We start from the raw sequence: 288,358 nt of genomic DNA on the forward strand, positions 1-288,358 counted from the left end.
ACGGGTAGGACGGGCGATAGCACTACGATGGCGATGGAAATGTATTAGATTACGGATATTTTCCTCTGGAAATGATCTTCCCCTTATTGAAAACCTTCCGGCTGCTTATTCACTGGCACTAGGCACTGAAGCTCTGTGGTCACTGATTCTACAGCAAGCTGACAAGTCATATCGGACAAGTTTCTTTAGAGGGCTTTCTAATATCTCACATGTTTTTTTTTTTTAATTGTCAACATTTGAGCTATTCTCTCTGAACACGGACTGTACAAGTCGGCCTTCTTGCTCGCTGGGATCTGTGTCACTAAGGCGAAACGCAGACTGGGTCTCAGCGTCCCGCAGTGATTCGGTTGGATGGTGGGAGACGTGAGTAAGAATACATGGCTATTGTCCTCCCTGAGACATTCCCCACACGCTGCGACCATTCACCAGGGCGACTCCACGGAGTGTGAGCGAGCCAGAGAAGGCATGGCGGGCCCTCGCTCAGCCTTCAGCCACTGAGCTTATGGCCATTTGGACTCACTGAGGGGGAGCAGAGATGAAATGAAGCCGGGCCTCGGGAGAAAGGGGGGGTGTGAGGGAACTTTTTGAGTGACGGAAATCCTTAACCTTAGGTTTAGGCAATGGAGCTACAAGGTCAGCTTGACATAACATATAAGTGCACATTTTTCACCCTCCTCGCTGTGAAAAGATCCAAAGCAGGATCCCATGGTAAAAGTACAGGAAACGATCCGTCATGGCTTGTTAGCATGTCATAGGCGTTCATGAGCATTTAATAACCCCTGGGAGGGCTCTGGACTTCCCCTATGGTGTCTCACGCCTTCACTGAATCAAATTGGATTACAGGGATTTTTAAAGGAAATTGTAAAGCCCTCGAGTTTCAATGAAATGAAAATTGATTTTAGCCTTGAATCTCAATAAAATGCAAATAACTTTAACAGGTGCAGATTTCTATGAGTAATGAGAGAGCTGATCTTATGACCATGCTACGCTTTTGAGCGCGGATCAGTCCTATTGGGTAACGCCCCGGTAACCCAATAGCAACGTTCGCTCTGTGGGCCTCTGCGGCGATGTGTGTCCAAATACCCGAGCGGTGGCGGGAAGAAGAAGGCGTGTGGACGGTAAGGAGCAGGAGGTGGAGACAAACGCACACCTGATGTTAGCCGACACGTCCAGATGGCTTTTCCCCCTGGCACTCACACACTATGATGGACGCACACCTGCCCACCTCGTCCTGCATCCTTGGATCAATCGTCAGCTCTCCACTGAGAGCATCAAGGAGTCAATTGTTACCAGCGCACTTTTCACCCTATTGTGCATTTCCAGCTAAGTTTGTAACTCCTGGAAAGTGTCCAGCCTCTTAAACAGAGTTCCTGTGGACCCCGGAAAGACAGAACTCACCACATAATTTCTGTCCTGGCCGGAGACGTGGTCAGGAGGCTGAGGACGAAGGAGTTTTAGGGGGAGGGGAAGTGAGAGGTTGTTGGGGGGGGGGGGGGATGAAAACTTTGATTAGGGCAATGTTTCAACAGGGCCCTCCTTGTCACATTCTGAAACTTTACAGGGGATACGAAGCAAACATGCCCGAGTGCTTCAATCATTCTGCCTTGGTGGTTTATTGGACAATATATCCAGTTTAGTTGGTCTTTACTTGAGCACTTCAGCAGTTTTCTTCTGGGTCCGTGCTGTTAAAACAGCATTTACAAGCATTAACTCTTAAGGAAATTAAACAGAATCATCCTGCTGATTAAGGGAGACATTTAAAACATACAGTTGCAGATCTCTTATAGGAAATCAGCAGTCTTCTAGCAGTTTTTCGTTGAAGGTGTGAAAAATGACTAAGATGACTATAACCTGACCCTGCATCTCTTCCTATTGTTCCTGGTGTTACGCCCAAAACATTAGAATCAGAATGAGGTTGAACCAATATCATGACTCAGAATTGAGGTCGAGGACAAGTTTTTTCCAAAAACAATAAAAGACCGTTGAGAAAAAACAAATAAATCACTCGGATATTCATATTTTTCATTCATTCATAACCACATGTAATACCTGAAAGTCTTGGGCATCTGACGGTGCACTCGTAATAGCGAGCCAGATTTCTGCAGCTAAAACAACAATCTTTAAAACACGAGCTGAAGACAGCTTTTCAAAGAGTCTGGATTATAGGAAACATGTGGAGAAACATTCTTTTCCTAGACAAATGGAACGGAAACAACAAACTCCACACAAACACACCAAAGAGCGTCTATGTAATGAAACCACCGGGGTCCCACATTGTGGGCTTGAGCTCTAGTCTTCCCACTTCACCCGGTTTTCACAGCAGCTTTGTAACCTATTTCACTCAAGCATAAAACCACCAGGAACATACCAACAAGGGATGGAAACAAATAACTGAAACACTGATTCTGTTCCTACAGGGTCTAGTATACAGGCAAATATAACCATATCAACATTAAAACTTTAATTACCTTACTTTCAATAGTATACCGTCACAGCAGTAAATAAATAATAAATAGATTTTTAAAAAGTTGAATAGCTTAGGCAGGTTAAGGAACCCTGCCCAGATTGTTGAACGTCTTTCTCCCAGATAATTATGTGTTATCCAGCAATCATTATGCATCAAAAAGAATATAAACTTATATTGATTCATTTTGTAAGTGATTCAGTTCGGGCTGCATTAAGTGTAAGATGTCTACATTGAGGAACATTTTCATCAATTTAAAGCATACTGGTTGGAATAAAAAAATACATTCTGATAAGGACTAAGGTATAATAGCATACATATGATTTATCAAGAATCAAATTGAATTGAATAAAAGTGTATCACTACTGGACATTGAATTGAAGCAGGCTGCAGATTTATTCTGAAGCAGCTGCAAAAAGAGTCCTGCAGCTTTGACTTGAATAATGAAACTGCGATCAATAACTATTTTTGACCAAAACTGGGAACTCAGTTTTGGGTCTTCATAACTCTATAACTTGCTGTCGCTTGTTGGCTCTATGAGGTGCTTTGTGGTCACATTCCAAGACATGCTCATATCTAATAAAATAAAGGCCCACCTCTCCGGCGTGCAGACTGTCCACTGACAAACTTCCCAGGCTATCAGCATTCTTAAGATTCTCGTGCCAGTCACACAGGACAATTTATTGACTGACCATGTAACAACCTTGATGCAGTTTCAACACAGAACATCCAATGTTTATTCTACTTTAACATCATGCAATGACCGTCACCTCAATACAGTGCATTGTACAGTGACCATATTACAAAGATTCCATAAAACTTGCACCTTGGGGGGAGGGGAAGGGGGTTGGCTGAAGTAGGTTAGTTTTCATCACCCTGAATGACTACATTCAAGAACTCAAACATCAAAGGTCTCCGAAAGAAGCCTGGATCATTAGCTACAAATTATGAAGCCCATGTCCGGGCATGTGCCGACACATTGATTCCCCAAGCGTAGTCCAGATGCTGTTATCCAACATGAACAGAGTTTGTACGCTGGGTTTTATCTTGAAAAGTGTTTTGTCAGTGTTTGACAAAGACCTTGAATGCTTTGGTCTGATAGTGCATTAATAATCAACAACCGCAAAACGTAAAAAGTCGTTCCCACATGTACGTTTGAGGTGTGGGAGATGAGATAAGGGCGCCAACATTTTCCCCAATCTCTCACTGATTTCACACTGGCATCGTGCAGTGCTTGACAGATGCTGACATTAACATTCCTTGACGCTGTCTTTAATTTAAACCTTCTCTAATTTCCCCCTTTTTCATCATCCTAAGTATTCTCATATTAGAACCCTTTCTGTCCCACAAACTCTAGTTTGGATTATATTACAGTTTTAAAGCTTTGAAGTGGTAATTTTAAGGAAACCCTTCCGTTGAGCGTTTTAGACAAGATCCTCTCTGGAAATGTAAAGGAAAGCTTTGAAAACAAGATACAAGATATTGTATCCCCTTGCTATTGATTTTCATTGCCCATTATATCCTCATATCCCCATGAATGCACAAATTCTACCCGCCCCCACAGGTGAACCAAGCGGATAGAAATGCTGGCACAAGGTGCACATGTGCACAGCAGTTTTCAGCACAGTCAAAAATGAATTTCCCGTCCGCCCCTGAAAGCATAAGTATAAAAAAACATGCCCGGCGAAAGATGTGGGCTTCATGTGGAAAGAATGTGCATGCAGATCTCATTTGTGTGTTGTGCAAGGAGCAGGACGGTTAAATCAGTCCGTTTGCCGGTCCCCGTCTTTGTCTACATGCCGGTTCTTTGAAAAGTGCGAGGCCTCACTCAAGTGTTGAGTTCAGCTTTGCACAGCACTTCGAGGACGTGTCAATGCAGATCAACACTTTGACAGTAAATCCAACCATGAAAGGGGGACGTAGAGTCCTTTTTTTCTGTCACAAAGCTTCCTCTTTGCATGGGAGGGGATCATGGGCGCGGACCCTTGACGTCCAAAGCGGACTGATACGAATTCCACAGTGGAGACAATAAAATGAAAGCAAATCAAAGCAGGGGATGTGTGCTCCAACACTTATCTACCCTGCACCGGACAATCACACATGGAAATGTGTTTTAAGTGGACGGACAGCGAGTCAGTTGAGGCAACGCTTAAAGTCTTGCTCACCACTGACAGCACTACCCATTTCTTTATTCCTAATCCGTGTTACTTAGCTACAGAGCACCAATCACATCCAACCCACGGAGTTTAAGGGAAGCCCGAACTTTGACCGTTCTCTCCGTCCCGAAAAGGCAAAGTCTCACCGTCAACCAGAAAGAAGAGGGGTGTTGACAGGGGCGCAAACTTTTACCTTACGAGGCCCAACACCTTCAAACGCAGCGGCAGTGAATAACACCGGCTAGCTTATACTTCACCTTCAGCTGACGCTTACAGCAGATGAAGAGAAGTGAGTGGGACAGCGATGGCTTTCATCGACAAGACAACATCAGGACCCTCAATTAGTACGGGCCAGACGAGGGTCCAGGGTGCCAGCGCGCATTGTTCCCTCCACCGGGCCCTTCAGCACTAAAACCCACAGGTCAAGCTCTTCCTCTGCTTCAGCTTAATCCAAGCAGAGGCATGTTATAATCCACGTGATGGGGCTTTGGTGAGCTGGTACACCAACTTGATTTAAAACAAGTGAACTCAGTGAACCTGCTGAAAAGTATTTTGACCCCGGAGCCACAATATATGTGAATATTTTTTATATTTCTCCAGGTACTGTATTTCACAAATGATAACCAACACAAGTGGTAGGACATGGACGCCCTCGACCCTATCAGATATTAAACATTGATAATGCTCAGTAGTTCAACAGGCGAGAGACAGGAAATATGTAGTTTCAGGGCAGAATGCAGACGTACAAATTGACTGTTAGAAATCAAAATATAAACTAAGGTTGGAGAATTTATTCTCAAATACAACCCGTCACCCGGAGATCTAATCTATGTATAGTGTGCCACAGATCTAACCATTCCCACCCGGGGGGCATTCAGAGAGCAGTGCCCTTTTCATGCTTTCAGAGTTTCACTAAGAGAGAAAAGAGAAAGGGAGGAAACCAGAGACTGAGTGAAAAGAAGCACAAAAGCCACCAAGGCCCGAGGCTAGCGTGTGCCTGCTTAGGGGTCCAGACTCCGCAAGCCAACAGTGGGCTGCCAGGTCCAGTTGGGTCGTGTACTGTTTCCATACATAGACTCTTGTTGGTTATTTCCTGTCTATCAGATACATGGTGTATGTGTACTTTGGGAACCAATGGGCCTGATCCTGTAGTCTTTTTTTGTTTGTAACAACTTAAATCTTTTAACCTTTAGATCTCCGTGGGAAAGATCTGCGTGGATAAACGTTTGTATGTCTCCTCTGCTATAAACAGGTTGTCTGGCAACGTTTTGGTTTTTCTTCTTGGATAGTGAATGTGACCGGCTGCTGATAAGAGTGCTACATACTCACTGAACTAACAAGCTTAGTAACTTTTAGAATATGTATAACAAAGGGTGAAAGATTCTGTGAGAAGCAAAAAGCAATACGTTGTCAGAACAGTAACATCTGTGCGCAGGCTCACTCTCGTTTTATGGTTATGAGCCTAAATACATACAATTTGATGTTCCTAATGCACGCGTTAAAGGTAAGACACTGCATGGTCCTTGTTGAGAACTCTATTAATTCAAGTTGCAGACAGTTGCAGACAGTTGAAATGGCCGAAAGGCGCTGCTGATACACCTCCTAAACATGCTGTTAGTTTAGAAGAAATGATGTTTTGCCGAGAGATGTGAGAGGAGATGATGGATGCTGACACCGTCACCATGATGCAGTGTGTGGCATTCTCGTATTGCATTCTTCTTCCTTCATTCCTCTTTTCTGAACTTGGGCGGACGCATTCAAGACAGGAAACTAACGGTGACAAAGACTTTACAGTGTAAAAAACCACCCCGCAAAAATGACACGGTTGTAAACTGGACTTATAAAACCACAGGGTCCCATTGAACTGACTGAGTTCCTGGCATGTTTCACTAAGTCAAGTGACCAGCGAGGGGGGAATTTGACTGCGGTCCCTTCGGCCCGTCCCTCAGACCGATAGCGCCGCTGTCTCAGAAGAGGAACCGCCGTTCACATCTTTCACTGGACCTCTAAATGTTTAACGTCCCCCCCGGTTGGCCTATGGTTCTCCTCTCTAAACCTCTCAATGGATGGCACTGTGCCACCTGGCCCATAACAACAGCCGAGTGAATCCAGGGCACCCTTTATTGTCTGCAAGCTCATGATTCACACAACAATTAGCAGCATCCATGTTACGAGCAACAGAGGCATTCACTTTGCAAAGATCCAAGCTCGGCACATGATCCGACAGGAGCTTGAGTCTTCAGCAGTTATGGAATGTAACTAAGTACATTTACAAAAGCTGTTAGAGGTTTGATTCTGGGAGGTCAGATTATCCAATATTTTCTTATATTTCAGCACATTTTGTCTCTTTCCTCTCACATTAATAATCTCACGACTAAAGCAACAGGCTGATGCATCAGTAGTAGGGCTGGGAAGTAACCATATACCAACATTTTTTAAATGTGCGATAAAGATGGCAATAACCACTGTGGTCTGTGTACATTTACTTATATTTATTTGGTACTTAGTTACTGTGGCCTTTTTTTTTTCTTTTCTTTTTTTAATTACTGTGGACTTTGCACTCGTTTATTTTAATTTCTTTTAAATCTTATTCACTTGCTGCTCTTATTTTTTGTTCAGTTCAAACTATATGCCGGAATAAGATTTCTGAACCTTATGAATTTCTCACGTACCGTTCATACCGGCCATAACAACGGAAATTGCTCTTCGGCAGGCGGCAGAATTTATTTTTATTTATTTTATTATTAAGTCCTCAAGTAGCGCTTGGCAATCGTCTAATGTGTTTTGAGATTGAATCATGGTTTTAACTTCATACCGACAATAAATAACTATTTGTAAAGCTAATAATTGTACATTTATCAAAAAATTACCCCGCCGCACAAGAAGTGACTGCTACATGAAAACACGGAAAAGAGCGATACAGGAGGAACAATGAGAGACCAGAGACGCACCAACACAACTTGTGCCCAAGAGAGGAGCGGTGTCTGTTCGGAGGGTTTTCGGTTTTGGAAAATCCAACGTTACTTACACCAGCAAAAGATTTATCTCAAGTCTATCGAGCCTCTGGTGGCAACACTAGCAGCCACAACAAGCTAACAGGCTAACTAGCTAACAAGCTACCTCGCAGGCCAGTTGCGAGCGAGTTGGCCGGTGAGCGGCGAACAGCTGTTCGGGTAGCCGGCGGTGCTTTTTGGGCTCGATGAATGAATGTGTTTACTTGAAAAAGCAATACCGTCACATACCGGGATACCGTCAGAATCTTTCTAAATACCGTGATATGGATTTTTGGCCATACCGCCCTGCCCTAATCGGTAGTATTGACTTTTAGTAAATCAGTCATTGGAATATCCATTATTCTTAGTTCACAACCCGAGTACACCTGGAAAGTCCCCCCCTCAGTTTGGGACAGGTTCAGTGAAGACAGCCCATGTTGTCAAACCCCAAACCAAGCCCCAAGTCCTACTTCCGGGAAGTCCACACCGTGGAGGACAGAGGTACAAGACTCGGCAAATCCCTCTTTTGTCACAGGAGCTCCAGGCTTGATGGTAATCTCTCCGTCCCATGGGATTGTCCTCAGTTCACACCCCCATGGTGTGAGGGGGTAAAAAAAAAGACAGAAGTGCCTACAGACATGGCAGCCCTTGAAGGACGGGTGAATGAGTGGAATTCAAGGATGCCCTGAAAAGCAGCCTGCACATGACGAGAGTCAATCAGGAGATAAGACGCGGAGAGCGAAAAGAGGGATATAACCACAAAGTGAGGGTCGAAACGCACAATGACATTCCCCAGAGGGGCCTCGTGAAATGCTCAATGGTCTTTTCATTCATTAAAAAAAAAACCGCATTGGGTGGTAGCTCTTCTATTAACAATGTTCACATATTAAAATATGCTTATTTCAAGTCTGGATCTGAAAAGCGCCTTTAAAGTAAAGTCAGCGGGTGGTGTATGTGGTGGTCTTGGTCACTCGGAATCAGCACTGGTTCATAGACACTGAAAAGCTTATGGTATAGATTTCTTTGGACTGGAGAATGTAAATGGGTGGCGGGGGAGGCGGGGGGGGGGGGTCTCTAGTTTCATGCCTCCTTGTGTTCAGCAGGCTGTCAGTGAGGACAAGTGAACACTCCCTCGCGCTGGTGACGGGAAGGGGGGGGGGGGGAAGTGCTAGGTAGAAGGATCTGGTTTCCTTTGCTGGAGCCAAATACGGCTTTGTGGTGGAAAAAAAAAGAATCTGCACCTGGTGGCCATGGCAACCGGCGTTCACCCGGGCCACAGCCTACGGCGCTGACGAACCCTCCACGGGCAGTAGGAGTGAGCCTGACATGTGGTGGTCTCTGAAGAGGCGAGTAGCTGTTTGCCAGCTCTACAACAACACAACGTGTTTCTACGCAGCAGCTGCTGTGTTCGTCCACCGTATTTCATTCTGGAGGCTTTTCTCGCTGCGTTGGCTTGGTAGCTTGCTCTGACATGCTGCAGTCCATGAGCACTCCTGCAACCAAGTTAATGGAATTCACATCTGCACACGGAGAAGCAATATCTGTCTCGCTACAGAAGGCATCTCCTCGTCAGAAGGAATGGAAATGTTTAACTGGAGCCACACAGGGCTCACTTTTACTTTTGTTGGTAATACATAAGCTTTTCAATGTTCCCTCTATATGTTCAGATCCTGCGAACAGACCCTGTATATACAGTAGAGTCCTGTTATTTGCAGAGCGTCACGCCTCGCACTAACATCTATTGCCGCTAAGACCGGCGGGTAAGTGAGGGTTTTGCCGCAGAACAGGAAAGAGGTGCTGGGAGGTAAGAGGGCACTGAGTGTGCCATTAGTGCTGGAGATGGTTGGGTGTACAAAACAAGTGGCCCTACAAATCCTCTTCTCTGGGATCACAGGCAGTAATTACGGTGTACCTCTGTGTTTTGCCGCTGTCAACATCAGGGACGGCGTGACAGAACAGCCGAGCGCACCAGAAGCTGATGAGCGGTGGGAGCACATAAAAATGCAAATAACAGCTGTCAGCTACATTCAGAAGGATGCTCTGCAGTGAGAGGCATGCAGGGGTACCAAGTACTAAGCAGAGTTCACAAAACAATGTTGTCTTCATCGTCTTGTCACTGTTGACATTTTTTAGTATTTGTCACGTCAGCTAACATTCACAGAACTTACTTATGTAAGCAATCTGGAGGTACAGACCTGGGATAGATGCACCACACACACAAGAAACAAGCGCATATGAAAAGTTGTTATATTCAGGTCATGTGGCAAAAGCAAATAACCGTCCTCTTTTCAGTTGTTCATACCAAGCAACAGGCAATGTGATTTTAAATTAATTCAGCAAGCAGAAGCTCACTTCACTTTGATGAATGCCTTCTCTCTCTCAATGTTTTCTAGTGGTTGGTGTGTGTGTGTGTGTGTGGTCGGGTGTGGTTAGATAAGATCTACCACGATAATCTTTTGTTGAATCTAAAAGAATTTAAGATCAATTTAAGATCTTCAGTGGAATTTTCTACATTATTCCAACATCTGTAGACAATATTTAATGACAGAATTAGTAAAAAAAATGTGCAAGACATAACTTCATGCTTCTGTTGTGTACATGGAGCATAATTAAGAAAACGTGCTCGGTGACATGCGGCCAATTCTCAAACTTGGCCACGTCTTTTAAAGTGCAGCACAGATACACAACTGCTCGGATTCATTACAGGATCCAGATGGGCTGAAGTCAGTAATCAAAGCAGGATGCGACCACCATGTCTCTCTTATAAAAACACATCCACATTGAAGTAAACTACAGCATTTGTACATTTCCTTTTCAATCTTCTTAGTAAGTGATTCTCATAAAAACTCACATGTTTGGTGTGCGTGTGTCCCAGGCCTTAACCAGCTGTGCTGCCTTAGAGTGTGGTCCTGTTACGCTGTGTGAGTTTGAAGAGGCCGGCCGAAATGACCTTGTAAACATTGTTGTGACAGTCTTTATGGAGCTCGCTGGGTCTCCAGTGTTTTTACAGCAAAGGCTGAAATGGGATTTTAAAAGGCCGCTCGAGTCCATTACTGGAGTGTCCGAGGGTTGAAATGAAATGATCAGCAACGGGCTGGATTCTCTCTTGTGTCTTTGTGAGTGGCAGACAAAAGTGAATAAGGGCACACGTGCATAAAGGAGGCGTCGGTCGCATACGTCAAAGTTTAAGAAAAACATATTTTTTTTTAAAAAGAGCCGGGGAAGGGAAGTACAGACACCCGCTTGACATTCTAAACCACCTCCACCCAAAAACCACACGAAAGCCAAACCCTGAAATCCACGAGCCCAACTCGACGCACAAAGAGACCGACACAATGCGACTGAACATCGCTGGACGGAGCTTCCGAGCCTCCATGCGAGGGCACCTCCAGGGATGTCGATCAGGAATAAGTAGGTTTACCCACTAGAAAATCCAGGGATTAGACATCACAAGGTTCACTGAGTCAGACGAATCCGTGCACAGTCGCCCCATTTATTTCATGTGAGAGTTACACTGATCCTAACAGGGGCTCCAATCTAATAGCTGTTCGCCACAGGACGCCGTTTTATTCCTGGAGGGGCGGACTTTGCCGAAACGCAGCACATGAGATGAAGAGTTTACCACAGCTGTGTATTTTCAGTATCTGTGTAAAACATATTTGACAATTCTCCTTGTTATTTCTGATTGTAAAAAGTCTATATACACTTTTAGAAAAGACACTATAACAGTGTTTGTGTATATGCGAACCTTAATGGTTCATATTGATTCTGGGTGTTCTGTAGTAGTAGTAGTATGTAGTATGTTCTGTAAGTTTTAATAATATGCCCAAAGATTCCCTGTCAGTCTTATAAAAAGTGTCTTCATACATATTTCCTTTACACGTGATGGGCTTTCACAAGGAGTGAACATTAAAGTTATCTTTGCTGCTCCGGCGGGTAAAAGAAAAGTTCAGATTCTTCATCTTCGGGCACATCTGAGATGTGGAAACAGATGTGACGCTACGTGACGTGTCACTGCACGTTTGTCAAACGTCACTCAGACCTCTTCCACCATATGCAACAGATTTAAAAAGAACTGTTAATACAAAATGAGATTAAATATGGACACTATGCTGAAATCTTTCTTCTGAAGCAGGTGAAGTACATGGTGATTTCAACATTTCGCTCTCCCAGCGCACTGAACGCCCCCCATTGACCACTTTCCCCACATACTTGTAATGGTTTTGCTGCACCTCCGGCCATCATGGCCTTTGCAGTGAAAAGAACCCCACGCCAACTGTGATTTCCAATGTGGCATCTAATTCAGCCATTAAATGGAACGGCGGGGTGTCCCCCTACAGCCATTCCCCTCCCCCCGCCCTCCCCTGCTCCCCTTCAGGCAAAACCACGCTGGGTGCATGTCAAAGATCACATGACAATAGGGATTCCTGACCCAGCCAGGGACTGGGAATGAATCGGACCTAATTCAACCATGTCGCAGGCGGCCAAAGGCATCGCTCTTCGGACGGAGTGGCAGGCCCTTTCAACCTGGACACACACGCGGACGGGACGGCATTCCCGTGAAAACGTCACACTGTTTGAGAGAACGGGAAATACGTTTTACCCTTTTTCAAATACGGGGTGCTTGCAAGTGTTTTCACTGCGGTAAAAGATAGAGAAGCAACAAGATGTTAATGAAGAGGAGAGGGCCAACCGAGAGGCCAAACTACTAGATGGGTCGGGTCCCTCAAAGCCCCTAGAACCTACTAGCGATCACAGCCAATCAAATATTAATCAGCGTCCTCTCGGTTTGCTCCCCCTATCATCTGACAGCAGCACAGACCACCAACTCAACGTTCACTAAATGGAGAACATCAGTGTGCTTCTTTGTTCAAATGGGCCGATCAGCTGGGCAGATAGAAGTATTCTGTTAGGTCGTTACACAGAAACATAAAGCCTTCAGGATTTAGATGCAGCCAGGACACACAACCCGTCCCAGACACAGAGCAAGAAAAGGCACAAAGAGGGAAGGAATGTAGCGTTGTGAGCACTGCAGACTTTGGACTTGAGCGTCCCAAAGCCTCTTTGATCTTCTCCGAATGAAGCAACTTTTTATTATCTCTGAATCATAACTGTTTATCTACCGGGTTTTGTAGCAACCGTGCAGGTCAGCCTGGTAGTGGCTGTTGGAATAAAAAGAAGACGCATGCAATCCAAGCACAAAAAGACAGCAGTGAGCAAACGGCATGCTCCACACCAACACCATGAGGGACAAGTGACCTTTTCATGAAGGGTTACAAATTGAGGCTAAATTGGGTAGATCATTTGCAGCAGCCTTCCAAAAATGCAAAAGAACCTTGGATGTAAAAAAACAAAACAAAAATGGAGCAAAAGGATATTATTATAAAGTTATAGAAGGAAGAGCTATTTCTGCAGCATGTAGCTCTTACCTGGCCGTTGCGCTGCAGCTGCGCCGAGCAGGACCAGGACGCAGCAAAGAAGGAGCTCCGGCCCGGAGGAACACCTGCAGGGGCACCAAGCGGTCACAGTCTCATCGGATCACTCAAAAGCTGCGGGAAAGTTTGCAACAAAAAAAAAAGCGGTACCTCATGGCGATCTCGTTTCGCAGATGCCGAGCGGGAGAAGGCTGCGCGGGCCGTTCGGAGGTGGCGGCGGAGGAAACGCGTGCGCAGCTTCCTCGGTGCGCGGCGCGGAGGGAACAGCTGATAGGGACTGCGCGCTTTGCTAGACAGGAGGGACGTGGTGGAGGGGAAGAGAAAAGGGACCTGCGGGAGTTCACATCAGGGACTTCCGCCAGGTCCTAAAAGGGAACATTTTACAACGCTGTAATACACTATGTAATAATTATAACAATTATTGTAGTAAAAATAATAGTAAGGTTAATTTACTAAGATAATTACAAAAAAAAAATTGTATGATCTACTTCTGTGTCTCTGGTGAAAAAACCTGTCAAGTTTAAAAGGAACAGTTCTTCCAAAAAACATTAAAACAATTTTTTTGTTTAGCTGTATTGTTACTATTTTAGTAGTTTGAGGAGGTGTTTTCCCCCTCTTTTCTACGATGGGATTACAAGGCACTGCTCAAAGCACCGGAAAACAACTCAACACATATTTGTTTCTGTCCAGAACTCCTGACCCGGTTATTCAGGATAGTCCAAACAAACTACTGTGAGCAGTTTCATGGGTGAGATAAATTGGTTCCTATACAATAAACTGCTCCCGCCGTTTGCCTCATAGTCCCATCACATTGAGGGGAAGGCCCCCCTATAGGGCCAATATCTCCAGAACGGCAACTCGCACTGAAACAATCTAGATTGATGAATAACACTACAGGTTAAAAGGAGAACAATATACGTGTATATTTATTTTTGGGGTGATCTGACCCTTTTAGGTCATGCTCCGCCACTCTCATTAGCTGAAGTGGATGTGAACAGATGACAAATGGCAGCACGAGCTGTGTAAACTTGAGTTTTCCACCGGAAAAGCTTGTGTCATTCATGCAGAGTTTACTTTGTCACTACTCTCTTGAGCTGTGGTGGGTTCACAAGACGGGACTTGACGACATAATGATCGCATGCAGGTTCAGTGAAGGCTTATTTACTTTGGTTTATTTTTGCTTAGAGGTAAGATGGAGGTGAGGAATCCACAATCAAGAGTCGGTTATATTTTCTTCATTTTTCTTTTGCGGTGTAAAAATAAAAGCAAATGTATTCCTGAAAACAGAAAAAAATAAAAAAGGAACATGGATGGAACATGGAACATGGAAAAACAACATGGATTATTCTATACAAAGAGATTAACTTCATCATCATAATGCATGACCACACTAAGCTTAAGTCTAAAATCCATACCACATCACATGCTGTACTATTAAATATAAAATGCCCACGTTGCAGGACATACAATGTTACGCTCCCTGGTGGCTCGACCTGGGGCGCAACATAAGGGCAACAGGTCAAGGCAAGTGAGGCGCTAGCCACACAAAATCCACTTCACAAAACGTAACAAAAAAGTATTTATTTTTCAAAAGAGCAACACAGGGATCAACAGGGACTGTCAGTGGCACCAAAGAAAAGAACAAAAACAAACGCCCCCCTCTTATTGACCGGTGCTTAGCACCCAAAAGTACAGTGGGTGGTGCTCACTCTAGCCTAGGGTACTAACAACAGGTACACCCACATGTATGCAATATGTAAATCCCGGAGTATCTTACCTGTCCTCATTGACCCTGTGCGCACAAGCAAAAGATATCACAAAAACACCAGTAGGCTGTTACTAATTCAACTCTACCACAAGACAGTGCTCTTCCTGCTGCGGGCCCAGCTCAACACAAAAGGGCCCTCCCCACTCAAAACAATCACTGACTATATAAAGGGGAATGGTTGATGGGAGATCTGGAACAGGTGTGGTGATTGGACGAGGGGAACCAGGTGTGCACATCTGTGAAGTGAGAGAATGGAAACAGAAGGGGGAGACAAAAACACACACCAACAACACAAAAAAGAACACCATATCGGTAGACCTATACCCATAGAGCACTGTACGTAACATACAATATGTTATGAAAATAACAATACATGACAGGAGACATGAGTTTGTGAAAATGAGAAGAGGTGACGCTCTCAATACTACAGGCTGTATTTGATGTGAAAATGATTTCAAAGAGGAGTTAGTCCCATTTCTCGCCCTGCGATTGGCTGGCGACCAATCCAGGATGTACCCTGTCTATCGCCCGAAGTTGGCTGGGATGGACTCCAGCCCCCCCGCGACCCTGTGTGCAGGATAAGCGGTTTGACAATGGATGGATGGATGGTTAGTCCCATTTCCACCTTCTCTCTCTCTCTCTCTCTCTCTCTCTCTCTCTCTCTCTCTCCTGCTTGTTGAGCTTACACGAGTTGACCAGCAGAGGGCGAAGTCGGCGTTCTTCTCTGCAGAGGATGCAGCCATGTTACAGTTCACTCTTCATTGTGTTCTGTCGGTTCTACCTTCCTCCTCGTCTGTGTCGAACATACAGGACTGAAGAAACAACAGTGACAGTGAACTATTCAACTTTTTTTGACATATGCTTTTGGGTTTGTTTCTGAATCGTTGTGAATGTGAAGATGTTTGGCAAATACACGAAACCCAAAAGAAAAGTAAACAAAAAGATGCAGCTAAATATAAGCACTGTAAATAAAAGCTCGATCACATTGCCGGGGACAAGAATGAAGACTTTTAACAGCACAGACGTGTACTGATGCATGTCTTGAATCTACACGTTATGATTTGAGCATCTTTAGCATTTATTAGACATAGGTACTCATAGTAGCTCCTCCACAGGTACCAGTTAGTTATGACTTTATTTGTTTCAAAGGACAAAGCTCCTCTGGCAATCTGCATCCGACGGTATTAGCGGCTCTATCCACAGCCACAGGATACTGTTCGAACACGTCCACACCTCTGTGGATGTCTGCTTTGCTCACATTCCGATGTCAGGGAAAAGAAAAGCTAAATTGTCTGTTAAATGCTGTGCCGCAGTGTAACCTTACAGAGAGCAGGGCCGACCGCAGCTCTTTGATGAAAGCAAAACCTCAATAATTATCAGCTGATGAGGGTCACAGCTGTAATCATGTCATCAAGTGTTTGGTTCTATTTCCTTTTATTTTGATGCTGGACCATAGCAACAATGGAAGACTTGCTGCGCTACATGATCACAGGTTATTTCATGCAGAATAAAAACTTAGTTACTCAATTATTTCAGAATATATTCATATATCTGATGAAAATGCTCAACTCTACATGGTGTCCAAGAATAATAATATCACAACACTGCTTATATAACGGGTTCAGTGCCCACTCTGTTCTGAGGTCACTCAAAGTCCCAAGTAAACAAGCGAGCCTCAAACTACAGAGGACAAGGGAGGTTGTTTTTATGTCACATTAAACTGTCAAGTACTTTCTGACTCAAGAGAAACATTAAACATCTGAATTTCAATTTCCGTTCTGCGAGTCCTGATAACATAACATAACCTTTGGGCTGCTCCCTAGTCGTAGGCACAAAGTGTTTCATAATGAGCTACGGGGGTCTTAGTTATATCAGATTACCCCCGACAGCTGAAATCAGGACAGGGGGAGTGAGTGGGTTGTGGAGCCACTAAACAGCTGAAGGGACACTGCAGCGCACACTGAGACCAGGTCTCACAATCACACAGCAGGATCACGCACGGAAAAGCCGAGGCCCACGTGTAAACCCCCCCCTCTCCACCCCACAGCACAAGGCAGAGCACAAATACTTCCCATTGGCCCTTGTAAAAGTCAAACGGGATAAAGTGTTGCACTAAATAGATGAGCGTATCAAACAGGATCTATGAACCTACACAGAACATACTGTTAGCTAACTTAGTAGTTCAAATTAAAAAGAAGTGAAAAAAAGCGAACCTTCCAAAGTCTGAATTATCATAAAGGGAAATGTTCAATATATACAGTACATAGTTACAGTGATAATACTCCAAAAGAATACTTGAAAATGTATTACATAGATTGAGACCAGAAACACACATTTCTACTGTTTACTGACAGAATAACTGAAGTGAGATGGGGTTTTTTCTTATAGACCTCTACACAAACTGGTTTCTTTTTGTAAGCAGAGGTGTCGCCCCCTGCTGGTCAATAGCGAGAATGCAAATGTATGGCACACCCGCATTGACCTCACTTTTCAGAACAGGTTGCAGCCTGACCCCGAACCCCATTATCAGCAAGACCAGTACTTACCTTTTGTGTATAATGTGCTACATATGACCTGCTCTCTAATGGTTTCTCTGTGGAATGCACAACATTAGGGCCTTGGGGCCCTATTGGGGGCCTTACATACAGATCAGTTAAAAATCTTTGCTGAAGAGTGAAAATACAGCATAATATTAAAACAATAAATATAAAATAAATAGCCCAAAATGCAATACATCAATATTTATGATCTTCAACAGTGTTTTACCTGACACGTGTATGGCATAAAAAAATGGGATGCTATTTGCACACCTCCATGGGTAGACTGCTTCACTGCAAAGTTTACCTATATGTATTTAAAATCCATTAAATAGCCAGTTTGGAAGAGCACACAAGCTGCACATTACTTTCTACATATCTAATCTTTACTGTATCCATTGAGTAAGAGTATTTTTCAACATGGAGAGGCCTTTGATACTACTACAGTAAATATCCTGGTTGCCAATGCTGTGAAATAGCATATCTGTGCTCATATCTGTGCTTGGGAAACATGACGTGCTGAAGACTAAAAGGTGAGATACTGTAATGAGCACAAGGACGTGTTGTGTGCAAGCCTACTGGTATCAGTTTAGATTTCACATTGTATAACTTGTAAACATCTTGGGAACTTGTATTTAGGATTGAAGAGATTTAATAAAGCAGATCTTTAAAATATTTTTTTGACCAGAAGCTTGTTTTACTCCTTTAGATTTTTATTGCAAAGCCTCGAGTAAGCTAAGCAGTCTGCAATGCACTGGCCACCTGCTATCTTTAGTCCCTGCTGGCAAGTGAATGGAAGTGCCGGACTTATCTTCCCTGCTGTCATCGAGGCAGTCCGTATTTTTAGGGGACAGCAGCAGCTGCGAAAGCATTTAACGGTATTCCATGAACAATGACACTCGGGGTGTCTGAGGCCTGAACCACGCGCAGATTGGGGGACCACTGTGACGTTGTTAAGTGGGAAGCTGTGGTGGACACTGTCCTGTTTTCTGTTCCTCCTACCGGCGAAGGTCTATGGAGATGTACTGGAGCAGAGCGTGGGATCTTTGAGGACACTATGTGTCTGAATCTGAAGTCAACTTGGGACATTACTGAGCCTTCAGGAGACGGGTGGCATTGCTTCCTACTTCGACGAGAGATCGCAAGCGCGGAATGTATGTTGACGGTCGTTCCCCGCGACTGAAGCGAGGTAGGTCATGTGAGGGGTACACAGCACGGCTTCACAGGGGGCAGAGGTCATTCCAATTGAATCAGAGTAAACACAGGGGTTAATCTCCGCTCTTTAAACCTCCGGAGGGAATATTGCGGAAAGCGTCAGCACACCATCCCGACTGGGTTAATCTTCCATGAAAAGTGAAAAATATGTCATGCAACAAAACCCAACTAAATGAAATAATATAATCAGTTGTATAAAATAGAGTTCCTTTAACATTGAGTCTGATTTTAAAGGAGTATAAAGCAAGTCAAACGAGTTGTTAAACATTCTCTTTTACATGTATTCAAATTGAATACATTTTACTTTAAATGTTCATCTTAACTATAATCAGATATGGGCTTTTCTTTTCTAGTCAGCATGCATCTCCAATGAGGATTAATGAAACTTTGAAAGGGGTGAAGGAATCAACACTATGGTTCCGTTTCCTATTGTATGGCGAGTGTTGGGTTTCTGCGTTTGAGTACTTTAGGATAAATATTATCATGACTATTAATCAAATGTGTCAGTAAAAACTATCCTTCAATAGGATTCCCCAAAAACACTATAATCTTTGAGATCAGAAACACTCAACACTCTGCTACAACTGTTCCCGAGGTGAGCAGCATTTCCATCGCGAGAGAAAAAACTACCAACTCTTGTACAAACCTCAGCCTCACTGATATTATTTTTCACTCAGAGCTCCCAACAAAACATACGATGGCAGCTCGCTAGGGAAGCTATTTTTGAATGTCACACTTACAATCATCTTCATTTCAACAGTGACGTATTCTCAGCATAGTTCATAGTGGGCAGACTGCGATTTTAGATTTTTGTCTGTGTGAGCATGCAGGCTTCAGTACGTTCTTTGTGATACCTGACACACACTCCCTCGCACGTCTTTATTTAGGGCGGGCTATATTAAGCAGTTTCCCATTGAAATACAGCACCAGCTGTACGGGCTATGTGTTGTGGCTGCTGTTGCAATAAGACGAGGCTGTCCCCCTTCTCACTGCAAGCCTGTGTGTTTTCTCTCATGCAGACAGATCTAATTCAATTACCCCCGATAATCATACCATCCGTTTGTGCTGACACGCATGCACACAGAGGAGGCCGAGGCCGTGCACGTCCATTCCAAAATACAAGGAGTACCCGCCTTATAACAGGAAGGGTAAAAAGTATTACTTCACAACATATGTAGTTATTACTTATGACGATGTGGCTAAAAAGTTTACAGATTTAGCAAGTTTTATCTCACAAGTGATTTGAATTAAAGTAATTTGTCTGTTATCTGTTTCCTAGATATTTGCAGTGCTTCTGCCATATTGGATGGTCTTCCCCCAGTGAATAACTGCTACTTATTAATCTCCTGGACTGCTTAAGGTGAAGTGAGGCTAACACCAAAGCAGAAATGGATGTCTTTGGTGGCGCACCACGTTTCTTTGCCTATCCAAGGCCTGTGGTGGTGCAGAGTGGAACTGACGCCGTCCTAAAATGTCAAATTGGTGGGGATCCAAGGCCAGCAGTCATTTGGGAGCGAAACAACGAAAAGATCGACCCACTGGGACGATACAGGGTCTTTGAGGATGGAAATGTTTACAATCTCATCATTTCGGCTGTGACCATAGAGGATAGCGGCCAGTACATATGCAAAGCGAAGAACAGCATTGGGGAAACATACGCAGCGGCGACCCTGAAGGTGGAAGGCGAAGCACAAGAGATGGAGGTCCGAGAGGAAAACAAGCCGCGGTTCCTCATCAAGCCCCTCTCCACTCGCGCCGGTCGTGGGGACGATGCCGTCTTCTCTTGCAAGCTCTGGGGAAACCCACGACCAGACGTATTCTGGGAAAAGGACGGCAGGAAACTCAATGAAATATTTGAAAGCACGCATTTCAGCGTGGGCTTCCAGGACGGTGGATGGTTCCAGCTCAAGATCTTTAAGACTCGTGCTCCAGATGGTGGCGTGTATACATGCAAGGCCAGGAATGAGTTTGGGGAAGCGTTGGCAGGAGCTGTGTTGCTGGTTGATGCAGGCCCAGGACATGAGGATGAGGCAAATCGTAATGGCTACACAAATGGCCACTGGAAAGCCCACCAGGGAAAGCAGAGGAATGGTAGGCAAGTCCCGAACCGGCTCAAAGACGACACAATGACCAAGTCTACGAAAGTGAAAATGTTTGCAGTGACAGAGGGCAAACATGCCAAGTTCCGCTGCTTTGTGACTGGGAAACCCAAACCAGAAATCCTTTGGAGGAAAGATGGCAGGCTGATACTGTCTGGACGGCGTTACTTGTTATATGAGGACAGAGAAGGATACTTCACACTCAAAGTACTGTATTGTAAGCAAAAGGATAATGGAGTTTATGTTTGTGCTGCGTCAAACACTGCCGGGCAAACCCTCAGCGCTATACACCTCTCCGTGAAGGGTGAGTCAAGATAATTTTTCATTTTTCGTGGAGTTTGTAAAAATGGAATAAAATGTGGCTGCAATTAAGAGTGGGAACACAGACACAGTTGGCCTTTCTGCAGCAAGCAGAGGAGTGAGTGAGGGCGTGTCCCTGGATCAGATTTGATTCAAGGATGATGTCAGTGAGGTATCTCGAAAGAGGTACTCTGAGATCATATACCAGGGTAAGGCCAGACAGGATGGCAAAGTTTGTGATATTTCCTGAAATATCACAAACAATGAAGAGCATTAACTCTGTATAGAAAGTAGTTCTGGAAGTGATCTCTTCTTTTTTGAACTAATATATGGCTCATACTCATACTGCACACTAATCCTTTGTTGCCGCATGTTGCTGGTCACAAACGGCAACGTTAGGAGTAAGTATATGGCTTTTTACTATCATTTGGTTAAAGTCAGCAGGCTAGGGAGCTGCAAATATAATCAGTTACCAGTGCTATTACAATAAACCCAATCCTGGTCCACCGGAGAATCAACAAAATGTGTTAGTGATCAGACATTTAACTCGAGAAATATCCAGGCAAAGTTCATCCAGCCTGAGCTGCCGTTCCATTCCTCAACTAAATGAGTCACTTTTCTCATGAGTTTGCTCATCTTGTTTGCTTCAGTAAAAGATACTGTTAATATATATTAATGAAACTGGTGTGCTTACTCCAATTTGGTGCCAGAGCCGCCTGTGCGGTTCAAGCAGCCTCTCATTGATCTAGAAGTATGGGAGCAGGATTTGGCTGTTCTCGAGTGTGAAGTTCCAGAAGACTCTGTTCCAATCACATGGTATCTGGAGGACCGACGACTGCAGCCAGGGGCCAAATATGGAATGGAGGAGTGGGGAACAAAACGGCGACTAACTATCCGTGACATCGGAGTTGACGATGATGGGATTTACCTCTGCGAGATGCCCGACGGGGGCAGAAGCATAGCAGAGGTAGCTGTGAAAGGTAACTCAAGATGATATGATCAAACACATTTTTACTACATATTTGATTTTTATGGAAACACCTGTGTATTTATGCAAATACAAAAGGGCCCTTTCATTAAATAGAGTCACTGTTCAGAAAAGACAGATATTTGTTGGGGCCGATCAAAACCAAAGTTGATTCAACTTATACTGTGACTTATGGAAAGGTCTTTTTTCGTAGTGCTACTTTTTTTAGACTAACGACAAATGGGAAAACATTTATACAATGTTTCTATTTTCTTTTTGAGAATGTCCTTCCAAAACCAAATAAAAGCGTATTTTTATTCTGAATCCCCAAAACAACAAAACACAAAAAACTGTAGAAAAAAAAAATGTTCTGACCAAACATTCCCTGGCTTTAACTGCTATTCAAACAACCAGTATGTTGCTGGTCTTTTCCATCCATCTATCCATCTGCAAACCGCTTATCCTGCACACAGGGTCGTGGGGGGGCTGGAGTCCATTCCAGCCAATTTAGACAGGGATAGACGGGGTACACCCTGGACTGGATATACAACCGTCTTCTAATCTTAAAAATGTAGTCATTGTAACCCCAAAAAATGTTTCCCTAAACCTTTATTAGCCAAACCACAGCAGTATTAGACTATTAGATTGTCTACAATGCTGATTCCTATTGATTTTGGAGGAAAAAGACACAAGTTCTTAGTAAAGCCAGTGTTTCATATTGGATAACCATCCTGTTAATGTACAAAGGATTCACTCAAGTCTTTCCTTGCAGGGACAATTTTGCGGAAGCTGCCAAGAAAAGTGGACGTATTGGAAGGTGAAAATGCAGCCTTTTGTGTTGAAGTGGACAAAGAAGAAATGGACATACATTGGTACAAAGACGCCATAGAGCTGCGGGAAACGCATCAGACCATCCTTAAGTCCTTTGGTCGAACTCATATCCTAGTTTTTGTCAATACGATGCCCCAAGACTCTGGCCTCGTGACTTTCCTCGTGGGCAGATCTAAAACGTCTTCTCAGCTTAGAGTGAAAGGTAGGGTGCCTCATTGTTAGCCCGTTGGATTACAAACAATATATTTGCACAAAAAATGCATATTGGAATTGATGTATTAGTTATACTACTTCAAAGGGACATTGATAACAATGGGTTTCTCTTGTTTCAGCGGCCAGACATTGTCCTCCCAGTTGTCCGGTGGGTGTGCAGATCAACACGGAGCGGGCTAATGCTGCTCTTCTCTCATGGGCTCCTGCTCAGGACACCCGAAAGAATCCTCCATCCGGATATGTGCTTGAGCGTCAGGAAGTGGGTACAGGCTCACAGGAGTGGCTACAGTGTCTCACCACTGACTCCGCAACCTCTGTGGAGATCCTTGGAGACAGCGTACCATGTGAAGCCGATTATCGATTCCGCATCTGCAGTTTAAACAAATACGGAAAGAGCAACAACGTTGAGTTCCCTAAAGCCGTTCATTTGGGTAGGGTCTTCTTTATTATTATTATTATAACATGTATTTTTCTTTGCTACTGATTAATAAAATCTCAACATGGTTGAGGATATCGCTTGCCAAATAATATATAATCTGATTCTTTTCCAGTTCCAGTTGCCCGAATACAAGCTCCCTTACAGGATGCCCTGGTGCCCGAGGGGCAAGATGCCCTCTTCTCTATAGAGCTCTCTGCTTCAGTCATCGGTACATGGTTTTTAAACGGTACCCAGCTTCAGGAGGACGAGCATTATTCCATACGCAGGTCACGAACACACCAATCTCTTCGCATTCGAGGAGTTCGGGATACAGACAACGGAGCCGAGATCACGTTCATTGCCTATGGCATCCGTGATTCTGCCGCACTGTATATTCAAGGTGTGTATCATGATTTGCTTGTTTGAGTATGTTTCTTGTTTGGCCTAAAATTTCTCGTGTGTGTTGGTTTAACTCGAATTAGGACAAATGTAACAATATTGTTTGGCACCAACGGCGGAAGAATGACACTATTATATTGAACCTCTCAATTACGTAAATCCTCAATTTTGTTTAATGTTTTTTATTTTTTATTTACAGCTCCACTTGTCAAGTTTTCACCAATGTCAGAAATGGATCGAAACAAATTTGTAGAAGTAGGGAACCCCATTGTGCTCTACTGTGAGCTGTCAGACCCTGCAGTCCCAGTGCACTGGTACAAGAATGGGGTGGAATTACAAACACTGGAGGGTCTGCACATCCAATCAGAGGGCACCATGAGAAGAATTGTCATCCAATCTGCAGAGTTCTCACACTCTGGAGTGTATTCCTGTGATGCCATTGATGATGTCATCAGGTTCAATGTGGAAGTAGAGGGTGAGTGGAGTGAGTTTCTTACAATTCTGTTGTCTTATACTAACCATCTTCATTGACACTTTCACCCCCTTTATTTCTTTTCTTACCTACGAATGTATTTAGTCTGCTCTATAACTTAATTCAAATATCTAAATATCCATAGCCCCACCCGTGAGGTTTTCAGCAATTCCAGATGCTGAGAGGAACAAAACCATCGAAACAGGCTCCCCCATTGTTTTATGCTGCGAGCTCTCAGATCCCGCTGCCCAGGTGCACTGGTACAAAGATGGTTCGAAGCTTCATCCTCAAACCGGAGTAGAAATTCTTACTGACGGCTTGGCGAGAAAACTGATTGTCTATTCAGCAGAATTTTTCCACTCCGGGTTATACTGCTGCAAGACAAAGGGTGACTCCATCACGTTCAGTGTGGACATCAAAGGTGATTGGTTTTACCTTAAGCGGTGTGAAACAATAACAAGCTCCTCCTCAGAAAAGCCACTAACTCTGAAGACACTTGTTTTATGTTGTCTGTTGCCTTTCTTCTGAGCACTCATAAGTGCAGCTAAGGTGTCACCTGTTCTTAGACTGCATTACAGCATGTTAGCTATTTAGTTGTCAGTAAATCGATTATGATTATCTTAAAGGCTGGCATGAGGTTGACATAAGATCTGAACATATCTATAGCTCCACCTGTGAAGTTCTCAGCAATTCCTGAGGAAATGAGGACCAGGTCGATCGAAGCAGGCTGCCCTATTGTACTCCAGTGTGTGGTGTCGGATCCTGAGGCCCACGTTTGCTGGTACAAGGATGAGATGCAGCTCATTTCAAACTCTGGCTTAGAAATCCAATCAGAGGGCAACACAAAGACATTAGTTGTTCAGTCTGCAGAGCTTTGCCACTCTGGTGTGTACAGATGCAGCACACAGGATGATACCATGGAGTTTCAAGTGGAGATCAAAGGTGACTTTACACTTTTCTTGTGCGTTAATATTATAACCCCACCTCCTCTTCATAGATGCCACTAATTAGCCCTGCTTGTACTGTATGTGGTTTGATGTACCGTTTCATGCACATAACCTTAAAGCCTTGTTAATGACTGAGGTAAATAATACTTGCAATCATTTGCTTCAAGATTGCAGCCTCAACCAAACATCTCCAGTCCTTTTTCATTTTCTGCTCAGAGGTTACATTTTTGCAAGGTTTCCATTTCCACAGTCTTGATTTGTAGCTTTCCTGAACCCCCAATGCTAGCTATACCGGTGACGTACTCTACTATCTTTGACGTTGAGAGAACCAAGTCACTTGAAGAAGGCCAACCTTTGGAGCTGGAGTGTGAGGTTGCAGACTGCACCGAGCCTGTCTGCTGCCATGAGGACGGTGTAAAGCTCTCCCCACGCAATGATTGGGACATACAGAGTAATGGCACATTGAGGAGACGCATTATCCCGGCTGATGAGCTCTTGCACTCAGGGCTGTACAGCTGTGAAACCTCTGATGATACTATTCATTTCACCATGGATATCAAAGGTGATTTTTATTTAAATGTGAATATTGTTACAGAAGATCCTAAAGCTTTCTGGTGACAAGATCAAACTAACGCTTACAATATGCATACGTGTCAGTCAGTTTGTTTTCAAGTGGTGTTTTGTGTGAAGTTGTAAAGTTGTAACCAAACCAAATACAAACATAATCTATACTGACACTATTGTATATCTATTTAATTCTTTTAAAACTATTTTTTTCCTTTGAATTTGGTCTGAGAAAGAACCAATTAGTTCCCTCTTTCAGAAGGCTGAATCTCTAACCTTTTTTAATCTGAGTGGAAATATGCCATTTCGAGTCCGCAATTATAATATCAATCATCATCTTTAGCTCCTACGCTGCCGTTGTCACCCTCACCAGAGGTGGTGGAGTCGCAGTCGCTTGAAGCAACCTGCCCACCTGAGCCAACAAATGATGCCTCAGACGCTGCTTTGCAGGCGTCACTGCAGAGGCATAAAGAACATGATTCTTATAAAGAGCCTAATTTGGAAAGGGGAGGCATCAAGAAGACCCTTGTTATTGAACCAACTCACCCTTCAAATTCTGGAGCATACTATTGCGCAACATCTGATGATGTTGCCAAATTAATAGTAAACAATCAAGGTGATTCTGCAAGTGTTTCATTTTAGTTTTGACTAACTATATCGTTTTTGGTCTGTCTTTTTTATTGCAGAAGAATATCTGTACCAGTTTTGACAGTAAATCTTCGACGTTACGTTTAGAATAATTTACGTGTCAATTGTCCCCCCAATGATTGTCTGTAGCACCACCTCCTGCAAATCTGCTTTGTCCTGATGTTGAGAAGTCTGAATCTGCTGAAACGGAAGGCCAAATTGTTCAGCAATTTGAGATTTCAGATCCCATTGCCAAAGCCTGTTGGTACAAGGATGGAACACAGATTTACCCCAAAATGGAAGCCGACTGTGAATCACAGGGCAGCAGCCAAACCGCGCCCCTTCAGTCACATGACTGGCCTGGTGGTGGGAGGTTTGGCTGCGATTCATCGGGTGATACACAGTTAAATGCGGCCATAAAAGGTGGTGTTCCACATTGTACTTGCACAATTAAGAATCAAATATTCAGTCACACGCGTGAAGGTATCACCCAGCTCATTGTTTTCTCTTTGGCTTCGTCCAAACAGCAGAACAGTGTCACTATGGTCACGAGAATGGTGAAATAGCTGATGCATCTGCCCAATTCACTGTGGATGTCGAAGGTGATTTGATATATTTCAACATCAGCCATCCATCTTAACCCAGCATATAAATGCCACTAACAACAGTGGTGTATATTACTGTTAGCTCCATCATCTGTGGCATCTGCATCTTTTTTTCTCCATGAGTTGCTTTTTGTCATATTGAATCTTGGTCCCATGTCATTTCCTGCAGTGTTTGGCTCTTAATCAAAATGTGGGTTTTAAGTACCTGAGTAGCTGCTCCTCATACTGACATATATGTTGTGTTTGTCAATTAATTCTTCAATTTAACCACCATCTTTGCTTGTAACAAGCACCTTACCACTCTTAAATCCATCTTAAGCCTTCTTCATCACCAGATCTACTCATCCACATTGCTGCCCCGAACCTGTCACCGTTGCAATGACAACGAACTCTTATCAAATGCACTTTTTAGGTGTTAGTGAACATTCTGGTATTAGGAGTCAGTTGAAGGGGGAAATATGGGAGCTGAATCTCAGACCAAACCTGGTCGATCTTCTTGCTTGTCTTTGCAATGAATTATCCCATAACTCCATGCTAACCCACACTGATGTAAAATGATGTTATGAGAAGAAGTATTGAAACCATCAACCACTGAAAACCTTTCTCTGTGTACATCACAATGCTTATAGCTACATCACCAAGACTCTCTTCTGACCAAGAAAAGAAGTCCACTGAAGAGGCTTATCAGGTTGAAGTTGACTGCATGTCGCCAAAATGCCATTCTGGTACCATCTGTGGCAATAGAGGAGAGACACAGACTGGTGGACAACATTCCAGGCTTATGCCAACATCTCAATCAACGTATGAATGTATGACTGACTGGATGACAACTGAGCCACCAACGGAGCTCCCTAACAATCAACACACAACAAATACCCAATCTCCAGTTTACAGTAACTCTGTAAAGCCAACAATAATACAATCTGACACAAACCATCACACTAATAAGACCACTGAATCCCAAGGTGAGGAATTCATTTACTATCTTCAGCATGCAAAAGCCCCAACTGAAGAGCTTGATAATTCCCTGGAGACAGAGGAGCTCTGTACTCTTCAAACTGCAGCTGTTGAATCAGAGGAATCTGCTGTCAAGAATCTAAATGTCCAATCAGAAAAAATGAAATATTTAATAGAGATGCCATCTGTACAGTCAGAGCTGGGTTCCCCACTACATCCTTTAACTATCCAATCACAGCATACTTCAACAGTCGAATCAAACAAGAGCTGTAACTCCTTAAAAAATGAATCTTTGCAGTCACAGGACCTCTTTCAATCCGTGCATACTGCAGCTGGCCAATCAGAAGAGCCCCCTATGTTTTCACGTACTGCAACTGTCCAATCGGAGGGGCTCTGTAGCTCCACATTGATGCCAGCTGTTGTGTCAAAAAACATTTTTGATTGCTTACAAACTGAACACAAACATTCAGAGCAACCTTTTAAGACGTTCAGGACAGCAAATGTCCAATCCGAGGAGCCCTGTAAATTCTCACAACAGGAAACTGTCCAAGCAGGGGAGCCCTGCAAATTTTCACATAATGCAACTGTAAAATCAGAGGAGCTCGGTAGCTCCACACAGATGATAGCTGTCATGTCAAAGAAGCTTCTTGATTGCGTACAAACGGAAACTTTCCAATCAGAGGAGCCCTGTAACTCATTCAGGGTGGCAACTGCCCAATCAAAGGATCCCTCTAAATCCTCACAAAGGGTACCTGCCCAATCCTCACAAACAGCAACTGTCAAACCAGGGGAGGGCTTTAAACCGTCATGTTCTGAGACTGTCCAATCAGAAGATAATTTTAAATCTTTAAAATCTGCAATGGTCCAATCAAAGGAGCTCTTTAGTTCTACACAAATGCCAGCTGTTCTGTCAGAGGAGCGAATTGATTGTTCACAAATGGAAATTGTTAACTCAGAGGGGTCCATTACCTCCATATGGTCAGCAACTAACCAATCAGTGGAGTTGAACAGAAACCAACAGACCACAAATGCCCATTCAGAGGAGCTCACTGCTTTGCGCAACACTGTTTACCCTCAATTATTGGACTCTAAAAACGCAGGAAGAAGGCACCACAACTTGCAACAGTTGACGTATGCTGGATCGGATGACCTCCATCACACAGGACAGATAGCACCTAACAATACAGAAGGGCTGTACCAGTCCAACCATGCCCAACCAGGCCATACAGAGTGCCATCACACCATGAAGGCATCAGAAGACCAAATAGACCCCAGAGTCACCGCCTGGCAAAGATCATCTATCCAGTGTGCAGAGCCTCACTGCATCAAGCAGGCTTCTACCGTCCAATCAGAAGAGATCTATCTGTCGAGGACATGTGACAATCACTGGAGTGAGAGTGTCACTGCAAATAAGGTGGCTGTTGAAGGTGATTTAAACTGTTAGCATTGTCAAGCAAAAAATGGACGGGCACAATGTTGACATTGTCTAAAATGAAGAGATTGCTTATTGCAATCCTTGACATTTTGACAATTTCTACATTTAATGGATTCATACTAAAGCTACTTTAATTTTCAATGTAAAAGTTTGAGCTTGGGTGGTCTGTGAAAATATTGAAGATAGGGAAAAACAGTATAGACATTGTCCACAAATCCTAACTCGAATGCCTAGTTATCTTTAGGCTAACCAAAGACACCTTAAATTGGATTACTAATAACATTAAGACCTATCTTTAATTGTTACTTGTTTTAATTCTTAAATTGTATTGGCATGACTAATCCTGATTTTGCTCTTCTGTTTTGAAAGATGAAAAATGATTGTTGTAATCAGTAAAAATGACGCAATTTTCTCTTGATGTTACCTCAAACATCCCCAGCTCCACCGGTGAGAATTACAACACGTGAGGCTGAAAGGACCACGTCTGTTGACGTTGATGAACCAATAGTGCTGCGATGTGAGATATCAGAGCCTAAAGCTCAAGTTAATTGGTACAAGGATGGAATAAGACTACAGGAAGCAGCTGGTCAAGACATGCTGGCAGAGGGTTCCATAAGAACATTGGCTATCCAGTCAGCGATGCTGTCTCATGCAGGGACTTACAGCTGCAAGACAACAGATGATGCACTGCAGTTTCATGTGGATGTTAAAGGTGACAAAAGCTTTTTCTTGTATCCTGCAAACACATTTTATTCAGGGACAAGTGCAACCAAACACAGTGTTTTGTTCAGTTTGCTGTGTATTTTGTGCTACTCTTGCCAGACAACAATCTATTTTAAGTTTTCTGGAGCTTATTTGCCAAGGTAGCCAAGCAAGATGCAGGTTTAACTGTTTTACCACTTCATTCCTCTTTTGATGCCGTTCGACGTGAAAGGGTTTGCTAGCTTGTTAGCTATTGGGCTACGAGAGAGTTCAAATATATGCAAGAGCCAGGGAGGAAGTCATATCTCATGTGGCGCTCTGTGTAGGCCACAGCAAGTACCTTTTTTAAGCAGACACGCCAACATCAATACTTCTCAGCTCCAGAGAAATCTTAGCCAAGTGCTGATTTTTTCTGCAGCTTGCAACAGGAACACACAAGGACAAAAAAGCTCATTATAACCTCATATACGTTTAAAAGCTGGTAGAGTATTTTACTTACCTCTAAATCAAATTCCTCTTAAAGACAGTAAGTAATGCAATAAATCTACATAGTTATGACATTCTAACTCAAGCTAATCACTTAGCTATGGTAAAACCTTGTTGCTCAATCTGCTTCTCTTCTTTTATGTCCGATTTTAGCTCGTAAGCTAGCTGGCAATGTCATTCATTTTGTAAAGAGATAAACTCCCTCTCCCACCGTGTAAAGTGTTTACTTATACATTTTGCATTAAGCGTCTTATGGGTTCAATTGGTGTAAGGCTTTGTTGTAGAAAAAAGAATAAGAGATATGGCCTTCATGTTCTAGGAATGCATGATTGGCATAGGCCTATGTTGCTGGATCTGTTTTGCTTTAGGGACCAATTGTCTATCAATGATCCTTAAATCCTTAAATGTCCTTAAATATCTATCAGTGTCGACAGTATAAGAAAGCGAGAATACAACTATATCCCAGAGGAAGACCTTTAAATAGGTTATTTTTGTTCGCTACACATTTTTCCACAAATGCAAAATAAAAATGGTGGGGTCGGATAAACGATTTGCATGCATTTATAATGGTTCAATGTGCTGCTGAAGCCTTTAGTTTCAGGATTGTGCTTTGCCTTTTTTGGTTCATAAGAGTTATCTGTTTTGTTGACCTATTCTATTTTACATTCAATCCTGTAGCTCCCCTTCTGAAGTTTTCAGCTTTATCTGAGGGTGACCAGAAAAAGACGGTCATGGCAGGCTTTCCCATTGTTCTACAATGTGAGCTGTCAGATCCCACGGGACAGGTCAGCTGGTACAAGGATGGAACAAAGCTACCACCAAAAAACGGAGTAGACATCCAGTCAGAAGGAAATGTGAGGAGTCTAGTCGTGCCGACAGCAGAGCCGGCTCACAGTGGCGTATATCGGTGCGAGTCAAAGGATGACGACATCCAGTTTGCTGTGGAAGTAAAAGGTGATCCTCAGAAACACTGGCGGAAACTTTGACTCAACAATCTTGCACGGTCAATTACTAACAGTTGGTAATTAGGTCGATCCTTAATCTATGTCAACTGTTTTTCTAATAAAGAAAGGCCAAACGTTTCCCTTTGAAAGATTCAAATGTGTTGTTTGGTTTTGCCAGTGTATAGGAAATAACTCCCCATCCAAATGTCATCCTAATGCCCTTTGTTAACTAAGGGAAATCAAAAATAATAAGGACGTTTTCTCTCACCATGGCTTATTAAATGGTGCAGCTTCATAGTGTAGCTTTACTATGCACGTCCAATCTTAACGCTAACGTGTTGTGTCTTGCTCTTTTTGTTAAAAGACACTAGCTGAACACTTTATTATAGGCAAACACTTCTGTCACTTTCTTGTTTGTATCTTACCTGTGCTTACCTGTCTTACCTTTGTATACATTTTGGTGTGTTACTTTTTGTCCTTGTTAAGCAAGGCGTGTTACATTGTACTTTATGTTGTTTTGTCTTGATATTCTTCGTACTATGTATAGAGTAGGTTGGATATTGAATTCATATTTACGACACTCTTTTTTGCAATATCTGACACATATAGCACTACCTTTGAAGTTCTCAGAGCTTCAAGAGACTGACAAGAGCAAGTCCGTCCAAGAAGGTTCTCCAATTGTCCTCCGCTGTGAACTCTCTCACGATCCCTCTGCTTATGTCGACTGGTACAAGGACGGGTTGAAACTCCAACCAAAAAACAATATGGAAATACAGTCAGATGGTCTTACAAGGACAATACTCATCCACTCAGCTGAAAACGTAGATGGCGGCACCTATGAATGTTCAACGTCGGATGACACCATCACATTTAAAGTGGACGTAGAAGGTGATTTATTTCCATCCTTACCATCTTCTTATCAAACATACCACATCCGTCCTTGGGCTGAATGTTCATGAGAACATGGTGTGACTGGCTGGACAGTATGTTTTGTCTACTGTTGTGAATTAATCTCTTGTCCAAAACCCTTGTTATTCCCTTCTCTTAGGCCGATCGCCACAGATCATGCCAATCCCACTGTCTGAAAAATACAAGATGGTTGCAATGGGTTGTCCAATTATTCTGCAGTGTGAGGTCTCAGACACTGTGGCACAGGTTTCCTGGTTTAAAGATGAGGTGGAGCTTTTTAGCAAAACTGGCCTTGATATGAAAAGAGATGGCAGCCTGCGGAAACTAATGATCCATTCTGCTAAGGTCTCCGACTCTGGCATCTACAGTTGTAGCCTCGCTGAGGATGTTGTGACATTCCAGGTGGACGTTGAAGGTGATTTTTTATTTTTCAGTTTTATCTGGTTTCCATTGCTACCTTTAACTGAATAATTGTCAGATTTACTGTATTTCTTTCCTTATACCACGGTCTGCAAGCAGAGCTGCATATTGTGTATACTTTGGTTAACTCAACAGGGTTGATGATGAACACTACTTGATAAACAATGTTCTGACAGCTTAACAATAGGTCTGCAAATCTTATAACACCCTGCAGCCTCACCTGTGAGGTTTTCAGAACTTCCAGAGATCGCAAGAAACAAATTTGTCGAAGCGGGCTGCCCAATAAAGCTGCAGTGTGAAGTCTCAGAGCCAACTGCCCAGGTCTATTGGCACAAGGATGGAGAACAGCTACCTCCAAAGAGCAAAGATGAAATCCAAATCCAAGCGAGAGACAGACTGAGAGCATTGGTTATTACATCAGCAGAAGTCAGACACTGCGGTGTGTACAGCTGTGAGGCCGCAGATGACCGTATAGAATTCAAGGTGGATGTTGCAGGTGACCCAATATTTTTGAGCTTTGTCAGAATTACTAACGTGTTTACATAAATGCTTGGCTATCAGCACAGTCTATTTCATACAAAATATTTTACGATATGGTGAACCAATGTTGCTACTTCTTTTTTAAAGCAGTGGCTGGTATATCAAGCAACAAGGAAATGCCTAAAGGCCTTTTAAGCCTGGACCTTAAAAGCCTAGTGGTAAAACTGCATCTTAAAACTACACAAACCAAGAAACATATATTGACAATGCATTAAATCACTATGTGTAATGGGAAAGGCGTCTCTAAATAACAGACCACTAAGAGTTACCACCTTACTATGAAATGTCCCTTAATTACAATTAGCATTTTAGCGTTGTTAACACATTGTTTGTGTTTTACAACCAGCAGCTTTAACTGTCAAACCTGCTGCTTTCATCAACCCCATTTCCAGATGCACTACAATTGTGATGAAAAGACTGGATGGCTTACAATAAAAAATCAACTAGCTAACTTTGGTTAAGGTAGGGGAGCACCTAGCAGCTAAAAAGCCAGGTATTTTCTGCAAGTTAGACCAAAAACAATGAAGAGCCAAAAAAAACCCACCAAAGCAATGTTAAATTTAACCTGACTGTGGAAATAGTTGGCTGTTTGCTGACATGTTTTACACATCTTTGTAAGGGGATATGATGTGAAGTGAGGATGTAACTGCTCAGTCCAGCGGTAACAGTTGTGGGTTGTGCAACAGTTGTGCAACTGTTGTCACCGTCACCTTTGGTTTGTAAAACATGACCTTCACTCAGTACGCAAACGATACATCTTAAAGCCTTTCGCCGGTATCCAAGTGTTACATGGCAAAGATGATGTGATTACTGTTCAATGAATGGAAATTCCTATAGCACCAGTTTGATTCTCAGCTCTTACAGAGGCTGAGAGGAGCAAATCTGTTGAAGCAGGCAGCCTGATCAATCTGCAGTGTGAGATTGCAGACCAGACAGGCCAGAGTTCCAGATGTGAGGATGGCATAAAGGTCTCACAATATTTGGGTACAAACATCGATTCAGAGGATGATAAGTGGACACTGGCTGTGATGTCGGCCACGTCTTCGAGCTCCGGAGTGTACAGTTGTAAAACCGATGATGATTCAGATTCCAACGATTTCTATGTGGAGGTGAAAGGTGATATACTAAGCTTTTTCTAGGCAAGATGTTTTTCATTGAGGAGTCTTACACCTTCACTCATCATGACCTCTAATATCCAAGAAGAAAGCAAACCCTCATGATCATTCTATTCATCATCGCCTATTTCCTTTGAATTTCTCCTAATTTCCTTGCTTCTCATACATTGTTCACATTTCAGCATGTAATTTGTTGAATCAACACGTTTTTCCAACATGGCTATAGTAACTGCATTGCACTGCCTAAATAGATTTTTTTCCCATAGCTTCCGAAGTGGAATAACATTGCGCATTATGTCAGCAGTGGGTTACCTAGCAAGGCTTGAAATCAGCATGTCTAAGCTGTGAAAAGCTGACCTTACAAATACCGCATGACTGATCATGAGCAAAGCTTTGCATCAGACTTGTTGTATCAGAGCGACAACTTAGTTGTTTTTTGTGTACTGTTTTCTACAGTGCCCCCGGTAACATTTGCCGATATCCCAGAGGAAGACCTTTTCAAGAGTGTCGTGGAACAAGAAGGATTTGTTCTGTCATGTGAAGTATCAAGGGCTGATGGCGTTGTCCAGTGGTACAAAGACGGAACAGAGATGCAACCATGCAACAACATCGCGATGCAAGCAGAGGGCACCAAAAGGAATCTGACAGTAAATTCAGCCCGACTGTCCAACGGAGGCACGTACACATGCCGTGCAGGAGACAATATTCTCATGTACAAGGTGACAATACGAGGTAATTAAATACTTATACAATATGCCATTTAAAAACGGTTAACAAATAACACACATCCACTCGTATAGAACAACGTCACAATAATGTACTCTTCTTCCAAAGAACCTCCGGTACTGATAATCTACCCCAAGGAGGATGTCCACCTTGACCGCCATGTCCCTGAGGAAATTATTCTGAGCTGTGAATTGTCTCGTCCAAATGGGGTCGTCAGTTGGTACAAAGACGGTCAAAAGCTGCAAGAGAGTGAGAACATCAAGCTTAAGATCGAAGGCCCTTATCGACGCCTGAAGATTATTTCTAGTGGAGTGGAAGATTCCGGAGAATACGTCTGTGATACAGCAGACGCTTCAATATTCTTTCAACTCAGTATTACAGGTAGAGTCCCTGAAACCACTAAGATTAGAATGGAGGTATATATAAAAATGTATATGTCACAGTAAAAAGCGAAATAAGTATGTTGCGGTAATAAGGCATCAGTAGGCTCCGGACAAACAAGTTTGTACACAGTATGTGTTAAGAATCCCCACCTTGAAGGTTGGTTAATCGGCCTGTCATCATTGAAAAGGATAACAGGCTAGGAATGGGGCAAATGGGGATAATCCACTACAACCTACCACCAGTTTCTCCTCGAGGGCATTTATGTGATAGATAAACACTGTGATAGATAAACACTGTTCAAGGGTCTGACAACAAGCGCTTTGTTTCAAACAACGCCTTAAACGTTGCACCTGTTAGGGTTTTACTCATTCGTCCGTGATCCAAGATGTCAGGAATACAAAGTCAGTCTTGTAGGCAATATATGCACCAACACGACACTGAGGATTGCTGTTATATTGTAGTATAGATAATGCGTTGTGACTAAATTGGGTGATAACGGCACTTTGCAGAACCTCCAGTGCAGATCGTGTCTCCGAGTCAGTCCCAAATGGAGCTGTGCCAGCAGACCTCTGAGAGGATGGTACTGAGCTGTGAGATCTCCAGGGCCAATGCAGTGGTGCGCTGGTATCGAGACGGACTCGAGGTGGAGGAGAATGACAACCTCATCCTAGAGGTGGATGGTGTCTACAGAAGACTTATCATACCAGAAACTACTGTCAAAGATTCCGCCGAATATGTCTGTGATACTGCAGATGACTCCATGACATTCTTTGTAAACATAGCAGGTAAAGGAAACTAAGGCATGTTAAAAGTAGCTCCTCCAAATGTGCCGCTCTGTCAGTGATTTCTAACACAACGTTTTCTCCATGCACAGAGGCTCCTGTTCGTTTTGTGCGTCCCAGGAAGATGACAAGTAGAGTGGAAAAAGTGGCTGGGGAGACTCTTGTTCTAGACTGTGAGGTTTCAAGATCAAATGCAGAGGTCACCTGGAAGAGGAACGGGGAAGAAGTAGCAGACTCCAGAAAGATCACCATCCTTGAAGATGGTTTCATGCGTCAATTAACTGTTCACTCACTAACAGTGGAGGATGCTGGGCAGTATGTTTGCGATGCAAAGGGTGATGTGATGGATTTCCATGTAAAAGTGCAAGGTAGGCAAACACACTAAAAAGAGTTAATTCCCAAAAGATGAGACTATCTCTTCAGTATATGGTCCAAGATCCAGACTTTAAACCAGATCATTGACTACACCAAAATACATTTAGAATAACGTAAATACAACATATCTTCTGTTCCAATAAAAATGTTCCCCTTCATTTTCAGACTTGCCGGTGAAGATTCTTGGAAAAACCGACGCTAAAAATGAAAAGCAGTTCTTAGTATCTGACGACATTATTCTAGTGTGTGAACTGTCCAGATCCAATGCCTCAGTCAGCTGGTACAAAGATAATCAGCTTATCGATGACACTGAGAGGTACTGTAGCGAAGACCAAGGTGTTTTCAGATCCCTGGTTGTCCTAAACGCTGCGCTAGAAGACTCAGGAGAGTACACCTGTGACGCAGTGGATGATAAGATGATCTTCTACATCACCGTCAAAGGTACTCATATTATCAGGCTGTCAATGTAATCGTCTTTCCTTCACTCAGAAGGAAAATAATTGCGTTGTTTTTTATGTTTAGAGCCTCAGGTACAGATCATTGGAAACTCTGGCCACCCGGAGCGTCACATCCTGGTAGCAGGAGATGACCTTATTTTGGAGTGTGAGGTGTCTCGGCCGAACGCCACCGTTCAGTGGCTCTGCAATGGCGAGATCTTGAAACCAGACACTCGTATAAAGATTGACAGCTATGATGTTGTGAGGAAACTGGTTCTCTCTGGACTCCGGCCCTCCGACTCTGGTAACTACATTTGTGATGCCATCGATGACAAGATGACAACAATTGTTGAAGTCCACGGTGAGATTTTTAAAAGTTCATTTTCTGTTTTAGATTAATTTATCGTTCCATATTTGAACACAGAATGAACCAGTAACTCGTTTGTAAATCTCTCTCAGAGCCCATGGTCAAGTTTGAAAATAAGAAAACCAGTAACAACCTCTCAGCCTATGAAAACGAGAGTGTTACAATGTGTGCCGTTGTGAGCCACGAAAGAGCTAACATCCGTTGGCTGAAAGAAGGCCAACTATTGAACGGGGACAACATTCACATCTCCAGTGAGGGTAACACCCACAAGCTCACCATTAATCCACTGCAGCTGTCAGATTCTGGAGAATATGTTTGTGACGCAAAGACAGATGAGATGTATTTCAGTCTTTTAGTCAAAGGTAAGAATGTGGCTCTCAAAACAAATGTCCTGGAAAGTAAACATTGACTTGTCCCGCTAACATCTCAGAAATGATATATCTTCATTCGACTTATCAGAAATGAAGGTGAAATTCATCAGACCCCTGGAGAACACCGTGTCTCAGAAGGGCGGTACTGTTATATTACGATGCGAGATCAACAAGCCCAAAGGAGATGTCCAGTGGCTAAAAGACGGTCAGGAGATCAGCCCAAGCCGCCGGCACACAATAAGGGCACAAGGTCGAGAGCGAAGCTTCACCGTCCACCAACTGTTGGAAGGAGATGCTGGAGAATATACCTGTGAATCCACAGATGACCAGACTTCAGCTACGGTCACTGTAGAAAGTAAGTACACTTAAAATCACAAACTAGGTCGGTTATGAGGAAAAAAGCGGCCTTATTAATTGAAGGAGTTTAGAATACTACATGTGCCATCTCAGTGTTTGATGTCAGCGAGTCTAATTCAACGCTTTGCCTTCAGCTCCCCGTATCGTTGAGTTCATAGCGGAGCTCCACAACACCACCGTGCGCGAAGGAGAAGACGCGGTGTTTAAGTGTGTGGTCTCACCGGCGGACACCCGGCTGGTGTGGCGCTTAAACGGCAGACAAGTAGCTCTGACTGAGCGCGCTGTCATTTCAAGTAACGGACTGTGCCACATGCTCTGCATCCGCAACTGCATGGTTTCAGATAGCGGCAGAGTGACAGCTGATGCAGAGGGTTCGGTATCAGAGGCCGAACTTCAGATTCAAGGTGAGTTTCTGTCCGATCCAGTCACACTATGATTATAGCACAACCCAGTATACACACACACACACACACACGCACACACACATGTTGGTTTTAATTGAAACACAGAAGCCAGAATTAATGATTTACAGTTCACTAGTCTCATGTCTCTCGAGTAATTATGACAATATTATTAGCTATGGAGGGTTTGGAGTGATGTAAGCGTCATTTTAATGGCGGTAGCCATGTGGGACACAAAAAGACCCTTTGAGACTAGTTTAACGCTTGGAAGGTTAGCTGTTAGCAGCCATTTGTTTTTTATGGTAGTGGCTTTAGAGCATTGTAGAATTAAACAAGTAATTTATACATACACTGTTTTAAAATTGCGGACCTGACAGATATCTTTAAAACCGTGAAACTAATTTTCAGAACAACAAGTGTTGTTCACCAAGAAAATGACACCAGTTGTAGCCGAGGAGTACAGTGAGGCCACTCTGGAGGTGGAGGTGAGTCTGGATTCAGGAGAGGTGCAGTGGATGAGGCAAGGGGTCCTGATCCACCCGGGGGCCAAGAATGTCCTCAGTCACGACGGCCGAAAACACAGTCTCACCATCCACAAACTGGCCCTGTCCGACCGGGGCCTCTACAGCTGTGAAACCCTCCATGACCGCACGCAGGCCCAGCTCACAGTGGAACGTGAGTGTGCATGCGTTGCCACTAGGCCCTCTTCTTGTTTGTGTACTGCTGTTGCCGCCGACTCCACCTCTGGCACGCCCTCCACCACTATACTTCTTGTGCGGGAACAAGTTGAGCGCGTAAGAGTAATTTGAGTGACTGGAGTCCGGGGGGGCACTTGTGCTGGAGCATGATGGCGGCCAACAGGTGATAGCCTTGAATCTCCGGCTGTATTTCGGACCAGGGTTTGTGTATTGACATGATCGATTAAGCCCACATGATTTCCTCCCCTGTGACAAAGAGAAATCAGGTTGCAGTTTTAAGTGAAGTGCTGGATAAATAAGATGTTAAGATGCCATCTTTCCAACGACTAGAACTAGTAAAACTTTCCCATGAACCAGCCAACCAACCTTTTACATTTCTTTAAAGTAGGATTCCTTACACACCATTAAACTGGCATTGTGTAGTAAATAAGGCCTACTTTTGCTTGTTTTTCTTTGTGCGTCTTATACTTCTCAGCCCCATGAAGCACAGGCCAGTGGGTGAATGAAAGGCTGTTCTTTCAACACTTGGGTGGTAGGGGGAAAGTCTGGACTTCAGGCTGCTGTTGGCACCTCCAATAAATTTGGATCTCCTCTCATTGCATCTAATTTTACACTCTGGCCTTCAAAACTAAGGTTGCTGTCATCAGGGCTCCAAAATAAACACTGTTTTTTTTTCCACAGGGAATACTTGACTGTTAGAATAAGTGGAAAATGTTGGCAGTTTCAAAGCGGGCTTTTGTGTAAAGCCCCACACTCAAATGAGCCAACTATCGGCTTGTCAGTGTGTGGTGGCTTGTATTGTTTAACTGGAGATGGATGGACAGAATCCAAGCCAACTGCGGAACAGATTGTTCCTGTTCAGTGTTAAAGAGGAATAAAGAGGCGTTTTACTAAAGCCAATCTTGCAAACATAACTAATGTTCAGTTTTCATTGTACAGAAATAAACTAACTAAAAAGAGCCCACGATGTTGATAATAAATTGATCTACGCTGGTTAACAATACCATATTGCCTTCTACACAGCTCTGTCATTTCTCTTTTTCAGCTCGAAAAATCACAATCAAGAGAGGGCTGACTGACATTAAAACCACGGAGCGAGAAACGGCCTCTTTCGAGGTGGAGCTCTCCCATCCCGACGTCTCGGGCATCTGGACGAGGAACGCCACCAAGCTCAAGCCGACCAATCACTTCCGTATGAGCGCCAAGGGACCAGTCCACAGCCTCACCATCTCTAACCTGTCAGTGGAAGACACCGGCACCTTCACCTTCACTGTGGACAATATGAAGACATGCGCGAGGCTCGTCGTGAAGGGTAGGCTCATTTTGGAACGTTCAATTATCAATCTGTGTGTCTTATTGGAAGTAACTAGGAACTTTTAATGCCACAATCTATGGTAGCTGCACTGCAGTGCTACAAGAACAATGTGTCCATTCCAAAGACAAACCAGATGCCAGCCAGATGAGGCATGATGACAGAGCAGAGCGGCAGCTCTACTTCGGTCGGCTTTATCCGTGATCACGTTGCAGAGTTTAGCGATGGTCGTATAGCGTGAGCGGATGAAACGTGGTGACTCTGCTCACTTGTGTCTGTCGGGTGCTAGTTTAACCTCAGGCTGTAAAGTAATCCGCCACATGCCAAGTCACTAAGCACGCATCAGCCCTTTGAGGGTTGAAAACGCTGTCGATGACAATCGGATGAAAGTGTCATTGTGGTAAATTGGTCCACATAACCAAACCGTTTGGCTTATTTGATTTTGAGCCTTACTTGGTGCAATGTTTGGCACATTAAAAAAAGCTTGCTTTTTCTCCCCCAGAGCCCCCAGTGACTGTTTTCAGAAAATTGGAGGACCAGAAATTCCCAGAAGGGGCAGTAATCTCTCTCGAGTGTGAGCTGTCAAGACACAACCTTGATGTGAAATGGATGAAGGCAAGTGTTGTGTTGTTTGGCAAATGTATGATAAACAAAACAAAAAAGCTTATTTTACCCAGCGGAATGATGGTCTACTGATGGTCTACTTCCCAAAAGCACTACTGGCATTACGGAACAAGCCACAAGAGCGTTGAAGAAAACAAGGCAACATTTGATCTTTTCTGATCTGATCATTTGTCCATTTCTAACAATATACACAATACATAAGTAAATCACACAGCATTCACCTTCAGATAAGTAGAAGTAGTAGAAATAGTATATTTAATCACACAAGAATTGCTAATAAAATCTGTGTTTCTTATCCTTCTCAGAATGGGGTTGAGGTGAAACCAGGAAAGGACTTGCGCATTTATGCAATGGGAAGGAAACGGTTCCTTCAGATCATGAAATGTAATGTTGGTGATTCTGGCATGTACGCCTGTGATGCTGGAGATGTCAGCACGAGCTGCACCGTGGACGTCTATGGTAACGTCTGCCGTTCAAATGCTAGAAAGTAGGACCTTTTATGGCGCGCTTCCACCGAGCGGTATGGTACGGTACGGGTCGGGTCGGTACGGGTCGGGTCTGTTAACCATGATTTGGTGAGCGTTTCCACCGCCAACAGTACACTTACTTGATAGGCGTGGTGTATTCCAGAAAGTAGTGATAACGTCACTTGATAGGCGTGGTATATGACGAAAAGTAGATTGACTTCATTCGATTGCGTGAAAACTGAAAGCTAACCGCAAACAACAATGGAGGACATACAGCCGAAGCTGTTCTTGCTTCTCGATATGCGGCTGTGTGTCACAAGGAGGCAACAATCTTTGTTTGAGCAAAGGCTACATGCTGCTGTTATAGTTTAAAAATGGCGCCTCGTGTGCCCTTGCGGCTCGCGCAAATGACGACACTCTTTCAACCAATCAACGCTCTGCAGTGAGTCCAGCTCCACCCTTTAGTACCAAACAACTGTGCCAGGTACCCCAACGGAAGGGTACCCAAAAAGTGGTACGGTACGGTTCAGATTTTTGGTACCATTCTCAACTTTTGGCAGTGGAGACACAAATAAAAGGGTACCGACCCGTACCGACCCGTACCGTACCGCTCGGTGGAAACGCGCCATTAGTTTCACAGCGCTTGGTTGATGGTTTGTAATATTTTTCTCAACAGAACTATATAACAAATTTAACAACTCGGCACTAAACCAAATCTATGGGAATACACATTTACGGTGATATAAAACATCTCAGCAAACAAAGCAATGAAGAACAGGCGTTAATTGTATTAACCTTGTATTAATAATTCACTCCCTTTACTTGCTTTGAAAAAGTACTGTGAAAGCGTGTAGATTATGTAAAATATAATATATACATGTGTATATATATATATATATATATATATATATATATATATATACATACAAGGTTGGATTATTTTAAGTCCCGCCATCTAATGCCATTTAAAACTAAAGCTTATATAGTGAAGCTACATTCAGAGGGACAGTTGGAAGTTAGTTAAATAATGTTTATAGGTCCAATATTATTAGTACAAAACACCAAAATTCATCAACATGTAAAATATACTTTTTTTAAAGATTTTTTTTTATTGGCTTTTTCTTGATTCATCTTCTTACCAAACGTAAGCTTGGTAGATGTTGTGGATGTCATTATTTTCTCAATGTTGATATTGTTAAGCGATGCCCATTTGCGTCCTAAACAACCCTTCATGTTTATTGTTTTTGCAGAGCGTGAGCTGCTGATCCTCCAGGCCCCGAAGGACCTGGGCATCCAGGAAGACCAGAACGCCGTGTTTGTTTGTGAGCTCTCGGTGGAGGATATGCCCGGGGAATGGTACAAAAATGGGGAGAGAATACAGCCCACCAGCACCATCAAGATCCGGCAGGAAGGTGGGCTTCAAAGTCACAAACGCGCATACATCCTGCACCACTCTGCTCATGGGGTTGTGCTTGTCGGCTGTAAAAGAGACGCAGCCAACACCCAAAAAAGAGATGTTTGTAAATCTGGAGTTGCATATACATGTACACAATAATTGAACCTACTAGCATCTTGTTTATCATTTAATCTGACAATCTTATTGTTGTTTCAGGGACCAAGCATTTTCTTCTCATGTGCAATGTGAAAGCAGAAGACTCTGGAGAGATCAAGTTTGTCTCCAGAAATATTGAATCTGTCGCTTACCTGAAAGTGGAAGGTATATTTATACTATGTATACATTTCTAAGTGCTCCAAAGAAAATTAATAAAAGTGTACATGAAGTTACTTCTTTGAAACATGTATCAGTTTGTAAGGGTTGATTTACAGAACACCAACTCCACAAAGCTGTGAGTTTACGCACTAGATTTAGATTCTGCATGAGCTGAAATACGACGGTCTTTGACAAAGTCACTTTGTCCGTTCCAGAGCTCCCCGTGAACATCGTGAAACCTCTGCAGGACACGACCGCCCTCGAGAAGAGCCGCGTGCTCCTCGACTGCACCGTGTCCAACCCCAGATGCAGCATCCGCTGGTACAAAGGCAGCAGCGTCATCCTGCCCTCCGACCGCTTCGAGATCTGCAGCGAAGGCTGCTATCGCAAACTGATCCTCCAGCAGGTGGCGCTGGACGACGAGGGCACGTACAGCGTGCAGGTCGGAGAGCACTCCTGCTCTGCTAAACTGACAGTGGAGGGTAAGTTAAAGCTGCGTTCCAAGCATTGCATCATCCTACACAAGGTATTTTTAGTAAGAAAAATGCAAAGATTTGATGTATCAGTGATTCATCAAAGCCCTGCAGTGATGCACCTCTGCTGCAGCAACCCTCACAAAGACTTTCAAAGTATGAATGGCAGCAGGAGTGCAGTACCTCACAGCGAACCGGGAGAGCGCCATCTACTGTCGAAGCAAAGCTAACGCATGACTTTGCGCTGAATGGGACACTAAATTATCCTTTCTCTCCCGCCTTGTTTTAATTCATAGTGTCTTTTTTAAATAAAAAAACAGGCGACATGCGTTAAACATGGATTTCGCAGTCAGTCACAGTGGGTTCAAACTGTATCACACTTCTTTTTAAACAAAAAATACCACATTAGCACATTTCCGTGCAACAAAAAAGGAAAACAGTAATGGATATTTTATGGCAGGAAAATAAAATGTGATTAATAATTTTATTTGGTGTGTTGCATTCTGGTCCCACCGCGTTGACTTACTGGCAGTAAGTTTCTTAGATTTGTTCTTAAGAAAGACATAAGAAAAGTCTACGTGTGATTCATGACGTGTTCCTGAACAGCGGAATTGTTCGCAGGCGCAGTCTTAGAATGATGAATCCCGATACGTCGTGAATTGAAAGCTCCTATTTAGCAAAGGTCAACGCCCCGTTAATTCCCATCAGTGTGTGCACACTCAGAGAAATATCAAAAAGACCAAACAAACTTCAGTAATTCTGAAGTGCAGATATTGCTGCAAGAAGTAAGCGAAAAATGCAACATCACATTTAGTAGCGTCAGCAGTGGCTACAAAGCGGTAAATAAAACCCATGCATGGAATGCAATTACCCATGCAGTGAATGCAACTAAGTGTAGTGTGTATTTATTTGTTGCGAAATTATAAAAGAGAGAAATATTCCATTTTAAATTAGAACGGGCAAAAACGGTATAACATGTCAGCTCTGTGCGTAAATTATTTTCTTACCTAAGAAAAAATCCCAAATAAGAAAACATTGGTGAATCCCACAATCTTCGTGAAACCTGCGTAAGTGGGGACACAAATCTGTTCTTAAGAACATTTGGGTCACGTGTAACACCGGAGCTTTTAACTAATACAGCGGTTCAAAGCGACTGCTGCGAAAAAACGCATTTTTATGCAGCGCTGACACGTGAGCCCAAAAATAAAAGGCCGGTTCACGGCTCACGTGGGAAAGATCTCCCGCTCACTTTGAGTAGAGGAAAAAGGCTCACTGGAGCGGAGCGGACTCCCCCATGTGTTGTTCGTTGACTCCTCTTCCTCTCGCTCGTGCACTCTTCCTCAGGCCAGTCCCTGATGCTGGTCAGACAGCTGAAGGACGTGGAGGTCACGGCCCCTGACCGAGCCTGCTTTGAATGTGAGCTGTCGGGGGCCGTCCTCCAAGCGCCCGCGTGGAGCCTGAACGGCGAGCGCCTGCAGCCGGGCTCCCGGGTTCTCCTGGAGAGGATGGGCCCGGTGCACCGGCTGACCCTCAGACAGACCTCCACCGACATGAGTGGAGAGGTGGAGTTCTCCTCCGGCGGGGCCAAAAGCAGAGCCCAGCTCCGGGTACGCAGTAAGTGCAAAGAGACTTTACATGAGGTTCATTTCTCATTCACATTGGAAGTGGATTTAAAAGTCAAGTGAAAGTCAAAGGTGTGGATGTGTGTGTTCATGTCTATGGCACTCGTGGGGGACGTTAAAGTGAGACTCCTCCATGGATCCACCCTCCCATGTCATTATAGTATTCGCATGCATCTGTGCAACATGATTTCCAATTATACACAAATACTTCTTAATAATCTTTTTTATAAAACAGATGACAACGTATATGTTGTTCATATGACATCAGCACTCTGTTAACAGCGTCAAAACGTTTTGCATATTAATATCCAATAATGTGTGTTTGTCTATGGACACGTCAGTGTATCAGGTGGAGGAATCAGACTCCTTCGTGCCACCGTAGTTAACGCCAAGCCACTTCACGTGGTCATCAAACTACTGTACTTAAGTACAATATTTACTTAAGTATTGACATTTTCTGCTAATATCTACTTCCTCTCAACTAATTTCTTCTTATATTCAAAATTTCTCGAATTCTTTTACCCAAATACATTTATTTGATAACAGCTGACAAGCAGATTAAGAATTTTCTGCTTGTCAGTAAGTGGTAAAACTTGTCCCAACTTCTGTACTAAAAGACAATTTTAAAGCAATTTTCACATTAATGCATCAGTAATTAATAGAAAAAATATTGTATAAAACGTCATTCTGAAATGTGCAATTCTGCATTTTGAATAATTGTTCTTTGCATGCTGTAAGTATATTATGACTCCAATTCATCTCTACTTGTACTTAAATAAACACACAACTTGTACTTATAACAAAGTATTTCTAAACTATGGTATTTCTACTTTTACAAAGTGGCAGAGCTAAGTAGTATTTACGGGTCACACTGAATTTAACTGACCAACTGATGTCATTCATAGAAACACTCACTAGATGGAGGCAACTTCAAGGTTTTCAGTTTGTGCGCATGAAGAAAGAAGAGTCATAACAGCGAAGTGGCTGCACACAAGAAGTATAAGTAAATGTATGCGGCAATGGTCTTTACTCCTTGAAATATTCAACTTAAACCATATTAACAGTAAAAGCACCACAGATAAACAAAAATAACATGAACCCGAATGGTCGTGTTTGTGTGTTGCCTGACTTGCACTGAATGTTTTGTCGGCACACATGTAGGTCAAGCAATATGGAGCACGTACACATCTCACGCCGTTTAAATGTGTAAGACGGCGTCATGTTTGTAGTTTTATTCAGACGCCTTTAAATCAAAGAATAATTGTAAACTTTCATGAATGCACTGAGCTTCAAACTGAAGGCGCTGTGCAGCAGAAGCAGGAATCTGAAAAGGTCACAGATCCACGGTGGAAAGCAGCTGCTATAATTAAGTCCAGACTTCCTCACACCTCAGAGGTGCTACTCCACTACATTGATTTGATAACTTCAGTCACAAACTGATTCGGATTAATGCCCCATAATTCGATTAACAAACATGGCGAACACCGACCGCAGGACTCTTACAGGTTGAAGAGGAGTGGTGACGATGTGCTTTGTGTAACGGACGTGTTGCACGTGGCCGGTTCACGCTGAGACAGAATCAGGTCGGACTGAGTCTCATTTTGAATCCTCTGTTTTCACAGGTGATCCATGAGCATCATCTTGGACCCGTCGTCAGCTGATTTGTCATATCTATATCATACCTAAGTTATAACAATCTTATACTTTTATGTATGTATCCTGTGTGTTTACAAACAGTGTGTCTATAAAAGTGGTTTAAACAGGGTTGTGTTGGATTTTCATGCAGTTAATTCAGGGAGTGGATTTTCTTTTATCAACGTGCGTTGGAGAATTGTCTTTATGAAATTGTAAAAGTTTATGTAAAAGTTGTCATAGTCGCTGTGAGCACATTTTGAAATAGTTCCTTAATCCTAATTGCAGTTGTGTGGATGTAAATAACGTCCCGTGTGTTTCTGGTGAGACTGTAAGCATGTTATGGAAGTAAAAACATCTATTATCTGTTTATGCCATAAATATCTGATTAAATGAACAGGAAACTACAAATTTGGTAATTCTCAAAATGTGTGTAATAAATATGACATTGGGGGGGCGGATCTGTAGGGAAAAATGAACCAGGTGTCTTTTCATCTCGGTAGTTGATAACTGATATTATTACACAAATATACAAAAATGAGTCCTTAATGTTAATTCCCCTTTTAGGAAATTTGCTCGTTGACAAAATGTTTTGCTCAAGACGCCATTGTGGTCTCTCATGAACACTGGTTGGCTGTTATTAGTTATTAAGTAATATAACCGGATTTGCGGATATTTTAATTTTCTCATATATCAGAACATAGTTTTCAGTTTTAACTGTTTCTATACAATATTCTGTGAATAAGTTCGATTTTACAATGGATCACAGCAATGATAAATTACATTTAACAATTCAAATCTCTTTTTATCGGTTTTCAGTTGTATAGATTTTTTTTTTTACATTTTTGATTTTAAGTTTGAATGAAGACAACTTTGTCTTGCAGAAAGGGCTTGTAATGTAAATACATTGGGCCAAATATCTGGTGATTTAGGACAGAAATGGGTAAAGAGATGACTTGATCACCTTGATTGATAATGAGGGCGTGTTAGTTTTATTGTTGGGAGTGTGTTTCAACTTATTGGAGGAGTCGTTTTCATGACATCTGTTACATATTCCATTTGACTGCCATGTTGTGCTGAGCGTAAAGATATGTGACAAAAAAAGAACTGCTGTAGTATAATATGACTCCTTAAATAAAACATGCTTTGTTGACGCAACGTAAAGATCTCAAGTTGTATTGTTTCTTTCCTCTTTATTTTTTACAATCAGCAGCAGTTTCACTTTTTAAAGCCGTTTCTTTACTGGAGTTAAAATGTTAATGCTCTTGTTGCATAAAGTAAAAAAAGAAGTGAAATTGTTATTAAAAGACAGGTTCTGATTTTTCACTTATTGTTAAAGTACCTTCTTTTTTCCCCCTCACACTGACGCACGTGGTCTCTTAAAAATCCTCATATGCACACGCACACATCTGCACACTCGCTCCAGACTGAGTTTAAGTAAATCAGCGCTCGAGTACAAGTTACATTTACAGCCTGATACATTAGTGCATTATTTTCTTGCACGGTTTAAAAGTAATCAAAATATTCTTTAAAAATCAAATGTCTTTAGTTGGACGCAGCAGGTTACAGCCTCCTCCTCCTCCTGCAGGTGCGTACAAGATCGAAATATGAAGCTCCAAGAGCTCCAAAAAACTAAAAAAGAAAACGTCAGGTGGAAAAGCAATAAAACCGAAGTGTATAATCTCGAGTCGACGTCCCTTCCAGCTGATCCAGTCGGAAGCGGTGTGTTGATATGATGTGAACAACAGGATTAGCTTTTCTTCCAAAGACGGAACGGAAGTGCACATCAGAAGGGTCTGTTCGAAAAACATGATGTGGAAATGTTCTTATGTGGTTGATTGTCTTTTACTACATATACATTCGGTCAATTTAGGCAACAACACAAAAGCAGGTTAGTGGGGTTTAAAGATCAGTCGTTAATAACTTCCTCATATTATTAAAGTCATATCACATACAAAAACTGTTCTGAAATGAGAAAAACCCGACATCAACCTGCGTTTACACACTTTCACGACTCACTGCTGCCACGAAACGACAACAACAGTAAACTAGCGGCACTGCAATAGATATCTAGAGGAGTCATTGAATCTGATATTCAGTCCTTATCGATCTAAACGCCTTTGGATTGGATCACTTTCAGTGCCGAAGTACCAAAGGCTCCTGCAGGATGTCTTCTCACTCTGTTATGCAACATGCTGTAAGAATACCAGATTAAATGAGGCTTTATTTTGCAGGGTGGTCCTTGTAAATGGAAGCAGGCCTCCGTGGCCCCGTGACAGCAGCTGCTGGTTATTATGTTCAACCCAGCATCATCCTGCCTCCGTTAACTGGAAGTCCTCTGCTGCTGCTGCTGCTGCTGCTGCTGCAGAACATCGTAGATGTCGTCCACTTTGCTTAGTCTCTCAAAGAAGGGGATGAGGTCGAGCAGCTCGGTGTCCGACATGTCGTCAAACCAGGACGCTACCGGAACCTAGGTGTTTAAAGAGGAAAGCTATTGAAATTAGAACCTTTTCCTCACCGCAGAGTAATTATTAATACTTCATTTTTGTATTAATGTTGTGGATTTCAAAATAAAAAGTATGTTGGGTTTCGCAGAGAAAGAAACATAATAACGTACCGCATTTTCGGGATGGAAGATGTAGGAAGCGGGGGAGTTATCGATGATGATGACCTTGTTGAGGTCTCTTCCTAAACGACTCAAGTCTTTCACGTAATTCCCTTTGTGGAAGACACATGACTCTCGGAAGAGACGGCTCTGGAAAGCCCCCCATTTGTCCAACAGGTCCGAAACAGGGTCCGCGTACTGTAGTAGAAAAACAGGTGGGAGTTCAGACAGTGCGAAGCCATGTTTTTACGTCATCCTATCACTGTGGTCAATAGACAATTACTTCATTAATCCCAACTGAGCAGCAAATGTATTAGCATGTCATTAGGATTGTACCAGACAACTTATGAGAAGTACATCAGCAAGCAGCTCAACTTCATTCAGTCGCTAGTTGCCGTCGTTGTTTGTTGTCTTTGTGTGAACCTGGTTTACTCAAACATTACAGCGCACACGGCCCGAGCCGACCTGCACCCCGTGTAACAGGACAGAACCGTCATGTCGGCTACAGAGAAGCTCCGTCCACAACATCCAAGCATTGGTGCTTTCTAAAGATGAACTACGCGCTGCAGAGACGCCGTGTAACGGATGAGGTGAGAAGCCGTCGCTGAGCCACCAAACGATTCACACAGCTTAGTTGAGGTTAACGCAGTCTGAAGTGAGAGGTTGAAACGTGTGACTTGTATTGTAAATATATGCATGTGGAAGGTTAAATACAGTTCAAACACAGGGGTTCTACGTCACTATGTAAGGATTCAGCACACAATGAGTCGAGGGTTAAAGTGCAGGACACGGACATCTTCTCTCACCTTGGCTAAGCTGGCAGTGAACAAGACGCACTCAAACATCTCTCCCATCCTTCTGAGGAATTCATCCACGTGGGGTCTCTTCAACACGTACACCTGGGGGGACATGAACGAGGCGGGTGTGAGTATCTGCAGCCGGAGCCCCACATGCTTTACTCTTTCAGAAAGGAACACGAGAACCGCTCATGAGGAGGGAAACGTCTTCCTACTTCTGAGCCGTCCACATATTCTGAAGACGTCCTGACACGTGGTTTGTGAAAACGCTCATCGTCAAGATACTCGGTCATATTCCACAGGCACCAGGTTCCTAATGACTTCATATCATTGCTTCTTACTTCTTTGTTAAGTGATGTTTATACTGGTATTGAATTAAATAATGAATTCAATACCAGTGTACTGTGCAACCTGCGTGGTATTAATACATACAATAAAATAGATTTATCAAATGTTTGCCGTGGATCCTACATTTTCTTTTTCCTGCTTCGGACTAATGACATAAAAGATGATGTTTTGAGAAAACAGAAGGTAACGGGGGGCTATTGTGGTTGTGTCCTACAGTAATCTATTGTTGTTGTCGGTAGTCCTTGTTTGTTATGATACATTTAGTTACCGTGCGTAGTTAATGGGGGGAATGACCCCTTACCCACTGTGAGCACCTTGAACAGTATTTCATTTGCATGCGGATTATTCCATGTTGCTAAAATAAAACCAAACACTGCAAGCAGGAATCTGTGAGATCTCCTCCAAAAACATTTCATCTAACCGCCCCAGCAGGGCTTTAAAACGTCTTCCGCTAGGATGCTGGCGGCCTTGTTTCTGAACCAAGTCATCCCAAATAGGCTTTTCCCACTTTAACAAGCCTATCCTGGATTACTTGAAACAGACCCAGGCCTCTTTGGACACACAGAGCCCCTCGGCCTTCTGGGAGGCCCCAGCACAACAGCGACCGCCTGCAGGGAGCAGTCCCTGGCACCAATGGGAAGGACATAATATGTGCCACAGGGTGAGATTGATGGCCAGTGGTTTCTGAGAAGCCTGCCAGGTTTCGTCAGGCCTCCTAAATAGCCACCTGCTGCTTGGAGCCATCAACAGACGGCCCTGTCAAGGTTTCCAGAGCTAACCAAGTGCATTACTTTTGTATTTGAGAGCTTGCAAGATTTCCTAAATCTTCCTCCTGTTGAGCTCAGACGGCATCAAGCACTATTTGATCTGGTTGATCTGGTGTGCAACGCAGTGAAATACTGTTCAGTGCACATAAAAGGCGTTTTTCCTACAAATGTCCAACGATGGCGGCTTAATGCATTTACATTGTGTTGACTTGACTAGAGCCACACAAGACGGCAGTGTAACAAATGGCTACTTCGGCCTTTCAGGTGCTTACCTGGTGAACCGTTCCATCAATCTCCACTGGAATGATAAAATCAGCATTGTTCACTGGCTGTTGAAACGAAAAGAAGAGTTGTTAATCAGCTGTTATCCATGGAGATGTGATGGATCGCAATAAATCGCATGTGTCAAATAGACACAACAAGGCCACCTCAGCATTTAAAAAAATGATGCAATCGGTAAATAATTTGACTCTTGTCGCTTTCATGATTGAAATATGGGTGCTACAGAAAGTGATGAGGGTCATAAAACACCTGGTTTATTCAGGCTTTTCTAGCATGTGAAATATGCTTCTCAAATGTTGGTATCAGGATATGCATGTTCTATATTAGGCATCACCCCGTGGCCGAAATTATACTGTGAGGTAATGCAGGTTAGACGGGACAAATATAACATCAATCATAAAGAACGCTTTTAGAATTAATGCGCAGTATTTATTCCTAAATGTTATTTTCTGTCCTTCACTCGCTTGTTTAATGTTTTGCATTTGAACAATCAGATAATAAGTAGTTAATCCATTGACTTGGTACTTTTTATTTTTGTAGCTGTCGTTGCCTCCTAAAGAAGTTGCAGTGAGGCCGATGTGATGTGACGTGGGATCCACTTCATTTTGGTTCAATCAGCTCTCGTCCCACTCATGTCAGGACCAATATGTTATTACATTTAGCATGAGAATCCTCCTGTTGCCCTTCTACTCTACACCATCCTTTATGCAGTGAAATACTGCCATCTTCACCTAAATGTTTGAGTACCATGCAGGCTTTAATGTCAAATGATATATTTCAATGTTTAAATGTAAAAAGTGTCCCACAGCACACTGCCTTTGAAATTACAACCAGGCCCCAAACTGCGGCACTAAACCCAACATTTATTATGTGTGTCAGAGTAATGATGACTTGTGTTAGACATAGAGTTCACAGTCTGACCCTGTTTACACATAACTAGGGGCAATATCTAGTGACATCCTTCAGGGACGGTCTGTGACCTGAGAAGGACTAAACACCACATGGCATTCATTACATAATTTGTCATGCCACAGGAGCCAGGACTTTTGGCCATGACTACTTTGTCCACTAAACGTTACCTTAAAAAGGCATCAAACTGATACGAAGGAGGGCCGTTAATTGTAAAACTCAAGGTGTCATTTTGTAGCGTCTTCACCCGCATACGTTAACACTGATTGTTTGCATTGTCTTGCAGAGATTCGATTTTAAAGAGCTGTTGTCAAAGTTTTTTATTATAAAACAACAGTACAGCGTTTATATGAAAATGACTCAATATTGCGTTCACCAGCCATTTGTTACGTCTTATCTACAGTATTTAAAACAAAATGATACATTACAGCTCAAGGCGTCCTTTTTCCTTTGCAATTTATTTTCAGATTGTTAATACTTTTCTTTAAATATCATTTGTTTTCTGCATCATGAAATCAGAGCACCCATTAAATGAATGGTGAATGTCTAAATTTGCTCGGATCGTAATGATAAAAGTAAGTCATGTGCCTCCTATAAATATGCAACATGATGTAGTGCAAATCATACAGCTATTTTTACACCAGCAAGTAGATTGTTTATTTTGACAGTTAGGGTGCTATTTTTGAATACGTGATGACCTTTCAGTAATTAAAGGCCAAAAGTATCTTTAGAAGTTATGGAAGCCATTTAGTAGAGAAAGAATTAACCAAGTTGGACGGAAGGTAGTCGTCCGTTTTAAGATTTCGACAAAACAAAATATTTGCAATGAAGATTTTTAAGCGACTGCATCTTCTTTTAGTTTGTGGGGGGATTTATAATAAATCGTCTCTAAGCACAGTAGCTACAGGGCCACAGTTGTGTCATGGAACTAAAGGCTATTGAATTGATTGCAGACCTGCTTGTTTACTTTAAACCCTTCAACAGCCTGGTTCTGATAAAAATGACTAATTCATTCACATACTAATTTATTCTGAACAAAAACATTATGGGGAGACGGTTAGAGTTATTTCTTGTTTGAGAAGTGTGTGCCGATTGCAACATTATCACGCAGCCACCCAGAAAGCTTCTGCTGCTGTCAAAGAAACAAGCAATGTGTCGTTTTGTCTGCCAAATTAAAAGTAGAAGCGATGCCCACGGTCATTACCAAGACCACAGCAAGTTCCACACTTCTAAATGTAGATCTGCACAGTGTGCAGAGGAGGTGTTTGTTTAAACTAAAGTCTCTTGGTGTACATTGTGAATTATTTTTGATGGCGTCACTGGGGAAGTTCTAATATTGTGTACTAGTGTATATAGAGAACTAATTATTGATACAGTTTGGAACTATTACCTAATACAAGTTGATGGTGTAAACAGGAACCTGTTTTTTGCACATAAAATGTTCCTTTTTTTAACCCGAAGGAGCTAAAATGTCATGTAAAGAGTCATTTTCTATATTATTTTATCGCATTTATTAATTGCATTTTAAGCGGGGGATTTTATATCCATTCATAGTAATAAACTAGTAAAATAAATTAAATCAGACAAAGCACAAACGTATTGCTATCTGAGACCTCAACAAAGTGGTCTTGAGACCGGCCTCTTCAACGCTGCAGTGTACATGAGGGAGAGTAGGTCACTTAGTCCAACTTACCTTAAATGAACTGTGCACTAGAGTTTCATCCAAATCAATGACCACACAGATCTTTCCTGCATCATTCAACTTGAGCTGTGGCAGCAGAGGTTTTGCCGGTACCTGCAGACAAAAAGAGCATTAAGATCTAAACCCGATTAAAAGCTTCTGGCTTTTGAGGCCACAATCTGAGCTCCAGCAACAACTGATAAGTAATAACTTGAATTACAAGACATTACCATCTCACTTTGTGGAGTGGGACTTACGGCTCATAGTTGTGTTGTGGTGTTAGTGTGAGAACCTCCGGGGCTACAGCTGCTGCCACACTGATGGGAGCATGTAAACATTGCCATAGTGTGGCGCGTCCATCAACGGGGGCTCAGAGGCCGGTGTTTGTTATAGCGGTTCGGATGCTAAAAACAAGCTGGCATGGCCGAGCGGCCTGTAACACGGATGGGCGGGTTCGTCTGTGCAGGGTCAACTGCCACGTGAGCACAATGGCGTTTGACACAGGCTGCCAAGCTGAGCACTCCGCTAACTTATTCACTACCACAGTTGGCTTATTCGATTTAAAAATAGACCAACGGTACCGACGACAGATTCTGGGATGATATAAAGATGCTCCCGCGGGTCTGAAAACCCAGATGTGTTCTACTCCAATACGTCATATGTTAGAAAAAGGTGCAAAGACGCATTTTATACCTCCTCGATTGGTGGAAGGCAGTACTCGCATTGGCAAGGCTCGGTGGACTCGTCGTCACTCTGCTCCTCGTCTGAATCCACGCCTTCTTCAGAGGCCTCATTTCCCTCCGTCCGTCTGACCAACGTTGGCACGACTCTTCCTTCGTTTTTTGTAACACTGTGAATAATATCCAACGTAGGATTTATTGCTAATGACGTGTCACTGAATCCACGATCACAAGCTGATTCGGGAGCTTTTTCTTCGGTGGCTTCTTCCACAGCGGAGCCGTCGGTCGAATCATCTCTCAGTGTGATAACTCTAGTAATTCCTAATGGGAGCTCTTTGCCCTCCTCTGAAGCATCCTCGTGGATTATATGATCACACAAACTTCCTAGAAGGATAAATCCATTCAGGGCTTGTTTAACAGATGACTGGATGCTTTTCACCTGATTTGCATAGTATTCCTCGACACTGAGCTCAAATGTCTCTCCATCGTCCTCCTGATCAACGAGTGACCAATATGGCTCCACCTCGGAACAAGCGCTAAGTGCTTGGTCTTCAGGCTCAGTGACCGTTGTGTGTAAATCACCAGTGGTAGCGGTATTGACCTGAAGAGATTCATAATGCTGAGCGGCAAAAGCTTCATCTTCATAAGCGTCACCTTCAACAGAGATGTCCCCTGCACATGGCGTACTAACCCTTTCCCACAGCTCAGCTTCTTCTTTGTCTTCTTCTTTTTCTTCAGTACTGATTTCAGAAACATGGCTGTCAAACGCAGGGTTCTCATCTTCCTCTGTATGCCATTGAGATTCATCTTCCTCAACTTCATCCCCTGCTAGACTTGAGTTGTCATCAGACCCAAATGAGCCATCACCGATCTGACTTGCATCCTCCTCACACGTATCTTTATAAGCTTCTTCCAGAGCATCCAAACATACATCGGTTTCCTGCACAGGAAAGTCCTCGCTGACTCGCTCAGATTCAAAGGCCTTTCTGGCCAGCGTCTGCGCCTTGCATCGCAGGTCTTCAAGGTGCAGGCGGTCGTGGATGTCTCCCCCGTCGAAGCAGGAGATGTAACGCTGCTTCTGTGCGAACGCGTGTCTGCAGAAGTCACCGCTGTCGAACAGATCAAAAAAGTCCTCGACAACAGCATCAGCGGCGGGCGCTTTCTCCTCGTCGCTTCCGTCAATATCGCTTTGGGGTGTTTCATCATCGTCCTCAAAAGATTCCCACTGGGCGTGCTCATCGGTTGAGTCCTCCTGCGCGCCTTTCTCGGATTCCCCGGATGAATCAGAGCAGTGGTCTGAGGGAATGCTGCCGTCGGGACAGGTCTTAAAGGATTTGGTTTCAATGGAGGAGCAATCGGAAGAACCGTCTTCTTCAGTCCCAAACTCGGACTGCTCCGGAGTAGCACTGTCTTCATCGCGCTCTTGGCTGGTGTCACAATAAGCCGTTCCCCACGTTTCACAGTCCTCAGTGGACATGTTCAACGCAACGGCCTGTGCCACGTTTTCCTCAGCGAGCTGGTGGGTCGCACAGCAGTCACTCACCGAGGGAACATCTTTACGGTCCTCAAAATAAACCCGAACGGGCCGGTCGAACTGCGAGGTGTTCGCGTCCTGTGATAATGTGAGGGACTCGTCATCGACAGGCTCGATATCGCTTTGCTCGTCCTCTCCTTCGGGTGGACAGCCCTCTCCGCCGTCCTCGTCGGTGCATTCGTCATACTCATAAAGCTCGGCCACGCAGTCCAATAAGTCCATAGAATTGGAGATATTGCGAGTGAAACTGGTCGTTTCACATTGCTCAGAGTCTTCTGTCGACGTGTCAGCCTCAGAGTCAGAGCACTCGTACTGCTGATCAGAGGCTTCGTATTGTTGCAGCAACCCGAGGTGTTCTGTGCCATCAGGTATGAAATCAGACATCTCACACTGTCCAAAACCCTCACAGTCCACGGCCACTGAAGCTGGCTCCGAGTCAAAAGACTCAAACTGTTGATTAGAGGGCTTACACTGCTGAAATAACAGGAGGCGTCCTGCACACTGTTCACAGCAACAACTACATTGGGAAGCTAAGCTATGATTAGTGGAGTGCTCAGAAGACTTGCGAGGTTTGAAGCTCACACAGTGGTGAGCACATTTCTCAAATGCTTGGCTTAACCCGGGAGTTTCACACTGATCGAGGATCTGGTTGGATTTGAAAAACCCGTCGCTTTCTGGGTATTGCTCAAAGCTCTCACAGTGTCCATTGCAATATGTGCAAGATTCTGTCTCATCTCTACTCCTGTTGCAGATATCCAGACAAACAATAGAAGGGTCCATTTCCTCGCTGACAGTCTGCTCCCTAAATTCCACGAGGACTTTCAAGCCAAGTTTGGCACTTCCCTTTAAAGGGCTGCTTAAATCCACAGCTTCGGTTAAACTGGGAAGCGGGCATTGTTCAGCCAGCATGGCCTCAGCAGACAGCCCCCCCTCCCCGGAGACCTTACTCTGCTCGGAGTTTTCCAAGTACATCAGGAAAGGATTCCAAAGTCTGGCTTCCGTTTGCTCAAGAGATTTTACTCCATGCATTGGATCCGGATCACGCAGAGTCCGAGTCCAAATGGCTGGCAGGTAACTGGAGGGCCCATTCAGAGTGGTTATTCACACAGCTGGTGGGGGCGGGGGGGGTGTCACTGAGACCAGATCCCCCAGGGAGAGTAACAGCAACAGCATGCATGTTAATATGACAGCTTGTCACAACCAAAACCGTGCACAGCACTCAACCCCCCCCCCACACCCTCCTTTGCTCAAGACCGAGCAATTTATTTTGGGAACTTGGAAAGACGTGACAAATAACTTCTGGAATATCAAATCTCTATAAAGAGGCAACTAAGGCTTACATCTGAAACTGACACCTGAGAACGTCTTGACCACTTGATCTGCAGAGCATAACTGCCCAAAGTCATGCTCTTTTCTAAGAATAAGCTCAGCAAAACAGCAGGGGGGGGGGCATTGTTAATTGTCCAGAAAGATAACGTGATAGTGGCCAGCCATTCCGTCTGTGCATACGTTGTTCCAGGGAAGGCTAAAGAACAAGACCAAATACATCCTGAGGAGTAGTGTGGTGCACTCTGCTTGTGGCACATCTCCAGTAGCATCTTCTTTTTCCTTCTTTTTTGATCTTGCATTCACACCTCTGCACCATTTGCACCCTTCCCGTAACACCCAGGGATCATGATAGATGAACACGGCAGGGCTTTTCAACACTGCCCGTACCGCATACCAGGAGACGTCGCCGTGTGAACACGAAAAGCTCGAAGCCAAGGAAGCACATGTTTGACTCATCCCCCGGCTGTCGGGTCACGCGGACCGCATGCCGGGACGAGGCAGAGGGAAAGCAACACGGGGAGGAGAACTTACTTTAGAGAGACTTCCATTTTCCTCGACCAAGAGCGGCGCGTTGTTCTTCAGGGGACGTGGCTCCGACTCCCTGCTACAAAGACAGCAGAAGAGGCTGCGGAGAAGGCCTCGTCCGCGACGCTTCCTCGAGGGGGAAACCTCAGGGGCAGCTGGAACAGAGCGAGAAAGAGAACGAGCGTAAGGCGTGCGGACCTCACTGGAGCAGCATGACTGAGATGCACGGACCCCCCTCAAGTGGAACTGACGAGCGTTATTCTTTAGCAGATTCCACCGGCTAAACACGGGGGAACTCGTCAAACTGCTCATGAGCACGCCGCCAGATTTTCAGTTGTTTTGTTGTTACTTGTGTTATCCCCTTTTCATCCCGGCCGGAGAACACGGTGTGGAGTTTCAGACACATCTCGTCGGTATCGGCAGCGCTGCTGATCGGATAAAACCGATCTGTGCAGCTCTGGCCGGTCTGTCAGCGTTTCGCCGCGCTGTGCTCTCCATCATGTTGTGTTCCGCTTGAATATGGTTATTTTAGATGGGCAGCAAAAGGTTACTAAATTGCATAACATAAGTGTAGGTGTAGGGTTAGCCCCAAAAATAGTCAGGCGAAAACATCCTGGACACATTTAATTTCCAGTGCATGTTTTTGTTGTTCAAATACCAAGAATTAGCTGGAACAGCTTTCCCAATGACTATCAGCAACCAGAGTATTTACGGCATCATTTGTCCATTACTTCTATGTGTTGTCACTGGAATGGTGAAGCTAAAAGAATTGTGATGTTTTAACTGTCATCATACTGACCCTCTGGATTTTACTGCATATCACAGGACACAGAATGGCTTACAGTGACACATGTGAGCTATGCTGTTACATGCACTATAACAGGGGAGATACTATTTACACTTAGAAAAGTACAAAATTCAAATAATGAAGAGGAGTTGCATTATGAGCCATTATCAAAGATCCGCTGCCAAAATTTGACAATTATCACAATATATTTTTTTTATACGAGGAGGATCACAAACACACTGAAAATTCCAATACGCCTCGGAAAGTTAAATGAACATGTGTGGACGTGAGCTACTCTCTCCTCGGTCTCGCGTCTAAATCCGGGGAATGTTATCAGGCATTAATTGCTCCAAAGAATGTTTTCCTTTCCGTTTTAAGCGCTCGGTTCTGAAGCTGAGAACTCACCTCCACACTCGACATCCCCTCGGTGCTTGCTGTGTCATTCATAACATCATTATCAACAGAGCGCTTTCAACCATTTATATTTGCTAACATTAATTTTTAGTTTTAGCACTTTAGTTTTTACTTGAGTAAAGTAAGGGGTTTAGGGCTGTCAAAATTGCTCAAAAATGACGTTCGAATATTCACTTAAAAAAAAAAACACAGATACAGACACAGAAAATATTCGAATATCTGGTTGCGTATTAGACACGTCAAAAACAGGACAAATTAATACAACGAGACATAACTACTTGTATAGGTCATTTATTTAAGTTTAAACCGATTTAACAACATATTAATTGCACAAAAATAAGTAAATGAACTAACGCAAACGACCGCAGATCTCTGCAGAGTGCTGATCAAGAGTTTTGTGCAAGCAATTTAAGGTCGCGATTCTTGTCCCAAATATGGCAGGTTTCATTCAGTGATTGAAACTGAACGTTTTACAGCACCGACATTGAACGCTCCGAGCGATCTGTGCTGTAAACAGCAAATAATCAAGCCTACTGTATATAGTCTATATTATTCATGCAATATAGTCAATACAGGCGCGTGCCACCGGCAAAGCAGACAGTCGCGCCGCTGTTGTTTTTTTTTACTTTCAAATATTAATTTTCACATTTGAATAGTTGTTATATATATATTCAAATATATAATATTCGTTGACAGCCCTATTGCTCTTCATGTTATTTTAATATCTGTGGACGACGATACTTTGGATAACACATATGAATTCTATTTTTTTTATCTACCCTAACGTCCCATCAACTGGTGAGTGATGAGTTTTCAAAAAAAGAGAGACTGATAAATGAGCTGAGCCTTGATGAGCTGTCAGCTGAGGCCTTAACGCGCCGCTTGGATCAGATTAAATCAGTTGCCTCAGCATGGTGAGGATCTGTCAACTTAATGTTTGGAAAGTTTAGCACCAATGAGCAATGAAATTGTTTGAGCATACGAGGTGTTGCTATGGTGACTGCCGGGATGACCAAAACACATCCCCTGATGATGAAAATGATTAACAGGAAGGAAAAAAAAGATTTGGTGTATTACAAGGTTTCTTTTGTCCCTTTTTTTTTATAACAGCAGCTATTCAAAGTCACTACATTCACCATCTTTTATTAACCATTCATTTTGGCCCTGGTTTAATCCCTGAACAAGTGTGACCTACTTAGAGGCGTCACAATGACTGTGTTGACCACTTCATCCAGCTGAGGCTGACAGCGGCCGGCGGCCCTGGAGAGCTGTCACAATGACCCCGGCATGCTGATGGGGAGATTCCTCTCTCTGGTCCCAAGACGACAGGCCTGCGTGCCGACACGTGTGAAGGCAGCGGGCAGGTGAGGTTTGTAGCGTTAGAAAACATCACGCTGCTCGCTGCATTGCCTCTTCTCATGTTACACTTTGGGGGGGCCTAAAATAGCCGACCACAGCAGCTGGTGACAGCGGTTAGTGATGATATTATGTGTACGAATACAGTATTTGGGAGCGCAAACTCCAGCACCAGCGGGCCGTAAATGGTCACAAATACAACTTTGTGGGGTCACCTACGAATCTACAGCGGGAGAACGTTTTAGCTGCGTCACACTGTAGCAAACATCTGATTTAATGGGGGTTTTTTTATCCCCAAAAAAAAGGGTCAGCCATTTAAAACTTGGAAAGTGGGAAGGAATATAATCTCCTCCCCCGGGACAGCTGCTCCAGTACATTTAATGATGTTGTAAAGAAAAACTACAGTAAGACCACAGATGTATCGTACTCAAAGGGCTCATGTGATGCACATGGTCAGTAGTTTGCTCTGCTTTAAAACGGCGTCACGCGCTGCACACAGTTTTTCTCTGAACGGCACCGGGGGATGCTGGGTAATTGGAAACATTAAAAAGATTTGATGTACTGTAGTTTGATTCATTAGTTTGCACTCATTGGCTTGCTGCGTGTAGAATTAGGAAGCGGACGCGGGCGAGGAGAGGCATTCCTCACACCTCTGCGGCTGAGACGCTGATAACGAGGTTGGGGCATATCCGAAGGGGCAGCAACGACCTCGCGCCACATCAGCATGTTTCAGGCCACTTAGTTGAAAGCGGGCTTATCTGGGAGCCGCTTTCGGAACGGGTATGCTGCCTCGGCACATGGCTGCGCCTTCTATTCCCATCCAGACACAGAAAGAATGAGGCCTCCGGCGGCCGACTATCCGCCACTTTGACACCGGATATTCCGGTACAATCTGTTAGCTCGCTTCACACCCCTGCAGAGCGGCCCGGTACACCGGGTTCAGGAGAGGCTCAGGGTTTGAACCATTTTTTTGTGTCTGAAAAGGGACACGTCCACTAAAACGAACTGTTGAAGCTGCTGTGCTGAATAGAAGATGTGGCTTGATGGTTCAGAAGGTGATTCCTGAAAATATCCCAAACTGCACTGGAATGACCGTGAAATCCTGGCCAGCAAACTGCACATTACAATCGCAGAGGTGACGCCAAAGAACCACGACGCCAAACACAGAATTCAAATCAAATGTCCCGAAGTGAACGCCACTGACGCCTATCTGGCTACGGCAAACGTGTGAAACTACAGGAGGGCTGAAGGCGGCGCCCCACCCTGTTTCCACACGGCGCCTGGCTTCTGGATAGCATGCCATGTTTTGGACTCATGACCACCTTGGCCAGGAAGAAGTAATCGGAGAACGCGCTGGAGATGGCTGGGTCTCGTAGGCTTGCAGAATGCTGCCACCTTCTGACTGGACTCTGGGCTGTCAACTTTAGACAAGACCGCTTGGATTACAACGCTGTGTTTTAGAGCAGGAATAAGAAAAAGCACATTCATTCCCGTGTCTAAGGACACCTTGCAGACCTTTGCAGACTTCATGAAAATATGAAATATGTATGGATATCAAATATATGGGGCAATGACTTGCACGGTGAGCATTTACTTGATGTATGTGCTTAGAAAAACAGCAGAGCTTCCATGACGGAATACTTCATGTTATAAAGAAAAATACGCCACTCATAAGAGAGTAAGTAGCAGTTGATGTTTCTTTAGTGTTTTATTCAAACGGCGTCTTCATTGGAACTGCCTTTTCTAGACAAAACCAACTATGTGCTCATTTTCATCCCGTCACACAGGGGATTTGTGTGACATTTTCAAGGGCCTGTTGTTGTGAAATGTTAAGGTTTCAGACTAAAAATGTGTTCTTTTCTCATTCAAAAGCTTGATTTAAGTTACCAGCATTCAAGTACGTAATCCAAATACATGAACAGAAACTACATCCTGTTTTTTTTAAGCAAACGTGGGGTATAGAGGACGTGTCATGGAGACGAGATGAATGATTCTCTTGATACCTCGTAGGCTGCAGCGAGAACAAATCCATCTTGTGTGGGAACACTTGCAATTTCACATTCATTCATTGTTAATTTAGCATGACTAGTGTAAAAGTGGACTCGCACCAACTGGTTTTGGGCCCCTCGCGGGAGAGCTGATCCATTTCAAGAATTAGGTTAGTGCGTTTTGCACATTGTGTCACCCACCCGGGAAGCCCCCTGTTGACCCAGAACTAGTGACCACAACTACTGACCTTACATCACAAGGAGAGAGCACCGCGGCTCTGTCCATTTAGCATCATTGTGTGTGTTTATATAGTTTAATAAAAGATACATTCTTGGGATAATCTCGAATCAAATAAAGTGAAGCAGATCAACGTCAGAGCGCAAAACCGTAACAGTGAGCCGTCAGAGTGACCCCGCCCCCTTTGACACGACACGTTGTTTCGGATATTTTAGTGCAGCTCTGGATTCATGTCGCGCCGCAGAGCTCCGTGACCTTTGCTTCACACGCGGCGACTCGTCTACAGTCAAAAACGTGCGTGTTTTCTGTGCGTTTTGCAGCTGGTTGGCGGCTGCGAGGAGCTCCGGCCCGCCGAGAGAGACACCCGGCTTCCCCCCCCCCCCCGCTCAGTCCCGCGCCTCAAAACGCACAAAACACCCCTCACCCAGGGGACTTTAATGTCCTCCCGGGAAGACATTGTTAAGAGCTCGTTGTTGCGTTTGTGACAACGTGGCGTCCTGAAGAAAAAAAAAAAAGAGAGAAAAAGGAGCGAAACAGCGCCGTGCTGCCTGACGGCCACACGCAGCCGAAAAGTTCAGCAAACTTGCCCAAACTCACCGTCCTCGCGCCGGGCCGCATTATCCTCCTCGTCTCGGGTTACTTGTGTGATTACCGACGGCGAACGGTCCATTAGATCCGCCACTCACGCACAACTTATTGCTGTATTTTCAGGTGTTATGGCCAAAAGAGAGAGGGAGGAAAAAAAGAAAAAAAAGAAGAGTATTTATATTTTGCCACTCCCTGTCTGCGGACGCGCATGCTGAGCGTGAAACCCAAGAACAGCGGCGGAAAAGCGTGCGGAGCGTCACGGGCCGCGCTGCGTCGCAACGCGACCAGTTGAGAGGCCTCGGAGACTGTTGTTCCTAAAAGTAGTTAGTTGCGTTCATCAATGTGGCCATGCGGACATGGAACCTGACGGTTTCAAGGAAGCCCGATTCTCGCGGGGCGCGAGGCTCCGCGCCAACCGCCGCTGCGCGAGCGTCACGCCGCCGCTGTTTCAATTGTGGGAAATATCGTAGGAAGTTTCAGTGCGTTTCCCACGTTTCATTGTTGCATTATTTTGTGTGTTTACTTGCCGAACGGAAAAAAATGGCATTTTTCTAAATGGTCACGTCGAAGGTGAAACGTATTTAGTTTTCTGTCGTTTCTGTTTAAAAAAAAGACTGATTTCATGCACCGCGGGGGCAGCCTTGAAACCGAGGAAGTTACGGACAGTCTTTAAAGTGCCCGCACCTTAGATCAAAGTTACTCTGCGTGCCTTCTGAAAAAGCCTCCTCCACCGCGTAAACGAGGGATATTTCAAACTTATTTTTAAAAAAGACCTCTGCAACTATATTACACTCAATCTGAAAATGGAACTATTCGGTGAAACTTTGTATCCGTTTTATTGCATTGCCACAAGTAACAGTTACACACGCGCTGAGTGTACCTGTGATTCCTCTGATCACCGCCAGGTGCTGCTGGCGGCATGAAAACAAATATCTCACTCCACATTGTCTGTCAAAATCCCGATTCATTTGTTTACCCACGAGAAGATGAGGTCTCATTTATTGCATTTCCAGTGGATATTGCATTTTGATGATCTTTTCCATTATATAGACGCTTCGTTTTGAAAATCAGTAAGTGACCATTTGACAGCAAATTGTAAAAGCCTGCTCGCACTTTTCACAACTAACGCTGGACAAACAAATTGCAAAAGCTGTTTTCATACATCCTTTATTGTTCATAGCCTTAACAGCTGTCATGCCATTTTCCATGCCAGGTTCAGAAAGTTCACAAAATAAAAAGCAGCAGCTATAACAAACACAATCACTCAATAAATAAACAATTTGCGAAACACACACAAAAGCAGTCACATTCATATAACCAAAATATAAACTTTTTTTCTCTGTGGGTCGAATATCCATCACGTGGCACTGAAACACATTCCACAAAGTACGGCAGAGGATTTCAATTCAAAACGCGGAACTGTCAGCATCTTTTTTTTCCACATCCCTGTTGGCTGCTTCCAAACGGTTGTAATATAACTATATTATTAAGGAACAGAATATAGTGCACAGACATAAATGCAAAATTGCAATCTCATGCTGATCTTGTGTGTTTTTATTTGCATTGAAAACAACTCCCTTTGTGATTAACTTCCACTCTGCATATGAAAGGGTCAAAGGGCAGCATTTATCTAGCAATAGCATTACAATATATAGAAGTACTAAAATAGTTCCATAGAAGTACCGATCCTCTATCTCAGTCATAAGGGAGATAAGTCATCAGTATTTCTCTTAAAAGGATCCAATCCGTCATAGCAAACGCACTTTGTGTGTGAAGCGTGTACTCGACACACGTGACAGAAAAGTGATTTTAAAAAGCTGTGCAATCGTTTCACATGCTGGTCTCAAAACTGAATTTGCCCCTTGACAAGCAAAGGGGTATGAAAGGAACAACACAACTTTTGGTTCATACTCGTCTTCCTCGCCCCGTTTCTAAAGCTGTCACATAAAAGCAAAAATACCCCCAAAATGATTTAATGGTTTGCAAATCAACCAGGCCTGAATCGTCACATTCACAATCTCTGTATGAAGAACCAAGGCCTGTTTTTTGTTAAGACATACCTCCTTATTTCCCATAGACATAGAGAGCACAGAGTCAGAGGAAATGCTTATATTATTCATATATAAAATATAAATACAGTCTTAGATTCATAACATTTTGGATTTCATGTTTTACGTGCTTTGCAGACACTACAATATTGCATGTTGATTGAATTTGTGTTTCAATCACTGTGTTGTCGCTCGGCTGGAAACCAGAATGGTGCACGATGCTTCATGAAGAGATTAAATTCATAAATATTCATAATTTAATTTGAACTAATTATACTTAACTTACTTTATAAAAAGTCCGGTCATTTCAAGATTGTAATATATTTATTTAAAAAATAAATAAATATGTTTCAAAGCAACAGCTATTAGCAATTGACGTTTACAGCAGAAAGATCAAATAAACTCAACAATGTCTTAATAAACATGGTTCGCCGCCTAATGCCAACCGGTTAAAGGCAAAAGAGGGCAACCCAGTATCACCAGTTGGTTTCTAATGTGGTTCAAACGTTTTGTCTATGACTCCCCAGAATAATGTTTGATAATGTCTTTGCAGCTCTGGCCATGTGTTGTATTCACATTCTCAGAACCCTCAGACTCACTCCACCAAAAGCAAACGTCCTTCTAGTGAACCCCGAGAGGAGAGGGAGCGGATCCTTGGGCCGAGCGAAGGCGCCAACGTGCCGGCTGATAGCCTACTAGAGGTGAAGGAAGAAGCCTCTGCTAACCACCAACACAGTGGATCCGCTTGTGCTGTGCATATCGCTATGTGGAGCAGAAGGGATGATCCAACAATGAATTATAAAACAAAAGTATGGTTTTCTATTATCATTACCAGACATCGGTATATTAAGTAACATTAGGGAGGACATGCGTCCTTTTCTATTAGCCCTTGTAGAAAATCTTCCGATTTATCCTCTGAAACTCTGAACAAAAGAAGTTACCGGATGTGCTACAATCTTGACGATCATTGAAATGCTACAAAACTCAGCACAAATAGATTGGATTGAGTGTATGTACCATCGTAGAATGGACCTCAGGAAACATTTACATATTAAACCATAGATCAAAATCAGAGGTGTTGCTGCGGAAAAGACGCCAATTGTTTCTGCGCCCCTTGTTCTGAAATTGCGTAGTATTCATTATTTTGCAATCTTGTGGGTAACTATAGATTTTCAACATCAAACCTCTATTAGAGCAGTCTTAGGCCTCCCATGGTGGGTTACTGCAGCGTGATATTAATAATGCATTTCCTCTAATATGGGGAGAGTTGACAGTAAACCCGTAGTAGTTTATCCAAAATGTATGCAAAGTTACAAACCTTGAGGTACTAACTTTAAAGGGGACATCCTGTCTAGTATGAACAAGGTCCACCATATAAAAAAACCCCACTCAGGCTCTTTATTAGAAGAGGTTCCCTTAAGCGAGAAAAGAACCACAAAAGAAGAAGAAGTGACGTCTTCTTAGACCACATCCACTGCTGGTTTCTTGACCGTTTATCTCTTTTCCTTTTATTTTGTCCGTCTGCCCAAGTTCAACCACTCCGACCTGACGGGGCCGCCCCGCCTCTCGGCCCAAAGTCTCGTCTCGCTCTTGAAGGTTCCTCTGCGCCGTCCGGACAACCGGTGTTTGGAAGCCTTTTTGTTGTGTTTTTTTCACTGGGTGACGGGTGAGGTGGGGTAAGTTGGCACATTCGGCGAGGCGGGGCTGGTGGGGGTTTGCGGCGAGCTCTGGTAGGACCGCAGGAGGACTTTGTGCTTGGTGGACACCTCCTCTCGCCTGCGCTGCTGGTCGGCCAAGAATTCCTTGAGACGGGTAGTTGTGAAGGTGAGGGTCTGCCTGCGAAGGCGCATCAGGTAGGCATCTTGAAGCCAGGAGTTACTGAAGCAGTCCTTAATGGAGGGACGGGCCCTGTGCGAGAGCAGAGAGTGAGGATCCAAACAGGCAACGAGAGAGAGATTGGAATTGTGTATGGCAAAGGAAGTAGGAAAAGCTTACCACGGGTAGCTACAGAGGATCTTTTTGAGGAACAGGGAGGCACTTTGGGACACATTCTGATAGAGCTTAGAGAGGTCAAACTTTGCCGCCTGGATCCTAGCTTCCGTCTCCGTAGGATCGTTTTCAATGAAAGGCGACTTGCCGCTCAACCTGGATAATCAAGTTGACAATGAAATCGGTGCGGATCCCTCAAGGCGCGTCCCAGTGAACCATAATATCAAACATTACATTACATGAGTGCTGTAAGAGTGACAAGGTGTTTTACAACATGTAACAGAAAAGGTGTTACATAAAAAGATCTGAAACCAAATGTTTCACCTATAAGCGTAATTTTTCAGAGTACTTTGTTCTATTTCAATTTCTATTTAAAGAGGCCTGACTGGGTGGAAGCTGTGAAAGCGGTACTCACATGATGAAAGTCAACACGCCCACGCTCCAGATGTCAGCCGGAGGACCCACAACATCCCCTTTCAACATCTCTGGAGCTGCAAGAATAAAGGCAAATGTTTCACCACATTACACTGAACTTCAATTACATCTGCAAATTCATGCGTACTATAGGTAATTACTAAATTATGTTTTTGAATATGTCTGTTTTAAATGTGAATGGATAGTTTAAGATAGTGCCCGCCAACGTCCGAAACAGTTACATGAAGGATAGTAATCTGTATTAAATATTTGTACTCAACAATCTAGAAAAAATGAACAAAGATAATACAAACCCTAGGGTGTCCCTAGTAATCTAGCTAATTACGGCGTGAGTTGCATAGTTTTGGAGAGCATAGTTGAGGTACACAAAAAAGCAAAAAAACACCTGACAGACTCAAATCTCTACCATAGTTCCTAAATTGAAGTAAAGGCAGAAATCTCTATGACCGGTGCCTCCAAAACTGGCCGACTCACACCAAAGCAATCTAGATGTATGAACAGCACAGTGACTTATTGACTAGAGGCGCTTCACTTTCCCATTTGTGCAGCTAAAACAGGCACTTACACATGTACTCCAGTGTTCCTATAGGAGGGCTGAACTGCTTGAGGAAGAGGGGGTTGTAAGTCTGAGCGCTGCCAAAGTCAATGATCTTGATGACGTTCATGTAGGTGATGATGACGTTCTCCGGCTTGATGTCCAGGTGGAGGATGCGTCGGGTGTGGAGGTATTCCAGGCCCTGTAGGATCTGCACAATGTACGTCACCACATCATCCTCCGAGTAACGGAACCTGGACCGCAATCCAGAAAACAGCTCGTCATAAAGTCTTCTCATTCAGCAGAAATAGGAAACCGCCGCCAGAGAAGCAACCACTTCAACAAGTACATCCCTGTGGGCTCACCTGTCTATGAGGCTGAAGAGCAGCTCCTTTCCACTGCAGTACTCAGAGATGAGCACCAGGTAGCGCGGGGTGACGTAGGCTTCATGCAGGCCCATGACCCTGTCATGGTGGAGCGATTTGAGGATGTCGTACTCCTGCAGCACTGTCTGCTTGCTGTCCGCCTCGTAGGGAACGATCTTGGCCATGAAGAGGTTGCCCGTGGCGTTTTCCCGGCACTCACGGATCACACCGAACCGACCCCTGTGTGACAAAGAGTGTGTCAAAGCTTTACATTTCCCAGTGTGTCCGCAAGCGCAGACAGATTAATGCACAGCTCAGATACTAATCCCAAACCTGGCGCAGATGATATTTGGCTTGTTGTAAAGCCAATTTCAAAATGCATAATAAAATATGACATTCTATAATTACAAGTACAAATATTTAAGTGTGAATATGAATAGAAATCAACATGTATTCAGCAGAGCATTGTATCAAACAGTTCACTGCTTAAAAATGCTTACACTGTTTTTTTTATGTTTGTATGTTTATGTTTTCATATTAGGAAATATTTACTCAGATCTTCTCCTTAAGCAATAATAACATTATTGGAAAACCCTCGACTGCGATCAAAGGTATGTGCAGTCCAAACTTTACTTAAATATTCAGTGTTTATGATTTGGCATCTAGTGGTGGGATTATAGATTCCAACTGACTGAAACCTCTCCAATGTTACTCGCATGGAGGAGAAGGCCATGGCAGAAAGGGAAAAATGTTTGGTTTGTTCGTTTGTCTGTTCTGGGCCACTGGAGGAACGTGGCGAGGCGACACGGTGGACTCTGTGAAGCGTACCCGATCCCCATAAACGGCTTATTTTAAGATTATTCATTTCTTTTGATTATACCACCTTAGAAATGATAAAAATGATATCATGATTCACGATTATAATTTGATGTTGTACAGTAAAATGTTGTGCGTATTGATGTTTAAAGTGTAGGTGGCATTTTTACTACCATATTTTGCTCACTTTATTGTTGGGATGTCATGTCTACAGCGCTGCATCATATTCCACGTCATTATAACAATTCAACTTTAACGCATAACAATTCAACTTTGACGCATTTTACAAGTAATCCCAGAGGCTTGTAAAATAACTATTTTAGCTCCAGAAGTGGGAGAATCTTCTCTGCAGTTACCTCGCTTTCTCATCCATGAAGGTGTAAGGCTTCTGTGGGACTCCCTGGCGCAGAGATCCGTCTCCGGGCTTTCCCAGCGGCGTCCTGCGTCCCGAAGGTGTAGCCCGCCCTGTGGGGGTGACCCGCCCTGACGGAGTGACCCTTCCGGAGGGGGTGCCCCGACTGTCCCCTAGCTGCAGCAGCGGCGTCAGGCTCTGCACCACTACCACGGGCGGCGGGGCGGCCGTGGACACCGGGGTACTCACAGGAGGGACTGAAAGGGTGGTGGTTGGTGGGGTGGAACTCATTTGGGAAGGTGGAGTAACCCCCGGGGTGGGGGCCTGCACATACATTGGAACGGACGAAATAGGTTTACCAATGGCAGGTGCCGGTGCCGGTGTGGGAGAAAGGGATTTGTTGGCTATTTGAAGGACTGAATTTACAGGACTTTTAGGCTTGGGTGGGACAATGGGGGGAAGCGCCAATTTTATTTGGGGTCTGCCAACGCTGATGCTCAGGGTGGACTTGGCTTTGGCGACCGGGGCTTGGACCGCAGCTGCCGATGTCTGGGCGAGAGACGATTCCGAGGCAGCCGTGCTAACGGCCGGAGCAACGGCAGGACGGCTCGCCTCCGCCTGCATGGTCGGTCTAAGGGTCACCAAGGGAGCAGGGTGAGCCACGGACGTAGCCGGACCCGAAGACGGAGGCGGGACAGGTGTCGCGGTAGTGGATTTACTTGGAGCTGGTTTAATGGGAGGCACTTTCATCGACGACATCATCACCACAGGCAGGGGAGCGGCAGGGGCCGGTACAGTCTTCACCACCACGGGAGCGCTGGATTTAGCTGGTTCTAATGAAAGACGAGGAGAGGACGGACACACCTCAAAGACTTCATCTGACATTTGACAAGGACAACACCTGCAGTGTGAAGATCTGCAACAAAGCCGGCCCACTCTGCGCTTTGTCAATTGCAATTTGTATAGTGCCGTTTCATTGATACGAAAGTATCATCACAACACACATGTATCAAAAAGATATTATTAGTAGAACAAAAACAAAAACCACACAAAACCTTACGGGAATCTTTACATTCAGAAAAATACCGATACGTTGAAAGCAGCTATTTGTATATTTGACATCTGAAATAAGCTCATAGGTCTCACAGGTCTGGGGTGATACATACCTGAAGCACTCAGTCTCACTACCTCTGACAGGTTGCTGTAGGGGCCCTGTCCAGCTTTATTAACGCATGCCACCCTGAACCTGAAGGAGCCCCCAGCCGGCAGGTCGGCAACATTGTAATAACAGTCTGCCACCCCCGTGGCCATGATCAACCAGTTGGTCTCACCTGGGGAGAAAAAGTATAATTGATCCATGTGTTTAATTTAATCCATGTTGCATTTATGTTTAAATTGGTTTAATCTCATTTGCTGTAAACAAGTGTGAGGGGTCAGGACTTCGACACAGGTGCAGAGCAATACGGTAACAAAAACGTCTTTCCAGGTTTGGAATCTTTTACTAGGAAGATAAAATAATGCAAGACAAAAGGGTGCACAGGCAAAGGCGGAATCCACACGCTCTTGTAGAAACAAAAAGGAAGAGGGCCTGGCAACGAAGTAAAAACAAGATAACCACAAAACAGCACTGGGACTTTCTAACTACAAACATGCACCTCTGGGAAAGACAAAAGATAACCTGACACAGACAAGTGGGGTGTGAAACTAGATACAGGAAGTGCAGTGGTTACAAAAATAAAAACAGGAAGTTAATCTTCACTGTCTTTTCGAGTCGTCACAACAAGTAGTTCATGAAGCACCTGTAACACTCGGTGCCATAGCTCACATGTTGCCATAGAAACCTCAAGATTGTTGGTATTATTGGAATGGTTTTGTTGATCGTATTGTTATGAGAATGATTTTGTGTATTGACTTGTTGTGTATTGATATTTGTAAAGCGGTTATGGCGTTCCACCAAATCAGAAGAATCCAGGCTAGTTTGACAAGGCAGCTTAAAGACATATATATGAAGGCTCTCTGTAACGCAAGAGCATCTTATTACTCATCATTAATAGAGAAAAATAGCACTGTAGCCAGACTGACACAGAGTCACAGCTCTGTCGAGCCGTGTATGTCTTTGGACCTCAGCAGCAACAACTTTATGAGTTACTTCAACGATACGATTCTGACTATCAAAGAGAAAATTGATGGTTTCCTGCCTTCAACCGGTGCCGACCCGTCCGCGGTTGTAGGAACTTTGGACTTGTGTCTTAACTCTATTGCAATATTTTAAATTTAATAATGGATGAATACAGTATGGTTATATGGGGAGAGACAAACATTATATTTCAGGATCGATCCGATGATCATGTTCTGCTGTGTCTTTTAATCAAATCATCAATTTCACTTTCACTTTCAGTTTCACTTTGGTTATAAGCTAAAGTTAGGCTCTGATACCTCCTTGGTTGGCTTCTCTTCCATCAACCTTGATCAACTGACTTGTACAATATCAAAGTCTAAATCCTCCGACTTCCGACTAAACTGTTTAAGGAAGATTTTCCTTTAGTTAGCATGTCTTTACTGGATATTATGAATCTTTCATCAAGTTTTTTGTTCTTTCTTGCCTTCGGTCTCCCCAGATCATGGTTCCGTCTGGACCCTGGTCCTGACTCCTGCCTACCGCTTCTAACACGATTGATATTCCCATTTCTATTGCTGCAAACAGTCGCGCATCACTAACTTTGTTTCTTTCAGAGTATTTGTGCTTTCTCACCTCACAGGTTTCCATGGACAACAATTCATATTTGTACTGGATGTTTACAATGTAGTAATCTTTCTAGATACAACGAGCCACAATCTATTGAGTATTTTTGTTTTGCAAAACTCTACCTTCTGGAATTAGATGGAAAAAGTGTGTGTGGACATTTGATACTGATCACCTGTCTTAAAAAGTCATTAGAACATTTAACCATTGTTAGTAAGTACTGACCCTCTGCTCTCCTCTCCAAAGAATATGTGCAGGGAGCCATAGTGTCTGAGGGCCTCCACAGTACCAGGGCTGTGTTGTTGTGCTTCTGGGGTATTTCCGGGGTCCCAGGACGGTTAGGCAGACCTGTACAAGTGTTACATACCTATCACTTTTTACTCCAGTTTCATAACTGGCTCTCGGTTGTCTATCCAGCAGACTAACAGTACTGATTACAGGTGTCATTTACCATATAAGCAATGCAATAAACAGAAACTGTATGCTGTTTTTAGGAAGATTAACGCGGTTTACAGACAGACATAAAAGTGACGTATGTCCAAGTTCTTACGAGCAAGAGATATTGTGCAACAGCTGGACACTGTGGCCAGGGGGCTTGTAGCAACACATTCATAGACCCCTGCATCCTTTTTGGTGGTCTGCATGATCATCAGTAGCTGCCGGCCATCGGGACAGGCGATCATGTTCATTCTGGCATCAATCTCCAGGGGCTTCTTATCTGAGGAATCACAGCACAAAACAGGGGTTCTAGAGTAAAAAAGAACATCTGTTTACCTTACCTGCTGTACTATTTAGTTAAAATGTATGCAACAGTGTAACTTGTGTGCTTAATGTTGCCATCATTATCCCTCTGCCCTCATGCTCCAAGGAATCATTATCTAAATTATTGTAACTAGCAAGATAAGCTGGCATGCATCTGGGAGCCCATGACCTGGGTGATATATTTAAATAACAGATATTTACTTTTCATCCAGGTGATGTGTGGGTGGGGGCTGCCTGCTGGCAGACAGCTGAGGGTGACTGGATCCCCCTCCAGCAGGACGTGATCTCTCAGCTTGATGTGGAATACTGGAGGGAAATCTAGGAGAAAAGGATATTTTAGCACTTAAATAATATCTGTATTGTATCAACGGTTATGATTTACAATACGGAGTGATGGTTAATAACAAAATTATTGAAAACATGTAACAACGTCTGGCCCAGAATCAGCTAGAAACCTTTTTGTTTTGTCTCTAATCCCTCTTTTGTTGTTATTATGAAGACGTATATGTATAAGACCACTGAAGGCATCACATGTACATTGATAAACCAATTGCTCTGTGTTCACTGATGATGACCTAAAATTGACGGTTTAGAGTTGGTAGGTCATAGGATATGCAATATATATTATATAAGAAAAGTAACTTAAAGTTTGACATTCTGCTAAATCACTATTATATGCAGTATATGTGAAATATTAAGCTACAGCCAAAAGCCAGGGGAGAGAAAAAAACTGGACACATTACGTAGGAATCACTTCCTGGTGTATCCTCTGGTTCCCTGGCAACATCACGATGATGACACAAATAAAATGTTTTCAGTCTCTCTGCTAAGCTAATACATCTGTTGAATCTAGCCTTATATTTAATGACAGATAAACCAGGGATCTTCTTCTCCCAAAAGGTCCATGTGCCCTCCGATGCAACTTACCTGAAGCCAATCTGGAGTACTGGCGTGAACGTAGGGAACTATTTTCCCTGGAGATTGCGGTTGGTATGTCAGGCTGTGACACCGTCTTGTCTCGCCTCCCTCTGGTTAGGCCCCATCGATCCCAGCGAGATCTGCGCTCACTCTCCACAACTTGACAAGAATACAACAATTGACCCCATGAATAAACCATTATGCATTTGAGAAAGTGTAATTGACAGTGCTCTACAACCATGTATATTTAAATAAAGGTATATGTCATACAAACCCTTTGATGTGTCTGACTTTAGGCTGGACATGGAGTCTAGAGACTCTGATGAGGCCCCATTACTGGCCTGAGATGCCAGCTGGTTCTGTGGAACTGCAGCCTTCGTAGCACGACTCTCTGATGTTGCACGACGAAGCATTGAAAAAATGGGTGTCTTCTTGGTTTCCCGGTCCTCCGATGCTTTCCTCTCCTCTGAGTAGCTGCGAATTCTTGTGGAGATCCCAGCCACTGTAGATTCGATCTTTCTGCGCATCGCTAAGACTGGTGATTCATTAGGTTTCTTAAGCTCCTTTTCATCTTGTCCCACCAATGTGTTACCTCCACCATCCACTTCCACTTCCTTCTTGTCCTGTGACCCTTTACGGCCAAGAGTCCAGGACAGTCTACGTCTAGAACTAACGCTATCTTCCTCTTTGGTCGTTTCGTCCTTGCGTTCAGTGGACGGAGCTCTCTTCAGGCGCATTGAGAGCCTTCGCATAAAGCCTTGGTCCTTTTGAGCTTCACGAAGATCCTGGACTGACTTTGACTTCTCCTCAAGTCTTCTTGGTGCCAATTGCAATGGCGCACCAATTGGCCCAGGTCTGTATATGTCTTCACCGGACTCTGTTGGATCTAATGAGGCCGCTTGTGGTTTGTCTTCATTCTTTGATCGTGACAGAAATTTAAGACTTCTTGTGAGTGAAGACTCACGTTTTTTGAAGCGGGCCTCAAAGACCTCCTCAGAGGAAATGTCCTCAAAGTCAACTCCTGCTGGGGGCTCTTGTTGGGATGAGGAATGTGTGGCAGGCTGTGGTGGACTCGGTTCCTTTGTCATCATTTCCGGCGACGCTACCCTAGAGTATACAGCAGGGTGCTCATTGGTCGACAAGATGGACGGCTTTGGTGGACCACGTAAAGCGGAGGACATGCTGGCGTGTGCAAATGTTTCGGTTGATACTGAGGGGGATGAGTCGGCTGGAGCAACAACGGGTGTAGAGGGCCCTAAAGGTTGGTCACTCAGAGGCTGAACTGCAGGGACCATTATGGTCTGCATAATACTTGCGTATGCTGAAGTCCTTCCATCTGGAAGAACAACTTTAGCAGGCGGCGAAGGTGTTACATAAGTTGACACCACATTTGTTGATGGGCGGGAATATTCTTGTGTTGGTCTCATCATAACTGAGCTTTTGGTTATGACCATATCGGAAGATTTAGCAGTTATTTCTTTTTCTGCACTTTTTTCAGAGACATTGACGTGTCCTTCAGCATTTGATTCATCATCATTGACAATTATTTCCTCTTCTTCTTTCATAATCTGTTCTTTTTCTTCTTTCTCATGTCCTTCATCTTCCAGCATCTTCTCTTCTACTTCAGAGCTTTGCACCACAAGAGGTGGTGTAGGAATTATCTGGCCTGTATACTCCGATTCATTCATTGCTTCCTCTGATATGCTCATATCCTTCTCTGAGAAACCACTTGTGCTCGATCTCTCATCAAAATTACTATCTGTATTCTGCCCTTCCATCTTTTCATTCATTGTCTCATCCGGCTGTATCTCTTTCTCCATTAATGATTCCTCGCTTTCTGCTTTGGTTTGACCTCGCTGCACAGACTCTTGTGTCGCTGGTTTTGGCGAAGGTTCCCTGGGACTCACTGGACGGGAGTCCAGCTTGATTTGCTCAGTAAGAGCCGACATAGATATGGCCTCCTTGAGCCTTCTCTCTTCTACCTGTGCCAGGGGAATCTCCAAGGGAGCTCCTGAACGGCGGTGCAAAGCTATAGGTTCTGAATCACCTTGACTGAAAGAAGCAGTTTTGCGCAAAACTTTGGGTTTTGGGTCTTCCTCCACTGCAGAATCGCTGGATGCAGCTCTAATAAGTGGGGGTGGGCCCAAACGAGTAGTACGAGAGAAGCGTTTTTCATCTCCCATTCCTAATGTTTCCAACAAAGGTCCCCTCAGCCCACTCATCTTGTTGTCCACAGAGCCACCACGAAGCAGTCGCTGTCGCATCAGCTCCAGTTTAAGAGCGTAGTCTTCTTGACTCATCTTGGCAGTACCTGGGCTGGTGCTCCTTCTTGGCAGTTCCATGGAGACGGCTTTCTTCAGAACTCTCTTCCCGTCCTCCTGATTTCCTTCTGCTCCTTCCTCGGGCGTGATCCGCAGTAGCAGTGCGCTGTCGGCAGAGCCTCCGCGTCTAAGCTCTCCTCTCCGCCGTCCACCCTCTGGTTTGTCTGACTCAATGCTTGAACCCCTTCGCAGGGGTTTTCTCGTCAGCTGGGACTTTTGTGGCAATTCGGCTGCTGATTCTTCATCCAGGGATCCCCTGTCGTGGTCCTGCGACAACCTTTTCCGCATGCGGCCTTTAGGCGTCAATTCAACCCCTTCTTTATCAATTTCTTTAGAGTCACACTCCATCGCCTCCGGGGCCTGAACAGGAGGCACAGACCATTTGCTTGTTCCATCCTGCTTTCCTGTTTCCTGCTCACTTGTCTGGATGTCATTGAGTGACACCCGGGATCCAGAAAATTCCATGTTAAGCGGCATTGGAATGAACGGCAGTTCATTAATGTCTTCATCCGAATCAGAAGAGGATGATGGCAAAGGTGAACCCTCTTTAAGGTGCCTGGGAACGGCAATGGAGATATGACTGGAGGAATCGTTGAGCAACTCTGGTATGGACCTCATGACCATTTTTGATTTGTAGCTGATTAGGGAACGCTGTAAAAGTGGAAATATGACTTAATAAATTACAAATAATTACGAAAATGTGACCATAGCCGATATAATAAAAAATAGAAGCAGAACAGGAAATAGAAACTCCTCACCTGCCATTTTCTGCGAGACACAAACTTCTTCAGGCACTCTGTGCTTAGGGCCTTCCCCTTGCTAAGTGTCTGTACAATGAAAATACATTAAATGTTATAAAAGGAATGAGAAATGAGACCTTGTTCAGTATCATTAAGAGGTTGTGGATGGTTCAAACTGTGCTACAGTCCTGGTTTTACCTTGAACCAGGGGTGACGAAGACATCCTTGAGTATCAGGTCTCCTGCAGAAAGAAATAAGAAGCACCACAGGAAGAACATGTGAGGGTTGCAGACAAGGCCCAGAGGCTAATAGATGAGCCAACCAAATGTTCAAGTGTCTAAAGGTCTACTAAATCAAGCAATATTTCATATAACGTGAGAGCAATGAATGTTGCAGATATTGAATAGACAAACTGCAGAGTTCCTTTCCATGTTGTTGACATGAAGTTAGTTGGTATTTGTGGGTTCAAATGATGTTAAGGCCTCCCTGCGTCTAGCTTTATTGTTAACCATTCCACTAAATTTGATTTTACAGTCGATGTTAAGATTCCAGATGATGTCCGGCATCAAGACTTACCAGAAATGTGTCCTATAATATTATATTTCCTGAATGGCTTATTGCTACTCGAAGTAAATGTATGGATTTGTATCCGAACAATCCTTTTACTTAATGTAGTTCTTGAAAGACGTGGATTAGTTCTACTTACAGCCTGTCGGCTACCAGCAGCTTTATGATGAACCCCTTAGCCTCTCGGCAAAGGTCAGCGAACATGCTCTCCTCAAAGGCCACATTATAGTTCCGGATGTTCATCACGGAGGTGCGGTCATTTTCTCCAGCAAACGGAGAAACTCCTGTCAGACTAATGAAAGAAACAACCCTGTACATTTAATGACCAGCCTTTGGGAAGTCCTGAACGGGTCAACACATACGATGTACCCACCACAGATATGCGATGACTCCAATTGACCTGGAAGAATAAAGAAGAGAATTAGGAAAAGGTGTGTATGAATTAAGAAAACATTTACAATGAATTCAAATGACACAGTACCAGATGTCCGTAGCTTTTGACACAGGAGTCTGATTGACAATTTCTGGTGGAACAAATTCTGGTGTGCCATATTTGCAGTATTGAGCCTCGTCGGGTGTGATCTGCACAGCGTTGCCGAAGTCACAGATTCGTATCTGATCACTGTGGGAGTCTGCCATGAGGATGTTATCAGGCTGAAAAAACAATGGAAATACAGTTTTTTTTCCAATCTGCCATCAGAATACATCTTGTATTATCATTTGCTGAATTTAAAAGCAAGAACTGTTCCAGTGCAGTTCTGAATTCTAATATGCATTGTTTATACTTCCAAAAGAAGAAAATGGAAGAGTAAGAGTTTGAAGATTCATCAGTATATACCTTAATGTCAAGGTGTATAATGTTTTGATGATGAAGATAGTCCACGCCCTCAAGCAGTTGTCTTATACATGAGCGTACCTGGTGGTTCCATAGCACAAACATGCCAGTATTAAAGTACATACATTTGATCAATACAATGAAATTCAATGAAATGTGTGTTTATTGTTAGATTTGCAGTGCAGTCGTGAGACCCGGGACTTACATCAGACTCCATAACTGTAGATTTCCTTGTAAATCTGTCAAGAAGCTCCTCGTGGCATCTTTAAAGATGAATTAAGGCTATTATTTTTAGGACCTCAGACGCATAATACCATTCGGGCTAATTGTTTATTATACACAGTATCAGTGTATGTATACCAACTTATTTCACTTTTAACAAGTAAAGTAACAGCTGGTGGTGTACCCTGCGTTTTAATTGCCAAATAAGGATACAATTCAGTGATGAGGATGACGGTATTCTTTTTCTCAAAGGCGTCCTGAAAGAAAAGGATCCTCTCGTGGTCCAGCTTGGAGAGCAGGTTGATCTCTCTGCGGGCAGTCAGCTTCTGCTTGGCCCGTGCGGAGATGAACTTTGCAGCATAATCCATTTTGCCAACCTTCTGGGTCACACGTTTGACGTAGGAAAAAGCCCCCCTGGAGGAGAAAGGTCAGGGGGAAAGGAGTCTATCACTACTTAATGGAATACAAAACTGGTTCCAATGCAGACAATGGTTCGTTATGCCGCATAAAGGGGTGGGTTTAAAAAAGGGCCTTACCTTCCAATTTCCTTGTGAATGTCATAGTTGTCAGTCAGCCTGCGCATCTTCCTTCGAATAGTCTCCTCGTCATCCATTGGATCTACCTTACGTTTGGCTGCAGTAATGAGACAAAGGGAATTGTGACTTCAATTAGTTAAAAGAACGGTAAGTTGCTGAAAGGAACCCATTGGCCATGCAGTCGTGGCTCTGATGAATTGACCTCTCACCTGCATGAATAGTGAGTTCAGCTTTACAGGACACAGATCCTGCCAAGTTCCTGGCAGTGCAGGTGTAAACCCCGGAGTCTTCTGGGCGAGCGTTTAGGACCACCAGGGAGCATTCATTATCATCATACACAAATGTGAAGTGACTGCTCTCTGACAGCAGGGTGTCGTTCTGAAAGCAAACACTCAAGGTATTGGCGTCGGTTCTTCTGAGATTTAATAAATGTTCAACATTTCTATTAAGAATTAAGAATGTACCCTACTGTTTAGTTAGCTTTTTCTTGGTGTTCACCTACTTACATTACTTTTGATTGGTAAAATGGATTAAAAACCTTGAACCATAGGATGTCGGGAATAGGCTTGCCCTCCACGACCACAGCAAAGCACGGGGTCTCTCCTGCACAAACGTCCAAGTCCTCCATGATAGTTTCAAACGTTGGCGGAGCTGTGGACAGAAATGAAAAGGTAAAATAGTCCCATCGGCTTTGGACGGAAAAATGGATAGATGGTTCAGTCCGCTGCGTACCAGCCATCTCCACGTTGAAGGTGCCGCTGTCGCTGCCAAACTTGTTGGATGCCATAAACTCCATCTCTCCGATGTCAGCACTCTTTACCTTGAGCAACTTCAGCGTGTGCTGATCATCGTCTGGCATCGTCATCTCGTACAAGCCGGGCTTGCTGGAGAGGACCACTCCTCTCCTGTGGAGAAGGGTTTGGGTAAAATGTTGCTCATATTATAGGTGGGAGGACAGTGGGATGCCATCGGGTATGCGTGGTGGTTCTCGCTCTAGTGTCAGTGAGGACACGATAACAGACTTTTGTGCTGTGGCTTCTCTTTTATAATCACTTGTAATCACACAGCTACCTGTGCGCATGTACAAGCTGGATAACATACCACAGGAAAATACATCCATGCATGAACAGAAAATGCTCACAGATACCTCTTCCAGAGGACGGCAGCGTTGACATGATTGAGGGTGACAGTGATGGTGACTGACTGGTTATCCATCACATGTACAGTATCTGGCTTATCAATAATCACTGGAGCCTCCTGGAGATATGGACCTAAAAGCAAATGTGCACACGGATCATATTTATTAAATGGTTCAACCATCCACTCTGATGGATGGACGCTGTGAAAAACCTGCACCTCGATCCAGGAGCTGCACTGGGTCGGTGGTCGGTGAGGGCTTGCTGAAGGCTTTGGAGGTGATGGTCAGGACCCTGAAAGCGTAGCGCACGCTTTTGGAGAGGGTGGTGATGGTGTAGCTGGTTTCCTTCAGGCCAGAAGCTATGATGGTCCACTGGATGGAGCCCAGGGCTTGTTGCTGGACGGCATACATCAGGGAGCTGGGATCTGAAACAAGGTTTTATGCATAAAGCTACACCAATATGCTGGAACCACTTCTTTTCTCTCCACAAAAACACAACAATTGTTTTAGCTGCACTTCCAGGAAGATACAATGAAACCTTTTTAGTGTTCCCATTGGATAAGTTATACAAAACCAATTGGATCATAATTCTTTCGTACCAATGGAAGGGTCAAGCCTCCTTGGTTTCTTCCAGCTTAAAGTGATGGTTTTACCAGTGACAGATTCTATCACTGGACATCCATCAGGAGGATCCGGGAGGATATCTGAAAATGTCAACAAATATTTCAGATCTGATCTTCGCTGAGCAAATCTGTTCACACGAGAAGTTCTAATTTGAATCGCCCCCTCCAAAAAAAAAAAGAATCACCTGTAACATAGAGATGAGCGTAACAGGTGGCCTTGCCGACTTTGTTAGAGATGACACTCTTGTAGACGCCACCATGCGCATGGCACACGGAGCGGATGACCAGACTGTGGATGTCACGAACTACAGGAGGAAGCGGAGATCAAAGGGGAAGAAGGGTACTGGCCTGTTAGCGCCTCTACGCGATTTACCTATGATAATGTCAAATTAAACAAAAGGAGACTGTTGAACTGACTATTTTAAATGTCTGAAAAGCAACTTTTTGACCTCATTCAAGTGTTGACTGTACATTCGCAGAAGCATGGTGGAAGCAGCAGGACATTATGACAGTGAGGCTTGTCTAACTTTGACTGCACTTTACACCTTGTCACCTGTCAACAGTTGACAGTTTTACTACGACCATCTTTAGCATGAAGATGGCAGATTGGAAAATGCTCATATGAATTGGTTAAGTGTCATATGGGTCCTTTTGGGGGACACTTGATATTTAGCTGTACATTGTTCAGTTTAACAACGTATATATTTTATTAGGGACTTAACTAATTAAATGCTCAGAACAATAGTGTCAGTCTAATCAGATACTGCCATAATTGGGTTTCATTTAGTTTAAAGACGGATTCAATTCATTTTCTGATTCATCTAACTTATTAAGCTATTTTTCGTTTTCATATTGATTTTCTAACTTTGAATTAAACTGCCAAGTCACAGGAAACTGAATTAAATTGCTCAGTGTTGCTTTGTCTAGGCCTGAACACTTGCTGGATGTTTTTCTCTTGCTAAGCGCTTACACTGTGTCATCTTTCTGTCCTCGGTGCTCTCTATCCGTTTGCCGTTGTGGAACCAGACGATGGTGGGGTACGGCAGGCCCGCCACTTTACACTTCAGCACCGCCTCCTTGCCCTCGATCACATCCAGGTCGTAAAGGGGTTTGATGAAGTCGGGCATCGTGAAACGCTCCACCTCGTTCTCCGGAACCTCTGGCTCCTCCGGGATCGATGGCATTTTCTCTAGTTTAGCCCTGAAGGAAAGGAAAGAAGAGAAGAAAAAAAGAATTACATTTCATAATCCATATTCGAGAACGGGCATTGAAACACACAAGAGCTGCGGCGTCTCACATCTGCGAGGAGATGGCCGGCCGTGGTTCTTGAATGTAAAGTTCGGCGGAGCTCTCTGCGTCGCCGTGACTGTTGTGGGCCGTGACGGTGTAAAATCCTTCATCCTCATTGGTCACATGAGAAATGAAAAGAGAGTGTCGGCCGCCCTCCTGGAGAACACGGATGTCCTCACTTTCTACAAGTGGATGGTCTAAAGGAAAACAAAGTGTTTTAAATAACAATGGGAGAGACATAAAAGAAAACTAACAGTAGATCCATTCCTTTTCATATATACTGTACCTGTTAATTCCCTCTCTATCACCAGGAAATTATTGAAATATCAATATTTCTGTAGTTTAGGCACTGTTGAATGTCCTTCTGCTGCAGCTTCACGTCAAACTATTTGACTGGTAAAACGTTTTGTCCTTTTTAAAAATATTTCAGGAGGTAATGGAACAGTGAGGAGGAGGAGCCACACCGGGGCCGTCGGATGAAGAGGTGCAGGCGACAGTCTGCACACCGCCAACCTCACAGAGAGGTAATCAACTGTTTTTACCTTTCGCTGTTTGCAGACTCGTGCCACACAGCTCCGAATAATGGGAATACGGACAATAATTGCCTGACAAACAAAAGTCTGTTTTTCTGTTGTGGGAACTGAAGTATTTGCACCACATTTACTGTTACCGCCAGTGAAACTGTACAGGACTCAAGGATTGCCGCTTTAGTGACACACTTGAGCGCAAAATCAGTTAAGTAGAATCCTACCAAAGTGGCTCCAGACGACCTTGGGAGATGGCGTCCCACTGACTTTGCAGTCAAAACGAGCGTTACGCCCCTCAATCACCTCCAGGACGTCCAGCTTGCGAGTGAAGAGAGGCTCAATTGATGGGATGACTTTGAGTTTGCCGCAGGAAGTCACTTCCTCTGAAGAGTAAAACATTGTGTTCAGAACAACAGACACATTGTAGTTCATTTGACATCACACGTGTTGCGGCGTCTGTTGCTGGGACGCACCTTTAGCTGTGCTCAGCTTGCACACGTATGTCCCGCTGTCGTCCTCGTGCACGGAGTTGAGAAGCAGCCGGCACTTCCTTCCATCGAAGTGCATTTTACAGTTGAGCAACGCCGGCTGGATCAGTTTCCCGTCAGCGAGCCAGTCCACATCGGTGTCCTTGGGTCCGACGACGTGACACTCGAACAGGACCGTCTCGCCTGCGTTGGCTGTGAGGTCCCTGACCGGGCGGATGACGGCCAGGCCCGGCTCAACTGGTGGAGCTGGGTATAATTAAAAGGACATCGTTGTACTCGAGCGTTGGATTAGTTAAATAGTCCAAAATAAAGTGTTTGTCTCTACATTTTGGACACAGTATTGATGTATCGACTATATTGTCAGAGATTTAGCGAGCTATAAACAATGAAATCAAAAACGAAGAGTGAAATGTGGACCAACAGACCGGTGCATTTCAATTGGAGCGTACCTTTTACCTCCAACTTTCCTTCACACTGCTTTGTCCCATACTCATTAATGATCTTACAGGTGTAAATCCCAGAGTCCGACCGCAATGCTGACTTGATGGTCATTTCACAAGTGGCGTCTTCTGTTTCTCGTACAACGTGGCGTGGGCCGGATTTCACCGTTACTCTGTCCCTCAGCCTGCCGAAAAGGAGAGTTAAGGGAACAATTGTTGCCCAGTGTTCAAACAAGAGAATGACTCATGCACACGCTTTTATAAAACTTGATTTATGCAATGAGGGATGACCAAGCACACGCTTTTTCCAACAACAAGCTCTCCTCTGGCCGGCATGAAGGAGGTGGATGGGGTCATACAGTATCCAGGACTGCCGATATAATGTTTAGCACGTTGTTTTCTGCTATTGTCTCTTGAATGACTAACTCCAATGACAGCGCCTGACTATGTGATTCAGCCTATTCTTATCGCCCGTGTTAAAGGGTTAGTTGACCTCTGTTGCAGGAGGGTTGCATGACGAACACATTTCCCCACCACACCAAAAAGGATAGCACAGCTGAAATTCCATTTTCTCTCCCTCACAAACTTTGAGTGGGATTCAGAGTTTTATAATGATGTAGCTGTATCTTAAGACGTCTTTTTCTGAGCAGTCTTTTGTCGATTTGTTCCCGATGAGTCAAGAGAGCGTCCCCAGAGAAGAAGGGCTGCAGTGCTTTTTGTGTGTGGCTACTCTAAGCTCTGCAAATTCAAAATCTCATGACATCTGTCACTGTAGACAGACAAGCACCATCGGAACCACTACTGATAAAACAAAAGATCATTGTTGCCCTGTTGCCAAGTTGCCTAATGAGCAAAAGTTCTTGTCGTTCTTTTCTGCAGAATGGAGAAGAATAGCGAGCCGTGCCGACTGGAATGCACCCGACCAACCGAGAAGTGTGAAATTATTTTTAATTCAACACCAAAGATGATGCTCTTGTGGGTATTTACAGCAGCAGGCTGGTGAATGTAGGATTAACTAAAAAAGCAGTGCCCATGGTCTTGTAAATGAAGGACACTTAACAGAGAACATTTCCGACTTTGGTCTTTTTATTGAAAAGTGCTGGCAGTAAACGAAAATATGAAATATTCCCAGCTGGTGTCATGGCTTAACAACAGAACTACGGGCTCATAGAACATGCAGTACAAGGAAGTACTTCTCAGACCCTTTAGGGAAGTTGAATTGGATGGGTCTCTCTTTTGGACGCTGGTATTGCATGTGGATTCTAGATCGGTGTCTAAAAGAGCTCGTTACTTCAGCCACATTTGTGTTCACTGAGCAGCTCAATGTTAAATAGGGGAATGTAACACATGTAACACTCCATTTTCCACTTACCTTTAACAGATGCAAAAAAGCAGCATGCTCCTGACACACCATGCAGTCAAACAAGCAGGGCCCATGGTTTGTGTAGTTTCCATTTCCCATGCAAGCGATGAGCGGTTTGATGGGGTGGGGGGGACCTACCAATAGAGCAAGGGTTTGGGTTGTCCACTTATTCTGACGGACATGGTGACTTCCTGTCCTTCAATGACCACTTGATCACTCATTGTTACCTGTTTGAAATGTAAAGAAGATGAGAGATTCATTTTTGGTACCTTCATGTTTTATTTGACAGATGAATGATAGGACACATTGTAGCAGGATAATTCATATTGATAAATATAATTAATTTTAGACAAACCGATCACAAATACAGTTGAGTACGGGGCCAGTCAAAAGTTCGGAGGTACTTTCTCATTAAATTAAATGTGTCCAAACTTTTAACTGGTACTGTATGTTACAAATTAGATATTTGCTTAGACGGAGCTCTGCACAGTCTCACTAGAAATGCTGGGGGTTTCCTGAATCGTGTGTCGACAGATTGCTCAGGCCCTCCAAAATCCATGCACTCCTCCACAGGACTGAGATACTCCTCATCAGAGGTAATTGGGCTGCTGATATCCCTGGGGACACTCAGGTTCCCTTTTGGCTCCTGCACAAAATCTGTAAAAGAAAGTCACATTGTATGTTGGGGTTTCCTGCAAACAATTCAGCTTAAAAGCACAGAGTCGAGGGATAAATTAAAATGTAATTAGAGTGTGAGATGTCAAATGTGAAATCCAAACAATAGTGGATTTGCAGTGAGTGGAGGCAGTGAGCCTCAGTGGGCAATTTATAGGTTCAGTTTCGACTCTGAGTTACTATGGTAACTATAAGTGAGGTTGTTCAGCTGGAATATATGGCACAGGCATTTTCCTCGGTGAGAAAATGAAAAGGGAGCAGGAGAGCAGTCAGCTGAAACACAATGCCCTGTTTGTAAAAAGGAGATAACCAAGAAACAAGGTGAAGAAAATGGCATTTTCACATTCTAAATTGTCATAAGATACATTGGCCATGTTCCAACAGTATATGTATAAATGTTGCATCATATCATGATGTGGATGAAGCAGGACTTTGTATGAACAAACAACGTCCAATTTTTGTATCTCAAACCCAATGTGTTCAGCCTTTATTTTTGAACGTGTTGCTTGAGTAGATATACGTTTTAAACCTCGCATTTGGTTTCTATGAAGATATTTCTTATATAGGGACAGCTACCGCCACTGCTCTTCATATTTCCCTGGTGCAGTGGATGAGAAACCTTTCTCAACCCAAATGCTGATCCATTGTTTAACAGGTTAGCCCAGGGCCACGGGAACCTCATCCATCAACCTAGATACAAACCTAATTTTCAATTGTTACCATCAAGGATTCAAATCAACTACATTTTGAATAATCTTTTCAGCATAACATTTCTCAGTTCATGATAAAAGAATTGCATACAGCGTCATGTTAAATGTTTATTGTACATTTGAAGCGTACCTGCTTTGACTATAAGAGTGGCACAGCTGGACGCCCTCCCCACCTGGTTAACAGCGGTTACGCAGTATTTTCCACCATCATTTACTCTTGCTGATTTGACGAGCAGAGTATGGCGTTCGCCCTCCACTTTGACAGTGTAATTTGGATTGTCAGTTATTTCTGTGTTTTCTCTCATCCAGGTAACTACAACAGAGAACACAGATAAGATGGGTAACGTTGTTTTCGAGTAATGCATGCTTAAATATACAACTCAAAATGTTTGATATATATGTGAAATACCTTCAGGAATTGGGGTGCCGCCAATGATGCATTTCAGCGGCACGTCTGCGCCAGCCAATGCTACAGTGTCCTGCAGGGGAAACTCAAATACAGGGGCCTCCAGTGGATCTTCTTCGGCAGAAACATAAGAATCATCGGACGAGTCTGCACAGTTTAACAAAAGAAAAGTCTAAAGTCATTTTTCCACCTGTGATCAAGTTAAGAGGAAAAGTCCCAATATGAGCAATAGTTTGATTAAACATGAAAAGCAAGCAGACTGGAACCTCATACTGCTACATGAAAGAAGCACAACACATCTAACCTAACTCTGGAGACATGGGTCGAGGCCGACGGTTCTTTCCCTTGGTCTTCAGCTGCCGTCCCTCTTTGGCACTACCAGTTACCTGCCGAGGCTCACTTGTTTTCACGTGAACGTCCTCGTCCATCTTTTCATCTTCAACGATAATCTCAGGGATTCTTATTTTAGAGGCCGGTCTAAACAGATCCACTTCTATTTTCTCCTCTGTTGGGGCGATGGGTGACATCCTCTGGGGTTTGGAGGGCGGTTGAGGAGCAGCATCTTGCACAATGACTACCTTTTTTTGTACCAGTGGACTTTCGGGTCTGTTTTCTATTTTTCTTAACGCTAATTCTATTGGCGTCTTTCTTCCCGAGGTCTCATCCTTTTGTAATGCTTGCAAAAGAGATTCCTGGACGTGAGGGGATTCTTGCATTCGGGACACCCTTTGCACAAGTGGACTTGGTGGCCTTCGTTCAACCTTGCGTAATGTCATCTCAGCAACATTTCTGCTGGGCGAATCTTCCCTTTGCTGGTGGTATAATGCAGGTGATGATGATCTCTGAACAACCTCCGTCACTGGACTGACCCTGCTTAATTCTCTCACTGATCGTTGTCCCGGCAAGTCGGATAACTGCATGGACTCTGGGGTACCTTCAACTTCTCCAAATCTACTGGCCGTTACAGCCGTTGAACCAGTGCTTGCTGTCATTTTGGGTTGCAACTTGTACTGGTCTTCCTGTGTTTGCTGCTGTTGCTGCATTGGTTGCTGATTATAACCCTTTTCTTTCTGTTCTTTTGCCCAATGGGCACGTTCCCTTTCTTGGAGCTTTTGAAGGACTTGTGGAGGGATAGGTTCTATTTTCGTTAAAGGCAGGCGCTGCTTTTTCTTAACAGTGAGCTGTTCAGTTGAAAATGACTTCTTCATGTGAGGCCTACCAACGAGCTTCTTGATGCGCTGGAGCTCCTCTGTGAACTTGTTCTCAATGTCTTGAACTTTTTGGGAGTAGCGAGGTTTCTCCTCCAGTGAAGCAGCTCTCTGTCTAAACATAGATCTTCGTTCAGCGGCATCCTCTTTTAAAGCTTCCCTTAGGTCTTCCCTTGAACTTTCGCGAGAGATGCCCAGCCGGCTTCCTCCATCATCGGAATCTACCGATCCAGCACGATTGAACCCTGCCCAGGATCCTCCCGAGATGGAACCTTCTGGAATATCAAGGCTTCGTCTCCGCTCCTCTAATCCACGAACCTTCTCAAAAACTTTTGAGCTCGCCCTGGTAAGTTTCGGGGACGGTCTGGGGGTAAATTCTTTCCGGGAGTATTCGCTAAGTGGAGTCTGTGGTCGTGAGTCCTGGGTGTTACCTTGGCTGCCGGGTTTTGGCTGCTTCACCTTTTCTTCAAACTCCCCAGGCACTGTGTCTTGGTAGTCAGATGGCACAACGTTTTTTTTCCGAAAACTGAGAGGTGTAGTTGAGCCAGAGCGACCAGGCATCGGGGAGGTGGAGGGACGTTTGACGAGTCTCGGGGATGGGGGTGGGAGGGCTTGTGGTGGAGATTCTCTTGAAAAGTTCTCCGACGGGCTCCTGAAATAAAGGATTTGAAGCAAAATCTGTTGGAACCACTGAGGTTGTTGCTAATTAACAATCTGTCTTATATTTTCATCTGGAAGTAAAGTCCTATAATACAATCGTTACAATAAGGTGTTTTTTTTCAATAAACTATTAGGGTTATTTGTGTGTTTCTGTCTTGCCTGGTTGTGTTTGAGTGATCCTCATGTCCACGTGTTCTATTGTCATCTGCAGCCCATGTGTCCATCACTGCATCTCATGTAAAGAAGAGATATGAAATATTGTTCAGGTAAGCCATTGGGTTCCTGCATTCATTATGAAACAGGGCAAATGTATGGCTGGTCATTGTTTTGGTTATCAGGCATGTAAATGCGACTTTCCCCAGTCTTGTTTTCAGCCAAAGCAGGCACCTGTTTTCACTTAAAAAGCTTTGTTTTAACGACTGTTCATTACCTACCCAGCACCAAACAGGGACAAACAAACTTGCCGGCGACATGAAGCAATTAGCAGGTAAAGAGGCAGGGACATATATTTTCATTAAGAAGACAGAAATACTACACCAAATAAATGCCAGTCGAACTGCTAATTTAAGACCTATGAAGGAAAAACTATGATTCTCTGGGGGAAAAATGTTATGCTGGCAACATGGTGGGTACCTCTATGCACATTCTGGTCTTCAAACTCTCCACCATCTTCTTTGGTCTCATATTGTCCACCTTCATCATCTGTTGTTTCGGAATCTGAAAAGACATATGAAACCATTAAAATAATTTCTTTGTGAATGTACTGTTTTACTGCAACGTCTTCAGAACACTATTGGTGGAGAAGATAGCGTAAGTGAAATAGAACTTGAGAAAAATGCAAAAATAATCATTCATAGTATGTATTATTTACAAAATTAAATATTTTAGCCTTATGTGGAAAACTATGTTTCAATTTTGCCATTGGACAAAAGAGAGAGAGAGAGTACACTGTTACAATAGGAGCCAATGGACTACATTATATTATTCAGTCTTTAACGGTAAAAGTCCATCAAATTATCCAATTGCAAATTCCTGTTGAGAATTATATTTAAATCCCATATTCCCATATATAATCCCATATATGTTTAGACCATAATTCCTGCTGAGAATTAATTAATGAGGAGAAAAAAAATGTTAAACATCTAAAATATATCACAATATAAATTTAAAAAATGGTAAATAAAACCAACATTAGACCTCATCCCCATTTGATTATTACCATCATTTAACTAGAAATGTTGCCACCCTCAGGTCTCATGAGCTAAGCTAAATATACTAAATTGGCAGTTTAACAGCTGCCGAGTTTTTAACACACTGGGTATTTAATCATTCATCATTTTCTCCTTGGTATGCGTTAGTTAATTATTTAGGAACGGCACATAATACATTGGTGCGAAATAAATATATTTTAATTGAAAACTTTTTATTTTAAAACATAAAAATGTGTTCCAGCTGCACCATCAGGAAGATCTGGAGATGATCCTGAGAGAAAACCCAGTCATTGGTAGAACTCAAAATAAACAGCGCTATTGAGTCATTGGCATCCTATCGGCCCTCGTGGGGTGTTTGCTTCAGAGTAGGTGGAATTAAAATAACATAAAAAACAAAATCTGTTGTTCTCTTGCAGTCGGAGAACACAAGAAGATTTTGTTAGTCACTTTGAACACAATGGACGATGAATTCAATATAAAAACATGTCGCAGATGTTTTATATATGAGCATCTCCTAAATATCAACACAGTCTGTTGTACACACTGTATACAAGGCTTTTTCTGGTATTTACAAAATGAATTAACGACCTCCACAATGAACTCACAAGCATCAGCAGATACAAACAATCACGCAGAAGATCCTCAGCAATTTGTCGACCTCAGCTGCTTGTCTTTGAGAGGAAGCCAGGGAACCAGAGAACCCCCGCAGCCACGGGAACCGCATGCAAACAGAGGGACCCCACCCAAACCCGGGATGGGGGGGAACCCTGCTCGACACACCGTGGAAGCCTATCTTTCAACTTTGAGGGAAAGAATTGTCTTCAAAGACCAGGACTTACCTTGGACTTACCTGTGGTACCTAAATCCCACATATTTAGGTACCACAGGTAAAAGAAAGAGACTTTGACTCAGAAGCTGGGGTTTGTTATCAATCAAATCATCTATCTCGTAGATTCTGGTGTGTACCTTGCCTGAGGAACAGTGCGCAAAAGGTGATCAAGATGAAACCAAAATGTGAGTACCATTGCATTTGTATTTAGTGAGATATCATTAAATCACAAAGGAAGGTTTTGATTTTTCAGCTCTGCCTTCAACGCGAGTCTTTCTTGAGTAGAAAGCATGTTCCAGAAGAGGAGTTTATTACAGATCACACAGCTCAAAAGTGAGGGATTGCATTGGGTTATTACTGTATATCTGTATACCACACAATAATCCCAGAATAGTCTGGCTCATGAAACTCACTTCCACCCTAGAGGAAAACACACCCCCTCTTATGAGATGTACACTTTAATCATCTCAATGTCTCTTTTTTGCCCTGTCTGTTGTTGCAACAAAATACATTTTGGCCTTCAATGATCTTTTAATAAACTTCTTGAATGTTTGTGGCAGTGAAACATTTGTTTAAAAAAAAACACTGTTTTCTATTGGCCAACGTAATTCTATTCCAGAGACATAACATTCCCTTAAGGATGTACAAAGCAGCTCCACCTCCTTTAAATATTCTCACTGTGAATTGTAAAAACACCGCTGCCGGTTGATGAGCTGTGATGTTGACAAAATGCTTCTGTCAACATTAGACATTGAATACTTTTTAAATTCTATGTAGACAAAACAGATGATTCGGTATATAGACATGAGATAGACAAAGCAAATAAATAGCACTTGCCTGATGTTTTTCTTTGGTAGAATTGGATTTGTTTCTATGGCCACAGTTGGTTTGTCCTTGCCAGATATTTTAATTTTTTTGTCTTGGCTTATGTTCAGCAGCAGGGTATTCCCCGAAATACGCTGGGGGTTCCGAGCCAATACTACACGCCTAAATCAGGACATTTTCTGGCAAAGACATCATCCATTAATAGCCGACTTTGGCGTAAAAGATCCCACTTGTAATACACTGCTTCTCTGCTGACGCGTAGGTCACAGCATCTCAATCAAAGGCGAAGACCGGCGGCAAGGAGGAACTTCGCTCCGTTACGTAACAAGTTGCAGCCTCGGAGAGGCAGCGGCGCTTCTTCTGAGCGGCTCCCGTCCTGAAAGAAGCACAGAGCCCGGATCTCCATCGGCAGGTGGGCTACGTCTGTTGAATGCATATCGTCCCCTCGGAGGGAACCTCCCCCCCCCCCGCTCCAAACAATAGGCAGCAACAGTGTAGTGAGCGTCCTCCACCCCTCCATCCACCCCCACCCGCTGTGTTCCAGCCCCGCAGGCAGCGCGCTCCGATAGGCAGAGGAAGCCAGTGGGAGTGATGCAGCCTTCTCCACATCAGCGTTCTACAGCATTGGTTGACATTTTTTTTCATCCCCCCCCCCACCTCCTCCTCCTCCTCCTCCTGCTCCTCCTCCCCATGTGGCTGCGTCTCGTTCTCGGGCCGGTGGAACGATGCTGGGGGGCGGAGGGGGGCGGAGGGGGGAGCGGCCGCGCGCGGACCTCCTCGCTCCTCTGCTGGAAGCGCTCGCCGGCGGGTTACGCGCGAGGCCCGTCTCGTCTCCCAAGGGAGGCACACTGAACGGCACACTGAACGAATGACGTAGCGACTGCCAGCTGCTGCTACTAGTTGATACCTTTGTGTTTGGAAGCCACTCGGTAGCCAGGGGGAAAGGGAGGAGGAGAGGCTTTGCTGCTGACACCACCTCAGTACACAGAAATGGCTTCACTCCGAATCGACACAGCAGGTAGATGTGCGCGGGAAAGAAAATAGCACAGTGGACGTCCTGAGACTTGTTGCTCACACCACACCTGTCGAGGGTCACGTTTCTAAAGCAGCTCAGGCCTCAGGGGGCGCCGGCTTTTACAGCGTCCACGTGGAGCTACATTAACGATAACCCGTTGAATAAATCATTGGTGGCAGCCGCACCGTCACGGCCTTTTTTTAAGCCTTGAGTTTGGCATGTTGGCGGTCGCCATCGCGACGTCTGCCATCGCCATGTTGTTTTTTGGAAACGAGGAGCGAGCGAGACGGGAAGAAGACTTCCGAGCCCTACACGGGACATTTTTAGGCAAACAAAGCGTTTTCAAAAGCGTTCATGAGCGGAAAACAGAGTTTGAGGGTCAAAGTTGTTTAGACACAAACACGGAGAACTCCCAGACCGAACAACAAACAATAGCAGTTACCATTGGGTTCACCAGTTTTTTATGCATGGTTGCGTTTTTTAAAATTTTCCTTTACATCCAGAAATGGGTTGTAAACTAATAAACATCAGAAGGGGGAAAAATATCATACCCTGGAAATAAAATACCACATTTAAATCATAGAAAAGGATTCGGCCAACTGAACGTTCCGCAGTTTGGAAAGATGTTTTTCTGCTGTTCCCCATCTAATATGAGGTAAAATATATGTGATTTCATTCACTGTGTAGCTTTACCAGCTCTGTGACTGCAGACATTTTACTCAATTAGACACGACCAAGTGTTAACACCCAACTCCACAAAATGAGTGTAAATATTTATCAGTCCAAGATGTGTATGAGATCATACTTTTTGACCCACACTGAATGGCTACTAAACTTTGCGAGGCTTAACCATTACAACCACCGATTTCAGTATTTCAACCACGTTTACTCAACTGTTACTCCTCTGCTATCATACTCTCAACTTCAGATCTCCAACAAACTCCACAACTACCCCTTTAGGGCGGCTTGTCCATCAAAACAACATGCATGTGTGCTTATTAAAGCAACACGGTGACGTGGGGGATAAGATCATCTTTTCCTTCTGGTTTTTCTGCCTGCAGCTTGCTGTTTTGTTCAGGCTCATTGGGAACACAACAATAGAATGTTTACGTTGCTCTGCATCACCTGGGTGTGTAAATAGGCATGCACATCGGCCGCCATGGCAACTGAAAAGCTGCTGGTATCTCTGTGTCTTTTTTTGTTTTTTGCTTACAGCTTGTTTGTGCTGCAGCTAAGTGGCCGAGAACGTGTGATTGCAGGATCTGAGCTGTACTGATTAATGCTCAAGGTACCTTCAGGTAATTATCAGCCAATGCTGTAGCTCCCCTGATTTCCTTGCAGCGTGTCGGCACCTTACTGGTCACTGTTTTTGCACTCATCATATTTGTTTTTTTAAATTAACCTTCTGCCCGCCTCACTGATTAGCAGACCAAGTCAGCAACTAGGTGAGGATAGTGGAGCATTTACCTGCTAAAGTCTAAATGCTAATATTTCATTTCCATGTTGTGTTTTCAACTTGTTTCACTGTCCGCAAATTGCTAAATTAAATTAGAATATAACTAAAGCTTTTGGTTCAATCGTCATTTCCATCCATCTATTGCTTTTATGTTTGTTTGTTTTTGTATTTGAGTGACTCATTTGTTTTAAATCATATTTGACCGACCAACTTCACAATAACATAATGAACTAAAAAAAAGGATAGGAGACATTATGGAGAGATGCATAACAGTACAACATATGGCCGACTTCTTTATGCTTAGTAGAAGACGTCCCCAATCAGTAGAGAGAAGAAAAAAAGAAAGAAAAAGAAAGTCATGCAGGGCCGGCCTAAAATTAGCAGTGATGTCTTCCTGTGTAATAGGAGAGACGCTGGCTAGCTAACATCACAAAAATCTAAGGCCTGGCACATTCCACTGTATAAATAACTATGGAGAGTTGGTGCGTGAGGGGTGAGGGTTGAGGGGAGGAGGGGGGGGGGGGGCGTACAGCGAGATATTTTCAAAGGGGGGAGAGAGAGAGAGAGCGAGCGAGAGAAAAGGGTTCATTGAGTGATGGAACAGCTGCAGACTATACGCACGATCAGACTGAAGGTTAAAATGGAGAGTCAAAGGAAAAGTTGACATCATCTGAGGGTCTGAGGAAAGCCGACAGGATGGTGAACACGCCGTGGTGCCACTGCAGTGGAGCCGCCTCGTGCGTCGTCAAATGAAGAATCACACAAATCTATCCAGTGTAAGATCCCAGCGAGTGGACCCCAGCAGAAAGCAGCCGCCGGGTGACCAGCTGATGGGAAGCAGAGCTTCAGGAAGCGAGGTGTGGGCTGATGACGTGAAACCAGGGTCTGACAGGAAAACGGCCCTTTCATCGTACTTCTCTGTTTTAGTGTGTTTCCAAATCGAGGGCCTCTCTGTGAACCGTGGAATGTGAAAGCAGCACACAGATTTCGACAGGACTATATCCACCAACATAAACCAATCACCTTGTATAGATTCATACAGACTGCTTGTGTTCGATCTCTAACCCGTTGTTTTGTACCATGACTTTTCAAAAAATTGTTTCAAAAAACTTGTTATCAGCATCTTTCTTTTCCGTAAACTCTCGGCATCCTGCCGATCATTTCCAAGTACCCACATTGGATGGTGCAAGTTCTACGTGGCCTCTGTCCAAGAGCCCAATATTTATAAAGTAAAAGAAAATCTAACACTAAACACTAAAAAGGAATCCTTGTCATCGCGTCGCCCAGTATGCAGACCCCGCCACTCTTTTAGTACCCGTTTTTTGTGGCGAGCTCGCACAAAGCATCGTGTTGCCTGAACCCAGCAGGGGTCGTTGTGTAAGCGCCCCGTCTTTCATTTCTGCTTCCCTCGACCCCACCGCCATTCGCCGAAGGCTTTACTCATGCTGTACTTGATTGAACCGTATTCAGGAGCGAGCTACTGTGGGCCTCGTCGGCTACACGGAGGAAGGTGATTAAGATGCACTCTCACAGCTCAAATCAACACCGTTTGCTAATCACAGTGACACCCATAGTTCCTTTAAACAAATTTAAATGAAATCCTCATGAGCATTACGCCTAAGACATGAATTCAGGAAGACATCTGAACACAGACACATCTTTCTATCCTCACTGCGCAACAGAAGGGCAAATTTCTTTTGGATAATACTCTGAAACAATGTACTGTATTTAACATTGGAAATTATAAAATATTATAATTTCATAATTTATCGTTTATCAAGATATTGAAAAGAGTTCTTTTTGACACTGCTTCCCCTTTTCTTGATGCTTTAGTAGAACCTAGCATCCTTAATTATCTTGAGAGTTCATTGCATGTTACATGTTCTGCTAACTCCCATTTGTTCAAATTGTATGTTTTGATATATGTAAATAAATATTTAAATATAATTAGAGTGGAAACAAAATCTTCATTTTTAGCTTCACATCTAAAAACAATCAACTCATGAAGATGTGTATAAATATTCAATTGTGTTATTGATATATATACGGTATATATACCTGTATATTTTAGCATCTTTGTTCCCTCACTTCCTTTTCTTTTTGGAGCAGTTTAAAAGAATGGGATTACTTTATCATTTGTAACATGCATTGTTTTCAAAGATGACAGGTTAAGCTAATAACCTGCATAGCCGGTCCAAGTACCACATAATGGCAGAAACCATTTAGCCCCATAAAAATGATGATAAAACATGACAATGACTGAAGCAGGTCGAGGTAGCTTGTGTCCTGGCCAAGAGTTCACTCTCCATTATCACTGGATGCTTCTGCAAATGGAACAGGTAGCCTGACTCTGTCTTTTCTGGTTAATGGACGTTATTCTTTGAGCAATACATTGTTATGTATTTAAAACCCCATTGTCCGCTTTACTATAACATGTAAACGTCCTTTAAGAAACCAAATGACGTTGTCATAATACCATTAAAGTAAAACAATAATATAATATTTCAATATATTTTTGTCCATGATTTAATTTAGTAATCACATGGAACGGTGACAAAGAAACAACTAAATCCTCCCTATTACAGATGTGGAAAAGCGATCCCCTGAATGCACCGCGTGGCATTACCTTCCCCCAGATCCAAGACGGCCAGCACGGCGCTGCTCCGAGCTTCACCCATGTGATTGTTGGCGATGCAGGTGTAGAGGCCGGCGTCGCTGGGTTTGCAATCCCTAATCCACAGCCCTCCGTACTCCTGGTTGTCCATGTTGAGGAGCTCATCGTTGTGGTACCAGTACAGGGAGGGCTGGGGGTCTCCAGCCACAGTCACCTTCAGACGGATGTCGCAGCCCGTCCCCACGGCGGCGTTCCTCATTTTGCGTGCGAAAACGGGCGCAGTCGGGGTGGCGTGACCGGGTCCTGGAAGCTCCGGGACCACTTTCTCCAGGCTCACTTTGGACCGCTTCGGCGGGATGGTGGGGCTACGGGCCGGCGCTGCTTCGCCTGCCCCCTTTTTCAGGGTCATTTGCACCTCAGCTTTTCTCATGGTTTATCTGATTTAGGTGGATCCTGCAATGGGATCTGTGAGTGTGGATGTGGGTATTGGGCCTACAGCAAACAAAATGGGACCACACTCAGTTATATACACCAAAATCCAGTGAGTGAATTAGAGTCTATGAACAGGCTTTACGTATTAACTACGGTTAAATTACATTTTTGAATTTAAGATACTATAGATATGTCTTTGCAAATGGAAAGCTGAACTCAAAAAGATAGAAACAAGATCTGCCATGGACAAATTCTCCTCAAATTGCTGCTCTGACCTCAGTTGTTGCCCGGAGTGGAAAAATAAATGGTTGATTACCAGGTAATTAGGCAGATAGAGATAGCTACCACTCTTCCTGCCCAGAGGTATTTTTAGGGCAAGACCAGCTGGATCATGTTGCATTAGCAGCTCTCTTGCCTCGTCTCCTGGAAGTGACGGCCCTGCTTTCCCTCTTCTTATTCCCGACGTTCTCTTGACTTTTCAGCCTTTTGTAATCATTTCCCTTCGTGGACCTTCTGTGCCGAAAACCAGGTGAATCTTCAGCGTGTCCTCCTTTGTTTCCCTGGTGGCCTTTTGATCAGTTTCTCAATGGGCTTCTGTTTGAATGCCAGCATCAAGTCCCGTCCAACAAGTTGCACAGAGTCGCCCCCCCCTACTCCTCGTCCCATGAGCTAAACCTCCCGGCTCATGATCTCCCCCTACGCCTGCTAGCGTCTCTGTGAGGGGGGGAAATGACAGGCAGAGCCCAGAAAGCCTCACAATGACAGCTGCACGGCGATTCGTCTGCGCACTCGCCGCGAGGCTCCCCCCCCCATGTCCTTTTTAGCTGACCTGAGGTCAGTAGAACATGTGCGATGGTGCAACGCTTGGCACGGAGGAGGGGGTGGATTGGCGTGGGGCAGATATTTAATTTGTAGGTCAAATGTTAAGGCAGACGTTGGCCTCCCAATTGTGTAAAGGTGGCCAGACATCATGAAAACCACCAAATGTAATCACTGCAACGACACACCTGATAGCTGATACATTCATGTCTTAAACCTGGGAATATGTCATTCAAAATTGAAGACAAATAATTGTGATGAATCTGCAGCTCACAAGAATTCAAGATCAATTCTACTGCCTGTTGTAATATGCAAATGCGCTCTGCTGCTAGCATGCTACATTAGCAGAGACAGCGCACTATCAATAAGTCAAAACAACCACGGTATCTCACATTAAAATGCAACCGCAAACACCACCCTAACAGGAATTACAGCTAATTCGCTCTTACACACTTGAGTTAGCTGTGAGTGCTAACTAGCACATTGCTAAAGGTGCAAGTAGCTAACGTTAAATGGGGTGTCCGCTCAGCAAGGATTGGGGATGAAAAATGTCAATATTGTGAATTAAAAACAAAAAAATGCAAATAATTCAAAATCATTTTCAAAAGAGATAATTAAGCCAATAAGAGTTCACAGTTACGCTAGCCAACACAGCAAGCCACAAGTAGTTTGATTCACGGTGAAATGTGTGTTAGGCGAAGCCTAATATCAACGAATATGAATAAAAGTCAAAACTCGTGAACGTAGAGAAGGGCATCCCCTCAACTGCAAATGAAAGTCCACATTCAGTGTCAAACATTACGTAAAAAATAACTTGAGACATTGGACCTTAATAAAGTTAATAAAGCTCGATTAGATTAGATTCAACTTTATTGTCATTGCACATAGTACAGGTACTGAGACAACCGAATGCAGTTTAGCATAACCAGAAGTGTAAGAGAGCAGAGTATATATAAATAAATGTACAGTGTGGAATATACACGGAGCAGTATTTACATTAAGCAGCAGCATGGTAGATATGAATGACAAGGTAATGCCAGTTGTGCAAATATGGCATAGTTGTGCAAATATTGTGCAAGAAAACGTTGTCCAAAATTGTCCAAAACATTGTGCATAATCGAAGTTTCAAGCACACAAGCAGAAAATCTGTTTCCTTGGTGACAGTTTTGTGCACGAGCAGCAAGTAACATCACCGGGAACGGCTCATCATTTTAACTTAAGAAATAATTTCACCACCTATGTACTGCAATCTGAAGCACAAAAAGAAAAGGAAGTCACCTTTTAACTCAAAGTATTGCAACCAGGGGAGAGTCCAGGGTTCTGCTGCAGGCAAACTCAATCCTATTGGCTCCGATCAAACCAGGCCCCGCCCACTTCCGGGTCCTCCTCAGACAGCACAGGAAAAAAAACATGTCAGTTTGTAGAAAGTACAAATTAACTGTTGACTTCAAAAATCTTTGTTGAGTTGCGTCGACTATGTTGTGATGTAACCTACAGCCAGCGCATACGATTTGTTGAATTAACCTGTCGGCTCTGATTTGGTTTTAAACTAATTAACCCTAAGTACGGGCTAAAATGCCCAGTATTGTTGGTGTTTTTCATAAGCAGCGTCAGCAGCACCTGTGACCTGAACAAACTGGACTCACCTCTCTCCTCTGCCCCCAACCGGACGGAGGCACCGTGGTGTAGACCGGAGTCCCTGACCAACAGCGGGAGGATGCTTTTGGTTTAAAGTCGGCCTGACCCCCAACCTTTTTATTAAAGGACACTTTTAGTTGTATGATCACTGTCTCTTGAGGCCCCTCTTTTACCCCTGATTTTGAACTAAACTTCCCCTGAGTTTCCACATTATAAAACATGATGCTAGTGTGTCTTTTAGCAGTCACGTGTAAAGCATTTACTGATTTTGGAAATATAAATCACATTAGCGACGTTAATTTGCTACAAAACTCATGAACATGTCCCGGCGTATCGCCGGGTGTCTTTCTATCTTTCTCAGTTCAGTTTCAGTTGCATCCCGAAGTCGTCATCAGGGGATGTTTTGTCTTTGTGTTGTAACAATGTTTTGAAATGTGTCACATTTGAAACAAACAAGTTTTCCACGGTTTGCTCAGAATACTACATGAGGAAGGAGAGGATTCAAGAAGGTAACCACAACCTTTCTTTGTAAGGTGTACAGCTCAAACCACATTGACCGGCGTGTTGATAACAAAATTCACGTTATTTATTGCCAGATGCACAAACAAATATCAAAGAGAAGCAAGAGTTCAAGTTAAAAATATGAGATTTATAATTGAAATATGTACAAAACTAGTCCATATCGGACTCTGGACATTCAATAGTACAAAGCTATGTCGACTTAAATCATCACATGGGGCCAATTGTGACCAAAATGCTTACAAAAATATAAAATCTTCTAGGCATCTGTAGGCAAATGGGCTTTTCTTCGAGCTGCCTACGAGTATGTCAAGCAGCACCCTGAGGTCCACCAGCACCCTGAGGTCCACCAGCACCCTGAGGTCCATCAGAGTGGTTCGTCTCCTCACATGACGGTGGACGTGATTTCCGACGACATGGAGGACCTGCTGCCCCGCGCCACGGACGTCCTCCCCAGGAGGCCCGTCTTCCTCACGATCTGCCCCAGCCGGAGCCTGAACTTCTCCCCCACGAAGGCGTACAGCACCGGGTTCACGCAGCTGTGCAGCAGCCCCAGACTCTGGGTGCCCAGCATGGCCAGATCCACCGCCATCCGCGCCGGGCACTTGTACGGCACTATCTTCGCCCTGAAGAACGTGTCCGCCATCACCGCCACGTGATACGGCGTCCAGCAGAGCAGGAAGGCCACGACCACGGTCACGATCACCCGCATGGCCCGCTGCCGCTGGAAGCCGCCGCGGACGCGCAGGAGCCGCCGCACGGTCACCCCGTAGCAGGGCAGCATGACGGCCAGCGGGACGAGGAAGCCCAGCGTGTGGCGCAGCACCCGGGTCGCCAGCCGCCACCCGTCCGCGCTGCCCGGCTCGTACATCTCCCCGCACGTCGTCTGGTTCGACGTCTTGGACGGCAGCGCGGAATGCAAAAAGCCCGGCGTGGCGAGGAGCGCGCCCACGGCCCACACGGCCGCGCACAGCGCCCAGCTGACGCGCCGCCTGTTGGCCCGGCGCGCCTCCATCGCGCGCACGATCACCATGTAGCGGTCCATGCTGATGCAGGTGAGGAAGAGGATGCTCGAGTAGAAGCTGAGCTCCTGCAGGACGGTGACGAGTTTGCACGCGGCGTCTCCGAACACCCAGCCCCGGGTGAGGGAGGTGGCCCAGAAGGGCAGCGTGACGGCCAGCAGGAGGTCGGCCACCGCCAGGTGGAGGAGGTACAGGTCGGAGGGGGGCAGCGGGTGCTTGCTCAGGCCGATCACCAGCCCCACCAGCAGGTTCCCCGGGATGGCCAGAAGGAAGATGAGCACGTAGAAGACGCCGATGACCACCGCCCCCGCGTCGGGGATGGAGAAGAAGTCGCAGGCCACGGTGTCCGGGTTCGGGTCGAACTCCGTGTCGTTGTTGTAGGTGTAGTTGAGCTCATCGTAAAAGGAGCCGAGGTCCTCAAACAGATGAGAAGTGTTGAATTCTGAGGAAAGATGCGGGAACACACGCAAAAACATTATAAAGAAAAACTCCGTGTAACTGGCTACATGCTGCAGTTTATACATTTAAAATTAATCACATAATAATAATACATTATATAATAAATATAAATAATAAATAAAATAATCATTTTAAATAAAATAAATTATTATATAATAATAATCATCACACAACTAATCTGCTGATCAGGGGAACAACAATGAAGCATGTCTGTAAATCTTATACACGTTTTCCATCTGGAAATTACAAATGTCCCTTTGCCAAACTGACTCTTATTTCTGTAAGCTGAGGGCTACACACCGTCAACCTGTTGGATGTATGAATATACGTATTAAATAAATATCAGAATTAAATAATAAAGTTGTTATTCTGTTGCTCGGAACACTCACCGTACATTGTGGTGTCTTCTCTTTGGGAGGCACGGAGTCTGTGACAAGCAGGCAGGACACACACACACACTGTGTCCCCTCCCATCACACCTCCAGCCTCCACACTCGGATTGGATGAGGAGTCAGAATACACACACTACACGGATGGGACTTTATTTCTTCAAAATGTATAGTTTACTACTAACTTCTCAAGCTGTGATCGGGGTTCAGATTGTAATATTTTAACTCCCCAAATTGACTTTCTTCTTCTGATCTCTTTATTTTTTTCAAGTCATCAGTGGGACTGTTTTTCTTCTCCACAGCCACTGTTTGGTTATTACTAAACCACAACGCTTCCCTCGAGGACCAATAATATGAATCATTTGTCACAAGACGTGACGTCGTGTCCCCCTGAGCTCCAAATCGAAAGAGAAATCGCTTTATGAGTTACAGAGTCAACACTGGGTGGAATTGATGTTTAGGGAATGCAGCATATCAGAAAGAGTCTGGTCGGGTTCCGACACTCACATTGTGTTGCCTTGATGTGCTCATGTGTTTGGGACATTCATGTCAAGTGGAAACACTTCCCTCCAAAAGTACTACGGCTGAAGGGCCTCTGTGCACGTGTGGATTTCTTTTCATGTTCCCCGTAGCACATGATGAGACTTCCCTGAGAGGAAGTCCTCGGCTCATGACATGCGGCAGTGTCAACACACGAGCGCCGAGCATCACATTTCCTGCCGCATGACTCGTGTGTTCCAGCCTCCCGTGTCACAATGATTGGGTTTTTTGTTGTTTTAAGTAGAATTACATGAACACGTTCTAAACATTGGGCAAGAAATAGCATCATGGTACTTCACACTGGGAACAGGTTTTAAAACATTACATCAGCGAATTACAGATTTACACTTTCCGTTGTTACATAAATAAATATGATGGATGCTTTTGGTTATATTCCGTTCGCCTTGCACACATTAATTCTATAATTTGTTATTTAGACTAACAGACTGTTAATTGGAACAGGTCACATGCTAAAGCCTTTAATATGAAGGGTTAGCTTTACACCAGGAGGAAGGGTGGCCAATCTAAACGCAGTGACACTGGCCCCAGAGGCCATGTGTAGGTGCTTGGTGCAACAAAGTAAAGAAAACGCATCGCTTCAAAGAGGATGCTTCAATGTAAAGGCTTTCTGTTCAAAGTATAACTGGGAAAATAAATAAAGTTGAACTTCCCTCGTGTTTGTGTGATATCAAGCCAAACCCGTTGCTTAAAGGAAGAAAACACTCTGATCAGACATGGCTGGTATTTTTGGAGGATCCTCCTCGATGAACACATGTAGTTCCTCAGAGTGGACACCAGATGGCGCTGTGCAGTCCACACAGCTGATAGGGCGCAGGGTGGTTGTAAGGGCCTCTGTAAGGGGCCAGTTGGGGGGCTCCAAGGACCACAAACACTACTGGCGACCTACACTAAATAATCTCGGGCCAAAGATCAAGTTAAAAAACAAACAATCGTTTACATCCTTGCATGTCAAGTGGCAATGTGTTTGCTAAAGCAATATTGCTAATTTTGTTTATTACAAATCTGTTTTATACCATTGTAGAAGCAGTGTAACCAAGTTGACATACTGTACATTTTATATTCTTTAACAGTAACTTGGCTTTCTGTCAGAACTACCGGAGAACTCCTTCGGTGAAACATTGCCATTATTCGAGTGTGGGTCATTACTTGATGTAGGTACAATTGATGTAAGAAACAAAACTAAAAAGAAGCGTAATATCAATTTACCTAGCCATTATTAAAATTATAACTCTAAACACATTTCCTTTCACAAATTCATTTTGGATTCTGCCTGGTAACAAGGAAGACCTGCTTGTGCATTAATCCAACAACTCATTTCACCATCTTAAGGCTTTTCCCGCTGAGAAAAAAAGAAATTGAAAACCCATCTCCCGATTTAGATGAAAGCAAAAGTTGACCCCCTCCGACTTAAATTAAGTGAAGAAAGTGCATCAAGTGTTCATGTAGGGTGTGTAGTTTAAAAGAACAGATGGGGTAGAGGGGTTAAGGACCAGGGAACTGGAGGGGGGGGAGACACTGGCACAGAGCTGGCAAAGAGACAGTGAGACTTAGCAGAAAGGACTCAGGGGGCCGAGGGGGCAGATCGCCACTTGGCCCCCTGAGTCCAGCTGGAGCATCAGGTGAAGGATGGCCATCGCACTGAAACCACTACTGATGACAAACGCCACACCTGAGCAGGTTAGCATGTAGGAGAATGAGGCTAACAGTCCCTTATGTAATTCTGAATATTAAAGGCCAATTCAGGCCAAGATGGGAAGGGGGAAAGTGTTTTAGCAAGAGGGGGCAGGGGGAAATAGGGATATCCATAAGTTTTCTCCCCCAAGCCCCCGTTCCCTCAACACACACCCAATTTCATCTTTTGGCACGCCGTGGGTCCCTGCCGTTGCTAATGGTAACTGAAGACTTTGGGGCTGTCGCGGGTCCTGCAGCTGAAGCAGCAGTAGCTGGAGGCGCTCCGTTGCCAGGCGACCGGCCGTTGGGTCGCCCGATGCCGCCGAAGCCGGTGTCACGGGACGCACCAGTCAATGGGTTGTTGTTGTTGTTGGCAAATGGCAGGATGGCACCGTTACCTGTGGTTGGAGAAATACAAGTACCAACAGAAAAGGAAAACAAAGTGGACGTTAGACATTGTGACGTGACAGTGGGATAATCACAGGTGTGAATAATATGAATGAAGGCAGACGCTTTGGATTATGGTCCTGGCATTGTGCACGCCGACTTATTGTTAAGGCTTACGGTGACATGTCAAATTGTCTGCTGGGAAAAAGCCCAGCGGACATCTTTAAAACACAAAACGGGCAAGAAAAAAAAAAGAAAAAAAAAAAGACTAATTTCATTCAGATCCAAGTACGGACTTGAACAAAAAAGCACCATATCGCTTTTTTCACCTTTTCCCTTAATTTAAGCCAAATTTTGCAAGTCGAAAACAAACAAATGTCTCTTTTAATCCACCAACATTCTTCAATCATTTTTATGCATTAGCGATGTGTACTTGGGATTCTATTTTGGAATCATAACAAATTGAAGAATTTGCCTGGGGAGATGACGTGTAGCGCGAGAAGAACTGTTTAATAACATGACGCAGATCCTAATATCAATGCGCAAAACAATATCCAGAGAGTCCGTGGAGTGTTCATTCAAGTACCAGGGCCGTTTCACCGTGGAAGTGAGAACAGTGGAATTGGACTGGTACCGACTGCTTATTTCTGGTATTTTGACCTCCCTAATGTGCACCACCACTCGGGACAAGAGCAGTGGATCTCTGCAACCTTAAATATACTGACCTGGTGGAGCAGGTGTACCTGAATTCTGATTGGGTGGAGAGTTTCCCCTCTGATTCTGGTCTGGTTTACCCTGTTAATGGAAGAGAATGTCAGTCAGCTTTAACATCTTACCACCACCTGTGTTAGGATCGGACTCCTGAGTTCGTTGTACGCAAAGGGGGTCGACACATTTGCTAATGAAAGTGAGAAGTGGGCGCGTGGCTACTCACAGACTTGTTTTGCTGGGATAGCAGATCTGGGTTTGGTTCACTGAAGTTGGGCACCTCTGAATACACCATGCAGAACCTGCAGAGACAAAGCCACATTTTAAGATAATATGCAGAGTCGGTGTTTGGTCGGAATGAAGCGATCGGTTTCCAAAAGTCAGTGTTCGTCGACATGAAGCACAAGCTTTAAGATTCAGAGGTTTGCTCACTCGAAAGTCAGTAAAAATCAGAGTGAGACGAATGTAAGATGCACTTTCTTGGGATTAAAAAGGCATGTTTAGAGGAATAATACACAGCTGTTTAGGCAGCGGTCCAAAGGCTTTCATAACAGAATGTTTTTCAACCCCGTTGGAAAGCCCCCAGATGTTAACGACCATTTTCACAAAGCGCTGTTTTCTAAGATGCTTGGGCTGCAGAGTGAACAGATACTCACTCTCCAATCTTCTGCAGATCCCCTCCTCTTCCAGTGTATAAGGTCAGGCAGCCTTTCCATATGGATGCATAGCTAACACAGAAAGGTCACAGTTAAACTACAGACAAGAAAAGTTCCCCTATAAGAGCAACAGCTCCCCGTCTAATGGAAACTTGTGCAATGATCGTTGACCGGTGGGTCACGTTGGGCGGTCGAGCCTACCCTCGGGTCAGCTTGATGATGTCCCCCGGTTGAATGAGGCTTCCCAGCTCGTCCCACACGGAGATGGCGATGCTCCCGCTCTTGTCGGCCACCTTGCAGGAGCGCACCTCGTGCCCGTCTTTCGTTTTGGTCACTCGTCCTGAACAACAATGAGACGGCGACACGAGTTCAGACGAACGGCTGGAAAAACGACCCCAGGTGGAGGCGAGTCGTGGGACATGTTAGGACTGACAAAAGTTCCGATTGACAGTGACCGCTCGTGCCACGGCTGGCTCCTTTAACGAAAAGACACGAGCTGACGGTACAAGGAAGAGACGCTGCGGTGTCACGGTCCGACTTACCGATTTCCAACACGATGAATACGATATTCAGGTTTTTCGACCCGGGCTTCACATCCTTTAATAAAAACAAGGCCTCGCCTGTGGCGGTTGCCATTGTCGGCCTCGACGATATGTGTACAATATATATATAAAACTCGTCTTTCCCTTACTGCCACTTAAATGCAAAGGCAGTTGCGAGCGGGCTGTCGTTACCGGGTAGCGCTAGCTCAGCTAATTAGCCAGTTAGCCAAATGCTAACGTAACGCAGCTCAACCCCCCCTAGCGCTATCTTAACCGTTTACAGGGACAAGGTCCGGCTTCTGTGGTAGTCGGCTAACGTTACATTCGAGTCGAATACAAGAAACACCGCCACTGAATACAGGGGGTGAAACATAACAATTACGTCCACGTTAACCGCCCGCTTAAAAAGACCAAGCGCACGACCAGGGTGCTCAAAGTGTGCTATCAGGAGTGGCTTTGCTAAGGAACACAATGCTAAATGTGAGCTAGCTCGTTTGCGATGCTAGTTTGCTAGCTGCCTCCGTTTCATTACAGGACACAAGTATCTTTGCGTGTATCTATACGATATTATGGTCATAATAGCAGGTCTTCAAATATACTGACGCCACGCTGACGTCAAACACGACGACTATTAATAAAGTAAACTAGCGCTTTAGCAATGCAGTCGACCCAAAACTTGGAATTCGGATCTAGAACTGATGTGCTGGGAGATGCTCCTGCTTCGACACAGACCTCTCAGTCACTGACGTTACGTTGCACAGCTTGGTGGTCTGTGCTTTTAGGTTAGGAGGTGACGACCGTCAAACCCCCCCTCGGTAACTTGGACAACTTAAGTTTACGTGAATGCTTTCAAATCGAACGCATTTTCTTTGTGTGCCTCCTTTGAGGAAAAAGCAACTGTTGTCGTTAGCGTTGCTAAGGCGTGTAGTCTGGCCAAGTTATTTCTTCAGAAGACTATTGTCTCTATCGAATGGTGGCCCCTATAACGTCGGAGTTGTTCGCAAGCCGCAAGTGTCCTGGTTATATATGCCTACACACCCTGAAGACACCGTCTAAAACCTGCTTCCGCGGCTCACTTTCAATGAGACTCCCCTGTAGAACAACACCCCAAGTCTACGTCAGCTGGGGGGTTGACGGGGGGGTTTTATACAACTCGGCCAGTACGACTATCCTGCGCAGGGAAGGGGTACACACATACAAATAGCCTTTTGTGTGTCTTTACACAACTGAGTGGACAGATGCTGGCAATTACCTGGCTTATTTTATCCAAGAGAATGCGACCGCAGACACACGCAGACAATGTGCTGACAGTGTGTTTGTGTTTACAGAACAGAGGGGAAGTAATTGGTTTATACCAAATGAGTCCCGTTCAGAAACAACGCGAGAAGTGATGAGAGAGCTCGTGGGTCCGTGTACCTTTTGATAGTCCCTTATATTGTAAAAACCAGAAAACGAAAACACTCGTTTCTCATTTTTCGTTTTAAATCAAAAACGGTAAAACGGAAGTGGACAGCCGTTTTCTCGTTTTTACTCACCCACGAGGTGACATTATTCGATACCTTCTTCTCGTCAATTAAGTCAATTGATGAGTTGCGAACTATTCATATTAAAACTCCCATACACGTACACACAGTGGTTGCAAAATGCCTCCAAATAGTAAGGAGGTATCCACGTATAACTGGTATTATTGCACATTGTAAATCATTTGGTTTGCTTTGTACAGAACGCATGTTTGCAATCCGTGCAAAAAGAGGAACGTCACGAACAGGATTCGAACCTGTGCGGGGAAACCCCATTGGATTTCGAGTCCAACGCCTTAACCTCTCGGCCACCGTGACAATTGACGGTAATACGTGGACCATACTACCTATTTATCAGAATATCGTGTTAGAACAACGTAAATTCGTAAATGTACTTATTCATATCAATTACCTTGCTAGTAGTAGTGGTGCGCTCGATAATTTGAAAAACTAATATGACTCCGCGGAAGAAGCAAGAGTGTTGGTCTATTATCAGACAGAAGAGGGAGACAAACACCATCACAACACCTCGACTCCCTCATGGGCAAAAAACGAAGCAGGTCGGGCTACTATTAACCCTTTGGATGAGTTTGAGAAAGGCATAGGTCACCTAAACATACGACTCGTTTTGACTAGTATTCTATTGTACAACAACATGTGCAACATTCACATTTTAGTAGATGTGCAAGAGTTCAAGTATGAAAGTCAGTTTACCTAAAACAAAAATGAATATATTCTTATCACAACTGATGGTAACTATAAATAGCCCAGGAAGTTTCATTTACGGTGCACAGAGCATTGGGGAAATAATAAATAATTCATAGAACTGTAGAAAGTAATTCCTATCAAAACAACTTACTGTGTTTTGTAGGTTATATCCTGAGTATCAGGAAACAGGAAACAGGAAAGCTTCTAGTTAGAATTAGATACTGTGATGGAAAGGTTCATTTATAGTTTGGCTGAAGCAATGCCTTGTTGTGGCTCTGACTAATACCTGTCTCATATTGATTTTCCATAAACTGGGCTATGCAAACAGAGGTTGAGCAATCAAACCACCCCCTCCACTGTGTTTCATCCTCTACTACCTTCACAAAACTACAACTGTTAAACTGTCTAAAACTTGTAGTGGCCTGAGCGATAGCAGGCTTTATTATGTTTCCATGGGAACGACAGGAAAACATTCAAGCCACGGCACCAATAATCCACAGACAGTTAACTATTACACAATTAAAGTGAAATGTGTGACTAGTGTTATTCATCGCAATTAAAAGTATTTGAATGTTAGAAAATCTTTATTGATGTATACAACACTAAATTCAGAAGTTGATTGCAGTAGTTTCTTGAAACACTCACGTGGCAGAGAATCTTCTGCTGGAAAGGAGACCGTCTTTGGTTTAAGTGGAAAACTAAATTATCAAGCTATACAAGTCAGAACTGTATGAACAAAGATGGTGTTGAACACAGCCTGATAAAGGCTGTGATATTGTGTGATCTAGATGAAAGACCCTGATTTTAAGATCACACACAAATCTAAGTATTGCATATTTACTGTTGGCAGACAAGAGGTATCTCAGAAGGAACACATGTGCAGGAATCAGCAGGAAATACCTCAGACAGTCACATTCTAAACAAAGGGCCGGCATAAAGTATAGAGTTCAATCCCATTTGAGTAAAAATATTTATATAGTGGAATTAGAGAAACAAAAGTGACAAAATAAAAGCAACCAGGTGAAAAGTTCTTTGAAATCGTTCTTGTCTATTTATTTATTTTCTCCTTACAGATCCCATTTGAGCAAACTGGCAGGCTCATTTCTATAATGAATGAAGCACATACAGTGAAAAGCTTTAAGTGAAGCAACAGTGTAAAGTATGTTCATGTTCACCACTCCTCACCTCTTCATTTTTCAGACCCCAGTAAACTGTTTTTTCTTTTTTTTTAAATTCATTTTGCATACTTAGTTCCAAAGATCTTGTGATCTAACATACGTTTCCATTGCACGCCTAGCACAACGGTGACTTTCTCATCCTTTCCAACAAAGTTCTTTTCCACACCCAAGCTTGACCTCTTTCCGCCACACGCTCGTGCACAGGAGCATTCATCGAGGGGCGGGTGGGGGGTTAACACCTGTGGCTCCAGAGCGTCTCCCTCTTGGCATAGTCTCAAAGGGGAGCATGAGAGTGTAGAAAGTGGGCCAAACAGGAGTCATACGTCAAAGCTAGGAATGCTGTCTTCTACCTTCGTCCACCTCTCTGACCTCTCTCGGTGTCTGGATGCTTGGCACTTGCTAAAGCATTTTGAGGCAGTCCTTGCATTGGACGCGTGGAGGAAAGGCAACTTTGAAAAAGGTAACTTTTCTGCATGAGGTTCAAACATGAGGTTTGAACCCTGATGAGTGAATTTGCACATCATTTTAACTTAAGCGTTCTAAGCTTTCAGTATTTTGTATCAACCCATGATTATGCCCCATAAAGTGTTAGCTATAAAGAAAAAAACACATTCATTAATCATTCTTATCTACAAAGTCAATCCACACCTTCAAGACCGAAGCTACTCATACCAGCTTATGCAAGGTAAAAGGCACGCTAGGTGTGTGTGTGTGTGTGTGTGTGTGTGTCTGTCTGTCTGTCTGTGTGTATTTATCTAGGGGAAAGGGACTTAGTGGTTTAAGGCTTAAACATATATAATGTAGTAAACATTTCACCATGTAAGTTATGGATGCCTGAAAGAAAAAAACAGACGACTTATAAACACCCAAGTTTCATATAGTAACTCAAAAGAAATTCACAGATACAACATTCACTGTATAAAGACGGTTATCGCAAAGTTACTATTTTAATGGGTTTAAAGTGTTAATACTTGGAGAGTTGGGTGCCTCGCGTTGAGAAAAACAAAAAATAATTGCTGTACATAAAACACATAAATTTGGTCCATAGAGTGGACAAAGGGCTGCCCAAGGGATATTTAATATGTCAGTATTAAAACCGGCAGGGTTCTTGTTCCCTAGTTTTTCTAGGCATTATCTAAGCACAAACCCATTTACAAGCATTTTCTTTTATCTCGCTTTTAATTAGTGGGATTCGCAAGAACATTTAGACTCTTTTGAATGCCATCTATTCTAATTGTCTGCACCTGGGATTTTCTGACCAGACAACCACAAATGAACTGCAACATTTTGATTTATCACCCATGTGGTATTTTAGAAATGTCACTATGGCAGCGATGAACAAAATGTTGATCGCAGGTTAAGAATAGGAGTCAAGACATCGTCACTGGGATGACGGAAATATAGACACCTATTAGTTAAGATCTGGGCTTATTTCCCCGTAGGTCCAAAGAATTCATTAAACAACCTCTGGTTCATGACAAAACACCACAGGGCCTTTTCATTGAAAACCCAGAACCTCCCCATTCCAACTAGAGCCCAACCTGGCAACACGCTGCCTCAACAGCCACTGGGTAGGGGCACTGTTGCCAAAGATTTACTATTTTCTTTCACACAAAAAAACAAAAGACATAAAGAACAAATGGGTTATTTGTCACTGTGGCAGAAAGCTCCAGAGGCAGAAAAACAGCACTGGGGAGATACTTGGCCCGGAGATTGAGGACATCGAGGACACAGGCACCAGTTGATGGAAGTTGTGGTACATTGGGGCTACGGTGCTTTCTTTGGACAGCCCTGCTTCAGGGTTTAGGAAGCACCTGCACTGGATTTGGATACACTGCAAGATCCAGTCGTGAAACAAGTTGTCTTACACTGTGTGTGTTAATGTCCAAGGACTAAGCTGGTAATAATAAAAGGAAGAGTTGGCAGAAATTGTCCGAAGATAGACTACTTTCGGAAGCTTAGAGCATGTTATTTTGTATATTGGGGTTCAAAGGCTGTTTACATCGGAGGGATAATTTATAATAAAACTGGCGCAAGAATAGAATGAATGGGGAACTACAATTGCTGCTCACTAAAATTAAAATCATATTAAGACACTTGCTCTACAGTAATAGTTGCAGTAGCAATCTTGGGGTCTGCTGCGGTCTCAACAGGGCTCTTGTGATTCTCCTTTTCTTCCACTTCGTCTTCCTCCTCATCGCCAACATCTTCATCAAGCTCTGGGACTGCCAGGCCGGCAGAGCGGTCGCCATTTATCTCGCACTCAATGCTGGGTGCTTCTCCATTGATCGCCAGCTCGGCCTTCATGCTGTCTGGGGTGGAGGGACTCACCATCTCCTGGACCTTCTCCACAACTCCAACCTGGGTATGAGCCTCTGCCAGGGGAATCTCTTCATCTAAGTTTTCAAGAGCAGGAATCTCCACGTGGGCTTCTTCCCAATGTAAGCCCTGGTCTTGTGTGGGGGCCTCGCCGTCTCTGACCTTCTTGACGTTAAAGGTCATCGGAGACACCTTGAAAGAGGAGGACTTGGCAGTCGGGCTCTTGGGAAGGTTCGGGGTGAGACTCTTCCTGATTTTGTCCCGCTTTTCCGGCGGCACGATCTTGGTGGTGATCTGGGTCACCTTCTTCTCAATGCTCTGGCGCGAGAAGGCCTTCTTGAGGCTATCGACCTTCTTCAGGCTGTTGCGCTTGAACTTGTCAGCCCTCCTCTCAAACGAGTGGGATGTGGCTGGACCCATTGCGTCGTTGCTCTCGCACATCTCATACTCCTCATGGTGTACTGTGAGGACATCTTCGTCATCGGAGGACAAGCTAATGGTCTGAAGACCCTCATCGTTGGCGCGGCTGCCAGCAATAGAGCCCGTCACAGACTGAGAAGGGAGGAGGGAATCTGCGTCGTACTGACTCAGCTGCGGGGTCTTGGCGGAGTCCTTGACAAACACACTGGAGGGGATCTCATTGTCTTCCTATCGAGAGACAGAGGGACAGAAGACGGTTATTTGGATCAGTCATATACATATACATACTTCCAAATACATATCACCATAAACATGTTTATCGAGGTCTCAGGCCATGGTTTGGAGATTGTAAGTGACTGGCTCTCTGCTTTTAATATCACCCCTCGGAGGGTAGCCCGGTTGCCCACAGAGAGGCGAGAGGCTTGTTTTTGATATTGTTTTGTTTTGCGCAACCCCCATTCGTCGCCCATAACGTTCGCTCCACCCCTTTAATGGTCTGGCAAAGTAGGCGGTATCTGGCCCAAACCTGGAATGAGCCTGACACTGGGCCTGCCTCCCCAGGACTGAGGAAATCAGCCTCTGCATGCCTCCTATCTCTTCTCCTTACAACTGAGGACTTCCACGTGTTTCTCTGCAGGCACAAATCTTTTTTTTTCCTCACATCTCTCTCGCTGCCCTCTCTCCCCTTCCTCCCACATCCATGAACACTATGTGGTCATGAAGACCATAACCAGTGAGCAGTAAGCCCAATTTCCACTATTTCAATTGGTTCTCCCCAGTGTTCTTCCTCCCTCCCACTTCCTTTCTGCCCATTCATCTGTGCACAGTCACCCAATCACACACATGTGGGCACATTCACCCGCGTACACAATGTTCCACTCCACTGGGTATTTATAAGCCAGACTTCCCCCCAGTGGAGTGAGTGGAGAGTGAAGGTGCAGCGTCAATGGTCGACATACTCCACTACACATTTGAAATGCTCAGAGAGAACACCCGCCCAATAACATCACCTGGAAGTACCACCGGTGGATACTTGGTTTTGACTTGACAAAATGAAACAGTGTACAGCACGTTTTCAAGGTCAGGTAGACAACAGGTACTCCGCTAAAGTCATTTTCGGAAAGCAGTCATGCTGCGATCACAATAGCGTTGCAAAACAGCCCCCACATTGTGAGCACAACCTGGAATTCAAACTATATGCACCGTTGTTACCCCCAGAACCTGTTGGAATGCCTTACTTCTAAACAATTGTGGTTTCTGTACGGCAAGCTTGTAAGAATGAGTCTGCATTTGCAAGTATGGCAGATTTTCAAAGAATGCAGGTTATTGCAGCTCATTGGACAATATAGCAGTAGCAGTGCTTTAAGTGAGAGACGTGTGCTTCCTGGGATGTCATTAGCACATACTTAAGTACCGGTTCGAGCAGATGTCTGTTCTTCACTGGATACTTGATGGGGAGTTTTTGCTTGAAATTACTGGGCTATTGTACCTGCAATCTGTATTTAGCCTACTTAGGCCAATTCAAACACTATTATTTGGTCATATTGAGACTATGACTGTGAAATATAAACGGAACAAAACGTTGATGTTATGTACTCTAACAGCTCAAATCGATATGGTTATAAAATCAAACTATTATACAATAAGATTTATTGATCACAAGACTGTGTCAAAGTGTGTTCCACCACAAAATCACTTTCACGTCACTTTCTTCAATTCACTGATTGCATCCGTCCATTGGAGACATTCACAACGAGCACTTGGGATAACGTCCAACTGCTGTTTTATCCTAGTGTCATCCACAGCAGTTCACAGTGCTCCGTAGACTATGGAAAGCTCTGGAAAGGCACGCAGAGACCCTCTGATTGGACCACTTAGCAGACATCCGATACCGCTCGCCTCAAACGTGCAGGCATGACTCACAGTTCAGGTGTATGCCGGGCGTGTTAGGTATCCCAGACAATAACAATAAATCTTTTAGGGCCACGTTTACTGGGGAAGATGATCTTAAAAACAAAACAGCACAATGGGTGCTGTGGTAGGAGTGCTTATTTAGTTGACTGATTAGAAATCTTTACTTCACTGATGTCGATTCTAAATGATCCTGAATGATCGGTTTGATGTCGCTCCAGATATGAAACACTTCTAAAACGTCAATTAACCCCTTTTCTCAGACAAAAGGGCGGCCCCTGGAAGAACAGCCTTGGTTAACGTGGTGTGTTTGCTTTAACTGCGATTCCTCCATTTCAGTTCCGTTCTCTGTGGATCCCTCCCGGCGTACTGTATCTGTCTCAGACGGATCTGGCACCACCCCGAAGGACTGTGCGGATCTCAACGTGTTCGTGCAGAATCGACGGGAAGTATGTGGGTGACATGCCCTTGCATGAAGTTAGAAATAGCTCACGGGTTAAATAAAAAAAAACATCCAATCTGATCGGTCAGGATCAGAATACGCCAAAATGGCATCTCCAGACCCTCAGTAGAACGTTTAGTCATGATAAAAACTAATCTTTCCCAATTGTTTGTTGGTGTTTGTTTGGAAGATTCAATCGTGGTTCTTCTGCTTCAGTCCTGGAACGTAAGAGACCCGCTGATTTGGCTCTAACATGTTTGATGTAATCTCTGATAATCTCTGTGGGTACGGGGTGTGTGTGGGAGGCAACAACTGAAAATCAAACATCCTCCAATGAAAAGCGAGCTCTCCTTCTACATACTGTGCTAGACCTACGGCAGTGTCAGCACAGTTTTATTGATTGATTTACTCGTGGTTATAAACAAAGCCAATGCCTCAGTGTTTATACTTATTACCCAACCATTGTTCAACATTAATTTTCAACATTGACTTAATCAGTCTTTTTTTTCTCTTCATCTTCTATTTGCTTTCTCTGGTAAAAAAATAGTTTTTTTCCTCATGTTTGGTTGTCGATGTGAGTGTGTCCTCAGTTTAACCCACAAACAGTCTTGGCAAGCAGGCTATAGAAGAAACAAAATCTTCCTAAATATCATTCGACCCAGGTTCGCCCTTTGCGTGCATGTGTGTGTGTGTGTGTGTGTAGACCTCACATTTGTCCCTTTTCTCTTGGGAACCCTGTTAATTAATGGATCTTCTAAGCAAGCAGTCATTAGCGCTGAGAATTTGAAATGTGTGTGTGTGGGTGCGTGTGTGCGTGTGTTTGTATCTCCGTGTCAGTGGGTGTTTATTTATCATCCATTGTTCGTGTGTGTGTAAAAGAGCAATATGAATGTGAATTAGTCTACTTGTGGAGCATACCAAAGTTAATTTAGTGAGACAGCCAGTTTACTGTACACATTCTTCACAGATATTTTCCAGTGGCCACGTTATGGCACTCAAAAATCTCATTAAATAGTTGCACGGCAGAGCGGCCGTCTAATTGCGCGTTCTGCAAAGTGTTGCTAAGCCAGAGCTTGTGTAAGCCAGTGTCGTGCTCTGTTCAAAGAGGGAGCGATCAGGGCGAGGCAGATTTGAACCGTTTGAAGGAGCTCAGACGAGCTCACGTTCCTCTGCGAGCTCCTGTTTATACCATTTGTGTAATGACACCCCCTCTTCCATCTGTCCACCTGCCTCTGGTTATGTGCATGTGTGAGCATCTGCAACCAATGATAGTCAAATACCCCTCAGCTGTGTTCTTCTTGTCTGGTGCAAATTAACTAACTTTAGCACGCAATCACACTAAAAGCAACACATTATACCTCCTAAACGGCGTGCTGGCATTACCAATGTGAGCAAGTCAGCACGCAGATGTTAAGTAAACAATGAGCGCTTATGGCACCAATGAGCTGAAGTTCAGCCTCACCGAGTCACTAGCATGACTGTAGAAGTGTTGGCTTCTACCTTTGTCCCGTATATGGGATCCTAAAGCAAATACTTTGTACATGTTTTTACAAAGCAATGAGGTGTAAGGCTAGGACAAAATCAAAAAATGTATTGATGAAGAAATGCACTGCAAAAAAATTAATATTGCACATTCATGTTGTTGTTGAAACCGCTAAAGAGGGATTGGGGGATCCTCCGCTGTTTCCTCATTTTTAAAAGTGCACCCAGGCTGCAACCTCCAGCTCTGCAGAGTGAACCTACAATCTGCATTCTTCCTACTGACCAGCAGGGGGCGACTCGTCTGGTTCCAAAAATAATTCTAATCGTGTGAAAGTCTATGAGAAAACGACCCTACTTTCAGGGCGGGCAACTCAATGTTTAAAAAAAAAACAGCCACAGACCAATGGGTGACGTGACAATGACTACATCAACATCTTATTTCAAGTCTTGAGTAAAACGATATATGTAAAACACTGGCATCGTGTGGAACATAGACATAAATACAAAAAGCACCATCAACGGTCAAAATGGCCCATTCAACCCACCGTTAACAGCGGACCAGTTGAACAGGTGTGTTTAGCTGTCCTATTGGATGATAAATGGATGTTTTCTAAATCCTAACAGGCCAGGTTAGTGTGGGTGTATTGGCACAGTGAGTCAGGTGCCTCAGGCTCAGGTAGACCGCACCAATGAGAGGGTACACCATCAAAACACACCCACACACGCACAATTAAATGCACTTGTGTGCACATTTGCTGCTGCCAAGCCCATGCAATCATTTTGAAAGACAGGAAGCTTAGATTGTGAAAACAGGCAGAAACAAATACCATACAATGAAAGATACTTCTTATTGATATATGGACCTTCTTTTCTTTGTACTGCACATGCCGAACAAAAAGGCCTCAGAAACCTCCCCCTCTCATTAATTTACTCCAAAATGCATCCATCCTCCACATCTGCAAAACAACCTGCCTTCATTCAAGATGTCAAAACCCAACCTAGACTCTGCACCCTCTTAAACGCTCAAAACACACACTTCAATCATTTAGTTAGGGTTCCAGTGTCCACTTGAGGCATTGTGCAAATGTCCCCGGTATATGTTTTGATTGCATCCTATCCATTTCAGAGAAGGGTTTCAGATCCCCAGCTCGTTGCATAACACCCTGCCCCTCGTCCGCTCCCAACGAGATGTGCACGGAGAGCCATCTGTGCACAGAGGAAGGAAGGAGGACAGGACATGGAATTCTGCGTTTTGTGATTGGAGTGGGTAACATGATAAACTCCCATTACTCGGCACACTATGCATTTGGCGTGCACACCGCCCTGCACTTTCAATTGTACAAACAATACTTACTGTTAAAATATTAGCCCAACACTCTACCGTCCTATCAAGTGTGCTCGATTTCACGTCTCATAAATCAGCACCGTCATGCCAACACTGAATCACGCCTCCTGGCTCAATAGCCCATGAAGCTTTGCATAACATCTACAGCATTCTTTCTCACGCGCACTCCTCTCCTATCTGCTTCCCCGACGGGAAAAAAACCACATGTTTACTGGCCTCGCAAGCTTGTGTAATCACTCAACACTATAACCAATTCATGAGCAATGTAATGCTGACGTGGCGACAGAACGGAGGTCGCGGCAAACCAGAGAGGCGCCGATCATTTCTGATGACTTAAACGATGATGCAAGGCGTCATTTCCCTCGATCCTTCATTTACAGGATCGCAGGCCTTGCACTTCACGTTTTGCGATGCTATGCTCCCGAGTTCTCAAAATGTTTCATACACAACACCGGAAATCATTTCAACAACCACATGGTGGGCCGGCCTTCCTAACTGTTTACAGAAAGTCCTGCACACCAACCGGATCACACCGATACACCGGCACTCTCAAAGCGCACCATCCCCTCTGCGTCTACGTCCAAAGCCCCGCCAGCGCAACATATTCCTGCACACCGACGGCTTTCCTTGCCCCTGTTTTCCATCTGCTCCTTGGATGTGTTAATCGCATTTAGCTCTTTTGTTCCAATCTCACAATACCCCTCTTTGCACATTGTTTAGGGACAATCCCATTCCGAGTGTATCAGAACCATTGTTTGATAAGAGCCGCATGGAGATGCCCTGAGCCTTTCTGATAAAGCCACCACCAATTGTGAAATTGTTTACCTCGGATGGAGGTCGAAGGGCATGGAGAGTCTGCAGAGAAGCCCAGGGGTCATTGCGTTATCTTAACACATGTTATATTCTCACGTTTAATTCAGGTCATAGAAATAAGGACCCGGAGATCCAGCGGGGCTTTTGTTATCCCTCTTCCTGCCATGGATGTTGTGGCCTTGGCCAGCGGATTGGATGACGGACGCGGGGGTTTAAAGTGTCAAGAAGGTGAAGACGCATAGATGGACTGGTGAGGAGAGAAAATAAGGAGGTGACAGGAAGAGTCCAAATGAGGATAGTGGGTTTTATGTTATGGACTGTTTCATAGGACCTTGAGCTTTTTTGGAAGAAAACCAAGCACAAAAACAAGACCCCAGCTGTTTCGTCAACCATTTAGATAACTTTCATCCTTCAGTATCACCTGCATCTAACGTGCAACGCTGTGTTAGTGTCAAAGAGAGTGAAAAAGAGCATGCGAGTACAAGCAAGCTTAATGTCATGACCTAAAAAAATGGCCACTGACTCGCAAAAAACATGCTAAATATGCACCTGGCCGTTCCGAAGCAAAGAAAGCGCAGTGCATCATGGGACACGACGGGAGGCTCAACTAACTAAGCGCTGCCACTTTACCTTCATAAACAGCGTGGCATATTTATCAGGTGTAGTTCGTGTGAAAATGAAACAAAAGCAGACATGATTAGACAGCAGGTTGAGTTGCCCATCTGTCGACGATCTGCCGCCGGGCCGCGCTCAGACTACACACGATCCTCTGGGTTTTTTTGTGTCGATGAAGCTGTTACAACTAGTTTTCCACGTTTGCAAACTTGCCTCCCCCTCACAGACTGACACGAACTCGTCAAACCTGAATGTGACGACACGCTGAACAACGAGTTCAGCGCAGCAACTCACTCACTCTCACCGCGTTGTTATTAATGACTAACTTTGTCTTTTTCCTTCCACCCTTTTTTTATCCCTTTTTACACTTCTCTGCTCTTTATTTTATGTTTTGTGGAGAACAACAAACACTGGATTATCTGTGTAATGAACACCAAAAGGAAAACAAAGACTAAGGACAACAGTAGAAGCAGTGCTGTAACTCAATTTAGAAAACACGTTTAAAAGGCTGCAAGTCACGTTAGACTATTATCACCTTCGGGCCAGATTTTCTCCAAACCAACTACATTCATCTGGAAATATCCAGTGCTTACAATCTCCTCTCCAATTTGTAGACTGGGATATTTTTGATATTCTCCAGGCTTGTATATGTGCTGCTCATAGTATCACCCAAGATAAGCCCTGCAAGCTTAATATCAGAGCCGTAAAACTGGCTGTGCTCTTTCTACGATGACAAAAAGTCTGCCGTGAAAAAGGTCCTTTACAATCTCATTTCCTCCCATTGTAACTTGTATATTCTGGCTAGTGTTCCCCATCAATGTCATTTACACTCAACAAATAGCTAGCAGATAGCTTCTGGTCGAAAAAAGCTTTGACGCAATCAGCTAAATTGTTTGTTTCAAGTTGATTCACACAACTCAAAAGCTTCCACAACCGGTCACAAATTTTGATACGGAGACATTGTGGTTCAACCAGTAGCCACATATAAACAAGAGGTATTGACTGAGCATCATTAGCTCTAATAGCACACAAAAAAGGTAGGCTAACTCTGGCTAATGTTAAAGTGCAGAAAATTGAAACTTCTGGAACTACTGGCTTGCGTATTTGTTAATGTTTTGTGGAAGCTAACTGCCACCTAAGCAAAGCGAACCCGTCCGACGTTTGTCTCTGCAACTGGCCACGACGTAAACATCCATTGTCGTATCTAACTCTAAAAAGCCAGCCCGGCCAAAGGTAATGAAAGGTTTCCGGGATTACTACCTGTAAAGCAAGAAAACTGTCAAACCGTTTTCCCTTACGCTCTGTGCAACAAAGAAAAAACAACTGGTTTTACCCTAAAGTGTCTTTGAGTAGCCTACCATGTAAAGCACTATATGAATTAAAATGTATTATTATGGTGATTTTATTTGAAAAAAAAAAACAGATTTACAAAAAAATCTTTTTAACCAATAGGTTTTGTGAAACTAATAATTATTGCACAATCGAACCACATGTCATCGTGTAAAACCACAATCCTTTTGTTGAATGTGTCTGGAAGGTGGTGGCGTTGGCGGTCTTCCTGTTTCTTGGAGTCAACTGCCCCATTATTTGAAACCTCTCCATAAGTTAAGGCTTTGTAGGACGTGGCCCCACTGCTCTAGGCTACGCGCTGGTGCTATACACCACCTGCTGAAGCGCACACAATATAAGCTGTGGCCCGGAGCCAGTGGCAAGCTGCAACCTGTGGGAATGGATATGTAGTTTGTAACGGAATATGGCGCTCAACGCACGCAAAATGTGCAATACAACTACACTCAAATATCCCAATGCCTTGGAACACATCGTACTTGACGAGGCTGTGTAAGTGCTCAATGTTCAAGTATAACACCTAACTACCTCTTTAAGATGTATTTGTACACTTGTGCCACACTGGATTCGTAAGCACAAGGAGGGAGCGGTTATAGCCGACTTATTCATTCTGCCATTTTGGATCTTTGTTTCCCTTCAGAGTTAGAAGCTTCCAGTCGTTGAGCTTAACAGGTAAGCGCTTGGGGCGAGGCCAGGAACGGCATTACCAGTTTGTCCTCCATCTTAACGTGCCAGCGTGGAAAAAACTTCTTGCTGCTGAAAGCGAAGATTAAGTCACAACCTTTGGTCAAGTGACGATGTATGTGCACAAGGACCGTGCCGATCGGTAGCAGAGCAAACAACAACTGACGGGGAGTGTAGTCAGCCACTCGAAGCCTTTCAGCCCGTGTGATTGTCTTGCGTGTTGTACGATGAGTCAGCATGCAAAGTTTCTCAATCGGTAAATCCAGCTCCAAACGCAGAAGACACGAGAAGTTTGTGTCACATTAGAGACAAACACTCTTACAATGTTTGTCGATAGAGAGGGTGGTGGGGCTGGATGGTGGTGGGGGGGGGTTCACTCAACAACTCCCTTCTTGCCGCTAAACAACCAGAAAATCTGTGAACGGGGCTGAGCGTGTGCCGCGGGGAGGACAAACGCAATTCTCACGGCGTTCAAATTCAATTTGCCATTGTGGCTGACTTGTTTGTTGTGATGAAATTCCGCTCTGGAATAAACACAGATGGGGAGATCTCCATCTACTCTAACTAAACGACTTCTTTCGCAGGAAATGAAATTGCGAATGGGCCGCATATTTCACATGCCACGCCGATGCAATCAAGATAAAATTGGACGGCCCCCGGGGTTGGTGACTGTTGATATTTAAAAACTCATGAAATGAGCATTTGGAAATCAATCTGTGTGACGAATAACGTGAGAATATCTGCAATTCAACACGTTTTACCGATTCCAAACAGTAATCACCAAAACCATGTCTCCTCACTGGAACCTCAGATGGCTGGGACTTGTGTATGCTCTGCGTGTGTGTGTGCGTGTGCGTGTACGCGAGAGGGGAGGCACATGTGGGGGACAGGAAGAGCACTGGTGCACAAAAAACAAACAAACAAGGGCCTAGCATCAGTAATTACGTCCTCATTAGTCCTTGTTATGTGCAGGAACGCAGCGGAGCGGCAGACAGCGCTGCCGTTACCACCAAAGCCTGCAGCGGGGGCCGACCCTCGCATTTACCCATAATCCCTCTGTGTTTCCACCTCAACTGGCACTTACAGGGTGATGAGTGTTCTGGATCATTTTCTTTCGGGCTGGGAGGAGGAGGTGCAGGGGGGGGGGGCTCTCGGCCAAAGGCTATGGGGCCGCTATAGACAGTTTGGCTCTCGGGCGATAAGTAAATGTCCGTTAGCAAAGACCAGCGTGCTCTCCTGCACGTGCTCTCTGGTGGCGTCAGGGAATCGGGACAGGTGGCCGGACCAAACACGGGGCCGAATAAAAAATGGGGGTTGTGCAAAAGATAAAGCAAACACTGGAAGCGAGCAATGCAAGAAGAGGAAAACAGTCAGACGTCCAAACATAAAACGAAAGATATCGGACAAGCAAACGAGAGCACGGAACCAGATGGAGGAAAAAGGCAAAAAAAAAAAAAAAAAAAGTCAACAGGGAGGGGAAGGGACAAGGGCTGAACGGTTCTTTTATTTCCCGCTCCCCCTCGGGCGCGCCGAAGCCATTCACTAGCTCTGTAACTGCATACACCTGACCCGACACACCAACACGCACACACTTACCTGGACCTACTGCACCCATCTGCTTTATCTCGACTCAAACTCAAGAGAACAGAAGGAATCGCTCTTGAAACGCAACGTTCATAATGTATTAGGTACACGTTAAAATGTATTCTCCAGCATGCTATAATAACGTTAATGTGATATATTAAGTGCAAAACCCTGGTTAAGCGCACTGACGTGATGCATGGAAGGTAGAAAAAACACACACAGAGAGATATTTGCTGCCAGGAGCAGCCGACGTGACAAATCCAAAAGGACGCGTGGAATTTGACAACGCATTGAAAGCGAGCGCTCTCGCTAGCTTTAAAGCAACAGGACCCTCCCTCCCCAGAGCGCAGAATGAGACCGGGGGGGGGGGGGGGGGGGGGGGGGGGGGGGGGGGGGGATTCACTCCAATCGATCCTCGCCCATTTTTTCCAGAGGAAGGTCTTGGCACCTGGTGCGTTTGAACAACAGAGCCTCAGTACCTGGGAAACCAGACAACCGCCGTAAAGAGCTCTCCGTGGCTCTGGCTGGGTCAACAATGGCCCCACACACACACACACACCCACACACACACACACACACACAGTCTAAATCAAATACAATATGGAACCTCTTTCATCCTGCGTGGCAACGACACGATAATCACGCAGCGCTCAGGTTGCTTCTAATATTCGGTGTAAACACAAGTTACAATCATTTGTGAGATAAGTGATTCGGGTTGGAAGATTACTTTCCGGCTGTATTCCCCGGCCGATTCAAAAGGTTTTATTTTCAGCGGCAGTACAGAGTTTTGCTCTCACAGGTGTGTGATGTGGCGGTTGTGTCTGTCTGAGTTATGACTGGGGAGTGGAAACAGATCTAGCCAGCAAGTCAGTGTCTGAGGCCTCCTCCATTACCCGCTGGAGCTCCATGCCAGACACACCCTTCTTCTTACACACACACACACACACACACACACACACACACACACACACACACACACACACACACACACACACACACACACAACGGGTGGGAAGAGCTTCACTTGAACGTGTGTAAAATCTGTTCAGATCTAAACTTATCATTGAGCGTTCCTCCAACCCGTCTATTTGTGGAGATGTTGAGGTGAACGTAAGAGATCAGAAAGCAGCAAACGTCGCCCCGCAGCATTTGGGGGAAGGAGCTCAACAAGTTGCCTCATGCCTGTTCAACTAGTTTTAGGTGTTGAAAATGTGATTGGGCTGCTCCCCTACGGCACATCACACAGAGCGCCAACCAGGAACACAGGAAATATGCGCACATCCGTCACACCCACTGCAGCAGTCAAATCTGAATGCAAATACGACACACACACACACACACACACACACACACACACACACACACACACACATCAGGGCTCATGAAACTAGTAATGCAAATACACCCAATGTAAAAACTATTCAGAATGCATAATCCTAAAGCGGTACGAGAGGTCATTTAGCATTTCATAAAGATGGAGAGATGCATTAAAACAAGAATGGTCACAGATCAGAAGTCGTCTGCGGGTCAAACCAAATGATTTCCCATAATGTGACTTACATTAGATGACAACTTTACTCCTGTCTTTCCTCAGTTAGCAACAGATATCAAGCACAAGCTGACAACCCCCCCCCCCCCAACGACATCCCTATGACCCCATGATTTTTCAGGGTGTTGTTGTGGACTTTTTGCCGTGAGCTGCTGAACAGTGTAAACAACCACAATCCAAACGGAGCGACCCTTTAATGGCACTTTTACGCATTTATTTTGGGGCTGTAAGGAGCCACCGGAGGACTCTCTGTCTTCCCACCATGCCCTCTCACCTGGGAGATGATGACTTTAAAGTGGTTCCTCTTCAGCAGGTGGCCGTGGTTCGCCTCCAGCTTCTTCACGTGGACCGCCTGCTTGTCCAGGCGCTCCCGCACGTCCTTCAGGTTGACGTTGACTTTGCGGGAGCGCTCCAGCAGCTTGCTCACGCTGTTGGAGGTGCTGATGTGGGTCTTGGACAGGCGGGTCACGTCCCCCTGCACGACCCGCACGGCGCCCTCCAGGTCGGCCTGCCGCTGCTCCATCCGCTGCTGGTTGTCCTGCACCGCCTCCAGCATGTTGACCAGCTTGTCCAGCAGCGCCACCACGGTGATGGCGCTCACCTGGCCGCGGTCCACGGGGCTCCCCGGCGCCAGCGTCGCGGTCGGGCTGGTCGGGCTTTTCAAACCGAACCGGGACAGGGTGCCGCTCGGGTTCGGAGAGGACGGGACGGAGGACGGGCTGAAGCTCGGGGTGAGGAGCCCCTCGTCCTCGGGCTGCGGGACGGTGTGCGTGCTGCCGAGCTCGGCGCGGGACGCGTCCTCTTCCATGGTTCACAGGTGGTCGGATGTCCCGCGTTGATGCAGGGTTGTGTGTGTGTGTGAAGGGGCGGGAGGAGGGGGTGGGGGGGTCGATTCACCTGAACAGGTGCGGTTTAGCAGTAGCGTTACGCTCTCGTGACGGCGCTGCCACTCGGTCCAGCTGGGAAGTGAAGGACGCGCCGTGAACTTTCAAAAGCACCTCCCCCGCGAGCCGGAGGGAGGGGCGCGGTTGCCATGGAGACGGCGCAGGCCTATCCCTGTTGACAGACTAAAGTGGGTTTGTGTGCGCGTGTGTGTGTGTGTGTGTGTGTGTGTGTGTGTGTGTGTGTGTGTGTGTGTGTGTGTGTGTGTGTGCGTGTGTGTGTCCTTCCGTGTGTGCTGGCTTGCTTTGTGTTTGCTTGTGACAGCCCATCATTTCTACACTGTGCGTGGTTGGCACCGTTTGCATGAATATCAGGATACTTTTGTTTGGCGTTAGGGTTGATGTGTGTTTTTCGGATGGTGCTCTGCCAAAATGCTCAGGAATGCGTTACAACCGAGTGGTGTGGATCTTCTCTGCGTGTGACAAGACAACACAGTGACGACAAAACTATAATCCCAATCAAAAGGCCCTCGCTTCTGTTTGCAGAATGCTGTGGAAAGACCCCTGGTCGCTGTGCACTGTTTCACTGTGCCTCTGCTGACATGTGAGACTATGTGTGCGTGCCCCCCCCTCCCTCTCCCCTCTGGTTTTTTTGTGTGATGACAAGGGGCACACCGACATGGAAATGTGGAAGTCCCTGTTTCAACAATGAGGTCATCTGGTCCCCTGACTGACTCTCTCTCTCAAACGGGCTTTTTGTCAGCATCCCTGTAGGTATTTCATCTGCAATAACACTCTGTGCATCAAACGTGTTTTAGAAAGCCAGTGAATGGGAGGTGGGAGAGGCCTGTGGCATGTAAAGTAATTCCTTTGCTTACTAAGATTCCAGTCCACACCTGACTTTTATTGAATTTGTCCTGATAGAGTTAAAGGCTTGGTCAGCCATTGATCTAAGATCAATGAAGAAAACATTAAACTCCATAAAACTAAGATTACTTTTTCACACACGGAAAAGACACACCTCAGAGAAGAGAGATATGTTGGCAGAGTCCACAGCTCTCTTCAGATCCGGAAAAGCATCTGTTTTCACACTGTGTTTTTTATTTCCGTGCCCACAGAAGTGACTGTAAAACGTTTTGCAGCAACACACATAACAAAGGAAACACAGGCAAAAAGGATGAAATGAATTATGGTCCAGTTCTATTTAGTGTGTCACAGTCATTTCAGTGGACCAGCATGCACACACGGCGCCGTGCCCCACCTACACGGGACAGGGTGATAATACTACCCCCCTCAGGGACACGTCACAATGGATTCTGCTAAAGGGTTATTCAGCTTAGTCATTCTGCCCCTTACCTTTATCGGCACTTTTGCTTTGAGGAAAATAACAATATTGATATTATGTTGTACCGCAAATTTGAATGTACAGTCCTGCCACAGTTAGCTTAGCATCTCTTAGCACAAAGACTAAAAACAGTGGCAAACACGTTGTATATCGCGCTGCCCTGTTTCCAGTCTTCGTGCTAAGCTAAGCTAGCCGCGCCGTGCTTTGCATTTTGTACCAACTCTTAGAAAAAAAGAATGGTGGGTCTGAAAAAAGAAATGAGTACCTTTTATTGACATGGCAGCAATACAGTGCAGTTGGCCCTCTTGTTGTTTTTGTTACACCTCAATCTGTTCACCAGCTGCCATGCTTTCAGAAGTCCTCTCGACACGTTGCCCCCTGGCAACCTCCACGCCCAACACCTCTCCTTGAGGTCACCCGCTCGACATGCTTTGACGCTGCCCTGACGAGACTGGTGGTGTGACACGCACTCGTCCACTTCCTCTCACTCAAAGCCAAAGTGTCTCCAACCCATCTCTCTGTCGCTGCTTCTCCTGGGAGGCGCACGCTTCTGTCAAAATAAAAAGTATCACCTCCCATTCCGAGCGCTTGAACCCTTGACTTTTCCCACTTTCCCCCCCTCGGTCAGGGCGGACGGAATGACGCTCCCATCCTGTCATTCTTCCAGCTGTCCCCCTGCTTTCCATTCCTTTCCTCTACACCCCCCATGCCTCCTTTTCTCCATCACTGTCCCGCCTCTCTCATATCTTCTGCTTTCCTGAAGTCATCCTGTGTTCCCGCCACGCCATGTAATGAGGTCTATCCCTTTCCCTTCTTTCCAACAACACTTGCTGTTTATTCAAGCTTCCTTTTTCTTCGCGGTAATCCCTCCTACAGTTACTTGTATTAGAAAGCACTTCACACGCAGCACAAGCTGTCGGAGATGCAAAGTAGATGTCTGTGCCCTCTGGAGGCCTAGAAATGCTACTTCATGAGACCTTTGTTTAACAGAGCAGTATCCAATCATATATGTATATATATATATATATATATATATATGGTGAATTGACCAAAAAAATATTTTAGATTGGCATGAATTAACATCAACATCAACGAGTGAACCGTCCATTTGAGCTGTGTAATGTTATCACAGTATCTCTGTTCTTATTTTTTCCAAAGAACATTTCCACAAATCAAATTTCCCTGTAAGGAAGTGAAGAATGAAGCAACCTCGGTGGGAATCGGCATATTCCATCACTTCGACAACAAACATGCCGCTGCAAGTCGCATCATCGGATGAATGAGCTTGGAAAGCTCCAGTGGGAGGTGTGGCATTGCTGTAACCGTCGTTGGCAAACTCCCACGATGGATTATATTCTGACCCTAGGCCCCCGACCCGCAGTGTATTTTATACAAGCGAAGAAGAGGATGGTTTAATCTGGGTGGGACCAACTTCTCAAGCACATGCTTAATCCCCTGGATCTCCTCAGTCACCTTTCACCTTTGCATCGTCCACAGTCCTGGTGATTGAAGGCTGCATTCGCTGACTTACGAGGACGGTGCCGTGGTCCCTCCCTGTCCTGCTCTGGTTTGCGTTAGCGCCTGCTTGGTGTGGATACAAGAATGCGACTGAAACGCTTTAGTAGCAAACTTTTTGGATGCTTTGATGATGGTTTTCCCACACGGACGGCTTTGGTTGCAAGGTAAACAGTCGCTGTGGAGAGCAGAGGCGGATATGCAATTTCAGAGCCCACGGGCTACATAGCAGACAATGATTTAGCTTTTTATTGGTTTAAAGTTAGTGTAAACTGGCTCCAAGGCAAAACATCCTGTCTCCGACTCGAGTCTTGCGTCTTAACTTGATGAAAAAACTGTAAACAATAAGTGGCCTATGGCATAGTGGAGTAGTTCAATGAGCACAGCAAGACTATAGTTTATATCTCCCCATTTTACAGCTGAGCCCAAAACAATGAACTACTTTGGATGTACAGCTTTGAGAAATTATTAATTGCCACAATAATCACATGCAATATGTAAAAGCATTTGTTTTTCCTTTGTTTTAGAAGAGGAACTTCTAACTCACCAGCTGGCTGCCTCGTACCTCACAGTCAGCTTTGTTCAAACCGGATCATGTGATATCTGCTAGACACAACAAAAACAGGTTCCCTGATCACCATTCAAATGTGACCCCCAATGCTTGTGATTAGCAACAACCGCTCCACACAGGTGTTCGCACCTATGATGATGCGATGGATGCCCGGCGGTGTTTGATTTTCTATAACCAGCTCAGACTGGATGTCTGCTCGCACAGCGTGAAGGAAGCACCAATGGTAGCCTTTTGTCGCTAAATCAAAGGCCCCCACAGAGGAGAAAATGGCATGCTGGGACCAAAACAGATGGCGATGGATCTTTAAATGACCCCTTTTCACAGACCAGCGTGTGTTGAACACACGCTCACTTAAAGGTGGCCTCGTATGCTACTGTAGGAGTGTGTGTGTGTGTGTGTTTGTGGTGGTGTGTGATTTCTGTGATGCCATCAATTCTGAAGCTAATGGACCAATTTCCGAGGTGTTGAGCTTTATACGCACCGAATGTGATGAAGTCTGTGTGTGTGTGCTTGTTTGTTTGTATAAGTGTACATGTTTTCATGTTTCCGACGCCATCAATCTCCAAACCGATGGGCCAATCCTTCAATGCCAAAGGTGATGAGGGGCACTTTGTTAATTGTAAAATCAATGCCACGGTTCTCCTGGCCGATGGTTCCCACAGCGTAGATTTCTGGCTCCTGGCTTCCCGCAAGACAGCTTGATTTTGCTGTTATTTCATTCTTCCCCTGTATTTCACTCCACACCATTGGTAATTTCCCCAGACGAATCTATCAAGTGGATGATATTTTAGTATTCAATGGTATGTTATTCATATCATCCATCCGTTAGACTCTGAGGGTATGACATTGGGATGCTGTTATGGGGGGGGGATTATTTCTGTGTGCACTGGCTGTTGAGTTTAGTGTATTTGTCTTTAAGGGTTTGTCTACCCACACATTAACCCAAGGCCATCAGACATGGATCGCATCAATGCAGTGCTTCACTTTTACTCCTCTTCATTCTACTCGTGCAATTGATGGGGATAAGCCATAGGTTTTAGGGTTGGTGGGACAGCTTGGAAGTCATGAGCCCAAAATGACACCGCAGCGGACAGTTCTATTAGATGCACGACTGCCTCGGCCTCCGTATAAGCCAAAGGTTTATTTAGATAATGCATATAATTATCTGCAATTATTCATACAAGCGTCTTAAGGAACACATTTTATAATTGGGAACATTGGTATTGAACTTGTTCATGCATATTGAAGTAATAGTGCCAAATAGTACAGATGGCCGCAATGAAAACCATGTATTTTCCTGTCCACATCTGACTGAAGCCTTTATTTCCTGGAAACCCGGTGGTTTTACTATTTTTGGTAGCTTGTAGCCCAGCGGACAGTTTTCAGCCTGTCTGTTCACAGGCTGTTCAACCTTGTACGCAGGAAAAAGTGAATTCCATGGGGAAGATATTGCCGTCCACTAATGACAGCATTCAGCGCATTCCTCGACCTCAGATGAGAGCAGATACTCAGGCGCTCAGAGGAACCTCCTTGGTGCTCCTCCCCGGCCTCGGGCCCACTGGATTTGAGCACAAACCGACAGCAGAAGACAGGGAAGTTAGAGGATTACATTGAATGGGTCCGCTGGCTGCTGCACAGACGTGTATTGGAGCATGGGTGTGCCGTGTGACCTGGAGGCTGCGGGGCCTGGGAGAAAGAACAAAGCAGCTCATGCTTTCAAATGCCTTGTTTGTGCTCTCGATGGAACAACTCACTCTCTATTTATTAAGGTTTCTTTTTTCTGTCTCCCACCACCGAAATATAGCCACTCCTTAAAAGGTTCTAGAAGCTGGATTCAGGGTTGATAAATTAAAGAACTGCGTTGTGCCCATGTGGATAGCTAATGTTCACCGGTTGATTGTGGAGCAAATGTATCAGATATTTCAATACACATTAGAGACATTTAGTCATTTGTACTCCTCTGCCTGTCACAGTTTGGGTTCACGTCCTGTTTTATTTTGTAGTTTTCTGCCTTGTCTCCCTGGGTAACTTCACTTCCTGCCTTGTCCTGTCTTCCCCTGTGATTGTCTGTCATGTTATGATTGTTTCCACCTGTGTCCAATCACCTGCACCTCCCTAGTGTAGTTAAGCCATGTGTGTCTCTTGTCGCGTCATTGTTGAATATACTGAATGTCCATGTCAGAGTGTTCTTGGTCCCTGTCTGCATTTTTGCCCCTTGGCCTTTTGCTTTTTTTGGAATTTTTGACCATTAAAGTCTATTTTTGAAACTCTGCGTTTGAGTCCTGCCTTCCCCGCGGTCGTGACACTTCCGAACGAAAGCTATACCGATTGTAGCATTTGCTTAGGAGCTGAGATGTTGGAATAAATTAGACGTTGTCCTGTGCACAAAAGCAGACTAGTTAACTGATACAGCTTCAGCTTTGTGAATGTTATGACACCTTCCTTAACACGGACGCACTTGGTCGGTTGACACAGAGTGTTCGCCGCTCTGACGCTGAGGACATTTTAAGGTCTGGCAGAACAACCATAGCTGACCCTGAGCGCGCTTCCCCCTGAGAACCTCATAAAGGAACTAGGATCTTTTTTCCCCAAATAATTAAGCCCTGTTGTATTTACTGTACTAATTCGACTTTGTCCAAGCACCAAATCTTGAGGAATGCTGGTGGTCTTTGAGGCATAAACTCGTTCTCAGGTGATTTTATAAAAACAAAGCCAAATAAAATGCAGTAGTGTACAAAGTACAATATCTAAGTATCAAGCAACATTGAATGTAAAAAGGCAAACTAAAGGACCACTATGCTACGAGCAGCACTGTTTAGTGACTGGATTGAGATTTCTCCACATTTAGTCCAAGGCAGTTGTTCTTAAACTCAGTTTTGAACATTCATCTCAAAGGCTGGATAAAAGTGTGCTTCAGTGTTTACACAAGTTCATCATATTGTTACGTTGACAGCAAACTGAGGTCGGGGCTCTCTAGAATAACACAGCCCATATTAGCACAAAATACCAGAGCTGCGTGACAACTTTGCCCATGAAGTAGTTTGTAGGTGAATCACTACATTAGTAGCTCTGTTGTGGTTTAATAGGATGAGCTGCTTCATGTAGCTAATGACATGCAACGATTCTTTTTCGACGTTGAAAAGGTTCGTTGTCGGCAGGATTCGAACCTGCGCGGGGAGACCCCAATGGATTTCTAGTCCATCGCCTTAACCACTCGGCCACGACAACCTGCGTGGTGTTAAGGTCATAGATCTTTGGTCTAGATAAAACAGGACCAGACTGTAGATTGATGCCGCGCAGTACCATCTAGCGGGGATTGACGGCTGAAACTTATTACAAACTGGTATTTAGTAATATATATATATATATATATATATATATATATATATATATATATATATATATATATATATATATATATATATATATATCTAATACTTACATGAATGGATTTTTACCTATTATTAGACAGGGCATATCTGGCTGACTTGATGTATTATACATCAACGTTTAGCATATTTTTGGAATAAAAAAACACATACAAAGCTGTTGAATAAATAAATATAGTGGAGTTTATGAATTGTCCATGAAATAGCATCTCTTCTTCCAGACAAGAAAACTTGTGTTAATTTTAATAAGCTTTCTAAAACGACATATGTAGATGTCTTATAAAAACACTAGAATTAGATAATGCCTCACTTGCATATTTAAAAACTGCATACAAAATAATTAAAAAAGATTCTTTAAACGCAGAGTGTGTTTAAATATAACTAGATTAGCTCAATTTAAATTTATATGACTTTAAATTGATTATGACAATACTAGATGCCAACTGGCCTCTTGGTTATTGCCCTCCTCATTGAAAGCTTTGCCACGACACAAACAAAGAGCGACACATCAGGTTACATTTCGTGATATAAATTATTTATTTACATTTACAGAAAAATGACCCCATCAAGACATTGTAGTAATAACTATTGGAAATAGAACCCAAGATACAGAAGCCGACGTCATTGTCACAACCGAAACAGAGAGCTCTATAATAACATTGTGCCCTCTGTCAAAGGTTTCCTATAACACAAGGTGCAAAGGCATCACGTGTACCCCCCCCCCCCCCCCCCTCGGACCGGACAACACACACCTCATTGAGAGCCTGTCTACCCCGCTTTGCTTTGACCCCCCCCTCATCTAGAAACGACAGACACCGGCTAGCCCGCCTCTACCAAAAGCTCACACAGCTAATACCCCCCCGCCCTGACACACACACACACACACATTCAGTACCCCCATTTCCCCCCTCCCTCCAAAAAGTTCACAGTTCTGTTTTTCAGAGGAAGAAGAAACCCGGAGGGGAAGTGACTCGGTGCAGAAGAGTCTCATCTCTGAGCCCTCCATGGGCACTCGTGAAGTTCATACCTGGGGGAGAGGGCGAGGAGGAGTGAGGGGTGGGGGGAGGCGGGGGGAGGCAGATCCTAATTTTTTTGGGTTAGGCCTACAAGGAGGGAGGGTGGTAGGCGGAGGGGGACATCTAACAGCCACAGCGCTCCGTAACGTGGCGCCCGGGCTCAGATGAGCCGCGTGGAGGCGCGCATGGTGTTCTCCGTGCTGAAGTGGACGTTGTTCTGCTTCTGCCGGTTGATCCGGTTGGTCCGCGGACACTTCCTGCGCGGGAGAGAAGAAGGCGGGTGAGCGTCGTGAGGAGATGCACGTGAAGGGGAAAATCTTTGTGATATCTTTGCACACATCAGTACGCTTCTCTGGGAATTATTTCTGAAAGGATGGAGGTTGTAAATACTGATTTTATTGTCGACAAAGCCAGTGAAATGACCACAGCCAGCATTAATTGACTGGAATCATAGCACGCTTTATTCTCTGTGCCAAACAGCTCCATTGTTGCTTGAAAAAGGCATTCAGGAGCCACAGCCGAGCTCTGGGAGACACGTTGCTTCACTACAACGGCCGCTGCTGTCTAGTTTGGCTGCAGTACTCACATGTGCCCACAGCTGAAACCGTCCCTCAAACTGTTCATGTGCTCTTGTTCACACAACGGCCTAGTTTTGATCTCAGAAGTGGGGACACACAATATGGATGTATCAATATGAAACCGTAAATAAACACAGAGTGAATGTAGAATAAATCCGTTCTCAGCCTCACGTCTTCTCTCAGCCTGTGTACTCTCAAGAGCCCCCCAACAACAGGGCAGTGAGGCCTTTTCTTTGCCTGACAAAATAAATCTCCCTGAACTCTGTGCAGCACTCACTCACCAAGCAAACCGCTTTCAGCTCAAAGTAAAAATTACCTTTTTGAGAGGAAAAAAAACAGGCATTGTTGGATTTGGTCTTTCCCCCACATGAAAAAAACACAACTGTGTGGGAACAACATGACATCTTGCACTGAATCCCCCTCGAGGAGACCTTTTTCCAACGCGCGTCGTGATTTCACACCCAGGTGGCGTCGAGGTGACCTTTTATGGTCCCACCCGTTTGTTCCTGAAGTGAAGGCAAAGTAACAACAAACTACTACGGCTCGGAGGTGCACGCGCTCCCCGATGCCCACTGTCCGTTGGGCCGACGGCGCGGCAGACACACACTGCGTTGGAGCCTGCAGACCGGGTCGAGACCGAGGACGGGCGAGAGCGCTGATCTTAACAGCTCGGAGCGCTTCACCCACAAAAGGGGGGTTGTGATGGGGTTGTGATGCGGTTGGGATGGGGTTGTGATGGGGTTGTGATGGGGTTGTGATGCGGTTGGGATGGGGTTGGGATGCGGTTGGGATGGGGTTGTGATGGGGTTGGGATGCGGTTGGGATAGGGTTGTGATGGGGTTGGGATGGGGTTGTGATGGGGTTGGGATGCGGTTGGGATAGGGTTGTGATGGGGTTGGGATGGGGTTGTGATGGGGTTGTGATGCGGTTGGGATAGGGTTGTGATGGGGTTGGGATGGGGTTGTGATGGGGTTGGGATGCGGTTGGGATGGGGTTGTGATGGGGTTGGGATGCGGTTGGGATAGGGTTGTGATGGGGTTGGGATGGGGTTGTGATGGGGTTGGGATGGGGTTGGGATGGGGTTGTGATGCGGTTGTGATGGGGTTGTGATGGGGTTGGGATGCTGGGATGGGGTTGTGATGGGGTTGTGATGGGGTTGTGATGGGGTTGTGATGCTGGGATGGGGTTGTGATGGGGTTGTGATGCGGTTGGGATGGGGTTGTGATGGGGTTGTGATGGGGTTGTGATGCGGTTGGGATGGGGTTGTGATGGGGTTGTGATGGGGTTGTGATGCGGTTGGGATGGGGTTGGGATGCGGTTGGGATGGGGTTGTGATGGGGTTGGGATGCGGTTGGGATAGGGTTGTGATGGGGTTGGGATGGGGTTGTGATGGGGTTGGGATGCGGTTGGGATAGGGTTGTGATGGGGTTGGGATGGGGTTGTGATGGGGTTGTGATGCGGTTGGGATAGGGTTGTGATGGGGTTGGGATGGGGTTGTGATGGGGTTGGGATGCGGTTGGGATGGGGTTGTGATGGGGTTGGGATGCGGTTGGGATAGGGTTGTGATGGGGTTGGGATGGGGTTGTGATGGGGTTGGGATGGGGTTGGGATGGGGTTGTGATGCGGTTGGGATGGGGTTGGGATGGGGTTGTGATGCGGTTGGGATGGGGTTGGGATGGGGTTGTGATGGGGTTGGGGTTGGGATGGGGTAGTGATGGGGTTGGGGTTGGGATGGGGTTGGGTATTTAAAGCTTTTCCTAAACCTTACTGGGTATGTCTGTGGCCTGAATGAGTGTTTCACAATCTTTTTTTGGTGTTTTAGTCGCCTAAATAGAAATCACTCTTTTCGTCACGTGGACCGTTTTATGAGCATACGTTGCATTACAGCCACCATTAGGGGCCGTGACCATTAGGGGCCGTGACCATTAGGGGCCGTGACCATTAGGGGCCGTGACCATTAGGGGCCGTGACCATTGGCGGGGCTCACATGATGGATGTTTCCAGCACCTTGTTGAGTCGGTTCCCACGAAGGATAAAGCACGCCGTACCTCACAAAGGGCATCTATTCATTCCCCTACACATTTTGTTCAAACTCAACTCCACTGAAACGAGTGAGAGCCGCGTGCTGCATTGTGAGATGTTTTTTTTAATAGTTGTCGCTCTGAATGATTGTGGCCCAGCAGCCAGACGCCCTAATCGATTGGAGTGTGTGCTCAATGAAATAATTCTCTTTCCTTCTCCTCCCCTTTGTCTCTCTCCCTACGCCCTTTACCGCCGCTCGCTCGTCCTCTTTGTCTACGGCCCTCTTGCTCAGAGGGGCAGTTTCGTCTCTGCCAAAACTCTTTTACAAATCTTTTATTAAATGTTGTAAATTGGGTGAGCTGGAGGCAGAGACGGCCCCATGCTATTTATATAAGTGTGTGCGAGGGAGCTTTTACTGTAAATACAAAAGTCAGATATCTCTGTGCTTGTGTGAACACTGAATGTTTTCTTCATCTGTGTGTGTGTGTGTGTGTGTGTGTGTGTGTGTGTGTGTGTGTGCCTCAGCAAGGTGACCTTTCAGCTGTTTCCTCCGGGCTCGGGACCCCCTGCAGGCCCTCCTGTGACTCCTAAGTACAGACCGCGTGAAAAACACTGCTGCCCAGCTCGTTAGTATGAATGTGACTGTGCGTGTGCGTGCGTGTGTGTGTGTGTTGGGAATTGACTCACCTTGTAATGCAGAGCACCACCACACAGATGATGACCACCTGCAGCGCTCCAATGATGGAGGCGATGAGGACGTAGTGCAGTTTGCCGGAGCCCGGCACCACGTAGAGCACGTTGTACTCTTTGACGTCACACTGGGGGCCTCTGAAACCCGAGTGACAGCTGGGAACGCACACGCACATGAAGTGAGATGGAAAGAGAGAGAAAGAGGGAGTCATTTCTTTTGCATCGGGGAGACGGGTCCATTGTTCCCGTATCGTTTCTAATTGAGACGTCAGTTCCCGTTTGGTAAAGGCGTCGCGATGGAACGATCCTTTTGTGTCGGCGGAGCGCCGTGAGGATGTTCATCATCATTTGCCTTTGGTCAAACAGCAGCGGCAGTGAGCCGCGTTTGTCACATGGTCACAGAACAGCGACGTGATGGACGGTCTAATCACCATCGTCAATGTGACGGTGGTACTTCAGAAAAGCAACTTAAAAGCACCAGTAGGGACGTGCGGCGTCAACGTAATTGGCGCTTTCGGATTGAGTCGGCTTAGTGTGGACGCAGTATGAGAGAGAGCCAGAAACACACACACACACGCACACACGCACACACACAGAGGGGGGAGAAAGAGACTAATAGAGATGATTTCTGTCCTCAGAGAGGAGCTAAAATGGTTCCCCTTTTAATCTCTTGTTCTCTCTCCATCTCCCCTAGACTTTCCTCTCTGGGGAGGTTGTTACAAACCAACACCTGCATGTCCTTGTTTGGTACGGACACACACACACACACACACACACACACACACACACACACACACACACACACATACACACACACACACGCACACACACAGAGTCTCCTTCACATTCTCCGACACAGGGTGAGAGGAACATTGCAACCCCGTTCTGTTTGTGCTCGCTGCTCTCGCACAGAGAGACCACTATGCCCCCTCCCACCCAGACCTCCCTCCCCGCACTGATCATTAGGACACAACCTCCAGGACGCTCCTGCAGCCAGCAGGGGGCAGCAAAGACCTTTCGCAAAGCCTTCACCTGCGGATCCCTGCTCTATATGCATGAAGAATGGACGTCTGGCTGGGTGAGCCGGGGCGATCGAGGTTGTAGAGAAAAGAGAGAGAGAGAGAGAGAGAGAGAGAGAGAGAGAGAGAGAGAGAGAGAGAGAGAGAGAGAGAGAGAGATAGTGGGAGCGAGCGATACCAAGACCCCCTTGGCTGAGGCGCTATCGGGCCGTAAAAGACGGCAGACCTGAGCCGCACACATGTGCGTTCATTGTGTGTGTGTGTGTGTGTGTGTGTGTGTGTGTGTGTGTGTGTGTGTGTGTGGGGGGGGGGTTAATAGCCTTCCTCATTGTACCTTTATCTAAATGCATGTCTGGGCTGCCTGTGTCCACGTCTATCTTGTGTGCTCAGGTGAACACTGTGTGCGTGCTGAAAGGTTGCAGCTGTGCGCCTGCTGCTCTGCAAGTGTGTGTCTGTGTGTGCGTGAAGTGGCTTTGCATGCATTTGTTTTCAGAATACTTATGAAGCCAAAATAGGACCAAGGAAAGTCCAAGGTCAGGGCAGACATCTGCACCGTGTGCGTGTTGGTTGGTTCGCTGTATTCTGGGAATCACTGAGGGGAATGAAACAAGGTCTTCTTTTCAAAGTTGAGTTTTTGTTCCACTTCAAGCTGAGCCTCCGGTGTGGTGAGACGTTATATTAACAAAAAGGATGGCCAAGCATAAAAAAGCTATGAAAGAGTCCTTTTGCTTCATGCAGGACTCACTCATAGCCGTGATATTGTCAGAGTTACTATGTAAAGAGATTCGATGACGGCATGAATTGAGTCTAATTTGTTGCTGCATAAGAATCCCTGCGCACCGGCCCATAATTAGCTAACACGCATAGAGCCTTATATATAACTACCAAACCCCCCCAATTCACCTCATATTTAGAAAATATGGCTTCCTTTTTAGGAATGTTGTAAACTTGTTTGCAAATATGGTGCTATTAAGTGTTGACAAATGTATAAAAAACACAAAATGATACCGATACGACAGATGACAACTGACTGTCCCGACCCCTCCCTTGTGTTTGTGTACCTGCAGGAGGGCTGGGCCACGATACTTGGGAACTGACACTCGCCGTGGACGCAGTAGTTCTTGTAGTGATCCGGACAGGGGATGTACAGGCCGCGGGCCAGCTCGTTCCTCGTGTCCTCTTTCTCCTTGACTGCCAAACACACGCGCACACAACACGTCAACAATTCACTGCCTGCAAATGCTGTACGAGAACGATGCAGGTTTCAGAATGGGAGGATCCGCCACGCACTCACCTGTGTTGTCGGTCCGGGCGTCGATGTTGATGTCGCCTGGAAAGGTCGAAAACAAAAAAACAACAACATTTATATACGGATTTCATGTCCCCCCCAACCTCCGCCATGGCTCCGCCCCCCTCCGTTATGGGTCACACAATCCAACCGATGCCGGGTGGAGGAGCTCGACGTGGATCACGGCCTCGACAAAGGGTTGGCCCGGTGTGTGTACCTGTCTAGTTAATGTGTATGTATGTGAGATTCCCACTGAAAAAGTGAGAAAGTGTCACCAAAGTCTTTCACTGAACAAAGGGTGAGATGGAGCAGAGCCTGGTGGGAAAGATCAGAGCGAATAATGGTTTCTTTGCTCACCTTATTGACGGCACATTGACTTTCTCCTTCCACAATGGCTAGAGAAAATCTCCTAACAATTACTATCATTTCATTGCAATTGATTTCTTTCAGTGGTCCGTGAATTTATTCCCCTTAAACTGAGTCTGTGAAGTATTTCCCCGGGTTTATGATGCAATTAATTTGTTTTTTGTCCCGTATTTATTTTTGTTTTTTTTATTGGCTCTTGGAACGCCAGCGGAAGAATAACAATAGAAAGAAAGGATTGTTTCCCCTAGTTCAGAACCTCACATATTTCTCTCACCCTCCTTTAATATTCCCCAGCTTCACATCGATTAAACCATGAGGTCTTCATGATAGGACACCGCAAATTGTGAACTATTTCCACACACAAAATCGGAAGTAAAATGTAAAAGGTTGGTCTGTGATATGAGCATAAAGAAGCAATCTAAATATCGGTGAATCCTGGCTAACGCGCGGTCTACTCTTCCACAAGTCTAAATCCCTCCGTTTGCTGACATTTGCTCGGGTCTCCGCTTTTCCTGATTGAAAGAGAACGCGCGGCGCCGTGATGGGATCGATCGGAGGGGCCCGACCCAAAGGGAGTAACATGGGGGAATACAGATTTCTCTTTGTGTTCCAGAGCTGGTTAGCCCTGATTACTTTACTCCCCATTACTCCCCAATAGCCTTCATCTTGGGCCTCACATCTGGATCAATTGTCCTGTTGGCCCTTGGCGGACGCAGAGCCAGTCAGATGCTCACAAATGCACCCGTAGACAATAAAGGCCGCTAACAATTGAGATTGGAGCGCCTCGCTGGACTGAGGCCGTCTCGTTCTGTCTTTCCACCGCACGACAACATGATCTTATAGTAAAACGAAGAATGAGTTAAAACGAAGGTAAATCAAAGTGTTTCCTTTCCCTCAAATAAAATAAATACAAAAAAACATCCACGAAAGTATGTTTCTCAAGCGCCTTTGTCTTCTCCCCATGTGGATTAGTCGTATAACTCGGCGTAGGGATTTAACCACAGCGATTAATAAAATGACTTCATCCCTGGGACCGGTACAAACAAACACTGCACCCAAATAAAAGCTACTCTACACTGAAAAGAGGGGGGATTACCACTCAGTAAAATTATCAATATACATAGCAGCGAGGGCTATGTGGCATTTGGGGATTAGTTTTGCGCACTATTCCTGAAATGTGATTGAGTGGAAAGATCTGGAAGTCTGAAATGTGGTTGGAGATTTAGAATCACGCGGCGTGCATTGAGACGGGCGAGCTGCCCCCACGGCCCCCCTCTGACACGGCCGCTTCCGCCGCATGTGTGTGTGTGTGTGTGTGTGTGTGTGTGAGTTTGAGGGTCTGACCTTGGCAGTGTCCCAGGTACTTGACCTCGATGCGTTCCTGCTTCTGACAGGACGCCTCCTTCACCTGGCAGGGGTTGTCATAGGAACGGCCGTCGGAGGCGCACACCGGGTTGAAGCTGATGTGGGAGCAGTCGATGTTGCAAACACACCTGCAGAGCGAGAAATCACATCAGTCCAGGCGTCCCGGGATTGTGTTTATGATCTACGTCAAGATCTAAAACAAATGGGATCTGCGGCGTCAATGAGAACGATGGCGTCTTTATTCTGAGAGACTTGCACGTGGTTTCGACTGCGAGGGACGCACACGCGTTGGAGGATTATAAAAACAAGACAGGGGGAAAAAAAAAAACAGTGCAGCTTGCACTCAGTCAGGATGTCGGACCGTGCACAGTAATCCTGTTCAAACTGGGTTCTGGCACATTCAATCTGACACAATAGCAAATGGATTTAACTGCAGGGAGCGCTTGATTGACGGATGATGTATTCTTATAATGGCAGGAAGCAATTAATAACGACACAATTGTAGATAACAAAGCAGTACATTTTGGTGTTGCTGTAGAAATCGCGGGACAAAAAACAGCCACCGTTCTAAGGCTTTCAGATATGTAATTTATTTTAGATAACATTGAAAATAGCCTGAATGGGAAATAATAACTTATAAGCTAAAGCTATCAGTGCACACTGAAACCGCTCGGTGGAAATAAAGAAAACCATTGAACAATGCAGAGCAGCTTCCTGGTATTACCCCATCTCTTTTTAATGTCCTTCAACAAAGCCCAATCGGCTGAGAAATTCTAAAAAGCGATCTGGATGAAGATGAGGACGCTGAAACTTGGCTTGGAGGCCGAAGGCACGTCTGCTGTGTTATTGTCTCAGCTAGGCACTAAAGTGTGAACTACCTTTACCCTCAAATGGAGATTCTCTGTTATTACAAGCAAGTAATAACCACTGATAGCTGGATTAGTTTAATACGGCAATACACACTTTGCCCCCCCCCCCTTTATCTCACCATTATGAAGTAAATGCTGATTGTACATTGTGCTGGCTAAAGAATAATGGCACCCTGGGCGTAGGGATTCTTTCCCTCTTAGCCTCGCTTTCACCGTGCGATTCCATCCGCCACTTGGTCGTGATCTACCGGCAAAATAAAGGCTGCATCTTTTACAAGACCCCCGGGCTGAGGCTCAAAGGGTCAAATTGGTGTTCTTACGGCTGTGACGGACACGTAGCTTCTAGCGGCGGCTGTGACGCTATCGGCATAGCAGCCCCAAAAGTGCACAAGGGGGAACAAAAGAAATACGAATCTCTGTTTGTAGAAGAAGTCTGCGGGCCAAATTAAAAGCGTGTGTCCTGGTTTCGTAAAAAATCCCGTTGGTTTGGGTTAAAATGTGTATGTTTGTAATTTTGTTTAAGCTAAGGATGTGTATTTAAATGAATTAACGATCCCTTTGGACACGATCAGCACGCACACATCCACAACATCTCTTCAGATGGTCTTTTGCAACATATTTATGATAAATAATATGTTCAAAAAAATAAAATATACAGTCGTTATTCCAGACAGAGCTCATTCCCTCCAGAGTGAATGGCTCGTTCGTCTTTGGCATGTACTGTAGCTGCAGTAGCTGCTTACACCCGTAAGCTTTTTTCCTGCTATATTGGATCAGTTGCATCCTTCTATAGAGCCGATGTGTTGGAGTGTTTCTGTGGCGGACTAATGCATTCCTTTCTCACTGACTCTCGCGCTTACTTGATGCTTTCAGAGCTCGCAAATTAACCGGGCAATTTGCCGTCGCGCCACAATTTTCCGTGAAATTTAAGTGTGAGACATTCTGCATCGGTTTCTGTTTGTGTGTGTCCGTGTGTGCGACATCTTCCAAAAATAGCAGAGAGTCAGTTCCGACACTCGCGCGCACATGCACGTGCGTAGTGTGTGGCAATCCTGATCAGCAGAAGTTACACACAGATTGGCTTCCCGAGACGGCTGCTGCTGAGTAGCACTGAACGCTAGATTCTGTAATTATAAATCCGTCATTACTCTCCTGGTCTTTGCATTTTCCCCTGGTGCCCAACTCTCAGTAAAGTACAAGCATTCAGCTGTCTTACAGCTGCATTTGCATATGCGCCCACGTGGCCGCCCGCCAACACCTAACCGCGTGCCCACGCACACACGCACGCACACGCACGCACAGGAGCAGAAGCCTTCTCAATCAGCCGCGATGATTTGTAATGCTGACGTTGACGTTGAGTGAAACCGCGGGCAGCAAAGTGTGGCAGAGCTCAGCTACTGTTGTAAGGATGGATCAGCAAGGTGAGAAGGATGTAAAGAAGGACGCTGTCATGAATCCCTCCTGACACAACAGAGGAGCCGATGCCACTGCAAAGGAAGTGCACCTACAAAAACAAATTGCAATTCAATTGCAAATTGAAACAAAAACTATACTAATTGCTCAAGTTTTCGGTTCAAATTGCTATATTTGTATTCACAGAAGGGCAAGTACCGTCTGTGGAAAGTGTTGTTATCAAACGTTTTTTCTTTCACTAGAAATGAATCTTGATTAAATTCACAATTACTGTTGTAAAAGTGCGAATCAGGGTTATGAGCATGAACAATCACAGTTCAAACCAAACGTCTCAAATCGTATAAAAAGTGATCTTTTCATATCTGCCTCTGAAGTGTCCGAGTGTCACCACTTAAAATGATACTTTTAGTATAGTGACCCGAGAAGATCAAATCTTATCCAATAATGTTTCAACTCTATTGTGGTAGAATTGGCTTGAACGCACAGTAAATTGCACTGTTATAAATATAGCTAGTGTATATATCTATATAAGTATCTTATATCGGATCATTAACAGTGTATCTGGGAAGTGTCAGATCCTCTAGAGGGGCAGACACACGCTCCAACTTCAAATGTGAAAATAATCCACAGATCTTAATACTACGAGAAGGAAGTGAGATTTTTCTTTTTAGTTTGAATTAACCTTTAAAGTTGATTCAAAAAAATACAGACTAATTTTGCAATAGCCTCGCACCCTCAAGGGCCGATTAGAATGGCAATTAAAATGGCTGCTTTATCATTAAAAGTATCACATTGAGGATGGTTTCATCATGAAAGGACGCAGCGAGAAGAACTGTGATGAACTGAGGATCAGAAGCAAAGCGTCTTAAGAGCTTCCGACCCGTGGGGGGGAGGGGGGAGGTGTAAGTGGAGGGGGGGGGGCGTAGAGTATCAACCCGTCACACATGTACGTGTGTACGTTCAGCTCCCATCGTAGCCGAGCTTTCAGAGCCTCGGCCGTCCCGGGAGGCCGCTGATGCTCGGTGGCTGATGTCTGGGCTTCATACATTTTTAATGAGGCCTCTCACTTTCTCCACAATAGGCACTATACTAGCAGACTGCAGTGCGTCAACACATCCTAATGCCGCCCGCACACACACTCAAACACCTGCAAACAGACGGTGCCCCGACAGTCCTTTACATGCACGGGGGGCCGCGATCGCTTTGTGATAACTTCTTCTTCTTTTTCTCTCCCTCTCTCTCCAACACCAAGTCATTGCTGCCACACATTCTGCTCAGAGGCACAAATTGGCCGAGAAGTGTTGTGGGTGTGTGAACGTGTGAACGTGTGTACTCTACGTATCAGAGTGTGTGTGTTCCACGAGAGCGGACCTCTCTTACCAGGATGTGTCGTATTGATCAGACTGTCTGCTGACTCCCAACTGAGAAAAGGGCACTTTACACACATTAGCACACCACACACACACACACACACACACACACACACACACACACACACACATCGTATGTTATTACTTTTCTTTTGATTTAACCTTTAATCTGACAGACAGTAATTTCATTTATTCTCAGCAGAAATCTGGTTTAAATCACAACAGCAATAACACACCGAGTTACAAAAGGACAGGAGTATCGTACAAAGACCAAAAAGAACACAAAATAAAAAGAAAATGGGTAAAACTGCGGAGTTCCCCAGTTCTCTAAAACGTAGCTTAAAATGGGAATCAGTTCCTGTAGGTTGAAAGGAGAAGGCTGTTTGGGGCGATGTGGAGAGGGATGAAGCCGGGGAAAGTAGACTGTTGGGCAGCAGTCCAGAGTTGGATTCATAGATGAGGTCATCCCAGTGCAAACCTCCACGCATAGAGAGCGTACCGGTGTGTGAGGTTGTTTGCAACGTTTGATGAATTTCAGAGCTCCGTGACAGAAAAGCAGAGTGAGCAGAAGCCTTCACCTGCAAAACGTCCCCACGATGAAGAGGAGGCAGAACGGTGGCAGCAACAAGCCATTTCCTGCCATTGAGGGAGAAACAGGATTTTGTTCCTTAAAAAAGAGAAGTCCAATTTCCCATATAGATGAATGAAGTGTATTTCAAATATTTTAAAGGGAACTTTGTAAGGCACTTTAACATAGACACACAGCAACGCTTGTTATATACAAAACCTGAGCAGAAAACCCTATTGCAACTGGACATAGCATTGATTTTTATAATCCCTAGCCGAAAATTTCCCTGTAATGAGTGAAAGGCAAATGGACAGACAGAGAGAGAGAGAGAAAGAGAAAAAGGCAGCAAATCAGCAATGTTTACACAGAAAGTAAAAGGGGGAAAGGGAGAAGAGAGGATATGTATATTTTCTAGGCTGGAACGATATGATGATAATCATCTAAGGCGACGTTGGTTGGAATGAAATGGTCCAGTATAACAAAAAGAGAACTATGTTGTCCGTCTCTTTCTCTTCCTTCGTTCACCCCATTATTGCAGCGTATAAAGTATATATATGTGTAAAGAAACAGCGTGCTAGGCTACGTATGACGCTATACCTAATTACCCATGTAGGCTGAAATCCAGTAGGAAAGATGTCTGCTCTCTTTAGGAATAACAGGGCAAATGTACCTATTTGGCATTTTTGGGGTTTCAAATCAAACAAAAAAAAAGGAGAGCTGGAGATTGTGAACAAAGGGATGTGTTCATAAAGAAGATGGGAAACACCACAGACCTCTGATTCCATCCTAAAACCGGAGCAGCACATGGCTGCAAAACCTCTGGCACATCGACCAATCACTCAATAACTTTGTGCTTCATTATGTTTTCTAAAGCAGTATATAAAGTCAGTAAGTCCTGCTGCTTCCCATTAACTACACAGACTCGGGCGGGCTGCCGCAGTCTATTTCATGTCGCCACAGTTTTATAATGAACCACACATATTTCCTTACACTTCTCAGCAGTTGCCCCCCCGTAATCGACTCCAAAGAGATGCAAATCATCTGCAAAAAGACTCATCATGAGTGTCGGGTTACAACACTAAACAATGAGTCACGGACAAAAGTCTCACAAAACAACCACAAAGAGATGCAAATCATCCGCAGAGAGACTAATAACGAGTGCAAGGAGTCGCAAAACAACTACAGAGAGACGCAAAACGACTGTGAAGAGTTGATAATTCAACACAAAATGAACACAAAGAAAAGGCCGACTCATTCCACTGTGGGCGTCTTGTTCCTGTGTAGGAGGGACGTCGTGGGGTCACTCTGCGTGGACACGTCTGTCCCCGGTGCTCCATTGTCTCATGATAATCTCTCCACCTCGGTAACGTGTGGACGGCTTCCGGTGGATGTTGTGTGTATGAATGTTGCCCTGTGACTTGTCTCCATTGAAATGTCCTTTTGCTCTTAGAATGGGCTTTAATGAGGTGGCAAGCTCCCTCTTTGAGCCCAAAACTGCTTTCTCGGGAAGGTTCTATCTAAACTCAGTGTTCACACAGCAAGCGCCCGCCTAAACCCCCCCCTCCAAGACTAGCTCACTATCTGCTCCTCCTCCGCCTTAATTCTATCAACGCTGATGGGTGCTATTGACGGATTTGAAAGCATGGCTTTTTGCGGGTGATTACGGTTTTACACCACAGATGGATCTAAATGGCTTTTTGCAACACTCTATTGATCTGCGAGGGGCGAGTGTGAGTCTCTGCCTCCAAAACGGGTCACTGAGAACCTTTCATTTTCCATATTTGTATCGAGGCGATGATGGCAAATAGAATCAAAGGAATGTCTGGACATCAAAAGCGGTTTTCTCCCGAACTGCTCGTTTCTAAGCACATTAAGAAAATAACCCTTCATCATAAATGTCGAGCGTGCGTCAACATGTCGTGTACTGATTGCACTGAAGAGCACACTGCTTGCGGCGTATTGCTCTGCTTTTGATGCCACCAGCAACGACATTTTGAAAGGTGATGCATTCATATCATAGCGGTTTTAATAGTGCTTTGAGTCTGGCCTAGTTAGTGATTATGCATCAAGAGAGCAGGAAGTAAGCGCGTGTCCCGAAGGGATGATGAGTCTAAAGCAGGCAGTGGCGTCATAGCTGTGAGCACAGCGGCGCGGTGTGTGTGTTCAGCCGCTTTGCCTGTGAATGAATGCTGAAACATCTCAAGGCCCGAAGACCCTGTTTGCGCTGCACCTTCGCGCCGCTTCCCGCTGATAACATGCTTCATTCTGCTTCCTCCTCGTGACACGGTCAGCGCTACCAGCACCCAACAGAATACTTTATCCAAATAAATGTCACATAACTCTTGCAGCACGATCTTCAAAAATGAAATCATTTTGTGAGATGCAAGTCCTGAGTGGCAGCGAGCTGCGAGGGGTCAGGACAGCAAGAATTCATGGCTTCATGTCCCTGAACGTACATTCACTTGTTTGCAGGAAGTTGAATGAGAAGATTGATGCCATCTTCTCATTGAATGGTAGAAAAGAAAAAGTTTTCCCTAAACTGTCAAGACTCCTTTCAAACTGATTTCCTGGATCAATAAGCCAGAAGTTCCACTACCGCCTGCATGTCAGCAGCAGATGTTCCCGCCAAAGACGGACCCGTCGGTCTCTATTGAGTGGGGTAGGGCCAAATAATAATACGCTCCTAAACAAAACACAGTGAGCATGAATAAAACATCAGACTGAATGATGAAGTGAAAACAAAATGCCACTTGAGTCTGATTATTAGGCTACTTGCAGTGCTACATGTGCTAAAACACGTCCGCTAGGAATTATTGGGCATTTATGGATGAACTTGTCCATGAATGTCAAAATGCATTATGACAAACACACCACTTCACCGTGTCACGACTTTTGACTTTTCAGTCATACCTTCCCCACGTCGTTTGATTATCTGACAACCTTGTTTGATTCAAATCAGCTGCTGCCTGATTGGAACAATATTATTTGTATTTAAATCTATTTAAAATGATTCTGATTCCAGCGGTCGGCTGCTGCTTGATGAAGACCTGCTTTTGCCAACATCTGTCACCAGAAACCTTCTTGTCAAAGTATGTTGGAGCTTTTGAAACATTAAAAAAGAAATTGTTAGCGTAGTAGATAGTTTGCGTTCTACAAGAAATGACGCTGAAATATTCATGTCTGTTTGTGTCAACTGCTTCTTTAATGGGTACATTGGTGATTTAGGCAGCTCCTCCTGTGTTATCCATTGTGTTATTCCAGAGGGGGGGGGGCTTTGTTCCAGTTACGCTGCACGTGCTTACGGCTCCATTACATGTTTTTGTCTGCACAAATCATCGACATGGAGTACATTGTGCCGTCGTGAACTTACGAATTTAACCTCTGGGGATCAAGAAATTGCCGGGAAATCAATTCCTGTGTTTGAGTGGAAGGTTAAGGTGCTTTTGTGGAAGCGGCTGTCGTCGGGAGGACTCCAGCTGCTTGGTATTTGCAAAAAGGCTCACAATGCATCATGAAACCACTCGCTGTCATTACAGTTTCTGCACACCGGAGGTACATTATCTTTCCATTGCATCAGGCAGGTTGAGAGAGTCACACTCAGAGGGCTCTTGTAATTTCAAGCGCTGCATCTGGGATTCCTCACACGGCCGGCCTTGATTTCGCTGATACCAGCCGACTGTTGCTCCGCACCAAATCAGCCACGTCGCTTCACTGAAGCTGTCGCATGCAAACTGTGTTAATTTCTGCTGCTGAAAAACAGTTGCCCCCCCCCCGTTGAGCCTTTTATCCCGCAAAAGGACGCTGGTCATGCTTTGCTCATGCGTGCCGGTAGCACGTCGCCCGCGTCCCAAGCAAACGCAACAAATGGTTGAATTCATGACAAACGTTATTTCTTTGCTGAACTTTCCTTGGGTGAGTCATTTCCGGCCTGACATTGGGAAGTCCTGTGAGGTTAGTAATTGGATTTCCAGAATGAGTGAAAATCTCCTTTTTCCCCGTGCCCTGCTTTAGTAATTGAGGTTAAATGAAATGGTCGACCTTCAGTGGGCGTCCAGCAGCGGACCTCTGCAGAGAGTCTCTGTGTTCAAACTCATATAAGTAGAGGGAGGATTTCTTCCCCAAAATAATAAAATTGGGTTCTAACCGTGTAGGTCATCTGGTGCGACATCGCTTTTTTTGGGGTGTGTACAAACTCACCAAACATCCTCGGCGTCCACGTCGCATTCGGCCCCAAACTGGCAGATATCGCAGGTAGACGTTTCCTTCTGCCCGGCCTCGGCTGAGCCCTCGCCTCCTGGAACGGGACAGAAGGAGACAAAGGGAAAATGTTTCACACGTTTCACCCGAAGCGGCTGCGTCCACGGGGAGAAACCAACCCGGCACCAGGGCGCAACGTGACCGTGAGAAATCCGCCTCGTCCGACGCCGGTGCGTTTATATTCCGCCATATCCCGCCGTAATCCCACTGAAGCCATCTCCTTCATCCTTTCACCCCCCCCCCCCCCCCCGTCTTCTCCCTCCGGACTCCACGCCTGACTCTCATCTATCACACCAATATCCCCACTGATCTTTTTTGGAGTCCCTCTTTTATTTCATCCCGCTGATTTCCTTGCGCTGGGAGTGCAAGGGCTCCTCCGGCGGCGAGGCCGGCACCGCCGTCGGGCTTATGGCGGCTTAGGGACCCTGCCGGCGCATATCTCGCCTCGTGAGCGGCCGAGGGGAAGAGACGAAGTGGAGACAGAGAGAGAGAGAGAGAGAGAGAGGGAGAGAAAAAAAGCAATCTGGCCAATCTCAAATTGCATTCTCCTTCCACAGAGGACTCCTCCGCTCTGGCTCTTCTTCTCTTTCCCCTTGGCCCCCATCTAGAAAATAGAAAAGCTCTATTTTTAAACTCTAGAGCCCAGGAGGACAACTTTGGAAAAGAAGACAAAGAGGTGACATTTGGCATCATTTCTGCATGTCATATATTTCATTTTCCTCCACACACACACACACACACACACACACACACACACACACACACACGTGTGCACACTCTTTCCCGCCTAGACTTGTTGGTTCTTGTGTTCCCTGCAACACGCTGGATGAAGAGCTCTTTTCGGGAGTCACAACCTCATTTTCTGCCGTTAAACTCAAGTTGGGTTTGACTCTTGTTTTAAGGTCAAAGTGACTTTGCTGTCTTTCACAATTGAATCCAGTTATCATGTGACTTTCTCTCCTCCACAACTCGACTCGGATGCTTCATTGGCTTCTTTTGCCGGGGGTCCAAACACACAATGCAGCCGACGAGATTGAAAAGTTCCCCTGCTGAGGATGTAAAACTCCTTTCATGCGGCTCGCCTTTGCTTTCAACGTTCTCTCCTTTTGAAGCGGTGTCTGAGGCTGCAGGTGTTGGACGGCAGCCATGGCGGCATCGCGTCCTCTGAGTACTGAACATTTCGCAGTCAGGTGGCCGGATGTGCGCTCGGTATTCACGGCTTTGGTTCGCTTTACCTTCAGGTCACAAGACTGGTGGGACCACGAGGTGTGAAGCTGCGTTGGCATGAGGCCCACCGGCGAAGCTCCAACGTCGAATTGTCTCAGCGTTTGCTGCAAAAACGCTTCCAGCCAATGCTCTCATATTTAATTCTGGAATCGAATCTATTCAAAGTTCCAATGGAGCTTCATTTGATTCCAAAATATTCTTTGAAAGGTTTCTTGATACGGTTGATAAGATAGATAAGAAGCATTAAAGTGACTAATGGCCTTCCAGCAGAGGAAATCATTATGGTTTTTAGTTTCATGGCGGTGACGAGGTTACAGACGTCATGTGCTGGCAGGAAGAGCAGCAGAGGTACGAGCAAAGCGGGCAGCAACACGAGTCCAGCCTGAATAGTCCAGCCTAAAAATTCACACTGCACCGTTTTTCAAGAAACACACACACACACACACACACACACACACACACAAGCTTTGTAAACAGCTATAGTAACACTATAATTTAAAAAAAAAATAACCTTGATGATGTCAGAATCTCTAGGGTTATTTCCTCCGTGACACAACTACTAACGAGTACGTTGCCGTGTAAAGTCGCCCTTCCAAAGTCATTAATGCTCACAATTATTACAAAGCAGTGTTTCCTAATTCATGGACCTTCCAGCTCTGTTGTCAGTGTTGTCCTCCGGTGTTCAATTGTGCGAGACAGTTCAATTATGCGGCCTGTTTTTTTTCTTTGTCTCACATCAGAGTTCAAGCTACTGTAAATGCAGCAACCGCAGCTAATTGAATCAGCTCTCTGACCGCCGGCGGAAATGTGATTTCCCCCATTTTCACCCGTCGGGTATGTTGTGGGGCTGTCAAATGTTCACGTTCGCCTGTCTCTCTGGCTGCTGTGTCCTCAGCCAAACAATCAGCTCCACATGAAGGCTCGAGGGCACGCAAGCACCTACTCTCCTCTCCACGATTCTGAGAGCCACGCTGCTGCTGTTTCACCTACACGCACGGCCCAAATGCCAACATCGCCTCCGCTCGCTCTCCTTTCTGTCCTCCAGCCGGGACATCTTCTATGCACACGCACTTCCCCGGGTCCCCGCACGCGGTCCCGCAGGCACAAATGACTAAAGGCGACTGGGGACCCGGCAGTGTTTTCCACTCCTCAAATCCCTGATAGAGTCTCCTGTAGCACTAACACAACATCGCCCCCCGTTTCTGCGTCTGCTAATCCCTGGAATCAGGAGACAAGGCCGGGTAATGACTGAACAGCTTAGCTCATCCACTGCTCCTGCGATCACCCCCCCCGCCCCCCCCGCGAGCTCCTACATCACCTCGTATCGATCCGAGCTTGGGCCGGACTGGACGACGAGCCTCCTCCTGTGTGTCTCGTGTCCTAGCCTCACCTTCTTCTACGCCAAGTAGAAATGGTGGTTCATTCGCAAAAGGTGCCCCTGGAGGTTCCTCCTTGGAGGTAAAGGGCACATTTAATCCCCTCACTGGTGTCTGGAACTTGGCCATGCTGTACATACCATTTGCATCCCATTAAAACATAACATAATTTAACAACGTGACTTTGGTATTTAAACCCCCAGTCTGCACCAACCCTACACTCACCTTCCCTTCCCTACACTAGAAGAAGGTGTGTTTTTCTGCTTCTGTAAGTTGTAAAACAGAAGCAGGGACAGACCACCTGGTACTGTGACGTCACAAGCAATGACTGTATGTTTCCATCTTCCATTGTTGTTCGCTTTTATTCCCCCAAATAGCCAAGAAAAGAAAGCCTCAGAAAGCACAGATACAAAACCTACTGTAAGACCTCACCTTCGTCAGTCTGCTACGTGACCATCCCGCTATACGTTGGTTTGAATGGGCACGTCCCGTCTACCGATTCATTTCTACGAGTCCATCATTGTCAAAATCAAAAAAAGCACTGGTGAAAAAAGCTCTCCCAATAATCTCAACGCTTTAATGGCTACAATGAGAATCAGACACTGTTGCCATGGTGATGCACCTGCTTTAACACCAAAATCACAACAGAACTTTTGCAAAGACAAACGGGGGACACATGGTGGCGTCCCATCCGCCCGTAGCCTTGAATATTTACTGAAACAAGGGGGGGGGGGGGGTTGTTATTGTGCTGTGCTTTTGTCGTACTCCTGTAGTACATATTTGTCTACCTTTCTTCTTCTTCCTCGCACTCTTATCTTGCATTGGCTGTTACATCATTTACTGCGATAGTGCAGTTGAGCATACATTTTTCTTCTACATGAAGATAGTAGTGTATGCACAGACATGGAAGATGTCCTTCCAGCAGATACATCAGTGAAACAGACTTTTAGGGGAAGGAGACAGGAAGAAAGATCTTTCTTTAGAACAGTGATCCCCAAACTGGGTGAAGTGCAGTGGAACTACGCCTACACCGCGTTATGTGCATTAGATTAAAACAAATACAATTTCAAACAAGTTGAAAAGATAGGGCACCGTATCATGTGGCGGCACCCAGATCATAGAGATGAAAGAAAATAAATCAATCAAAAGATGTGACATGCACAGTGTTGCAACCACAGATGAATAGAGGGAGGGACACACAAGCACACAAAAAGAAAGGGAAAGAGGAAAGATAAGAGATAAATAAGGTTGTGATGCGCCAAGATGTACAGATTTGTGAGCGGTGTCAAGCGCAGATAAAATGATAGTGTGTTACAGCTGGAACGAGCCACGTGACCACCACCACAACAGCGAAAAAAAAGAGCTAAAAGCGAGAAAATATAACGAGGCATATCTGTCCTCGGGCTTTACAAGCACTAGCGCCGGCCAGGAGGAGCGATCCCAGTGTGCTGTGGGTCTTAAAATACTGGTGGCGGACAAGATGAAGCCCACTAAAGTGAAAAGACACTTGGAAACCCACCAACATTATCAGATAAAGCAAAGCATCGACAGAAAAAGTTTGGGAATCACTGCATTAGAACGAGCTTACGGAGAGAAAGAGAGACAATTTATTTTATTGGGCACACACACACACAGACACACACAATCACACCCAGACCCAGACAGGAGATTCAGGGCACTCTAGCATGCAGCTATCATACGGATGATGAATGAAGCCCACACACCCGTGGAAAGCAGAGCGAGACCACTACGACCTTGGTTGCAAACACACTGGGGAGAGGAGAAGAGCAGAGGGCTGGGAGGCAGACATGGGCTGATACATCCTACAAATACACGGCAGCGTGTGGTCATTGAAGCAGATTCAGGGCAGACCCCACATGGCTCGCTATTGTTACTGAACCTCCCGGCAGACGGCACAGGCTGGGTTCAGGCTAAACACTTTTACGGCGATTTATTCAAACTCCCTGCAGCGTTTTTACTGATTTGTTTGCTTCGTACGACATAAAAAGATGCATAAAATCTGTATTGTGAGTGGATAGGGATATTGCACACAGAGAATTGGTTTAGGACAATAAAACTGACAAAAATACTGGTTCAAAAACAAGACAAATACAGATTATTATAGTAATTTGATAAACAGTATAACAGGACAGTGAAACCCCCAGTAGACGTGTGCTACAGCTTGCCTCCATTGATATACATGACATGAGAAAATATAAGAAACCCCTCTTATTTTAGCAGAATACAATTAAACAAACTACAATTAGAAATCCAAAAATATTTTCAACAAAAAACATTACAGCCTTCATGAAGGTGTAGGCCTGTTGCGCTAAACAGAATTTGTTTTAGCTATATATACTGCACCTAACAATGTACATTTGTCTCACAGCTCCAGAATAATGACACCATGGCAGTGAAACGAAATACGACCTATTGGCAGCTGTGCTAAATCTTAGTGAGTTTCCTTCCCGTAAACAGACATGTGATCCATGAAAGGTGATACAGGAAGCAATAAACATGAGCCAAATAGCTGATAATGGCCTGGGATGATGATACTGAATCTATGGTACGGTCACGTAGTATCTGAGTCACACTGCCAGTATAACATGTGGTTTGAACTCTGACTCATTTACATACGTTGTTGTCTTTCAGTTGTGTGAGCAACTCCATTAAAAAAAAAAGCCAGCTGACAATTAAACTATGAAACCAATCAATACAAATGGCATTATCGCTACCCCAAGTGGCCAATCTGACAGGGCGAGCTGGGCCAGAGAACAGAAGACAGCCAAATAATCCATAAACATAATGGACATCAATATTAAAAAGATGACAGATGAGACTGCTGATAGGGCCCAGGATTCAATTTCTATTCTTTTTTTCCCCCCGCAGGAGACCATATCGCTTTTCAAAAAGTCATTTGTCAGCCATAAGGCCGATGAGGAGGGGCCGAGCTCCTCCAAAAAGTGAGCCAAGGGCTGTTGTTCCAGTGACACAAATGACAAAATGAATCAGGCACGGGGCAAGAATGGCTTTGATATGAATAATGACACTATCAGAAGCTCGGTGGGCTTTGCCAGGTAAACACAAAACATCGTCCATGTTGTATCACTCACATAGACTAAGGTGGACGTAGTCACAATATATTGACTCATTGCTCAGTTGTCTGCCGTTTTAAAGCCCAGACTTTGTGGTTGGCCGCTGGCATCTTGGCTTTCGGAGCATCATCATCATCATCTTTTTTTTTGCCTTCATACGCGCCAAAATGTGCACAGCACCCAGACCGGACCACGCCCACACCGGACCACGCCGCGGCGGCGATCAAGGTAGCCGCGCCCTAAGGCGTCCTCGTCTACAACTTCACAGCAAAATGATAAAAGCAGCGGAAAAGGAGGATGCTTGTTTCCCCATTGGCTCAGTTTGGCGCAAACACGTCGTGAATCTCAACAAGGTGGATTTATTACTGGCTGGTCTTGCCGATCAGAAGTGACAGCCAACATCAAGGCTTGCTGGTGCATGGTGTAAAGATGATCCACGTGCGACCTTGCAGCTTAAGTGTTGCAACATATCACTGGATTTCTTCATTCATGTTGCAGGCGGTTGGAATCGCAGACTCACATAAAAGGAGGAGCGGAAACACATGGCGTTGTTTAATGATGTCGTCAGTTGTCACTCAAAAAATGTCTAATCCTCCCACTTTTTTATAATTCACAATGAAAAAAAGGCTTCTGGCTTCTGCAATAAACTGAGTCGGAACTCAATTCAGCAGTCATTTGAGTGGCTGAATGAGCACCCATTGGTATGGAAGGGGCAGCGGCAGCCAGGTATAACTACCGACCCATTAGTGGTGACCGTGCAGCCATTAACAAATCAGTGAATAAGGTCCTCAATTGGGTCAGAGCCTTTTTCAATGGATTAAAATGAGGAATTATGGATTTAAACCTTCATCTTTACCAGCTTTGAGAGGATTAGATCCTACGTTCTGTTCTCGTCTAGCCTGAATTGGTAAGCGTCTGTCTTTCATTCGCTTAGAAACAGTCACTGAGCTCTGGAAAAGAGCATTCGGGTTGTTCAATAAACTTTTGGGAGTGATCATAATTTTCTTCTTGATCATTGATAAATATGTAAGTGGTTTGATAAGAAATTTAGAGGAGCATTTATATTAAGCGTAACTCACTGTTCTTCAGGCATACTAAACCGTACAACCAAACTCTCAACAAGACATCTTTAAGCAACCGAAGATGTTAAGATGAACTTTCCACCAAACTGAACAGTGCAGTTGTAGATGAAGGACATAACGACGCATAATGTCCTTCCTCATTCTAAAGGCCAGCAGGGGGCGACTCCTCTGGTTGCAAAAATAAGTCAGCATTGGCTTCACTTTTCAGTCCCAGAGGTTGCCGTCTGATACTGTTGCCAATCCAGATTGTATTTAAGAAAATATGCATGTTGATCGGAATGAGAAGATCTGTCCATCCCATTCCATCTTCTTTCCAAGACTTTTAGTGTTGACTGTGCTGGGGACGAGTTAAATAAGGTAGGTAGGTTTCCATGACTTGGTCGATTGAAATGTATATTGCGAGCCAAAAAGGAGTGGGGCGCCCCCCTGGTCCAGCTGTTCCCCCCCTTGCTTCCAGCCTCAATGCTAAGCTAAGCCAATGGCTTTCTGGCTCTGGCTCCAAAGTGAATGCACAGAGTGATTGATATCGATCTGCCCGTCTGACTTGGCAAGGAAGCAAATAGGCACATTTCCCACAATGTCAGTGATTTCCTTTAAGTTATGGTGCTGATGCCAAAATAATGCTGACAGTTTCAGGAGTAATGATTCTTTCTGCATAAGTGTAAAATGAACAGCATTGTGTGACATCTTTCTTCAACATCTTTATGGCATAAATGTGTAAAAAAAACCAAATATGTCCATCTATGCTAACACAAATTATACAAATTAGATTGTTTTGAACTGAGCATAAGACCTCTTGGAACAGCTCTATTTGCTGCACTGCTTTGGCAACTACAGCTGTTGTGACTTTCTTCTTCTGTATTTGCAAAGATCCGTTTTTGGAACAGTCCATCCCATTATCGTGTCCCAGACAAGATTCCAGTTTAAACCGGAAATATGATGAACTAGCCTCAAGCAAGTCACATCTGACTCAAAATAACACAGGGGGAATTCAATGCAGGCTACCCTCCTAAAGGACACGCATTTATACGGTTATATTTTAGTTTGATCTGACAAATTCGTTATGTCAAAGCCACACCCGGCCCACAGCACCCAGTGTCTATTATACTGCAAAAACATCAACCAACCACAATTAATAATTCATGCCTCTGTTTCTCCCTAATTTCTATTATATCTAATTCATATGAAAGCGGGAGATAACACCCACAAGGAATCAAAATGCAGTGGATCTTCCTTCCGTTACTCCAATATTTGTCCTCACATACACAACTCACATGTATTTTGAATTTGTCATCCATATCTCGCATCGGTATTCTCAACGGACATTTCCATTAAATTCCCTCTCAAGCTGCAGTAGCAGCTAGGCCTCTGTAACCTTCACATATTTACTCTCCAAGCCTCAGGATAATGGGGAGAACGTACAGGAATGAGCTGGCGGGTAGCAACAAACAGCCTCTGTTTCTCCGTCTCCATCGTTAATCATTCGCCCTTGTGGAAAATCTTAACGCTCTCCTGTTGGCAAAGTGGTCATTGTGCCCAAAAGTAAAGTAAAAAAAAAGAAGTTTGGGCTGTCGTTTCCTTGTGCTCGGATTGTATTTTGAAAATGAACCCTAAATAATACACCCCAAAACTGGCTGAGCAAATACATTACTGCCGAGTTCATTGTGGAACCCTCACAAAAATGTTTGAAATGCTTGAAAAGCAACTATCTGAAATTTTAGAAATTGTATTATTTGGATGAGGAGCTTCCTTCCACTTCCATATGTGTGCATTATATGGAGTTAGAGCTTGGAGACAACTAGCTAGCTTAGCATAAAATGAAAGGTTGGCAGGAATGACGAGCTAGAATGCTGTTCCTTCCTCTCTTTGCGAAGCAAAATGTAAAAAGCCTGGTGAGTACCGGCTCGTCTTCAGGCTCAGCTGAAAGCTACGGCGGATCCCGCGCACTCAGGTCGGAGTGGTCAGCTGGCAACACACCAGCTCCCAATTCTTCTCCGTAGAGAGAGTGTTTTTGTGGGAATCTCTATAAATCAGATAATATAGTGAGAATTTCAAAGCCATTACTAAACCCGTGAAAACTGATTAAAATCTAATGATAGCAACATTTGCTAATTAAAAAAAGAAAACCCACTTCAACCCTCAAAAGGTCATTTTACTAGTGTACTATCAGTTTAGCATCAATCCAGAGCTTTAATCTTATCTTGGGGCTCAGTTAATCTGCTGTAAATAAATTGATCTGTTAAACACGGCCATCGTACGGAAATCTGCAACCAGCCGGAAAGGACGAAGCTCCCCAGAAGAAAACTACTATTATGAAGCCGTTGTGCTCACATGCACTTTCAATGTCTGACAGTTGTTCCAACAGCTCCATTATAATTTAGCTACTTATTTCTCAGAAGCATTTAGGAGCCCCTCCATCCAAACATGCAATTCACTCAGGCGTTTGGCGCCGGGGAAGACTCCTTTAGCGTCGCTACGCACAGCAGGCACAGCTACGGCGTTTTACCTGACAATTTTCTAGATGTAAAAAGGAGAAAGCTAAATATACTATTAGGATGCTTGACAGTAGATAAACATGTATGAATGGATCCATCCTCCTAAAGTAAAACATTGCTCAACAAACCACGCGCTATTGTTTTGTTATCAAAAGCGAGGTAGACAGAAAAAGATGAAAATAAAGCGACAGCTCATCACCCATTACGATCATAAACGTAATGAATGATTGTGAGGCACCGATAGGTCTGTGGTGAGGTCACTTTAAGTCCGACACAAAACCCACCGCGGAAAATCCTGTCTGCCGGAGCACAATGTGAAAGGTGTCTTTTGTGGTGATGAATCTAAAGCAAATTGCCACCTGAATCTGCAGCCGTGCAGAGCTTCAAAGTGAGTTTGCAGCTCATCGTCTGGCTGTCTGGCCCACAGCCTCACCGCCACAGCAGCCGTTTGCAGTGAAAAAAACACTAATAACCCACTGAAGACGGGCCTGCTCAGTAACAAAGGACAGACGGGAGCAGCTAGGGACCCGCCGCACACAATGCCAAATGTATTTCTCAGTATTACTTTAATTGTTTCCAGTCTTTTCATACGACTACTGAAACTGAAAAAGGTCCAATATTCCTGAGGAATTTTTATCGCCCCAAAACAGAAATTTGCTACAAAGTTTGACCAGTTCAGATTGTTTGGTGGTTCTGACTTGACAGAAAAAAAGTGTGAAAGTTTAAGGAGGATAAAATGAAAGTGTTTGTGCATAAGGGCTGTTGTGTCTGTTGAGGTGGGGTCTCCTCATGCCACCAAGCTTCAGGGAAATGATGGCAGTGACCATTAACCTGGAATCTGAGTATTGTGTTAAAACAAATATATTCTAAAATATCTGAACCGATCATTTTGGTTTAAGGGGATTAAAGAGCTAAACGCAAATATAGACGTGGTCTATTTTAAGATATATATTGATACTAAGTCAACTATAGAAATGATTGTGATGTTCTGCAATAGAAAGGCGTCATACAAGAACCATTGCAAACAGATTTGATCGTTGTTCCTCACGAGGTGCTGCATTCTCCAGTTTACCTATATTTAGTATTTACTCTTAGATGAACACAATTTGCAAATATTGAGCCATGTGTAAATAGTCAGCTATTATCCAAGCCAATATTCTCACTAATGGATTGTATTTTTCATCACCGTATAGCAATTCTGAGTATGAAAACATTTTATGTTGACTTTTTTTAAACGAGCTATTGATGCTATTATCGATAGTAAAATATCAAACTAGAAAATCACTTTAACCATTTGACCCGCCGCCGATGCAGCCATCGACGGCCTCACTGGGGCGAGACGTTTTTCATATGGAACCAGTTATTTTGATTGCGTTCTGATGAAAGCATTTGTCACACGGGATGTGTTCACAAACTGTGAATTGGAGGATTATGATTATGATTTTTACAGCTTCTGGGTGTGATAAACGTTGCAGTTCTGGGCGATTATTCAGTGAAAACGTGATTTTGGCATCAGATGGTTAAGTTAGGAAAACAAAAATGTTCTTGCACCCTCTGCCCTTGGGCAAACACATACCTTAGCACCCTTGGCGCAGTAATGCCCCTTCTGTCACCATCACCTGCGCGCTCCACTGTGCATCGGTGACAGAGTGTCTCAGGAAATGTCAGCCTCCAGCCGCCAACTAGTCTGCATCAAGTCCACCTGTGTTGGCTGGCAGCCCACTGAGCCCCGCCACGGCACGTCTAAACTTGCCACAACCCCGCGGGGGCCAACTGCGCACCGCCGAGTGTTGGAGCGGAGCCGGGGGTGAGCCGGATGGCGGGGTTTGGTCTCGCGGGAGGGAGAGGATGAGAAAACGACAGGCTACTGGCTAATCCCGTGTGCACAAGACCACCAGAGAGGATTGGCCGGGGCTAAAGGACAGCAGATTGGGGAGCAGACCGAGAGGGAAGGGGAAAAGGTTTAGCAGTTGCTGACTGTCTCCAGGCAGTTTGGTGCACACAAAACACTCCCAAGTTTCTGAAAGGCCATCGTGAAGCGCAAATTGGGTGGTATCTGAGCCAATTACCCCGGGTGATACAAAGAGAGGGCCGGCAGCCAGCGACCTGAGGAGGCACCCACCTGTGACCCAAAGCGGCCGCGCCCTCGATTACGCCGAACTTCAACCTCATCAACCTGGTGAATCATACAATGGTTCCCTCCGCGCTGCCAGGATGTAAACATGCCTATTTCTCCTGTAGTTGGTTTGCATTTTAACAATGAGGTCAACGGGGAAATACTCACTTTGGGAGCCTTTGCGAAACTGTACTGTAGTAACTGTAATGTATCGTCCCACAGGCAGCCTCATTTAAGGGGGTCTGACATAAACAGTTCAATAAAGATGGCACACAAAAAAGGCCTTTATCTGATATTTTTCAGTTTCTGTAACTTATCTAAAATAAAATATTGATACATTCACATTGGTTATCAAATTAAAGCAAACGTATAAAATACTTTTAGAAATAACGTTGTTGAAGCAAATGATGATATTAAAAGGTGTTTTATAAGTTTAGTTTTTTTTAGAGAATTGATTCTAATAATCATTGGCACTGCATGGAAATGCACTGCCAGAATCTACAATGTGTTCTGTCTTTGTTCCAATTAAATCATAGTTTTCGGTGGAAGTATTCCAACAAAGAAAAGAAAGTCAGAAAAGTTGATTCTTTTGCTCCGTGATGCTAATAACTATTTTTAACTGCTTAAGAGCAGTGCTGTTTGGTTTTACTGCATTGCAAATTCTCACAGTTAAAGAGGTTGATGGAAATCTTAAATAAAATGTGTTAATTGTTGTGATGTCCTTACAATCAACACCTAAAAAAGAAATCAACAGCTATTCAACAGATTATTGCCTCCTATTGTCTGAGAGGGTGAGGTTAACGCGCTTAAACTGCTAAATGCTCACAGCGTAATAACCTGTTAAATAAATTCTGATAGTGAGGAGCAGCAAACTCCCAATAACATAAACATCTTCTGTTGTTTTTTACTTTTCTAAAAAACAACACCATATTTATTCAGCGAGTCTGTTCAGGGACCGTGCTCGCTCTGATAGTCTGACGGAGCAGCAGCGGGGGGGCAAACTAGGCAAAGGATCAATTATTAACTCAAACATCCCCTTGGGACATGTTGGAACCACTGCATCATTTTGAAAAAGTCCACAATTAATCAGTTATGACGGTTTTATAGTTTACTTACTTCCGCACGACTTTTCCCTCATTGAAGAGAATTCAGAAGCCATAAAGCGCTGCACAGGCCTTGGGAGAGGAGTGACGCCCCACAGGCCTCCGGATATATAATATTCTCCGGAGTAACTTTTATTGAGACTAAAACACGTCTCCTCAGTAACGTCAAATCGCTCATAAACCATCTGAAGATAATCCAGCAGATAGAGGTGCAGTGATGGACTGGCTATAGCATTTCATGAGCGTGGCCAAAGTGACTTAAACATATTTTTTCCATTTTCTAACAAGATGTGTGAGAACTTCTTTAGCATAAAGGTAGAACCCACTGCAGTACTTGTATGGTATTATAAAATATCATAAAAGCATACACCGTACTATAATATTCATATGCTAATGGGAATATTTTTTATTTATTTATTGATAGGTTTATGTAATTCTATTTAAACCAATATGTTGCACAATTTAATGTATCATGTTTGCTGTTCTTCTGTACTTCATGTTGTTAAAAGGTTCAAAGGTTAAATACCTTCTGATGACTTTGGCCTGCTTCCATTTTCCAATTTGAAAATGGCAAACTGCTTCTTACTGCTGTTGAATGTGGATCAGTGAGCAAAACAAAGAAAACATCAGAACAAAATCAATAGACAATGGGCGGATGAAAACATTTAGGCTGGACTGGGAGATTGTTATTTGGGGGCACTGCTAGCGCGCCTTGCGGACCGCCACGCCACTCGCAGATGAAGTAAACGAAAACAAAAAATGCCAATGCACCCGCACGACCCTCAAAACGATCTTATCTTCTGATGTAAACAAACCAGAAGCCTTTTCTGGGCATTCCCAAAGCACAACCTATACGTTCCGCTCTCAAAACACAAAGCCATTAGCGCGCTCAGTTTCTCCCCACTTCAGCGCCACCAGGGATTCGCACAATCCTCCAGAGAGGAATCTTAAAGCCCAAAAATAAACAGCCTTCAGATGTTTACATGTGGAGCACGGCGCTGGTGAATGCCTGCAGAGAGCCAGTGGAAAGCTAATTTGCACTGTTGATGAGACGATTCAGAAAAGGCTGCCCTTGGTTTATGGTGATTAAACTGTATTAAGGGGAGAATTCATCATGAACCCAGCAAAAGAAAAATATGAACTTTTGTTTGAATAATGCAAAATGGAGACTTTGTACATCATCTCAACCTTTTTTTATGTAAAAGTGATAATGAGGACTAACTTTATATATAAATGTGCATCTACAACCCCTGACATTTCTAGTGTAAATTGGAAAATAAATCCACTAATGAAGCCCACTGTTGAAACACGTGTAATGTACGCCCTACTTTCATCAAGGCCTGCTGCAATAATGGCTTCTATAAATAATAAGGATGAGTCAAACAAATACCTACAAGGTGTCTAGCAGATATTATACCTTAGCTGTGAATTTAAGTGCCATATACAATTACCTTTTCCGGGTTTCTGCTCAGCTGAGCATCAGCAGAATAGTAGGTGCAGCAATTATATTTATGCAAAGGAAAAAACTAAAAGATCTTGGTGATAAAATGACCCACGAGAGAATCCTCCCCATATTCTCTCTCTCTCTTCATACCTGGAATTGAGGCCAATGTCTCTCCGTGAGCCTGTAACACCAAACTGCTTTGCTAGCATCACCCAGCCACACGCCGCCTCTAACGAGCCGCTGACAAAGGAAACGACAGCCGGCGTGATTGCTGGAAACTGGGACTTGACCAAACTGGAACTTTCTACCAGGGGAGCATCAAAGGTGACTGAAAACCTCTGACACAAAGTTATTGCAACAGTGTGATAACTTTGTATTAAAGTGTGAATGATACCAGCGTGTATGAACCCAGGACACGGAGAAAGACGGCTGGCATGAGCGCCAATGTTCCATCACAAGTCTTTTCTACCAGGCTTACATAAGAAGGCGTGACCTGAAATCCCTGGGGAAGGGCCAAAAGGACGGGGTGGCGTCCCTGCTGCCGCCGTGTGAAGGATTATGAGCCTTCATTTATCTGGGACATAATCTGTGTTTTCCCGAGTACAGTCTTTACGGCCACGGCACTTACACTGTGAGACGGTGTACACAGCAGATGGTTATGGGACAGTGTAACTGCGTATCACTGAGCTGATATATTGTCTGCCAGGTTTCCCCGGACGATGAAGATACAATCTGTCATTTGTTTTATAAGCCGCTGTATATTTTGACATTATAAGAAGCCGCTGGCGGCTGTGTGTGTGCTTTTACAATCTACTTTTCACCAGGTAAAGGTTAAAGTTCACAAATGCTGACAGTCAGTATACACTGATTCCTGGGAGGACGTTTCAAATCCTTCTGCGATTAAGTTCACACACACACACAGTACACATACACATGTATTCCCACACAACACACCGCTCAAATTCGGCCCACCCGATACCCTTGTTCCCTCTCTTAATCCCGATCAAATCCTGGCCATTACAGAAAAAAGTCCTACCCTTCCATTTCTCTATAGCGATATCTGTCCATGCCTCCCTTTGTGTCCCTCCCTCCCTCCCCTCCCATCTTGCTTCCCTGACGCTCAGCTCTGCGTCGCGGCCCTATCCCATTATATTCAGGACCACAAAAAAAATAAGTGACAATAAAATCCGTGATGCCGGTGAGAGCGAGGGCCGGCCCAGAGGTGACCCCGCTATTCTCATCAGCCTCCGTCCCACTTTTCGCCCACCTCCACTGATAGCTGTGACATGCGGCGGCTGCCACTCGCCGCTTACGTTCCCTCCTCGCCGCAGTCTGAACCCCACCACCACCACCACCACCACCCAACTCATCTCATTCAGAGCCCCTGCTGTGCACACACACACACACGCAAGGGAAATTTTAATATTAATTTCAGAGTGGTATGATTGGATATGTTCCCGCGGAGAGAAGAAGAAAAAGCAAAAGCAGCAGAGGTGAGCGATGGAAAAAGGAGAGGGAACGTGTGCGGCTGAAGGGATCTGACGACTTTGCCTCCATCTCATTTGCAGATCCCATCCCTCTGCGTCTATATACTGGCTGATCCCCGTGCCGGGATCAAGGCTCATCGAGCGAGCCTCTCACGCTCTGTGAGACAGCGGGCTGTTTTTAACGTGTGGGCCATCTTAGGGTACGTTTAAAAATAAAACCTGCACTATCCCTCCTTTTCATGAGGAATGGTGCCGTTTGTGTGCGCAGCGAGTCCACCACTATCCTTTGTCTTTGGTTTTACCATCATCAGCGACTGGGAATATAAATGGAGTATCCATTGCTGCTGTTTGGTAGATGTTTGTCTTGACAGACTCGTCTTTTTCAGTTTACGTCATACTGTAAAACCCGTTGTTTAAATCACGCATACACCTGCTGGATTTAGAAATTCAGTGTTTTAAATTGCACTTGAATTAAAAAACAGTCAAAGCATCGTATATGTGCACAAATGTCTGTTATACCACATCTTGTTAAACCACAGCCTGTATTGTTATTGCTGCCACAGTAATAAGCTTTCAGCACCAGCTACGTTAGCCATTTTTAGCAACCACAACTACAGCTAATTATGTATTGTTATATTACAAGTTGAGGTGAAGCTTCGGCATTTTTACACTCGGCTCCATAAATGCACCGCGAAATGAAGAAAACACACTCGTATGAACTACATTAGCACCACGCAGTAATATACACCATTACTTTACTAACATACACAGTACCAGTCAAAGGTCTGGACACACCTTTCATTCAATTCAATGAGAGGGTGTGTCCAAACTTCTGACTGGTAATAGATCTGTAAAATATCCTTTAATAAATACAAATCCATATATAAATATAACATTTTCTCATTTCCGTCTTACTCGGAAAGCCCTTCCATGTTCGTCCCTCACAACTAATACTTCTGTGGTGGATCAAGCAGGACGGATCAGACAGTCCGTTCAACGTGAACTCGTCCCCTCTGGGCATTTTGGCCATCGCCGTCTCTGTGTTTGGCAACCAGTGAACGGACGTGACCATATTTGGACCACGTTTTTTTTACTTAAAATGGGACCATAGCTGACAAAAGAATATGTATATATTATAGAACCTAAAATGCTGCCCTGCATGTGGCAGAAATCAATGAAACAAGTCAAACCTTTTTGGTTTGTAGCTGCACAATAAAAGCAGGGGACGTTTCCTTTAATGTCAATGCTGTTGCTGCAGGATGTCAACTTCAGTAAAGTTCGGCCTTCACCTGCTTGTTAGGGGGGAGCATGTTGGCCAGATGGGTTCTGTGTGTGTGTGTGTGTGTGTGTGAGAGAGGGGCATGCCGTGTAGAATGACCAAACAGGACATGCACAAACACGCGTGTGGGCTGGCGGCGGAGCGCCTTATCGCAATGCCACAGAGTGGGAAGATTAGATTACTCACTTCCCTAAACCTCTAACTTGGTTACCATGGCAATAGCAGTGCGACTGGGGCTGCAGCTGGTCATTGTGGAGGCAGCTGAAGCCGGAATGGATGGCGGAACAATCGCCAGGGGAACCGCAGGTTAGCCGGCTGTTTTACCACAGCAACCAGCGTCCTGCTCTACTCTGGTCTCCCATCCACTGGTTTCACATGTCAGAGCAGGCAAATGTCCGTCTCTTGTCCCTGATTGTGCTTAACCTTAGCTAATGTCAGACTAACACTGGACTTTTAAAGGAATGTGTCACTCCAGAATAGGCCCAGAGGCCGTAGAGGAACCTCGTGAAAGCATCTTTGTACATTGCTGCATGACGGCCAGGGGAAATCAATTGAAATTGAATTCATAATTGCACTGCGGCAGAGCCTCGGCCTTAATTCAAATTAATGAAGTGCTTGCAAATCCATAGTGTTGTGGGTTTGATCATTAGATGAATTACCCCAATCAGGTCATTGTATTTCAATTAAGGCCGAGCCCAGTGTTTATCTTTTCATTAGACAACACTCACAAAAAGTGAATGTAAATGATATGGAGGAGGCAGGGTGTGTTGCATGTGCACATGAATATTCAAACACTGATCTAACGCCATTATCAATCTCAGAGACACCGTCGTGTCAACCAGTTATTTTAATAGAACTGATATCACTGAGGGACTTAAAAACTCTGAGCCTGGACAAAAAGACACACACAGAGGAAATCAGGGGGCCGAGTGAGACGAGGGCGCAGGTCTGCATATGGACGGTGTGTCCTAATCAATGCTTTGGGACAACAGATGTGTCCCCAGCATTATTTGAGCCAAATATTTCCAATTATTCTTACAGTGAACACACACAGAGGCAGAGGCGCAGAAGGCAGGGGGGGGGGCATTTCTCCTCTGGTGTTATCAGCGTTGCCGCGACCCCCCCACAAGAGTCCCCGGGGCTCAGACCTCCATCATTATTTCTTAAAGAGAGAGTGTCTCTCTGCATCCAAAGGACATGAAACCCCACGAGTCTGTACGATGGTGAACACGCAGAGTTTTAGACAACCTCATTAAAAACTACGGTCGCTCTGTTGTATCGTTCTTTTGACGTTCTTAGTTCTTTAGATGTAATCCTTGATTTCTACAATCAATGGTGATCATTTCATCAGCTGCAGAGCGCTGCGCGGTAAATCGGCGCCATGAATTCCCGCCCTTCTCCTCTGCACTCGGGCGTATTTGATCTGCTAGTTTGAAAAGTGCAATCAAGCTTGAACTTTTTCAGAACTGGAAGGCAATAAGCCACACGATGGTGGTATTCGTGCATGATTAGACTTTTTCTGTGATCTTTTGGTCTTATAGGCCAGGTACATTTTTATTTGTTACATATTATTACAGTTTATTCTTATTAAATTAAGATTTCATACAGTTTTGTTACACTACGTTACAATCTTCTTACTTGTCTTCCTTATATTCTCTCTATTTTCTACTTATTAATGTACCAATGATTTTATAGGAGGTTAAAGCTAGAAACAAGGAGGAAAGAAGAAACCATGTACGCGTGGGATGTCTCAGAAGAGATGGCATTAAATAGGAGACGTTGATTGACAGGACAGTAAATATTTGAAGCTATACAAAATTCGCGAGTGCTTTCCTGCTCCACATTCCATCACATCTTTGTGTTTTGAAATGTCACCCGGTGAGTGAATTCAGTCTTTTCCTTTACGTCAATAACATTTCCACCACGAATTCATGCAAATAAAATCACCAGGGTGCAGGAAATGAGGTCCCTCCACTTATTAAATGCCCCCAATGTTGAGACCAAACCTACGCCGATGCACTTAGAAGGACGCCTCATGAATACAAGTGTTAAGACTGCAGGCACACTGATGCTCTCATAATGGAGTCACCATTCTAACAGAAAAGTGGCTGTGATAAGTTTCGGGACACTGTTTTGACCTTGAGAAAGCACTTAATTTAGATAAGAGTTACCCTTCAAAACGGCAGAGAATTAAGTCACTTTAATGCCTGGAGCACTCAGAGCATGACAGAGTTTAAATCTGTGACTTTGGGGCTGGAGGCGGAGTGTCCTGCTGGCTGCTCACCAGAGTCACTTCTATTCTAAAAGTACATATTCAATATGGAATTGTAAAAGCTACAGAGAGCAGAGTTACATGTCGCTCTTTTAGGATAGTTAATAATTAAAGTTGTTGGATCTTTAGGATTTTCTATAGAAGGACATTTTTGTGGTAATTAGTTGGTCATGGTTCCACGAGGATGAATTACTAATTAAATTACTATATGGTTGACATTAAGGTTGCAATCAATGGAGGAATCTTGTAAAAATATCAGCTTTACTAAGGACTAGACATAAACTACAATAAGATGGAACAACTGAGTGGTTCCCTTTTTTGGAAAAATATAGTAATTATTACTAATTATCTGTCAAAAGTTAATCCAATTAGTGCATCTGTGTCGGATCATATTCTGGGTTTCAAGCATCTAATTTTTTGTTTTTCAACCGTCAATGACATCTAGCTTGTTATTATAATCTACAGTATAACGGTTATTTGCAAGCAAAACACTGCATTCAAATTAAATCTTAAAAACTAAATCTATTTTTATTTAAATACTGCCTTTGGTTTCAACAACAAGTCTTGGCATTCAATTGAATTAACCTGCTCAGAGCTGTCTGTCATAATTACTTCTCTTTACGCTCAAGTTTCTCAAGAATACATTTTACAACGTTACATTTGAACGCACACTTTTGCCGGATAGAGCGTGCACACATCAGAATGAAACCTCATGGAGCCAATTTAAACCTCTAGTTCGCTGCGTCAGCCCGCCGCTAGCAGCTAACGCTAGCTGGCTCTCTGCTGCAGCATTCAACACGTAGTTACGGAGCCCCCGCCACAACTCAACTCTTTGTAATAAAGCTACTCAGGGAATGGCTCTCGTCTTAGTTGATATTGTTCTGATGTTATCCACTGGTAACACTAACTTACCAGAGGGGGACATGCATCTCCTGCCCACCCTCCCCTGCTGCTGCCAGTGGGAGCAGTGAAAACCCTTCAGCCTGGTCAGCCACGGAGAACCATGTCAGCTAATAACGAATCCACAGAAGGCTCCCGGCGGCCTCGCTCCCCTGCCCCTCCTGAAGCTGTCCATGGTCCCTGATCCATGAAGCCGAGCTGCTGACGGGGCTAAACATAAAGACTTGCCCACATGGGTTTTTACTAAATCTCACGCATCCCGGTTCCGCTCTCTTACGGTTGCGGTTGTCGTTTGGGGGCCCCACAACATGCCTGGAGCCTCATTCAGAGACACACTTGTGGGGCTTCTCTGACCCCCACGGAAACCTTCAAGTTCAAGGCTTCGGTTATCCCTTTGTTAGCCCCCCCCTCCCCCTCCCCACTCCCCCACTCTCCCTCCATGATCATGTGAGTCCAATTCAATTTTCTCCACAGCGCAATTCGATTTGAACAAATGTCTGATTGGGACTAAAGGAGCCATGTGACCAGACTCGTGTCCCGAGGGGACGTCTCTGCACAGTTGACTCGTGGTCTCTGTTATTAGATGAAACAAACAAGCGCACGAGAGGAGACGCAGCGACGGGGCCCGAGTGCCCGCCGCTGCTCGCCAGCGCACGCTGGCCTGTAGAATGAGAGAAGCACGACGCTCGAGTGGGTTCAACCACCGGGCCATTAGAATGCATCGGATTCTTCCGCTGCTGATTTCCTCCTCAGGAGTCCGACCCGCCTTTTAACTACCGCTTTCTTAAACCTCGCCCCCCCCCCCGTGCTCAAAAAACACCAGCAGCCGGCCCGTCATCCTCCCCCCCCCCCACTCCAGTCTCTTCTACTGTATCTCTCGACCTTAGCTGTGATTGTATCTTCGTAGCTTGTGTTTTGCCTTCCTCCTCCTCTTCCCCCCTCTCCTCCTCCGTGGCCTCCCCACACACCCTCTCTCTCGGGCTGTTTTTTTTTGTTCTTGATCGTCTCCTCTTTCTCCCGAATGATCGATACGTCAAATTCATCTGACAGCTGGAGAAAGAGGACAGTTGTCTCCAGCGTTAAAACACCCAGCGGTCCGAAGAGGTGAAGAGCTTCAGTGGGCATATTCAGAGACGGGCCCTGACGGTGTGACGGCTTATTCTGACCACACTAAACTCTTCAGCTCTCTCCCTGCCTGATGCGTCACTGCCCATTTCTGTTGGTTTCTTCTATTTATCTTTCATGATGACAGCGTTGTAATACGCTTCTGTGCACTTTTACTTCAGGATCTCTTTTTTCTATTTCCTGCACAATCTGTGTTTCCCCATAAATGTGACGTTAACTTCAAACAAATATTTGGTAAATATCTTAGGATCTCGGGAGCTTGAATGCTATTTACATCGTCTCATCAGCAGCTTGGGAGTCCATTATGCAGCGTCCCCCCCCACCCCCCAAACACTGCATTCTCAATAACGCTGAACCAACACTTCTGTGGAACAGAAGAAAGTTTATTGATTGTATTTTCAAACTCTATGTTTCACCATTAGCATTACAAAAAGAAAAAGGCTTTCCCGATGGGGACTACGATCTGTTGATGTATCACCCCCACAACCCCCCCGGTGACATTGATGAACCTAAGCCTGCACGCCATCGAGGACTGAGCCGTGATGTTCGCTGCAGTCCTGATCCAGTCGGATTTTGAAGACCTGCTCCTGCCGTTCATTTCACTGACTTATACACATAAAACCACCACGAGACATCGGCCCTTGCACCTATGTGAGATTTCTCTCTTGGTTAAACAGCCCTGAGACCTGGTTGGTGAATCCGCAGACGGCACAAGGATCCCGTTCTTAAATGGTGCCTGGCAACAGGGTGCTGCCTAATACCCAACACAGCACAGAGTTCCATTGAAATGGCATTTCGTGACGGAATGAAGGGAAAAGGTGACACAGCAACTGTTCTGCGTATTGAGTTCAGAGGATGTACGTGAACATGTTCGTCTCATCTTGTTTCTTCTCTTTCATGCTCCCCATCGCCTTCTGTTTCTCCGGTCCTGTCATCTATTCCTGCGACTTTCCTCGGGCCTTTTCTTTGCCCAGCGCCTCCTCCCTCCTCCTCCTCCTCCTCCCTAACTCTCTCTCTCTCTCTCTTCTGGGTGACCTAGCACCAGTTTCATTTCCGCTTGTTCACCCGTCTTTCTGCCGTCTCTTTTTTTTCGGGAACTAATCTCTTTTCCAATCTCTGTCTCTCTCTCTCTCTCATATATGCTTGTGCATGAGAGTTAATGAAGGAACTGCATGGGTAAACACACAGGACGACTGTCAGAGACGGACCGGAGCAGATATACTGTATGCATGCGCACCAACGCGCGCTGACAGATGAACTCCACCACCGACTGCGTGCTGTCTGCACTGACGTCACATCTGGCTCCTCAATTAGGCAACGAAGGAGAGTCTTCCTTGAGCCGCACATTCATCATTGGCATAATTCAAATACACGATATCTTCTGCGTTACTACAATAAACCTGCACGCACTTCTCGACCCCTGTCCGCATTGGGCTCTATTGTTTATTGTTTGTAGTGTTGGCCACACACTTGTTCTGAGAAAGCCACAGAAGGAAGCAGAAGGAACTTGTGATTGAAGTGTAAGAGGAACAATGTTCCCGGGTCCACATGCTTGCAAGTCTTCTTTTAGAACCAGCCGACAGTATTTTCAGTGAGGAAGTGACGGCGTTTTATGAGTAGATTTGTTTATCGCAGACTCCCAGTTGTACCAAAAAAAACCCCAAACAAGCTCAGTCAAATTAATCAGTCTGAGATTAGGATTCCCAGAGGACTGTGCCAGTTATGTTTTAGTGAGCCGTGCACACACAATTTCTGTAATAGCGCCTTTGCATTTTCCAAAATATACATATACTGATTTCTAAATTATTTCCTGCCTCTCAGGCCATACATTTCCGGATGTTGTGAAAATGATGAGACTGAGCTGAGACTCAAAAGTAGCTTAAGACAGAAAATCCATCATGGTTCTCTGCTGCATCAGCATTCACTGCAGGAGAAAAACACTGATGCAATCAAGGCCACTTTGACTTTGAATTACAAAGATATAAATACATTTGATGGATAAAGAATAAAGACTATTTTTTTGCCCTAAGGTTGACTGTCAGGCGTCACGAGGGCATCAGGTACGAGTGCCGTGTGCACAGTAAAGGTTCCGCCCCCCCGACGCTCCTGATGACCTGTCGGACTCTGGCTTAACCAGGAGTTTCCTACTGGACATTTCTGCTGTTTTGGTGTCAGTTTAATGCAGTTTAATCACATGGGTGTCGTCTATTAATTCACATGAGGAAATGTGAGGGAAATATCTGATTGTTTTAGACTCTGCAGTGTTCATCATCAGTCCTGTGATCTATTCAAGACCAAACCAATTTTGAATATCGCAGTTTCAAAGAAAATAAATAAAATAAAAAAGTAGCAACCTTGCATGATTAATGGAAACTAACAATTGAGTCACCCTATTGTGCTGTGTTGTTACATTGCCATTTGTGCCTTTGTTTGTTTATGAATGCGTGCACTATCTCTCAGGGTCATAAATAACCTCTTTGTCCTTTAAACAAACTGAACTTGTCTTGCAGCTCACTTGTCGGCTGCGTTGCAAACAAAGAGTTGGTGGAGGAAGAAGCAGAGACACACATTAAAAAGCAGTGCATGCGGAGTTGGAACAGAGCGGGAGGTGAGTAATCTTACCATCGTCTCCTGATCCTGAGCCTGCGTCTGTGGAGGAGAACAAACAGTTATTAACGAGTTTCACATAACCACAGACTCCGGCTGAATGAGCCTGTGTATCTTTCTAGGTAAGAGTGCGTGGCTCGGCCTGCCAATATCAGCTTGTGAGTGCCCCGGGGCGCTAATGACGCCATTTATTCTTATATCTGCAGCTTCTGTGGAGGTTTGGTGCAATGTTAATGCTGCAAATCCCAAACTGGGACCCTATATGAATATAACTGGTCAGTTTTATCAACATGAATGTACATTTGGTTTTACAAGGGGTTTTGTGGTAGTTTCCCAATATGTTGTCAGATAAAAAAACAATTCTACGCAGTCAACACTGGAATGTAATGCTACAAATGGTGTTTGACTAATAACAGTGTGGCCTGTTCTTTATCTTCAACAGTGCAGAAATAGCAGCTTTATACACAATTGCATGCAACAACAACAAAAAACGATAAAGCTGCATTCAAAGATCAATTAAGTATTCCAACGTTAACGTTATCAAAAAAAGCTTCGGACTATTTGTTCCAGCTCAGGAGAGACACATTTGGCGCTCTCGTGTGCGCATTGGAGTGAAGCACATTCTTTCTAACGATGGCGCAGAAGGTGATACTAAGATGAAAAACCAAGTGCGCCCCGGGGCTTTGGGCGCCTCGCATCGTCTCCATCCTGCAGCAGAACATTGAGGTGAACACCTGCACGCGCGGGCGGGCGGGCTGCAGGATTGCGCTCGTATTACGGCGGCTCCTCATCCCCACGGCTTTTACCCCCGATCTGCGCGGAGCCCCCTCGGATCGCACCGGGCTTTCTGAATCTTGCTGAGCAACGCACCCGCCAAAGGGATGCTGATGAGCACTCGTGGGGAGAACCGGCAGCGTGCAACCCGAGCCGCGGCGTAAAGCGATCCGCTAAAATGCCCGGGGAGGGGTCAGAGACCTCGGAGGACTGAGGGGATAATAGCTTCAGATCCATACGAACATCACGCGAGAAGGGCTTAGAAGAAGAGGTCCGCACACTAAAAGTCCTGATACTTTAATGACGTGCGCTGCGGGTCGATGAAATACATTTCTGATGGGATAATACCGCGTCTCCAGAGGGATGATTCTTTGAGGTCAGTGCAGCAGATGTGCAGCTGAGCCAAGGGGAAGGACCTCTCAAAGCCACCAGTCGATAAGCAGTGGGCCGGGGGGGGAATTATTCTACTCTTTTGTTTGACTTTTTCCATTTAAATAGTTAAGCCGCTTTAATAGAGACGTGGTAGTTTAAATAAACAGAATGTCCGCTTTCCCTTCACATCAGTACATCCTGTTTGAATTTCAGGGAACCTCAAAGTCAAAAACGGTGTGTAGGCTTTAAAAACGTTTTCATGAAATGTTCGCGACATTGAAGACTGTTTCTATGAAAGCTACTCTCTGTATTTCAACCCAGCCAACGGTTTCAACGCTCACGTTTCCACCGCTGTCTTGAAGAGGCTTCTCCTTAAGTTCAGACACAATAACACAACAGACATGGAAAACCGTTTGCTCTCCGTAATGTTGTCGGCCATTGTTCTGCGTTCATAAATGAGTGTGAACAAGGAGCTCTTGAAGTGGTCGTATAATGACGCTGAGCAACGGCCCCTCAGGATCGCACGGCAGCCAGCTGCACCGCGCTTGTTCAATACCGGCCCAATTTAGCTTCCCTTTGATACACTAAGACGCGTTGCGATACTCCAACAAAGGCAGAGAAGAAGAAGTCTGCCAGCAGGCAGAAACGGATGTAAACAATGTCCAATTCTAAAGTCGGCTAATCGAGCGTTTAGCGTAGCCTGAAATGCCTACAGACGCGGCTGTTGTACCTCAATGATACACAAAAAGGACCGTTTGTTGCGTCACAACGAATGCAAATAGAGGCCGATACATCTTTGTTGTCCACAGGGAAAAGAAATAGCTCAAAGTAAATCATGTACAAAATGAATGCTCTCCTCTGCTCTTGATCCTTTTAAACCTGCAGATATCCGTGACCTTGGTACATGCGGCACACGGCATGGACGGTGTTTCATGAGAAGGCTTAGCTCGGAGGATCTGGGCTTCGCGGGAGATCAATAAAACCTTTAGTATCTCTACAGGTGCAGAGGTTTCAGCAGAGAAAGACTGGCATTAGAAAATAGAGCGGAATGGCCGGGGAGATATACACAAGAGCGCTTTCCTGCCCACTTGTCTGCCAAATAAAGGGTCGCAATTTTATTTAGTGAGAGGCACAGAAAGAGTGCAGAGGAGGAAAGCCAAGAGGGAAAGACCTTTGTGGATAACAGATGATTTTCCTTTCAGATTCGTAACGATTGATTAGATGCGGGAGAAAGCCGAGAGAAAGAGCGAGGAGCCTTCCAGGCAAACTGTTATTAACCTCACTTTGCTGCTTCCATCGGATGCTAGACGGCGTTGGACTTAAACGCACCAATAAACACACTTTTCTTCTGCTGTAAAATAAGGCTTAAAAGTTTCTGTTTCAGTTTGGCTACAGGGATGTAGACGGACAATGTGTGTGAGGCCTTTTTATACATCAAACTGCTTGTGGGCCGAAATGTGATTCTCATATTGGGAACAATGTCTACAGCAACAAGAGGCAGATGATTTGAGCTGAGGTACCAATGGCAACCTTCAGTGTTTGCAGCTTAAAAGCAGCTTGCTGGGGAGATGAAGTCTGAAAATACTCTTCCATCAAAGCCCAACTTGAGAGGAAAATGTTCAGCTCAGAAGGGAACATATGTTTTTTAATCTACTGACCACCGGAGTTGGCGTGTCCCAGGAATATGAAATAATCTTCCCCACCAAATAGCTTTCTAGATAGAACGCAGATCCCAAATTAAAATATCAGAAGCTACCGGCCGCCCGGTTCATCTCTATATCCCACTATAATTTGCCAGAATTGCTGATGTTTCCTTCCTGGGTACGATTAGAGGATACTTTTCAGGTTCAAAGCCTCATCGAGCCCACTATCTCTAGGATTTATGAGCATATTGCAGAAATCTGCAGGGCAGCATTTACGTCCAATCCCAACATGGCAACATTTATATAGGAAGAAAGCTTGTGTCTCCATTTCCCAAACTTTGAATGCATTTGAATGCAGTCTGGGATTCTAGAGAATCATCAGTCATTGAACACTGAAGTCCCAGTTAGAAGATAAAGTTGTCACCACCCAAAATGTCTTTCAGGACGACCTGAATTCCGGTCTGGGTCGCCGCTCAGCAGCTCGTCTTGACCTCCGACCTCCCCTGAGGACAACAAGCCAATGGATAAACTCTGCACAGATCAATAGCGTATTAGACTGTCACCACTCAAAGTGCTTAGCATTCAGACAGCCTTCTGTATATTCTTATACACAGAGAACTAGTGGCGTATTGATGACTTGTCCTGTACTATATGTGAGATTACAGCGACACTGATCGTCATTTACCTCACGGTCTACTGCCGACGCAGCCCGCGCTCCTTAAATCATCACAAAACATATGGTTCCTGTCGTCTGTTGGTGCCCAAGGATTTGCAGGGGGGAAAAGTGGTGATTAAACATGTCGTCAACATTTTAACGGGGTGTCAATTAATTCCTCTCCCGACTCCCCAACCAATGACTTCCTGGAACTTACGCAGTTGATATTTGCGATTGGAGTTGGAAAGTGCTGCGTGAGTGCTTCCCTTAGCCAATCTCCCTCCTTTGGGGAACACGCACTGCTTAGTTTGTTTCACTTGACCGAGCTAATGCTCCTCACTGCGCCGGCCCGGCACTCGATGTGATACCATCCTGTGGTTATCAGCTGTCGCTGGTTTTTTGTAACGCCGAGAGCTCTCTGCATTATCGGCCCCTAAATCAGAACGTCCTTATCTGTCGGTGGCACGAAGATAATAAAGACTCTTAATGGACTGGAACAAAGGAAGCGTGAATTTGCTTCTTTGTCCGACAGATGTCGCACTGCAAAAGTCAATAATGGGCTCCAACCTAAACCTCTGTGGTATAATGCCGCTCGTGAGGGTGGGGGGGGGGGCGGTTTTTCCACGGCGGACACCACAGGATGCCTCTACTCGGGACCAAAGGAACGGAGGGCTGCGGTATCAGTTTCGTCTGCGCCTCGGTGCCGTCGCTTGGCAGGGAGCTGGCAGCTCGGCGCGCCTCCTGCTTACCGTTTGGAAGGACGGCCGACCGGAACGTCTGGCCTCTCGGCCTGAGCGGCACCCAGGAGGGTTGAAGGGGAACACAATAACGCGTGGCTGTTACGCTGGTAAACACTGGGATGGTCTGCCGTGTACAGTGAACACGCAAAGAGGCCTGGTATGCTAAGAAGACAGGTCAAATGTGTGTGGACGTGAATGTGAAGGTCTAGCGGCTAATAATTAGCGCTCCTCCCTCTCAACTACTGCTGAGGCCATATTCAATAAAGCCAAATTTTAATTCCAGTTTTAATTCCAGCGCACTGAATGTCTGTATCATTATTGTGTTGACTTTACTGAAAAAATGACAATCTGAGAGGAAATGTTAGACTAACATCCATCAGGTGAGTAGAATCCAATTGTTAAATTAATGCTAATATTGCTCTGCTGGTGGCATTTAGAATCTGTTCTAAATGTCAGTCAAATGTCCTATTTGAGGCTACTGTAAAAATGTATGGAGTGAGAGAGCTACGTTTTATGTGTTATTCACATAATCTCTGATGATTTGCATTTTACACATTCTGCTAACATTATAAGTTACAATCAGTCAATATTCATTATAATGGGAATTGTTTATCAGCACAATTACTTCACGAGGGAATGGTTGAAGTCTGATCTCAAAACCTCACGTAATGGTCGAAGAAGTAAATGTGGCAGGATTGTTTTCTCAACACTAACAGTTTCTCTCGATTGTAGCCGTAATAATATATTAATTCATATAAATAACGAGAGCAGTCGTTTTCATGATGTCTGGCACCCCAGCAATGGAAAACGAGTGTTGGAACTGGCAAGCAGACATCTATCCGTTATCCTGCTGTTGGGAGTCGAAGGTATTCTGGGAGATGGGGAGGAGGACAAGGAGAGATGGAGAGAGAGGGAACAACAGAGAGGTTTTGTGCCTGTGAAGTTGGGCTGAAGTAGCTTTAATGCTCACATTACTTACAATTAGTTGCTCGTATCGTCGCTGTTCGTGATATCTCTGAAGGTTTTTTCGCCGCTGCACACATTGTGCGTTGGCTTTGCACAGAGTATCAACTAAACGGCTAAGTGGTGAAGAGAGCCAAGAGGAAACTGTTCAGAAGTAGCTGCCTGCCCTACTTTTCCACATGAAAGGGTTGCTTATGTAAGAAAGCTCCCACACAGCAACATCGTCATGTGTTTAACTTCAAAATGAAAAGCAAGCATGTGTAAATCTAGATACACACATGATATCGACGATTTTTTACTTCAACTTCACTGTATTTTATTTATTTTGAAATTTCCTCTAAATATGCTGAAGCTGCAGTTCGTAGGTTGGCACTTCAAACAAAAACAAAAGTAATTCACACCCATTTTCTCATGTGCACATCCCTTTATGTCACGCCATAATAACTTGTTACCATGGCAAATACTTCACTTGTTCAAATCAAATTTGCATTCATTTCACAATTCCTTTAATATCTGTTTACTACCATTATATTTTAATGAGTGCCTTCGGGCCCCACCGAAACATGACCCCCCCCACACTGAAGAGAGCTGTTTCCTAGCTGCCTTTGACATTTTGTGAACGACCGCCAGCGGAAGCCGATAATGCTCACATTATGACAGAAGACTACTCGTTAAAAAATAAGATGAAAAACCTCAATAAATGATTAGAGATACGTAATCAATGCAAATGCTTCCCCGCGGGGCACGACGACTCACTGAGCGGCTTGACGAGCTGTGAATCATAGGATCCGACCTTCAGTCACCAGATGTTGATCCAAATGAGTACCTATCGCCTCCGTTAATCGGCACACACATCGCAAAGAAGCGCTTTAACTGGCATTCAACAGAGCACACTTTTATTAACATTTAGTCCAACAAGACATGCACATATTTTAGTTTTAGGAAACGAAGACGGTATTCGATGTAAAGTAGCATTCTAGACGATACAATAAGAATGTGGTATGGCAGCGGGGCGTTGTCTTATTCCCATCCGTGTTTTACAGAGAAAAGGAAGTGCACTTTGTAGCTTTTATTTTGTTGAAATAGATTAGAATTATTATTCCTAATTGTTTCAGGGACACTGCTGCATCAATATTACAATTAACACACTTTCAGCCTTTTGTCATCTATTTGCTAGTCTCAAGGGTGCATTTAATTCTTGACAAATTTGACAATTCCTTCCCTCCGTCACGCCGCAAAACACGAGTAAAAAAAAACCCCTCTGTGCTAAACTGAGGAGGAGGAGCGAGAGTCGGACTGCAGTGTATTGAAAACGGATCGGCCCGTGAGAGGGACGTGCAGTTGTTTTAATTTGGGCCTCGTCCCGGAGAAACAGCGCGTCTGAGGGCAGCATGTGACGCCGAGGCGAGCGTGTCGCACAGCCACTTTCACGGTTTGACTGTAACACAAAAACATCCTTGTTTGAACTCCTCAGAGGCACCGCTTGTTGCCTGGAAGAAAGGAGACTCTGTCCCCCTTTTCCCTTTCAGAAGATCCACAAATCCATATCACGCACACCGGCTATCACATGGCTCGCAGGAGGACTCCACGCACGAGTCCACAAACAAGCACTTTGGAGAGGAGCCGCTGGCACGCGGACGCCGCAGCGGCCCTTCCGAGCTCCGCTGAGCTGTGCCCACTCGAGGGCCCTGTAATGGACGGAGCCAGCGGTGCCGCGCCAACCCGGGCCGGTGACTCGCGGCGGCCTCGGTAACGGCCGACGTCACTTCGGCGGTGGATCCGCTCGTTCGCGGGCTTACTCGGAACATGAGTCACTAATTGTTTGATGGAGAAGAGATTCACTTGAGGGGGCGCGAGGGGAAATGCTCATTTCGTAGTGTACGCGCTCGCCCACTTGGATTTGTCATCACGGGATGCAGCACATTACACGGGCCAAACATAATTACACATGTTCTCATGGTACGAGAACTAGACAGGCCCAAATGAAAGCCTGCCTGCTGTTATGTTCCAAAATGCCACCGACTGCTGGTACAATGAAAAGGGGAATAAATAGGAGCCGTGTCTTCATACTTTCACTTACAGCGGGTTCTCAGTGGGCTGAACGGAGGCGATAGGGTGGCGGCAGCGGACACGCGGCTGAACGAATGCATTTTATAAAACAGCTTTTTTTTGTTTTGAAGACTAAAACCCAAGAGCTCCCGGCGCTTTCAGCTTCCTCCGTAGAGACCGATCACTGTTAACGCCCAATCAGCACTAAAATACATCACATTAAAACAACATCATAGACGATGCTGAAAATCAATCCGACCGGATTGCTAAATAGCCTCGTGTGCCATAACGCCATGCTGCCCAGAGCCAATAGGAGGATGCGATATATGTATAATTACATTACACTGGTTATGCTGGTCATTTAAAAAAAACATCTCCAGGTACAACGCTGCATGTTAACGTTAGAAACAAACAAAAACCCACTTGCTCAGTCTCAGAGTGTTGTAGCTTCATGAGGATCTCATTTCTACTGCGGCCTATAAGAGTGAATCCATATAAGCGTTCCCCAACCTTTCTAATGACCAGGAACCTTTCATTTCACGGCGCTGTGTACTCCGAGCGGCACTACCGGTCTCCACAACGCGCCTAATGAAGTGGCTGACCTTTCCCGACTGAAGGCGCCCACCGACTCAGCTGCTTAAACACCGCGCTGGGTCAGCAAACAGTAATCCCAATTACGATGCATAACTTCACAATCTGTGGCTTCTTCGTTCCAAGCCCAAGGCAGGTGACTGCCTCGCCGGTCAGGCAATAGCTACGAAAATGATGTTACTAAAACAAAAACAAAAAACGATATGGTGTATTCGGGATAATCCTCAACAAGGTGAAGACAGGTCTGAACATAATCGCTCATTGTCATGGAGCTGTGGGTGGAATTACCCTGCTTGTACCACGGCCACTTGCAAGCCCTTTTTCCCGTGCAAAACGTACGTTTTTGAAGGTCAATAACTAATTCTACAACGAATACACTTCAGCTAGTTTACACCTTTCACTGCATATAATCTTTCCTTCATTCATTAGTCAAAGAGTGAAGAATTCTTTGATACAGAAAGTCAAACTAGTTCACCGGATTCCCGCGGGACTTTTGTTATTTTTATTTCTTTTTTTACACAAATGTCTAGACATTCTTCTGAAGAATAAAGCGGCCATCAAGATGATGTGGGATTCAGCCATTGCATTTTCTGCTAGGTTGAGCGTGCCTCTTGGCAACCGGGTTACAGTGACCCCCTATGACCCCCCATGACCTCCTATGACAATTCAGGCCTTTCGACATTTATTTAAGCATCGCGCAAGCAAAGGCCACCGCTGTCGAGCTTTCAGTTTGACACACCAAAATTGTGTAATTAACTTGTTAATACTCGGCAGTTGAGCAATGTGGCGTTCTAGCGAAGCCACTTTGAGGCCATGACGCAATCTTCACCTGCTCAATGAGAACCGCTGTCACTTGTCATGGAAGTTGTGCTTCTTACAGAAAACTTGGGGAAATTACATCGGCCTGTCACCTCCGGCAATTCTTTCTCATCGCGCTTTAATTCCTTTGAAGTAACGCGCCGCTCTACGGTGTGCGTGTATTGATTAATCAAACGTTCAAGCCTTGAAAATTGAAGCGCCCGCATGTGCGACGTTTGATGCGCTGTTTTTAGCGTTGGTTTTATCGTTGCTATTTCAGTGCTTGGTAGATTTTGGATGCGGGGTGGGGGGGGGGGGGGGGGGGGTGGTGCGTGTGCTGTGAGACCCCCCACTGGGCCCCACCGGGTGGTTTTCCCGCGGCGGTTTGTTGTACCCAATACAGATCAGACCTGCAGTGAGGTTACACACCAGGGGAGGTGTTCTCAGAGGCCCCCCCCCCCCAAAATGCTGTGTTCCGTGTTGTCGAGCGTGTGGAGAATGTGCTAATGGGTGGTAAATCGGGAGGAGGGGGGGGGGTAAACTTTTCAGAGTGTACGTTTAAATTAGTCCGTCGTGGCGGTGTTCCTGTTGATAGCACATCCTGTTTCTGCATGAGAGGTGCCATTGAAACGACACCTTCCGCTCTGCATCATCCGCAATGCTTCCAGAGCGTTACCCCCACCCGGGTGCCGTCTGACGGTGCACATGCTGCTGGTGTTGCTGTCTCGCGTCCTGAGCGCGATGAGCCTGGTCTGGTATATAAATCAGTGCAGGAGTCATAGTAAAGTAAAAGCACCTACCAGCAGGACAGGCGCCTTCTGACATGATGAGCACTTCAGACTGCTGCTTGCAGGCGTCCCTGCGCAGGAAACACTCGTTCTGGTAGTTCTGATTGTTGGAGCCGCACACCGGGGCGTAGTCGTTGTTGCACTGCAGAGTGGGGAGGAGAAAACCGGGGGGGGGGGGTCACATGAAGGCCATGGGAAAAAATACAAAAACCGTGAGTGTGTGTCATAGAATAAGGATGAATGCTTATTCAGTATTCAGCCTTTCAAGCTAGGCGGCATTGTCTTGACAGGCTAAAGGGTTTACTTGACACAGCAAGTGTTTAATCATGAGCTGTGTGTGAGGCCTTGGTGAGGGTCAACTCCATAGTATTCATGCCACTTCAGAAAAATGATGTAAAAGACTCCCATTCTATCACTGTACTAGCTGGTCACTTTCTCTGCTCATCATGCAGCATTTTCAAATGGAAAGAGAGAGATAGTCTCACAGCTAATCGACATATGATAATATATATATATATATATATATATATATATATATATATATATATATATATATGGCTTACAAAAAAAGTGAGATTGTAATAAAAATTAAACAACTTAAAACTTGTTTGGACGTTTCAAGACCCCTGTATGAATATGAGGTAGGAACAGGTTTTTGTAGACCGTCATTTCCTTTTTTCCCCTATTTTATTGCTTTACATCCTTGATACAGGCAGCGCGCTGTACCTTTCGCAATAGAAGCCACACAAGACATTTTAGCAGAGGCCGATTCAACTCATCCATTTCCCTCAGAGGAGACCGCATCGGATGACGAATCGGATCAAACCACACAATCACGACCAGCAGGACGACTGTGCCTTAACTTCTTGAGAAATTTTACCTACGGATGTTTTCAGCGCCTTCATTGCTTCTACCAGATGTGCTACACCTTATTATTAACAGGCAGTAGTCATTGAATATATTTCTTCCTCCCTGTTGTCGCTCCACTGGTGCAGTAGCAGGTCAAGTGACTTACTCAAATTCACTGAGCAAAGCAGCTGCTAAGTCACAGGAAAAAAGTACGCATTCATTTCCCCGCATGATGTGTTGGCTTTGGAGCACGTTTAGCTTTTCTTTTCCCTTTCTTTGGCCATAGAGGACAGATATGCAATGTATTTGATATTGATGGCCCTGTGCTACAATGCAGGAATGACAAATGTGGTTATATAATTGTGAAATATTCCCTTCTGTTTCAGGGTCCGGAGAAACTGTTGCGCCGCAGTCATACCCGATAACCTGATTAAATTCAAATGGTGAAAAATGGGTGCTAGAATTGTTGGAGCTGGCCGTGACATCAAAAGGACAAGGAGCTGGTTTGAGAGGCGTCACAGGAAGGAGGCTGAGGAGCTTTGTCTCAGCTTCTGTCCCCCTTGGAAATCTCAAATGGATCGACCTGGAATCTGTCTTCTCTGGGCCCGAAACCCCCGTCTGTGACCTCACAGAACGGGACGGGACTGTGGGAAAGAAATGCCACATTCTGTAAACGCTTCCTAGTCGCACGACACACCAGCTCCAACGCAGCAGATTCGGGCGGCTTCTACGTCCACGGCAAAGCCTGCGCGGGCAAAGCGTCTCTGTCTTCTCATGTTGGGCCTGGGTTCACACTAAGGCCGCAGTCTGAGCGGCTTAAAAACACCCGCCAACGTGAACACACTTTAAAATGTGAATTTAGTGTGAACGGGGGAAAAAAGAGAGCTTTGTTAAAAGGATGGTGTGAGCCGGCTTGGTCACAGTCAGGAGTTACAGTGTAGTGAAACACTTTGCCGTTACCCTTTGGTTTGTGGACTACAGGTTTGAACCATTTGATTTTGGCATTTTGACTGTAGCCATGCTGGTTTGTTTGGCCGCCGCCATCTTGGTTTTTGCAACCAGAAGTGACAGGAGGGAATAAAGTTAATCCATATTCCAGGATTGTGTTTGTGATCTTTGGGGAGGGCGCACGCGGGACAAAGGAAGGACACGTTGCTTCGCCCCAATCAAGTAACAGCCGTCCCCTGGAAGCGCTTCCGGGCGAGACGCAGATCTTTAACCAAAGCACCTGAAGACAGTGGTGCTGAAACTCCCCTTGTTTTCACACATACAATGCCTTTTCAAGTTGTGCCGTCTTGGCGAGAAAGTCATCTGAGCGACGCTGACGCACACAAGGTCTGTCGCGAAAAATAACCGCGCCATCGATTCAGATGCCCGGGAGCTTTGGAACAATCAAGTGCGAACACCGTCTTAAACCGGCTGAGGGGAAGGTGGGAAGAATGGCAGAGTGCACACAAAGAGAGTAAAAGGAGGAGGAGTATTGAAGGGAAAGAGAAACTGCAAACTGGCTTTTGATCAAAGGGACTGAGATGCAGGAGGGAATGGCTGGAGAGCAGATGCGAGGCGAACATGACGAGTGGAAATGGACTTAAGGGGGAGAAGAAGTCAGTGGAAATGGATGCGAGTGAAACAGAAGGGGACTGGGGGGGAAATGAGAGTAAAGGAAAATACAGACGTGAGACGCAGGCGGCTACAGAGCGGGAGAGAGACCCCGGCCCAACAGACTTGGCGTGATAAAAAAAGAAACAGCCCTCGAAGAAACCACGGCACAAAAAAAAAGAACAATATTAAAAATGTAAAAAAGAATGAAAGGAATAAACATAGACGGAGAGAGAGAAAGAAAGTGCGAGAGAGAGAAAATCCCCTCAAAGGAGAGTGGTAGAGAAGGAAAAAATGGCAAGCGCACAAAGACGCTTGGAATAGCTTACTGCAGGGCCCGCCATCCTCTCTCCTTCCCCTCTGCCTCCCCCTCGCTTCCCCTCACTCTCACACTCTCTCCCATCTGGCTCAGGCTGTTCTTAACCTGGGGACTCTAGCTTTATGCCAGGCATGATGCAACGGAGAGGAAAGCTGCCCGGCACAACCCCGCGGGTATCTTATGAGAGTGCATCCTTTTTTTTCTTCTCCCTGAAAACTCCCCATCTCTTGATCTTCCTCAATTTTTATCTCTCGACCCCCGCGGGAAACGGGAGGAGTGACGGGAGGACGGCTGATTTAAAACCTCCGTCTCTCTCGGAGGACGTGCAAAACGGAGGCAGCTGTGGGCAGATTACAGTCTCGTCCAGATGTGCTCACAGGTGGGTATGAAGGAGGATCCTGTGTGTCGTCTGGGCCCCTTAAAGCATTCTGGGTGCGTCTCTTTTACACTCGAGGCGAGGACGGCCCAGAAGTGAGCGGCTCAGACGGGTCTGGTGGCGGAAACCGATTGCCAAACGTTTAATGAGACAGGACGTAAAAACGCAGCGCGTCTTCATCTCAACTCAACGCCTTCAAACAAAACTTGACTTGGCAGATGTGTGCCAAGTTCCTATTCGCTCATCTGTGACTCCTCTTGGCGTGAAACGTGAGGCAGAGAGCTGAGGTTACAGATTCAAACCGTGCTGGTCTTTACACACTACACGGCCATATGAGAGACACGGGCGTCCTCGTTGCGGCCTTTTTCGTGGCAAAGTGCAGCTTTGATCCCTGAATGCCTTGATGACTGGCGGCGTGTGATGTCAGCTAAGATAAGATCCGTCAGCTGTTGCACTTCACCGTAAGTCGGCCAAATGTAAATGAAACCAGGCGAAGGGGCCGAACAAATGGAACGCGTATGAGAGATGTTTGAATCGGCGATACGGGGCTATTTGAAGGAGGGTTATAAAGGAGATCAAAATGAAGTGGGTGTGTTAATGAGAGGGCGGCAGCGAGCACGGCAGACTGAGAAAATGTGATCCCTCCCAACACCGAGCAGACAGGGTAGCAGGGTAGCTGGGGGCCATATGGCACGGCCTTATGCGCCCGCTGGCTCGGGCTCTGTGGAAGCCGCAAAGACACCTCCGCTGTGACACAACCGAGAGCGCCGTTTTGACCGAGGTGTCGGTGGAGCCACGTTTGTGTGTGTGTGTGTGTGTGTGTGTGTTTGAGCTCTTTGGTGTGACTGGAGTGTCTCGGGGACAGGAAGTATGGAAGAGAAAGCTGCACTCCAGCATAGGCCCGTGTCCTCCGGAGATACGTTCGTAGCATAAATCGCTTTATATTCTTTCATATGCCTTCCCGTTCATTCTGTCAGCAGAATTCAGCTTCCATAATCCTCCTGCAGGGGCTGCTGTGGATCTACCTACCCTCGACTCTCCCCGTCAAAGCCCCCAAAAAAGCTACGCTTTGGGACTGGAGCCAGGACCTGTTGTCTCCCTACCTGCCCGGGATCGGTGCGTTGCACGTATGGACGGACACGCACAGGAAAAGAGCCACCGACGCGGCCCATCGACTGGGCACTTAAAAAACTAAATAATCCTCATCCGCGCCCCAACACACACCAACCTGGCAGAACAAGCACGACCATCATCGCTCATTCTGCGCCTCCGTGGCAGCTCACATCGCTGACTTGGGAGAGCGTCCGACATCACCGCCGGCTGACAGGGGTGGAACAAAGACAGGTGGTGAGAGGAGGGAGGAGGGTGGAGGGTGGTGGGGGGGGGATGCAGACTGAAATGAAAAGCTGGTTTTAGAGGAGGAGGATGTGAGGACAAAAAGGGAGGAAGGTCTGTAAGCGAGAGCGGAGGGGCAGGAAGGCCGGCGGCGTCAGAGAGAAGAGGAGGTAAGAGGCTGAGAGGCGAAAAAGTGTAAGTGACGGACGGCGTGAGGGTGGAGGAGGGCGACGGGCACGGCGGAGGCGAAGCGCTACGAGTGGGAGACAAAGGGGAGGAGGGATGCAAAGTGACGGCGAGGGCGGCCATCGGTGCGTGACTGCGTAGCAGAGGGAAGCAGCGTGCCGGTTTGAGGGGTAGAGCTCTGCCAAATGCAGCGAGGCGCGACGTGACAGGACATCAGCGTCAATAAGCCGGGAAACCAACGAGTCATCCATCCGTCATGCGCAGCTCCACTCCAGCCAAACGCGGACCCCTCCAGGCAACAATTACTCAGACATTTGATACTCTGAGGGATTTGCCGACGGCAGCAGAAGAAGGGTCATTCGGAAGTAAGGCGATTAGCAGGAATGCGCGATCATTGGATGCAGAACCGAGATCTAACGATTTTTAACGTTGTAACGCGTTATTTCGTGTTTTTAACATCATGTCTGGTTTAGAATAAGAGTATAAAAACGCTAGCGCTAATGCTCGATAGCTTGGTGAGAAATTATCAAAAGAGATGAAAGGTTTGTGTGAACGCCTTATATATATGCAGCTGCCTAACAGCAGCATTTTAGTTTGGGGCAGAACGAGCAAGTTGAAATGATGGTCCTTCTGTTGGCCTTTTACTCAACTGTGTTGTGGCTTGCACAAAAGATTCAAGTCAATACTTTATCGATGAGCAGCAGGACGTCTGGTGCTTTGCTTTGAAGCTCCTATTTCTCTTTCTGGTGGCATTGTGGAAACATTGAGGACTCTATATTACTATATATTATATTATTAGAATTATACCACAATATCACACCTGCCGCTGTGCTGGAACAGAAGAGAGAGACACACGATGGTTTTAAATAAGGGGAAGACATTTGGAAATTGTGTAATAATGTGTTATGACTCACCGCATTCTCAATCCAATGTAATACTGAAGCAATAAGGTACGAGAGGCTGTACTTTAAATTGTTCCCCCTCCGGAGTCCCTTCAGACGCTTGTCCAACGGTAGGGAAACGCTGCAGGTACACGACACATTAGTAGGAACTCGCCACTCCATTAAAATGACTAAAACCAACTCATTTCCTTTCCTACAGACTCAGTTTACCATGTGCACAACTGGGCAGCAAATGACCAAACAGCTGCATTTACAGAGCCGTCCACAAGACAGCAGCTTCTCTTCCTGAGCACTATGCTGATTGCAGGGAAAGTCCGCAGCAACACAAAAAGTACGGCTCATTTTCCATGCACAGATGCATAAAGATGAGTGGCTAAACCTCTAGAGCACATATGGCAAACTATAACAAGTCCGCCCCCCCCCCCTCCCCGTCGGCTGTATCGTCACGCTCGCACGCTCGCACCCCACCCCACCCCACCTCACCCCTAGCTATGATTTCAGTGGTCTGGCGCGCTTTCGATCGGAGTGGGCAGTATCTGGACGAACCTGAGATGAGTTTGACACCCGGGCTGTAGAGCCCCGTCAGAGGTTTCAGCGTGTGATCATTGCATAAAAGTGAAAATTGAAAATTGAGTGAAACAGACACGACGCCTTGGAGAAATAAGAATAAGGGGGGACGAGGGGGAGCCGGCCATGTCGTACTAATATGCGTAAATGTGCTGCATGCAAACAATACAACGTCCCCATGAGAACTGGTTGAATTTTGAGAAAAGACAGTGGCATTATTTTCGATACTTAAATGGTTTTACCCTTCAGTATACATGCATTCCACAGAGGTCAATTAAACACCAGAAACAATAAAAAAAAACAGGGGCAGACCGGACATCATTGACTCGTTGACCCTGAGGAATGCCACGTCAACCAGCAAACCACCAGAGGAAAACACCATTGAGCCCGTTGCCCATGTAAGCCGCCGGTCAATTATGAAGAGCCCGTTGTCAGGGGATACAACACACACACACACACACACACACACACACAGGAGGTTGCTAAGCAGTAAACAGTAGCCATGAAAATATCCTTCCTCCTGTTTACATGTTTAATGACACAGGTTACTCTTGAAGTGGAATTTGAAGTCTGTATATATATATAAATAAATATAAACCCTAACCCCATTCATTATACATGTCTGTATCAGAGCAGGCGGGGCCAGCGAGGCAGAGGATTTTGCTCCTTTGCGCCTATATTTAAGAGAAATATGAAAAAAATTGTAATTGGTTGAAATGAGCCATTTGCAAATGTATGTAACATTCATAAATAATTCCCCTCTCCTCTCTTCTTTGAAAAGAATCAATCATTGAAATGTGGACTAAGAGGCGTGTTGGTGTGAGGCAGAGGAGGATGAGCGCCGGCTGTCCTCCCTTAGGACTGGACCTCCTCCATCAATTTAATGTCATACATTTTTTACAAGCTAATATGGCCAAAACCCTCGGATTGATGCCCCAATGGTAATAGCCAAATGTCATCTTCACTTCCCTTACACTTTGTAAATGACGAACTGTCAGTAAACACACTAAGGACATTTTCTGGGATGATCCAGCTGGTCTGACAAAACAATGGAATACAGTACAAAATATATGACCATGAATAAATTAATCAAAGAGTTACTGTGACTACACAACAATATAATCAGTCATACAGGTCTTTAAATAACATGAAACCCCTCAGTATCATAACACTGTATGTTTCTGTTATTATGCATCAGGCTCTTGACTGAGCAAAGCAATAAGTACAGACACTATAGTTATGACACAATCAAAGCCGTGTAAAGGTTGATAATTATCTCCCACAAGAGAGACAAAGAATTCTTGAAAAGAAACACTCACTGCGGCCTCAAAACACAAAGTCTGCGTTGTGTTGCGTTGCATTCAGACTGCAGCTGCACAAGCGTCAACAGAGACCATATCACGAGCTAACGCTATGACTGGCTCAGTCAGGCAAAATAAGAGCGCACAGCAAGGCACTGTTGCACATGCAGGCAATGTGGCAGATGTTACTCACTGAGGCCTTAACGAAGTGGACTCATTCCCCGGAGAGGCCGCTGCTTTGGGCTTACGGTGGTGGAAGAACGACCAGGGTTACTGGTGTCTGACGAGGGCCGTCTAAACAACAGGCCTGTAACTTCCATGCTGACCTTTGATCCCCGCCTCATGAATTCTGGCTCACCAATCGGCCACACACACACACACACACACACACACACCTCACCACTACCCGTCACCTCAACACGTTAACACAAGGAGCAGCTGTGTGTAAATCTGCTCCGGTCCCAGTGGCACAGATACTTTGGCTTTTGGCCGATAACGAGGACATCGTCTGAAACCAGTGTTTAATGAACAAGTTGGACTTTCTTTCATGTGTGAGGCAACGTCAGGCTTCATTTCGACACTGCTTTCATCACTATAAAACAAAACAAACAAAAATATACCAAATCATTCTTAAACTAATAAATTGTGCAGCAGCAACTTGGTCATTTCTTTTTTATTAACAGGTATTATGAATCAAGCTCAAGCTCAGCAATAATTAGTCTGACTTAAAGAATTAAAACATCAGTACATCTTGTATTAAAGAGTTAAAATCCAACTAAATCCAACTATTTGGGTCAGTGAAGAACCCAGATAAAACAGTTTTAAAAGCATTTTTGCTTCTAGTATTTTGTTCTTTTAACTATTTCAGTTTTAAACTCCCCACTCAGTACATATCCTCATAGTAACTGTTTATAGGGCTCCTCACCCTTTAAAGTGTGATTGAATATCAGATGATGACATAATGAATTATTCTCATTGTCACTTCTTTTGAATAAAGTTGCTCAGGTTGTCCTCTGCTCTCCCCGTGACTTCTCTCAGCCCTTCCTGTGACATCGCCGTGGCACAGAGCCATTAAGGAGCCATGCAAATAGAAACCCAGTCTGATGACACTACTGCAACGTGTACACGAGAGCGAACGCAACTACTTTTACCGGAATGCTCACATCTCCAGAGAATGATATGCCGGCCTGCAGAGTATCCTCCTCGACACGGAGTCAGTGGCTCAGAACTGCTGAAAGGGGATTTCATTGGGCTGAAGGACACTCTCGGGGACCTTTCTGTGCAGGCATCTCGAGTGCCAGCCCAACATAAGACAGAAGTATGAAACGCTTCACGACGCTGCTCTCCCTTCATCAGCATGTGTGGCATATAGAATGACTTTCAATGACCACTTTGACATTTTCTGAGGGCAAAGAAAACTGTTTCAAGTGGATGGAATCCACTGATCCCAGCTAACAGCTAAGGTGCTGCGCGAGAATTTATTACACGGCCTTCATATTCTTCCTTTAGTTTGAGTTAGAGGTGCCCGACTGCAATTTTACGGCAACCTCTGTCGCTGAAGCGTCACGGAAAATAATTACAGTCGTCCTGAAGTCAGTGTAGGTTTACTGTCATATATAGTGATAGTTTGCACAAAAGGTCTGATTCAAATGATGAGGAATGATTCATTGTTTGGATTTTTATCGAAACATTGGCTTTGAATAAACAATATTGGCATTTAAAACTTGAATTATATATTATGAGCTGCTACGATTAAAGTAAATAGGTAATCATCCTATCCCTAATGTCGACCTTATATTTCTGTGAAAACATCTCCTTTATACAATGGTATTTATTCATAATTCTTTGCCAAAAACTTATGAGACTATATTGGAACAAGCCAAGATAATGTTATAATTGCCCAAATAGTCATCTTACTAAATGTAGCTTGAATCCATAAGACTGCAAGTCAATCCAACCTCTATTGACGTCAGCTTTTGGCTCAAGAACCTTTTTACTGATATAAGAGGTCTATAAAAGACAGTTTATTACCAGAGTCCCTTGAAGTCTCGAGGAAGACGAGGCTGAACCGCCACAGGCATCACGCTCAGACGTTTATTGTTTGATGCTTTTGCAATAATCTTCTCAAACAGCACTTGTTGGTAATTCAAAATATAATTTTAGGTATTCATTTTGTGAAAAACAAAAAAATATGCTCCCAATAAAAGATGTGGCTCCTGCTGTAAGCGGAGGTCACAGACAAACTAAGAAGTCTAGAAAACGGACAATTTTGTAATAAATTGAGGTATAAACGTCCCTATATAACAAAGCGTAAGCAGCAATATACTTTGATGTATTCAATACTATCTGGTTCTGGTCCTTTTGGACTCATCAATCATGACTGCAGAGCCGCATAAACAAAAAAAAGTAGCCAAACAACCGGTAGAATTAAAAAGGGGGTAAAGTACTGAGTGGATGACCAAAGGCATGCTTACAGAGAGCCAAAGTGACAAATCGGTTTCATTCATAATTAGGTTTCTGAGACGGGTACAATGAAGATACACGAGCCTTAAGGAGCAGACCGCCCCATCGTCCCACCAAGGCCCGGGTGCAGCTAAGCTTTGATGATGAAGAGACATCAGAGGACAAGCGAGTCATGAAAGTGTCCATCAAAGTAAGGCATGAAAAGACAACGTTTATAATCCCTGATTTAGCGAGACAAGAGCCTGCACAGATAATTAAATCAGCAGCCGAGGGTCAGAGAGAGACAGACGTATGTATCCACGGCAACTAACAATACACATGTGCATCGAGCGAGAAAACAAATAATGTACCAGTTGCTTCGCTGCCTGAGAGTGCCGACAAAGGAGAGCAGCCCGATATGCATCACGGAGGCTTCGTATAGGCTGTCACTCCTGTGCTGCCGCTGATAGACATTCCTGTGTTCTGTCATAAGAGGCGCATGTGAACGGCAATCACTGGAAATATGCACTTCAGCAGAACATGTGTGACAGTGTTTGGAACGACCCACACGCAGTAAAATGGTTTGCTCTATTTGCTAAACGATAGGTATAGAAAAGGAAATAATTCTGGTCTTTCCACTCGGTTGGACTAATGGCAAGTTCCATATGAACTGCACTTAATATTTACCACACACATTGGTCCAGTAACTATGGCAGTGGTGTCGTGTTAACACAACAATGGATAATGGTAGTACGCTGGTGTAAGTTAGCATGTGGCTAGACGGTAATAGAAACCAGTGCACAGTTAAACCAGAGTGTTCACTCTGCACACAAGTGCAAGACGGTTCAGTCCATAACACCACTGCTGGGGGAGATTTGGAATAATTCAAATCTCAGCAGAAACAGAAGTTTTACACATTTTAATTTTGACTGCTGGTTGCTGACTCAGTCGACTGAGAGGGCTTATCGGTATTTGGGACTTTGATGTTGTATTTTCTTTTTATTTCACTTTGAAAATTAACTCATGAAAATATGTTTACATAAGAGAATTTCAAATGGTGCTAATCAATACACAGATGTTTGCACAGTTGTAATATATGGATATGTATGCCAATAAGATAACATTTCAAATGGGGCCTTTTATATAACTACTTATTTCACACAATTATTCAATTAATTGTTGTTTCATTAATTCTATAGAGTTCCAAATATTTATCTTTCAGATGATCATTCAAGGCTTTTAGCACATAAATCCACAGGTTTCTAGACTAAGCCATTAATATCCACTAAACCAGAACAACTGATAATATGATGCTTTTTTCCCATTACTAATATTTAGGATGTAGTTCTTTATTTATTCCAAACACACGCAGTCTTTCTGCTGTTTTGAAACCATTAGCCTTCTCTGTTCTCATTGCAGCTGCACATACTGGGGGGAAATCTGTACACCAAATGATCCGTACTTTCCACGGCACCCTTGCAAGCGCACTCGACAGTATTGCTTCACTCAGGCGAAGACGCACATCATGTGCTAAGAAACCACTGTGATGCTGCCGCTGGTTTGAGACATTTCGTCTTTTTCTTTTTTGTTTTGAGCGGCGGAGCAGCCAAAAGAAAATGAAAGCATCATGGCGTCGATAAAGAATCGATAGATACCTGCAAGCACGCCGATCGCACTGCCAGGGGGGCTGTTGTCGACACTCTGCAGGGTTTGCTTCACATTCTTTTACCGTTCTACTTAACGCAACTGAACCCACAATTAGCCGCAACCTGGAGCAAAGGAACCACTTTGGCAGAAAATTGCAGTGAGCTGTTAATAAACAGTTGACTCCTTGTCTTGGATTTGAAGGCAATTGAGAGATGTTTCCAAAGAGGGTATTTTCAATCAAATTGTGGCTTTTTTTTCGCAGCACACGCCACTCGGAATAAAAAATAAATAAAAAAGCTGACATTTGACGCGTCTTTGTCGATTGCTTCCTTCGGCGAAACCTTCAACGCGAATGTTTGATCTGCGTTTCAAATATTACCGAATTGAAAGTCTTGAGGTATATGCTGTATGTTATATAGTGTATGTTTCTCACCAGGTATTTCCATGAAAAACACTCGCTTAGCAGTGCGCTATTTACAGACAGGCGGAGCTTTTCCAACGAGTGGGTTAGCGTCGTCATCTCCAGAGGCCCTCGGGAACCAGTCTGAACGCTTTATTGGACTGTTTATCTCTCTCTTTTTTTCTGATTCAACCTCTTCCGAGGACTGAGTGGGCACGGTCAGACTGTGCTTGATTGACATCTCTATTGCATTTTATTTTATTCTCATTTTGATGAGGTTAAGGTGTGAGTTTAGCATCTTTATCATTCACATAAATTTATGACAGCTGGTTGTAAATGTCTTTTCCGACACCATCTTGCAGTTGAATATGAAGCATGATGCTGCATTTAAAGCTGAGAATTGCTCAAAAGATTGTTGTATTTATTAAATGTTTACTGTCAGCATCATCGGTGAGCTCGGTAAGGTGCCACGCCCATGTGTGCACTGACAAATGCAACTCAAATACAAATTTACCCCCTTTTATTGATCTAATTGGTCTGCAGAGCATTTCATTTAAATACGGACGTGAACGCAGGGGCAGCAATTGTGTTCATGCTGATTTCAGATTTGTTTAGAGCTTGGCTCGTAAAGAAACTGACATTTTCACAGCACATTCCTCTGAGACTGTTTCTGTTTTCCTGTGTGTGTGTACACTTCGGTGTGTGCAATGGACTCCCACTGGGAAAGCGCCGCAATCCTCTATCTTTGTTTTCAGGGCTCAGTTTCAAGCTTTCAAATGTAAAAACGACCCTTTTAAAAGAGAATGGTGCATTTGAGTTGCAGTAATCATTTCGGCACGAGGCTGCGTATGCTGATGGTTAGGTGGCCCGGCCTCAGTGCAAACACACACACACACACACACACACACCCGCGCGGGAGGCACACATGCAAACAAAGGAACCTCCTTCATCCACCTGGGACCTGACTGATAGGCTGATCCGTTTCCTGTATCCATTAGAGGCGCCTCTAGATTATGCAATTCATGCCAAGGCTTAAATCCACCTCCGTCAATAAGAAACACCTCCTCAAAACTGGGGCCAGCCTCGGAGGCTGTACTTGATGTAACCCTCTCTGGTGCCTTTGCCTTCCACGCGGATGCTGAGCCCCCCCCCCCACCCCTGCTGCCCCCCCGGGCAAAGTCTTCACTTGTGCCGTCTCGCACTTATCAAAATCATCGGCCTCATCGACCCCGACGTGGACGCCTCAGCGCAAGCGTTGGTGGCAGTGGGCACCTGTGGCTCGTGACAAGAGCCAGACGCTCCCGCCAAAGAGTCCTCCGCCCTCCGTCCTGCCGTCGGCTCGCCCCCGAGTCGTCGTGTGATTGATGTCCGGCGCGGCATTTGTGACACGAGTCGGTGCCAGGAGGCGGGGGGGGCTAGTAAAGGAGCTCAGAGAGGAGGGAGACTATTTTACGTCTAATGAATGAACTCAGTACAATGTGGTCCTTGGTGTGCAGAAATTAGGCAAATGAAAGTATCATTTGTGCCATCAAGCCATTGCAGAAGAAGAGGAGGAAATGAGACGACCCAATTAAAAAAAGCTCCATGCAGTTAAACCTCAAACAGTGAAAATCTGGGTAAACATGATGGAAACAGGGCCTACATGCTACTTAAAGCTTGTGATGACAAATACATTTGTCAACATTTGTTCAATTTGAATAGCAAGAGTAATTTAACATTCATTGTTTGTTTGAATAAACAATTCCCATAATGTCCCTGTGTTGGCAAATATATACATCTAAATGAATTGGTTGTGCTGCTCCCAAAACTGACTACCGAAGGTATTTTATTGATTTGAATCATCCAATATCCAGAGTACAAAAGCCATCATTTCGGTAAGGTGCATCATTGGCCTTTTGAGACAATATGTAGTGTAGTCAATTGGATAGAAAATGAAATAAATTATCTTCACCTATTCATCATTTAAAAAAAGGCGAGTGTATCGGTTGGGATACGGGTCATGGAGCCAGAACTAGATCTGTACATACGTCTCTGTCTTTAGACTACTACTTGTTAGATTATCTGCTGCACTCTGGGGGACTGACCTTCTTTCATGTGGGAAACCGGGACAACGACCTAATGATGGCTCACTAAGGAAGAAAAACACTGTTGTGGTTGGTGTGTCCGGGATAATGGTCACTGACCGAGTTGGCTCATATTAATGAATTATATAAAACTTGCTATCCCTGGAGAGACTGGCTTTGGTTTTTACTCCAGTCAGCGTCGGCTGAAAAACAGCTGCGAACAAATGTTGCGCTCCACAGGCCCAGCGAAGGTTTGCTTATGTTTCAGAAACACCTGTCCCCCACCAAACCCCAGACACTTGGAGTCCGCCCACGTCACAGGTGATTGAGAAAAATAGCAAGAAACCAACAACGGATCCCTGAGGAGTCCCGTCGTGTTGGGGCGCTCCGACGCCGCGTCGCATCCCGCAGGCCTCTCGGACGGAGGGTTTGTCAAACGCCGGTCAAAGAGAGACAAAGAGAGAGAAGCAGACGGCAGACAGAAGAGGGGGGTCTGTTTGGACGAGCGGGGGAGAGAAAGAGACGGCCGCACAGCGACGGCAGAGGAGGGAGTTACTGTGACAACGGGGAGATGGAGAGAGATAGAGGGAAACCGGGAGGTGGCTGGCTCGTGCTTCTGCTCTTTAACCGCTTGGCAGTCTTCTCTTGATTAGGGCCTCGCCCGCCAGTCCCCGCGGAGTCTCGCCAGCCCCGTCACGGGAGACAGGCTCCTCTGTAATGGTGTCTGACAGGCCGGCCAGAGCCACAGAGGAGCTGACACAGATGCGCTGGTTTTTTTTTTTTTTTTCTCGGAGAAATGTCCGACACAATTCCCCCCCAAGTCCTGCGTCTCCGCCTTGACTAAACGGTCGGCCTGTAACAGGCAATTCCGAGGCGGACAGCGGCAGGAGGGACTTTTTGGATGGTTTGAGATGAGGTGTGAAGGAGCAGCCTCCCTCGAGCACATTTAACCATGTGTGTTGTGTTTTAATCTGATTCTAAATCAGGAAAGGCTGAGTTATAAATTAAGTTATAATTAGGGTTACTCACTCAAAACCTAATGACGGCCCTGAGATCCAAAAGATTTTAGCATGTGATGAATCTCAAAGAAGAAATCTGAAAACTTAAAAATGTATAACCATAAAATGTATAACAAAGTGAGGGAAGCTGTGGGGGAAAACTCGTTATCTATTTGGATAGTTAAGTCATTTTACTAACATCTGCCTGTTGTGTCTTCTTATATGTAAAGATTTCTTTTTGACTCATAAGCTTAACATTAAATATTTACGTAGTGTTGGACTATTTTTTGTCAGACAAAGTAGGATATTTGAAAACATCCACTTATGAGAAAATATTCACGATTTCATTGGGAACACTTGATTGGATGAATAAATTAGCAGAAAGAATGCTCTTAAAAAACAGGTGCAGCTTAATTTAAAAAGTGTTGCATTCAGTGTAAAAATAGTCCTTTGTTCGCATTCACCAAGCCGATAAATGCTGTAATAAATATGAATTCCCATTCAGCACACACTGTTAGTTACAGAAGCGTAATTGTCAACAGTTCACTCAACAAACAGTGTTAAACTCCTCCTTTTAATCACCAGCATTGTTTAAGCTGCAAGCTCTCACATATCCAAGTAAAGGTGGTTCAGAAATCTGCTGCCTGCGCTCGCTTTGCAGATTTTAATTGGCGTATTTATCGTGCACATGAGGGGGTGACGCCTCATTGCAGACACCTCTGACAGGACGACTGCGAGAACCTGAGAACGATTAACAGACCGAAATTACAGGAGAAAGCAATATACAAATAACCCCTCTAATACAACACGAGACGATAACGACATTTCTTTTGTCTTCTTGTTACAGCAATTACTCAAAATAATCCCAAGATCTTCACAGACGGTAAATCTGCACACAGTCTGATGCCGAGCTTCCAGTTTCTGTCCCCAGTGAACGGAGGTTTTTACCGCTCTTTTTGACAGGTTGCTCAGAGGGTTAATTTGTCTCTTTCTGCTCTTTCCATTGTCAGTCTGGTTGAACTATTGGACAGTTTGTTCTCCTCGTACAAAGCAAACCTCTTACACAAAATAACCCCTATTTGTAAAGAGGACTTGATACGAGCTAAAAGCCTGACAGGCATTTCAAGACTACCGAGCAGTTAACTCAGACATCTGACAGTAATGAATCCAGCTTCGATGTCACATACAAAAGGAAATGAACTTTGTCATAATTATATTATTTAGTCACTTCATGCTACTCATTGAGTAACAAGAATAGTACCTTCCACTGAGGTCCATAACCCCACTGTAAGAAAACCAGCAGACGAGAAGGGTTTCTTCTCAACACAAAATGATATTGTGGTTTAATTAATGTCTATCTGAAGAAAACAAATTGGATTTTATGGAATTTACATAATGACAGATTACTGCTTCTGTGTAATGCTGCCCTGATGGTGCGTCTTGCTTAAATTAGGACCCATGACAAACATTTGATCCATCTATTCTATTGTATCAGTTAACGCTCAGGGTCCCATTCCACTGGAGATCAGAATGCTTATTTAATAAGCACTAATGAAAACATAGATCAGGAGGCATTAGGAACGCATTCACAAAAAAGGTAATGAAATGGAATGGAGACAATGGAAATGAATACTTCCCAGTCGGCAGGATGAGGGTGTTTCTTACAGAGAAACTTACTTTATTTAGAATCTCATCTGAATCAAAGTAACATGTGGTGACCATAAAGAAATAAAATAACAAAAGCAACAAAAATGGCCTTGTTGCTTATTTGCTCCAGTCTCCTTATTTCTGCCATGTCGTTCCCTCTCACTACCTGATTTTGTGCACTATGAAAACAAAAGCGCATTCGCTTTCATGGAAAGTCGGAGATGAGGCCGACATTTCCCGTTCCGTCTCCTTTGTCACAGGTGTACGGCCGTCATTGTCTTTGTGGGGGGGGCGGCTGCTTCGGGAATAAACTCACCATTACTCAGAGTCCCAGTCTCAGTCCGTTCACATGGCTGTGGGCGAAAGGAGGGTAAATAAATGCAAATATATGGAATGGGGTCTGCATCAGAAGCGGGTGTCAGTACCACCTGGGCCTGTGAATATGTGAAACGCTCCGCATTTCATTATTTCACTCTCTTATTAGCCAATAGGAGATGCTTGTGTGGAGAGTAATAGAGGGGGAGGTGTGGGGGGGGGGTCAGTGCACTTGTGTGTGTATTTTGTGAGGTGTGTCCCGATGCCTTTTCACAGGTCCATGTTTAGTGCGATGGGAAGGACACGGTGCCCTTCCAACCCCCCCCCCAGCATCAGCAACATATGAACCCACACTAAGCGCTCATCCCTTTGTGAAGTGCTGCAGGCTTTGAGGGCCGCGGCCATCACCCCCCCCACCCAGCATCAGGCAGCAGGCGGGAGAGCAATTTGGGGTCGGACATTACAGCAAATAGCAGCAACATCAAACACGCAGCAGGGAGCCTATTGAAGAACAAATGTGCTGCCAACATTATCCTTCTTTTATTTCAGGTCAATAACCGTGCTTTACGCCGCCTGAATGCACGTTTGGATGTTAGCGGATACCGCGGGAGGGCGGGGTGTGAATCATACTTTTAAGTTTGTGTAGACACGATGGTACCGCATGTCGCTCCTGCAGACTTTACTTTATTTAGTTATTTCTGCAGCAACTATTACTTCTTGGGTCCAGCACAGCCCAATAAATGCTGGATTTTTAATGACACGGATAACGATCTTTAGGATAATTTTGATACAAAAGAAACCCGACAATGATACACAATGTATTGGTCAGGATTGTTTATATCTGGAACAACCACTTCTCTATTTACTCTGGTGGACCTGCTGCCAACTGCATACTGCATCTCTTTGTGTTAATGTACAACAACATATCCTCCAGATGAAGCAACCACGTAAAAAACACAACAACAAGTGACTTGGATAAAAGAAACCAGCGTAGCCAGTCAGTAGGTTTCCACTGGTCCTCGTCGTTGTTGGGAAGTATCTGACTGAGCTGCCCGTGGTGATATCTTTTTGCTGGGTCTCAAATGCAAAATTGATTGATTGATTCGGGCCGAACTAAGGAATGTTCTCACTTTTCATCTGTGTTCAAAGTGCCGATAAGACGTCGGCGTCGATAACGTCGCTGATGTTTTCAGAGACCATTAGAAGCTTCGTTAAATGAGATCTTTAGAGTGCAGGTAAAGGCATACATTTGCCAGAGCTATGTGGATTTTATTGACTTCTCATTTAAATTGAACAGCCGTTTAAACTCTCTCCTGCACCCTCACATTTTGCTACATATTTTGTTTCATTTTGAATGAAGTCTGCAGTCAAAGCAGAGATCAATTTTTTGCGGGTGGAATAATGGAGTTTACTGAAGCTTTTATGTATTTGTAATGGCCATTTCAGGGACTACATCCAGAAACGTGCTACTGCATCGATGCATTATATCTCACACGTCTATCACCGACCAGTCAATAACCGCACTCTGCAAATCTTACATTAACTTTCAATACCATCCTTTAGCTTGTTGTTATGAACTAAACTGTTCCGAGAGAAATCTCCACTAACGAGCTGCATGTCAGAAAGCTTCCTCTCTACGAGCCCTCCAGCCACGGACGGCGCTGGGTAACCGAGCCGTGAAGGTGGGGTGAGGTTACCGCTGCCAACCGTAGAAAAAAATCATTTGCAAAGACTGCCTGAACCTTCTAGGAAATATTGACACAATGTACTGAATGCGTTCTGCCTGGAGGACTGGCGAGTACTTTTCTCGAGGTGCTCAGCAGCAATGAGCTGCAAGTAATCCCGACGCAAACGACCCGTCACATGACTTACATCTGCCGTGTTCACATCTGCCTCCCATTCATCTGTAATGCGCAGTCTACTCAAACCACGTGGGCGCGTTTAGACATATTCCACCCGCAATCCGCTGCAGTGTAGCACCCCTGTCCCTGAAGTACATACAGGGTTGTCCAACCCCCCCCCCGGCCTTCAGCGCCTTTCCAAAAACCTTATCTACATCAAGACGCCTTTCTGCCAATTGAACATTCAGAAGATGTCCTGGCACACATCTTGTTGGATGCTCTGGTTGTATCTACTGCCAGTAATCAGGCAAATCATTTTAATGAATTTTCCGACCGGCATTTTTCATTTACTTCCCGCAGTCGTATTAGTTCACTTACATATTCAGACAATGGTTTAATCCACAATGAATTGGAATTTTGACAAATTCTGGGTTTCTTTAGCCCGTCATCCGTAGCTTGAATTAACTGTTTTAGTATTGACAAGCAACAGATGTTTGCTTACCTCAGTCAGTTAATATCTGACTCCAAAACACAAAATTACAATTACCCTGCCAGCTGAACCTTCAAAAGACACACGTTTGCACACACTTTATTGGATACTTTGGACCTGGCAGCGGACTCGGAAAATGTGCCTTTTGTTGTCTTGGAAAAGAAGTCAGTTGGCAATTCCTGGTTTGAAGTGGATTTATTGATAACACGCAAGTCTTTTGTACTGAAAACCGTACAAAAGATCCCGCTGCACCTTTATTTCACGAGAAACAATTCTGGTGAAGAATATATTATTGGGCACCTTTACAGAAGACAATGAAGTTGCCATTGGACCGTTTTCACAGCGGCGTGAGCACGCTCGCTTTTAGAGCGGTCGGCGTTTCAGCGAATGGGCACGGTGACCCGACCTTAACGGAACCAAACTGGCAACAATAGTTCTAGCCAGCAGCTACTGGGAGATCAATGACAACAAGGTGTTATGCCATTAGTCAGGGTGAGGTGTTACCGAGCAGAGAGAAAAGGCGTGCTCGCTGCCCGCTGAGCGAGAGCACGTTGTTGTAGCGGTTTGACTGGAGAGGTCAAGTCGGAGCCGCAGTGAGACGGATCCAATGCATCTTGGCAATGAATGAGTGTACATTGATTCCACCACATCAAACTCACTTCCTCTTCACAGAGCCCCATGTCTTCTCGTTTTTGTAACTTTTGGGTGTGCGTGAGTGTGCACACGCCAAAGCTTCTGCTTGAACAAAAGAAAGATCCATCTAGGATGAGAATCCATACAAGGTCTGTGTCTCCTCTGAAGGAACTGGCAGCAGGAAGGAAACCTTGGACCTGCTGATTTGACACGGATATAAAACGACGGATTATTTAAGGGCACGGCGACAGTTGCTAGGCGAGGAAGGTCATGTTTACGTTGACTGATGCACCGTCCACACGACAAACAGGAGATGCGCAGATCGGCCGACCTAAGACCCGCGGTATTAAAGGGGTGTTGGGACGCGACCTGCCTCTCTCTGCCGGCGATAGGGGGGGGGGGCGCCTCGGTGCACAGCGAGCGCGGTATCAGCGTGAGATCTGCTCAAGAGGAATGGAGCTGTAATGTAATTTATCTACAGGCCTCTGTTGACGTTTGCTCTCGGGGAAGTACAAAATTGAGATAAAAGCCGTCGACCAATCCGGTGCCGGGCTGCGCTGACGACGCGACGATTAAGGCGACGGATGAGGACATGCGCCGCGTCTTCGCATCTCAGCGGCTCCATTCATCCGGGGCCCTGCGTGGCATACAAGTCGGCAGAATCGATACTCTGCTGACTGGTTTGCTCCGTTTTTATTATACGTCTGGTCGTAAAGTTAAGTATGAGTCATTATCAAGGGGGGCATACGTCTCTAGATTTGAGCCATTTACGAGGGCCTTTCCGTCGTTCGTCTGAAGAGCGGCAGTCTTGTTTATGAAGGCGGAGACCGAGCGCTGGTCCAGTCAAGTGACCGGGGGGGTTCACGGGGAGCCATAAACCACCGCCTCGGGGGGCTAATGTCGTCCAATCAGGACAATGGACTTCGATCCAGTTGATTATATAGTTAACTCTGTTAACCATTGAGTCACTTTAATAATACATCACATTTCAACTCCACATATATTCCCACTTACAGTTGTTTTATTATAAAGTTATAAAAAAGTTTTGTCGAGCACTTTGATGTTCCATGAATCACACCATGTGAGCCCTGCGAATCCGAATAGTTTGAATTAGACAAACGATTTAGATGTGTGGGACGAGCTTATCGAAGCGCCGTGTCTTTCACGCCTCTTCTCTGTCGGCGATTCTTTTTAGACTTCAAATGAATTTCTTAACAAAGATACTGTTTGACTAAACACTGCATCCATCCACCCAAACACTCAGCAGCCCCCCCGTGACTGATCGCCGCGCAGTTAAAAATGCTCAATGTTTATTTATCTCATATCCTCAAGTCCATGTGTTTTCACATACAACATTGCAAAGGCAATTTCTAGTTAAATGAAGACTTACCGGCAGGTCGGACAAATCAAACAAATCATTTTAGTGAACTCCCTCCAAATAAACAATACTTCACTGAGGGCATCAAGGGAGAAGGTTCCAGACGGTGGACAAATAATACTAATAGTAATTACATCTCATGCTGGAGGATATAAAACCCTGTTTAATCCATTCAATACATATCTGCTGCTGCTTTTGTGTCAACTAAATGCAGAGTATTGTTGTCACGACAGCTCCACGCATTACTGCTTCAACATGTAGTGAAATCCGAGGGTTCACCGGCCGGCCGTAACTAGTTGCTAAGCTACGATTGGACTATGTCTGTTTCAGAGAAGGGCTAAATGGAAACTAAACTGACACCACATACAAATCAAAGGGAAAAGGAGAAACACTTAACCACGGGGTCTTACCTTGAAGTCGCAAATGCACGTCACCATGTTCCCAATCCGTAGACATTCCCCGTCGAACTTGCACGTGTTGGTGTCGCACAAGAACAGGTCTGTGTCCCGGTCGTCAAAACCTGGAGGACAAAGCCAACGAGAGACATCGGTGAGTAAGTGTCTCCTCTGCGCAGCCTTCAAAGCGACTCCAACCCTCGGCGCAAAGCGGTGTCGTCTGGAACAGTCACGGCTCCCACAGCGCAGAGCACTCTGTGATCACATTCTGTGCACTTCTGAAAAGACAATTCTGCAACACGTTCTTATCGTTGGCCACCAAACGCGCCGTTCCACATTCCGCCCCCGAAGGTGTCCCATGAGGGCGGCAGGTGGAGGCCGTGGCATGTGACTCCCAGCTGTGGGAGCATCTGCCTCGGCCGTGCTTCCCTGCTCATTCGCTGGGGTTGTTGTTGTGTGACATTTGTTTGTGTGCAGCGACTCGTTGTCCTGGAGATGCAAACCTGGGATATGATCCGATTCAGGCTGCGTTAACAAAGCATCCTCAATCGAATCAGAGAGTCACATGGGCACGAGACGAGACGGAGCTCGGGGCTGTCGGTCTTCCTGAACTGAACAAAAAAAACAAAAAAAAAACTTTTACGTAGATGCAGAATTTTCCATTTCAAAGTACACAGAGCAGAACATATGAGCGTTATAGCTTTGTGTCATAGCATTCATACAGTATATCCATGTAGATACAATTTCAATTTATTTAAAAGTATAAGAATTTAAGGTTTACCCGGTTTTTAAATACTGTTATGTGAAAGTTAACCTCAGCAGGAAATGGTACTGAGAAGATTTGCACAGGCCGCGGTCGTCCTACTTCATGAGGAGTAAAAGAATTCTTTAGTCTTATTTTTCATCAAACCCTGTCGCTTCAGTTGTTAAGAGGGAGAAGAGTAACTTAGTGAAAAAAAAACATACTCATACTACTTATTTTGACTATGAATTACTAATAGCCATATGATAACTTAAATGGGTCATGTTTTGGAATGCGGTGTAGTCAAAAAATACTTTTTCTTTACTCAGTTTGTTTATTCAGCTTATATATTTGGAGAGCTTAGTGTACAAGTCATAATTATGCATCTAAAATCTGCTTCATCAGCTTTACGAGACACGAGAGCCTGATACACCGGTCTCATCACAGATATGCAAAACAAAATCACAGTATGTTGATGAACGATCGCCTCTGCTGTTTGCAGTTAATCCTCATGTTTTCTCCTGCTGCAATTAATATAATGGATTTCTATGTTTTTGCGTAGCATTTAGAAGTATTTCATTTCCTGTAACGTCAAGCCTCATCTTAGATACAAACACTACGGTCGCATTTTAAGCATCTTTGCTAAAACTCTTTGATTCTGTTGATGACAGAAATATTAGCTGTGTAATTTTCACAAACCAATATTAGCCTTGAAAGTCTATTGGTTATGCTAGTTGTTACCTTGGATTAAGTGCACGTAGTGGGCAAGGAAACCTATAGCTACATGTCGTTTCAACAGATTCACTTGTTCTTCTTGAACATGTGCGACACAAAGTCAGCATTCTCGAACCAAGGTCACCTCCCCACTGTGACTTCTGGACTGTGGAATCGCTTTAACAGCCTTGTTATCCACAGCATTTATGAATCATACTTTCTGCTGCTCGCATTTCAAGGAAGCCTTATGGAGGATACACATCGTAGTATATTTGGAACGTGGAGCAGCAGATGTAAAAAGATACCTATTGTTTGTGTAAACGAGGATCTGTGTGCTGCCTGTCACGTTATTGGTCTCAGTTCATGCTTTGTAGCCTTATGGAGAATCGTTTACAGTTCCAGTACAAATGGAAAATGTTGAGGTAAAAAGTTTAATTTAACTCAAATTGTACTTTAAAAAAACATGTGGAAGGTGGGCCGGTTTAATTAACCCTGACAGTTCTCAATGTGCTCAGCTTTGGTGTGTTTACCATTGACTTTAAGAGCCACTGGTTTCATGTTCTCTTTAAAGACAGTAGTCTTATTATAGTGGACACTTATACTCAGCTAGGGTAAAAGCCCTGCTTGGCATGGAACAACCTCAGGCAATAATACCCCATGGAAGAGAGGCCCAGTGTTAAAGGGAACCTGCTATTTGCCAGGTTCCTGAATGACCATCAAGTGCAAGCTCTCTGTGCAAATATACAATCATTGAGCCAAGAACAGAGACACGAGAGGTCTCGACGCTTGGAGTGCATGGATGGAACAAAGCCCTTACACGGAAATGGGCCATATTGTACGAGGCAATCTGGAAAGCAACAAAAAAATGATATTGGGACAAAGTGAAACTGGCATGGGAACACTCACCGGAAAGGCATTGTTACCACAATTCTACTGGCCAGGTGTATATACAAGACTGGTAAATATAACATAGATTTTCACACAAGCTGGCAGACTCTTTGTAAAACGGAAAATGTGTTGGTGTGTGTGAAATAACTAATCTAATCTAATAACTAATTGGATATTTTAGCTTTTGTTTTTCAGGGTTCACTGGAAAGCAAGCTGTAGAAAATGCGCAATGAAAGGAAAGAGAGAGAATGTGGCTTCATGACATTAAACTCTAAAGTCGGAAGGAGCTACTAAGCAGAAAAAACATGTGGATCATTTGTTAACAACATGGAGGGATTCATATTGGAGTCATCTGCATGAGCAACAGGGCCATTGAGACTTATAAATAAAATAAAGTATCTACACTAGAATTAGAGAAAAAACGGAACTGTTTACAAGGATGCAAGTAACCATCTTTTGTTATGGATGTCAAGCCTCTGAATGAAACAAGCACAAAACATAATAGAATAAATGTCCCAGATTATCCCCACTCACAAACGTCAGGGCCAGCAGGGCTTTGGCTTCAAAGAAAAGTCAGCACAAATCTCCATTAGTTGCATGACACCGATTGCCTCAAAGCGAGTAAGAATATAGATTTACAGTAATGATATAACCTAAGAGGCAATATCTCACACTTGTCAGTTAAGGGCTTAGGGAATGCGATATTCTTAAAAAATGTGTTTACTGTCAGAGTAATAAATGACGTACAATCAACCCGACATGCAAGTTAGTTTTCATCATCCTGGAGATTTTACCCATGAAACTAATTTAGCCGCTGCGACAATCCCGTATCAGATTCGCTCAGTCGGCAGCTGTTTTTAGTGCACACGTTTGGAAAACATAATCACAATCAATTTCGTCATGGCATCAAAACACGAACATGTGTCATACGCTCAAAACAGGGCTGTGACTGAGATTGTTGTGGGGGGGTGAGTCGTATTTTTTAAAGCTCCTTTTCAAATGTCCACATTTACTACCAAAGCCGCTGGGTTTGTCCAACACAAACATTTCCTTTGTTGAGCATGTGACGCGGACAGGGACACATCCATGCACGTGCTGGGGGGGGGAAGAAACGCTGCTGTTATTGTTCTGACTCCTTGAGATGCATTTTGGAGCTGAAGTTCAGTTCCAACAACTGAAGATTGCATGTCTGGTAGCAAAATCAAAAGAGTGACAGTAAATGTTCACTCTCCTTCCACCGCTGGGGCTGAGAGCTCTTGAACTTTTAACTAACGACTAAACAACATCCTTATTATAAGAACAATCTTCAAAAGATGAGCTTTTCCAGTTTGCAGAACAATAATCGCCCACAGACAAGAAACTGTCAGAATCTCGCGGCTAAGTCTGTCTGATGGTAAAGAGTCTTTGAAGTTCTGAATATCAAAGAGGTCTTGACAAGTCAATGAATATTTATTCAATCGTTTAAAATGAAAGCTGAAAGCTGCACACTGTCATAATTGGTGTGTGCTAAACGCTGATTCAAAATAATTGGCTTAAGGAGCAACTTTTTGGTCAGTGTTGCCAGATTGGGATTGTTTGGTTGGCGGCCTGCGTTCACTCATGTAAGTAATGTGGTGTGCAGACTACGTATGTACACAATGAAATGCGGCAAAAATAAACTTTTTAACAACTATGCTAAGGGTAAGCAACCGACCTGACAATAAGTCTTTCATGGGGCCGTGAGCAGGAAAAGCTTAGAAGAAATAATGTGAAGTGCGTAAAAGTGTTGTCTTTGCTCTCCTTATTGATTTAACGTGCTACAGTAAGATGTGTCTCATCCATACAAGACTCCGAACCCCCTTGATGGTGTGTACCACAAAGGACTAATATGAGCATATTAAGAAAGAGAAAGCGACTATGAGCAGGAGGGGGGGGGGGGGGGGGTCTCTTTCTTCAGTCTCAGATGTGGCCCTGGGCAAAAGGTGGCCCCCTTTATTTTCTGTTACGAAGATTGTTGACTCCATGTTCTGACAGGATGGAATTTGAGCAGCCTGAAGAAACACACTTTCCAAAAAAAACAGTATCCAAAACAAAATGTGTATCTCTAATAGCGTCTCACGTCTTCGGAGCGATAAATGGGCGCTGGTCCTGTGGGCGGCCCAAGTTGAACATGTCAGAGGCCTGGAAAATGTACACTTCTTGCTCCCGCCCAGGAGGAGATTACAGTGAGCTGAATAATTAACGGAAACAAGCTGCCAAACATCAAATATTGAAACGGTAATGTTTATATGCTAACGATTTAGATGCCAAGCCAAGCACTTACTCGTCTTGTACAGAGAGCTTGTCAGCCAAATGCATCTCCTCCTACCTGGAATTTCGCAACACTAAGAAGAACGACGAGTCCTTCTCCCGTTTTAAGCATTGTCCTGATTAATAATTCAATAGACTAAATTAATAATGAAGGCTGAACAACCACAGTGGTGAGACATCCTTTTCTGACCTCTCTAGTGTAGGGGACCTTTTTTTTTTTGAAAACTTAGCAACAGGTTTTTTCAATGTTTTCCCAGAGTGATTTATGGTTCAGCCCCAAATCCTAACCAGAAAGGCTGCTTTAATTACAGTCGGAAAATGGAGCACATTTGGCTAAACAATCCCCTCAAAGCCGCGAGGTCCTACTTGGTGAACTTTGATTAGACCTCCCATTCACTGTTGCGTCCTATTCGATTACACCGCTTCCTGCTGCTGTTTCCTCTCAGAGGTGTGGACCTACACGCAATGAAGGCCCTTATGACCTCCGTGTTGACAAAACTTGAAAGCAGATGGCCGATTCTCCGCAGACTACTGGTAATTCTCTCCACTTGATGGGATTTACAGGGGGCTTTGCATATTCTGCAGTCGCCCCCGTTACTCCAACTGTCAGAACATTACATGGCCTTTGCAGAGTGAACAATAGCAGGAGGGCTCAGTGAGGAAGGGATTGTGGCCCCAGTTATGACGTTCTCCGATGGGCTGGTCATAAATGCAGCTTGAGCAGCTACTCCTATTGGCATAATAATATCAAATGAAAATGAATTGGACAGAGGGAAACTGGTACTTTGGGGGGAATTCAGCAATATTTTTCGCCTTAACTTGTTTTGGATTTGGATGAACAAAATAGCGGGAAAAAAAAGACACGAGCATATTTTCGGCCAAAGTCTGCCAGTGCACCTATTAAAGATAACACAGCCTTAGCTCGTTTATCTGAAGCGGTACAAGCCAGAAATGACAGGCAAACTGCCACCCATGGGTTGACTGTGATAATTACACAAAATGTTGAATACACCGTCAACTGTGCTGGATGGATGTCATAAACGGTCCAACTTGTATAAAAATAATTGGCTTTTATCTACATTTGCGTTCATAGAAACTGGTAGACAGCTGCATTTAACACCGGAGCAATGGGCCCGGTGGAGGCTTTAGAAGGTCCCCCCATCTGTGACCAGTGGGCAAACTGGGTCCCCTTCAGCCACCAGTAGACACACTGTACTTGGTCTGTGGAGGGACTGGAAGAGGCAAACCCTTCAGTCCCACAGCCCCGTCGGACCGAGCGACCGCCACCCTCAATTATTTTAGCACCAGGTAGAATACCATGGAAACAAGACCTCCATCACGGCATCGAAAATGTGTGACGGCTTGAAATATACAGTAACTCTATTTTTGTTTTGCTTCTACGGCTCGCAACTTTACTGTTAATGGTTCAGTGTCACCACTCTCACTCTCAGTTTACAGAAGCAAAGGCTTCGATAAACCCAACGACACACTATCCTGTACATTCAGCAGCTAACAGGACCGATGTTACAATTTGCCCTGGGTCGACACTAAAACAGAGAAAAAGACAAACTTATATCTACAGAGAACAGCTTGTTTATGTTGGCTCTGAGCAGCGAAAACATACATAATATAATGTAGGTCTAATCTAATCTAAACATCGGTAGTGCTGCCATTGCAAGCAGACACAATGCGTATACGTCCCACAAAATCAACTTGTAGTAATCCATAGTTAACCAGGAAGTACGAATGGCTGTGGAAGAGTCTGCCCAAAAAGACGCTGTTTGTTGTCCATAGGAGACCAGATGTCGACATTGAATAATTTGTCCCGTAACTGCCGGACTTGAGTGACATAAGTACATTTGTTGCCTCAACCTTACTAATTCGTCCCCTGTGAAGACGCATATAATTTCAATGATGCATCTGTAGTTCACGTTAGTAGACCAGGTAGTAGTGACCAATCACTTCTGAGCAGACTTCGCAAAAAAAGCAACCTGCCAAAATGCAATCTGGACCCACCGGCGACTGTCTGCTAATGATTCAGATCTGTATTGGATTCAAATGTGCTTATAAACTGGCTACTTGTGAAGCCAGTCGAACTGTGATGTCGCATCTCACGCCACTTGACCCTCGGAAACACAAACGCTTGAGAGAATGCACAAACGTGTGAGGATTGGCTTGTTGTGAGATATGCACGAAATAGCGCGTCAGGATTTAGTGTCTTTGCTCAAGCGCACATTGACGTGTGAAGGAATTGAACGGCCAAGCTTTGTGATTTACGAACAAGCCTCTCCACCTCCTGAGCAACAGAAACAATATGTTGGAATCAAAGCCACAATATGTTTATGATTCAAGGTTTTCATTGGAAAACGTAGCCTATATTACTTATTTTATGATGCAGCAGGTATGAATGTTCCACTTTAAAACCTTCCCTTTCTACAAAGCATTTACACAACGTACCTTCCAAGAGAAAATCTGCCTTTTTCAAGCTGGTGGCAGTAAAAAAAGTGTCATGGATCTTCTGGTTACTGAGTAACCTGGCTAGTAAATGACAGTGTGACAATGAGCCAGCATGCACAACACCTGAAACCGAAGCAGCTAAATGGAATTCAGCGCTGGTGAAATGGATTATTTAAACTTGACATGTGTTTAACATGTCTTCAGTGGTAAGATCTCCCACTATTTTTGGTCAATGAAAGACACCGGAAATTCTGAAATCAACATTTTTCCCTCTAATCATTTTTTCTAATACGTCACTCACTTACAATCACAAAATGTAATCCATTAAACCCTTTATAAATCTAATTTTGACACTTGTGTTGCAGCTTCCCATGCACACACCTGCTTTGCTGCAACAGGTCCAACGTTATATGTCGCCGACATATTCTCCCAACCTGCCAACTAGCTCTCGAGCGTCAGTTTTGGACGCTGTGTCAGTCTACACTATTAACGATGCTTCGTTTCTTTTTAAAATAAACTGACACAGGAAGGGAGGTTGAGGCAACCAAAAGCAATGAGTTGTTTTTAGGAATAGAGCCCGTTGACGTTAACTTGACTCATCTGCAAATGACAAAAGAGTCACGCGACTGGCAGCACGCCTATTCACCAGATTAAAGACAAAGAAAGCGACGCGTGGGGGTGAAAATTGAAAGCGCGTTGACACCCGGGGAGGTGGGGGGGGCACGAACAAAGTGTCTGCATTTGATGAGCTCAGAGTGAGACGGGGGGGTATGTACATTAAGCCCAGCCTGCACAGTAGCCGTTTCCCATTTCTGTCACACTACTGCCCGTTGTCGTCTTTGTACTCGTGAACTCGTCCCCACGCACACTTTTTCAGCCTGCCTTACTCTCCGTGGAGCTGAACACCGTCACGCGTAGCGCTGTTGTTAAAGTGCATGACGTGCAGGATGGGAGTGGATAATGAAGCCCTGTGCAATTACTGCCTGTTTTTTTCTATTATTATTATGATCATTAGGGGAAGGGTTGATCTTTTTCACGATGGATCACGTGTCACTTTTTCCGTCCTATTAATTCTAATTGATGCTGGGTGCAAGGGAGTGTGCTTTATTCTCAGTAGGATATATATGCACTTAAGCCTCCTCAAGGCGTGTTGGATAAAAGCCTTGAAACACATATGAGAGTGTTTCAGGAAGTAGGGAGCTTCAGCAAGTGTGCATCTGAACAGGATGTGTAGCATTATCAGTCATCAGGAGCAAATCATTACCACCATCAACAGCAGCGCAAAATGATCCTCCAGTTTCACACAAAACATGCAGTCCAGAATGAAAAGTTTGAATTCACAGGCCATGGTGACCTGCTGCTAAGGAACATTTACATTCACTAAAAAATGATTCTGAGGAAATAACACTGTGCCTGTAAACTGATAAAACACTAGCAAAAACACCAAAGCTTCATTATTAAAGTAGGGAAATACCAAAGATGTTTAAAATGGTAACCGCCGTCTTCAAAATATTACAAATCACCATGAAAACAAGGTTTTTCTGTTTGTGTTTGAATATTAAATCGGCCTATTATTGTAATGAAATTCATTAAAAAACGTTGATATATCCAAGTGAGGTCCCTCTATCTTCTGACAGGGAATTTACTTGACTGTAAATTTATAAATCCTCTTTAAATCCCGTCAGACATTCTGACAGAGAAAACGATTTGGACGCGTGCTATTTTTCATGGAAATTGTTCCCCTCTCTTCTTATCAACATCCAAGTATTGGGTCGGCAAACGGCTGTGACTCCATATTGATGTGTGGCTGTTATGAGCCAGTACATCAATACTGCTCCTGGCCGTGAGTGTGTGGAGTCGACTTGGAGCTATTTTAAGGGCTCAGACTTGGACAGGCGACAGGGGAAATACATGGCGGCCCACTGGGCTGATTCACAAAGGGAGGCGAGGCGCAGCGCTTCTTCTCTGCTCTTCCTTTTTTTATTCCATCGCTTTGGGCAAACCAGAGAAAACAAGTTCACAGCTCGGTGGCCTATCAAAGAAAAAAAGCAATGCATTTATATTTAGTGGCACTCAACGGGACGATTGCCCCGAAAATAAGGCAATTGAGCTCGATGGTTCATTTTTCCGTGTGACTTTTTCTTACAAAATGAGTGTTTTTTTCTTTAAGGAGTGATTCGACTCAAACTGTGAACGTGTCCATTTAAGTTACAGAAGTAGCCGATATGGAGTTAACGCGACAATCTGCATCACACGTCCATCGGTGTTGATATTATCGTTGTTGTGGCAATCTCTCCGCTCCGTTTCCCGATAAAACGAGCAGCCGCTGTTTTTACTTTACCGCTTCAAATCCCTGTACCCCAACAACCCCCCAACAACCTTTATTTGTATTTTCCCAAGCCGTGAATGCCTCGCTGTCATGTTCCAAGCAAACTCCTATCCCCGGCTAAAAGCGCATTGAGCTCCCGGGAAACAACTCCGCATCCTCCCATCGCGGGGCCCGGCGGTGTTGAAATCATCTCCATGCTCCTCAGAACCGACACCGAACCCACGCGCGCGCCCGCGCGCGCACACGAAAACACACACACACACACACGCACACGCGCGCACACACTCTACATCTCCCCTGTAAACTTTGACCCGGTCCCCTCTGTCATAACCCCGCGTGCTGGTCTACTATTTCCCGCACGCGGCACTGCGCTTCTGCGCCTCGGATGACGGGGGACTCTCACCGGAACAGTTCCAGCCGGTCGGCGTCTGGCAGTCGCTGAGGGACGACGGGAAGGCGCGCAGCTGCTCCACAGGTAAAGTGGCGAGGAACGAGACGAGGGTGATCCTGAGCCAGCCTCCCGCCGTCCCGCCCCGCTGGCGCGGCCGCCGGGGCTCCTCGAGCGGTGCCCGCGCCGCCACGCAGGGACCCATATCTCACTGTCCCCGACAGCACGGGCGAGCTGGGGAAGAGACGCACACTCGCACCGACGACTCCAATCGCGGCAGGTTCAGCGGGGCGCCTAGAGAGCGCGCGCGGACCATCTTCCGTGCGAGACCGCGCGCCCCATGTAGCAGTGCCCCGGTGCCGAGTCCGACCGAACGAATGCGGGTTCCGCCCGATCCAGGGAGGGGGGAGGCTGCAGCGGTAAAGAGGAGGACCCGCTGGGGTGGGCGATTTGGGGAGGGGGGCGAGGGGTGAAACTGCCGAGGGGTTGGTGAGCGATGGGGGGGAGGCAGTGGCGGGGTGGGTGAAGGGGGGGTGGGAAAGTTAGCCAGGCGGGCAAGACCACTTGCGAGACCGGGGATGATGCTCGAGGATGAGGAGACGGGGAGGAAAGATGAGAAAGAAAAGCAAAAAAAAAAAAAAAGAAGGGGAAGGGAGGGAGAGGGGGAGGGGGGTACGAAAAACTGTGAAAGGAGAGGACGGAGCCAGGGTATCCCAGGGACAGCGGCTCAGGAGACGACGCCGGTTGTGCGATAGTATCCACGGCTGAAGCGAGCAGCTCTCCAGTCAGAGCGCAGCGGTCCTCCAAGTCTACTTTGTGGGCTGTGCGCCGTGCGCAGCGAGTTGGTGTCTCTGCCTCGCTCTCTCTCTCTCTCCCCTCTCTCTCCCCTCTCTCTCTCTCTGACTAACAGCTGGTTCCGACAGTGGTTGTGGTCACGTGGCGTATGATGCGAAGTAGGGAGGGTGGGGGTGCTCCTCCAGTAGTAATAATTGGAATATCTTACTGGTGGAGTAGGCAAGAGAGAGGAGGAGACGGGATGAGAGTGACGGTGTAACAAATGAGAAGGAAAGAGAAAGAAGGAAACAAAATACATTTTAAAAAAAAGAGCAAGTGCTCCTGGTGTAGTCCCATCAGTGGGTGGTGTCTAAATCAAGGATGGGCCTAAAAGGGAGGATGCACTGCCTGTATAATTGGCCGGGAGCATTTAAAAAAGACTGCAGGAATCGATTCGTCCAGCCTGGCTTTGGATAATTGCTCCGCTTTGAAACGACACAGACGCTATTTCTGGGTCTCTGCCTCCTGGCGATCCGCAGAGACCTCAATATTATTCATATTTCGGACATAACCTCCTGCTTTCACGCGGGGCAGGATGTAGCCAGTAATTGACATGCTTTCGGCCATGAAGGCCAGAGAAAGTGGGAAGCATCTGCGCAAGTGAAAAAGGGCCAAGACCAACATTAGGTTGAGGACACTCACCCTCTTTGAACCAAGGGAAATGGAAGCCATGCGCATGGAAAGGCCCACAGCAAACAAAGGGGCTGCTGTTGGGGCCTGTCACGACTATAAAGCTACTTGACCTCGTGATTCTAAGGAAGCAACGCTGCAGCTGCCTGTAAACAAATACTCCCTTTTATTGCCTTTCACTAAATTAAAGCTCATTACTTGGGGTTATCCACCGTTTGTCCCTCCTTAGAGGGTTTGTGACACACATGTCTTATCAGCTGCAACAACTAGACACACACCTGTATGCTAGAGGTCTTCTGTGGCTACACAATACAGAAAACAATATGGATCCATTCTCATAGACACACACACGGGTGATGGGACCCAGAGGTGCACTATGAGAAATCTGGGAAGTTGGTAATAATGGCTCTGAAACTCTGGCAGAAGAGCAGGGGAGCAGTGAGGAAAGTAAGGGTTGCCCCTTTGATCATTTATCACAACCCAGATTGTTCATATGATGAATAATGTATCATTTAGTTTACATCTGATGATCAGTGGGTTTTCTTGCCCTGGATGCGAAAAAGACAAAACAGACGCCAAAATCATCCTTGAGGACTGCGAGTCAGCTGAGGAGAACAATGTTTCTCTGAAAAACCGGGCCGTTACATCTCAAGTGTAAACCTGGCGATGCAGAGGGGGGGGGGGACTGCATTTGGCTTTGGAACACCAGATGAATGCTGGTCCGGGATGTTGAATCAGGTATTTCGTTTTCAGGCTACTCGGGGGAAGAAAACTGTAAACGCACCACAAACCCTTCAACCCTTTTTCAGGTTGGTGTTGCAAACCCACGTGTTGCTTATTTACTTATTTACTGAGTCCATGTTTCTGGATATCTATCTGTGGCTCTACCTGCTAAACGCTCCTCTGTGTAGTAACAGGGCTCAGGGTGGGGGGGCTCTCTGGCTGTATGGGTCACATGTTGTATTAAACTCTTAAGAACATTTGCTTTGATTGGCTGACTGTGTTTCGATTTGGCTTTGTGCTGAGATTCGGCGGGCGAGCTGCAGGCACAGATATTAGAGCAGACTGCACATTAATTTTTTTTAAGTTAATGGTGCTTCGATCAACAACTTCTTTAAGCAAGACACAGAATGCACGGTTTCACCCAAAGGGCATGCTGGTATCTGCCGGTGATGTTTAAAAAGATGCCAAAAAAAGACGTGTAGCTTTTGTTGGGTATTTCATAGCATCAGCTTGACAGTATGACAATGAAGTGGAAGCGAGGAGGCTAACTAGCAGAATAATGGCGATGCAGCCCAAAGCCTCCTTTGTACTGGTGCTAATTTGTTAACCAAAGCAAGTCCTCTTTTTTTGGTTCCGGCAGTCTTCATTTGTCCACTGAAGCAATTCAGCATACTGTAAAGTTGCTGCTTCCCAGGAAGCCTCGTGTTTAATCTGCTGTGTGAAACGAGAGTACAAAAGGAAAAAACAGCAGTTTTAATGTAATTGACATTTGAGATGCTGGTTAAACCATTTCTTGGCTGGCCATAGACTACTTTGTATTAGGTCTTATTTTTCTTCCGTAGCGAAGCTTTAGTCCTTGCATCAGGAACACCTGTAACACACAGTTAGTAAACTTACATCCAGGCGGGGGGAGAAAAGGGCTACTGGCCCCCGCTCTGTTTTTGCAGAGATCACAAACAGGACCAGACCGGCCATTTTGGACGGGTTCTCCTGGTGGCCAGTTTGCATCGTTTGGCTGATGCAACACATTGCAAAAGAAATACAGAAAAATCTCAGACTGGTTGTGGTGTCGGGGGAAAGTCATCGCGTGGATATTGGTCATGACCGGACTCTTGTGGCCTACGGTCATAACTCACCTGCCTTCTATACAGCAGAGTTTCCATTCTGTCCTGTTCAGCTGGAATATGTGATTTACAACAGGGACGGCTGACTTAAGAAGTTGAGCAAGTTTTTTTGCCGTGGGGCTTTATTTTACTAGCATTGGATGCAAACAAAGCAGTAGTTTAGTGCCAGTAGGCTCAGTAGTATGGACGTGTGAAAAAAAAAGAGGGATCTCTGGAGATTTTCCTGTCCAACTCAAAAGATGTGGACACATGTGCTACCCTTTATTTCACTTAATTACAATCATATACAACCAACCTATAGTCCCGCTTACGTTTGGAGGGTAACGCTTTTCCTCCCAGATTACTATTAAAGTTTTAACTGTTAAACATAACTCAACAAAAATACATGGTTGTGTTCTGTGAATACATAATGGTTTGACTTGTTTGTTACAGTATTTAAGATATAGAGATATATCAGTTCGGAAATCTAGTTAGAGTGGCGGTCTCACGGGAGAAAGCCCTTTGTTCGACCGCTTTTCTCAATCTCTTCCTTATATGGACAATGATTACAAGCTTATTTGTGAAAGTCAGTCAAGTATATTTCCCTAGGAACAAAAATTAAACAAACAACAAGTCACTATAACCATAAATAATAACTGAACTGAACATCCATGTTGCCTGTCGATAGTCACAACAGTCCTTGCAAGATTTAACGGATGTTACAAAAACTGTAATCCAAGAAAATCAATTCCTGATTTGAAAACCAATTTAGTGATTAAAAATGATTAAGTGCAACACACATTAGTGGCGTAACTCAGAGCCCCCGCTCCACACTGTTGGTATCTTGAAACGTGTCATTGCGAGTTAATAGACTGTCCATAAAAAGCCCCTGTTTGACAGTATTCCCTCCTGCTGACCGAACAAAGCCAGTTTCAGGTTTGCTTTGCTTCAGAGGATCATTGTCAATTACAGCGGTGAATGGACTGCGTTCACACAGAGCTTCTATACACGTTGCCCACGCCCAACCGAACACAGCGATGACGATACGGCTAACATCCAAGTGGGCTGCCCCCCGGGAGCTACTTGGGGCTCAGTGTCTTGCCCAACGACACCTCAACACGCGCACAGGCGCTAGTTGGGGATCAAACCAGGCAACCTCGTGATTAATAGACAACCTGCTCTACCTCCTGAACCGCAGCCGCCCCCTTCAAGAGCCATGTACCAACCAAGCTGACGTGTTGATAAATGGGTTAATAAGGACGTTGGCGCAGCAGTGGGGTACGCCTGTGGCTGGCGCAGTAGTTTGGTCCCATCAGCATTGCGTTGTATCTTGTCTAGTGGCTTCAGGAGGGCTTTCTAGGCCAGTTGATGGTTAACAAACAACCAATTTGTCACATACACTGTATCATCCTGGCTCAAGGTTAGTGGTGCCCTACTTGCTAGAAGCTGAACCATCCTTCTTCCTTAGGCTACCTACAGACAGTTGTCTCTCTTTATCTGATAGCAGCAAAGCACGCCTCAAGTGGCTCAATACCTTTTGTTCTTAGCAAACCTATACACTTATATAAAGTGCACCGTGGTAAATCAACCAGACTAGTAGCCAATTAGATCAGACAAAGACACATGGGTCGTATTGAGTCATGCAAAGTGATGCATCAGGCTTTGAGGAGCAACTTTGTCCTTGCACTCATTCTTGCTCTTACGAGCAACGACATAATACTTCTGTTTGCTCCTGCCATTTCTAGGAGTAACCTAGAGATTCACCTCGTTGTCAAGATTATCCGAGTTCAAACCTGTCCAAGACATGCATGACTGTTACGTTTCTTTCAGAGGTCAGTAGTGCAAAATGAAGCTCTTGAGCCGTTCAGGAGAATTCGGTCTGGTCTTTGTAGGTAGACATTTACAGCAGCAACCGTGCTTGAGTTAATATTCGTGCAAAACTGGATGGATTTTCAGGGTGTAAAATGAACCATCGTGGATAAGCGCTACCTCAAGGAAAGTCAAGACTATCCCACTCAACTCCAGCGACAAAAGTACAACTTGCACTGCAGTGAAACATTCATTTGTGAATATTCCTCTTCTCTTTGTGATTCATTTATTCATGCATTCGTCTGGCTGAAAAACTAGTCCGGTATCAGTGACGCTCGGCCATTGTGGAGAGGAGGTCAAGCTGAACGCAGCATAGCCCCGAGCTAAAGGCTAATTACATTTCAGACTTACTGAAATCTACGCCGTCTCCTGAGAGAGCATTCTGGAATAACACTCAACCGTGTATCAGATATCTAGTGATTGATTTTTACCTCATAATTACTCTAATGTATTAATAAATCATCCATTTCTTTAGTAAATCTGGGGGATCACAATGTCATGGGAAAACGTTTGCCGGTGTTTATTACCCAGGCCTAGAGTTGAAAGGTTAGAGTGCACGTATAGAAGCGTGTCCGCATGTTGCTGTGAACATGTTACTGTGCTCTTAGAAGCACTTTCGGTTTCTTGTGTGTATTTGTGTGTGTGTGTGTGTGTGTGTGAGACAGGCGCTTGTCAAATTAAACTTTGGTCACGGCTCCATTAACGCTGCAGTACTAAAACTATGGTTCTCTTCTTTAGAAGAGAGTAGAATAACATGTGCAGAGCTGCTGTTCAAGGAATTGTCGTCATCATCATCATCATCATCATCACCGCCATCACCTCGAGCCGTATTATTTATCATCGTTGCCATGTTTATTTCAATATGCCAGAACCTGCTCAATCATTCTGGTTCTTCAGGTATTTTCCAACCAGGAGATCTGTCGCAGTCGATTGATTCAAAAGGGGTTTTGCTGATGATGATAATAACAACGCGTTTGCAAAACCTTATCTTATGCCGTTCGTAGGGAAATTGTACTTGTATACCGAGATCAGCGGCGGAATGCGCCAACGTTATTATTGTTATTATTTGTAATTCAATTGAAAGATAGAGCTCTGTATATTTTGCGAGCACACAATAAATGGGTGTTTCAGTGCGATTGATTTTGTGAGCGCCACTAAAAAACTGGTTTCATGCTCGTGCTATTAGCGTAGCAGAATACTCATTGATAATGCAAAATTGTCTTTTAGAAATTGCCTGTATATACTACTGATCTGTTTACCCGATTGTGCTCTGAGGGAAAGGTAAACACTGCTTGGATCATGTTCCCTGGCATCATTTCTTCTGGTATAAGCACTTTTCTGTGCATCCCACAGCATGTAGGCGGGTCTGTGGCTCAAAATGTTACCTGAGACTGGGGATGTTTCAGGTTTGGAAGAACTGGTGGTTTTGGTTAAATGTGAATAAAGAAACCATAAATATGAATTGCTTTCGTTGCAACTGGATATTGGAGAAATACAACCTTTATGTGATGTCAGTTAAGGGTTATTACATCAGAATACATTTGACAACTTGACAAATACATGAAGACCGACGTGTGTAAACTGCACACTACGTTTACAAACAAACTTTACTACTCTGTGCCGCATCATTTCTTGTATTTGCCATTGTGAATTAGTGATATATAAATGTTATTTTAATCTGACAAGGTTGGTTCCAGACCACAGGGCAGAAATTGCCTTGAGGTGAGTGTTTTATTCTTAAATGAGCAGGCCAGTGCACTGACTTAATAACTTGTCCCCAAATTGACAAATTCTCCCACTTCATCTTTTAACCTCCATGCCTTTTGTACTCTTCCCACTCTCAGCAATGACTTAATATACTGGAGTTAAAGTGGCTAAAATCGATATTTTCATAATAGCAATGTATCAAATGACAATGTGGAAACAATGTGAACGTGGTCGTCCGTACACACAATGATCCACTTAATCTGCAGCTCCACTTGGCTTCATGCGGCTTCATAGCGGGTTTCAGCTTGCTGTTTTCTGTGTCAGTAATGTTTAATGCCGCAGTCTCAAACTAAAAGAGCAAGCTTTCTCCTTAGACAACACATTCTCATTCCCAACTCCTCAACCACTCCTTACGTGCATAACTTGTCTTCAAACTTCTAATGTAGGTTTATTTCATTTCTAGCTTAACTACTTGCCCTCGGTTAGGAAAAACAAAATAAAAAGTAGATCTACGATTGGACCTACGTTCACCAACTGGAAAGACACACGACTCTATTAATACTGTTGCTCCTTAAATTGCTGGATGGGTAAATGAGCAACTGTTTGTCTTATCAAATTTATGTCAGTGTTGTGTTCACAGCTAGTTTCTATGCTGTCCCCAAATGGTCGAATCTAGATCTTTTAGTTTTAACCCTCGTAAACTGTGTGATGATGGCATTTGTTGTCACCCTCAACAAAAAGGGAAGACTTAATGTCCCTCTTATATTATCTTTACATCGGAATTAAAAAAATGAACTCCTCTAGAATTCAAACTTTCTTTCAGAAAGACGTAATGAAAGACAAGACAATGTCACAAGTATGCTCTGAAAATGAATAAAAACAGGAACGAGGGCATCCATCCTCGACGCAAAGCTATTCACTCCATGAAATGGCCATCATAAATATCCCAGCACTTTCAATCTGGTGTATGCTTGAAGGAATGAATGAGGAAGCAGCGTTTTCCTCTTCCTCACCCTTGGGAACTAACAGGGTTAGCCTGAGGCTAAAAGCCGGTAGCAGAGGATAAAGGCAGCCTGTAGGGACAAACTATACCACTTGGTGGATATTTGCAACTAAAGCGCCCCGACGAAAGAGGATCCCTGATATGTTGAGTGTGGATGGTACCAGTGGGAGTAAAGCCACTGTTCCAGCAAGTATCTACCTATAGGGCTGCACGGGCCCACACAGTTACGATTAGTTGTTTCCTTAAAATAGGAGAAAGTTAAATCTGTTTGCTCGCCTGGGGGCAGTTGACATGTGATACCGCTCTTTAGTTTTGCACTGCACCCAAAACGTTTCAACTTCCTTCAGTGAATCAATCCCCTCTGCTTTTCTGTAACTCACTACTTCCATTTCTTTTTGAGCCTGCGGCACTCATGATTTCCTTGGACGACGTGGAGGGAATTTCGTTGAAGTTACACAATCATCCACTGGCGCTAAAGCATGAACTGGTACAATTTTGTTGTCAAAGTCACTGTGGCCTCACAACATACTAAACAAGAATTTGAATTCTTTATGATGAATTTCCAAGACAACATCCCGATACGATCATGAAGGGATAGACAGCGACAGACTTGGGTGTGAACTGCAACTCGACCGGTCGCTGGGGGCAGACAACTGAGAGGATGAGGTCTGTTCTTTAAGCTACACGCAGGTTCAGCATGTTCATACAGACACACAAGTTGTCCTAATGGAAAATACTTTTGAGTTTTCCTAAAGCTTCAAAGTGTAAATTATATTTGCATAGTTTAAACAAGCATGGTGATATCAAGTTGGAGGTGTGAAACTATGGTTCCTTTTGGCAAATCCATTCAATGGCGTCGGATTGTTTTACATCCTGCATATTCACCAGTGGCCGTACCGACACAGGAAATAGATTCCATTCATTAGACTCCGACATGTACATTCATAACACTTTGGACATACATTTCTTTGTATGTGTACTACATGCAGAGTCACTACGTAGGAGAAAATATGGCCAGATGCACGTGTATAAGTTCCTGCAATCCGGCCACTTCTCTCTTTGAACACTGGATTTAATGAGCAGGCGCTGGGCAGTGGGACGGGAGGCGTGGAGCAGCTCTCCTCTCCTGATTGCAGGCAGCGCTGCTCACCTTAGAGTTAGATGCTGAGGGAGGGATCGACCTGTACGGTCCACCCTTCTCCCGGGGTCTCTGCTCCGTGTGTGTGTGTGTGTGTGTGTGTGTGTGTGTGTGTGTGTGTCACACATGGTTTAATTACATCATCATTAATCCTTTGGAATAACAACCAGTCGACACACAACTGTGAATATTTGAAATTAAAATGAACACAAATTCCAACCGTATAGAGTTAGCAGTTTACAGTTCTGCTTCCATAGTGACCTTACTGACGCCTCTAGGAGATATCTACAGTATGAATTTGCATATTTATGTATAATTCCTAATCGACTTTCATTTTTGAAGTTCATCCTCAAAACAGCAATTATTTGATTACAAAGGGAATTAATCAAGCAGCAATTTCAGTATAATGGATAATATGCACAGCCGAGTAGCGTAATCTATAATAATACATCACGTCCAATATCTTTGCGATTATTAATACAAAATAAAAATCAACAATCTAAAGTGACTATTGAACTGAAATGACGTGGCTTAGAACTATAAATGAGTATGAAATTCTATCAAGTGAAGTACAAGCACCTCACATTTTTTCTTAAGACCTTACTTGACTAAATGTTCAATTCTGTGAGTTCTGGTGTAACAATGAAGCCTAGTTGACCTCCACACACTAGCCTTTTAGGAATATTTTAGTAGACTGGTAAAAAGGAACAAACATTGGAATGCCAGAAAAGAAACCAGCGAGCATGATACGTCTCCTTGAGGTTGATTTTTTCACTTTTGTTAAGTGGTCCTTCACAGGTGTTCTAGCAAACAAAGAAGTTGCCTCCACTAACAATCCAGACTGCAAGAATAGTAGATGCAACATTGATTTTTAAGCTGTAACTGCTAATAACATTATATGCTACGATACGATGTAAAAAGTCTTAAAGCTGCAGCTTAATTTGGGGCACCGGCCAAACATTATCAATGCAGCTACACATTTGTGAAAGTAGAAGCCCCTTATTTAATTCAATGTATTGCCAACAATGCTGCTACTTACATAAGCATAAAATGCATCTGTTTATGTGCTAAAAAGCTGCCTGCTTATACTGTATATGCAAATGTAAAAGCATTCATTCGAAACATTCAAATGTTGAAGCACTGCAGTGAATGGAAAATGTCATGCATTATTACGCAAAATAACACAAATGCCAGAGAAATAAGAAAAAAGGTAGATTCATAAAATGAAGAAAGCCATGATGCAGATAACGATAAACATTAAAATGAGGAAGTGCCTATTCAAAAGAGGTAGAGAGAGAGGGAGAGAAAATGACTTAATGGACAAGGCATGATTCAAAGCACAAATCCACATGTAATTGACTCTAGACACATTCTTTAACCATTCTCCTGATCATATCAGAAGTGCGTATGAAAGATATTCTTTAGGTGCATCTTGTGAGGTCAAAAATCCATCCATGTATTATCTTCAACCGCTTGGAGGGTCGTGCGTGGCTGCAGCTGCAGCTCCAACATCGGGATGAGAGGTGGCGTACGCCTTGAACAGGTCATCGGTCAATCCCAGCGCTGACACACAAAGAGAGACGGCCATTCACGCTCACGTTCCCCGTGTAGCCTCGGGGCTTACAGCAGTGATCTTTAGTTAAGTGGATGTAGTAACGATTGCCCCTCCAGCCAATCATAACCTCACCAAATGTTGTACATTTTGCCCATCATCATCATAGAGCCCTCTAGTAATAGAAAAGACTGGCTATCTGGAGTGCGGGCGTTCCACAGGGAGCAGACGCAGCTCCACTCCTCTTCACACTTTACATTGCAAATGAGCATGAAGCACCGAGCCGCATCACACAGAAAGCTCCCACTATGTCAAATCAAGTCATGGTTTACTTTACTTTGTTGAAGCTGCATTCATTATCTTATCATAATAAGTTAACAGTAAACAAACTGAAAATTGTACCAACTTGTGTGGGCCTACATTTCATCATGACCCGGAGATGTTGGAAGTATACAAATCAATATGCAAAGCTGTTCTTGTGTAGTAGTAGTAGCAGTAGTAACCAAACGGCAGCACTCTTGCCAAATTCCACAGCTGGTATCAGCAGCAGTGGAATCAGGGTACAAGGTTTATTGTACTCTTTGCTCTCAGTCTTGCTTACGACAAGCTAAACTTTATCACTAGCTGTACACAGAGTTATAGGTAAACTTCCACTTTTATGTCTACTTTTATTAGTTTGGTAACATACAAAAGTAGATCGTGAGAGAATGTCAGTGTCAGATTTGAGAGTGTTAGCATGTGGATATTTCCTGATAAAATATTAATATATATCTTAAATAGTACCCGCGACCCTGTGTGCAGGATAAGCGGTTTGACAATGGATGGATGGATGGATCTTAAATAGTATTAAATAGTGAAACATAAATCCAAAGCTATCCCAAATGTCATGGTACCTGACGCAACAAAGACGCCACGAGAGTGGAGGCTTCGCACTGCTTTCCAAAGAGGAGAAATCATTGCATTGAACGTTCTGCTCATTCTCCATGGACCACCTTTCAAAAAAAGCACAGAAGAAATTCCTGCAATTGATTCACAACTAATTTTGCAATTGCTAAATGTTCACTACTTTGGTTTATCAATAGCATTACAGCTTTGTTTTCTTTCTTTGTAGTACACATGGCCCATATAAACAAAGATGCATTCATGCAATTGGTCATTTACATTGAAGAATAGCTGTATTATCATGTGCAGAAACAGGTCCAATGGATGCCCAAAGAGCGGATGAAGTTAATTTGGTTTCTCACTTGGTGTTTGACTCCTGTGCAAACAACTTGATCTTCAGTTGCTGTATCTTTGAATTTCTTTTATGATCTTCTGGAAAAGCCTCATGCTGTACTTGAGGTTGTTTAGAAAGCTCAGATCAATGGCACAAATGAGCACAAAGCATGATGAATGTCATGAGGACCCCATCTGTGTTGTTTCAGGACATCAATGTGTTGATCACAATTCCCACGTCGTCTGGCCTTCCAGACGGATCATGAGAACCCCCCCGACACTGAATGCCATGTCCCTCTCTCCATCCTCAGCAGTGGAGGCCTGAACACACAAACACAGAAAACTAACAGAATATTATTACACGCATTTTATAGGTTGAATTGCAACATTAGTCTGGGTTATGGAATTATATATACATTTGAATTAAACACCACAACATATATTTTCTGATCTGGACCTGTTCTTTGATTTTATTGCTTTCTCCTTTCTCGCTGTTGACTCTGTATTGTGTAACCCTTATTATGATTTGTCAAGCTTTTTGATAAGGGAACAAATACAGAACCGAGTCATTTGCTCAAGTGCAGTGTGAAAATGAGACCAAGTGAGTGCAGCATTGACACTACGTTTGCGGTCTAGACACTTGGTAAGACACCTATCCATAATTAGGGATGGTGGTGTACCATAGCAATGTCTCATAATACCTAGAGTGCCATGGGAGAAATAAGTGTGGGTAACACTTTGTTGCCACGTGGGATATTATAAAATATATTGTGAAAACCTACCAGATACTTTTTGAAAAGAGTCTGGATCTTCACAGATGAGGTTGATAATACTTTTCAGAATGACATCATTAACACCGGTGGGGGGGCAGACTAAAACAAGGGAGACAACTCAAGAAAGAATTTAGCTCAATGTGGGTGTGGCGGTGGTCCAGGCAGGAGAGCCTGTTGTCTGAAGACCGAGGGTTCACCTCTGTCCAAGCAACCCTGAAGAGGACACCGAACCCCTAAATGCAGCCCTTCAACAATTAACAGCTGGTGTTTTTGTTAATGAAAAAGAAACACTTCATAGCTCTTTAAAGAAAACTGGATAACATCTGAAAATAAATTGTCAATTAACAATTCAACACGTGTTTAAAAATGCAAATGTGGACAAGATGTTGTTACAATGATCCAGTGGCAGGCCGTGCATTTTCTACCTTTGCTTTCTGTGCCGTCGTACTACAGTTGAATAACCGGATAACCTCATTATGATACAACAACACCTCATATTCACATAACACTGTAACATCTAGATTGAAATAAATACAAATACAGTAACTGCAGATACATGTTTACAGCATGACGGGGTGCCGCGTAATTAACGGACTAAGAAGCTGAGTTATGCTGATTAAACTGCAAAAGATGTGCCCAGGCTTAATTAACATTAAATATTTGTCAGTTAAGAAAACGTGGCTAAACTCTCTTCAACTCTCCGCAGCTTCAACTGCTCGCCTTTTTTTTGGGAGCATATGGTTCGGCACCTAAGTTGTATTAATGACAGGGTGTCGGCTCTGCTCTGTAATGCTAACCATGTCGGCTACTTCTTAGCTTGCCAGCAGGCCTGCCAATTTGAAACAATATTAGCCAGCTAAATGATCACAGCTGTTGCACGTAGTATGGTCATTATTACAGAATGGAAGCCTTAATCGACAGCGAAATACATTCCAAGCTATTATAAAAACAAATAAAGTTACTTACCAAAGAATGGAATTTGGCCCACGGTTTGTTTGAGTCGCTTTCTCCTTTTTGCAGCCGCTGGCCGTCACGAGAAAAGGGCTATAATGAGAATAATGAGGGCGTAATCTGGGACGTGCGCAAAGGGTAAGGGTCCCCAAATTAAACTAATTTATCAAGTTGATATACACCCCATCTAACTTAAATCAATCTAATACCTCAACGTTTGTTTCTAAAATTGCGTCAAAGTCGAACATTGTTAAACTGTGTCACCTTTAAGAAGGGCGTCAACCATTTTCAGGATCCTGAAAGACAAGTTTAAGCATAACCTGTAACCCTCATCATGATACATGCCAATGACAAAAGCCTCTGCTGCAACTCTGCATTAAGGAGGGGAGCACTTGCAAGTAGTAAGCTACTAAGACATACAGTACATGCCACTAAAACATACAGTATATGCCACTAAGACATACAGTTCATGCCACTAAGACATAGCGTACCATATTTTCCGCACTATAAGGCGCACTTAAAAGTCTTTAATTTTCTCAAAAAACGACAGTGCCTTATAATCCGGAGGGCCTTATATATATGGATCAATTGGTTAATCGGTTGATCCATACTGGTTGTACACGGCGCGCAAGGCGCTCTGCCAAACATGCCAAAGCTCGGTCTACGACGGCGAGACAGAAAAATAGGTAATTCATTGAAGGTGCGCCTTATAATCCGGTGCGCTTTATATTGCGGAAAATACGGTACATAGCACTAAGACATACAGTACATGCTAGTAAGACATACAGTACATGCCACTAAGACATACAGTACATGCCACTAAGACATACAGTACATTAGACATACAGTACATGCCACTAAGACATACAGTACATGCTAGTAAGACATACAGTACATGCCACTTAGACATACAGTACATGCTAGTAAGACATACAGTACATGCCACTTAGACATACAGTACATGCTAGTAAGACATACAGTACATACCACTAAGACATACAGTACATGCCACTTAGACATACAGTACATGCTAGTAGGACATACAGTACATACCACTAAGACATACAGTACATGCCACTAAGACATACAGTACATGCTAGTAGGACATACAGTACATGCCACTAAGACATAGTACATGCCACTTAGACATACAGTACATGCTAGTAAGACATACAGTACATACCACTAAGACATACAGTACATGCCACTAAGACATACAGTACATGCTAGTAGGACATACAGTACATGCCACTAAGACATACAGTACATGCCACTTAGACATACAGTACATGCTAGTAAGACATACAGTACATACCACTAAGACATACAGTACATGCCACTTAGACATACAGTACATGCTAGTAAGACATACAGTACATACCACTAAGACATACAGTACATGCCACTAAGACATACAGTACATGCTAGTAGGACATACAGTACATGCCACTAAGACATACAGTACATGCCACTTAGACATACAGTACATGCTAGTAAGACATACAGTACATGCCACTTAGACATACAGTACATGCTAGTAAGACATACAGTACATGCCACTAAGACATACAGTACATGCCACTAAGACATACAGTACATGCCACTTAGACATACAGTACATGCTAGTAAGACATACAGTACATGCCACTAAGACATACAGTACATGCCACTAAGACATACAGTACATGCCACTAAGACATACAGTACATGCTAGTAGGACATACAGTACATACCACTAAGACATACAGTACATGCCACTAAGACATACAGTACATGCCACTGAGACATTCAGTACATGTCACTAAGAAATACAGCACATGCTAATAAGACATACAGTACATGCCACTGAGACTTACAGTACATGTCACTAAGAAATACAGCACATGCTAATAAGACATACAGTACATGCTAATAGCAGCTGCAGCAGCTTAGCACAAGAGCAGACACCATTTATCCATTTCTTTTCTCTTATACCTTTTGGATACGTTGCACTGCTCCCACTGCAGCAACAAGCACTCACTGTCCAGCATATCTAGGAGACACTTGACGGACTTGCCCTTTTATGGTAGCGTCTTTGCAGTAAGATTTGACAATCAGTGTTCAGAAATGGTAAAGGACTGAATACTAATGGAAAAAAATCAAGGTCCTCCGATTGCACATTGTTACTGCAGTACTGTTTTACAGTCCTTACGTTTGTCGCAAGCTTGATAAAACTTCAGAGGGGATTAAAATAACAGACGTCTTGCAGATTACATTATGGTATGATGTTTGTGCTTTTATCAACAACTTGTAATGAAGAGCACTCTGCTCTTGTTAAAAAAGAGTAGGCGATGACATGCGATCGAGAGGCTTTTCTTCATTAATTACGCATTTCTTTAGAACCGTGAGGGATGTTTTCTACGTCTATACTTTATTAATTTACTTTGTTATGTAGCTATTCTCATCAGTTTGTGTGATTGCAGAGATTGCTGTCTTCAAGTTGAAATTTAAAATAACACATTAAAACCACAACAGAACATACTAATTGCAACAGTTTGTGTAAAAAATATTTATTTTGTGTGCTTGAGTTGGCAGTATAATCATTTATGCTTCCCTTGTAAGGGTGTAGGACATAAGGTCACACTAATTATTTTAACAGTGGTAAATTAAATACAGAAAAGTGTTTTCTGGCTTGTGACAGCATATACAAAATCACCAATAATGGCATCCTGCATGGTTCCAAATACAGCAGCTGAAGCAGAGCAATGGCTCACAACTCACAAATTTCTTTATATATTGTCTTGTAGATTGATTACTGCCCAGATGATGACTCTGACCACGTCTAGTCACTGTCACTTTGAACTTTTTGTATGTGTATTTGCTTATCTGCCAAGATAACCTTGTCAGTGCTCGACAGCCCTGAAACCAAATCCAGAAAGGTCACCGAGGACAGGAGTGAACAAAAATCAATATGACTGGCTGTGATCACAGAGGACATTGAGTTTTGTCACTTTGAAAAGAACTTTTCATGGTATATTGTGGGTATCAGAGAATGTCATGTGAGGATACGTGTGTGTTACTTCAATAAAAATAGATTTAAAAAAGATAAAGAAAAATGATATTTTCATATTTTAGTATATTTTCCAAATATATTGGAAGAGACTCACAATGACAGTAGAATATGTAGATGTGGGCCCAGCGGCTACATAAAGACGTAAATGCTTTGCAGTATCACCTTCACTGCAGCTCTAATAAGGTTTGTAGGGCACTCAAGTTTGAGTGACAGTAGGCACTTATGAGAAATTAGTGCAATAGCCACTGGCAAAGGAAAGAACTATATTGAGACGATGTTATCTAGGCTAGAATGCACAGACAGGGAGAAGGAATCTGTCAAGCTTGTATCTTCATTTTCTGGGTTGATCTGTTTTTTGGCACAGCTGAACCGAACTCATTTCTCACCCTGATGGACGCGCTAGGAGAGACAGACCTCCGTCCCCTGGAGGCTTCGACACAATGCAGGGCAGGTGTGTTTTGCTCTCTTTGTTGCAGGGCCATATTGAACATCCCTTGTGTACAGCACGATCACTCAGCCCCGTCTCACTCCAGGGGCGGCGAATCGGACACTTGTGCGGTGGCCTGCAGCGGTTCAATACAGACCAAACCCTCCTTATTAGACGCTCAGACGTCCAACAGCCAGAAAGTATTTAAGGTTGGGCAGGAGAGGTGGTGGATGAGTCAAATAAACCATCGTATCCTCTTACAATGGTTCGTAAACAAAAAAAAGATACATTACTTATTCATGCTTTTTCCAAGTCCAGTAACACGTGTCACATGTTACATGCATATACTTTAATTAACTCCAGTCTTCACAAGAGACCACTTACTTAGATCCAGGCAATACATCTTCTTATTTTTAGGATAAGATCAGCTTTTAGGTCAAAGTTGTGTATGACAAATACATCAACGTTGACTTCTTGTTTCACACGAGGAACGAACAGCGGTCTCCCTGGTGAAGATATGTTTTTCCTGGACAAATCAGAATGTATTTTGTCGTCCTTTGTGAAAGTTGAAGGACTTTCATCTGACGTCATGAGGCTATAGGCTAAGTTTAGTTTCATCCGTATGCATGTGTGAATCACAAACAAATATCTTCAATCGAATACAGCCTCAACGAGATTGAACCAGACAGTCGTACCAATCCAAGAGAGAGACTTTTTAATATTGTATTGTTTATATTTACACTTAATTCGGCCCTTTTGTCCACACGTCATCAAAAAGTTCAGCTCAGGGATTAAGTGAGAAGCCACCGGAATCTCCATACCTTCGCAAACCACACCCACTAAATGATTTCCTGTTCCCTGTTTTCTCCACTCTTGCGCCACATTGAAAGGCCTGCAAAGAAAAACAACTTTAAAGAGATTTGTAATGCTTTTACTATTCGGTTTCTTCACAATGGAGTAAGAAAAAGAACATGCCAATAGTAGAGGTTCCCAGGCCTCTGAGCAAATGATTCAATGTCAACACATTCAGCGTGCAGAGGTTTGCGTCAGGGACGTACCGAGCATAATAATTCCTTCAACAATATCCAAGTCCTCCTGGGACTCGAGTAACTCAAAGGAGAACCATTACACTAAATAAAGCACCTTGGGACCAAGTGTGTTTACCTGTACCAGTAATATGAATTTTTAAAATATAATTTGCATAAAATGTCATGTTTTGCCAACATAGAATTTTATTTTTGAGTCATACTGAGGAGGGGAAACACCTGTGCACCACCACATCACTCTTTACACAACACTTTCTCTTCAGGTCCATGCCGTAAGTGTAGAATACAACACGAGATACCTTTGGCAGTGCAAGGATGAACCCCAGGCATTCAGGGAGTCACATCACCTGAGCAGCGTGTAGCATGCCAGGGCATTATGTTTTTGGTGTCAGGTGACTACCCACTGGGTATCCACGACCTCCACTGTATACTATTCAGCACCGGAAGCCCTTTGCCACAGCGTCAAATTGAAAGATACGGAAACTACTAATTGTACTGTTTTCTTAGGCCTGTTCAATTTTATATTCAATAAAACATTTTATTCATAAATTCATTAGTTATTCATATTTCATCAACCTTGACAATATGAAGTGTTCATTCCGAACGTGGGAGCTGCATAATAATAATAATAAGTGCATAATAAAAGGACTTACTAACCCCAACAAGGAATTGTTCCCACTTTAAAAGGCTTCTCAGGATGACACCAATTTTTATTGAACCTCATCCATTTCCAAAAATATTCACACCAACAGGCATACTTCTAGAGACCACTTATCTCCGCACTTTGGGCCAATTCAAGGACAGGAAAAACTGGATAATGACCTTTCCACTTGGTGCTTTAGCCGAGGCCTGAATTGCAACTATAATAGGTCTGAATCTGAATTATATAGTGATAAGTAAAAGCTTCACAATCTTTCTTCAACCCTCTTGGCCATCTAAAACTATTCAGGTAATGCTTTTGTTAAAGTCAGCTGTTCTGCCACATTTTTTATGACAATTAAAGAAATCTAATTGTGGCCCCAGAGGGCCAGAGGGGCTCCATCATACTTTCAGGCTCCTTAAAGTAATTAATGTTGCAGTTGGCTCAGTAACTAAAATCCTTCTTAGATCTTCTCATCTGCTAGGGAGGGATCCTGCAGACCTTAGGGCCTCCTGCAGCAATGAAGCAGCCACAGACTGTTGTTCATGTCATTAGCTTGAGCAGCCCACTCGGCTAATTGGTAAGGCAGAGTTCATTTGGCTTCCTAGCTGTTTTTGCCTGCTACTGGGGATAGGAGGAGTGAGTAATTATAAACTTGAGTTAAATGTAGTTTTCACAAATGGCTCAGGGGGCACTGATGGCCCACGTTGTGAAAGCATGCTGGCTTAATGTGCAGTGAAGCTGACGTTAAACCAAATGGTTCTAAAAGATGTCAAAACAATGACAATGTGGTTATAATTGCATGGTTAAGGGTTAAGAATAAACTGGTAAGAAAGTAGGAAACGCTTATCCTAATGTGAGATATACATCCTTTTCCTAACGCTGTAAATCCCATTTAAAACAACATAAACACGTTAATCTATGCGACTAATGTGGCCGAGATTAATGTAACAAAATATTTTAGATTTAGATTCTTTTAAAACAATTTTTTCCCCCACAAATGTAAATTTCTTCAGAATCAGAATCAGAATTTTATTTATGTTCTTTAAATACACATTAACATGAATCCAACATATTGAAGTGAAAGGATAAATTGATGGCGAAGACGTTATCTGCCAGTCCGCAACACACACATTCAGCTTCCCTCAGCAGCTCTTAAGCTGGGCACCAGTTCACTCACAGCTCCTTTCATGCGAATACGACAGCGCAGGCACCAGCCAATCAGATCGCGTTTATGCTCACGTCTAAAGAGCGTGAAGCTCAAAAATAAAAGATGGCGGACCAAACTCCGTAGAATAGGGGGTCCCTGCTCCACCTCGCCATCAGTTTGGGGGACCTTGGCTTGAAAAACGTTGAAGACCTCTGGATTAAATAGTTGGCTGCCCAATTGAACTTGAGCTAAACATGCAGATGAGGAAAAGGCAGACAAGTCACATTCATTTTGGATGTGAAATGAAAATAATATAAAAAGGTAGGGCTGTCAACATAAACAAGTAAATTTATGCGATCAATGTGGCAGAGATTAATGCAACAAAATATTTTAACGTAGTCAACGTACGTTTGTTGACTTCCGGTTTACTTCCGGCACCGGAAGTTGACCGCAGAAACAAAATGGCCGCTAGTTGCAGTCGGTTACACCAAAATGAAGAGAGCTTTTTGCATTGGAAGTAAAACAGAAGCGCGACATACAGTTTAGAACTGTGCAGAGGAACACCTCCACATGTCAAACAGAAGGAGGCAAACAGACCACTTAAAGCACTGCTATGCTAAGCTAGCTGCTATGCTACCTCCAACATCTAACGTTACCATGCGCGGCACGCGGTCGGTCTGCAGAGGACCACCACTGTGTCCCTAAGAGACCGTGGTTTGAAAACGTTCTGGCTAAATGTCAAGAGATTGCTGGCACTTCAAATAGAGCTGTTAAATTATGGAGCGTTGAGAGCAAAGTGTACGAGGACAGCAGGAGGAGTCGCTAGTTCAACATGTTCCACTCGTTGGAATTCTGCCTCCAAGATGATCAAATGTGTGTTTTGTGTTTAAAATGACTGACAATTAAAACCGTGTTTAAAATACACGCTTTCTGAACTTTTAAGATTTAGTCTATAGAAGAAAAACATACATTCATTAAAAACATTCATTAATGGAAATTAATCAAGATGAATGAATTTCAAATTATTATTTTTTTTAATCTATTGACTGCCCTATTAACAGCGTTAAAAGTACTAAGCATTTGTCTGGCTCTCCCTTCTCTGATAACTGCATCAACAGCAAAATATTTACATATATGGAAAAAGAGGATTTCTCTTCAGATTCTATTGTTCTCTAACGGACAACCGACCACCTACCAGGGCCAATATTCCCTGTCTGTTAAACTTTAGGAAGGTATACTGCGTCTGAAGAAGCCCTCTGGTCCCTGCAGTGTTTGTGTAGGTAGAGGTGAAGATGGTATTTTTGCACATTCAGTATCCGAGCATGTCAGTGGCTCCAAAAAATCAAGATGCTAATCAGTGGGAAGAAATTTGACACGCGATCATCTCTCGGGAAGAAGCTGAACCCTTTGAGGCTACAGCTCTGCTGGAGAGTGGAGGTGGTTATGCCCCTGCAGCCTTTCCACAGTAATCTCACAAATGCCATGGATTGCACTATTACAACCTTTTGAGGAACTGATCAAAGGAATCAGCTCTAACAGGGCCAGTAAACTAGAAACGAAACATTTTATTCCAACCGCAGTTTAATGTTTACCTCTTGCTCATCACGGCCATCTCCTCATCCCATTTCCAGACAAATCTCCTTCCACCAATCCAGCCCCTTACAAGAAGGTCATTGAAGACTTTTGGACTTCCGTCTGTGTAGATGACCGATTGCCTTCTTTGCGACTTTCTCTCTCTACTCCAGGATGCTTTCCACTGGAAAGCAGAGAGCAAAATGATGTGTTTTCTTAAAAAATAACCAACATATATAATCATATTGTCGAACAGTCTCACAGTTTTAAATATGGCAAAGGCTGAGTCTGTAGTTAGCACCCAAATGTGCAAATTGCACCAAAAACCCCAAAATGATGCATTAACAGGCATGTAGTATTTCAGTCTATATCAATGGGACATATTTATTGGACTCATTAGATCCTTTTTTTTAATGAAAAATATTAAGTAAATAAGCTGTCAAACATTTCGGACACTAGCATTTAAAATGTACTTAATCCCAACACTGGCATTTGGGAGTCCCAGATATACGGGTTGCACTTTTCTTTCTTTAAACGCTATAATGGATTTCAGAATCATGTTTTTGAGGGAAAGGATTTTCATTATCTCCACTAGGGGGATCATGCAATCAATCACGTGGAGGCCTTTGTTTGTGCGCGTCTCCATGGGTGAGTGTGCGCCTCTCCGTTCTACCACGGCGGACCTCGCATTCAGCTGCAGCAAACTACATAATGCTTTGTGGTCAGACAGCTTGGTGGCGTAGATCTGCACCTTTCTAGTTATTTCCATTATTAAATCTATCTGCTTTGCTCCAACAGTACCTCCTCTAGCATATCTTCTAGATTTATGTTAGTTTGCAAAAGATTTATGTTAGTTTTTTCAAAAGAAGTACTCAGAAAAGAACATTTTATTTCCCGCTCAGGACTAATATAATGAGCTGTCGCTGCTCTCTGTACCTCTCCAGCTTGTGCTTTCTACATTAGGACAGGCACCTTCAAAGATTCTGCACGCACTAAAGCACTTTGAAGATATTAAACTTTGTGTTCTCTCCAGCAAAGCAAGTTTGCACACATCTGCAGGGGGCGCAAAGAAAGCTGGCAACATTGAAGGCGACCCAAAAACTACAGAGGCAAGTTGGATCACTAGACCTCTAAGCATTTGAGAAAGCAGACCAACCACAAGACGTAGTGAGCAGTGTTTTTTTAGGATAACATCAAAAGACACAACCACCCCCACACACATCCATCACACACACTCCAACTCGTGTCCGTGTCTTTGTCCACTGAATCCAGAAGTGTAACCTATCTGCAGTGCACAGGCCTGCTTGTAATTAAACACCTCAATGAGCAGATTATGAGTTTCCCCATTTGGAAATTTCATTACCATTTCCATAATTGGATTCAAAATTTAATTAGTACTCTTGGGCTAAACAGCATGTGATCCGAGGGTGAATGCAGATGCTGTCAGAGGTCTACAATACTGGTTCAACTCGGCCTGCTTTTCTGACACCTTGGCAAGGAGCATACTGACCATTGCAGTAAAGGTTCATTACTTGCAAACATTTTAAAATAAAAAATAAAATGTCTCAGGATAAAGTGTTAAATGACTTGCCCTTTTTATTATCCTATAATCATGCACTGTAATTTACCTCAATTTAACCCTGTTTTACCCAAGGGGCGCCCTAAAGGACTTGTGTACTTATCACAAACGTCTGTCACTTTTTAAATCACATTAGGGCTGAATTTCACAAGCAAACGTCATTCGAGCGTCATTTAGGCTCTACCCGTTTTGGCTTAGGTGGCTTAGGAAGCTATAGAATCTGACGATTCAAAAAAGTGTTTGAAAGGGACAGATTGGCCAACGAGAGCCAGTGTTAGACCAAGAATCTAAATTCTGACTGCTGTCGTATGTTCGCTGTGCGGCCTGCATAAGAGCCTGTCCTAGAGTAGTAATCCTTGCTGGGTTTTTTAGCATGGTATCTCCATGTTTTATTGGACAGGGCAGTTGGTGTTGATTATATTTCAGGAAAATTTCAAAAGTTTCAAAAAAACAGAAACTTTTGAGATTTTTCCTGAAATATAATCATCACCAAGGGTTAAATTGATTTATTTCTTCACCAGTACTGATTTTTACACGTAAGAACACTCACTCCTTTTTATGTCCAGATAGACAAACTAGTTTTAGAGTTATTATTAATCCTACTTTTTTTTCTATTGGTGTGCCTTTTTGGGAGCAGCAGGCAAAAAACAATCCTCAGGCAGGAAGATGTTGACAACATTTAGCTGATATAACAATGTGCGTAACTGAAAAAGTTACCTAAATAAATTGGAATAACTGAACCCAACACAAACATTGCATAACGCAAGTATTAAACATCCAAAGTATAGCAAATGCATAATCTAATATTGTTATGGGACCAGATGTCAAGGAATGTCACATCCTAAAACCAAATTTTTCAAAGTATGTTGCATTTCTTTCAAACAAACTTAATAGCAATAATTTTCTACAGAGGATCACAAAACTTTACAGTTATTAGCTTTAATGGACTACGGGCCCAGAATAATTTCCTTGTAGTGTTCTTTGTTAAAGAATTAGATTAAAATGTAATCATTTCCAAGGACTTACCCCGTCAGCATTCCAAAGAGCTTGTAATGAATATTTTCAAAATCAAGCGTGGCTGTTGTATTTCTGGCTCAGGGGTCACACTAAGAAAAGTTGAACCAAGTGTGTAGTTCCGTTATCTCTGACTGCAGAGCAGTTTAAAATCAATATGATTTAAAAGTGAGTGATCACATGACCAACACGATTGGTTGCAGATTCCCGAAACAGATACCAAAGAGTACCAGCGAGTGAGCACACGGACAGATGTGCCGTGAAAGTCATTGCTCCCAGTCACAAAACCCCCTAAAACACAATAACGTGTTGTTTATTCTTCTCTAACTGTACACACAAAATCTGATGATTTAATGTCTTGACTTGTTACATTTGATAGCGTAAACAACAACATACAACTGGTGGTTTATTTATAGGTGTTTTTATAAATACTGACATTTTGATATTATTTGTATACTTATAAAGAGAAACACAGATGTACAAGTTGACATAACAGCAGCAGAAAAGGCATCAATCAATAATTGTTTTGATTTTCAAATAAATCTGCAATATGAGACGATTCCTTTATCATATTGATTTGTTTTTCTTAATCAAATATATCAACAACCCGCATCATCAAACGCTTACTTGTTATATTGATTCTCTCCTTTTTATTCACAAGCACAGCTTCCCACCCACTTTTAGCTTCCTGGCCAATAATTAAATGATTTAATAGAATGCACTTTTCCACGGTCCAAAAGGTTTCATTTCTAGTCACACGCACTCTCCTGAAAAGAAAGTGAGCATTCTTTTATTTTCCATGGCGGCCGAGGTTAATTGCAGCGCTGCCTCCCTTTGAAAAGTATGCATCACAGCTGATGCATTGGAATGATTGTGACAATAAATTAAATAAAAAGTGCCTCGAGGATAAGGAAATAACTCCCCTACCCAAGTTCCCCCAGAAATCAGCAAAGTCTGCCTCTTTAAATGAATCCGCGATGTGTTTTTCTCAAGTGATTGCAGAGACTCCGCAATCACCTCAGATATATAATACCCATGAAAAATTTCGACGGAAAGAGAGAAAAATACAAGTCAGTTCAAGAAGAAACCATTCTCAGTTTGGGACATATGACTGAGACTCCTAGGAGGCTTTGGAACCTGACAGCTGCAGGTCCAGACCTGACCGCCACAGCGCCGAAATGGGACCGCTTGATTTGCACATCAGAAGAGCATTCCAGCATGTAAACGTAACCCGTCCACCAAACGGTAAGGTGGCTCATCTGAAGTGACCCTAAGTGCCCTTAGTGCTCAGACAGAGACCTGACGGAGGTAAACGAGACGTAGGTCGGAACTCGGGGTCTGTCTTTGTGGATGAAGTCATGAACACACTGGTGTAGATGGGTGGATGACGGCGAGAGAGACGGATCGTTTGATCGACTGAGGGACAGCAGGACGATACGATCACACTCAGCCACAGAACTATGCACAGCTGAAAGGCTCAATCAGACGATGTGAAACTGACATTTTTTTTAAGCACTGGAGAGAAACCTTATCTCTTCTCCTCTGCAGCACATCTCCACAGAGCAGTTGTCAGACAGTTTAGTGGCCTCCGGCAGAGTTTGGATTACTTTGTTCCATCCATGATATCACTTGAGCCAAAACGTGTCTCAAAATCTACACGGAGGGAGCCAGCGGAGTCCGGTATTGATGTGTGCCTCTGGTAAAAAAAAGCCTCAGAGTTGAACTGTAAATACGCGTGGAAAGAGATAATAGAAGATTGTTGTGAGGTGATAGTCTTTTCATTGACTTTCTACATTTATATCCGATGAATAAAACATTGTAAGTAGGTGGTAGAAGGGAAACGGACACTTAAGGCTTTATGGTACCAGTTAATTAGGTGGTTCTGTAGCTACCTAGAGACAGCAAATAGGTTTCATGTGGATCAAGTGAAGTCTAGTAAAACTGAATCCAAACTGAAACATGCCTTTAAAAGTATAGCGTCTGCTGCCTCTATTCTTAAAAAAACATTTGGTACAAGTGTTCAACAGGCCTGCAGGTACACTCTGTGAAATGTAGATACGAGTCAGTCGCGTTTCACTGCCGTGTGTCTGGTGAGCCTTTAGTCCCCTATAGGTGACCTGTGACCTCAGGCTGCCGGGTAATCGAGATGCCCTTTGGCTGATGGTGTCAAAGGTTCCTGACGCTGATCGAAGAGCACATTAGCTGTCAGTATTACAGGCATGTCACTGCTTCCAGGCAAAATAGAAAGATTTCAGAAATCCCCCAATTTGCGTTGTTACGGCTTTTGGGAAGGGATGCAGGCCGTAACATAGGCGAGGACTAGCTTATCTGTGTTCAAGAATGACAAGAAAATATCCATCTACTACTGTAACAATCGCTTTAGTAACCGTGACGGTTATTGATCTGGTTACCAGATAATTAACCAATGAAAGAAAGACAACAGGGTCTCAAAGGCCAAAACAATAAACACAACTGCCCCACTAACTAGACGGAACATGTGTTCTTGTACTTCAGGTTATTTCCCCATACAATTTTGAATAAAAAATAAAACCATATATGAATGCATATAATTGGTTTGGAGAAAAGTGTAATAAAAAAAAAATAACTGGAGCCTCTAGTTTGTCTTTGTGAGCCGTTCTGAATTACTGGTGATGGATGACACTCGTGTCAAATCATGAACTCTTAAGGCCAAAGCCTTGCAACGTGTGTTCCCATTCATTGAAATGTACATGTTTGTAGACTTCTTGAAGCCGTAAAAATTTCCTGTTAGATGGTCTTGCTAATTCAGCCTCACAGGATCAAGCCGAGATAAAGATTTGGCTACTGAGGTCCAGTGGGCGCACTTGCCACCCCCAGACTGTTTTCAGCCCCAATCAATCCTTACTGAAGTTGAGTCAACGAAGCACATTTAAACTTCTTCCGCCTGTGCAGTAGAACTGTCCACCTGTAAACAGGTATGTGTATAACGGAGTTCTCCTTGAAACTATTTGGTGAGGGAATGATCTCCTTCCAAGTTACCAAAATAAAGTAACATTCAGGATTCAGACTGCAGCGCAGGTGATACATGTCACCTGCTCTTTGTGGGGCAACATGCTTTACATTTGTTTTTGCTCCTAAGGAACAACGACCTTCAGCTCTGAAAATGAGGCCAAGGCAGGACCGCCCTGAACTTGCACCCTCTCTGAGGGGCATTAAGGGGCAATTATTGTGTTTGCCAAAAGTAAGTCTGATAGAATGACCTCTTCGATTTGATGTGTCACCTTTTAGTAAACAGGATTTTGTTTTTCATAACATTGTCCATATTCATTAAGTTTAAGCCCTTCAATGTGTGTTATAAGCCCGTGAAAGTTGAACTTCTGGTTGATGAAAGAATGTCTGTTTAGGGTTCGGTTGTACTTTGCTCCACCTTCTTGTGTTATTTCTGACCAGTCCCGGCTAAATCCTGTACAAAGTTTACGCTACTGAGAGGGGATGGCCGTTACATCGTAAAGACACACGAGGAATCTGTATGTTGTTTCAAGTACAGTATTTTCGTAAATTGTTCAAAGAAAACAAGTCTTTTGATTTCTTGTAGAAAAGAAACAAAGCTCATGTTCTGGGTCAAAATAATTACAATGCCCGATAGAACTGTGACAGTATTCTTAGTTTGGTTGAACAAATCTGTGTAATACTCTCACTCAGCACTCTAACACAGCGAGCCAGTCGCCCTAAATCCATCATCTATCCAGTGCTGCTCCCCCTTTGAAGCATAATTAATATGCAACAACAACCCGAAGGATAATTACATTTTCTCTCCATTTTCCCGTTGCAGAGAAACATCCATTGCGACAGTTGATGAAATTGGAGCTCCTGCTGTCATCGCATGCTGGCAGATGTGTTTCACAGGAATCCTCAGTAACGACGTCGGCATATTGCAGCCTGGAGTGACTTTTCAGCTATATGGAGTTTTATGTTCATGATATTTATCAGTTCTGTTCAGCACGATAACCTTGACAAATCAACACCACCATTTTTGAAGTGTAGATTCAAATCAGCTCAGGTGGAAAGTTTATGTCAGGCTGCACACAAACAGCAAGGTGATGGCATGAGTAACAGCAGGAGGCTGTGAAGGACTAATCAGCGCGAGGTTTGGTGCTCACGAAGATGTTGTACAAACAACAAAAATAGCTTATGTTTCACTGAACAGCCTATTAAACACACTTATTTTAAAATGAACTCTAACACTGTTCAATCAGCTGGAATACAAAAGTGATTGATTCTGAAATGTGCCATTCCACAAAATACATTTCATGAATACAATGTTGGGGCAATTATGTCCATTGAGTACGTCTTCCACCACTAGTGGTGTGGTCAGGCTGCGTGACTACTTTTTCTCTCTGTACAGTTATTTATTTATGCTAATAATTGATGCACTTTATAGCACACACAGGTTTTTGAGAAAATCTCAACATTTGTCCTTTTGGGTTTAGCATCAAATGTTTCTGCAGTGAAAACCTGGGAATCAGTTTATTTCCTCCCATTTATGGATTAACTGCCCTTTTCTCTGCATCTGGAATAATAGTTGACACACTCAGCGTGGCTACGTTAGCTCAGGTAGAGCGCACTCAGTTCACGGCCTTTCGCTGTAGAAATAAAGTGCATGTGGAGTGTGAAGGGAGTCACCGGTGGGGAAAAAGGGGTGTCAGTCAGCAAGTGGGGGGCCCGAGCTCTGCTGATGAGCCCGACTGCCGACGGGGAGAAGCTTTTGTGAAAATGGCTGTGACTAAATCAATTTCTTCACCTCCATCAGCAATTGTGTTTGGAAAAACACAATTTTAAGAGCGTTGGGACCATGAGCCACCCTGTGAAACAAATATAATGCAAAGCGAATCGACATATTACACTCTATTCATATTAATAGGGCTAAATAACAGAATCACTTTTCTGTGTGTGATGTGACAGATGAACCGCACCACGGTCTACAGCCTCTACAACAACAAACATTATATATTTAGCACAGTGTTTTATTTGTGATGCTTGTTACATAATCATTTATGTCACATGAATAAAATGTACACCGTGATCTATGTCAAAATATGTTCCTTTTGTCTAAATAAACCATCAACACAATGTGACAGTAAACAAGGTTACACAGAAGTTCACTGACAGTAATTATCATAGCTGCTGTAGTCAGAATCTTTGTTGGGATGTAACATGACAGTGCGCCTCGCACTTCTTTAATAGACAAGAAGATGCAATTAAGAGGTATCTGGAAGTAGTGACAAGTGATACGAGGAGCAATCAGCAGCTACTTTAATGTGATCCCCGTGATAAATGTTGTAGAGGGGCAACCTGCGTGAGCGCTGCCGTTTACCATGCGTACAATACATAACGACCTTTTGTCAAAACGAGTACTGCAGCTTGAACAGCGTCCGCTCCTCGTCCTGCAGAGACACCTCATGCAGTCTGTATGAAACCCAACCGTGGCATCCTTAGAGGAATCCGAGCAAATGGGTAAAAAACATCAGAAGACTGTCTCACAAGTCGCTTACGCACATGATTTTGTAGCCTTGACTGGAGTTCCTGTGAAAAAGGAAGCTTTTTTTGTTTGTTTAAACACCGTGCATGACGTGTCAGAGGATTAGGGCCCCGCCCATGTACCGTATACACGGTAGTCAACTTGACGGACAAACATCATTTTAAATCCAGTTTGAATTTGGCTGAATCTGAATTCGACATCGGATGTTGGTCAATTTATGCCCCTTCTGAAAACCTGAAATACACCTCCATGAATATACCAAACAAGCTTGAGAACCATGGAATGTAGAGCATCTAATTACTCAACATAGGCAGCGAACACTTGACCACAATAATGACTTCAGAGCAACGCGCTTTGTATCAGCGTGAATGAGGAACTTATCAGTCATTCGGTCAGCTAAGGGCCTCCCCAGGTGCCCCGCTGGTGAGGCATAATTGGCTTCCGGAAGCCCAAACTGCACGGGACTTGTGATCTCCAGCAGATAGTAGCGAGGTTTGCTCACAGTCTCATTTCCTGTGTTTTTAGGTGCGCATTTCTTCAGTGTCTATTCAAAATGTATGAGTCTCTTAGAGGCTTTAACAGCTTTTGATATTAACGCGTGTGTTGGTGAACAGTCTCTGAGACGGTGTCTATGTAAATGAGAAACAGTGGGAGACTAAGACGGGCTTCAAAGCGCGCTGCTACTGAAGCAATTCTATGATGCCTAAATAAAACAGTGCACTGCAATGCAAGGATAGGAGGCATGCACACCAGGCAAGCTGGTAAGTGATGGAACATCTTATTGCTAAATAAATTCAGCGCGAGCACATGAAGAAGCAAAGGAACGCGGCCATCTTTTGCTTCTCCCCGGTGCTCTAATGGGCAGCTGGAAGATGTTTGATTGCCTCTATCTAATGACAATGTCCCAGGCACGTGTACTAATACTCATCCTGCATGTTGCCATCACAACGGATTGGGTCGGTTCTTCTTTGTGGACATGTTGCTTAAAAAAACATTAGGTGGCTGTTTTTGACAACTTCTCACAAAGCAGCATTTTAAAAAAAGACCACATCGACGTGGTAAGCTCATCTTTTGCGTTTGCATGCTATTAAAGCCAGTGATATCTATATCCATCTTCTAGATGTTTCGATCTGTGTTTCCTGACACATTCCTCCCTTGATATTGCGCTCCATGCCGCCAAACAGCAGAGCACATTGACAGTGAATTGCATGCTGTTGATGACCCAGAAGTTTCAAATCTCAGTTGAAATAACCTTTCCACCGCTCCTTTCCTACATCCAGACTCAAAATAGCAAACTTGTCTCCCACTGTGTTGACACCGAGGGGTGTGCATTTCATTGTCTTATTTCAGAGTTGCAGAGGTCCTTGATGTCTGCCTTGCTCCGTTCCTGTTGTCCTGCTCAATTACACACACACACACCCGGAGAGGCTTGAGGTTCCTTGCTTATTACTAAGATCGCTCTGCAGAAACTTCCATTTGTGTAAAACGAACCGTATTGATGTCACTTGCTGCTGCTTGACTGACATCTATGTTGTTTTTTCACCCAGAATGTTTGTCTTTAAATCAATCAGTCAAGGAGCCTCATTTGTCCTTGAAAGTGTATTGATGAAGTTTTCTTCGGAAGTCTTTGTGTCACAATCTCTGTACCCCCAGATCTGTTGTTGTCAATTTATTTGCAGAGCTTGGGGAAGGCGCTTCCAAAAGCAAAGGGACGGCTTGGTTGTGTGCAAGTATTCTCCGGCTTTTTTCCATTAGGGTGCTATGGTTTCACCCCGGGATGACAATAGTTTGACGTTGTTTATTTTATTTAGGAAGCATTACTGGAAAAAGGACTTTAACATCATCCCGACATGCAGGTTTTGGTTGCCTAGCAACGGCAGAATGATACAGCCCGACCTCTTAAAAAACATGCATAAAGAATGGCTGGCGTGAACTGTTTATTTTAAGCTAATTTAGTCTTACATTTCAAAACACTTAAAAAAAAAAAAAAACATTTGGCTTGCTTTTTACCAAGTTTTTTTTCTTCTTTTTTCACTGTGTCGCTTTGGATCGGTGTGCATCTGCAACTTGCGCTCTGCCGCTACATGCTCCTCTGGAAACCTTGTGAAAGCAGCTTTGAGCCGTACTTCCTCTGAGCTTTTAATGTTTCATGTTAGCTTTCACCTACGACGGTGAGCAGCACACGGCTGTTTCATCGGAAGAGAGCGTCGCATTCTGAAAGAGTCCGTAGGCCTGAAGGGAATACTACCATCACGGCACACTATTAGGCAGGTAGATTTCTCCTTTTTTTACCCTGCGAGGCATACGCTTTGAACATGTGGGGAAATCCTGCTAAAACAAAGCGTTTGAGTCCACAGGTTTATAACTGCGTGATAAATAAATAAATCAGACTTGGAGATTAACCATAAATACATTTCCAATATGAATTGGTGCATCAACATATCACCATTTACGCAGGAAAGTGTTTGATGCCCCAAATCAGACCCCTGTTGTTTTCAAAGTGGCTTTCTGATTGACTGCCGTTTTAAAAATCAATAACAAGATTAAATGCCAAAAGTGAAAGTCAACAGTTGCATTTGATAACAAAAGAATGCTTTTTTGGCTCCATGGGAAACTATTACAAGTGTTATTTGGGATTCATGCAAAAATAATTAAACATATCCAGTGGAGACTATTAGCCAAGATTGTAATTTATGGTATATAGCGGAGAACTAACTGGTTAACATGATCATATTTGAAACATGTGTCTGTGTAATTTTCCTCATAATATTGTGAGACTTCATTCTATCCTGCTGTCCAACATACAAAACTGCCAGATAGCATTTGCTCAATCAACACTGATTAAGTGCTGCTCAATCATCAATGTAATAAAGACACAGTTGCCAGCAATCAATGAAATTCTCTGACAGAAAAAAGAAAAGAATGAAATCCAGTACTTGTGGCGGTTGCGGGACTGCATGAAGCGCGTCAGATCATGGCATTCGAATGACATGATTGGACAGGCTTCCTGCTGTCTCCCCGCGTGTGCATTCAGCGCACGTCCCTGGAATATTCCACCAGCTGCTAGCATGACATCTGTCAGTAATAACTACCGCTATGGTCCTTGATTTCGTTCATAATGACCTTTTTTGGAGGCACGTCATTGGACGGGATCCTGAAGGCTGAATACTGCCAGGTGCTTTTGGAAAAGAGTTGACAACACCAGGCTCGGGTTTTTCATTGGCTACTTTTTTTTAAATCCCCTTCCTGGTGTTTTCAATTATACATAGACATCCTTAAACGCCCATAATCTGATGTAATAGATCATATTCAAAGTCTTAATTGTAACCAGCGACTTGAAACATTAAACTATCTGTTTAGCATGAGACACCGGGTAACCTGAGGCTGTTGGTTATGTCGTGAACCAACATAGCGTTGAACTTTGGAACAGGGTGAACTTCAATGGATTCCAATTTGAAAGTTAAGGGGGGAAATTGGAAAACGCCAAACAAGAATATCTAAGGGGAGCTTGATTTTGTAATGACAATTTCATGACCACTTATAAAAAATGTCAGACTGAATGTGGCTCTACGAGGTCTACAATAGCATGGGATCAGTCAGTTGGCACCATCCAAGGACTGTCAAAACTTGCTGGCGTCACAATAAATTGCATTATCTTTATTTAGCTGCATGTGGCTGTCAATCTGCATTCCACTTGATCACTGTGTTAGTGGAGTGACTCACGTGTTTGTAGCATGCAGAACTACTCTATCTTTTAATAACTAATAATCGCTACATCGGTAATATCACCCTGAACAGCTGTGAAAAAGAGGCGGCAACCCAAGCAAAATATGTTTCCACTGCTGCTAAAACCAAGTAAAAGAAACTGCAACCTGGCCGATGTGATTGGGAAAAAATTGAGCTTATCTTTGTCTGAAATTGGGTGTGGGTAGACTTGCTGTGCAAACACCGACCTGGTACAGAAACAGACTTTTCTGCACAGATAAGTAAATGGAGTAACCGTTGCCTGTGTTGGACACACACACACACACACACACACACACACACACACACACAAAAAACAACCTCACACACACACAAAAAACAACCTATCAGATATATTTTTACAAAAGCCCATTGCACCGATGCACTATGTTTGTGCGGCCAAGCATGTTCGTCTTGAGGCAAGGGGAAGTTGAATATGTGTGTGTGTGTGTGTGTGTGTGCCTACCCGACTTCTACAATAAATGTGTTTAATAAAAAAATGTTAATCATTACAGCATTGACATGTGCCCTCACTCATTAAAGTAATCTTAAATGCATGGACAAGATCCCACATGACATGCTCATGCACACCGTGCATACACCTACGTGACCGCGGGCACGCTCGCATCAATCAGCATTACACCTTGTGTATCAGGTGGAGCGAGGCTCAGGTGTGGATGTGCGGGTGCAATCAGGCCTCCTTCCCATCAGCTGACAGCTCTTTTTCTTGTCTGAAGTCGGCTTCTCTGGAAGCAGCCAATATATTACAGTTGCCCGGCCACAGGGTGGTCTGTCGGGAGTTTCAGGCCCTTTCTGAAATAACCACTAAAACTCTGTCCCCTGCAAACTCAACCGACACGACATCCAGCTTGTTTTTTCCCTCTGCCTGAGGAAGTTTACCACTCCGCAGTTATATTGCTTTTTTTAACGGTCTTGCCGGCCTCTGGTGCTGCATCAAACGGCTATCAATTATTAAGACAAACCCCTTGTTGGTTAAATCTAGAACTTAAGGCATCACTTCTTCATTTTAAACAGTATGACAATTGTCTTCTGGACGTCAGCCTTACTATTATTGTTGTAGATTCCTCAGGCCTGGTGTGTTAAACCCCAGTAGATTGCGCAACTAGAAGAGAAACCTGGTTATTCATTCTCTACAGACCAACAACTATTTATTCGTCGCAAGAAAATGTAAATCTTTTTTTTTCCTCAGTGGGTCAGCCTTACTGTATATTTAGACGAGGACACAGAATTGGGCTCAGGCAGAGAGCTCTGATGACTGGAACAAAGTTTGTGTCTGAACTGGATCAGTATGTTCACTCTTGTTCTAAATAGAATGAATTGAATTAATAATCACACTTGGTGCCAGTCGCATGGAAACGGTCGGTAAATTAGAAGGATTTGTGTTGTCGTCTGTGGGAAAGTTCTCGAGAGGAATAAACCATTTGCAGCTGAAGAAGCTAGTCTAGTGGACCAAATATATTTGTTTATTGTGTGAGACTGTCTCCCCATAAATTAATAAAATATGAAAATATTCCAAATTTCATCCATTGTATACAATGCAGTAAAAATGCAAAGAAATGACAGATCCAGATCTAATATTAATCAACATGTACCCAATTGCCAAAAACTAAAACCAATAGTTGTCAGTTTAGAAAATCAGCCAATAAAAAGTCTTTACATTATATAATACATGGCTGTTCTAAATATGTGTTGCAGTATGTTTTTTTTCCTACATAATTAACCGCCATGCAGACCAGAATGAGTAACATAGCCAGCAAACAACACTACTTTGCTCCTTATTAGTTTTGAAGTCATACTATTTGTCAACATATTAAAAACACATTCTGTATGACCTTATTTCAACACTTTATTGGAATTTTATACTTAATAATTTCAAACACAGTCAAAGCAAAAGTTCTCAAAACAGCATTAATCCCTCTGATAACAAGTCTCACTCCATCACTGGGACTCGGTAGCCAGTTTATGGCTGTGCACCCTGTTCTTTTTTACGACCCCAATGATCCCGCGGATCCTCTTCAAAGCCTCTCCTCCCCCTCCCCCAAACCTACTCACTTGTTTGGTTGATTGAAAACCAAACCACACTGTGTTTACTTCCGGCGTGCGTCGACCCCAGACGCGAAACCGCCGCGCGTCTGCAGTCCGTTAACGTTGTATTGGAGCGACCGAGACGCTTTGTATGAAGTAAAACACCACTCTCCTCCCTTCTATCTGACAGGTGGAGGAATACCTCTGCACAGTCGTCCGCTGTGCGTCTCGCCTCGGTTTGTTTTACTTACTCTCTCCATCCTCAACTACCACCTCGGTGTCTTCCATCTAGCGGCAGTTTCGTTTCCGGCGTGAACTGTGTTCACTTCGGCACACCGGAGCTTGCGTTGACTGCGTTAAAGGCTCATGTGTGGAGAACAGTAATATCGGTGATCGCTGGTGTACTCGTGTTACAAGAATCAGACGACGCCAGGAACAACAATTTATTCCTTAAAGCAAAAATGTAACAAAGAGGCTAACAGGAAACGAGAACACACATCTGAACAAATCCAAAACGAGATAGCGACTCGGGTGGTCTAAATACACTGGGGAAGTGCCGGTAATTAGACCCAGGAGGATACAATAAGGGGCGAGGCAGACAATCACAAGGGGACAAGTTAACCAGGCCGTCAAATAGAAAATCAAAAACCTAAACCCAGACAATGCTGATAAGTTTATTTGGCTGTGCAAATTCAATTTCCATCGTCATTTTGCAATATTCCATATGAGTTTTTTTGCCAGAAAAGATAAAAAGGTGCTGGGTTAGAACCAATAAAGCAAAAGTGGGCAGAAGATCATTGCTGAGAAGGGGAGCGGGGTCTCCTATCTGGGACAGCAGACCAGGAGGATGATGATCAGGGTCAGAGACCAGCGAGGATGATGGATTGGAGCCGTGGCAGTTCTTCACGCTGAAAGCCTTACTGTCTGATGGAGCATGCTAAAGGCAAAGACAGAAAATAGGAAAAAGTAGGTTTGTTTTGTCTCCGGTGACCCTGCGTCGCTGGCTAGGACATTGACCTCCTTGCAGACAAAGGACAAACGTGGTTTGAAATCTAACAAATATATATCCTGGACAATGGTACAACTGTGTGTTTTGATTTGAAAAGTGAGAAATATTGGACGATCCTCCTGCCTTTGTATTTTATAATACAGGTAGATGAAATCCAGCGTTCTGATTGGTTGAGAGTGAGTCACGAGGCGTACGTTATTGAGCGATAATGTACAGTTGGTGTTCACATTGACCAGAGCGTAACAGGTTAACTTTTACGCGACAGTTGACATTTTAGCTTTCAGCTCGGTGGCGATCGCCGAAATAATCGCCGGAAATCCCACAAATAATCGTTTTCAGGCAATGCGAACTTTTGCAACTGGACAGTTAAGGTGGACGTCTTCAGCGATGTGAATGAATGAGGTGGTGCAGGACCCGATGGTGTTGTTCAATAATGTAACTGTTCAAGGGTTTCCGGCCCTCCGCTGCCCGTCTGGCCTAACAATGCCCCCCGAACTGTTACACTTTTGGACGATAAAGTACAGCCTCTCGTACCTTATTGCTTTGCTAAGTATGTTTTACAAGTTGTGGATAAGTCATGTGATGTTAAGGACCCGGTTTTCTTAACAGTTTTCCCCCAGTCTGTGCTTTTGTTTTGCTTGTTTTGTTTTTCCACCTAGAGTTTCCAACCGTGTGTTCCGCCTCCGGCCCCACCCCTCTCCCAAGTGCTCAGCTGGGGCTCATTCCGGGGATCACTTGTGACGAGCATAAAGGCTCCTGCATTCAGAGGCTCGTCGTCAGTCCGTCCCAGTTACCCAAGCTGGTCGCAGGTGCTGTTGAGACAGATACAGCAGCTAACCAGTTTTTCATGTTTTTGTATCAGACCCACGGAGTACCACGGAGTGCACGCAGGGCTGTAGTGGAGGGTAAACGCACGTAAACGCCGTTTACGCACCTCTAGAATTTAGAAATAGCGTTTACGCACCTTAAAGTCCCCTGCGCCTTGTATTCTTCCGTTGGAATAATCCGAAATAAACTTGGTGTAATTTTAAAACAGCTAAGACTACGTTTCCTATTGTTGAACATATTAACGCCGTAGACTGAATCATGTTCATCTGCGCTGTATTACGTCTGTGAGCATCCAATCAGTGCCTTGCGGCTGCAGCAGTGACACCAATCAGGATCCAGGAGGTGTGTAAACATACACGCTGTGGATCAGCCCAGTGGTCCCCAACCTTTCTTACCTCACGGACCGGTTTCATGTCAGACAATATTTCGCGGACCGGTCGAGAAGGTCCGACGGCGGGGGTGTAGTGGTCGTTGCGGGCAGAATGACCGACGGGGGGGTAGTAGTCGCGTGCTCTGTGTTCGATGGTCGTGCACGGTAAAAGGACAAGAAAAACGCCTGGTGACGCGTAGATTAGAAAACAAGTCAGTTCTCAATGTGAAAAAAACATGCTGTATAGGCTATTTATGATGACATAGGTAGTGCATAGGCTAAGTGTTAAATTCAACATATTTTTTCAGGCAGTGATAGGACAGGCAATGATGCAGAGAGCACAGGGAGAGGAAAAGCACAGAGGAGCCATGAACGTGTTCTGGGGTTCATGGCTCCTCTGTGCAAGGCAGGACCTGACGTGGAGGACAAGGAGGCCCTCTGGGCACTACTGTAAAAAGGAGACTCCGTATGTAGATAGTTCTTAATCTGCAATTGTGTTGTTGTGTTGACATACTTTTCTTTACTGTTTTCTTAGATTTAACAAATTACTAACACATATATTCATTGTCATTGATTGTATATGACTTTTACTGATAACATAATGCAATTTAACATTTACCCACCTCTAATTTTACCACTACAGCACTGAGTGCACGTGACCTGTTTTTGAGTTGGACTGTGAGTATGGTGTCTGTCTCGGGTTTCCACACCAGACCCTGCTTGATCCGCCCCAGACCGCCAGACGTTGGTGGAGTTTCCCTCCCGACTCCAGTTGAGCCAGAGGAGCGCTTTGTTTCCCTTATTCACCCAGTTTGTTTTTTTGTGGAAAATAAAATCATTTTGGCTGTAAATCCAAGGCTGCTGTGTGTGTGCTTTTTGGTCCACCAAATACACCCCTCCTAACATGTGATCAACGAGTAAATTTGCAGAACCCACTTAAGTAATGACCAGACAGATGACCAGACTGAATGAAGGCAGGAAAGAACAGCTGCAGGGGAGGACTTTCAAATAAACCCGGCTGAGAACCATCTCGACTCCGAGACAAGGGTCTCTTTTTGAAGATTTTTTTTCAAGGAAATGGTGAAGTGGAATCTGAAGATGCAGAACGTACTGTGTGTACTTTTTGCGCTTTTTTTTTTCTTATTCCGCTATTTTGCACACATGGAAAAAAACAAAAACATTCTAGATTGTGAGAAAACATTTAAAGCTCCAGCCCCCGGGGGGGAAAACCCCCACTAGACACACCTGTCAATCAAATCTCTCCCTGTGGGATGATTTTATGTTTGCCAATGATATCAACAATAGAAGGATCTGCAATTGATCTCCAAGCTGTGCTAAAAATGACCAAGAAGAGCTTTTGTCAGTGTATTTTAGACACGGTTGTAAGGAAGGTAACTATGGAACGTTACTTAATAAAAGACAATCTGACAGATGGTGCTATAAACTCCCTGGATGTTTGAGTAGAACGCTTTCTCTGAACTTTTTTTTTCCACTCACCCTTTATATATTTTCAATTTGGCTAATATATTTTAAAGCTCTTGTAATCAATATTTTGATAATATTCAGAAGCTAGACCATCGAAACCAAGTGGATGCTTTTTTCCCCACAATGGGAGGATAACAAAGTTAGTGGTGCAGTAGTAGTACTTTGGTAGCATTTCATGTCTTAAGACTCCGATATTTCCCTCAAGAGTAACTGAAGAACAAAGTAGAGGGGACATTGGATTGTCATTCATCTCGTGGCGAGAAGCATGTCTCGGAATGAATGACATTCCATTTGTGCCTGAAGTGGAAATAAGCCACTTTTCACTAACAATTTATCTTATGTCAGCGTTATATTCGCAGCTTGTTTTTGCTCCTCCCAAAAGTTATTTTAGGTATTTAAACGTCTTTCGATTAAAGGAACGGCAAAATATCTTCCTCAGACCGTTATGTCTTCTGCAGTGCAGGCAAGGGAGCAGCAGCTGTTCAAACCAGAGAGCTTTTCTGCAATCGGCCAAAAAGCCATTCTGCTCCCCTCTCGCTCCCTCTTTGTGTTTGTTTGCATCAGACAATAGAAACGAGTTTGCTCAAATATTGGTAGGGACAGTACTGTGCTCTTAAAATATTGCTTGGGACACGTCCATACCATCCATAAGCAAACCAGCATCAGTCGCTGTAAACAACCTTGCTGCAGGTTGCTATGGCGCCATCCCTGCTTACATAGCGATGCCACGACCACCCAGATATCAATCTGTGGGTTCTTGTTCGATTCCATCAGATATGGATCCATTTCTGCCTGTCAAAAGGTATATACATTTATCACAAAATCGGTGGATTAGGTTGGGTACTCTTCTTTTGGCAGGCACGACTTTGCCTGCCTTCAAGGCCTTGCATGGATGAGAGCCAGCCTGTCCTCATCCGTTTAAGCTCCTTAGCTCATGCTGCCTGACTTGCCGTTTGCCTCCTTTTGATTCACATGTTGCACACAGGATGTCCATCACTGATGCGTTCTGATTTAATATTAGAAATCTATTGCTTGCTATTATCTATTACTGTATACAGTGCATCCGGAAAGTATTCACAGCGCTTCACTTTTTCCACATTTTGTTATGTTACAGCCTTATTCCAAAATGGATTCAATTCATTATTTTCCTCAACATTCTACACACAAGAGCCCATAATGACAAAGCGAAAACAGTTTTTTGCAAATCTGTTAAAATTAAAAACGAAAACATAACATGTACATAAGTATTCACAGCCTTTGCTCAATACTTTGTTGAAGCACCTTTTGGCAGCAATTACAGCCTCAAGTCTTCTTGGGTACAATTCCATAAGCGTGGCATATCTATTTCTGGGCAGTTTCTCCCATTCTTCTTTGCAGAACCTCTCAAGTTCCATCAGGTTAGATGGGGAGCGTCGGTGCACAGCCATTTTCAGATCTCTTCAGAGATGTTCAAGTCAGGGCTCTGGCTGGGCCACTCAAGGACATTCACAGAGTTGTGCCGAAGCCACTCCTTTGTTATCTTGGCTGTGTGCTTCGGGTCGTTGTCCTGTTGGAAGATGAACCGTCGCCCCAGTCTGAGGTCCAGAGCGCTTTGGAGCATGTTTTCATTGAGGATGTCTCTGTACATTGCTGCATTAATCTTTCCCTCAATCCTGACTAGTCTCCCAGTTCCTCCTGCTGAAAAACATCCCCACAGCATGATGCTGCCACCATCATGCTTCACTGTAGGGATGGTATTGGCCAGGTGATGAGCAGTGCTTGGTTTCCTCCAGACATGACGCTTGGCATTCAGGCCAAAGAGTTCAATCTTTGTTTCATCAGACCAGAGAATTTGGTTTCTCATGGTTCGAGAGTCCTTCAGGTACTTTTCTGCAAACTCCAGGCGGGCTGTCATGTGCTTTTTACTGAGGAGTGGCTTCCGTCGGGCCACTCTACCAAACAGGCCTGATTTGTGGAGTGCTGCAGAGATGGTTGTCATTCTGGAAGGTTCTCCTCTATTCATAGAACAACGCTGGAGCTCTGTCAGAGTGACCATCGGGTTCCTGGTCACCTCCCTGACTAAGGCCCTTCTCCCCCGATGGCTCAGTCTGGCTTGGCGGCCAACTCTAGGAAGAGTCCTGGTGGTTCCAAACTTCTTCCATTTCCGGATGATGGAGGCCACTGTGCTCATTGGGACTTTCAATGCTGCAGAAATCTTTCTGTACCCTTCGCCAGATCTGTGCCTTGATACAATTCTGTCTTGGCGGTCTACAGATAATTCCTTGGACTTCATGGCTTGGTTTATGCTCTGATATGCACTGTCAACTGGGATACCTTATGTAGACAGGTGTGTGCATTTCTCAATCATGTCCAATCAACTGAATTTAGCACAGATCATCTCCAGGATGATCAGTGGAAACAGCATGCACCTGAGCTAAATTTTGAGTGTCATGGCAAAGGCTGTGAAAAATGATGTACATGTTATGTTTTCGTTCTTTTATTTTTAACAGATTTGCAAAAAATAGTTTTCACTTTGTCATTATGGGTTCTTGTGTGTAGAATGTTGAGGGAAATAATGAATTTAATCCATTTTGGAATAAGGCTGTAACATAACAAAATGTGGAAAAAGTGAAGCGCTGTGAATACTTTCCGGATGCACTGTATAATACTTGTTATTTTACAACTGGTACACTTTAAATGGTATATATTTTGTTCTATGGATGACATCTTTGGTTTTGGTGGGACGGAGGTGGGGGGCGCTAGACTGAGGCGTGTCGGTGTAGAATGTAGTAAGAGAAGAAGGCCGAGGTGGCCGTGATCCCCACACAACTGAACAGCTGGGTGTTAATTGAAGGGAGAGCCTCGGAGGTACTGGACCCGGCTGCTGCTGGGTTCAGGCTACTGCATAATCCCAGGCTCCCAGGCCTGCTGTTCTCTTCTGTCAGCCGCAGCACAGCAGTCGGGGGGGTCAACACTTCCTTGAGCAATAAAATGAACCAGTATTCCCTTTTTAGCATTTACAGGACAATTAAACTGAGTGGTATTTAATAAACACGTTAACCTATAGTCATAATGAAAACACATTTCTATTAGGTGTGCAGAATGATGCAATGAAATCTTTACATTTTACTAAATCCCGTTATTTTAACACACATGAAATATATTTTTTATTTAACATTTTAACATTTAGGAGGAAATCAAATTACTGCCTCGATTTAAGGCTGAATAATGAATTGCATTTACATAACATTTTAATATAAACGCAACCTTTTAAAAAGAGGAGAATTTTCATCTGTTACCAATCAAATTTTTTTATTTTATTTTTTATTTTTATAAAAGCCATTTGCCGTCTTTTCATTAGTTTGAATTACACCGGTGTTATCCTTGCCGGTATGGCTGCTGTTTAAAGGGTCTATACCACTGCGCACAGGTAGCCAGGAGCTCTCTTGTTAGGTGTCAGTGAACAATAGTCTCACAGGCTGATGCCACCAAGTGCAGATTCATGAGTCCATATTTGATTCTACTGTCTTCTAAGAGGAAACTTTAGGGGGTACTGAAAGAAAGTGAGTGATTCTATAGAAAGTCTGTTGGGCCCGAAATCCAAGATTTAAGTTTAGAGAACCACTGTTTACAGGCAGTCCAAACTTGACCACCACCTTTCTCCAACTTTAAGTGACCATTACTTGGTCACGGTGGATATAGTAGTGAAAACGCATGTTTTACATATCTGTGCACGTTTACATTATGCAATTTAAATTGGATGTAAACCCGTTAGTTCCAGCCCATGAATATGATTGGCTGAACCACTTTCCAACACCTTGTGAAATATAATTACACAGCTGTGAACACATTATTGCTCCAGCAATTAGTCATTGTTACATATTGTTACATGCTAGAATAAGTAAAAGCTTATTAGTTTGCGGTTTTCCGACGGATCATCCACCTGCATGAGAACAGTAAGCTTCGCTGTCATTAATAAATGCACAACATCATGAAGTGATGCACATTAAACACACATCACTTTCTTTGTTTCTTTAAAGTCGGTGAATACAATCTGTGCCGTTGCAACAATTGAATATCTGTCTTTTCTGCCATGCAGTCAGTCGTTCTATTTTCTCCATCAAGCTGACCGAATACACAAGCAACGTACGGTTAGTTAACAACGTAGCTTTAGCCCGCTTGCACGTTTTTTCAGATACAGTTGTGTTTATTTTGCTACAGGAAGTTACATTAACATGAAATGCTTTTTTTCCCAAGCTACGATCACTTGCCAGCGATATTATAATATATGTATCTGGTTTACTCATCTATGTGGTTATAATGTAACAGCAGCATGTTAATAACTATTTGTTCGTAAGTTTAGGTATATCAGAGTTTATAATAAAGAGATTATAATGCACCTTTTTCAAAGACAAACGAACATGCTTCTACGTAAGAGACAAAAATAATTGCTAACTGCTTTAACAATTTCACAATTAAGTACAAATATGCAACGTTGAACGTTGAGACCTGCATTCTGCTGAGTGATTTTAATGCTAGGCAAAATAACTATTTTCATCAACAAACCATTGCATTCTTCTGTGTGTACTGTTTTCTTTTTATACCTTTTTTAAAGGTATATGTCGTAACTATTTTGCAAAGAAATAAGCATCTTGAGGCTGTGACTCAGTGACTTTACAACAGCTCGGGGCGTTATGAGACATTACTCAGAGTGGAGTTGTTGTGAAATCACTGTAAATCACTGCTTCCTGGGGCTTATTGCTCCTTATCATGTTGATTAGGAAACAGGAAACCCCTCAGGGCATTTCGTTTCTTGCAAAATGTGTTGAAATGGTATTTTAAATTAGTAACATTTCTGAAAGGTTTGAGACAATGACAACATTGAAATGAATTATTTCCTTCTGAGAATATCCAACCATGTCAAATTTACTACCACATCTATAAGGGATTTATTTTTATCTGGATCTGTTCATTTCCTTTTGACTGTTTTTTAATGATCTTTGATAGTACCATTTTCTATTTTGATAAAGTTGTCACAGCACACAAAACAATACAAATCAAAAGAAATGAAAATGTTGAATGAAAAGAAAATGTTGAATATGCAGTTCTGTGATAAGTGGAAGATGCTTACGGTGAAATAAATGGTGGTAATACAAAATCATATAGTAGTACATCATTGAGGCAGCAATGAACAGTCCAATGTGCTCAAACTAACCACCCCAGCTTCTCTCCTCATGGCAGAGGATTTGTCAGTGTGTGTTTTCAGAACAGGGTGACAAATGGATAGGTCTCATCTAGTTCAGTGAAACTAATAAAGGTAGAGCATCACTCCTCATCATTTCTTCATCTGTCATATTTATAGATTTCTGTCTGGGGTAAATGACTCACTGGAGCCACGGTAAAACCAAGCCTTAAGGCTTATTTCCAGGTACTCCCCTCAGACATTTCCATATGCATTCCTCCTGTCTTATTTGCAGACAGTGTCTTCTGCCAATCAGCTCCACATTTGGCTTCTCAAGAAGCAATTGGAAAATGTAAAAGCTTTATGTACATCTGAGTCACAGTTCCAGGGTCATAAATCATTTTTATGTTAGAGCATACAAACGGTGCTAAAATGAATGTTCTGTCAAATATGGTATGCTGAGAGCATTTCGTTTAGTAAGTCACTTTAATTGCATTGCTTCAAAGCCTCTGCCCATATGAATACATTATATTCAAGCAGATTGGTGACAAGTCAACATAAAGCGTCCGACACAAGCCTGAAGGAACGCAGGTATATTTGTGTCTTTTATTGCCCACCCAAAAAAATGTTTTTAGAGCAAATGTCTTGCACTGCAATCAAAGAATCAACTGACAATACATACTTTGTGAGTTTTGCTAATGAAACCTTTGGTGCAAATCTAAAACCTTTTGACATAGAGGTAAGTTCACATGGTATTGTTCTGTTTGCTCAAAATAATTTTAAATGTAGATTTTAAACTTTTTGTTAGTGTGCCAAACCCACCAATAGAAACGTCTGGCTCAGTTATTATTTTAGTTATTAATATTCTTTTTGCCAATTGAAACCACATATGTGTAAACACATAGGATAAAGGGTGAACCGATGAAAAGTGGTATTTTGAGTGATTACAATCCAGCTCACAGCCTTAATTAATACGTAAAGAAAATGAATGAGGAATGAATGGGGCTTAGTTATAAACACCACCCACGGCTCTTTGTTATTCTGGTTCACAAAGTGCAAATCAAGGATTCTGAAGATTGTAATCTGGAGCTTTGGAAGAAAATAAATCAACTCTTATTCCCACACCAATTATGATGTATATCAATAATTGGTGAATTATGAGCACAGCCTCATGAAACAAACTTCTGTTTTGAAAGAGATATATGATTGATCATCACTGCACGAACCTGAGGGTGAATACTTGGTGTGACAAGGTGCGTATATCAGCAAGTAGTCCCAGCAGGTTTGAATACTTGGAGTTCAGCTGTTAATTAACACGCAACTCCAGGATTTAATTATAATGCAGGCATTTAAACCAACTGTCAACTGAAGGCACGGGGCCAGATGTAATAAAAAGAGTTGTCTTGTTGTCTTGACGGGATATGAGATCGCAATCGCAATTCATGCATAAGCAACTAAACCGCCCGGTTTGATCTTTGCAAGAAGCCATCATGGTTCTTTACGTAAACCTCTTATGTCCCCAACATGAGTTAAAATAACTAACCATTGTAATTTAACACATGACCAGACCACAGGTCTCCAAGTTGATCATCTGGTTCGACCCACGCGGTCCAAAATCAATTTGCAAGCATTACTCATCTTTGACGTGTCATTACCCCACAGACGACCCACAGATGTATCTTCCCCTTGGGACGAATATAGCAGGAAAACTCAGAGCGTTAGATCCTGAGGTGGGGCTCTTGTGGTTGTTCCAAAGTTAAGGCTCAAACAAAAGGTGACTTGTGCATTTTCCATCGGTGACTTCACTGGGACGACCTGCCTGGGGAGGATCGCAGAGTCAGTAATCTGAAATGAATTATTAAAACGACATCTTTCTAATGCTTTTTAAAACATGTATTTACTGTGTGAATTGTATTTAATTTTTTCCTCTTGTGGTGTTTTATCAGTGTTTGATAATTATATTTGACCATATTCATGTCTTGCTTTTGTTTGCTTCACTGTTGCACCGTGCACTACTGTAAACTATGTTTAAAAAAGGAAAAATATCAAAAAAGTTAATAACCTCATAATAAAAATCCCTCTTTCGCTACCAGCACAACTTCCTTTGTTAGTTTTGGCTCCTCTCTGGCACACTGCATTTAAAAATAATAAAATAATTCAGCTAAAAAGAATGTTTTTCAAAACCAAAATTACTATAAGTAAATACTTCAACCATAGGTCTAAAACTACATTATATATGCCATGTGTGGTATTCTAGTCAAATCTAATGTCCTTGCATAGTTTACCTGGCATACTAACTGAACATTCAATAACCTTGTTACTTTTTTTTTTATCCCTGTAACGATTATAGCAAATTCCCTCATTTGGATTCCACTGGTTGAGTAATGACCTGTGAATTCTGCAGGAAGAAAGGATGTTTTCATGTGTAAAAAGTTTGTCTCCCTGCATACTGGCACACTTAATTGGCTCTTGACACTGGAATGGTAATGACTCATTTTGTTGGAGATGTGGCTGTTGTGATGCAAATTCACATTCTACCAGCCTTCAGGACCAAAGAGAAATCTGGAATACCTGACATCAGATTTGAAAGTGCCAAAGATTTGTTTATCAAATCATCAAAATTAAAGCTTTCAGACACTGTAATGATATAAAACATGAAGAGCTTTGAAATGCAAATTTTGTATAAGGGGATATAAAGCATTGTTTGTTTCTTTAGTTCACCAGATCAGGCTGCGACAAAGATGCTACTTAGTCTCATTTCTAACGCAAAACACTCCATTAAATTCTATTTAAAGAAGCTCTAGTGAACCTTGTTGACAGCACCTCCTCCACTAGAACGCAGAAAAGCATCAGTCTGCATTGTGCCTTTTTTTGGCTTGTATTTTTCATGCATCTTTATTTTGCCCCTTTTTCTGCCCCATCTTAGTCTGCACACTGAATCTGGTTTTTTTTCCAACGATCCGTTTAAAACAACACCAATCTTTACTAATCTTTTTTCTAAAATATCAGTCTATGACAAACATGGAAAGATATGCAGAATATAAAAGGCAATTTGATTATAGCAATGCAAGCAGCACAGGCTGCAAAATCTTCCTAAGCAAAATGCCAATGCCAACATGCTCATATGTTGCAATTCTATCTCCGCATGCTAACATTTACTGATTACCCCAAATACAAAGTAAAGCTGAGGCTTATTGGAACTTCCAAGAGTTGTTCAGTTATTTAGTTCACAAAATTAAATATGATTATTAACCCGATCATCACGTCAGGAGAAAAGCTAATGGAAGACCACTTACAACATTTCATCCTCTCTGGGACACGATTGTCAAAACATCAAATAGTTTTTGGAACATTTAGCTAATTGTCTAGAATAAATGGAAAAACCAAATGAAAAAAAGTGACAATATATTGAAAGTGTGTATATACATTCACGCCTCTCGAATCCTGAACTTCAATTTCCTTGACGTTTGTAAAAAAACATAAAGTGAACCTCAGGGTCACACCAAAGTCATTAAGATACATAATCTGATAACAATATGCAAAATGTTGTAGCATCGGTCAGGTAGATATTTATTTTACAAGATAAATGTAAACCTCCTTTTTGGTGCTGGATGGACAGTTAGAAGGCTTCATGCCTGGGAACCCTGCATGCCTGAACACAATATCAGGGCTATGAGCTGACTGACATACATCGACATAACCAGGGCTGAGTTTAGGAGCAGATGATAGTTTGGCTAAGATAAATAACAACCAACCTCCTTCTGTAAACTGTAGTCTGTTGTCTAGTCGGAATCCATTCTTGGAACCCATCGACTATCTTGATGACAAATAAACCCATATTGGCAAAAGGCTTTATTTCTGGCGTTCTGTTGTCAAAACCGGTTGGCTTTTTTTCTACTTGCTGCTCATTGTTCACAGTCGGACTAGCAATTTCAGATGCAAGCTTGCAGTTGGCATTAAGACACTAATTGTAAAAGACCTTTTTTCACGGGAGGCAAAATATGTAACTATCCAAAAGAATACACAGATGTATTACAGAAAATGTACATATTGTGTTCTCACTTTCCTCTGCCGATCGCTCTGATTGGACATAAAGGCTTCATTAACCCGGCTGTTCTACGAGTACAGCATTGAATGGACCATATACTGGTATAAATTTATTCACAATTTAAAGCTTTTTGCTGCAAGTAACGATCAACACGGCAGCTTCAACCACCAGTTTTCCTTTGCTGTAATATTGCCTGCCTCGAAGTTTGCTATGTGGTAATTTGAGTGAAACGGTTGCACATTTTAGCCCAATTTTGTCACGGCCTGGCCGTGCCTTTTCCCGTGTCTTCTGTGTCTGGCTGTCCTCCCAGCTCCGTCCATATTGTTGCTCACCCACAACACAACCTGTCTACCCAGCCACCATCTACCTGCTCATGTTGCCACAGCACATCGACATCGGCCCCTCATCCACTCTTTGCTGGATTGTGGAAAACCTTCAGCGTTCACACCTTGTTCTTTGTTCCAGGCCGCTCAGCAAAGCCCATTTTCGAATATTTTCAACTGCTTAAAATGATCACTCTTTTCTCCCTGTGCCCACAGTGTCTGGATCTTCCCCCCTGGTCGCCCTTTGCCTGGCCTGCTCGGCTCAGTCCGATCTCCCACCCTCACCCCTTGGCCTCGGATCCCCACCATTCAGTACATTTTGTTGTTTCCTTGTATTATAACCTTGCTCTCCATCACTCTCGCTTGGGTGCGCCACCACACCCTGTGACAAGTTGGTCCTGCTACCTTTTGACTGATACACTTCAGATATTTTTATTAAACCTGAACCGAAAAGAATGGCTCTCTGTAAAAACCTACTGTAAACAATACTTTCTTCCATTCCCTAATGTGTACACAGCGTCAATGGATGCCTCCTGTCAACAAATGCAAGGAAGAACATGTCTTTCCGTAAATGTCAGGGATTTAATATGAGCAAAGGGTAAGGATGACACTGATGCACCTGAACCCCATCGTCTTGAAAGTAAATACTTACTTATACTACAATAACTGTTACGTGGCTATTACTGATAAATTATACTTTTAAACACCTCCCAGTTTCCTTTCAATTACTTGTACACTTTTCCATATGAGTCATTCCTGCTTTCATGCACATATTCATGAGGACTTAACAGCGCAGTTAATGGCCCAATAGGCCGACAAGCCTAAACCTGAAGAGGCGGCAGATGAAGTAGTGGCCAGACGAATAAACAGGTTGGCCGTTTTCCAGAGTGGTTGTCTGAGGGGCAACTGGTTGAGCCGAGTGCAGATTTAAACACGTCCGCCTCCCTCAATGAGAGAGAGAGAGGGATAGCATAGACCGCCACTTGCCCCTTTGTAATCACTTCGTCTTTTTTATATTGTTAATATACACAGATGCCCGGAGCGCAACGCTGAGGCATGAGACATTACTCTAGGTAGTAGTGTGTGCTTGTGATTGTGTTCATGCACTCATACATAAGTATGTCTTTTTTGTGAAGCTATATTTTGCATTATGTGTGCCAAGCGGCGTGTATGAGCAGTCATGTGAGTAAGCAGAATGACTTACTGGGCTTTGGTGGGACAGGGGCGATCGGGTGTAAATGATGTGTTTGGGAAAGGAGTAATGTTGAGGTTCTGTGCAGGGTTTCAAGTGCTGGCAGACTATCACAACTGGCACAGCAAGAAACTGAGCTTTCCCCCCCCGAAAGATGTGAGATCCACACAGCTGGGAGGACTATTATCTGGCTGGAGATGTGACTGTTGTTTACTGCTGGCTCATTCACAATGCTAGCGGGCATTTTGGAATGGGGAGTGACAATGTAAGGACACTATGTTAATGGTTTGGCAAACTATAAGCAAGGAAATATGTGTTTAAGGAAAAGTGTAAACCTCATACTCAAAGTTTGTTGACAGCTTTTGAATTCCTCATTACAACCTCCAGGAAATACGACCATGTAGTTGTTTTTGGTGCATCCATAAACAAATGATACCGTGGGGTTTGGGAGCATTTACACTCTAGTAAGTGTTGAACACGGCGTGTTGCCAAGCAGAATTTCACAAGAATACTGTTAGGTTGATTTCTATTTTTCTAATAATCAAGACGGCAGCTTTCATTACTTATTGCCAAGGGGCAAATAGGGAAATGAGTGTAAAGCCTCCTTTAGAAAACCCATCTTGTTTAGTAAAACATTTTTAGCTTCGGCCCGTTCTGCAGTTGAAGTTGAGTTGAAGGCCGCTTGAACTCTATCCAACTTCATTTTTATCGTTATCTGAACTAGCCAATAAAATCATCTGAGGGTGAGGCAACCTGTTGAGCTGTATTCAGCCGCTGCCAGCCCTCTGCTCCTTCAAACACGGCCATCTGGAAATTATGTTTATCCACTTCAAATGTTTTTTCCCAAAATGAATAAACGTTTCAATACCATGCAATCATCATGATCCTTTCTGACTGAAACCAAGCACTCTCTGTGCCTTTTTAACATAACCATGAAAAGTTGAATCACAATGGAGCGCCTGGAATTTGATGCGTAAAAGCAGATATCGTAGCTACAAAATAGAATATTTTTCAGTTTGAATGGCATGTATTTACAGGCAGTTTTGCCCCTCTCATTTCCTGTTATATAAAAAGGGATAAAAGATGAAGGGAATATTGAGTCCTGTGATTTTGTGATTGTTCCATCTTACAAAAGCTTCATGGCGGAGGCGTTGTTATCATTTCATTCAACTTTGTTTCCTAACACCACCTTCCTCCTGATTTTTGTACAACTCTTTTGTGTAAAATACTCTACACTCTAGTAGCAATAGCAATGTAACTAGTTGTAATGGTCCCACTCATGACGGGCTGAGTAGTTTTCTATTACCGTGCCTCCTCGGGCTGCTGAGTGCAAGGAAACAGATCTGCAGCTGACTTGAAAAACTAAGGTGAACCAAAGACAATTGGCACAAAACCTTCGTGCATGACTCATCAAGGAACGCGAGCGAGATCATTAATCAGAGATGGGCAGAGTGAGAAAATGTGGAGGATGCTGTGCCTCCAAGCTTCCCACAGCCACAACGACAGTTGACACATACTCTAACGGGTACTTCTGTTTAACTTTCTTTTGAGTCACTCTCAGCAACCACGGGAGTAAAATGCATCTGTTACTGATCACGCAACAAACATCTCAGTCTCCGCCAAACCTGAGTGGAATTAGAAATCATTGGATTTACTAGAAGGCAAACTTCCACGACTGACGGAAAAAAAAGAATAGAAAAAAAAGACGTACGGCTCAATTTGTTCCTTGGCTCCCCTTCAAGATTCTCAAGCGGGTTATTCAAAAACCTCACAAGGACCGGCCCTTCGCTTCCACCCAAGGAGATGCCAATTTGCTAATAAAATCAGTGAGGTAATCCCCTGTGAAAAACACTAATCTACCCCCTCAAAACCTGCTAATTGTCCATTTGGTTAGAGATCTGGGTAAACACAAAGGAGCACTGCTCTCGCTCTCTCTCACTGAGCGCAGTTTACACCCACCCAGAGATGTCTTGATAGGGATCAATGTAAAAAGCCTTCAACCGCTAAACACTCATTATCTCTGAAAATACATCAAACTTCAATAAAACAGCAACGGGTTAGAATGAGATGAAATTGTCAAAGTGCGATATGTTGTAAGCCTTAGAGAAACTCCCACATCTGCATGTGCTGTATACAGTTCAAATCATATGAAGACATTCTTATCAGCTTGAGGTGTGAATTCCAATTAGTCTGTCGGAGTGGAAAGAGCAGCTGTTATAGTAATGTTCTGGATGTAAGAGTTACTAATTGCTGTGACAAAGTGTTGCAAATGAAAAATGAGAAGGAACTATGTACCATTCATTAATTAAGTTGAGATCTAGTTTGCAAGCTGGTTTGATGGGTTTAATGGTTACCAAAGCAACAAATCCTACAGAGCAAAAAACTAATGTACAGCTTTTAATGTGGCTTTTTGAAATGGTATAGGAAGCGCACCGCTCACCAAGTATAGGCCTTTTAGAGGAGCTGGAGCTGAAACGTATGAGAGGAAAAGGATCCTCATTCTCCCCTCTGTTACATCCATTTAATGTGGAAAGCTTTTGGTCTTCGTACAGTATAAATATCTGCATGGGGCCATGTGGTTTAAAAAATGGCTTACCAAGCTGAGGCCACTGGACACACAGAGAAAAAATTATATTACAGTGGTTTTTTTCTGTATTTTAAGTGAGTGCAAGGTTTCTCGTGCGTTACAGCCCGCGTCACACAGGGGCGCTTGGCTATAGGACGCCCTCTGGATCCACACAGCATTTATGTAATTCCTGCTTGAGAGAAGTCTCGTACCATCGGTAACCCACTGGTTTCCCCGCAGGACTTGCGGGGACCTGCTCCATCCAGGCTACCCAACAGTTTCCCCTTCTAGTACTTCCTCCTCTCTTGGTCTACTGACGCTATGTACTGATGTTGGCAGTATAGTGACTCATTCCTGGTTTAAAAACTGGAAGTCCGGATGCCCCGCCAGCGCCTGCAGGTCCCTATCTTCTGATATCCGCTTCGCCCTGAATCTTGGGATGGTGGTACGCAGGCAGGAGATACCCAGCCCCCTGTCTGAGGGATGGCCGTAGATGAAGCCCAGCGTAGCGTCTTTGGGCAAACCTGAGTACCCCCGAAATTCTCCTCTGACAATTTTGTCCAATTTCAGCAGCAGCTTTGGCCCTCTGCAGGATAAGTTGATGGTATATCTTCGGTATTAAATGGTGTTTGATGAGATAGATCCTCTGCTGGGGCTTGAGAGAGGCCCGACTTGGCTGGGCATTTTAATGCCTCGTTGGTGGCCGTCTGTAGGCCTTGCTTGCAGAAAGTGAACAACACTAGATCATCCGCAAATGCCAAAGTCTGGAGTTGGTATGCTATGCACATCTTGAATCCGACGCATGTTGCTTGGCCTTTGTCGACGCCTCATTGATGATCAGGTTGGACAGAATGAGGGATGGTGGATCCCTCTACCGGACCCCGTTGACCATCCTGAGTTGGGTCCCAAGGAGGTTGGTGACTCCCTGGGCACAGTATTCCCTTAGGTAGCCACAGATGTTGTTAGGGACTCCTGCCTGTAGGGCCACCCTTATGGTTTGGTGAAGAGTCTGTCGAAGGCTTTACGCAGATCGACGAATGCAATGTATAGGCTTTTGCTTCGGCGCTTGGATTTTCTGATCACTGTTTGAAGGTTCGCCAAGTTGGCCGCTGTCCCATCGATCTTGCGAAATGCCCTTTGAGAGATGGATTGGGAGGTGTTGTACCAGGCGCTTTGCGAGGAGGCGGTGATACATCTGACAGTAGGCGTTATCTATCGAAATAGGGCGGTTAATCTCCTGGATTGGCTGGGTCAGCGGTCCGGTCTTTTGGATCAACACGGTCCAGCGCTCAAAGAAGTTATTTAGAGGCTGTAACACAATGTAACACTACAAGTACCTTTTAGTGTTACAATAGCCAGTATCATTTTATTCGATGTGTCCATCGAAATTGGTGAATCGAACATTTTCTATGTTATAAAAAAAAAAATGCTGTAATTTCTTTGTAATCTTTCAAAATAATATTTAGAGGATGGGTATTTATCCAATTAGGCCACTGGCGTGTGATATATTGAAAGGGTAACGCGCCGTGTATCGAGTGGGCCGTCACTAACGGCCGGGCCACTTTTCACCCCCAAACTCTGTGTTGGACACACATGCAGAGCCAATGTTTCAAAATAAAACGCTTTTAACAAATCAAATACCAGAAATGTTGAGCTGGAGTAACACCAGGAGTCAAGCCAGAATAGTATGTATCACAGAGTATGAGTGGGGGGAACGGACCAACCCAACGGCACACAAGTGGGGGAGATTGTTCCCACCTGTGTCCAATCAGGGACCAGGCAGAAAATCACAAGGGAGGAAGAGAAGTGAACCCAGGGGCACGAAAGTTAGGGAAATAAAAACGAGGACAACACAAACACACGGCACTTTGACGCTGAAGACCTTTGATACTGAAAAGGCCACGTTGTTTTCAGAAAACTACCTGCATCTTCTTTTTGCGTTAAAACGCAGCTGTTGAACAAAGTAACTTGTTTGCATAAGATAACAATGTTGTGTGAACAGCATTGTGGTTGTATCCCAAGAGGCCAAAATAGTAATAATAATTACTAGTTAGTAATAACTAGTAACTTAGTAATAATAATGAGGAGGATAGACAACATAAACAAATTTTTGTTTCTCACTGCAGCCACTGAAATTACACAGCCCTCGAATAAATCTTGTTCTTTTCTGGGTTTTAACAAATCGTTCATGATAATAGCTCTACCTCTAGGTAAGTAATTTAACAGATGTCTTCTAAATGGAAAATTGAAAATACATTTAGCGATTAATTACTTCATTAGTTTGCTGCTGTTCTAATTATTGCATCAATAGTGCTCATTAAATGATCTTGACCTCCAGATTCCATGTCTTTCCCCGTCACTTTTTCCCCCTCAATCTCTTTCTCTGTCCGCCCACCCCAACTCCAGCTGCATGTAAAAGTAAAAAACACACACACACACAGCACTGGAATGAAAAAAAGACAGCTCATTACAACTTTCAAAATTGAGTTCAGTTCTGTGTGATCTATTAATCTTTACCGTGCTGCTGCCAATCCAGAGTCGTTTCTCTTTCCATTAAGCAGAACAATAGCCTTGATGCCACGGAATTCATTACACACACAATCAAAAGTAGATCCTAAGGGCCCATTTTATTCACTTTCATTATTAACATTACCACCTTTTATTAATATGCTTATGTGGATGGCTGCTGTGACAGTGCATCGTTGTGTTGAAATGTTAATCCACACTTATAGCATGTGCTTTTTTCTTACTGGAGGCAATTGGCACCTCTCTGAACTTGTCGTAACTTTGAGATGAATTTGTAAACGTGACATTTTTGAGCAAGAAAAAAACACTGTTTTGGTGATTTCTTTTTCTGCCATGGTATGATTAAATAGTAAAATGTTGATTTTGTCTCTTTAGAAAGTATTGGATACCATTTGTTTAAAAGACAGTGGTTTAAGCGGCCATTCCAGTCCGATTTACTTGTGCGCTAAGCCCTACCTCACTTGGATATTATTGTAGCACTTTCATTCACACCACTTCACAATGCACATTACATTTCCATTTCTTTCACTTGCAAATGAATCTGTTGGCTGTAAGCTTTGTCTTCAGGTCAGTGCATTTGATTTACAAGAAGAACAGAGTCAAAAGGTCTTAAACATGCACTTGATTACTGTACATAATATTATGCAAAATGATTGAGGCTGAAGATAGATGACCTTTGGCAAGAGTCACCACCATCAACTTGACATCAATGATTTGTGCAGAAAAAGATAATGAGCAGTCAATTTTCTGGAGCTATTGTATTAGCATTATAGTACGGTATTACAAATGATGTTTTATTATTACGTAACCATGTTTGGAGAAGGAAATTATTATTGGACAGGCAGAGATGTTAGAGCTCTGCTTTAATGTGTGTAACATTATTTCTCACCAAATGAAGTAGAAAAGACTGAAAAGACTTAAGTTGAAGAGAGGTCAAAATTTGGGGTAATTTTAAACTTGACAAACAGATTAGTTCTGTTGTCAAAACTAGCTTCTTCCAGCTGAGACTTCTGGCTAAAGTCAAGCCCTATCTGCTACGCAAAGACTTTGAGAGAGTCATACATGCATTCATTACGTCCCGCTTAGACTACTGCAATTCACTGTATGTTGGGTTGGATCGGTCATCCCTTCGTCGCTTGCAGTTAGTCCAGAACGCAGCAGCTCGACTTTTGACCAGGACAAAAAAAACGCGACCACATTACACCGGCTTTGGCCACCCTCCACTGGCTTCCTGTTTGTTTCAGGATTGAATTTACAATTGTATTAATTGTTTTTAAAATTTTTAATGGGTTGTCGCCTTCCTACTTGTCGGAGCTCTTACATGTCCACACACCTATCAAAGCACTGAGGTCGTCTAATCAGATGCTCCTCGATGTGCCTCGATCCCGGTTAAAAACCAGAGGTGACCGAGCCTTTTCAGTGGCTGCTCCAAACCTCTGGAATAGTTTACCTATCCATGTAGGAACAGCTCGGACCATTGCAACGTTCAAGTCCCTCCTTAAGACCCACTATTATTCATTGGCTTTTAATTCAAGTTGAGCTTTGATATTTTGACTTTGTTCTTCTCTACTATCAGATATTTTGTATTGTGCTCTGTGTTTTATTGTATCGCTGCTTTTCGAGCTTGTTAAGCACTTTCGTCAACTGAGGTTGTTTTTAAATGTGCTATATAAATAAAATTGAACTTGAAATTGAACTTGAATTTGGCAAATGTACAAGTCATCTCGGATGACGAGTTGTACACTTCCAAAGGAAACAGAGGTGCAAACATTACCCTGCATTGTATGCATCTTTGGCTATGAATGAATGGCAGGGTGAGGAAGGTAATCAAATATCATCATCATGTTTCCATTTAACGTTTTATTTTCATACAAAAACGCAACAACTATTTCAAGGTGTTTGCTTCTCATTCCTTTTCTAATGCGCCAAAAAATATAGAACACCGAATGAAAGTCAAAGCATGTCTTACCCACTGAAAACCCTGTAAACCTGCTCGCTGTTTATTAATGCAGACATATTTCTAAACAGCTTTGAGTGTGTTTGTTCTGACTGCTCCCTCAGAAGTCAATATTGGATATATATAGGAACACTCTTCATGTTGCGCTCTCTCTCTCTCTCTACTTGTTTGCAAATGTACTTGCTATCGTTTTTAATTGAATTGAATTTGAATTGTTTTACTTTTTTGTGTGTGTGTGTGTGTGTGTGTGTGTGTGTGTGTGTGTGTGAGGGTTGGTGATGAAGTGGCGCAGTTTTGACTCAAAGGAATTTGTGTCCGGTCTCACCCATGAAGCAGGCGCATCTCTTTCAAAGCCAAATCGCTTGATTTGTCACTAAATTGGTCATTATTCATTCAAAGACCATAAAGCAATACATACAACTTCCTCAAACACCTCCGCACTAAACAGTAAACCAATGCGTTTTAAAGAAAGCCTTTCTGTAATTCTGTCTCTGATGCTTCTCCACACACAGACGTCTTGTAGTTATGTGGAAACACTCGTTCATATGCATGAAATATGAATAAGAGCAGAAATGTGTGAGACAAGCCTGATGGATGATCAACTAAACATACATAGACAGACTATTAAAGCCACTGGATATAGATGGATAGCACCCCGGATGTAATGACAGACAAGATAAGAAAAATGGGACCATCACTGTGTACATGTAAACGAGGCTGTTAGCTGATCTCTCTGAAACACTGGGAATATACTGCCAGGTTAAAGACAGCTGTATCTTTTACATTTCTCAACAAAAGGAGCACCATCTGTTTTTCAAAGTGGTGCACTGATGCAATTGATACGATTTCTTAATAAAGCTGTGAAGTGATGGAAACAAATGGACAGGGCTGTCATGGTTGAGCAACTTATGAACCTTCTCCTGAAATATAAATCTGTGACAAAACAGAGCTGTGTGCTCCAGAGAATCACTAAAAGCCAGACCAAGCTCATTGGACTGCAACGCTCTCTAATTCATTTTCTGACTTACTGAAAACTGAGCCTGCGCAGGGACACAAACGCAAAAAACACCTTTTGATTTCGATCTCATCTAATTTGTGCTGTTGGAATTATATGCACATTAGTCAGCCAAAACACTAAAACGTCCTCCATGGATCCATCAACCTGAAAAACATGTGCTTTATTTGCTTCTCAGGTTCTCTAGAGGAAACATATCCGCACGTCTGGTTTGCATGATGTTTAAATCTTATTTACTTTGGCTCTTTGTTATTTCACATAGGGCAGGTATAGGTTACAAGCAGCTTGTCCTAAAAAAAACAACTTTTGCAGTCTCAATGGGAATGAATAGACCAAAATAATTAAATGAAAGCTGAAACCAATTAGATTTGGGTGTTGTAAGCTGTTGGACATTTTTAACACACAGTACGGATAAAGAGGGATTTTTTTTACCTAGCATTGGTCAGAATTGTGACAAAGTGTTATATATATATGTGTGTGTATATATATATATATATATATATAATTACACTATTATGTATGTTTATTATTTTCATCAGATTTGGAGATTTGAAGCTATTAACATGGTAATCACTTGCCTTCTAATATGTTATATAAAACACTGACTTATGGCTTCAGGTAAGACACAAGAGAAACTTAGTGTAGCTATATAAAGTGTCCCGGGTAGTGATTGGATGAGATAAATGAGAAGGATTAACCAGGGTCACTGATTGATAATTCAAACCACAGTTCAGTTGGCTAATTGAATAATAAAGCAGGATTAAGAATAATGAGCCGTGGGGTTTTTGGTTCAGTGTACGAGGGAGTAGTGAATGAAATTTAAAAATGTGACTGTGAAATAGATTTCTTCATTAAACTGATTTTGTCTTTTTTTTCGAGTTATGTTCATTTCATGTGGAAAGCTGCATATTAACAGTTAATCACCATGTGTAGTACATTATGATGTATTTTATTACCAAATACAGAAACTTTAACTTGGATTTATTCTTCTGTCAGATTACAGATAATATTTACTTAGACGCGTCCACCATTCATCAGTCCTTGGCGATATATCGATATCTCAGCTGACATACTCAATGTATCCAGACACCATCATTGCAAGATGAAATCAAAGGATTCTCGTTCCTTGCTCTTTGTGTTTTCAACTTCTTTTAATTTCCAGTGAGTCTCCTTTGCAATACTTTTCTATTCATGCATCACCTAACAGACTTTTTATATTCATGACTCAGCATATCAGCAAGACCGAAGGCCTGTTCATGATGACTGCTTTGGACGACACTTTGCTGATGTCAAATCTCTCCGCAGTGTACACACTCCTTTCATCATGTCATCCATCCCTGCATCTTTCAGTGGTAGTCAGAGAGAACATGCAGACACGCGAAGAACACGCAGACTCCACCCAGAAAGCCTGTTGGTTGTTGGCTGTTGGTTTTGGACCCAGGTCCTTCAACACCACCGTGCCACCCCTCCTGACTCTATTTCCATATTTATACACAAAGATGTGGTATTGCCTAGCTCCACTACAATAGCAATTATTTTTTTAGAAATCTCTTGCAATGAGATTTAATTTAGACTGTCATGTGCAAGCGTTTTCCTGTGGGCCAAGGTTGACCGATATATACCCTCACTGAACGAAACTTATTATGGGTCTTTAATTGTAATACAATGGTAAGATATTTAAACCCTAACCCCCAGGATCAGAGCTCCCATGCAGGCATATGTTGCATCCTCCCTTTCGGGAAACTCCGGGACACGCCCTGGTTACTGTGAAATGATTTGAGAGAAAATTATGTTGTTATGAATTCTGTAAAATGTAAATATCTCCGCTGTGTTTTTGCAGAACCCCCGCTGGTTGTAAATTATATGGAGTATGTTAATACAAGTCTTTTGGTTCAAAGGCCTGTTGTCTTAGCGTTCCCCTCTTGTTTCGAAATGAACACAAACGTTGAGAAGGACATGTGTCCTGAATTGGCCAACTAAAATAAAAGTGTCACCCAGAAGGCATGCTACCTTTTGGAACAATAAATTAAATAATGAATCATCCCAGAGTGGTGTAACTCCATTTGAAATCCATTAACGGAGTCCTTCCGCCTAGCCAGAGACTCCGTATCAATTTATTGGATTATTTAATGTAATCATGCATAATGCAGAAGGATTAATTGAAAATGGCTGCACCTAGTATGGACCAATGCATTAAGCAACCATTTAGAATCAAAAGTGGATTTGTTAAATGGTCTTTCAGTCTTGAGGTAGTGGCAAATTAATACAATGCATGACTAGAGAGACACACAAAAGAAAATGCCCCTATGGTTATTTTGTTGTCCAAGTTGTTAAAGGTGTTTCGGAAAGCATAACTATATGTTCAAGCCGGGACCATCGAAGTTAAATTTTTTCACAAAACGTGATTAATATATTTGTAAATGATGAAGTGAAACTGCATTTTTTGCTTACATTATACAGCATGTTGCTCACTCAGTCTGAATCTATCACCACGACACATTGCTTTTGAATGTCCACCAAAGGCCCCTTTTTAGGTGGAAATATTAGCTGGCTGTCCTTAAAAAATACATTATACATTTGACCTGCGTGTCAGGCAGGTGTTGTTTTTTTACTCCGGGTGGATTCTATTATCATTACACATCCAGCAGACTGACACACAGGACATATCCTGCCCTGAGGTGAACCACTAATCTCAAAATAACACAACCCGACCATAAAGGGCCATTTCCTTTTTTCTGCGGGTTTAATTATTAATTTCTAAACGCCAGCCTTGTTTTTCATCCTGCCTTTTATTTTTTTGCTTCATCTGGCCTTCATTGGTCAAGAAATAGCAATCCCTCAAAACTGTCATTAACACCTACTGGGAGTATGAAATGTCTTCATAGTCAGAGTCAATTTGGAAAGTGAAGTAACAACTAAGGTTGAAACAAGTTTTGCCATTTTTAAGATTTATTCCATTTCGTTGTGTTTGCTGCATGTTGCAGATCGTAGATCAGTCTTCTGTACATTGAGAGGGAGTTTTAGAAATTACAGTAATTTTTCTGTTTCTATAAACCACAAACTGAGTCGAACACCCAGAAAATGATTTTGCTGGGAATGTTATGAAGACACATTATTGCAGGATTAATTACAGGTTGAAAGGCATAGAGAGTAAATCAAGAGGCTGCATCACATAGAAAGATAATCAGATTAGTATAAATCATTTGGGTGAATCTGGAGTGATTGTGCAATGTGAGGTTAACTACTCCAGATATTTATAGTGTATCACAATATACCAAACTGTAACTGACAGGAAAGTGACCAATGTGCCTTTTAATCATTATTTACACTGTGTGCATGTATTCCATAATGTATGTCCATTAAAAACACCAAAAACCTCTCCTTAAGTTAATGCAAATCGGTGTAAAGGGGGGTCAATGGTACCTGCAGTTTCTGAATATGGTTGTTCATCACCTGTACTATAAAAGTATTTTGAGTGGTTGAGAGATTAGAAGTACAAGTTTATTTACTATTCCAATGTCCTTGCAGAACTTCTAAAAAATGATATTATTATCAATTAAATACGCTGCAGCTGACTTTCGAATAACCAATAACTAATAGACTGCTAAAAGGTGGCAATGTCTATTTTTGTCTAATCTTTACTCATCACTGACTCTGGCGGCTTAAAGTAGAGATACAGTTGCATTTGTATATGATTTAAAAGATTTGTATATGAGATTTGTATATGGTGGCAGCACTAATCTTTAATTGACAGTCATGTGCATACGTTCCTCAGCTCAAAAGAAAATATCCCTTTTAAGACAAAAAATAATACATTTTACTCATACAGTTCATTACATTGTACTCAGACACTTTATATTAGAATCATCATGTAAAAAAGCTTTACACACAATTTTGGTCATACATTAAAAGCAGTTCTGAAAAGGAGAGTTTTTTGATTTGAGATACAAACATGGAAAGGTTGGTGCAGCCGGCAGTTAAATACAATTTCAAGAGTTTTAATTACACTTATTACCCACTTTTCTGTATAAGAAAAAAAGATAAATCAATTGAAGAAAAACGCTTGTCGGACTAGCAGAGTGTTCCTCAGTGGGAAGCCGTTGAGTGACTCGTTCCAGAAAGGGTTATTTTCAAACACTGTACTGAGGTTTATGGGATCCAAGTGTCAGCATGTTTTACCCTTGTGGTAAAAAGCTCTTTGCCAGCAGGTCAAAAGAAGCCGCTAGTGAAGTGCCCACATGTATCGGATATGTTACATGTATGTGACTGATGTCAGTGAAGAACTCACCACTTACAGCTTGAAAAACGAGCATGTGTCCGTGCAACAGTAGAACTTGTGACCGACATTTGGACAATTAAAAAAAAAAAAAAGTGATAATTCCGTGATAGAGAAACTGATTCGCTGAAGACCTTGAGAAACACCGACACATGTTTTTTAGTCATTTGGAAAGACAAATCTCAGTTTGGAGGACATAATGAGCGTGCTTTTGCTCATAGCCCCTCCATCCTATGGTTGTTGTCTCGGGTCAGAACCTCCAGGCCAATGTGTCTATGTAATTACTAGCACGTGATCCCTCAGGAGGCCAAGAACCAGTCTGCCACTCTTTGATTATAACTGATATTGAATGGCATTTACCCCCCTGGACAGAGAAAAAACGGTTTCTTTGGCTCTACGAACAGATGGCCGCAGAGTGGTGGAGGCTTTTGCTATTATTCAAAATCCCTCACAGAGAATGTGGAATGCCAGAAGTCTTTTTACCCACCAGGAGAGCTGGAAGAGAGATCACAAATATTTCTATGTGAGGATTAGGGGCATTTGGGGCTTCAAATAACATCCCGTCAAACGTTGAGGAAGCTGTCAACCTTCGACATTTGGTGGATGAAAGTTATTTTTCGCCTCAAGGCCTTTCAGACGGAAAACTAAATGTTCATGATGTTTCTTCTGCTTACACTCTGTTTAAAACACTCCTCAGATGTCTGCAAATGAAAGCAATGCTAATGTCAAATTTTAACTTATTTACTCCACTTCTTTTGGACTTTTACCTTTCTGGGTTTCTCTTCCTGGAATCCGTGTTTACCAGGATCTGTGGATAAAACCACGTGTTCATCTATCCACAGGCAAAGGTGAGCAGAGCAGATTATCAACAGAGAGCTATCTGAGTCCCTTTTGAAAGGTAATATCACAATATATTTATTTGATTGGCAGTGAAAGAAACTAAAGAAAGAATTACCCAAATTGCTTGAAGACATATGAATACAGTGTAGCTCCCTTCCTTCTGGTAGATATCTTCTGTTCACCACAGCCTGTTATAGACAGATAGGTAGAGCACATTTGTGAGTGCATTGATCTTTGAGGTTGAATGGGGGGGAAAAAAAACATAACTTGAAACTTAACTCGAAAATAAATATTCTTCTTACAGTCAGTGAGTGTTGTCTCTGGGTAACTAAGTGCAAATCTGAATGGTGCTACAGCAGGTGAGAAAGACAATACACGTGGCACTTGTTGACTGAAAAGGCCTCACAAATAGGCTTACATATTTCCTTTGTAAAGAGCTACACCCTCTGGTTTCCATGTAAGGGTTTCCCCAGACCTCCTCACCTCGGCATCAATGGGGATTTAGATATAGTTTGGCTGTTTTCTATATCTTCAAGGGGAGTTTAAGTTCTCTGTAGAATCAATATGCTGCCATCTCCTCATTTTCAATTCTGTTTGTCCAGAGGCAGCTGCATCATGTTCAGTCGCTAACATCTTCATCCTGGTTCCTGCCTTGTCATCTTCCCAGTCTGGGACAGACATGGCGCTGTACGATGATATTTCCAGAACTATTCATAAAAGGATTTCAGCTGAGGCACCAGGTACAAAGGGCCATCACTGCCTTGTATAGAATAGACTGCACTCATGCACGATATTGGAATCGATTCCTTATATGTGAGGATAGCTAATTGGCTAGTGTTAGCTAACGTAATCGTATTTCTTTCATTTTAAACAAATATCATCATTTATAAATTTGCCTTCATTTCATTTTGGGTGTCTTCATTTTTTTACTGTTGAAAAAAAATAATGAAACCATTGTTGTACGACTGAAATGCTGCTTATGAATATATGATTTTCTGTGGAAAAAAAGAGGATTATGGAAACAAGTAGCAAATCAACACAATCTATCCGGATGCGCTTTATGGGGATGTTATGGCCCGCAATTATTTTCAGTTTCTCATGCTGAATTGGGTTATAAAACTGACAGAAATGTATACCAGAGCTAGAACAATTTATTCCCAAAACAGTAATAAGAACAGGAGATGCAGATTGAAACATCACACAACAAACAGTGGAGTGCTCAGCAGAAATGCTGAAAAAACTAATAATGGTAGTGTGATTCGGCTGGCAAATGCAAGGCTTTAAGCACTTTAATTAGAGTGATGGCTGCTTTCATGCTATCAACTGCTGCCAATGATACAGTCTTAATTAACCCATTTAAAAGCAGCGGTGTGTATTTATGTCCACAATGAGCATTCCCAGAGTAAAAGGAAAATATAAAAGGCTTACGCTATCCCCAACAGCTCACTCTGATGGTTATCACACCACTGTTTAAGTCTGTCCACTTTCACAGGAACAAAGTCAAGTATGAAGGCTTGTTCTCATTTGTCAAACATATTGGAAGAAACCTGTCGACCTCCACGTCAAGTGAAGCAGCAGCTCATTCATCCAAGTATTACATCATCTGGAAAAAAAAACCAAAATGATATTTCACCAGTTAGTCAAACCTGTTATTTTAAGAAACATTTTTATAAATTATACATCAACCTCCTAAGCAACTCAACAACTACTAACTATCAAAGAGGGTCACTATTTAAACCAGGGGTGTCAAAGTCAAATGGACGGAGGGCCAAATAAAAAATTTAGCTACAAGCCGAGGGCCGGACTGTTCGAATGTTCATTGAAAAATTTTTAAATGACGCATATAGTCTAGTGAACCTAATTGAACCTACTGAAAACCTAACAAATATATTCCAATATGATCAGATAAATAAAGCAATATTTTCTTATGGCTCTGTCAGTAATCTTTAATTTTCAACAGACACTAAAGACAAATTTCCTTTATATAAAAATCCCCATAACATGAACATTAAATGAAAGAAACCGGTATTCAAGGCACCATCAGTAGCCTATATTTTCTATTTTAGCAAAAGTGGGCTAAATTTACTTCAAAGAAAAAAACAATAATAGCAATTTTCTATCATCCACTCAACTGAAATATTTTTAAAATATAATTGGATTGAAATAGAATAAAATAAAGTGCAAAAATCTATTAATCAAAAACAACACTTTGTTTAAGGAGAAGTAACATGCAGTGAAAACAAATATTAAACTTTAACTTTTAAACTTGAACTGAGTAAAAACTCTAAATATGTGATTGCACAGTAATGTTCACTTGTTTGAGGTTGAGGGTGATACTTGGTGGTGTCCCATCTTTTCCACAAGTTCATCAATGTTCAGGGTAAGGCTCTGAGCTGAGGAAATCCTCAGAATTGAGTGGAGGTGTTCAGCAGTAAGTCGACTTCTGTGTGATGTTTTGTTCAAGTTCATCAAAGAAAACAGTTGTTCACACAGGTATGTGCTGCCAAACATAGACAACGTTTGAGCAGCCTGGATGCGCAGCTGGGGCATTGTGTCGGGGAGGAAACGGGCGAACTCCGCAGCACCCACTGCCGCATATTTTGCCCTCAGTGCATCATTGCATTGGAGGTCAATCAACTCCATTCGGAAGTTTGGTGGTGAGCTTTCCACGTCAACAGCAAATGGGTTACCGAGCAGTTCCAACCTGCTTTTTTGTGCTTCAAAGTCAGCAAATCGGCGTCGAAAGTCAGCGGCAAGCATACCTATTTTATCAGCCAACTGTGCGCTCGGGAACGCCGGGCTGATTTAGCGATCTCTTCTGCCAAAATAAAACTGGCATTGACAGCAGCCTGGCCTTGTGATTTGGCTTTTTTGAACAGAGCCTGTCGAGATTTGAGGCCTCGTTTTAATTCCTCTGCCTTTTGTAGCCTTTGTTCCATGTCCATATTCTTGTTTTTGTCGTGTCGTGTTTCGTTTCATAATGTCGTCTCAGATTATACTCTTTCAGTACCGCCACACTTTCTCCACACAGAAGACACACAGGTTTTCCAGCTACCTCCGTGAACAAATACTCCGACTCCCACCTTGTTTGAAACCCCCGGTTCTCAGTGTCCACCTTCCGTTTTGCCATTTTTGATGGGTATCTGAAAGTTAATTTTACTGTGATGCTGACAACTGCTGTGCCAATAAATATTGAAATGAAGCAGCCTACTGCTCGGTGCGTCACCGTTGCATTGTGGGAAATGTAGTATTGGTGCGTGTAAAAGATCTGCGGGCTGCCGGCTTGCTGTGGTCTGCGGGCCGGTTCTAATAATAAATCAAGATCATCCCAGGGGCCGTAAAAAACCTTCTCGCGGGCCGGATGTGGCCCGCGGGCCTTGACTCTGACATATGTGATTTAAACCATTACAGGAATGTATTAAAAAAAGCCTTTTAACTAAGAGTCAAATGTTACAATGACGGTCTGACATTTCAAATGTTTTCTTTATCCTGGTAAAATTTCAGAATTTTCAAAAATGTCAATATTGGTGTTGAATAAACCTTCAGTAATGCTTTGATTAATGCATTGATAATGAGTTTGTGCAGGAATTATGACAAACTGTTATTGCTTCAGATTCAATACTTAAAAAATATAAAGTTGGACCTGGCTGGGCTGACTATTCAAAATGTTTCTTACAAGAACCAACGCAGCAAAAAAACAACAACTTTCAATTCATTTTATTTCGCATAGCCCAAAATCGCAAATTACAAATTTGCCTCAGAGGGCTTCACAGTCTGTACACATACAACATTTTCACCAGACCTTTTTGTTTTTGACATTAGCACATTTTTGATGGCCTCATTGGAATGATGGTGTCAATATTTAAGCTCAGAATCCACGAGCCACTTGTTTCTCAACTATCTTTTCGAAAACATTTTTCTGGTTTAAAATCTTTTGGTACCCCTGGCCTTTCCTGGCTTTTGAATCCTTGTTTTTGTCCTTCCTTTTCCTTATCTCTAATGCAGCTAAAGCATACAAGCCGTAGTCATTTGTAGATTTTGCTGCCTGAGATTCCAACACCTGATGGGATGCTTGAGGTGTCCGATAAGATGACTGTTTTTGGGCAGTCAGAAAAATAAGTTGTTGAGACCTGAAGTGAAGGGTAAGTTCATCTTTACAGAAAAACTGTGTTTCTATAAATTAATAAATGATGTTCCACTACAGGGAAAAGGCTAGCAACAGGATGACTCAAGTGCATGATCTGGTAGACCGAAGTACAAGGTTTATTTTCAGACGTGGTCAAAAACAGGCAGGGTTCTGTACATAGAAATGGTAAAAGCCAATATAATTTATAAGCCTAAATACTGTTATTTATGTCCTCCTTCTCACAATTCCTACGCCGTCCGTCCATGCATCCATCCGTCCTACGTCGTCATCACGTTCCTCTCAGCACTGGTGCCTGGCTCCTCCATCCGTCAGCAACATTCAGCTTAGGGCTTGTCTGAGACCGCGGCCGGCTCATCCATACCTCTGCAAACCCTTCCATAGACCTTCCATAGACTTTTAGCAGTCAGCTCCTTCTGCTGTTGTGCAATGCCTGAAAAGAAACAATTTAAAGCTGTTAGGAATGCTTTTATGATTCTGTCTAAACACTGACCCCTGAACCCTCAGGGACCTAACTGACGTCACCTGGTAAAAGTGTGAGAGACTGAGATCTGAATCAGCATCATTACCGCAGTGGTTTTACAGTTTAGAGATAAACTGGAATATGCTTTTAGACCAGCTGCTCTAAACAGTCAGTGTACATTAGAATACTTCCCAGACAATCTCTGAAAGACAGGAAGTGAAGCACTATTCTAACATGCATGGGGCAGCTAGAGGTCTGTGGACAACTTTGTTTTCTGGAAGGAGAAGAAATTCTCAGCCAGAAGAAACATGTAGAGCTCTTGGACAGGAAAAGAACTTTCCCGTTACCTCTACTTACCTTTGACTAAAATGACAGTAATGTGTTGGTGTGACCTAAAACCCCATCTTATATGAATTGAAATAACAACGATGGGGAATAACAAGTGAAATTTCTTGAGTTTCTCTTGGGTTGTTGAGCCCTAGCAATGTGTGCAATACTTCACTAATTAAGACTAAGCATTTTGAAAATCTCCCTCCACTACCTATCTGTATATTTCCACCACACGATCCACGGATGTTGTTTAGATGTATCACTCTAAACATAAAAATGAATGCATTCAACAGTTCTGCATTATTGGGGCTTGATCACTGAACGGAAAAGGAGATTTAAAAAAAAAAAAGTATTTTGGTAAATTTATTTAAGCAATTAATTTAGTTGTTCATGCATGTTGATGAAATATCTCATAAGTAGTGGCCTCAGTGTGTTGTGGAGGTATCAACTGCTCTTTGCACACAGTTCTCCATACTTTGGTAAGAAACCGACTTATCCTGAAGTGTAAATTGGAAGATTCGCTCAGCCTTTCTTTTGTGTTGGTAATGATCTCCCGAGCTTCAACCTCTGCCTGATACAAAGGACTTCCAGATGATCTTGTTTCACATGCTTGCACAGCCTCATCTGGATCCTTCTCATCACCAAGTCTACTTCATCCTTGTTGACACCCCACCCCCACTCTGCACAACATGTTACATATTCCTTTAGTTCAATTCATTTCAATTTATTTTATTTTGCATAGCCCAAGTTCACAAATGACAAATTGTGGGCTTCGCAGTCTGTACACATCCGACATCCTCCGACCCGAATCCCTCACATCGGCACAGGAAAAACAAGATAAAACCTTCAACGGGGAGAAAAAAGGAAGAAACTCCAGGGAGAACGGCTGAGGAGGGACCCCTCTCCCAAGATGCAATGGATGTCATGTCTACAGCATGAACAACGTAAAATATGTACAAGATACATTCAGTTAATTTGACAGAAATTATTCAAAAAGAAATGATTCTATGAGTTATATCACCTGCCATTGTGCCCACGCTTTCAGCTTCCTCCATCAGCTTCAATCCAGTTTCGGACGCCCACCTTCTCCTCTTTACGATTTTCCACGTCAGTCTCTTTAGTTCCGCTCCACAGGAACACAAGGGGCGTGTGATTTACATGTGAGGAGAACACGTTGACAGGAGGTGAACAACCGGCCAGTCCAGGGAACCATATATCCTGTTCCCAGAGGAGCAGCTGGGGGTCGGGGGTACAGGGGGGGGGGTCAGCACAGCAGGACGGCCGTTTCCCCGTCCCTTTGAAACCACGGGTTGCGTGCACTCAAGAATGAATGTGTCAGTACGTATGTCACTGCATGTGTGTGTGTGTGGTTTACAGGCCATATGTTTGCGTTTAACTCTCTCCACATCTGTCTTGGCAACAATAGGAATTCAGCCCACTGGAATAACCGCAGTCTGTCAGGCCTCATCAGACACGTCCTACGTTTAAATGATGTGGGCGCCTGAGACCTCCGAAACGTTTCAGCGCTTTATGATGGAACCCAGTCACCTTTGACTTTCACAATCAACTCCCATTTCTGCTCAGTAAAACATGCGGGTCCCCTGACCATGTCCATGAGGTCTAACCATATTGTGTCCCTTGGGTAATGTTAGTCTAATGAGGTCATGTTTATTCGCATATTGATTGATTAAATGTAAGGACTCAGTAATCATGAATTTCACATCACTGTTCATTGTCTCCAGTTAATGACGCTAATTCAAACCAGTTGTGAAGACAAAGAAAGATCCACACATGAAGGAATGTATTTATTCTGTCCATAAGCATTACAACAGGCACACATCTGGTTCATATCAAACAGAAATAAACTTTACACCCAAATGTTATGCAAATTATGATTGCCAGAAAAAAGTCCAAAGAAAATGCAAATAGATATTTCTAATTATTTTGCTATTTAAATGATTAGATTGAAATAAATAGTTGGTACTAAACCGTTGCAGACTAAGAGTGCACGATACAATTAGAATATCAAACGGCAAAACAGGGATTCAAATTCCGACACAATGTCACGGCCGTCGCCTTCCGATACCGACGCAAACGGCAACCTTTAGCACATCTGTACAAGACACATTAGGATTCCATGTAGCTGGCCTGGAAATCTAGACGCTTAGAGCAAGTACTCAGAACAAAATCCGAGAAAAAGGATGGCCATGCATGGCTTTTACAAGGGAGGACAATGTTCATGTCCTTTCTATTTGTCTTTCTAGGTATCTGTGCAATTTTTCCCATTTTTGTGGCCTTAATCTAAAAATGCTAACGAAGTGTTGAATGTCAAATGTGTCCATGTTTGACACGCAGTGCATCACAAAAAGTTGATGCACTGCGAAAGTGTGGAACTAGTATGGGTTGGATTTAAAGAGCAAGAAAGTTGCATGCTCCTGATCTCACCAGAATTTTTCTTTTTGCAAAATTGCACATTGACATCAGCAATCATTAGCGAGGAATATGCGATATCTAACCATCAATTCTAATAAGCGACGAAATTATGTAGGTGACCTTCCACAGAGACAAACACACACACACCCGATAAAGATGAAGTCAAACTTACCGGGTATGAAAGATGGTTCATTGCTAAACAATATGCCAACCACTGAAGGAAATGTTTTGTTCCCAAAAAAAAAAGACCTCAACGGATGCATTCACAGCCACCGGTAATATCTCTCTTTTTTTAAATTTAAAGTGAGTTTTACACTGGTTAGAAGACTCCTCTGTGCTGATTAGAGTATAATAGCTTGCTGAATGGCATCATTTTATGGCTGAGTTGTTTCATATGAGATAGAGAATCGTTGTTATCTGGGACGCTTTTAAAAATCAATTCCAAATCTTTTATTAGGCATTTTGTGCCATATTTTCATTGAGATTTGATTTGAATAATACATGTTACACGGCTTACAGCGGTAAAGTGTAATGGACATTTATTATTTGTATGCTAATTATTAAGTATTCATTTTTTGAACAGTTTCAATCACTTATAAAGCCAAAGGTATGTTTAATTATTGAATCATTAAATATAGAGTAAAACAACCACTGTGTACTGTATGTAAATGTATTCAACACAGTATGATTTATAAAGGAAACTTCTCCTGCACTTTATATTCTATTACTTTATAAGGAAATTCAAAAGTTGCTTATAAAGATGAGTATAATAAAAGATTGGAAGTACGTTTTTCACCTGCTGCAAATTCTTTATCCGTGGTTTTAGTCATGTTTACCATCATTGTGTACCTTTTTAATATCCTGTAATGGCTGTTCTTTTTACCGCCTGTTGCCTGGATGTGGCATATCGACAAAATTAAATATTGTGTTTCCCTACAAATGCTCATAGATGATACAACTTGGCTAACAAAAACTGAGTAGCCGGTCCAGCACCAGCACACCTCGCACAACTGTCAAAGAATTACCTATGAAATAAACAACAATCTCAGTCTATAAAATAATGAAAAATGTGAAGGCAAAATAAAACCTTGATCAAAAGAGCGAGCCTCCCAGGGGACAACATCTGTGAGATTGTTGTTTGTCTCCACTAGATAGAAACCAGTTGCACAGTAATTATGGGCACATGGCACATTTCATGTGGAGCTCAACATTTCATGAAAAACTAAATCTGAGATCAAAAATGTAACGATTTCGCACATAAGTTTTCAGGAGAGATGAATCCTCGCCGGGTGGCAAATGACGCCGTCTGTGGCTCATCCGCTATTTTCCAGTATAAATACTTGAGCACAATGATTCATGTGTCATTTGGTAGAAGAATATCGTAACCACAGACATTATTTGAACCTTTTGCATGAGGGCAAGATCAATACACATATTGCCACACGTGCAACCACCAACAATCGTTTATACATCACAGTATCATTCATAGTGATTCCTTGTTAATTTGGGTTATTTTAGAGGCAAGAGCAACGCCGCACACTGACAATCTAGAAGTCTGGACGTCATCACTACGATGGAAAGTCACAGTGACTCAGTGTTGACTAAACGTGTTAACTGGTGACTTTCAGCCGACTGCCTCCTTGATGGCTGGTAATAAACGGAAGGTGCAGATAATAGAAACGGATGAGTATACAAAATGGATTAGTGCAAAATTGAAGGCTTTAACGAGGACATTTGTTTTAAACCATTACCGTCAACGTGGTGGCTGAGAGACACCAGTTAACACGCTTAGCAGACATTTAGTTCTGTTTGTGATGACACCAGAATCTTGTTCACTTCCTGGTCATTGTGTCACATGTGCATTATGATTTACAGCCACTAATGTAATATCCTTCAATAATGTTGGTTAGTTGATTGAGTAATTCTTTTTTGTTGGACCACAGCCTCCTGACATTTAAGCCCACTAACCACATCGAGGACTGAGAATACTACTGGCTTTGTGTTGGGAAACTAATTTCATTACTTTGGCAGAAGTGATTTGTACATTGATCCTTACTCGGCCCACTTCAAAGCTGCCTCAACCACATGCTCCTATTCTCTATTTGTCTGGTATAAAAACACCCACATTGTTTTCTGTCAGGCCTTTTTGTTCCTCTTCCAAGTTGGCACTATGGCCACTGGCAGAGGGACTGATTTGAGGGCTGAGAAGACAATAGCAGTTATAAGGTTTTACTGACCTTCAACACCTGGCTTGGCCTCGGCGACCAGTGCAGCAAGAAACCAGCCTGATTAATTCACAAGCCAAATTTCCCATTTCTCAATGTAAGCCAGTAGATAGCTTGCTGTAACGTACGAAAGTCAACTTCGGAGCCGTTACCGCTATATTCATCCTTTTTTCATGACATCTTTGCTGCGATAAATCAAGACGAGGGGCAATTAGTTTTTTCATCTAAAAATGAATTATGTCAGGACAGCTACTTTGCTAAAACTCACAGCCCTTGAGTTTAAACACCGTCACCAACACTTCCACCAAGCCAACGTAAGACGTAGAGAAACGCCATCCAACCCCAGTGAAGGGACACAAGTGTCATTCCTAAATTTCACATCGTAAATTTCACATTGTTATTGAAAAAAGAAGTCATTACTGTTTACAACTGTGAGCACAGCACTTCTTTCTATCTGGATGTGATGCCGAAGAGAAAACATCAGAGGCTTTCAATTTTTTCCTAATTGAGAGAATAAATCTGTGTGTTAGCGAACATGTCGATCAATGTGTCGTTTGTTTGAAAAAAGCTTGTTGGAAAAGAGTTTTGCTTACGGGCTCCACTCCCAACAATTTTCAACAGTCACAATCAACACGGATGTCCAGTCAGCATGAACAGTAACCCTAAACCTGCTAAAGAATACACTCCTTTTGAATAAATAACCCATAGAGTCATGTTGAAGAGAGAACACAAACAATTTCAGTTTCCTCTCTTCAGGCTGTGACATCGCTCGTTGTGTATCAGGACAGCTGTTAGTGCTCCATCCACTGAAGAATGTCTGCTAGAAGTGACTTAGGTACGTAAAGAAAAGTGTTTCTTTCCACAGAGAAATGTGGAATTATGCAACAGGCATGAATCAAAGCAGCATGCCATGCTGACAATTACTGCCCTTCAGCGCGTAATTGCCACATTGCTGTCAAATCTTCTGGAAAGAGCTTTCAATAAAATGATATAGAAATGGGTAGTGTGACACATGTGCAGATAAAATTATAATTGTAAAATGTTAAACATCAGTTTAGAAGTAGTGTTGTTTCTGAATAGGTTAACTAAGTGGCCTAATGCCATTCACATAAATAGATTATACCGTAGACCTTTGAATGGATATTTAGCTTGTGAGGATGTGTGATTTGTCTTTTAATGACGTATTATGTTGTATGATTATACACATTCCATATATTATACCTCTGAACGTCAAACACTAATTGCTACGTCATGATGTCTCTTTTTGAAGACCGGTTTGAAGAAACAAGAGTGGCGGATATAAGTACAAACAAAAGCTGAATAAAACCAATGTAGGCGGTGGAGGGAAGGACCCGGGCACACTGGCTGCTGTCAGCACAGAATTAAAATGTCAGGCTGTGCCGCTGAGTCCGTGACCTCTT

At 43.8% G+C, this 288,358-nt stretch overlaps 8 protein-coding genes, 4 long non-coding RNA genes and 2 other non-coding genes across 46 annotated transcripts in view; 4 read left to right on the forward strand and 10 right to left on the reverse strand.

Moving 5' to 3' along the window:
• Positions 1 to 14,294, reverse strand: part of col18a1a (collagen type XVIII alpha 1 chain a) — a 60,219-nt gene extending 45,925 nt beyond the window's left edge. Inside the window, exons 1-3 of the mRNA XM_040202061.2 lie at positions 14,214 to 14,294; positions 13,199 to 13,413; positions 13,043 to 13,116 (exon numbers count right to left, since the gene is read on the reverse strand). Coding sequence (XP_040057995.2) covers positions 13,043 to 13,116; positions 13,199 to 13,203 — 79 coding nt within the window. The 5' untranslated portion in view covers positions 13,204 to 13,413; positions 14,214 to 14,294. The remainder of the gene's footprint in view (positions 1 to 13,042; positions 13,117 to 13,198; positions 13,414 to 14,213) is intronic.
• Positions 14,295 to 18,078: 3,784 nt separating this feature from the next.
• obsl1b (obscurin like cytoskeletal adaptor 1b) lies at positions 18,079 to 48,415 on the forward strand. Of its 25 annotated transcripts, none has more exons than XM_078091178.1 (39): positions 18,079 to 18,542; positions 19,848 to 20,971; positions 21,678 to 21,947; positions 22,707 to 22,967; positions 23,098 to 23,409; positions 23,530 to 23,796; positions 23,995 to 24,270; positions 24,413 to 24,688; positions 24,934 to 25,209; positions 25,501 to 25,776; positions 26,122 to 26,394; positions 26,556 to 26,828; positions 26,933 to 27,007; positions 27,640 to 29,394; positions 29,842 to 30,114; positions 31,269 to 31,544; positions 32,144 to 32,422; positions 32,583 to 32,710; positions 32,789 to 32,858; positions 33,078 to 33,359; positions 34,259 to 34,519; positions 34,975 to 35,250; positions 35,353 to 35,625; positions 36,138 to 36,413; positions 36,503 to 36,778; positions 36,951 to 37,226; positions 37,308 to 37,583; positions 37,682 to 37,951; positions 38,049 to 38,315; positions 38,452 to 38,721; positions 39,127 to 39,393; positions 40,462 to 40,728; positions 41,231 to 41,343; positions 41,658 to 41,811; positions 43,070 to 43,231; positions 43,432 to 43,536; positions 43,746 to 44,012; positions 45,348 to 45,610; positions 47,248 to 48,415. In XM_078091178.1, exons 2-39 carry the CDS (start codon positions 19,957 to 19,959, stop codon positions 47,284 to 47,286), a joined length of 11,271 nt encoding a protein of 3,756 aa, XP_077947304.1. In that variant the 5' UTR covers positions 18,079 to 18,542; positions 19,848 to 19,956; the 3' UTR covers positions 47,287 to 48,415. The 25 variants fall into 25 exon arrangements, with proteins under 25 accessions (XP_077947304.1, XP_040057982.2, XP_040057980.2 ...); XM_078091176.1 differs by adding an exon at positions 19,588 to 19,716 and having other exon boundaries at positions 18,407 to 18,542; positions 32,583 to 32,858; XM_040202048.2 differs by having other exon boundaries at positions 32,583 to 32,858; positions 45,348 to 45,617.
• Positions 48,416 to 48,433: 18 nt separating this feature from the next.
• On the reverse strand, positions 48,434 to 64,727 carry LOC120834194 (carboxy-terminal domain RNA polymerase II polypeptide A small phosphatase 1). 2 transcript variants are annotated; one of them, XM_040202064.2, is made up of 7 exons: positions 64,095 to 64,727; positions 58,721 to 58,869; positions 54,659 to 54,760; positions 52,047 to 52,103; positions 50,669 to 50,761; positions 49,875 to 50,060; positions 48,434 to 49,727 (listed from the first exon to the last, which is right to left on the reverse strand). In XM_040202064.2, exons 1-7 carry the CDS (start codon positions 64,165 to 64,167, stop codon positions 49,581 to 49,583), a joined length of 807 nt encoding a protein of 268 aa, XP_040057998.2. In that variant the 5' UTR covers positions 64,168 to 64,727; the 3' UTR covers positions 48,434 to 49,580. The 2 variants fall into 2 exon arrangements, with proteins under 2 accessions (XP_040057998.2, XP_040057997.2); XM_040202063.2 differs by lacking the exons at positions 58,721 to 58,869; positions 64,095 to 64,727 and adding an exon at positions 55,340 to 58,426.
• Positions 64,728 to 65,235: 508 nt separating this feature from the next.
• Positions 65,236 to 98,939, reverse strand: spegb (striated muscle enriched protein kinase b). Of its 6 annotated transcripts, none has more exons than XM_040202057.2 (42): positions 98,496 to 98,939; positions 97,760 to 98,239; positions 90,431 to 90,514; positions 89,957 to 90,023; positions 88,234 to 89,789; positions 87,933 to 88,076; positions 87,654 to 87,836; positions 86,635 to 86,795; positions 86,277 to 86,365; positions 84,785 to 84,960; positions 84,321 to 84,581; positions 84,072 to 84,230; positions 83,328 to 83,517; positions 83,001 to 83,230; positions 82,216 to 82,335; positions 82,007 to 82,111; positions 81,626 to 81,832; positions 81,417 to 81,540; positions 81,002 to 81,174; positions 80,808 to 80,920; positions 80,479 to 80,647; positions 80,270 to 80,366; positions 79,947 to 80,147; positions 79,717 to 79,774; positions 79,515 to 79,592; positions 79,158 to 79,330; positions 79,050 to 79,076; positions 78,816 to 78,968; positions 78,308 to 78,350; positions 78,128 to 78,196; positions 75,323 to 78,020; positions 75,058 to 75,207; positions 74,332 to 74,448; positions 73,919 to 74,086; positions 73,594 to 73,716; positions 71,792 to 71,956; positions 70,630 to 71,458; positions 69,458 to 69,697; positions 69,123 to 69,346; positions 68,538 to 68,613; positions 68,129 to 68,278; positions 65,236 to 68,041 (listed from the first exon to the last, which is right to left on the reverse strand). In XM_040202057.2, the coding sequence occupies exons 2-42, from the start codon at positions 98,175 to 98,177 to the stop codon at positions 67,786 to 67,788; spliced, it is 10,824 nt and encodes a 3,607-aa protein (XP_040057991.2). In that variant the 5' UTR covers positions 98,178 to 98,239; positions 98,496 to 98,939; the 3' UTR covers positions 65,236 to 67,785. The 6 variants fall into 6 exon arrangements, with proteins under 6 accessions (XP_040057991.2, XP_040057989.2, XP_077947320.1 ...); XM_040202055.2 differs by having other exon boundaries at positions 89,957 to 90,029; positions 98,496 to 98,932; XM_078091194.1 differs by having other exon boundaries at positions 98,595 to 98,897.
• Positions 69,225 to 74,950, forward strand: LOC120834195 (uncharacterized). The gene is made up of 3 exons (XR_013453091.1): positions 69,225 to 69,312; positions 69,398 to 70,068; positions 70,651 to 74,950. It is a non-coding gene; the product is annotated as an uncharacterized LOC120834195 (long non-coding RNA).
• A 2,261-nt stretch (positions 98,940 to 101,200) lies between the features above and the next one.
• On the reverse strand, positions 101,201 to 104,198 carry LOC120834005 (C-X-C chemokine receptor type 2). The gene is made up of 2 exons (XM_040201714.2): positions 103,026 to 104,198; positions 101,201 to 102,619 (listed from the first exon to the last, which is right to left on the reverse strand). Exons 1-2 carry the CDS (start codon positions 103,108 to 103,110, stop codon positions 101,541 to 101,543), a joined length of 1,164 nt encoding a protein of 387 aa, XP_040057648.2. The 5' UTR covers positions 103,111 to 104,198; the 3' UTR covers positions 101,201 to 101,540.
• Positions 104,199 to 104,527: 329 nt separating this feature from the next.
• nabp1a (nucleic acid binding protein 1a) lies at positions 104,528 to 108,674 on the reverse strand. The gene is made up of 6 exons (XM_040201716.2): positions 107,551 to 108,674; positions 107,210 to 107,348; positions 107,009 to 107,080; positions 106,579 to 106,654; positions 106,370 to 106,439; positions 104,528 to 105,655 (listed from the first exon to the last, which is right to left on the reverse strand). The coding sequence occupies exons 1-6, from the start codon at positions 107,642 to 107,644 to the stop codon at positions 105,438 to 105,440; spliced, it is 669 nt and encodes a 222-aa protein (XP_040057650.1). The 5' UTR covers positions 107,645 to 108,674; the 3' UTR covers positions 104,528 to 105,437.
• Positions 108,675 to 109,306: 632 nt separating this feature from the next.
• On the reverse strand, positions 109,307 to 109,388 carry trnas-cga (transfer RNA serine (anticodon CGA)). Its single transcript has one exon. It is a non-coding gene; the product is annotated as a tRNA-Ser (tRNA).
• A 1,418-nt stretch (positions 109,389 to 110,806) lies between these two features.
• LOC120834131 (caveolae-associated protein 2) lies at positions 110,807 to 126,544 on the reverse strand. The gene is made up of 2 exons (XM_040201947.2): positions 125,742 to 126,544; positions 110,807 to 113,923 (listed from the first exon to the last, which is right to left on the reverse strand). Exons 1-2 carry the CDS (start codon positions 126,273 to 126,275, stop codon positions 113,045 to 113,047), a joined length of 1,413 nt encoding a protein of 470 aa, XP_040057881.2. The 5' UTR covers positions 126,276 to 126,544; the 3' UTR covers positions 110,807 to 113,044.
• A 2,528-nt stretch (positions 126,545 to 129,072) lies between these two features.
• On the forward strand, positions 129,073 to 132,046 carry LOC144388821 (uncharacterized). Its single transcript, XR_013453092.1, has 2 exons — positions 129,073 to 129,375; positions 129,736 to 132,046. It is a non-coding gene; the product is annotated as an uncharacterized LOC144388821 (long non-coding RNA).
• An 879-nt stretch (positions 132,047 to 132,925) lies between these two features.
• On the reverse strand, positions 132,926 to 133,007 carry trnas-aga (transfer RNA serine (anticodon AGA)). The gene has a single exon. It is a non-coding gene; the product is annotated as a tRNA-Ser (tRNA).
• A 674-nt stretch (positions 133,008 to 133,681) lies between these two features.
• On the reverse strand, positions 133,682 to 215,355 carry tmeff2a (transmembrane protein with EGF-like and two follistatin-like domains 2a). Of its 2 annotated transcripts, XM_078091197.1 has the most exons (11): positions 214,476 to 215,355; positions 204,669 to 204,778; positions 182,983 to 183,112; positions 173,613 to 173,639; positions 149,930 to 150,026; positions 141,492 to 141,640; positions 139,788 to 139,823; positions 139,555 to 139,684; positions 137,472 to 137,630; positions 137,319 to 137,371; positions 133,682 to 134,441 (listed from the first exon to the last, which is right to left on the reverse strand). In XM_078091197.1, exons 1-11 carry the CDS (start codon positions 214,663 to 214,665, stop codon positions 134,308 to 134,310), a joined length of 1,215 nt encoding a protein of 404 aa, XP_077947323.1. In that variant the 5' UTR covers positions 214,666 to 215,355; the 3' UTR covers positions 133,682 to 134,307. The 2 variants fall into 2 exon arrangements, with proteins under 2 accessions (XP_077947323.1, XP_040057708.1); XM_040201774.2 differs by lacking the exon at positions 137,319 to 137,371.
• A 9,091-nt stretch (positions 215,356 to 224,446) lies between these two features.
• LOC144388823 (uncharacterized) lies at positions 224,447 to 238,573 on the reverse strand. Of its 2 annotated transcripts, XR_013453094.1 has the most exons (4): positions 238,451 to 238,573; positions 235,866 to 236,029; positions 227,974 to 228,051; positions 224,447 to 226,577 (listed from the first exon to the last, which is right to left on the reverse strand). It is a non-coding gene; the product is annotated as an uncharacterized LOC144388823 (long non-coding RNA). The 2 variants fall into 2 exon arrangements; XR_013453093.1 differs by lacking the exons at positions 235,866 to 236,029; positions 238,451 to 238,573 and having other exon boundaries at positions 227,974 to 228,425.
• Positions 238,574 to 277,948: 39,375 nt separating this feature from the next.
• LOC144388852 (uncharacterized) lies at positions 277,949 to 285,492 on the forward strand. The gene is made up of 3 exons (XR_013453118.1): positions 277,949 to 278,082; positions 281,348 to 281,484; positions 283,706 to 285,492. It is a non-coding gene; the product is annotated as an uncharacterized LOC144388852 (long non-coding RNA).
• Positions 285,493 to 288,358: the final 2,866 nt, after the last annotated feature.

This window comes from Gasterosteus aculeatus, chromosome 16 (assembly GCF_964276395.1).
Source record: "Gasterosteus aculeatus chromosome 16, fGasAcu3.hap1.1, whole genome shotgun sequence".
In the NCBI taxonomy this organism is placed as follows: Eukaryota; Metazoa; Chordata; class Actinopteri; order Perciformes; family Gasterosteidae; genus Gasterosteus; species Gasterosteus aculeatus.

Excerpts from the sequence above, each read along its gene's own strand:
- obsl1b (XM_040202046.2), top strand. The coding sequence starts at position 19,957 with ATGGATGTCTTTGGTGGCGCACCACGTTTCTTTGCCTATCCAAGGCCT. Across the intron at positions 23,797-23,994 it reads TGCCGCACTGTATATTCAAG|CTCCACTTGTCAAGTTTTCA; the intron begins GTGTGTATCATG and ends TTTTATTTACAG. Across the intron at positions 27,008-27,639 it reads ATTCACTGTGGATGTCGAAG|CTACATCACCAAGACTCTCT; the intron begins GTGATTTGATAT and ends CAATGCTTATAG.
- LOC120834194 (XM_040202063.2), bottom strand. The coding sequence starts at position 57,889 with ATGCATGGAGTAAAATCTCTTGAGCAAACGGAAGCCAGACTTTGGAAT. Across the intron at positions 52,104-54,658 it reads TAGTGCACAGTTCATTTAAG|CCAGTGAACAATGCTGATTT; the intron begins GTAAGTTGGACT and ends TCGTTTCAACAG. Across the intron at positions 49,728-49,874 it reads TCTTCCATCCCGAAAATGCG|GTTCCGGTAGCGTCCTGGTT; the intron begins GTACGTTATTAT and ends TTAAACACCTAG.
- spegb (XM_040202055.2), bottom strand. The coding sequence starts at position 98,177 with ATGAGAAAAGCTGAGGTGCAAATGACCCTGAAAAAGGGGGCAGGCGAA. Across the intron at positions 81,541-81,625 it reads AGTGCAGCTCCTGGATCGAG|GTCCATATCTCCAGGAGGCT; the intron begins GTGCAGGTTTTT and ends ATTTGCTTTTAG. Across the intron at positions 79,331-79,514 it reads TTATACACCTTGACATTAAG|CCTGATAACATCCTCATGGC; the intron begins GTATATACTGAT and ends TTGTTTTTTCAG.
- LOC120834005 (XM_040201714.2), bottom strand. The coding sequence starts at position 103,110 with ATGGGAGGGGACACAGTGTGTGTGTGTGTCCTGCCTGCTTGTCACAGA. Across the intron at positions 102,620-103,025 it reads AGAAGACACCACAATGTACG|AATTCAACACTTCTCATCTG; the intron begins GTGAGTGTTCCG and ends ATCTTTCCTCAG.
- nabp1a (XM_040201716.2), bottom strand. The coding sequence starts at position 107,644 with ATGGCAACCGCCACAGGCGAGGCCTTGTTTTTATTAAAGGATGTGAAG. Across the intron at positions 106,440-106,578 it reads TATCCCAGCAAAACAAGTCT|GGTAAACCAGACCAGAATCA; the intron begins GTGAGTAGCCAC and ends TTCCATTAACAG. Across the intron at positions 105,656-106,369 it reads AGGTACACCTGCTCCACCAG|GTAACGGTGCCATCCTGCCA; the intron begins GTCAGTATATTT and ends CTCCAACCACAG.
- LOC120834131 (XM_040201947.2), bottom strand. The coding sequence starts at position 126,275 with ATGGAAGAGGACGCGTCCCGCGCCGAGCTCGGCAGCACGCACACCGTC. Across the intron at positions 113,924-125,741 it reads TTAAAGTCATCATCTCCCAG|GAAGACAATGAGATCCCCTC; the intron begins GTGAGAGGGCAT and ends GTCTCTCGATAG.
- tmeff2a (XM_078091197.1), bottom strand. The coding sequence starts at position 214,665 with ATGGGTCCCTGCGTGGCGGCGCGGGCACCGCTCGAGGAGCCCCGGCGG. Across the intron at positions 141,641-149,929 it reads GTGGACGCCGAGGATGTTTG|GTGTGTTTGCAACATCGACT; the intron begins GTGAGTTTGTAC and ends CTCGCTCTGCAG. Across the intron at positions 137,631-139,554 it reads GTGGCCCAGCCCTCCTGCAG|CTGTCACTCGGGTTTCAGAG; the intron begins GTACACAAACAC and ends GTGCGTTCCCAG.